This window comes from Lethenteron reissneri, chromosome 41, assembly GCF_015708825.2.
Source record: "Lethenteron reissneri isolate LAM-NWPU_2019-01 chromosome 41, ASM1570882v1, whole genome shotgun sequence".
Lineage (NCBI taxonomy): Eukaryota > Metazoa > Chordata > Hyperoartia > Petromyzontiformes > Petromyzontidae > Lethenteron > Lethenteron reissneri.
The window spans coordinates 1,469,162-1,757,519 of NC_083819.1; the positions used below are offsets into that span (position 1 = coordinate 1,469,162).

The following is a 288,358-nucleotide window of genomic DNA, read 5'->3' on the forward strand; positions in this document are numbered from 1 at the left end:
TGCACTTCTGCGTCCGTCTGGAACGCTCTTCCTTCCGATATTAGGAAGCCACCGAAGCTTTGCACTGTGAAATCACCTAGATTGACGACCTCATTTCTTTCAAACTCCTTTTTTGTGTTTAGTGCGCTGTCCTTCTCCCGCATCTCGGATTAGCACGGTTGGCTACGCACGGCGCGGAAGAAGTTCAACATACGCACGTGCACTCGTGGGGAGGACGACTTCATCCGTTGAAAATCTGGAGGTGCGCATACGCGCGCCCGCCAAAGGCTCTGATCCTCACTGCACGAGACGTTGCCGTGGATCAGCGGCGAGAAACGCTCCGCTCGATGTTCAACAGGGCTCTTTCCTCCGCCGATGCAATCGGCACGAGCGAGCGTGCAGCCCGAAGTGGCTTCCAACGCGGCGTCGTCCCCAGCTGAGTGGCAACGATGATGCAGACTGATCACGGCCCCGCTCGGCGCAATCGCGGGCTGCTTACATTTGCATTTTGTAATGCTCGGCCACCCATGCTGCTTTTTGCCTGCCCTTTATTTCTATATAAAAAATGATGTGCAGAACCATATATATGGAAATTAAAGTGACATTCGGTAAAATAATAAATGTATGAAATTGTAAGATAATAATGTATTGTGGAAGGCCCTTACTGGAATGGTGACTAATTATTCGAGTTTGTTCTGCCAATGTAATGTCTCTGCCAATTATTTACACACACTCTGCTCGTGCAATAACGATGTGTGTGTGTTTTTGTGTGCACAAAGAGAGGGCAACGATTCAATTTATAAAGCCACAGCGTTGACGTCGCATTTCAATGCCATTAGGACACGTTAAATTACATTCCGTTTACAGACTTCTTACATATTTGCATCAAAACACTTATACGGTTTAAGAGGTCCTTCTGCATACAAGCGACAGTGGATTAAAGTCCTCATTAAATGCAGAATTAATTGATTTCCCATGGGGATGGCTTTGGCTGAAACGTTGCTTTTCAAGTTGTTGGCCATTTGAGTTACTGTTAATATTGACCGTTGTTGGCTCTGCTTTGTCCCTTGCTTCTTGTGTCAATCTCGTGTAACGCCGCAGAGAGCGTGTAACGCGTACATGTACCAATAGTATTCACCGTTAGCTCGTACGATGCTGTATCTAAAATTGCCACGCTTAATATACGAGTGACGCCAGACTTAGGCTGTGCTGCACAGGACTGCGCTCGGCCGTGATGCATGTGATCTCTCACCCTCTCAATGCTGACCCTGCAAAACTGTGTCTCTGCTTGGTTTAATGCCGTCAGCACTTTATATCGACAGTCTTATATATCTCGTGTCAACCCTCTATATGTGTAATTGCGCGATGTGCGTCATAACCGCCCTGCTCTGCTTATAATCATCATCGTCAGGCATGATCTATCCACAGCTGAATGAAGGCCTCTTCACACCGCTGGTCTTTGTGATGCCACAAATCCATCGTGCACCCGCACGTGAGCGTATCTCATTGTGAGATCTCCACTGTGGCTATCGTCCCAGGCACGCTCTCTCCTTTGGTTGCCGTTCCATCACCAGTCTCGTCCACTGGGCATCATCCCTTCCAACGAAGCCCACTTACTTCCTTGCATGGCCCATTTTAATCATCAACTATTGTCGATCTACTGCTGGATGAAGGCCTCCCCATGATGCCGCCATGCCTCGTGGTGCAGCGCTGCTGCCATCCGTCTCACTCCTGCACGTAAAATGATCTCATCGCTCCACCTCCACAATGTGTAATAATCTCAAGTTGCGTTATGCTTTTTGAAATGCGTGGCATTGGAAGGCACGTAAATATGAATGCAATTGTACAGCGAGAGTGACTGCTATGACGTATTAACTTGCAACGGTATTAGCTTGTAAAGTTATGTCCTCTAAATAATAATGGAAGTTAAATATTTAAACGTAATGTAATTTGCATTTCGCATACAATTCTTTTTATTGCACTCACATTTAGAAACATAATTTTGACATTTCACAATCGAGAAATGCCTTTGCCACAGGGCCATATAAATCACACGTGTTGAAACTATGTCGCTACATTCGTTGATACTCTAAAACTATCGGGCGAAACAGTTTTATTTTTGTGTTACTCATTGATTTACATTGCAGGTAATTAATTTTGGACTGAATCTGTAATTTGCTGAATTAATTATTGGCACCATTCGGTGAGAGGTTGTTAGAAAAAAAGCGAGCCGTTTGCGTGGCGATGTCTGTAATTGAATCATCTCAGTGTTGTTGAACATGAATGTGTGCGCTCATCCGTGTAACATGGGCAACTGTCCCCCTGCCCGGCGACACATTTTTTGTTGTCGTTGCGTTAATCGCTCCTGTCATTGGAATTCGCTGACGGTGGAGTTGTATTATGACTATTTACTCTTATTGCTTCCGTTCCCCTGCCCCCCCCCCCCATTACAGCAATGTAAAACATATTTAATGTTTAACAATATATTGTTTAATGTATAACGGACAACGTGCAGAAAGCAGCATCACGTCAGTGAAGGGCATTGCATTTAAACCTTGACCTTCAGTGCTCTCCGATGTGTTTTCGGGTTGTTACCGCGGGTTGCTCGCCACGTTGTTTCGACAGATCGTTCCACGTGCTGAGAGCTTCTTCCCAGCACACGGAGAAGCTCCAAGCACCTGGGACGAAACGTCGGACATCACGCCGAACCAACACGCGGAACAAACCGCAAATTCATCAGGGTGCTCTACAGCACAACCGTGACAGCCTACGTGGTGGTAATGAACTTCATCGCTGTGTTCATTTTATCTGCGGTATTTTAACATTTCAGTTTCAAATAATAACAGTAATCCCAATTTACATTCTACACATTGAACAGGCACTGGAAGAGCTCTTAACACGAATTGTATTATTCCTTAACACGAATTGTATTATTTGACCCATGTTGCTTTCCTTGAACAATAAACATTACATTTAAAATGTCAGAAAATAATAATGAGTTATGCTAAATATGCTTACGGAGAGAATGCAGACTGTATGCAAATGTGAGTGCAACACCAATGCCTGAAAACTCCACTCGTTAAATAAAAGATGTGACCCTCAGCATCATTTTTCTTTCGAAAAGAAACACTTTTACTGGTAGGAACCTCCTGGTTACACCAGCCCACAGGGGATTATTGTGTCCGTCCGTCTGTCATGCATGGAGGGGCTGGGTGGGGAGGGGAGGGTGGGGAGGGGCTGGATGGGGAGGGTGGGGCTGGGTGGGGAGGGGAGGGTGGGGAGGAACTGGGTGGGGAGGGGCTGGGTGGGGAGGGTGGGGCTGGGTGGGGGGTGGGAGGGGTGGGGCTGGGTGGGGAGGGGCTGGTCACCCCGTGGTGCCCTTATAAAACTCAACGTTTAACCTACTCACGCCGGCTTGTGCCTGCCCTCACAGTCGGGCATATTTGCGGAATACACCACGCCGCCGTTGACCCTGGCCATTGACCGAGCAACCCAACGTTCCTACCAGCTCCCTCCGCAGGAATGTGTTTCACATTCTTCAGTCCCATGGCTGCTCAATGTTGAGAATGCATGATCTACCCTGAGTCGGTGAACAGATTGCATTGCAGATTTCATGGCTGAGCAATGCGTGGCATTCGAGCAGCCTCTACGTTTATTAACAATAATTTCCTCCGGGTGCATCCAAGAATGAATTTGCCAGCAGCAACATTCTGTCGTGGTAATTCTTGCAAAGCCTGCCGATTAAATACAGGCCGTTGGCCCATCTGGACGAAGATGCCCGGGATAACCTAAGTGGCAAATTCCCATAATTTAACCCACGATTTACACATTTTTCAAAGTGAAACGAATTCTCGTACAGTTATCGGCGCAGCAATGGAATTGGGCTAACACAAGCGGTACGCGAGCAGGTACGGGTAAAGCCAGATTAACGACGCTGGTTCTCTTGGCTAAATCATTCCGAGCGCTTGCTAAACATTGCCTTCCTTTTCTCGCTGAAAGTCCACTGCTTAGACAGAGTTCTTGTAGGGGGCGTTCGTATTGCACGTACGACGACGCCGTTTTAAAATTGGCAATTGAGTGGTACAGTGTGTAAGTGGAAGATAGCATTTGTAAATTAAGAGTCTGCATGGCGCACTGCAATGGCGGTTTACGCGTTACAAGATATTTTCCCTAGTCCCCTCCACCACCACCACCGCGTGCCATTATTCTCAAAGCAGCAATTGATCTGTTAGCCCAATGTGCTACAGAGGCAATTAGAATTGGCAGAATTGACGCCCAGAATTGAGGACGAGGGCCAGTCGGGATTGACGGGCGCTCTCCGCGAATCCATACCTCAAGTAGCCCCGTCCAGCCGCCACCTCTGTGCTCCCCACTGGTTCATTAAATGTCCATTCAAATGCAGCTCCGAGGCACCAAGGGATTTACTAAAGAGCATCCAAGTGGAAATTGATTCCAGGGAGCAACAAAAAAAAAGCGGAGGGTAAAAAAAAGCAACTCAGAAAGTGTATGGACTCCTTAAGTGTTATGTCCTTTTAAGTACAGTACTTGGCTGCCATGTGTATTGCTGTCCTGGTGTAATGGTCATCACAATGGACTTACAATTCGATTCCTCTACGTAGCAGTGGAAACAATGGGGACAGTTTCTTAAATCCGTCCTGGCGCCTCTGTCCATCCGGCGGTATTGTTGCGAACACCCACAACAGCGAGTTGATCTGCAGGTCGCTTGCGGTGGTCTAAAGCGTAGGTTGCTCCCACCTCTTGCAAGACGTGGGTACAAGTAGGCCAAATTAGCCTCGAGAGGAGTCCACCAGAGCTTTCACGAGTGGAGGCCATTCTGCCAGCAGTGACGTGAACACGAAATTCGAGGGCTGAGACTTGACCTCACGACTATCGTTGTAAAGGAGGATGCCGGATTTTGGTCTGATGTACGGTTCAAGAGTTGTCAGGAAACCAAGGCTCTGAGTAATTGATGCTGAAACTTACAGCAGTACAATTTTTTAGGAGGGAGGGGGGTGTTATTTCCAATCTAGAGAGGGTGTAAATGTGACCAGGAAGAGCCAATAGATGGCGGACGGATGGATGTGTGAACTCTTCCTCATTTCCAAAGCATCAAATGTGACTCGGTGAGCAGACAAGACAAAGTCTTCTCATTGTGACCAGGGTCTCAAGCAGCCAATCGGAGCATTTACTTTGTGCAAGATAAACCATGAATTTCACCCACACGCACAGTTAGTTATAGCTGGCGTGATTTTGGCAGCGGATAACTGACCTGGCTACATTATTCATAATTAAGGCTGTTGGGTTCGATCGCGTAAGTATAAATGCGTCGCAACCCTCCACCACCCGACACGGCCAATCAGTAAAAAATGTGTCACGTTAACAAAACGCCAATTAGTCACTTGTTCAGCCCACCGGTGTGTTTGAAGAGTGAATCCACAACATTTAGAATTTGAGTACGACATTTCGCTGGTAATTACATCCAGTATCTTAGGGCGATTTGCCAGAATACGCGTTAAACTGGCTCAACTAGTTCAAATTACGACAAAATTGCCTATGACAAAGTCCTGTCAGAGCTCTGAAGTTGACCAGGGTCGATCCTGAATTGCGCTCAGATGGGTGTTAACCAAAGCACAGAAGACAGGTGAAATAGGTGCTGTGATCAGTAGGGGGCAGTGCAGGGAAACGCAGTGTTCTGTCCTCCCTTCACCTCCCAAAAAAACAACTAAAAAACACTCACGGCCAGCAAAGCGTCGGGAGGCCCTTATCCAGCAGTTGATTCACAGGCAGGATTTAGATGTTGAGGTGCCGTAATCATCAGCGGTTTGAGAATGAATGGACACAATTTTTGTGGCTTAATTCTTACTCAATAGTCACGATGCATTGGTGTTTTTAGTAGCCCCCACGAAACTGAAAGTCATGTATTCGTGAACAGTATATTATTTAAATAGTATAAATTAGAAATTATACGTTCCTAAAGAAAATACTTTAAGGTATCTAGAACGGAGGTGTCAATCGTTAGTTAACTTCTCTGCCGCAATGCTAACTCGTGCACTGTGAAACGTTGGGCCAGGCTTCTGTGACTCAGCACAATGGAAGCTATAAGCAATCTAGACAAACAGCCAATTTAATTAACACTCAGATCACATCTTAGGTACAATACAATTAACATTTATGTAGCGTCCAATTGCATCTTCAGACAGTTTACAGGAAACACAACGCGTTTAAAAAAAAAAAAACAAGGCAAAAACATTTGAGCTCTTTGCAAATGACAAAAAAATAAGTTTAAAGTCTTAACCCAAACTAGGGCAACAGAGTCGCAGCCACACAAAGTTAGAATGGAAAATAATTCAAGATAGCAGGAGTAGCTTGAGGAGTGACCTCCCATGGAAACACGGTAAATGGTTAGTCTTATAAGAAGGCCTTTAACCATAGCCACAGCCTTCCTCGCCTTGCTTTTATCTCTACATGCATATATTTTAATATGTCCAATGGCAAATAAAGGGCAATTCAGGTGTGCTGTTTTTACAATATGTATGTTATTGTATTTGTCTAACAGCTACATTATTGACCTGCAACTCACATCATTAACACCTCCCCAGGACATAATTTAATTGTGCTGCATATGTAATTTTGAGGAAGGCATTGCCAATTGAGCCACTTAAACAAAGAACATATTTGATTTAGAATAATCTTTGTGGCCAGGAGGTGAATTAAGGGGTCGTAATGCAGTCACACACTCCTCCAATTAAAACGGATGCTTGCAGTTGAGCTATGTAAGTGCTTCCTATGTGTAGTCATCACAACACCATTATCGGGGCTTAGTTATTTATTGTATTTTCCGGATAAACCGTGGTAGTATGAAATTTTGAATTGTATTTTTTCAGCCAGTAGGATTTTTTTAGATTCTACGTGAATATACAGGGGCACATAAGGTAATTTATTTTGACGATGTAAATCCAATAACAATAATATGCTGATATGATCTAGAATCATAAAGTAAAAATACAGTTTACACAAACAACTTGCATTATTGGACAGCTCCTGTAAAATATTTGTATTCATTTCATACAATGTACATTTACAGCCTTTATCTAATAAATACTCTGCTGGATTAGTGTCACAGGAGTTGTTTGACCATACTTCACCATGCTGGTCAATTGCTCGTTGGGGAAGGTGGAGAACACAGACGTAGAGTGCACCAATGAGTTTTGCTGCACTCCCCTCGACTCCAAACCCACAGCGCTCCGACAGCCGAGGCACCATCCCAGGCCCAAAGCCTGCTTTAGCCTCTGAGATCTGGCAATATAACTGGTGCATTCTGTATGTTTTGAATATTGACTTTTCATATATTCCAGACTATATTTATAAATATATATTTACAGTTTTGGTTAATGTAGCAACTAAATTGAACCACATCTCAAGATGCTATAAAATACGAAATCCAAACCAGATTTAGGGAGGGAAAGGTTTATTATAATGAGGAAATGCCCCATAAAATATATGGGTTTCCATGACCTGTGGACTGATTTGTGATGGCCACATTTTTTTGTTTTAACATCACTGAAGAACTAAGTGTGTTTAGAGCTGGTGTTCGGCATTGTTCTGAATTACAGGCAGGAACAACAAAAAACACGTTAAAGCCATACAGCATCCATATTGTTTCCATTTGTATACATGCCACTTTTTCTCCTGCAGTTTCATCACAAGAAATGTTTACCAAGTAAAGGTGCTATGTGTTTAGCCTGGCAGCGTGAAGTATAATATACATTGGTGACCATATGCAAGGAGCCATTTTGGTTGTCATTCCACCAATTTTATGGACGCGAAATGGGCAGTTTTTCATAAAAAAAATCATTTTGTACGTAGCCAATTTTCCACACAAAAACGCTCCAATATACCAAAGTTGCAAAATGGTCCAAATTTAACAGGGTGAGAGAGGCGTTAATGTGAGGTTGGGGTGGAGCCAACGATTGTGAAAAGTTTATTATCTTACTGTATTCATAAACGTACCACCGTTGGGCCAAATCAAGTCAAACCGTGCTCTTCGGTGGGCATGTCTTGCGATAGAGAATGCTGGGAGCACGTGACCACCCATTCCACCACAATCCGCGCGCGTGTCGCCTCCAAGCTACAACGCATCGTTTGTGGAATTAACATCGAGAACTTTCGATCCCGTCATTGAGACAGGGCTGCGGTCACAATTCCCTTTCAAGGTTGTTTCCTCCTTTGAATAAATGTACAGCCACGAGGATGAATGTCATTAACGTTGCACGTTATACCATGCCACGTTGTTAAAACAGGACAGGATGTAGCCTACCTCTTAAAATGTTCTTTCCAGTAAATCCGGATCAGAAAAAAAATCATCCTACTTAATTCCCACGAGCACCACCCACCGAACGCAATAGAGAATATATATAGGTCGGGATATCAACATGCACTTGCTTGCCTGAGGGGCGCCCGTGATCTTCTTTTGCTCAAATAAGCTTAACTTTTAAAACCCTCTAACAGCTTTAGTCTTCATGGGATTCACAGCACGCAATAGCACGAAAGTATTATGTCACGGACGAATGTGTCCCTAAGGGAACCCTGAGCACACACTTGCGTGCACACAAAGTGCTGTGTGCAATCATCCCTAAAGCCAAACGGTCTGGCTGACTCGGCGTCGGTAACGCGCGCGTGTCCCCTACGTTCATAGAGGCGTGCGAAGTCGTTACTTCCACGTTATTTCTGTGTGAACCATCCCAGTTCAGTGACATCGACTAGGAAGGCTTCAGATGTGAGTCAATATCAGAATCACGTCACAATTTGCGGGGCTTGAGACATGTTTAATACATTTCATATCATGCACGTGACATTCATTTGAATCTAGTCGACAATCCCTCAGAGAATGACCGCAGAAGAGATTTTTCAGATAACTCCTGACATTATTCAGGTGGCCTTTTTATTATTTTTAATCAGTCGGTACCGCACTTTCCCAAGTGCTCTGCAAAGAGATTTTGGCATGACATTCAAACTGATATTTTTCATTTCGCAGAGCTGGAATTTAGCCAAACCTAAAAGTGCAAACCCAAATTGAATTGAGCATATTTTTTTGGGTGCCCTCATTGGTTACACTTGAGAATTCGGTGTAATCACGGCGGCTGTCTGGATATAAACCCATGATCCCAATGGTTATGAGCTCATCGCTCTGAACTCTGAGCAACCCAGTGGCCTCTCCAGCCATTATTTTTTTTAACAGGAACTGATGGTTTTGGGGCATCGATTAAGGACCACGAATGGGACCTTCAGCCTCTGCATAACATTTATTTGTAAAATCAACAACGTTAAGCATTTCATATGTATTTGTGTTCCCACATTAACATATACACATCGTTACTAAGCCTAATTTCATCTTAATACGATGTTTGGTTTGCGTGCTGCTTTCTCCCAAGTCCTTTTTGTTAGCGTGACCGAAATTAACGAGCTAGTAAATAGATCAATAACCGTGCCTGTCCTGCACGCCTGACCTGCCACTCTAAGTATCTATGAGCTTGATTAGCTCAAAAGAGAGCGAGCCTGGGTTAGTAATGGGGTCTCTGATTGCTTCATTACGCAGCTGTCAGCGGTCGCCCCGTCATTATTGGCCGGCCTCAAGTGGCTCCCACAAAGCAGGTCGTGTCCCCTGCCACTCAGTCGGCACTCGGGACGAGAAGCTGGCGAGTGAGCCGAGGACTGTGAGTGGGGTGAGACAAGTGGAGGGCTGGGGGGAGGGTGATAGGGGCATGGTGTCTATGAACCCTGGGGTCCCTGCGGCTGAGAGGGCCCCTAAGCGACGAGCGAGGATATGTTAACCATCGTCGCCATCCCCTTTACGGGCCGTGGTCAATCCACTGCTGTATGAAGACCTCCCTCCCCAAGCCGTCGCCATTACATATTGACAGTGACGTGATCTAGGTGAAGGTGAAGGTGCAGGCGGATGGGCCTTCACTGGAGGGAGCCCTACAGAGTCCCCTCTGCAGGTAGAACGATGAGAAAGTTGATGGACCGTATAGTGAATTACTTAACATTATACTGCACAGTGTAACAAAGTAATGTGAATGAACCCGAAGGCAGTTAGTTTATTTGAGTTTGCTATAATGGCAGTTGATAGCAATGGTGTAACGATTTGCCCCGATTTCAATGCAATGAATTGCTCCTGTTCATGATCATAATAAAGAATGGTGATGATCCTTGGACAGCGCTTGCTTAAATGCCACATCAAATCTCACCTCAAACAATTTCAAGGGCACCCACCCACCACAATGTGACAAAAGACAAAGATCCCCCATGTAGCCATAACAGACTGTTGGGGCAAGTGCTGTTAGCGAGCACCTATGAAGGCCGGCACGGCACGCGAGGCGGTGGGTGGCCAACACCACGCCCGGCCGCCTTTGTCTCCCCAGATGTTTGCACATCGCCACCAGGTACTAGTCGACCTAAGGGAGCCCCAGGACCAGTCCAAATGACCGTCGCCGGTGTTGGCCGCGAGCGGGAATCGAACCCGGGTCGCCGGGTTCGTAGCGCAGCGTAGCAGCTAACCGCTGCACCACCGCTCCCCAACGTGACTCAAGCCCCATTGTCGCCACGTTTCGTGGCGTGGTTACGTCCGCGTGCGATAGCCACTGCCGGGCTGGACAAGGATGGGGTCCCCTTTCAGCAGCTCCCAGCGAAGGCCCCCTCCTGCTCCCTCCCCGAAGGGCACCCCTGGAGTGTGATGCAGGCAGGGGCGGTGGGGTTGAGGGTAATGGGAGGACGCGTACAGAAACGGCACGGGATGGGACGCTTCAGAATCGTCGCGTGCACCTTATAAGGCCATGCCGGTTGGTGGAGAATTAGCGGTGGAATGCGTTCGTTTTTTCGAATGTCAGGGTATATTTGTATGCCCCCTCCAAGATAGTGTCGACAGTGAGGGGATGGATGCTGCCATGTTGTGATGATTAGCGGAACTTAGCGACGCACGGCAGGACTTCTAATCGAGACATCTCCAGTTCCATCTCCCGGTGCGGGAGTTCAAACAACGGCGCAGGTTTCTTAAACGTCCTCCCTCTTGCATCTGTCCACCCAGCAGTATGAATTGGGGCATCGCAGTTGGTTGATTGTCCAATCGCCCGCGGTGAGATGCGGTGTGGATGATCTTGCCGATGTCGAGACTTCTGGCCAGCGTGCAAGGGTAATAGTCAGAATATTTACTCACACTGGAGGAATCCGATGAACTATAAAGCTCCTTTTCACAGATGTCCAGTAGGGGCGGTTCAGAAAGTTACAAAAAACAAACAAAACAAAGGCACTACAGGAGTGAAAATTATAGGAAAGGTGAGCAAATCACAACACACCCATAAGGTAAACTTTTAATTTTACCATGTAAAGCCCACTGACCTATTAGCTTCATTTTCAGAAGCAACCTGGCCACAAATCATAGCTCGACGAAGTGGCTTATCACGTGGTAATATGTAATATCCAAATAAAAACCGGAGGATGCGGAGATAAAATCCACACGACCACGGGGAGAAACACGCAAACTCCAAATACACAGCAGCAGGCGTCAGCGTCGGGATCGGGGTCGAGCCAACTTTTTCACACCTGGCGAGGAAGATGACATCTCACCACCTCGGCATCCTCGAAGGCAGGGCTCCCTAGAGCTCCCTCCAGTGGAGGCCTCCCTGCCATCAATGGCATAAGCAATAAATTGTAAGGCTGCACCTTTGCCGAGATAGAGGGAATGGATGTATGTGTTTGTTTGCTCTTCTTGTTGGGATGATTTTTTGTTGATGAAGCTTTATGGAATGTATTACACGTTCAAAGAGGGAGGTCGCGTGGAGTGGAGTGAGCAATGTACATATATTAGACCTTCGCCTGAAATGTGTGTGGATGGGTGTGCGTGAGTGAGCATGCATTGGCCATGTAACAATGCTTCAGTTCCTTGATTAATATTTGTTTCTAAGCTCAATGTACGTCTGGAATTGTGCATATGATAAGCCATTACGTACACCGAATGCACACTAAATTCAAAGTAAATTCATGTTACACAAACACCAATGCAGCGAGTAACATTGGTCGCAAGAGACACCAAAATTAGAATAATTACAAACAAGATGTAAAAAAAATTCAGCATTATTTTCATTGTATGTACTTACACGTGTTTACCCTGTAATGCCTCACTGAGTCTCAAGACTCTTTTTTAAGAGGGTCCTGCCAACATGTCGCAGTAGGGAGCAACGTTGCTACGTGCAGTCCCAGGTTGGGTCATTTTCAGGTAATCTTTCAGCACTGGGATGTTTGGCCAATACCAGATACATTTGTACGGTTTATTTTTGTTCATAGCTGGCTGATATTATGAATGATCAAAACTCAAATAAAATACAACGTAACCGGTTTTGAGAAATTGTGAATTATTTCCCATGCAGTGCGCACTGGTTGGACTGTGCATTAATTCCCGTTGATGATTGATTTACAGTTGGGTTTAGCTAATCTTGTGACGGACGTCCAAGCGTCAAACCCCTCTCCGTTTTGTCAATCAACACATGGTGCTGCGTTCAAGCCACGTGGCTTTGGCTTAAGTGACCTCCGCTTTCAGACAAGCACTCACTGTGGGAAGCCCATTGTATGTCAATATTGGACAGAGAACCAATATAAATTCCACTCGACAAAAATATATGTCCTACAAGCAAAAAATATATAGGATCGTAGCATGTCGTAGAATAAAAGTATACACGGATCAATGCTTGAGTTTAAATGCCCTTCATCAAACGTGAGAAATAACATGAAATTTGTGCCTGGTAGGTTAATGTGATTTATAGCTTCTGTCTATAGTTTGTGATTTCAAAAATGAAATGAAATGTTATTGGGATTTACAATTGCGTTTTCAATGAAGCAGACTTGCCACTAACTTTAAAGAGGAGTTGCGATGTTGAAAAAAAGCATTCGACGTTTCAGGTTGCATTTATTTTCCATTTTGTTCGTTGTCAAATTGTACTTCTTGTCCTAGAATTATTTTTGCAAAGAAAATGTTTTACTAGAAAATAATAGGCAATGTTGTGTTCATTTCGAGGAAAGTACACTCCTGCCGCAACAATACAAGACATCCTTATGAGTGCAAAAATCGCTCAAGTATATTTAATAAGGGTTATTTCGCATGCTTATTCAGATATCTTTCAAAGCAAACAAAAGTGCTAAATAATAACAGCAGTAATTGTACACATCTAGAAATGTCATTAACGTTTTTTTGAAGGTTGTAGTCTTCAAAGTGTTGCTCATATTTATAAAATATCATTATTCCTAATTATATTCTAATTGTGTAGTAGATGTCTCCATGTCGTGCGATGTGGAAATTTCCATTCTGATCTGTGTCATTGTACCCATTTTCCCACTGTTATAAAACAGCCTCCACAAGATATATACAGCGCTAGCATGTGAGCAACATAAAAAAGATGAGGCCAAATATCCTTCAGTGGTGTATGATTCAGCAGTGCTAAGCTTGAGGTCACCCAGCAGTGGATAAAGCAGAAATCTAGCATGTGTGCAGCATTATCCTCTACATTATCCAGACCTATAGATTCACACGGACACTCAGTCTTACATGGAGACCCATAGACTCACATAGAGACCCATAGACTCGCATAAAGATGCATAGACTCACAGAAAGACCCCGTAGACTCACAGCGAGACCCGTATACTCGCACAGAGACCCATAGACTCACAAAGATCCCTTAAGATGACATCACAGAAAACCTACGTGTTAAGCCTATGTGTTAAAAAACAAATCACGTAACTGCTAAGGTGCATGCCAACCACCCATTGCCGCTCTGATTGAGATCATCAGAGGAGGAGGCAAATCTGGCACGTGTTTACAAGTTGTCCGTCGGAGGTCTCTCCAATCGCTTCATATACGTGAGGTGCTGCACCTGCTCGTTCGCCACTTGGTCTTCTCCAAAGTAAATACTGTCAGAACACATTTGTCCGACTTATGTTTGGGCACTGTTTACAAATTTCTTCTGTCAGGCGGTTGTTTTTTTACGCCGATTTATATTTGCCTCATTTCTGTAGTTGTGTTTTGCACGTTATGGCTTTTGCCATTTTGGCGACCTAAGGTCACTCTTACAAACGAGACGATCCTTGTTTTTTTGTGTGTAATATTTTACCAGGTTGAACAAAACAAACTTGGAATGTTGTCAGAAGGGCAAGTGTATGACCGCGGCGAGATGCATGACAATTGTGATCCTTATTGACAGCTTTACCGAGTCTCCAGTCCCGAACAACGATGAAGGATTGCAGCTCAGGTTGTGAATTACGTGCCAGGAATGGGAGATATGAATTGATTTATCCAGAGGCAGTGAATAAAATATAAAACGGCGGTTTTCAGCCCGTGGGAGGACGGCCCCACAGGCTGCGACGTGGCTACAGTGCAGGATAAATGTTTAATATCCACTGGGAACGTTGCCACGACAAAACACACGAACGTACAACTTGAAGCAAATGTCTTACAAACACCTCTGGCAACAGGCGTGGGCATGCGTGGACATGTGATGTCGTCATGTGGGGGTTTTGGGGGGCGGCGGGGGGGACAAGTGCTCTCGATTGGTGCCCACCGTCCCAAAAAGGTTGAGAACGACTGATATAAAACGCTAACGCAATACTGCGTAAAATGGAAGTGTCTGAGCGAATAGCTCTTCTCATTTGAATGCCCAGCTGTAGTCGAATTGAGTATCATTCTCATTGCTGGGCGGTGTTGGCTATGCACGTGGCTGGTAATCCACCACTGTGGAGGCAGCAGCGAGGGTTGGTGGGTCAACACACACATGTTGTGAAGCTCCCTTCTTGTGGGCGTCGAGGAGATGTCATGCCCTGCTTTGCCAGCAGAATGCAGCTCAGCAAAGTGTGGACTAATATCAGCTGTCCCTTGTGTGTGGGGCAGGAGGTGGGTGTCGCCTGCTCGCATGAGTGGGATTTCTCTGCGCGCTCCGATTTCCTCCCACGTGGATAACAAACACTCACACATTGGCTGAAAACATCTTAATATATGGAGAACTGCAGAGCAAGTGTTGGCTTTGTAATGCGCATTAGGATTTTAATTCGAGCGGATGTTTGGTTCACCGCTATTGTTTTTCTTTCATGAATTCATGGCCCCTTGAGCCTCTTTGGGCCGTAAGCTTTTGCTTAATTTGCCAATTCCCTGGCGCTGCCACTGCTCTGAGCTTACTCGCTGCTTCACCACAAACGCCGGCAAATAACTGTCACACTTTGGGGCGATGTGTGTTTTCTTTAGAGTCGGTCGGGAAAAAATTGGCCAATTTGCAAAAAAACACCGTCAGCTTTGGACGATTGCCTTGGTTTTCCCATTTAAGAAAATAATAAGAGTCCTTATGGGGCTCATACACAAAGCCATTAATGTGGTGTATGAAAAAAATATGCTCTGGAGAAAAAAGGTATTTTTCAAGTTAATGCTTTTGGAGTCGGTCTCATTAGAAATGATATAACGGTGAGTTTAACAAGTAGTTAAAGGTCAGATTTATCTTGCACCCCTTCAAAGAGCTCTGGGTGTAAATTTACTAAGGCAATACTTGTATAGAATTACAATATTTACTATTGACGAACTGCATTTAAATGTATCTTCCCACAGTTAATCAGTTCTTAGCATACACAGGGCATGTCATCAAATAAATAATCTTGAAATATATTGCAGGAATATTATATTATTGCCGGCTATATATATACTGTCATAGTATATGTGGGCATGTGATGTCGTATGTAGATACTTAACATTACTCTTTTTATTATTTGGGTATTTCGGTAAAGTCACGTAGATAGGTTCAAAGAAAATAACAAAACACAAAGAATATGAATTCCTGCAGTCACGAAAGCTTTAAGTCAAGAATTACTCTTTTTTAAATAGTACAACTTTTTTATTCAATTAATTTATCTCAATGGCAGTAAAGATCACATTACACGTCATGGTGATCTGTTGAAAACTATCATTGCAATACTTTTCTTGTAATGGTACAGTTGTCTTTAAAATTGGAGCATTAAATCTCATTGCCTCGGAAGTGTGCATGTGCTTATGGATCGGAGAGAGAATTGTGATATAACAATAATGTTTTACAAAGCTTCCTGCGGGAGCGCGTACGTACGCATGCAGCGGTTACAAACATAACGCAACAAAAATTGCGGATTTCGCTGCCCTCATTGATTTTGCATCGCTTGAATCAGATGACTGCTAAAAGCCTCTCAGTTCCACATCCCTATGGGTATACCCATGCGAGGTCGTCGGCAAACCTCGATCAAGGGAGTATGATTTCATCGCCGGTCATAAATCCTAGCAGGAAACTCAATACGCATTTTTTTAAGGGCCTGCTGTTACTGCGCACCTCGTGGAATCAATTAAGTGTTGTGCTCTTTGTCAAATAAAAAAAAACATGGGCAAGAGACACGAGTGGCGGGTTCACTACAGCACAGTACCAGTGTCGTTGCAGCGCAAAGCTTGATTTCATGCTGCCAGTTTTCACTTGGCACGCGGCACAAGCGGACAATGCGGAATGACCCTCTGTGTGTGTCCACTCGTCGTTGTCCTGCGCTGTACGTGCCCTGCGCGTGCCTCTTCTGATGAAGTGGTCCTCGACACAGACAGGGGCGTGCAGCCACCGTGGGTTCTGTTGGTGTCAGAACATCACCAACATGTTTAGATCTGGATAAGATACAACCACAGCGTTTAAAGCTGTGGTGTAACATGATGAGTCCCACTGGTCAGCACACACACAGCATGCACACACACACACAGTCAGCGTGCACAAAACACACAGTGAGCATGCACACACACAGCATGCACACACACACACAGTCAGCATGCACATAACACACAGTGATCATGCACAGTACACACACACAGTCAGCATGCACACACACACACACAGTCAGCATGCACACACACAGCATGCACACACACACACACAGTCAGCATGCACAGTACACACACACAGTCAGCATGCACACACACACACAGTCAGCATGCACACACACAGCATGCACACACACACACACAGTCAGCATGCACAGCACACACACACAGTCAGCATGCACAAAACACACAGTGAGCATGCACAGGACGCACACACACAGTATGCACAAAATAAACACACAGTGAGCATGCACAGTATATACACACACACAGTCAGCATGCACAACACACACACGCACAGACAGCATGCACAGCACACACACATTCACCATGCATAGCACACACACACTTTCACACAGAGCAGTCAGCACTTCCTTTACAACCGCTTTGAACAAATGAAGAGTAAGCACAGAAACACGACGGTGTTTGTAAGTAGGACAGCCTCCACCTCCCACAGCGTCTGTGTGCCCCATGATCTCAGACCATGTCACCTGTCCTCAAATGAACAAAAACTCAACACATGTGTCAATAACACTACCTTAAGTGCAAACACAATGTATATAAGGCGACAATGCTTGTGCATCAGAGTTTCACCACATAATGTATCCTCAGATTAGAATCAGAATATGTATTTAATACTGGATGAATTTGATGAGCTGCAAAGATAGTTTTCGCAGATGTTCCAGTAGATCGGCATTCGCTGCTGGTCAGACCCCTTAGCATGCTACAGCATCTGTCAATTGGTTAGGTATCAAGGTGGCTACAAGTAATATCCCTTCGTAGGCACTGGCCTTTTATGAGCACTCTCATTTTTTTCCAATTGCGGAACACGCAGTCATGGAATTGGCCAAACATCCTGGGTAAAGGGCATGCGTGTGTCTTTTAGGTGATTTGTCTTTGAGGTTAATTGTCTTTGAGGTTAATTGTCTTTGAGGTTAATTTATACTAAACTGACACTAAGCTTGCTGTACAGGTTCATAACAAGGATATGCGTTCTGTTATAAATTTCAAGAAATATTGTATACACCTCAAGCAGGAGTATAAATGCATGGTGGCCAAAAGCTGGGCAGGTGGCTGAGCAGGAGAGTAGTTGGCTCGCAATCATAAGGTCGCACTCAGTACACACAAAGTGCTTGCCACAAATGAACCACCAAGACCTTGCTGATCCTACCATGGAGCATCAACCACCATCATGCAAACTCCGGTCATCCTCGCAGCCGCTATTGGCTAGCCATCACGCTCTTTCAGATGCGCTTCTGCGGCCGTCTGGAACGTTCTTCCTTCAGATATTCGGAAGCCACTGGAACTATGGACTTTGAAATAATCTGGATTGAAAACTTATTTATTTAGAACTACTTTTTGTGTTTAGCTTTGGATCTTTCCCCCGCACCTCCGATTATCGCGGTCGGCTACGTACGGTGTGAAAGAATTTGAATGTGTGTCGAACTTTTTTCCAACCGTACGTGGGCAATCGTGCTAATCGGAGGTGTAGGGGAAGGACAACATACACGCAAACAATTGGAATGACGCGAGTTCACATACTGGTTGGGGTTGACTCAACCCATCATCCTTCCAGGGAGATAAAATTAGTACCACCTTCAGAGGTAGTCAACAGTTGGCTTACCTCCACCATGGAAATGTGGAATTTCCACCACTGGTGGAGGACTTTCAATAATCGATGAGCACTGCCTCCAAGCTCATTTGATCAAGAAATCACTTTTGACTATTGCCATGCAGAGCAAAATTTCACGAAGGAATTATTTTTTGCAGTGACATGCTCTCCAATTTTTATTGAGCTCAGCTCCATGACGAATCCCTGAGCCGAATACAAAAGCAATAACCATTCTCCCAGTATAGGAATATCGCTAAACCCTCACTCATGGTGCAGCGTGGCCTTAAATGGAAGGTATTATCCATGCTATTAGGGGCTTTATGATATGCGCGCAGTGTAAAATCCTCAATTACGAGTGACACACATATTATACACACACGTGCGCGCTGCCAATCCAATGCGGTCCCCATCTCCTCTGATGCCGTTCATCCTCCCCTGGTGCCGTTGCGCACCGAGCGCAATCGACAGCCGACGGCGGCTGACGGCGCGGCAGGCACGGGCGTCGCGCCACGCGCAAGCTCCCGCCGGCAGCAGCGGCGGCATCGGCATCGGCATTGGCCGGGTGCTCCGCTCGCTCGCTGCATCCATCTTCTTTAGCAGGAAATTGTTGAAAATGATTTTGCGGTAAAGGCCAAGATATATCGGTGCGCGAGCGTGTGCGGCAAAGATTCCCCCCCCCCCCCCGTCCGTCGTCCCCGTGTGCTCCGCACGCGCGTGTGGGGGTTGTGGGGAGGTCGCGGAAGGGAGGGGAGGGAGCATTTCTTGACCGTGCTTTTTTTTCACGCTCCCCAGATAATCGTCCGTATGCCAGTTGTTGCCCTGTGGATATTTGGCGACCACAAAAAATGTATAAGAAAAGCAACATATGTTCATCGCAGACCTCGCAATAAAGCCGAAGCAAGAATTTTTTTTTTCGCAGAAATGTAACAAGAAAAGATAAAGGTGCAGCCTTGCATTTTCTTGAACAGCTCATCGCTGGTAGAATGGTCTCCTATTGGAGGGAGCTCATGGCATTTGGCCTACTGTTCCACGCTGGCCAAATGTCTTGGAAGAGATGGGAATACCCACACTTCAACCCCATAATGTGATCTTCTCATTGATAAACTAACTGTGCGTGTACACGTTTATACTGCTGGATGGACAGAGGCAGTCGGGATTGGTGGGGATTTAAGAAATGTCCACTGTTGTTTCAATCACCGCGCCTTGACAGATCGAACCGGAGAATCCTGGATGCAGCTTCCTACGTTTTCAAAAACGATTGTACATTGTATGGTACTGTCTATTATCCACATTGGGTAAATGCCATGCCATGGCTTTTACGAACAATTTCGAGTGCAGAGACATAGCCTTGGTGCGATGACACAACGCGCCACCTTCATTGTGGTTACCAAATTGTCAGACGCGTTGAGCGTTGAAAGAAACACAAAAAAAACAGGTCTGTTGTTGATGCCGGCTTACCGGCTCGACGATGCCCTCCCCGCTTGTCTGTGATGCCTTCGCCCGCCTCTGTTGTCGCTGTTTCTCGTCCAGAGCAAAGCGAACACTGTGCGCACGTTGCAAATGTAAATTGTTACGACTACGAATTTCAAATGTCTCCACGTTCTTTTGTTTTGCTGCCCACACGCGAACATATCAATCGTATCCATTGAATGAGGATTATAACTCACCAAAGGTGCCTGATTAAAACAGAGAAGATGAAAGGCTAATCCTTTCTTCTATGTCACCGCCAGATTGGCCGCAATATAAGGGCACGTTTTAAGGTTCATTTCGCTCAGTGCTACAGAAACCTGCATGCCTGTTCAGCACTCACGTGAAACAAAGAGAGATGTGTCCAGTCTAACCCCTCCCCCACCCCCCCCCCCCCCCCCGATTTAAAAAAAATAATATTGCTGCACATTGCTTCGACATTTGTGATGCCCATAATCTAGCAGCAAACATTCCCGCAGCTGCATTAATGTCAGGAGGCGATACTGGAGTCACTGCTCTAAATATTCAACAGTTAGCAGCCAACTGATTCTGAGCTGGACAGCCTGAGTCGAACATCTGGCCACGGCTTGTGTCAGTGGTGAGTGATATCTGACCCGGTTCTGCTCCTGGTCCATCTCAATTCCACCCCAATTTACCAACCTGCACTGACGAGCGGAGTGCAGTTTGGTCAATCAATCCAGCGGCGGATTGACAAAGATAAATTCGTGAACAAATACGTTGGCGATCCCGGATTGGTGGTCATGCACAAGGTGAAGTAACAGCAGTCTCAACATATTTGCCAATAACACTGCCTTAAAGGAAAATTAACATTTCTATTCGGCGACATGTCAGACGGTGGTCGTCTGTGATATGCTCTGAAGAAGGGTCATTGCCCAGAACGTCGCCTAGTTTATTCAGTTATTATTAAACGTGTAAATGAGGTGGACCGCACTCTCCTATGAACCCAGCAGCCTCAGTTCAATTCCTGACCATGGCTAACAATGAGGAGGTATACATCCTGCAGTGGATTGATAGTGGGCTCCAAGTAATTTAATCATATGTAAAGGCTTAAATATGCTTCTAGATGTGTACATTTTTCATCATCATCATCGTGTAATTGATATAAACTTCATATCCTACATTTTACTACGTAAAGTAAACATGTAAATACTCCTGCCCAGTGCACACGCACACACACACACACAATGTATACACGTCAACGTTATACACACGAGAAGGTTGTTTATATTTGACCAACTCACGAATAAGATCACCTATTAGTTACATTTCCTACATACTGCATAGACGTTAACAATAACATGACGAAATTGCTGCCTTTCTGGAGTGCATGCATAGGAAGTGACAGCGAGCAGAGGGAAGTGAAAGAGGGAGAAACACGACTGAGGATTTGTTTTTTAGCATAAACCCTTGCATGCATCATGTCCGCTGTGGTGGATAGCGATGATTTACATGATACAGGATGAGGCCAATGATGTAGCCCTCTAATTATTTGCTCACGCCGCTGCTTGTGGTTGTACCCAACAACAAGAGTGAGTTACCGAGGCAGTTTGGCCTACTCTTTCACGCTAGCCAGACTTCTTGCAAGCGTCTTCTTGGTTCTTTTGGTAAAGTCACCTGAAGACGGCTGTTTGCATTGTAGCCGAAACGTCGTGAGAATTATTTAATAATGTTTTATTTTTATTATTTTATTATTTTCCTTCTACGTGACTTTACCGAAAGAACTAAGAAGATGAATCCCTGCAGTCACGAAAGCTTTAAATCGAAATTTCTTGCAAGCGGTAGAGGAGTACCTCCACTTTGACCCGCCACACGCACTGCAAGCTGCCCGCCTGCCTGTGCGTGTAACCCGGCTACGCCGCTGCGTGGACAGAGGCAGGGAGGTACTGAAGAAACCTTCACCGGTGTTTTTTTGGGGGGGCGACTGCTGGATTGCGAGTCCAGTGTGCTGGCAACGATTCCACCGCGGCAGTACGTACGCGTGTTGAATTTCTTTCGCGCCGTACGCAGCCAACTGTGCTAATCAAGTATTCCTTGATTCATCTTCTTGGTTCTTTCGGTAAAGTCACGTATAATGGAAATAATAAAATAATAAATAATAAAACATTATAACATTTTTATTATATTATTTCCATTCTACGTGACTTTACCGAAAGAACCAAGAAGATGAATCCCTGCAGTCACGAAAGCTTTAAATCGAAATTTATTCCTTGATTCATATGACTTCAACAAAATCATTTGATAGTGTTCTTTTGGCCGGGAGGTGGTGGTGGGGGGGAGTGTCCACAGACTTGTAAAATCACATTTCTTTAAATGATCTTTCTCTTGCAATAATTCATGCACGAGAGGGGGTTACAAGCTAGAGGAACAGATTCTCATCCAAACCCCCCGCCCCCCCACCTATTGATGTGGCTTCACTTCATTTGGCGGGGGGGGGGGGGAGTGGGGGGGGGGGCTCCTTGGTTCGACGTAACCCCAACGTGGATTGGGCGGCCGAGCGAACGAGCGGCCTGCGGAGCTATGGGAGGGAGCTCGCGACTGGGTCTCTCTATGGTGGGATTCGATTTGAAACAGTAATAGGCCGCTCTCCACCCCCATGGGAGCGTGCTGCTGGGCTGGGCAGATAAGGTCCTATTCCAATGCCAATTGGTATATCAAATGTACGAGAGACAAAGTTTGGAGCAGAAGGCTTTCATGGGCTCCTGATACCGGCGTCAATGTTGACGGAAATGCATTTCTCTTCCTTTCTGGCGTTTTAAATTCGCGTTATTTCCTCGCTTGACCGTGCGCTGCGCTGATGCGGCGAGCGGTAAACAAAGCGCCATAGAAACACATTTTACAATGAGAGGATAAAAAATCGACCCCCTGTTTTTTTTTACCTTCCTTTATTTATATTTTCAACAACGCAAACAGAGAGAAACAGAATCAGGGTAAAGGCGTCACAACCCTTGAATGGGCAACGGTACAGACTCTCTAATTAAAGGTTATAGGAAGTACACGCATACATTCGAGGGCTTATACATGTGTGTGCAAATCCACACGCCGCATGAGCACTTTAATACAACATTTACAGAGCACAATATACCTTCAATAATTGACATTGCATTTATATCATAATAAATAATAATGACAGCCACTGTCAATCCACTTTCAGATGAAGACAATCCCCGTGCTTTGTCAGTCGGGAGATTGTGACCATACTTCACCACGCTGGCCTGTGTGGGTTTATGCAAGGGATGGTGATGCAGGAGGGGCTGGTCCAACAATGGTTAGAATGTGGGAGTCATGAGGTCACCGGGTTAAGAACACGGTGCGCTAACCACTGTGCCACCGCTCCCGTCGTTGCATTTTAATTACACCAATTATGTAAAATATGGATTTTTACACCGCAGTTCAATTGCACAATTATGTAAAGTTGTTTGTGTTAGGCAACACTATATGCAAGGATCGCAAGCTTTTAGAAAATCAATGCGGCAAAGGGATTTTTAGTTTAACATCTGTCGACTGGGTTCTAAATGTCCCCGTTATAAACACACGCCCAGAGGTGTGCAGGGAAAAGGGCACGCTCGGTGCTTATAAACTCGGCCCGTATTGGCGCTTTAAATATTAACAGGCGCGCGTGTGCCTAATGCTCAATAACTGCATGGGCAAACCCCCTGGAAACATTACAGGAACACATGATTGGGCTTTCCACGGAGGAAACTGCCGTTCCACAAACCGCACCAGCTCCTTAATGAACCTAAAGCGTGCACATCATTTGGCTAGAAAGCCTAAGCCCGTGGGACTTAGCCACGGCCTTCCTTTGTGAGCCGTGATGGCTCCGGATGATGTTACCAGATGTTCGCATTGTCACCGATAAGCGCAATCGCGCAAGGAATATCCAAAGACTGGCGCCGTCGTGGTTTAACAGGCGGCTTGCAGTCCGTATATTCACTCCCGAGAGCGGTTTGTCTTATCCATTCACCTGCAGAGAGCAAATGGCATTTTTCTTTTTATATCAACCGATAAAATGACCGCTGCAGGTACGTTTACCGCTGCATAGACAAATCAACCGGGATTGCATCCTATCTTGTAAATAATAATAATAATTTCAACTTGTAACGCACACAGGATTCACCCACTCTGGAAGAGACAGAACGTACAAAGTGGCACGAAGAACCAAGGGCAGTGGGAAAGGCAGCCATGCAGTGAGCCAGCAATACATTCCCCCACAAGCTCCGCGGTCGTCTATAGATGAAGGTGTTGATGGTCACTTAACGAGTGTTTACATGCGGGAGGAAACCGGACCCCTAGAGAATAACCCACGCATGCGATGGGGGCAAGATTCGATCACGTAGAGATGGAACAGATGGTGTCCACATTTGCTGTACCGCATTCTCCTGGCAAGCCAGTGTATGGCACCTCCTGGACGCCTACAGGAAAGGAGTTTCACAACGTCTGTGCTGTGATCCACCAATCCCTCGCTGCCTCCACAGTGCTGGATGACAGGCATGCGCCACCACCGCCTTGGAAGCTAAGCAGATTCGAGGCTGGACAGTTGAGGGCAGTGCATTGACATTAATTATTTTACCGTACTGTACTCCGTGCCCCGCGAATCAAATCAGCGCCAAACCCAGCAAGCCTGAGTTTAATTCCAGGCCATTGCTAACATCAATCACAATTTCACATTAGAGGCATGTTGAGCCCTAGCGTTGACCGCCCAGCGACTGAGCGGTGTGGTGAAGTGCGGTCAATAAACCCACACGACCCGCGCGGAGTGGCAAGGCCCTCATCCAGCAGTGGATTGACAAATGGGACGCGCCGTGCACGCGGCGTATGCGTGCACACATTTGCAATGGTTTGTTTGACGCGGGGACGATTAAAATAAAGGTTGAAGATACTTCATTGGAATAAAAGTGTACAGGTAATAATTACAGTCTGCCTTCTGCTGTTGTAATGGCCCATTTTCTCTCTTACGGGCTATAAGTTAGCAGGCAGATTTATATCTGCCATTAAACTTTTAATTACACTTCATTTAATTCGGAAACGCACTTCAGTACATAAATGCATAGATTGTACGATGTGCATAGTGGCTCGTCGAGTTAATTTGGCGCGACCCCTTTGATTTTTTTTTTAAAACCACCCTTTAATATATTCATTTCATTAGGGCCATTTGCTGTTGTTGCACACACGATTCGTGTTTGATGGTAATTCGCCCGCCGCTCTGCCTCCCCGTAGCAGCCAAACGAGTCTTGATGAGGAGGGGACTCGGAAGCGAAAGGGCACGTCTACAGGGGGAGCCGCGGGGACATTTGCTAACATTTGTGGAATACTTATCAGTCGCGTGCAAATGCCGAAGCTGAAATATAAATACTGGAAGCAATAAAGCATCTGAGTTATATCTCACTGGATATTTTCCTGGGTAGCTGCAAGATGGGAGTACGCATGAGCTAAGCATCCACAGCCATGGCGAGAGACATGCCCTATGTGGCGTGCTGGGTGCAGACATATTCTCTGGGTTGATGACCGAGACCTGGGCCACATGAAGCCCTGGTTAGAAAGATGTCTTAGCGTAGGACGTGAGTATTTTCTATAATCCTAGTGTTACCTCTCTCCGTCTCGCAATGTAATTCCAGGCATGCTTCATCTGGTTACAGCTGTGTGCAGTATGCAGAACCTTTCACAGCAATCTGCTCCAAGACACTTCAGGTTAGATTTGCATCTTTATGGAATGGCAAAAACACATCACATTGGCGATTTCCTTTACAAGGGTTTTGAAGACTAAAACAATTGCCTTTGATGTAATTCTTGCTTTGTAAATTGGTAGCTGGTAAAAGGGTTGAAAAATTGCCAGCCTACCGCTTAAATGGGTAGGGTCGGTGATGGAGACATTGGCCACATTTAGACCAAAATCAAGATGAAAAGCAATAACCGTCAATTTGTGAATTCTCACGCGATGGAAATATACACACTCCCGTCGTCGCATATAGAAGATTTCCTCGCTTTGTGTGGTATTTGTATTCCAAAAAGGGTGCGCAAAGCAAAGCTGCATGAGACAACTACCTACCAAGTAGTGCATACAGTACATGCAATGTTGTCCCACGTCCGACCACATAACCGTATATGAGTGAATTCCAACCGCACAGAGCGAATTTTGGGTAGAAATTGGTTAGCCGCATACAAGCGAAATCAAATTGCATAAAGTGAGGAAAACGTATATGTTCGTAAAAACAACTCTATAGGATGTATCCTATGAATGATTCATACATATTTCATACATTTAATTATATATATGTATTTGGTGCATACTGTACACATCAACACATTTACAAACGTAAGCTTGCGTGTTCACATTTTTTGTCACGTGGTATTTACACAAAAAGCATGAGCACGTTTGCTCAGAGTTTAATTAGCAGCTAAGCATAGGATCATTCATTGATTTACATTTTTTTCAATCAACGATGACACTCGCAATGCATGCATCAAAATGTGACCAAAAAATCAATTATATTTGATTTATACATGTTGTATTTAATTAGTTCATGTTAACCCTGCAGCCACTAGAGCCTTGACGTGCAATAATAATAATACAAATTTCAATGTGTAACGAGGGAGAAAGACGCAGAGGCACGAGGAAGTGCCGACAAGTAGGAAGGCAGTCAAGGCTGCGAGCCACCAACAACTGTCCAAGCTCTGCAGTCCTCTAATTATTCAGATATTCTCAGCAAATTCATGAGTTTACATGTGAGAGGAAACCGGAAGTGCCTGGAGAATCCCCAAGCGTGCGAGGGTGCAACACTGCATCTCATAGAAATGGAACAGACGGAGTCCACAATGGCTGGACTGCCTTCTCCTGACAAGCTCGGGTATGCCACCGATGGTAAGGGGAGTTTCGCAACACGTGCGTGATCCATCCACCCTCGCCGCCACATTGCTAGGTTACAGGCTTAGCCACCATCATCAGCCATGGTCCATTCACTGCTGGACGAAGGTCTCGGCGCACTGCCACCATCGCTCGTGGCCCTGCGATGTAACACTCCACCTTGCACCTGCACGCACGCTTATTTCATCAATACATCTTCCCCAGAGGACGTCCGCTTGGAAACGAAACATGCCTTGGCTCTCGCTGTCATTAGTCTTGATCCTCCCACCGTCCCTTCTAATAACGTGTCCTGCCAAAGCCCACTTATTTTTCACAAACAGTTTGAACGATGTCATTAAACTGGGAATAGTCGCTGGTCAACGTGTCCCTTCCCCCTTTCTCTCAATGCATTCTCTACATGCCAATTAATTAGTGACTGTAGATAAAGGTAAACCCCTGCAATGTCTTACTGACACCACTGCTCGGGGTCGGGCCTCCACGAGAGAGAGCTCTAGAGATCCCCTCTAGAGCTCCACCCTTCCACGCTGACCAGACGGCTTGGTAGAGGTGGGAGTGCCCATGTCCTATCCAATCACACGCGACCTGCTGATGAACCACCGTGTACCCAATTCATGCTGTTGGAACTTGTGATCATGTGGCAGGGATTGATTCGTAGCTAGATCTGATACCGGTACTGTCTTGGTGGTAACGTTATTACCCCTGTTTTGGCTCGCGGAATCGCGTCGCTGCCCTACGTGGGGGAGATTTAAGAAACCGGCCCCGACATTTCCACTGCCGTGCCGGGAAACTCGAACCGGCGACCTGAACTGCAAGTCGAGTGGGCTCACAATGACACCCACTGGTAGCATCGCTATTAATTAGCCAAGGTTGAAAAAAAAAACACACGTTGAATTATTTAAGGTCAGATTGTACAAATTACACTGCAGTGAGTCACACACGAGACGGTGGGAGTGTGTTCCTAAAGGCTAATATGTAAAAAGAAAAAGCAAACACGGTGCTTCTAGCACAGACCAGACACCGTGGGAGTCAGCCGAGGAGAGCGATCGAGATGGTCTATAGGAGGGGTGAGGAAGGTTGACAAGAAACACTGTTGCGTGATGGCAATGCAAGAATAAAGATGTTTTAACAATTTGAATCTCTGCGACTGCTGGCAGGCGAGTGGAGGCTGTGCACTGGTTGTTTCCAGACCAGTGCTATGCAGCTCTTGGTGGTGACTTCTAAGGTAGATTGCCCTGTGGTTTGGTGAGAGATGGTGTGTGCATTACAATGATGTCGCTACAATCTTCTCATCACAAGCTTGATTTTGGGGGCCAGAGAGCAAGAAGCAAGACGCTTTGAACTGTTTATTTTTCTTTCACTACACACATACTGTGTAAACTCACACATTTTAATCATCTCCATTGGCAGCCAGGAAAACAAAAATCTACATTCCAATCTACATACCAGTCTTTCCCATAGCATCATTTGTCATGATGATTATCATTATTGTCAGCTACGGTCCATCCACTGCTAGATGAAGCCGTTCAGCTACACTGTGCCCATCGCTCATAATCCTACACCGTTGCTACGATCCATCGCACTAATGCGCATGAGATGATCTCGCTGCTTCATCTCCAGGGTAGTCATCCTCCTCTCGGGCGCATTCTCTTCTCTCGCCTGCCAACTCATTCTCATTGTCGTCCGTTGGCCACCAACTCAAACAGTCGATGACATTCATATTCTTGGATCTTTCGGTAAAGTCACGTAGAATTTTTTTTTTATTCTCACGACGTTTCGGCCACAACACAAGCAGCCGTCCAGATGTTGTGGCCGTGAGAATTGTATTATATATTATTATTATTTAATTATTTCCCTTCTACGTGACTTTACCGAAAGATCCAAGATTATGAATCCCTGCAGTCACGAAAGCTTTAAATCGAAATTTAAGTCGATGGGATGTCTCCAGTTTTTGTTTGTTCCTTAATCCATTTCTCAATGTAATGTAATTCCAAGAATGCACCTCTCTCCACGCATTTTCGCAACATGTTCAGCGTTTTAGCTCCATTTACTCTGCGAGTGCCAATGTCTCTGATCCATATGTTATCGCGGCCGCTATGCACCGATGTGGAAAAGTTTTCTGAAGGCAACATTCGCATGTCGCTATTCACAATCAAATGAAGTTTGTTTTCCTCTGAATCGCGTGTCATCGGAAGACTCATCTGTACATAATCGAATAAGCAAATTGTTCTTCAGTCGATGAGCACACATTGCACACACAGGACCTTGGGATATATTTAATGGACACTCTCCGAGCTCTGAAATCTGTACACGCACCCACGTGAATGAGTAATACGTCAGTGCTGCATTATGGCTCTTGTCATTCATTCCCAGACACATGGTCTATATGCAATACATTTATCTGCCTGATAGCTTTGGAGAAATGTGTACACTGTGTGTCGCAATATTGATGGATTTTTTTAAAAATTGCTTTTGCCATTGTCCTCCTCATCGTAATAATGCCCAAGTCCTGAAATATGTGCAACTATGGAGGTCCTGATTTAAAATAACAACCACGTTTATCTTAAGGCGCGTTAAATTGTCGTTTTTCATGGTCAAATCCAGTTTTCCCAAACCGCGTTTCATAGGAAGACTCATGTGTACATAAGTGATTTGATCCTGGGTGACCATATACTACTACACACAATGAATTTTGGATATATTTAATGGCTATTCTACGACTTCTGACATCTGTATACACACCCATATGAATTTCAAATAAGGACCACAGTAGCAACCCGTAAACATTCTTCGATCGGGATGAGACTTCACGGTTTTGCATAATTCAACAACAAGAAACACTCCCAATCATGAAACGTGTTCGAAAAATAAGGACCACCATAATACACACTTATACAGTCTGTGCAGACACTTGCCCTAATTGGCTGTTATACGTGCCCTTCCAAAGCCCCCAATGTCAACTCATCATAGCTGGAAAAACAATGAGCTGCGATGACAACTCACTGTGCTCCCATCACCTGCATCTGCTACACGAAATTAAAATGAATTCGAGCCTCGTGAGAATTCGGCCGTGGTGCAAGGGGTGAAGCACACTCGACTTGCAATCCAGAGGTCACCGGTTCGAACCGATTCTCCCAGCGAGGCGGTCGAGACAGTGGGGAACGTTTCCTACATCCCATCGCCGTTTTCCCACGCAGCGGTACGGCAGATCGCGTGCGGTGGTGTAAAGTGTGGGTAACTCCCACCTCCTCGAATATGCCGAGGTAGAGTGGAAGAGTTGGTCAGATGCTCTCTAGAGGAGGCCCTTCCACCAGCATTGGTGTGAGTAACATCGGGCTGCACCTTCACTGGTGTACATCTTTAAAGCCTTGTCCCCGATCAGTTATCTGATAATTGAAATATTGTTTCTCAAGCTCCACCAGTCTCCCCTGTCAACAATCGACCTTTCACACTTTTTTTATTCTCTGCTAATCCAAATCTAAACTGGGGAACGATGAAATGCGCTTTTAATGCACTCGATGGATACCGACATCTGGAGCAACGGGCTTTGAAAACACCGGCGCTTGAGAATCTCCGACAACTTCAGCAATAACCCGACAAATCTTGATTGCAGCCAGCAGTTTCACTCGACAAACCTAAAAGTTAAATAATCGTAGATCCCTATAACTAAAAATTCAGTTTACTTTTATCGATACAATACCTATGGAGGATGTTTCACACACCGTGTATATTCATAGGGGAGTGGGTGGAGCAGTGAACGAGTAGCTTGGTGGTTAGCACAATTCACTATGAACCCGGCGTTTGGATCCCAGCTCAGGCTCAGTGATGAGTGATATCAAAACCGGTCCTGGGTCTCACTACGAATCCTTGAATCAAATGTCAAACAGGATATTTGGTGAATCTCTATATATGTTTTCATGAATATGCTGCTTGGGGCAATACACTTTAGCTTAGTTTGCTTTTTTCGAGCACCACCACTGCCTTCATCCAGCAGTGGATCGACCCGTGGCAGTACATTATTCTGCTTGTACACACCAGGGTCTGCATTTTTTCGTGCATTTGTGATCATCGCCTTCTCACAATACACAATAGAGGCTGCACGCCAACTGGTTTTTATGCCACACAATGGTTTTTTTTAACGTGGAGACGCCTACGGTGACTGTCTACGTTGTACCCGGCAGATGCGGACAAATCTATGCATTTAAAATGTTATGACATTTTCTCATTGTTAGCGCTGACGCCACCTTCCGGGACACGCATTCTGGGACCGTCCAATTTTGGGGATTACGGTCGACAGGCATGGTGCAATTGCTTAAAACTTACATCACCAAACACCAGACGTCACCTTTCACTGCGGGTGCTGCAGCAGCGCACGTTACTCTGGAGTCTGCCCCAAACCGGTTTCGTTATACAAAGTCCATAACTCCCTGTGGCGTTGTGGACTCATGAGTCATGTTCTAGCAACTGCTGAATGAAGGTCTCCCCCGACGTCGTCCCCATCCCACACGGCGATGCGATGCCACAGTGCACAATGCTCGCGTGTGCGGGGAGCTGGTCTCGTCCCTCCCATCTCCGCTGCGGCTTGTAGTCTGTGGCGTGTTCGCTCCCTTGGCTGCCATTCCATCACCAGTCTCCGCCACTGGCCATTGTCCTTGCTCCGTCGTTGTCATGTTTCCTGGAGCACTTTTCCCAACGGTCAATGCGACATACTCTTAGGTTTTTTCGATAAAGTCACGTAGGTAAAAATAAATAATAAAATACAAATAATACAAATAATATAAATAAAATTATGAATCACGACGTTTCGGAGGCAACACAAGTCTCCGTCATCAGGTGGGACCGGTTCTTGAGACAGTAAATCTAGCTGTGACGGTGCCACCTGATGACGGAGACTTGTGTTGCCTCCGAAACGTCGTGATTTATAATTTTATTTATATTATTATTTGTATTATTTTTATTTTATTATTTATTTTTGCCTACGTGACTTTACCAAAAAACCTAAGAGTATGAATCATTTCAGTCACGAAAGCTTCAAATCTAGAGTCAATGCGACATCTGTGAAGTGTGTTTGTTCTTGGATCCACGCGTTTCACTCCGCATCAGTCGAACCTACTGGGTGCTCCGGGTGTCCTGGGACCCCCATTTAATTATCTAAATACTACATGAGGTGGCAAAACGTCAGTGGCTCCAATTTCATCGAGTGGCCATGAACAGTGAACGTTTTAACCATTTTAAATGAGTAGGGGTATCAATTAATTAACTCTTATCAGCCAAATAATTAAATTGGTTTGTCTAAGGATGTGCTTTCTACCTTAGGTATTACCAATTTATGCTCGTGATCATGGACTACAATGCTCAGATTGTGTTGTTATGTATCAGAGGCTGTGTTTTTGATCCATATGGCATCTAATATTTACTGGTTAAACATGTTATACTTTAGGCACAACGGTAAGTTGCTCCATCCTGATCCTGCTTCTTGATTTCATGAACTGGATCCTGACCTGCCAACAGTAATTCACCAAGCTATGTATACGAATGTGTTTCCAAGTTGTGACTTTTCAATGAAATTTTGTTGAGAAAACTTGTTGCAAAATTATATTCAGCTCCACTTTGCAACCCTCTTTGTTATGCTCTTCAATAAATTTCTGTAGATCATTTACCCACGATCCTTAGGATGACTATGTCATTAACAAAGCACAGTTGGTCGGTACGTTCACCATTTATCTTTGCACATTTTATTAAATGTTTGGAAAAATTTGCAGGTATAGTTTTGAATCGCCTCCGTGAGCACAGTTCCTTATCTGCCTCTGCTTCTTATTTGTACATTGTTATTTTCTAACATGCAATCTCAGTTGTCCACGGTTTTAATCAATTCTATACATATTGTATGTAAAGTGGAATGATGGTGGACATAGGCAAAGAAGCAGGACCAGCTGATGAAGTAAAATGTGGACTCCTTCACGAAATGTTTACGTGGAAATGTTACAACTCGATCATGGAAATATGTCCAAATTATTATTTTGTTCACAAGTGGAGACATTGATTTAAATAGTAACTGTCACATTAGCCTCTTTTCACATATACATATTTCGAATATTCAAGATGATTATAGAGACCCAAACACTGTAATGGTCAATTATAGGCCAGCCAAGAGACCAAGACAGTTTTACCAAAGGCTTTTGTTTTACCACCATTGACCATACACATACCGTCAGATTCTAGAAAAGGCAAATGCATATTAAATAACATTATTCCTGGCTTCCTTGGACCATCAAAAGGCATTTGGTTAAGTAGAAACTGATGCAATTTTCAAAGCTCTCAATAGCCAAGACCAGAATAAAAATACAAACAGAAATCATAACAAAATAATTTACAAACATTCCAACAACAAAGAAACAAATACACCGTCAGTGCTGCATCATTTTCCCCAAGTTCGATTCCAGGCCATGATTAATATCAATGGCAAATTATATTAGAACCAATCCTGGGCCCTCCGTCGTGAGTGTGCGACCACAGCCTACTCCGTTAGACTATTGGACACATTGCTCCAGTATAAATAAAGATTCTGATTCCTGGCCACGACACACCACATCGAGTATCCCTCTCGCTGTGACTCGTAGTCACGGGACAGCTCCCGGTCCACCAGCGACCCAGAAAATATTCCGCGAACCCACAAACTATTTATATTATTATTATATGTTAAGCCGCGTGTCGCTCGTGTCCTTGGTGGAATGAATTGGCTGTGACGTTGTTTTCTGGGCCCGGCTTTTGGGGGCAAGGAAAAGTCATGAATCTCGCGTGTGAGCGGTAGGTGGCGCGGTGGCTGGGCAATGAATTCGCGTTCCCGTGCCCCCCCCCCCCCCCCGTATCTGGGCCATGTATCTTCCTCGTTCACCACCATCATCATCATCTCCTCCATCAGCACGCACACGCCAGGCACTGCACATCAGTCAGGGCCTTGTGACTCGGCCGCTGTGTACAGATGTAATGCATTCTCACTGTGGTGTGTGTGTGTCTCTCTTTCTTCTCGGGATTGTGTTTCGGACGTGTGTCGCCTACCGTATAACGAGCGGCTATGATCAAATCACCCGAATACGCGCCCGAATTTGTCAGATCTTGGAAGCTGGGCAGGATTGAGGTTGGTCACTACAGCACGCGAATGGTGACTGCCACGGCTTACTAGCTGGCCAGGAGATGTAAGTGTGGCTTTCTCCAGGTTCTTAGCTGTACACCCACATGCCACTCAAAACGGGAATTCGCCAAGCATCCGAATATGGGACCCTCGTGTAAAATACGGAATTATTATTATCTCGTGAAGCTAAGCAGGCTTTGAGGTTGGATGGTGCTTGGATGGGTGATAACCCATGCGTGCCAGCTTGTCATAGGCGGTGCCAGGGCTGTGATACGTGCTGGCCAGCAAAGCGTGGTGCAGCAAAAGCAATTGTACTGTAGTTCTATGCTCCCATGTATATGCTGCTCACCTTCAACCCTGGTCAAGTATAGTGAAGTAAGCCCCACGCTAACCACGGCGCCAGCACTCCTATATGCTGCAATGTGAATACTGCGCACGAAAACACATGCAATAGCACATCCTGTTGTAAGAAAACACGTTTTAGTCCACCGGCGTTATTACCTTAATCTGCAGACATAAATGCGTGTTATGTTTTCGTGAATGCTTCTCGTGACAAGAAGGAGGAGACTCTGGTGGGCCAGTGGCGAGTGCACTGCGCGTGGAACCCGGTTCACAAAGTTCAATTCCCGCTCACGGCTACCGTAATTGGCGAGTGATGTTAGCCGTGACCGCTCTCACCGGCGTGGCAAAGTCCTCACAGAAATCTCCCTCCCCTGAGGGAAAGACGCCCCATGTGGGACAGGCCTTCCTCCGGCAGTGAATTGGCAACATGGGCTGTACGTTATGAAATCGTTTTCGTGTCCGCGAGATAGGTTATGTACTGTACGTTTCTATTCAACTCGGATTGGGAGCAGAGCATTGCGATGAAACGAAACCACGAATGAACCCCAATGCGAATGCAGGTTGGTGCTTTTTAAAAAAGTGATTTGTTTACCTGTAATATACTTTGCACTCCTATCGTGCTTGTTGTATTGGTTGTCGTAACGTTCTGACCTGCCCATAACTGGACATCTGTGAAACAAAGAGCTTTAGAGCCCATCGGATTCCTTGGGTATAAATCAATATTCGGATTTGGTGCCGCCGCGCGTACAAGATCTCGGCGTGATCCATCGACCCCACCTTCACGTGTCGCTCTGTCGATCACAGGCAAGCGCCACCGCACTGGCGTCACGTGACCTCCGCGTGCACGGGTTCCAGCGCCGCGTAGCTGACGAATCCTCCATCCCAAGTTGCCTTCCGTTCGCCATAATGAGGAGTTGATGAATTTCGTGCGACGCCAACTCTCCACTCTCCTCCCCTTGCGCCAGACAGCCACTGTTTGGCGCAGGGCTTCATTCTAGTGGTGGCTGTCTGGGTGGGCGACCTGAAAGGTATTGCTGCTCCCGGCACACCATGTCGAGTATACCACTCGGTTTGGCTGTGGCTACTCGTTGTCACGTGCCCACCTCTGTCCCTGCGGGTGAGCGCACCATCTGTTCCTCGCGTAGTATCCATTGCTTTGCGACCTCGCAGATGGCAGTGAGGCGGTGATCGCCAAGCAGTTACTTCCATTGCACGTTCAGAGCACTCTCCAGAAGGTCAGGGCACGGCTTCTCAAACCACGTTTGGTAGTTCTCTGTGCACTGCATTGCTCACCCTTGTGTCGTACTTACCGCTGGCTTCGATTCTCGAACGGGCAAGCGGAATGGCACCCGCGTTCGGCAAACAGCGCCACGGCAATGTGACGAGGCCGTCCTGAGCGCAACGTTGCCGCCGAGGCACGCGCGCGTCTCTTGAGCGTACATTGCCACCCGCACGCGAGCCGCTGGAGCAATGCAATAAGCTTTGCGCCCGACTCATGCCTGGGCGACAAGCAAATGACGCGAGGGCGTTGTGATGGATGTGCAACGCCACGCAGATTTGTGGATTTTGACCGTCGGTGCTCAAGCCTTGGAGTAGAGCACGTGCTTGTAAATCGGCGTGTACGCACGATGTAGATTGCCGGCGTGCCTCCTCTCTGCTGCTGCTGTGAACACGAAGGTGTCCCAATGCAGACATTGTGTCCTTGTTATCTTTGTCACCGTGCAACATACGGCGCGCGCGTGCGTGTGTTTTATGCGGCTGATTCGCATAACAAAACAGGTATAGGCGCAGCCCTGAAACTGGTTGCTCACGCCATTGCTGACAGAAAGGCCTCCACTCGAGGAAGGTCTAGAAAGCCCTTCTAGAGGGTATTGGGCCTACTCTTCCACGCTTGTCAGACGTCTTGGGAGAGATGAGAGGTCCCCACACTTTACCACACCACACGTCACCTGCCGATAGACTACCTAATTTAATGCTGCTGGGTTGACAGAGGCAGGGGTATTTAAGAATCATGCCCATTGCTTTAAGTGTAGATCTAATCGAACCCGCAGCATAGGGCAGTGCAGCCAAACAATGATTGTACTCTACTTCTATGTTCCCACGTCTATGCTACTGCTGCACATGTGCATATCCATTCCAAATCGGGCACGAGTGGCGTGTCTCATTGCAACGGCACAAAGGACAGACCATTTCTGGAACCGCCGCGCTCATACGAGAGATAAGAGTGAACACTAATACTGTAAAACATCCTTTATCTTTGCCACAACAAAGAGCATCTACAATATTATGAAAGCCACAGATCCTCTATAGATGCAAAGCGTCGGTAAGTAATGCTGTGCTTTATCTTGAAAAATCTCGTCTATTGATTTTTGTTCCCCTCGAGTTCTTAAGCGTCTTTGAATTATCGTCACGAACGCGATTCACGTGAGGCTTGGCACCTAATTCCACACTCGTGACTCGGTCCGGGAAACAGCGGCGCCTTGGTTCGACAGTAAGCCTCATATCGAGTTGTTCATTGTTAATGCGCTATGACTTGGATGCTGCTACGGGGCTGTGTGTGCAATGGCGAGGAGCACGGTGGGCTTCCAATTCAGAGGTCGTCGGCCTGCTCGATCTCCCGTGGCGGCAGTTGAAACAATAGGCACGTTGAAACAATAGGTACGTTGAAATAATAGGTACGTTGAAACAATAGGCACGTTGCAACAATAGGTACGTTGAAGCAATATGCATGTTGAAACAATAGGCACCTTGAAGCAATAGGCACGTTGAAACAATAGGCACCTTGAAACAATAGGCACGTTGAAACAATAGGCACCTTGAAACAATAGGCACGTTGAAACAATAGGCACCTTGAAGCAATTGGCACCTTGAAACAATAGGCACGTTGAAACAATAGGCACCTTGAAACAATAGGCACCTTGAAACAATAGGCACCTTGAAGCAATTGGCACGTTGAAACAATGGGCACGTTTCTTAAATCTCTGCCTCTGTCGAGCCGGCAGTATATATGGGTGGGTGCGCCACATTTCGTCGAGCGGACAGGTCGCGTGTGGCGGGATGAAGTGTGGGTACCTCCACCTCTTCCAGGGCATGCTGGTCAGTGTGAAAGAGGAAGCCAAATGCCCTCCAGAAGGACTTTCTACGGCTCCATCTCCACGCACTCTTCTGCAAGCAGTGGCGTGATCGATCATTTTCAAAGCTGCGCCTTTACATTGTACCTTTAAAATAAGGGTAGTTTGCCTGCAATGTAATTTCTACTTTAAAGCGACTTAACGACACCGCAACTGAAGAATTATTTTTACAAAGCAGTTTGAGGACACGCTTATCCCAGAGAGACGATGCATGTTTAGTTCATACGGAGGCGGTTCGAGGCAGAGGAGGAGAGGAAGGCGATGAACAGAGGCAAGGGAGTCGAGAGCACGGAGAGAGGCGGAGGCAGCAGGCCAGGAAGATCAGCCTCATTGTACGGATACTGAAGTTCGATTCCAATTACGAGGAATTACAATGCACGCGCGATGATCAAAAGTCGACCCTAAAGACTCTGCGATATAGAATTATTCACAAGATAAGGCTCGTGTGAGTTGGCACCATAGCTCACATTCCTTATAAAATTAATGATAATAAAGGTGGCGATTTAGAACCCTATGTCAATCCACTGCTGCGTGAAGGCTCTCACCACGCCGCGTCGTTCTTATGCTACGTTTGACCATACTTCACCACGCTGGTCAGTGCGGATTCTTCAAGTAGGTGGCCCCATGACCAAGTCAGATGCCACTCGCCGCTGGCGTTAGCAACAGCTGGGAATCAAACAGAAGTATACACCCGGGTTCTGGAACATAAAAATAATAATAATAAGCCTCAACAGACGTAGAGTATCCACGTCTCACAAGACACAATGGGTCACAATGGGATCGTAGATGGAGCGAACAGATAACATCACGCGGGCAATTTTTTGACACGTGGATCATCGCGCGCTCTCCCACTTACAAAAACGTGGGCGTACGTCACGAAACGTACATCTGGAGGTCATTCTTAACTTTTCCTACGATGTAAGGCAACTCAATCTGGAGTCCCGTGGCCATGACATTCAGCGTGTTCCGCAATGATGTTACCCACCGACCCCACATGATGCACATCGCATTCAGTGCAAAGCAACATGAGCCAGACAATTTCTCCGTATACTCTACACAGCATTGCAGAGCGTTCTCTGCGGTCGATTGTTTTGAATATTTAAAAAAAAATGCACAAAAAATAATGGCAATTGCTTACCCTCGACAGCCTTACTCTGCGTCTTGTTTGTTTTTCTTCACGTGGGTTTCTGCTACATCGGGGTGCTTGACCAATAAGCATGACTGGGTGACTTCACGTTGTAATTAAACGCAGCACGCGGAGAAATGTCGGCACGCATTCGAGGTGACACTCAGCACTGCCATCTTCTGGCCGTCTCGCAGCATCGCCCCACGTCTTCACAACTCACGACAAGGGGGTTTGGTGGTGACTCACCCTCATCCAAGCACTGCACGAACCAGTCTCGAAGCCCGCTTAGCTTCCGAAATCTATCCAGATCGGGCGCATTCCATGTGGCTTTGTCCTCGGCATTTGTTGAAATTGCACGTTACTATAGGTACGTGTCATTTTTTGAATAAGTACCTTATATACAAAATAATAACACCTTGCATTTACTCATGAAAGCCTCAGTGAGTTCCAAGACTCTCAAGATTATCTTAAATTCGGGTCCTGCACTGAAAAGCTTAGTAATTTCAATTCGTGTTTTGCAATGGGAAGCAAATGGGTATGGTATACAGTATTTGTTAGTAAATGCTGTATAGCATGAGCTTCAATTCCCGTGTGCGTATTCACGCGTTGGAGTGGTGGCGCAGTGATTAGCACATTGCACTACGAACCCGGCTACCTTCGATTCCCGACCACGACTCTCTTCAGTGGCGAGTGACATCTGAACCGTTCGTGCTCACACAGCCCCTAACCAGCGTGGTGAAGCATGGCCAAACCCAGTAAGACCGATGCGGACTGGGCATGTTCTTCACAAAACAGTGGGCTGATAACAGGACTGTACATTGATATAAGTCATAACTCATAATTAAGACCATAATTCAAGGACCTATTTATATTGAAGCGGTTTTTGATAATAATTGATTTTGTTGCAAACTAATCTTGTGCTACGCTCGGCGCTCCGTAACACACTCGGGCCGTTCTCATTAATAACCGCTTGGTGCCACCACGAAGGAACACGGAGATATAATTAGCAATCAATGTCCACTCAATAATGCCAAATGTGCGCACGCTCGTCAGATCTCGGAAGCCAAGCGCGGCCGGGCCTGGCCAGCATTTGGGTGGGGAGGCCGACTGGATATGGCAGGAGGTGTTCTACACTTGGGCTTCAAGGTGTCCGGGAATTGGTGGTTCAGCTGATGGATGCTTGATTCTATTTGTGCTTTAACGTGTAAAGCTTTACCACGTCGTGTATGCTTGGTTAGGTTTCTCTCCGGGCTCTACGGTTTCACTAATCACTGAAATTCGGCGAGAATGCAAATTGAGTCGGACTCTCCCGAAAAAAAAAATTCTCGACACTCAGTGAAGCTTTTTTAATGGGTAAATAAAGAACATTTATAATGCTCGTATTTAATTAGCTTGACGTGCGACTGGTGGGTCAATTCTGATAAATTGCACACTTGTGAAAAATAAACCCCGCAGTAATGCATTGCTGGAGGTACGCATCAATGAACAGAGGTCGCTCGACAACAATTGAACCAGCCGAGGTTCACGTGCGACTTCACGTGGAGGATCAGAATCAATGCCGAGGAGGTTGCCATGGGAGGCCCACACGTGCAGCGTGCGTGAGGCCAGGTTACCGATGCAGACGTTCCAGTGGACACCCAGAGGTCAACGACCAAGGGGAAGACTGAGATCCAGATTGTTGTGGCGATGCTTGTGATTTCGGGTGCCCATTGTGCAACAGCGAGGAGCGAAGTGCTGGCGAGATGTGGTGGCATCAGTGTGGCATTGGCCTGCACAGGGAGACGCTTGTGCATCAGCAGACGCTACGGACTGCGTGATCACGAAATGCGCTACTCGCGACGCCTCGTGGTTGCGCCGCGGGCTATTGTTTGTTTGGCGTGGACTCCACGCCGCGGCCGTGTGCATGAGACTTTCCATCCCCCCCCCCCCGCTTCCTCCTCTCCCCAACAACAACGACACCACCACGGCCACGACTCGCGTCACCCACCACCACACCCACCTACCCAGCCACTCGCTCACGCATCCTTCCCTATAGCAGGGCCGCCCCCACCGCCACCGGGTCCAGCACCTAACTCCCACCTCCCCCTCCTCCTCCACCCCACCGCCCCAGTCCTCCCCATTCCTGCCTTACTCCCCCCACTCCTCCCCCCAAGCCATCGCACGCGAGGCGGTGCCTGTGTGGGACTCGCGCCGGGACACAAACGTGATGGCCGTGATGGCCGTGAGTCGTGCGGCGGCTGCGCGATGTTGCGCGCTCGGCTATTCAAGTTCGTGGCGGCGCGTCAGCGCGGGTACAGCGTGTGGCGCTGTGCTGCTCTAGAGTCGGGCTGTAGGACGCTTGTGTAGAGAGAGAGAGAGACGTACCGATACGCGCGCGTGCATACCTGATCGACTCATTCCGTGAGGTTTTTTTTAAGGACTTGGGAATTGCTCCGATTCCAGCGCACACTCTCTCTCTCTCTGTCGCTCGCTCGCTCTCTCTCTCTGCGTATGGCGTAATAGTTTAAGCGAGCGGCAAAGCGACGCCAGGGTGGCTGCGTGACCGCCGCGGTGTTCTGCGGGCGGAATGGTGCGCTCAGTAGCGCCGCGTCGCCGCTCCTGCAGGCAAGCATAGGGCGCAGATCGTGTGCGGGGCAGCTCCTCGGCTCGCTGCGTGGCGATCAAGGCGAGACACCGCCCGCCGGACCGCGCCTTGGGGGCGGCGCTTTATCTTGTTCACCTCCCCCCCTTCCTCTTGTGACAAGTCAGCTGCTCAATATTTGTTCATTTTCTCGTCGTTTCAATATTTTGCGAATTGAGCGCAGCTTGGATGAGTGTGCGCCGTCGCCCACGCTCCGGGAGGGACCCTCTCTTGCAGTCGCCTCCTGCGCACGGACGAAGAGGCGCAAAAGACCTGGACCTTTAAACCATCATCAACATTCACACACACGCGCGGACACGGAGAGGCAGGCACACGTGCGCACGTACACTAGCACGCGCCTGTGCACTTGAGCATGCTGCTCGCTGCGCGGTGACTCGAAGGCGGTGCTGCTGATCCACGTGCACTTCTCGTCCGTGAAACGGAGCGAGGAGGTCTGTTATTGTCGTCATCTACACCGTGGCGATAGAACACACGTAGAGAACACGCGCGCTACACGCGCTGCTGGCAGGGGCGATGCTGCGTCTGTAGCCTGCACACACGAGGCGCGTGGCGGCTTCTGGAGGGGTTTATAATCGCATCGAGAAGGCAACCGAGACAATTTTCTTTTTTTTTAACCGTAACCCCAAGACAAGACGATGAAATCCGTGTCGGTGAACAGAGACGGGACGCAGTACGCATCGGAGACGAGGAAACCGGCGGTAAGTTTGTGTTCGCATTTCACGGCGCGCACTCCACATGCGGCAAACGAAAAGCAATGCAATGCACAGCCCTTGCGTGAATCCACTGCTGGATGAAGGGTGCCTCCTGCCGTGTTGCTCGTCGACGGTGTTTGGCTGACTATACTTCACCACGCTGGGTTGATGAAGGGGTGAAGCGGTGGGTACCGATTAAGATATCACGGTCACATTGATGTTCGCCTTGGCTCGGGCTAGGCTGATTCTTAATGCACTCCGCTAACCACTGCGCCACCGCTCCCCGAACGTATAGGCGCAGCGCTGCAATTGCTCGCTCACCCCGCTGGTGGAGGTAGGGCGCCTGCCAGAGGGAGCTCTCGAAAGCCGCTCTCGTAGAGGGTCCGCAAGCAATGCGTCTCGGCGATGTGGGCCGGTGACTGTCGATTGCCATGATGAGTCTTCACGGCCGTTGTGTTTGTGTGCGCGCCGCTCATTGCCAAGGAAGGCGCTCTCTGAACGGCGCTTGTGCAGTCCACAGCGGCGTTGCGCTGTGCAACGTCGCCTGCCCGTGCCGTTGGGGCCTTGCGCTGTGTGTGTGGTGGCTACGGCACTCCATGGCATCTCTGTTATTTCCGAAGATGTCCTGAAGCAGTTTTTTTGCAAATGAATGTCAGCGAACGAAGCCCGACGACATCGCTAGGGGATACGTGTACACTCTGTCGTATGCAGCGATGTGAGGATCCGTTTGAATGTAATAAAAAAATGTGTTTTTTACATCGTCTTTACGCCGCTCTCCCTCCCTCTCGCTCCTCATCCTATCTCACGTGAAAATGAAATAAATCTTCCGGATCGGCCCAAGTGGTGTTGTGAGCACACGCTTCAACTGCCATAGCGAGAGGACAGGAACGATTCAACCTTGTAAGCAGTTGGAGTCCACCGTGTTATGTGAAGCAATCCAATTGGTTCTATCCCTGCACAAAGCAACACTTTAGCCCATAGAACACTGCGCTGCAAGGGAAACGATAATAGGGGCACATATTGGGAAGGCATTGGCGTGAAACGTCGCCTCCTGTAGACGTTTAATTTTGTTTAGTTTTTTTTTGCTGTTATTTGGGCACTGAGCACAGATTCTTGTTCGCGGTCCTCTGTTGTTGAGAGCGCTCTGTGGCGAGAGTGCGGATGGGGGGGGGGGTGCCTCGTCACACCCGGGTATGACGAGCGCGTGGTCTATGCGGGGCTCCGTCCAGAGAGGGCGGCTGCTGTTTCCCCAGAGAGGGCGGCTGCGGTTTCCCAGCCGCTGCGCGGACGCGCGAAGCATTCCTGAGCAGTCGCCCGCGAATGCGCCCGGGAGAGAGACAGATTTCAATTCCCGAGCGTTTGTTGAATCTCCCAGAGTTCTATGCGTTCGCATTAAATTATTCATCGGTTCATCTCGAGTAACGATCACCGCACATGGATTTGCGATTCAGATGTATGTTGAACTTCTTTCGCGCCGTACGTAACCGAACCTATTCGATCTTTCCGCGCGGCAATTGAAACAATTGGATTTTTTTTCTCCCTGAAATAGTCCACCCCAACACCCCCACCCTCTGTATCACCAGCAGCATAAATGAGGGGACATCATAGTTCGCGTGCGGTGGGCTAAAGTGTGGGTAACTCCCACCTATTACAAGACCTCGGGCCAGGGTGGAAGAGTAGGCCAAATACCACCCAGAGGGGCCCGTCTTGAACTCGTCTTGTGGGAGGCCCCTTCTGCCAACAGTGGCGTGAGCAAGCCGTTGCAGATTTGCCCCTTTACCATTTCGCCCCACTGATTGCCACCAAGTGAAGCACATTCGCGTGACGCTCTCGAAAGGGCTCCTGAGCTGAGGTTTGGCACGCAGTGTCTAGGAATACATGGACATTACAAAACAAGAGGTAGCATTTGGTTCTGGAGGTTGATCGGTTTCACTTATCGGGCACGGTCTTCCCTAACTTTCTAAAACTCCAAGCCACCGCTCCACACAGCAACCCGAGATCCATTCCCCGCCATGGCCAACATCAGTGGCGAATGAAGCATTTCCTGCCCCCACCACCTACCCCTCACCTACCCCCTCACCTACCCCCTTACCTACCCCACCACCTACCCCACCACCTACCCCCTCACCTACCCCACCACCTACCCCCTCACCTACCCCACCACCTACCCCCTCACCTACCCCCTCACCTACCCCACCACCTACCCCCTCACCTACCCCCTCACCTACCCCACCACCTACCCCCTCACCTACCCCCTCACCTACCCCACCACCTACCCCCTCACCTACCCCCTCACCTACCCCCTCACTTACCCCCTCACCTACCCCACCACCTACCCCACCACCTACCCCACCGCCTACCCCACCACCTACCCCCTCACCTACCCCCTCACCTACCCCACCGCCTACCCCCTCCCCTACCCCCTCACCTACCCCCTCACCTACCCCCTCACCTACCCCACCGCCTACCCCACCACCTACTCCCCCACCTACCCCACCACCTACCCCCTCACCTACCCCCTCACCTACCCCCTCACCTACCCCCTCACCTATCCCCTCACCTACCCCACCACCTCCTCCCTCACCTACCCCCCTTTTCACCAACCCTCAATGACCTGCATGGCGACGTATGTTCAAAGATTCCCCAAAAACAAAATGCACATAGATGCCTTCATCCAGCATTGGATTCATCGATGCAATGCTATCGATTATCAATGAACCAATTGATTTGTCTGCGTGGAGTCCGACCATAAAACCGGTAAATAGCACGTTGAAGCTCGCTGATGCAATATACAAGTGTATTTGGCGAACTAGCAATTGATTCCTAGTTTACCTGTAAGTCCATTGTGAGTCAGAGCGATTGGAAGAGGCCTCGAACCGTAGCGTAACTTGATAAATGGCTCTGCTCGAAATGTCGAGTCCGGCTTTAATTGTTGCACGCAGAAGACACGAGCGCTGTTAATTTGCAATTAATTGCGGCGTCTCTGCGCGGCTCGCTTCGGGAGCGTTTCTCCGTCCTCTCATTCCCCAGAGGCCTCGAGCGAGACTCGGCGATAGAAACGAGAGGGCGACGATGGCCATGCCAGAGCGGTTGTTGGTGGCCTCCTGCGGCCACGAGGAGACGGGCCACGCCAGGGAGAGAGACGAGCACGTGTGTTCCCATGTCCTGGGTGGTGATTGTGTGTTTCGCGCTTGTGCGAATCGCTCAAATAAATAAACAAATAAATAAATACCCTCGATTAATTCCTTCCAGGGGTGGGGGCGCTTCCTCCAATTAATGGCAATTAGCACAGCAGGCGCGTAGTTGTTCAACCAGCCCGAACGTCATTTATTCATTTGTGTGTTTCCGGAAAATCCTTGAGTGCCGTCTTTTAGTGCGAACTTGGAGAGGGGAGCACCAGCAGGCGTGTGACTTCTGTGTGATGTCGCAGTGATGTAGGTGTGATGTGGTGGTGATGTAGGTGTGATGTCAGTGTGATGTATGTATGATGTCGTGGTGATGTAGGTGTGATGTCAGTGTGATGTATGTATGTGTGATGTCAGTGTGATGTCAGTGTGATGTGGTGGTGATGTAGGTGTGATGTCAGTGTGATGTATGTATGATGTGGTGGTGATGTAGGTGTGATGTCAGTGTGATGTAGGTGTGATGTGGTGGTGATGTAGGTGTGATGTCAGTGTGATGTAGGTGTGATGTGGTGGTGATGTAGGTGTGATGTCAGTGTGATGTATATATGATGTGGTGGTGATGTAGTTGTGATGTGGTGGTGATGTAGGTGTGATGTCAGTGTGATGTATGTATGATGTGGTGGTGATGTAGGTGTGATGTCAGTGTGATGTATGTATGATGTGGTGGTGATGTAGGTGTGATGTGGTGGTGATGTAGGTGTGATGTAGGTGTGATGTCAGTGTGATGTCAGTGTGATGTCAGTGTGATGTATGTATGATGTGGTGGTGATGTAGGTGTGATGTCAGTGTGATGTCAGTGTGATGTGTGTATGATGTCGTGGTGATGTAGGTGTGATGTGGTGGTGATGTAGGTATGATGTGGTGGTGATGTAGGTATGATGTGGTGGTGATGTAGGTGTGATGTAGGTGTGATGTAGGTGTGATGTGGTGGTGATGTCAGTGTGATGTAGGTGTGATGTAGGTGTGATGTGGTGGTGATGTAGGTGTGATGTCAGTTTGATGTATGTATGATGTGGTGATGATGTAGGTGTGATGTCAGTGAGATGTATGTATGATGTCGTGGTGATGTAGGTGTGATGTCGTGGTGATGTAGGTATGATGTGGTGGTGATGTAGGTATGATGTGGTGGTGATGTAGGTGTGATGTCAGTGTGATGTAGGTGTGATGTGGTGGTGATGTAGGTGTGATGTCAGTGTGATGTATGTATGATGTCGTGGTGATGTAGGTGTGATGTCAGTGTGATGTATGTATGATGTGGTGGTGATGTAGGTGTGATGTCAGTGTGATGTATATATGATGTCGTGGTGATGTAGGTGTGATGTCAGTGTGATATATGTATGTATGTGTGATGTCACTGGTGAGTCTGCTAGGGTGTGTGTGGGGAGAGCAACATTTGGTTCACCGGGTGCCATGCGACATGATAGCTGCAGTGGTCATCTCACAACGCACACCCACCCATTGTATCGATTGCGGTTCGTCGCCAGGTGCCATGAATTCCGGTTACACCGGCACTGTCGCTGGAAATGATTGAGCAAGGATGGTGCTTAATTCCCATTCTTGGCCCAAAATTCCACTTTACCCCCGATTACCCAGCTCAGATATGCATTGTGTGCACTCCCACAGCAAGTCGACTGGACACTTGTGGGACAATTTAAATAGCCAATAAGATATGAGATTGCTTACTCCAACGTGTAACTGAGACCCAAATATTGCCCGCTACTGCTGATGCCCGTGTGATTATTGATTTGCATTCACTCCTGTGTTCTGTGCATCGATTATTCCTGTTCTCTGCGGTTGTGTGTAGATGGGTAACGCATGAAATGGTCTCATGGAACTCGAACATTTATAATATTATCCGTGCCTTTCTGCATGTAAGAAGAGTCGCCTATACGTGGCAGAAATGTCATCCTATTTTCCGTTATATGTAGATGACTATGAATTTCGATTTAAAGCTTTCGTGACTGCAGGGATTCATCTTCTTGGTTCTTTCGGTAAAGTCACGTAGAAGGGAAATAATAAAATAATAATTTATTATTATATTATTTTATTATGATAATTGGTTCTTTACCCTTCTATCTGGCAACTGGCAAATGAGGTCCCCATAGTGTTATTTTATTATGTTGTATTTATTTTATTTTATTATTTCCCTTCTACGTGACTTTACCGATAGAACCAAGAAGATAGATGACTATGCTTTATAACAAAAGTAATTTCCTTGGATGTACATGAGCAGCCTGGTTGTCAATTCACTGTTGGACGAGGGTCTCCTAGGCCATGTCGGTTGTGAGGGTTCCATGCATTCCTCTGTCCACGATGCCCATAGAACCTGGTATTTGTGCATGGTCGTGGTGACCCATCACAGCATTACCTCGGCTCAACTCTGCTTAGCTTTTGAGGTCAGATGGGACCGGGCACATATCGAATGCTTTGGTCATAGACAATTTCCATGGATAATCGTGGGTAATAGCTTCCACCAATCGCAACTCCCCAAATCACCACAGATAACAGACGCTTCACTGTAATTGCATTCCCAATGAGGCGGTGTGGGATTGAACGAGCCCAAGCTATTGTGCTACGGTGTCGCGAGGCATTTCTTCGGCACGCAGACATTAATTCGTGTAATTTCGGTGACGTAATGAAATATGTCAATCTTGCTGTGTGGCAGCTGAAACGGCTGGCAAGTTTCTGAAAGCGTGGTCTCTCCCACCTCTTCAAAGACGTCTGACCAGCGTGGAAGAGTAGGCCAAGTTAGCCTTGAGTGGAGGCTCCCGAGCGCCCTCTAGTGGAGGATCTTCCACCAGCAGTGGCGATGCCAAGCAATTGCAGGGCTGCACCTGTACCTTTCACTTCTTAGTTTTTTGTTGTTGCGAGCTGGGCAATTTTCTGACGAGACAACTTGCATTTGTGGAGCAGCGTCTAAATGCAGCCGCATCTCAAGGCGCCGTAAAGCAACGGCAGCAGCGTGGGACACGGACAACGATATTCTTGGTTCTTTCGGTAAAATCACCTGAAAGGGAAATAATAAAATAATAATACAATAATATTGTTTTATATTTTTATTTTATTTTATTATTTCCCTTCTACGTGACTTTACCGAAAGAACATGAATCCCTGCAGTCACGAAAGCTTTAAATCAAAACGCACAACCATGTTAATAAGGAGACGTGGCTGCGGCTTGACCTTTCTAAATATTAATTTGATCAAACTTTCGCCACACGCGGACAAACAGGCGTCGTCGGATGGCAGCCAGCCCCACGCGAAGGCCGCCGCCGCCGCCGCCGCCGCCTCCCCGGACGATCGCAGCGGCCTCCGGAGGCCCACGCCGGAGGGGGCCGGTGCCGTGCCGGGGGCCGGAGCGTGGGCCGGCGAGGAGGCCAGGGTGGGGGGGCCCCCCCCCGCCTGGTGCGCCGCGTGCGGCTCGCGCCAGGGGGAGCCGCGGAGGAAGCTCGCCTCGCCCGCCAAGGTCAGCCCAGCCCGTGACCCCTGCAGCGTGTGTGTGGACCTTGTTCAAAAGAGTGGCTTGTGGGGTGTTGCAGGGTTCGAAAGAAACTCAAAATCGGAATATTGATGTTATACTGGAGGAATCCGATGAGCTATGAAGCTCTGTTTCTTCACAGTTGTCCTGTAAGCAGCCGGGGCACGACACGGTCGATGGTAAATAAGCGTAAAGCAAACGTTGAAACAGAACGATCCGACTTCTGATCTCGCTCTCTCTCTCTCTCCCTGAATGTATGAGCATAATCTCTGACGCTCATGGCGTGATCGTCACCGGCGTTAATTATTGTTGACCAGCAGTGTTTGACTTGGCTATAAGAATTCAGAAGCGGGGCTGAGCCTTAAGCAAGGAGGGAAAGGGTGGGGATGGGGGTGGGGTTGGGTCACATCTCCCACCAGCCTCACCAGGACTCTCAGTTTCGGCAACTGTGCGAAATCGTGCGAAGTCAGAACGACATTTTTGTCCTCAATATTGTTTTCGTCGCAGGCCACATAAGCCGGTATTTTCCAGTCTCTCCGCGTCTCTTCACAAGGGAGAATTGTTGGTGGTAAATAAAGTTCGGTTATCAGCCATTGTCTATCCACTGCTGGATGAAGGCCTCCCCCATACCGTCACCACCCCCCCCCTAAACGGGCCAGAGCTGCTGCCGTCCGTTTCAGTACCGCCCTTGAACTGACCTCATCGCTCCATCTCGCAAAAAAAAACCTGGATTTATTATAAACGTAGAGGAAGAAATAATTCTGTTCGTGGTATAGACCTTCTGTAAACACAATCTACACACGCACACACACACCGAGTGAAAAATGGGATTCCAATGATAACATTCAATTGTGACTTAAGTCTAAGGTAGCCTGTAACACAGTGAAGGACTTCAAAGGAAACACTTTAAACCCTTTAAATGGGGTAGGGCATTGAATGCTATCTCTTAGAAAAATTGCGTTGATTTTTCATGTTGTTATCATACGCTCGTATTAATGGTGCAAAAATATTGGTAACTCTCTGTATGTATGTATGTTGAACTTCTTTCGCATCGTACGTAGCCAACCGTGCTAAACGGAGGCGCAAACTCTGCAAATAAACACAACATAAGACGGGCGTTCCGTGATGGTATTTGCACACTGCACGGTAATGTTAAGGGCTGCAAACAAATTGAAGTCCCGTAATCTAACACCGTTAATATGCCGTGAAATATTATCGTCAGCTGGCCAGCGAAGCACCGCACAAAAAACCTAACGAGTCGCTTCGAGAAAGTTTCCCAAACGCCTGCCAGCGTAACCCGGCACGCCCCGTCTGTCCCCGTCTACAATTTGCTCCCCATTCAGATACGAATCAACGTGTTCCACGCTGCACGCGCCCGATGATTGTTAAACACGTCACACGCGAGGCGACAAGCAATTAACACTTTGCATCACGTGCAAAACGCACACACACACATGCAGCACCTGCATCGGCTCTCTATTCGCGCAGACAGCTTAATTGCTCAGAGCATCACATGGGAGTTGTTTTAAAATCATCAGGTGCGTGCAGCGTGGAATGACTTAATTTGAATGGGGGGGGGGGGGTAATTTGGTAAACGCAAGTAGCGCCGACTAGAGCTTGGGAAATCCTGCTTTAGAGTAACCATTCCATTTACAACATCAAACGCGCCCTTCATGAAACTGGGTGGATTCAACGACGTCCCGTATCACGCTCCGCGTGACTCGAGTGTTCTTGGCGAACGTGTCATTGCAGGCGCGCCAGCGTGTCAACGGCCCGCTGAAATCGCGTGGAGTCTCAACTCACGCTCGTGTAGACGCACCCCGCCGCACATCTGTGCTCCGTAAAATGTCCCTTTTGGCTCGAGTGGGGGAGTCAAAGCATCGAGCCAGTGCCGCTAATAATCTGGGTGTGAATATGTTCAGCCACCTGTGATTAAAGCGGGGTCTCAAGTGTAGCGGTGATCTCATGGTCTGGTCACCAATGGCTGCACAACAACAACATTGGGTTGACTTCCACGCGACACACAGCCATGGTTTGGATAAAAGGTTGCTTGAGGGGCTCCTCTCTGAAGTAGTTCTGTGATATCACGTTCCGTGGGGCCGTTGTCTAATATGATTGTTTTGAATGGATATACTATTATCCTCTCCTGTGAAACTACTGCAGAATGTGTCTCTGAAATATTGTGTATTCACTACAGCCTTACATTGCGTGAATGGCGCCAATACCAAATGTACTTGCAAATTGATTGAGTCCTGCGGTCTTTCGTGCGATGTTGCAGCAGCCCTGCGAGTATCACCTTCCCCCACCAATCGAGCACTTCCACTTTGACCCCCGACGAGTCTACGGACAACTCCCAAGACATGGGTTACAATTGTCTGGCACACACCTGACCAGTTTATGAGATTTAATAATAGTCACGATATATTTATTGACAGTGATCATTTGTGTCATGATAAATGTTAACACGGTGGAGCGATCGGTGGCATAGTTGTTAGTGTGCTGTGCCATGAACCTGGTGACCTGAGTTGGAGTCCTGACTGTGACAAACATCAGTGGGAAGTGATGTGTGCACCTGGTCTGAGCTCACCTGCCTTCACCAACCTGCCCTGACCAGAGTGGGAAAGTATGGTGCAGCGACCCCTGTCTCTGACAAGGAATGCGGAGGCCGTGATTCAGCAGTGTATTGCAAAACGGGCTCCGTATAATTATATATTAACATATATTATTATTGCTATGTTTGGGTATACAGTGTTTGGAGAGTATGTGGCATCATTATCCTTCTCTACGGAGTGAGCTCTCACTTGACTTCCGAGCATTCCTTGGAATCCCGAGCAAGACCCAATTGTGTGTCTAGACATCGGGACAAAATTGCCCTGCAGGCAAAGCATAGCCAGTGCACTAACTCTACGGGATTACTTTTCAGGATATAATACAATATCGTTGATCTTAAAAGCGTCTCAGAAATCGTAATGCAATATCAGAATGGTACAGGAAGCGTCTCTCGATCCAAACAGGGCACCCAGAGTGCCCGATGGCACACGTTAATAATCAAGAGCCCGCACGGCTTAAATTCCCCGGTGAAATGTTTGTTTCTTGGTCCATGATCTGAATTTCCATGTTTTTTTTTACATGCAGGATGATTCAGTTGTAGATATCTCACTAAAACACCACTGCTCCCGCCAATCTCAGTGCACTTCTTAAATTGTTATATTTTTAACACTATGATGGAGCCATCGCGTACACAATATCCAATCACCATTCCATAATTAAGGAAGTGGGCTAATTAGAAATCAGTGGAGTAGTTAGAATTAGTGGGGTATCTATGAATGTTATATTTTTCTCTCTCTCTGCAGCAGTGTTCTCCATTGCAAGGCCCATGGGCCACTGGCAGCCTCTGGTGGCCTCTAGTGGGGCCCCTGATATGCGTCCCCCCACAATACACAAAGAGTGACCCCCCCCCCCCATCATCATCGTGCTGCTGTCAAACCCCAACGGTTTCAAATGTGTGATGATGTCTTACAGGCGAAAGTGCTCCCCCTCTGAAAATATTTAAGAACACCCCTCTACAGACTATATATATATATATTTGTGATGAGATGACGACGATGATGATTGTCATCATCCAATGTTAAGCAGGCCACAAACTTTTGAACATTTTACAGAGGCAGTTTTTCCATAATGTTGGGGCAACGCAAAGCAAAAAAGCCCCTTTTGAAGAGATGCAGCGTAAGAAACAGATGATAGCGGGATGAGTTTTGAACGTTGCCCCTAAAAGCAAGCAGTCGTCCTCTCGGAAAACCCCACGCTGTGTGTGTCTGCCATCGAAATTCTGTCGGACACATTTAACTTAGCCCCCACTCTATTGTGCATGCAATCTGCTTCTCTCAGCCACAGCATTAAAGGCAGCGCCTCCTCGCATGAAACCAAGGTGGAGCACTATTCATTTTAAATCTTGTCTATAAAATGTCTGCGGTTAATAAATCGGCCTTCAACGCATTCCTGGTAATTCACTATGGGGAAGGGGGGGGGGGAATTATATGTTTTTTACGTTATGTTTTTATATATTATGGGGTTCGACTGAAAAGGAATTAAAGCAACGGAGCCGCAGACGGTGTGCTTATCGTGCTGCTGCTGCCGCGTGGTGGTGGCGGTGGTGGTGGTGGTGGCGGCTGTGGTGGTGGTGGTGGCGGCGTAATTGAGGGCTCGGTGCTGTGAGGAAGAAAGCGCAGCCGCAGCTGTTTCCAGCCACATACTTGAGGGCCGAGACGTCATGACGAGATGTTGCTCTGTGTTATGTGCCCCCCCCCCCCCTCCGCTTTTCGCTGCACACCTTAAAAGCAAAACATGCATGCTACGGGTCCAATTTGTGTTGAACAGGAACAGTCAATTTCAACAATGCCGTGGGTTTTCTGATGGAAGGGGGTTGAGTTGTTTCCCGACCACTCTCGATCGTGCATAATGGTCGCCACTCTCGGCAATTGGCCAGAGTTTGAGATTGTTTTTTTTGGGAAGTAACCAACAGAAGCCACTGACGGGGGGTCCACCTTACTTCTGTGTTGATATATTCCAGAAACTCACAGAAAGGTGAGCCGACATTTGTTGTTTTTGGCAATTACGTGGGAGGAGAGGGGGCCTCTTAAATGCGGGAGCCCGAGCAGATTTGGCGAAATGTTCTGGTCCCCAGGATTGACGAAATGAGGGCATGTTGAAGATGGCTGCAACGTGAGCCACTCGCGACGGAAGAGCATGGGACGGAGGGCAGAGCTGGGTGGGGGTTGAGGGGTGCTTGTGATTTGGTGACCCAACCTCAAGCAACATTTCTGCTGATTAAATGCTCCTTTCACAGCATACACGCCACCTGGCACGGGCTGCATTGAGCTCCAATTTCATCGGTAAAATGAGCCAGTTGAATTTTTACAGGGCATCCTGTGTGTCCGATGAAATTAATCGACCGATTGTTAGTTTCGTGCGAAATTCGCACCGACTTCTTTGCCGGCACCAGGCCACTGTGCCGCGCGTCATGTTCAGCAAATTGGAGTTGTGCTCACCCTCATATGGGTTAGCGCGCGTGAGGTTGATTCTAAAGTAAGATAGTCCTTCTTGATTTCACATCGCTTTTTTTTTGTTTAAATGTATACTCACACCTGGGTGGCCAATGGGTTCACAAAGTAGACCGTTGTGCTCTGTTTAGCGATTGTTATCTGCCCTCTGACCTCTGATATATTATGTAATGGGATACTTTGTAAAACGGCTAATTTGTGCAAACATGCAAAAGTCTGAAGACTTTTCAACGCACACCACCATGTCCCATTAACGTGATGTGCCCATTAATGTAATCTGCACATTTTCTTTTTTATGTAGGCCACAGCTAAGAAATCATTCCACAAAGTTTTAAGAAGTGATTCTGGGATGTTTCAATGTATCAAAACTGTTAAATCCAGCTTTCTTTTTACCTAATGTTGATGGCAACCTATAATTGATTGTCATGATTGTGACCTTGACCGTGGTTCGCATTTACAATTAAATCTTCATACTGCAGAGGGAACATGATAACGAGTTTTGATCTGGACTAACAAAGTGACACGGGGAGGGGGGGGGTTACAGCGACCAATTGGGGAACTCGCCACAGGCTGCACTGATGCACTGTCTAAACTGCTTGTGGGTAGCAGAAGTTCATTTTAAGAATTCCATCCCGTGAGTGGGTAAACGGTGACCGTGGAGTCGGTTGCAAGACCATCGGAGTAAAACGCTACACGGTGAATTTTATAGCCAGGCCACGTGTGTGTGTGTTGAACTTCTTTCACACCGTACGTACTCAAATGTGCTCGTCGGAGGCAAAAGGTGGCCAAGAAGCTCTCCAGAAAGCGCGGCTAAGTCTTGTTGCGGCGACGTTGATGTCGACTTGACATTGATGGCCGCCGCTCGTTGTGGGGATTTTGTAAAGTGCCCGGCTCTCCCGTCCTGTCGGGATTACAGTGACGCCTGTGCCGAGTGAGTGTTCGGCGGTTAATACCACTGCGTGCGTGGTTTACCGCACTATGATTTCACTGCCGAAGCATTTCTGTTGTTGTTTTTTGTGCAACCTTTAGGCAATCACAACGGTAGCTTTCCCTTCACATACTCAACCGGTGTCTCATCAACAGAGTGAGCAGTGTGTGGCTTTTAAGTCTCCATGAGTTTCTTTCATACACGCAGGGTCACGAAAGGTCTTTGGACGCCCCCAGGCAATATGCAAAATTAGGTCCCTTCTGAGGCCTAGCTTGGCTTTTTCTGAGTCCCTCTTGATATCTGAAGCCTGTGGAAAACTACCCCACCTGTGCCCCCTCTCCACGAGGGTTGCCAACTCCTGGGGTTCAAACATCCACGTTTCATCATGGGAAGAAGAATATTTAGCAGAAAAAAAAACTATTTGCAAACTATTTTTATAAGGCCCACTGAGCTAAATATCTATTTTTCATAAGCAACCTGGCCACAAATTATAGCTCAATGAAGTGGCTTATCACGTGGAAATTTATAGCAGCCAAATACTCTAAATATACGTCTCTAAATGTGGAGAGAAAAACGGATGGAAGCGGAGAAAAATCCACGTGACCACCGAGAGAACATGCATGCTCCAAATATACAGGGTCAGGGTCGGGACTGAACTCATGGCCTCCTGTATACCAGACGAGGTAATTGAACGTTTGCCACCGTGGCTTCCCACGAAGAGAGGAAGAACTAGATGCTGCAAATGCATGATTCTGAGTTGTGTATTATCACACAACTGACAACACAACAGGCCTCCTAATATCCCTGGAAGACTTAGAGATGTCCTAGTACTGCAAACTCAACAAGAGGACTATGCTCAGCAAACTGTGGCAATCCTACACTCTACAAACATGTCAATGCCCAGAGCCCACATTTTTAAGTTAACTCAGACTGAATACTTGTGTTCCTCTAACAATAGTAATAATTCCGATTTAAGGTGGGTACATTTCTCCATCAATAAGGATACTGCCGTGGCGTAATGATTAGCAGACTCATCTTGCAATCCAGAGGTTGCCGGTTTGATTGTATCTCCCGGCCTGGCGTTTTAGTTAATGGTTAAGTTTTTTGTAAATATCCCCCCCCCACCCCTGTTCACCCAGAAATGGGTCAACTGTAGTTAGTCGATCGACAGGTCACTTGCGGTGTGGTACCTCTTAAACGACATCTGGCCAGAATACCCAAGAGAGGGGCTCTCTCGAGAGCTCGCTCTACTGGAGGCCCTTCCACCAGGACTGCCGTGAGCGATTTCAGGGGCAGTACTTTCCCCTCTACCCTTGCTGCCACCGCCGTTTTGCTCTGGGTGACTCAGTGAGTCCTGCGCCTGCCCCTCTCCGTCACGACTGTGTTGTGAAAGCTCTTCACGCACACACTGCCTATTAAAAAAATGGAGAAAACCCGATGGCCCCATTGTTGTATTTATTCCTGGTATTTTAAATTATTATTTTTTTTGTATGCATTTTTGGAGTCGCAATTTCTTTTGTAATCTGTGTATACAAGTGGAAAGTTCAAGTTTTCAAAGAAAGGGAGACGCCTGCCAAACCGCGTGCCTCGGAGTTTACAGGGTTCATTAAAATCCCACTGAAAAAATGCGCCGAAATGCTGGGTCCCCCTCCCAGCCACGGCGATTTTAAGCTGCGGCGCTCTCGCGGTTACATCTCAAAGCGCTGCGAAGCATATTTCCTGATATTCAATCGTCGAGCCATGGGCGAACCCCACCCCCAGCGCAAGGTAAAACAAAATCTGACTGCACAAATCATTTGGAATGCGCATCGCCAGTCTATTGCCACTCAAAGTGAAGGACAGTGCCAGGTCCGCCTCTGCGGGGCTGATCAAGTAGCATCTCGGCCCATCGGCGGCAGGTACGGCTGCCACACCGGCTCTTGGGGATTCGGCCTGGGTGGTCTCCCTTTCTCTCGGGCAGAATTGCACTCTCGTGAATTGCACCCGTATCAGGTTCATCTCTCTCCTCTTTTTTTTAGCTTCTTTTGAATAATGCTCCAGGCAGTTCCGCCTTTTCCCAAGTCCGCCCGTTTTGTTCCGTTGTAGGGCATCACGCGTAATTGCCGTCTGCGAGTCTACGGCTCGCAATTTTTTTTCTAATTCATCTATTCTTTCGGTCTTTGCTGCTGCTGCAGCTGCAGCAGCAGTGCTGTGCTCGTACAGTGCCGTGCTCCTGCAGCACCGGCGTTCTAAAATCCGGCCAGCGACGATGAGTGTTCCACGCTGGAGATGGCGGGGAACGTCAGTCATGGGTGGAGAGCAGAGGAGTGGGGCGGGTTGGAATGAGTGTGGCGTTGGATTCCAAGTCAAAATACAGAGCAAACTTGCACCTGTACAGAACGTTTTCTGGCAGCTCTTGCCATCACAAGTTTTGCGCTGTGTTTTTTTAAATTTGTGTGTGTTTTGTGTCACTGTTAGACGAAAGTAAAACGTTTATATGCACCTGTACCTACCTTTTTTCAAGTTACACTTTCACTGTTTTCACTTGTGTTTCGTTTATGACAGTCAAATGTATTAGTTGTGCGATATTCGTTAAGAACCTCGTCCTCGTTTTCACTATTTGACGTTTTTTGTTGTTGTTTTGTTGTTTGCTGTGCTCACGCACTACAGTGATTACAGATATTCCTCGTGAAATAGCTGTGAAACTGGCTAAACAGAATCATCCTAGGAGGGCCTGGGTTCGATTTTGACGCTAACGCCTGCTGTATATTTGGAGTTTGCATGTCTCTCTCACCGTGGTCGTATGGACTTTTTTTCCGGATCCTCCGGTTTTCCTATCCACATTTAGAATCAACATACGTTTAGAATATTTAACTGCGATACATTTCTACGTGATAAGCCACTTCGTTGAGCCATCATTTGTGGCCAGGTCACTTCGCTTCTGAAACAAAAGCTATATTTAAGTGGGCCTTACCTGGTAAAAAAAAACATAGTTTAGGTTTAGTTTATCCGTGTAGTAAACCAAAATAATTAAATATAGTCACAAAACTCCCTCGTGCAAAACCCGGTATGCCCCGTAGCTAATTATGAACACGTGTGTCCTTGGGAGTGGTGGTGGTGGACTTTGCTGCATGTAGGCGAATGTAGTAATTGCACGCCTTTTACATTTTCCGACTGCTTTGTATACACTAGGAAACCCCTCTGGATCGCGCTGCTGCCAGCCACGGACACTCTACCCTCATTACTACACATTTAGTGCAAGAGTTGGGTTATTAAAACGTTTTTTTTTGTTGAATCAGCAAGCACTAGTAATTCCAAAATAATTATTGGTAAATACATTTAATTGCAATGACAATGTTTGAACCCACTTCGTGTATAATCTGCTTTTGTTGTTTGCACAGAATGTAGTTTGATAAAAAAAAAAATGCTGTTTTTGCAGTCCATTCGTGTGTAAAATAGCGTAAGGTTGTTCGCATGCTTTATATTTCTGCAACGTGAGCATAGAACCCTTGTGGCGTCCACGACCCTTATAATCCAGCGGCATTTTCCTTTCGTCACACGATTGGAGTACAGAGTGAAACCTGAAAGATCTGCACACTCCCCTCATGCACGACTCATTATCATCCACGACGCCTGGTATCCATTAACCCCAGTTGACTCGCAACTACTGCTCTATTATCATTATTACCTGCGCGGTGTGTTTGTGGCTATGAGGAGTTGTGTGGAAATTTAGATCCATATCCGTGGGCAGGAGATCCATAAGTGGTCAGCGCACACACTGTGTTCGGCCAATTAATTATCCAATTTTTTGTATATACTTATAGGAGTCGCATGGAGAATTCATCCGATTGTCTGCAATGATCCACGGGTGAATGCAGATCAGTCGAGTTATTTTCCCCAGATAAATGGAGATATTAGGGTCTTCCCCAATAGTGCCACCTACATAGGCACAGCTATGAAAGGTTTTGCTGCAAATCCAAACATACATGTGCGAATGAACCGTAAAGAAAAAGACCGAAAAACACCTGACGAAAGCATAACGGAGAGGAAGGAAAATAAAAACTGTCATGTGACAGAAAGTAGTTTATCAAATACTGTTTTTTTATGTCTGGCACATAAAAAATTGGAGCAGCACCATATTTTTTTTTTTTACCGAAGCAAATTGATGCTGCTGGCACGGCAAGTTTTTGATTCATCGTCAGCGTGTGATGTCGTTTGGATCGCACGCACGCACGCACGCACGTACTCACGCACGCACCCATCGGTTTGCCCAAAATACTCACAAGCAGCTGGCAGCGCCTTGCGGCGCGTTATCTCCCAATCACCCGGTCAATATCGGATATCGCAGAAGTGTGAGAAGATTTTATTTTAAGCACGGACAGGTAGGGGCTCCATGAAAGAGCCGGTGCAGTGCTATTGATTGCATGCTCGTTTCATACACGGCCGGTTACGTGTTGCCAGGGGTGAATTGCAAATGTGCAAAGTGAAGCCTACAAAACCCAAACCACTTAATGTGACATTTCGAATGCTGTTTATACTTTCTGTGTGCTATTACGAACAAAGCAAATTGCTGCGATTCAACACATTTGGGGCGGAAGGACTTTCAAGCCTGGCACATCTCGCTCTAGGTGCCAGTGCTGAATTTCAGTCGCAACCGTCCGGAACGCCATTCGGGGAATTATTCTGGCGCGTCACATCCATCTCAACGTTTTTTGCATCTCGTTAGCAAAAAGCTCTTCGTAGGATTTTAGGAATATCGGGTACAATAATATAATAATATTATGGCTAAGAGTACCCTTATACTCCAGTGGTAGTGCCTTGTGCGGATAATCCATACTCTAAACCCTTGGTAGATGCCTGTTTCCATTGGCTCCACCGAGATGCAACGTCCCTGCTCTCAATACGAGAATGGAACCCCCAATGGCTTAATGTCAGTAGTGTGGGGGCAGTACAAAAATGTCAACATTGTCAGCGTCCGCATCGTGTTTCATTTACACAATTATGAAATGTCACCAGCGAGATCGAGTCCCAGGAAATAATAAATGAGCTCTGAATGGTTAACTCACATTCTCAGTGCTGATAATACGAGGAGTGAATGATGCCCGTAGCATTTGAAGTGTCCATTTCAAGTGTGATTACAAAATGTTTTTTTATTGCAGGTAAATTAAATAATAAATATTACTGCATTCTCCCGATTATGAGATGCCCTATTTTTTTCCTGCATTTTAAAGTTTCCAGTGTCTTATAATCCGGAGAGTACAGTGATGTTTTCCCAACCTGCTAATTAACGTTTTAGTATCAATTAGCAGGCATTATTCAAGAACTTTGCATACGATTTTCCCAGTTGCATCCAATTGTGGAAATTAATTCGCCATCTTCCCTGGCTTCTTGTACCTAAAATGTCCCCAATCAAAACATATTCTCTTTCTGGTTTTCTCATTACATGCCCAAAAAAAATTCGTCTTTCTCTAATTACGCTTGAAAATTTATTTATTTTGTACCTGCTATCTTTAACACATCCATACTACCCGTCTTGTCTGCCCATGACATATTTAACGTCTCTTTAAGACTGCATTCTTTTCATTTACTTACGAGAGTATATTTAAGTTGACTGTCATTCATAATGATTGATTTGAGTTGGTACTCCAGCGGAGGTTGAAGAGACTTGGTTCCTGGACTGTTGTTAAAAAAAAACTGATCTCATACATTTGTTGACTCATTTTCCCACAGTTTTATGTTGGTTCTGTGAGTGTTTTTCTAAGGAAAAGCCTGGATTGATTATTTTCGACTCTTGATGATTGCCATGCACAAACTGCCGGTCACCGGATTACTTGGAAATGTGCCCAATATAGCCACAGAAAGTAATTCTAATGACACGCTGGATGGAAACTTTCCAAACCGTGTTACCCGATCCAATTACGACGTGTGTGTTGTTCTTAATCAGAGTGACTAAATGCACATTGGGCTGTCACAGACGTAAAAATAAACTCTGCCTGACAACGGTAATGAAACACAGCACAAACATGGTTTTCGTGGCAAATGATTACTTATTAGAAGTCATTTTTTAGGGCCCTCATTGTGGCTGATGATAGTTTTATATCACAGGCTACAGGCGATGGGGAGCATATTCACCGTACTGTTACAATTCGACGAAGAGTTCCATTGCGAAGTAACCTAAGCTGCACTCTGGACTTACAATCCAGAGTTTGGCCGGTGCAATCTCCCGGCACTGCGGTTGTAACGATGTGGCAAGCTTCTTAAATCCACAGTCAGCCAATCGGACAGAATAGCCAATATAGAGGGGCTTGGCTTCCACCAGCAGTGGCATTAACAAGCAACTGCAAAGCACCTTTAGCTTTTACTCTTTCACGTATTTGTGGCAGATTTGGTTACAAAGCCGTAGAGAAAGTTTGTAAAGGGGATTATTGAGCGTTTCTTCGCAGAGTGTGGATGTGTGCACCAAATGTTCGGGTGAGCCGAAGTGGCCGAATTAATCGAGTTGGTGAGTTACAAGAAGGGTAGGATGGACGGGGCCCTGTGGGGTGAGTCCGACAGATTTACACACGAGTCCACACAGTGGCAAAGTCGGGTGCGCGTGACAGCTGCCTCGTAGTAGTGACGGCAAGAAAGACAATCTGCGATATATTTTTGGCAGAACTCGGTGGAATTTTAATCAGGCTAAATCGAGCACAAGGCTTCAAGTTTTTTTTTTTATAAAAGTGCGTGTGATTTTTTTCATTTGCCTGGAAAGAGAACATTTTCATATCTCATCGACTATCTCCATTTGGAGGGTTGAAACGAGGCCTATTGATAAAGCGGACATGTTTTTATTAAGCGCACAAATGACATTGGGAATTTTAGACTCATGGTCGTTTAGGATAGATATATGGTTGTTGGGGTGGAAAAGTGAAAAGTGTGTACAGTTACGTGTACTGTACATTTTCTGAAAGGTCCTCCCACTGGGCGTTGTAGTAAAGCAGATTGAGGCTGATTTTTTTTTTTAAACCGGCGACAAAAAATAAAAATAATCAATCAAATCGATGTAAATAGAACATCCTTCGGTCCTCGTTGGCACCGCTTTAATTAGTAAAAAATGTGAGCCACATCTAGGCCTATGATTTCCGGCCAAGTCTCCCTCCTCGTATCTAAATGTCATTCACTTCAAGTCGCTTTTTGGCACTTGAAAAAAAGAGGGAAATAGTAAATCGAAGCGGTAATGCCTTTTGTAATTGGCAGAGCATCCATCCATGCTTTATGTGGCTTCGTTGGGTCTTTTTTGCAAAATATCATCCATGTCCTTAAAATGAAAATAAACCCAAAACAAGGCGTTTTCGCACAGTTATGCGTGCACCAACTCCCGTATTACCACCATGCCCAACCCAGGCAATGCCACCAGCCCGACATGTCTTACAAACCCAATCCGTCAAACCATGAAAGCGAAGCACTTCATATCAGCAGATACTCAAATAATCAGCTTCAGTCTCCGAAGACAGATATCGATGTGTGCTGTGACGGACACAGAAGACTGATACAAGTTTAATTTCACCCCCCCTGCCACACCCGCCCTGTTGCCAGCTTGCCTGTCTCTCTCCATCCTTCCTATGTTTCATCCTCCTCTGAGGAGTAAGTCAAAAATATACTACGGCATCAAGATGCTCTTATAATTCCTCGTCTCTTAAGAAATTCAATTTCAAGTAGAATGCAATTGCTTCTGCCACTCGTAATGATTAAAAAAAAGCATACTCTTTGGTTATTTCGGTAAAGTCACGTAGATATAAAATAAAATAAATGTAATTAAATCACGACGTTTCGGACGCAATACAAGCGTATGTGACTTTACCGAAAGAACCAAATAGTATGGATCCCTGCAGTCACGAAAACTTCAAATCTATATTTTAAAAAAGCACTTCATGATGAAAGTGAGGTTTTATCATGACCTTATTGGGCCTTTTCGTAAAAAAAAAACTTTTCAACTGACATTAACAGCAAAATTTCATTCGCTATTTCCATCTGTCTACCCATCTGGGGACACTGACTCTCATGAAGATGATCCAATGCGATTGAACCTTTAGCATGAAGTTGTGTTGCTATTAGAGACTTAACCTAATTGAAAACTGGCCAAATTGATCAAAAGGGTTGCCCAAAACCTCGAGACAAAACCCCAGAGTATAAAGGACCACGGTATTTGTAAACATTCAAACGCATTTTTCACATCCACATACCCGTGGCCTTCCATACGACAGACACCTGCTGGAATCCGTGAAAGCACACAAGGGTCCCCATCTTGTTTATTTGTGAGTTTAAAGTCATCGTTTATCCAGGGAGAGTCTCAACAATCGTTATTTAGGCTCCTGCTTGGAATGTTTTGAGCCACTTTTTTTATCGTGGAGCTTTTATTTCATTTGGGAGGAATTCCCGGAAGGCATGGAGGGAGAAGCCCGTGAACACGGGAGGGTAAGACTCAACTATTTGGACGGATGTGTCCTGCAACCTTCTTGATGTACTGCACTCTGATGGTTGTCCACCTCTGGATGAAGGCCACGCCGACACTCCCTGTGGGTTTCTTTTACCATCGTTCACTGAGCTGGTCAGTGTGCCTACCGTGTGTACGTATGTATGTACGTGTGTATGTGTGTATGTATGTGTGTATGTGTGTGTGTATGTATGTGTGTATGTATGAGTGTATGTATGAGTGTATGTATGTGTGTGTGTATGTGTGTGCATGTGTGTGTGTATGTATGTGTGTGGGGAGCGGTAGTGTAGCGGTTAGCGCGCTGCGCTATGAACCTGGGGACCCGGGTTCGATTCCCGCTCACGGCTAACACCAGTGACGATTATCTGAACCGGTCCTGGGCCTCCCCTAGGTCGACTCAGCCTTAAATGAGTACCTGGTGCAGTGTGTAAACATCGCCACTAGGGAGACAAAGGCGGTCGGGCGTGGTGCTGGCCACCCACCCCCTCGTGTACCGTTCCGGCCTTCATAGGTGCTCGCTAACAGCACTTGCCCCTACAGTCTGTTAAGGCTATACGGGAGATCTTTATCTTTATGTATGTATGTTGAACTTCTTTCGCACCGTAAATAGCCAACCATGCGATTTGGAGGTGCGGGGGAAGGACCATGAACGAAAACACAAAAATCTGTTCTGGAAAAATGAGTTTTCGATCTAGATTTAAAAGTGTATAGCTCCAGTGGCTTCCTAGTATCAGAAGGAAGAGCGTTTCAGACGGCTGCAGAAGCGCATCTGAAAGCGCGCGATGCGGTGACCGTCTTTGTTAGATGGCCAGCCAAAAGTCGCCGGAGTCTCCTTGACGAGATCAGCGAGGTGTTGTGGTTCATTTGTGATGAGCACTTTGTATGTGTGTGTAATTAGTGCGAGCGTATAATGTACTAGTTCGGCAACCGCTCCACGCTAAGAATGTCATGCGCGATATATTTGTCCATTCTACCAATGCCTCCCTCCAAAGCGCTGGTTTGTATTTATCAACAAATGCCTCCCCTCCCCCCATCTCGTGCAATGCCAATCATAATTGTGGACTCCGTGTAGTCCATGACACACTTGCCGTGTCGAACTGTCCCCTGGGTTTCTTCTCTGCGCGCGCGAGAAAACTTTTTTTTTAAGCGAAGCTTGGTCGTGCAAAACGTGCGGCGCAGTTCCAATTGGAAGTGACAACTTCATCTCTGCAGGCATAGCAAGCACCAAATGAGGCTTGTAGTATTCCGTAAGTTTGAAGAAGCAAAAAAAAAACGACAGTTGAGCAAGAGCCATGGGAGAAAAAAAGGAGTAATTTTAAATTAAAAGTGACGTCTTTTGCTTTGATGTGCGCCGCATACACAAGGCTGCACGAGTGAAATAAAAATGAAAACGGTCACGGAGGTGTTCGGCACCACGTCCGACGTTTCGCTCCACGTGCTCCGAGCATCTTCAGGAACTTCAGAACGCATCCGAGAAGCCATGTAGTGCAAAAACCCACCGTAGTTGCGGGTTATGTTCTATGCAAGTATTGTCTTGTGGCAAAATGTGTTTTTTACGTGAATATATTTATCATTTTGATTTCATATCGCACTATCTCTCAGTCAGTCCACAGAAGGTGTCCCGAGCCTGAACCTCGCTGTCAATTTCCTATAGCCTCATGTGACTTCTACGAAATATTCTGCCTCGGCTGCAGAATATAGAGTAGCAAATGGTCCCCACTTAAAGGGTCCCACGTGTATAAATCGATATGGGCCAGGCAACTTTATTAAGGCGGGTATGAGTGCACTAATGGTGAAGTCCACATCTCAAGTTTGTGAACTATTATTAAAGCCTGGGATTATTTTAACCATGTCTGGGCACACGCATTGTGCTGAAATGTCTGCTCTCGGCCGCTTATTAAAATAAACTGAGCTAATGAACTTCACACATTTATTCTTACGTGATCCCTAAAGATTATATGACACGGGATTGGATATGCCATATCATTTACATGTGCAAATGCCGTGTTCAACATATCCTGAATTTAAGCATTTACATTGAGCGTTGTGCATGTATAATAGGACAATAAGTGAGATGCAACCAGGAAGAGATCGGCTGAAGAGGTACGAATGATAAAGTAGATGTACGTTGTGTGTGTGTTTGTTTCCGCAAAGCGATGAGAACTTGGGAGAGCACCATCTCACTGACGCTACTCTTCTCTCTCCACCCCAACCCTCCCCGTCCTTGTTGGCATCCTGCGCCGCGGGAGATCATTTCACACATTTCACATTTCTTGGCTGTGACCGCCTTTGTTGTCGATCGCGTGCGCGTGTGTGCGCGCGCGTGTGCGTGTGCGCGTGTGTGTGTGCGCGTGCGTGTGCGCGCGCGCGTGTGTGCGCGCGTGTGTGCGCGTGTGTGTGCGCTCGCACGCGGGCAGCGGTAGTGTAGTGGTTAGCGCGCTGCGCTACAAACCCGGCGACCCGATTCGAATTCCCGCTCACGGTCAACACCAGTGACGATTACTTGAACCGGTCCTGGGTCTTCCTTAGGTTGACTCAACCTCAAATGAGCATCTCCTGTAGTGTGTAAACACCGTGACTAGCGAGACAAAGGCGGATGAACATGGGGTGCTGCCCACCCACCCGTGCCGGCCTTCATTGGTGCTCGCGAACAGCACTTGCCCCAAGAGTCTGTTAGGGCTACACGGGGGATCTTTTTCTCGTCTTGTTGGTGCGCGTAGCTTTCAAGTGTCGGTATACGCCCGCGTTCGTGCTGGTGGATGCAAGAGTGTGCGTGTGGCACTGATGATGTCTGTTCTCTCCCAGGCAGGGCTTGTGGTGTTCCCTGACGGAATCCGTCTCGTGGTGTTTTTGCTCATCCCAACACAGGTTCGCGTGCTTAAACACAAATACGCATACTGACCTGCCTGGGACAATTTGTATAATTAAGTCTTCCTTTGGGTGTACTGTACAATGCATTCTGCATACAGCTACACGTTATTGATATGTGGTTATTTATGTATGTTGAACTTCTTTCGCACCGTACGTCGCCAACCGTGCTCATTGGAGCTGCGGTCATGACACGTGTATGTCATGCCAGTCGTGGGGGGTTGTTGGGCTTATACTTCACATCAATCCGTGCGGGTTGTTGAAGGAGAGGTTCCCGAGACGGGTCAAGATACCATTCAAAGGTGGCTGGGTTTGTTTTACAGCATGTCAACCACTGTGCCACTGCTTCTTTTTTTATTTGTAGCCATAAAATAATCTATGATGAGAGCTTTCAAGGCACCTGAGAATCGAGTGTAGTTTTTGATTGTTCATAGGATCCTAAAGATGTGCTCATTAATATGGATATTCGCTGTACACACAATCTCCTCTAGGTGTGTTTAACACGGCCCATTCTAGTCACTACTAAGATGGATGGGTTTAATTATTTCATGTTATGTTAAGTAGGGATATTTGTCTAGCGGTGGAGGTCTTATGCTCCATTGCTTGCACATCCCGCCTTACAGAACTTAACGCATCGGTCGCATGCCTCTAAAAAATCCCACCCTGGACACTCAATCTTTTACCCCACTATCTAACTCGTGATGGGGATCCCCTGTTTCTCCCCGACCCTCACCACCAGAAATCTTCCATCGCCTTAATCCGCAGTCAGCTCCCGACACAGGCGCACCGATTTACGCCGCTGCAAAACAGGTGGCGGGCATCTCGCGAGCTTTGTCGACGGTTTTTCCGATTTACGGTCAGGGCGGTGGGGACGTGAACTGGGGGCGGCCAAGGGTGTTGGTCACTTTTGCCTGCCTGCCTGCCGGCCGGCCTGCCGCCTTTTTCATTGCGGAGGCCACGGGGTTAACGGCCTGGCTCCGCCGCCGAAGCGCGCGCTCCCAGAAGCCAAGGGCTGTGCGTTGGGGGCACGCCAGCTGCTTCCAACCATGCTCTTCCCCGTGCCCTCTCTGTGGGATTAATTCATGAAGTTGGCAATCTCCTCCCACGCCCACCGCCCCCGCCCCTCCCCCCTCCCCCAACTGTTTCGGTGGTGAAGGTAGAAGCGCAGCCCTGCAATTGGCTTGCTCGTGCCACTGCTGGTGTGGAAGGGCTTCCACTCGAGGAAGCTCTCGATAGGGAGTATTTTTTACTACTCTTCCACGTTGGCCAAATTTGTTGGAATAGGCAGGAGTGGCCACACATTGCACCTCCTCTCGCGATCTGCCCATCCAATGACCCGTGGGTTGACCCTTTTATGCTGCTTGGTTGAAACAATATTTGAGAAAGTTGCACCGTCACTTCGAGTGCTGCGTGGGAAGATCGAATGGAACTGGAGTCCTCTGGATTGCACGTCCATGCCGCTGACCGTTCCGCCACGGTCGCACCCCGACTGGTTAAACAATTCACACTGAAGGCCGTGCCTCTTGTTGACGAGAAGACAACCGTTGTGTGGCAGCATTGCTGAAGCAGAGGGAGTCCCTTGTCTAACCAGTGAACAAACGGTACATTAAAGACCCCTTTCTTCTTTTAACTGAAGTCACCAGATATCACTTGCCTCTGTTAGCCATGGCCAGGAATTTAACCGAGGTTGCCAGATTCACAGCTCAGCGCGCTTACCGCTGCTACGCCAGTGCCCCATGCTTAATATGCAGCATTACTCTTTTCCTCTCATTTTTCAAGCAGGTGGTCTCCAAATAGCAATTTTCCCTGTGACTGCACTATTTATCTGTTATAATTATACCGCATGAATAACGCACCGCTGCTGGATTGATGAGGGTGCACGGTAGACAGGTTTGGGCTGATATTTGTGCTGCAATTTAATCGCAGATCGCATTTGCACAGCATTTGTCTCTCTGTTGTGTAACTCGCTGAATAATTGCCTGCAAACCTGCTGGGCTATCTACCCATCAACCTGCCTACATACCTATCGACTGACCTTTGTGCTCTGAGCAGTAAGCTGCATTTGCAATATTTTAGTTGATACATTGATGTTCATCGTTATTCTGTGCATCTATACTCCTGGGTCAATTCCATCGTTTTTAACTTTTCATTTCCTCTGTGAAAACACGGGATATGTGTTGTTCATCATCATGTGGAATTGTGGAAAGGGTGTCGGGGTGGGGTATAGTTTTTGAGTCTGAAGGAGATGGAGGGTGATTAGCCTGACCCAATGAGGAAAGCCTTGTGTACAGAATCTCCTTGAAGATGCTCTGAAACTCAAAGCCAGCAACCAGTCCCCTGACAATGTGGATAGACGCTCGTGCTCATTGCACACAAAGTGTTTGCCGCAAATGAACCACAATGCTTTGGCTGATCTCGTCAAGGAGCTAAAACCATCGCTTGAACTCCGGTCATCCTGAAAGCAGCGGCTTTTGGATAACCATCGAGCAAAGACGGTCACCGCATCGCGCGTTTTCAGATCCGCTCTTCCTGCCGATATTAGGAAGCCACTGGAGCTATGCACTTTTAAATCATCTAGATTACAAACTAATTTTTCAATAACTGCTTTTTGTGTTATGTTTGTTGTCCTTCCCCTACACCTCCGATTAGCAAGGTTGGCTATGTGCAGTGCGAAATAAAGTCTAAATAAATACATAGCAGCTACCCTATCATGGACAGCTGCTCTTCAATTGAGACACCGTTATACCCCATACATATTGTGGAACACGGATGTCCCCTCCACCTCTCCATGCGCTCCTTTCATGTTTGGCCGGGGAAAGAAATGTTGCTGCTGTTGTTTGCACGGGAAAATTGCTCTCGGGAAGATAATTATTCTGCTGTTAAACGTTTAAGGGGAAGAGCAGAATAATTTATGTTGGTTTGGCGGTGATTGCAGGGTGAGAGAGCGGCTGATGGAAGCTGTAGCCAAGGGATCCTTGCCAGTGTGTCCTGCAGATCATTTCTCTGGAGGAAATGATGGTGTCACGTCACAGGAAATGCACTTCCCAGGAATGTCCTTGTGTATGCCCTGGTGTGATCGAGTGAAGTTATGAATGATCGTTCCCTGGGACCCTGACCAAAGGGGAAGCCTTGCAGCAGAAAGGTGTGGCCTGTAAAAACAGATTTTACTTTTACAAAAGTAACACCCCTTGTCATGTTTCCACATCCTCAGAACTTGTGTTTCCATCATCTTCACCCCAAATACACCCAAAAGCAAAACAAATTTGAATCGCGCCTCAATTCATTTAAGACGCAACTCAAGTGAACTTCAGTCTCTGTTTTATGATAAAGGTGCCAACCTTGACCAGCGACGGATGCAGCATCTCCACGAAGACTTTTCTAGTGAGCAGTGAAACGAGAGAACCATTGAGAACTGCTGATTATTGACAGTGCTTATGATGATGATAACAAGTAGTCTTTTTGTGGATACTAATTTAGTTCAATAAATGACCACACGGGTTTGTAACTGGCATGGCGTTAATGTTGGTGGCTTATACAGCGGTCACGTGTGTGACACCCACTTGCAGGACAATGGTGAGGATCTAGGCAGCAGAACAAACGAGAAGGTTTGTGAGAGACCATCTATGCTACGCTTGAATGGTAGCTCTTAATTCGGCGGGGGCTTTCTCCGTTTCCTCCCACGTGAATTAGCGCCGAGAATTGCCAAAACATTCCCAGTGTGACCTTTGTGAGAGGCATTCCTGGAAACATGAAATTCAAAGTCAAAAGCGACTTCCTGCTCGAATGTGGGCCGAGGCAGTTCTCATCTCCTGTCCACTGCTGGATGAAGGCCTTCCCACACCACGTCAGCCATGCAGGTGGTTTGATCATTCATCACCCCACGCTGATCAGTGTAGGTTGGTGAGGAACAGCATCACTCGCCACCGATGTTTGGACGTGGCCGGGAATTGAACCCAGGCCTCCCGAGTTTCTGGCCTGCTCCCCTCACGTAATCCCTTTCATCGTCAGATCATTCGCAGTAATTATTTCACATCGCCAACAACGTCCGTCAAGCACATGGCTCTCTGATGTGTTGTCGGGTTTTGCCGCGTGCTGTTTGGCACGATGTCCGACGTTTTGTTTCACATGCTGGGGGTATTTTCACAAAGTGAAAGGTAGGACGTTATGCGGAACAGCGCGTCAAGCATCATCATAACCATAATCAGTCATTAGCGCATCGTCGTTGAAGGCCAACGTCCCAGCGTGCTACTGGAGGCGTCCTGCGAGGTCAGGCCGGTGTCTCGACAAAGCCGAACGAACCTGCCAAGTCCCTTACAACCCACAGACACACCCGAGAGCTGGAGAGCATGATTGTGAAACCCTACGCAGTGGTACGAGTCAGGATCATGATGAATATCCTCCTTGCCAAAGCGGCACTCATTCTTCATTGTTTAATTACGAATGAGACACACACACAGACACACAGACAGACAGGCAGCCGGTGCACGGCACGGCCACACGGTCGTCACGCGTCACCGGACATCCTCAGCTCATAACCGTCAGAGAGAGAGAGAGCGAGAGAGCGAGCGAGCGAGGTGGGGTGGGGGTCGAGGTTGGCAGAGTTGGCCACACGTGAGCCGCGGGCTCTCTCTGGGTACTGTGGCCGGACTGCTCTCGCCGCAAGGGGACCCCCCTCCGTGTGCTCGCCCACTCGCATTGTTTTAGGGGTTGCGACGGGAAGCTTGGCCCGAGCTGTTAAACTGAACGCTCCTCGGTCGAAACAATTACGCCCAAGGGATTGCGTCACTTAAAAAATTGAATATTTATGTTTGGGGTTTTTATTTTTTCTTCATTTTTTTTTCATTATTTGCGTGTGTGCAGGTGATTTAGAAGCGGTGGTGTTTGTTCCTTTGTTTGTATTCGGTGAGATTTATTTCGCCGTATCGGAAGTTTGCACGAGAAGTGCTAGAACGCTTGGCACAGGTCACCTCCTGCCTCGAGTCAGGCATTCAAGAAGCCCCAAACTTTAAATTTGTCGGTGAGTCAATTGCAACACAGCAGTGTGCAAAACTTACATTTGTTGTTCATGTTTCCTGGCTGGTAATCTATGTGGTGTGATCAAGATACCGTCTAAGATTTCCGAATTAAAAGCGTATATTCCCACATTCCTAACGTGTTTACCTTTTTTTTAACCCAATTTGATCCCAATTCTAATATCAGTCACATAATTTGATGAATAATCGATAAGGAACTCCGTAAGAACATTGCCAATACTACATGCTAAAGAGTAGTCTGCAAATGCAGACATCACAGCAGTGCCGGATTATCCTAGTAGCAAAAGTAGCATATGCTACAGGCCCCACACTTTCATGGGCCCCGCGATAAATGCGTTCAAGCTATCAATTCCGGTTGAGTGATTTTGCACTTGCTATATTACTATAGTACTATAATGCCTTCAACTGTTATGAACTACTGGGTGTTAGTGATATCTGGCTGTATAGCAAATGAAAACTATAATTACTTTACTATGCAAGTTAAAATGTGTGTTTTAATATTTGTGTGTTTTTAGGGCCCCTTTATAACATTTGCTACAGGCCTCGCACTAGCTTAATCCGGCGCTGCATCACAGTTCTACTTTTGAAAACTCTTCAATTGACCTTTTTGCCCACACAAGGGGCTAACACTTTTCTACCCACCCTGCTACAGAGGGAAATGATGTGCGATCGTCAAACCAATAATGTTAATTCTCAGTGCTGAATTATAGTAGCCAAATCCAGTGCAAAACCTACTCAAATATTTGTTTATAGTCACCGGATTTAGTTGGTTGATATGCTTGTGTGCGGTCATTGACTTTAGAGAGCCCCGTTTATTGATGAGCAGCTGCCTGGAATTAAACCCAGGCTCTTTGTGGGACCTGTCCAGCATGCTTGACCTTTGAATCGCACAGCCACCTCCAACAACGCATTAACAATGAATAATATAAATAAAAATGAAGCGAATAAAACATTATAAAAAATATCACGACGTTTTGATCACAACACGAGCAATTGTCATCAGGAGAAAAACAGTTTTAAGTCAAAATCAATGAACCTGTTGATATTGACTTTATGTTGTTGTTTTAATTGTTACACTTAATAGTCATAAGTTATTATTGTGGAGAACGTTAACAACCAAAATAAATAATATCTGCCTCCCAACTTTGTTTCTCCACACAAACAATTAAAGTGGTTATTACTCAACACACCAGCCGCACAGCCTTCTGGGAGTGCATCTTATCAGCAGCATTGGTTCAACACAAGCAAACTCTGGGACCAGTTTCAACATCGTATTTATCATAATTGGGACTGTTGCCACAAGCTTAGCACTGCACGCTTGCTGAACATCTTTTAATGGGTGGTCACTGTGGCAGTGAAACCCTTTTTACATGGATAATATGTTCTGTGATGCCACAGAGAGCCATTTTAAAACTGTTTAAAATCACACAAGTGCCTTTTTGGAGTCATTACATTACACCAGAGTGTGTACTGCTGAGATAAAAATGTATTTATTTCTTCTTCTTTACGACAGCCATCCTAATTAATAAGCCTCCTCCGTGTATGTCACGGCAGAACATTTCAATGCAAAGTTCTAATTTGGGTAAATGTGAACAGAATAATTTTGTAATTGTTTTCAAATAAGACACAAGGCTATTAGGCCCCTAATTTGTGAAATACATCATCTTTCATAACCGCGATATTTTGTAAATCTCGGCTTACCCCTCCACCCCACCATTCCCCATTCAAATGGAACATTCTGGAGCTTATCGCGACCGCATGCCCTGTTGAGCACTGACAGCTTCCATTTTAGCGGCAGGGTGATTTCCGTGGTCACGGAATTACAAGAGCGACTCAGCCCTGTGCGCGCGTGCGTGAGATCATTTAAAATAAAATGTGCAATCTCAAATGATGCTCGTGCTGAATTCTGTGACTTCAAGGTTCCGCATCTCGGGGCTATGATTTCGTTTCCATGGATTTGAGCATCCCGTGCGTTCGTGCGTGTGCCTTATATTTGGAGTGGACCACGTTTTGTGTGGATTTCACTAGCAAATGCAAAAGCGCCACCCATTTATCTCTAGCCTCAGAGGCAACTGAACTGAAGTAACGGCTTCGACAACAGAGGACAATAAGCTGTCGTGCTGTAATGGTTCACACACCGAATTTGCAACCCCAGAGTTATCCAGTTCAAATTTATCGGCAGTTATAACAATTTCTGAAATCCCTCCACCTCTTTGTATGTAAGTATGTTGAACTTCCTTCGCACCGTACGTAGCCAACTAGGCTAATCGGCGGTGCGGGAGGGAAAGGACAAGAAAGGGTGGACTAAAATAGCTGCCACGTGGGTTTGCAAATTATGCGCCACTTAGTGGGTCCGCAGAATGCCTGGGTTGCTTGCTGACTGCTGCGATGTTTAATTGCCCGCAGTGGGTGTTGGTAGTTAGTGGGCACGGTTGTAACTGCAAGCAGGTATTGACCGGTTTGCACGCTGTTGAGTTCATAGGGCCCTTCCGATTGGCCCCCTGTAATTAATTCAGAGCGTCACATTCCATCAGCAATTGTGGTGCGGTTACCGATGGCTCTCGGTTGCTCTTTCGTGCAATGTGCAGCCGTTAAAGTCAATTCTCTCCTGGACGAAGGCCACCCCATAATCTGGCAGTCACGCACGGGGGGTTGTTTGACCATACTTCACTCTGCTGGTCCGGGGAAGGGTGGCTGGTGGTGGGGGAAATGGGCAGGACCCGCCATGGTCAGCCGTGCAGTCCAGCCGCCAGTCGCAGCACATTTCTCAAATGATATCGTCACTTGCTTCACGCTGATTTACATTTCAAAGGGACAACTCCTTTGATATGTGTTACGCAGCTGACGACTGGCCGCGATGTTCGTAGCGCAGTGCACTACCCAGTAAACGTGCAATTTTCGGTCAACGTTGGCCCAACATTATGTGTTTACTGGGTAACCACCGTATCACCACTCCGTGCCTGTGTGGGGTTTCCACCTGTCCTGCTTTATCCGGGGTCATCCTCTTTTTGAGGTAGCTTTCTGTGGAATTCTGGAAGTCTTCTGGGAATATTCAACAGTAACAGTTCCAGTTTTTGTCAGTCACGTGCAGTTTTCCCCAGTTCTGCTGATGTGAGATCTTGCTCCTATGACATGCCCCATTTTTTTTTTGGTAGCTCAGAGGTTCCAACCCTTCCCCTACATACAAAGCAATCCAAAATTTACCAATAACGAGCGCGCTTGCTTATCCACCTACAGTACAACACAACGGGTCAACGATGACGCATTGCTTCTCTTTGCCGATAAACCTCCTGCCCTTCAGTACGTGAGCATTGCATGCGCCGTGCAATTTGATTTATCTCTGCCTCTTCCACCGTGCGAACCCCGCGCTCGCGAGGTGGCTGACGAGTCGATCAAGAAAATGTCACGGCGCGCGAGAGATGAAAGGTGTCGGCCCGAGTAAAATCGGCTTCAGAATCTTGGCACGGCCGCGGGCCGCGTTGACGCAAGCCTGCAGGGCGCCGACGTCCCGGCCGGGGTCCGTGTGCGGGGCCAACGTGCCCAGCAACCCGCCCTGTGAATGTGGTTAGTGGCGGACCGCACGTTGCCGACGAGCATCTCCCTGATTGGTGGACTCGAGACGGTAGTCTCCGGGCCCTGTCTCTCTCGTCGCACCGCCGATGATGAAGAGGCTGCCGCCCGGCTCGGCGCGGTGAGCCAGGTGAAGAAAATTTTAATAATAAAAATAATCACAAGGGCTAGGATGGATGCTCGCGTATGGCGAAATGCTAATATTGCTCAAAAGTGCGCTCGCACAAATAGCGCCGTGCTGCCAAAACAAGATCACTCTGCCGAATTCCGCGCGGAGAGGATTTAAGCTTCGCCTCTGATGACCAAAAACGTTTGCTGATCTTGTTAATTGAATCTAGAACTCCTTCACCGCGTGTGACTTGAAATTGCAGAAGATAGGCAATATGCTGATAGTGTTTGTTGAATGACACTGAAGCATCGATGCACAGTCTCATCTACTGGGGAGATGGAGCAATGGAATCGGCTCACGTGTAGGTGTTAGGTGGATTATAAAGTCGCAAGATCACGTGAGATGGTGGCGTCTTGGAGAGGCCTTCATCCAGCAGTGGATTGACCATTGCTGATTGCGACAATAGTAATACACATGCGTAGGCACGAGGTATCAATAAGACCACAACGCATTTATGTTTTGTGTGCGTATTGAATTTGGCTTGTTTCACAGCGAACATCGTTTCATCCCTTTAGACAACACGGTTGGCCGTCAACGCTTCTTCTGCATCGATCGGTAACGCTACCGACCCACGGGCATTGCTTTGCCGTGCGCGAGAGCCCCGTGCGGTAATTGGCAAGCTTGCGGAGCTCTTCTGACAGATGGGTGAAGCCCGACGCGAGTGCCCGCGTGCCGCTCGGCCGCGTTGGCGCTTCGCTGCGACGTCGCAGCTGCTCCGAGGGCGGGCGGTGTCCGGCCTGCGGCCAAGCTCATGGAGATCTCTGCGCCTGCGTTACTCACTGCCTGTCTGAGCCCGGGCTCGACGGAGGCCAATTCCTGTTGCTTAACGTGAATCCCCTTTTGTAATCTTCTGTGCACCCCGCCCCCCTCCCCCTTACTCTCCCCTGGGAGAAGATGTTGCAGCACAGCGGTGGTGGGGGAGGAGGGCGTTTAACGCCCTGCAACAGATGGAACGCCCCGCAAATGCAGATTTAAGTATGGGGTTGGGTTTTTAGCGGGCGACCCCTCCTTTTCGGTCCGAGCAAAGCCCCGCTCGCCGATAGGGTTAAGGCACAGAGTCAAGAGGTCGAGGGTTTATGGCTACGGATGCTTACTTATCCCGGAGCAGCCGCCTGTGTTGTGGTTAAGATGTGGGTAGAGTTTGGGGTGGAGGCACGAGTGTTGGGACAAAGGCGTCCAGCGAGGGGTTATTGGCTCACCTGAGCTGTAGCATTCTTCTGCCCCGTGTCCCCACCGATGACCCGCAGATAAGAATAATGCACGCACAGGTGGTTTATGAACGGTGGTAAATCACAGTGGAGTGTGGTGGGTGGACGGAGTGGGGTGGGGTCAGTGGCGAGTGTTTTCCCTGTGCGGCTGCTGCGGCTGCTGCTGCGTCGATGTCCCGCTCGTTTTCTTCACCGCGGCTCTCCGACGCGTGTTCGGGTCGTGCCGTACGGTGTGTCTCCAGTGCGGTGTCCGACGTTTCGCACCATGTACGGAGGAGCTCTGTTCAGGAGCGGCGCGCGGTACAATGGGAGATCACAGCGGAGAGCTGATTCGTCACCGGCTGCTGTCCCCCGAAGCACGGCAGCTCAGCGATTACTATTTCGTGCAGCGGAGACTTTTACGGAAATTTATTTCAATATGTGCTGGTTGCAATAATCGTGACATTCGTGCAAAAGCAAGCAAGCAAGTAACGATTGTTTTGTTACATTAGGTGAGAGGAGACGGTATTTTAGTAGCCAGATATAAGCGCAGTCCTTCTATAAGCAACACATCCTTTACATGTTTCTGGTGGGCTTGAAGGTTAAGGGGGTAATTTTGCTAAACGCACACTACTGTAAATATAAGCAGAGTTGGCCTTTCTCCCAAAGGGGGTGTGTGCTTTTATCCAGCTTCTACTCTTCATGGACATTTTGCAGAGCCCTGCGTAGGGCTTGCTGCTGGCTCGTTGAAGATGTGAGTGGAACAAAGTGCAAAGCTGTGCTCGCAGAGTGTCTGGCGCTACCCGAGTGCGATTTTGTCTCCTGTTTTCCAATCGCATCGTCAGCGTTCCAGCAACAAGGTGGAACCATTTGTTTCATTCACGCTACATTAACACTCGCTTGCCTCCATATTTGCACATTGAAACGTATCATTTGCAAGACTCGTTTTTCTGCCCTAAAAATTTAGCCAGCATTTCCTTCGATCACATGTTTGGTGCAATCTGTGCACGCCTGTATGTTGACAGGCCAGATTGTCTCTGGTGACGTGCGGGGCATTGTTCACACGCGTGAAATGTGTGTAAGGGGTTAAATTCTTCCTCTCGCAAGGCAGAGACTATCCCTCTGCTGCTCCTGCTGCAGCAGCAGCAGGAGCATGTGCGAATGGCTGACCTTTAATTTTACCTTTATCTCCCTGTCGTAGAGTGCTAATGAGAACTGATGTGTGCTATATGGGCCGTGCTCCGCATCACTATATTTGTTAGTCCTTGTCCGGAGAGGAGTGAGTGTTTCCGTTTTTACCCGTTGCTGAATCGCGGAATATCTCAACGTGAGGCACTGCGTAATGGTAAAGGTGCAGCCCTGATATTCCTTGCTCAGGTCACTGCTGGCGGAAGGGCCTCCACTAGAGAGCTCCTCTAGAGAGGGAGTATTTGGCCTAGTCTTCCACGCTGGCCGGACGTCTCGGGAGAGGTGGGAGCACCCATATTTTACCTAACCGCACGGGACCTACCGATCGACTACCTGGTCTACCGCGTTCACACGGCTGAGGGGAGAGAGTACAGCCCATTGTTTCGACAGCAGCACCCGGGAGATAGAAACCCAACCGGCACCCGCAGGATTTGCGCGTCCAGCGCGCTGCCCCATTACACCCACGGCAGCATCCCACGGCGTAAACGGCACTTTGTTTCTGAAACACCTCCGTTAATGACGGTCGTTAATAAATCCCGCGCCCGCGCTGCAATTTTATCTCTGTAACCTTTCGTCCGCCGGCGCTGCCTCGGCACGTGATGAATGGGTCACCGGCCGCTCTCTCGTCGGTGCGCGCGACACGCGCAGCACGCGGCCCCTTCCTCGGGGCCACGGACGCCTCTGGAAAGATCACTGGCGAAGTCCGACCGTGTCCACCCAGTGCTCGCTGAGCTGCATTGGTTTCCGGTTGCCGAACAAATACACGTTGAGAGGTCGCACTCGATTACATGCAAAATGCTTGGCCACAAATTAACCACAATGCCTTGCTGATACCGTCAAGGAGCACGAACCGTCATGCGAACTCCGCTCATCCTCGCAGTGGCAGTTTTAGACCAACAACAGTCACCGCGTCATCGCACTTTCAGTCGCGCTTCTGCGGCCGTCTGGAACGCTCTTCCTTCCAATATTAGGAAGCCACTGGAGCTATGCATTTTTAAATAATCTAGATTGAAAACACCTCCGATTAGCACGGTTGGCTACGTTACAGTGCGAAAGATGTTCGATGCACATACACGGACGAACATCTCGCGTCGTCATTTTACTTGACTCATTTGTTTTAGTTTTCCCTGGAGAAACGCGAGCCGCACCGAGTTGTAATCGTGACGAATGCTCGCGCGCGGACATGGCGGAGCGGTGAATTGTGGCGGCACAGGAACTTTAAAGTTGCCGTCGACGTCCTCCGCAGACTCCGTCACCGCGCCAGTTATTGGCATGCGAGCGAGGGTCAACAAAACTCTCTCGGTGCCCGGCATTAGCCTTCGCCAACTTCATGTGCCTGCCAATTAGCGGATGCCTGTCATCTGAGCTGCTTGATGTACACATCAAAGCAGGGGCTGTACCCACGGACGTCCAAAGATGATCGCAATGGCAAAAGCTCCACCGTGAAGCGGCCCTCGCCTAGAGCTAAGAAACCCCTGGTTAGATCTGTCGAGTCTTTGATAACGTACAAATGTATTGATGCGCTTTCGTAAGGTGTTCAACGTTCCTTTCTAGCCGTCACTTCTAACGCCTGTTTTTCTAAAGTGTTTATTGCTTTTCCACAGCCCTTTGTCAATAGAGCCGCCACCTCATGCTGCGTCAGTCGTGGGGTGGGTGAGGGGTTGGGCATACTTCACCATGCTGGTCAGTGCCTGGGTTGGCGAAGGGGGTGAACCCGGGCCGATATGGATATCGCTCGCTGCTGGTGTTAGCCGTGGCCAGGAATTGCAGTGAGATCACCGAGCTCATGGCAAAGCGTGCGAAGCGCTGCTCCACCTCTTCCAGTCATCACGTGGGCTACGCTCGATAAGGGATAGTTTTCTACCAAACAATACACGGTATCCATAATGCAGGAGAAATCGGAGAAAAAGTACACGCACAAAATCAATCTTAAATCAAATTCATTTACAATAAACGCCATTTGATACGGCGTTGATTAAAAAAGAGAGCAATCGGCGATTTGCCTAGCAAACAACGCGTCGCCGCGCATCTGTGGCGAAACCAACAAGCACGTGGTGAGCCGTGCACTCGGAGGGGGCACGGCGTCTTCCAGAGCCCTGCGTGCCCCCTCCCCAACGAGCCCACAGGCCGGGCGCCTGCCAACGTGTGCCAGGTGCCAGCCAGCAAGCGAGCGCCCTCCCTCCTCCCCCCCCACTCGTAACAAAAATGTTAAACTCCTCCTCGCCTCAACTGCCCAATAAAGCTATTGCCTTGATCGCGTGTTGTAAAATGTGAAGAATGCAAATAGGACGACCCGGCTGCTGGAAATGATGGCTGTTAAAGTGAGCCGAATCATTGTCCCTCCTGGGGTGGAGAGAGGATGCCTCTGTAAATGTTGCAATTTTATGAGGAAGGGGTCCTCCCAAACCTACTCCTTGACAGCGTTGTCGTTGTTGTCGTTGTTTTTGTCGTTCTTGTTGCAGTTGCTCTTTGTGCCCGGGCGTAAAGGAGGCAGACTCGGGACGGGATTGTGGGATGACAGAGACACCACGGGGATAAAAATTCCCCCTTTTTGAGCTTTTTCACAGATGGATCCCTGTGAGGTTTTAAAGTGCGCTCATAGCGACGGTGTTCTGTCCGTGAAATCGTGTTTTGCCTAGGGACGCCCTTTGCTGTACTTGGGTAGATGGTCGTGCTATAAAGATGCTACAAAGCGAGAGGATGCCCTATAAGTTATTTATGTATGTGTTATTACAGGGAATGTTTGTTGTTTGGAGAGTGTAATAGTCTTACCCAATGGTATATATTTCGACAACAATGATTGTTATTTTGTCTGTATGTATTGTTACCTCCAGTTAATATTCTTTGTTTGGGGTGGATCAGTGGTGATGCACACAATGGCCATGAATCAAACTCAAGCCTGAGTTTGATTCCCCATCGCAACCGACATCATTGGCGAGTGATCATTGAACCGGACCTGGGCCCTTGACCACCCACTTCACTTTGACCAGAGTGGTGAAGTATGGTCAAACAATCCCTATGGCAGATATGACGTGAGTAGGCCTTCATTCGACAATGAATTGACAATGTACTAAAATGTATTATTTTCATGATTATATTTTGTTTAAAATGGTGGGGAAGACACGTGACATATTTGAAGATGTCTCGGTTGCAAGTGAGACCTGGCAAAGGCACAATTAAACAATTCGGGGCAATGCAACAGCAGTATTAATATCAGCGCAAATGAAAGAATAAGAATAACACTCATAATAATAATGTCTCTAGATTTGAAGCTTTCGTGACTGGAAGGATTCATATTCTTAGGTTTTTTCGGTAAAGTCACGTAGGTAAATAATTTAAATTAATAAAAGTTAAATAAAACAAAATACGAAACGTCGTGATTTTTTATTTTGTTTTATTTTACTTTAATTAATTTATTTTTTTTACCTACGTGACTTTACCCAAAAAAAACCTAAGAATAATAATGTCTCTGTAAGTGTAATAAGACTTTCAATTTGGTGCTTAGCATTTTGCAAAGGACTCGCTCACGCATTAACAAACACCTCCTCCCATCACCCACTGCTATGCATTTGCACATTTGATAGATGGTGCGTGAGTACAGCAGTCAAACCAACCCCTGCCTGTGGACGGCTTCCTTATCTCTAAGTAAGTTAAAGACGCTTTTTTTAATCTGTGGATTTTGTGGCTCAATTATTTATAGGAGGGCCGCCATTTGAAATGTGCCGTTCTCGCCGCGCCGCCGTTGTGTGAAAGAGGGATTGCACGTCTTCTCTGATACGCCGCCGGGCCGTTCCAGCGAAGGGCGAGCGATTCATTTGTCCTCGGCAGAACCAGAATTGAACATTAATTTCCCGAAATAAAAAAAAACACGCTCTTGTTACACGCATCGGTGACTGTTTTATGCCCACTGAGCCGTTTTATTCTTTTTAATGCAGAAAGTGAACTACCGCGTGCAGATTTTGGTGAAGGAATATTGCTGCCGTGATGGAATGGTTCACGGCAGAGGTTTGTTTAGATTTCCCGGAGCGGCAGTTGAAACATTGGTGCAAGTTTACTAGATCCCACCCGTGCTGCTGTGTAATTGGGTCCACCCCTGTTCGTCTCTTGTTGGGTCACGACGTCTGGTGAGGGCTAAGGTGTGGGTGCCCCCACCTCTTACTGGCCAGTATGGAAGAGTAGGCCAAATATTCTTGAGAGAGAAGCTCTCCTTAGCTCTCCCTCTAGCGAAGTGCCATGAGCAAGCTGTTGCTGGGTTGCACCTCCACCTTTTATTTAAAGCGATCATACTCGCCTGGTGATGGCGGTGATGCAGTGGTGCCACGGTGGCGAGATTTGAACTACCTCGCTTGGTATACAGGTGGTCATGGTTTCGATTACGATCCTGACGCCTGTATATTTGAAGTTTTCATGTCTCTCTCCCCGTGGTCGCACGGATTTGTATCCGTGTCCTCCGTTTTTTTCTTTCCACGTTTAGAAACATGCATTCACACTATTTGGCTGCTATAAATTTCCACATGTGATCAGCCTCTTTGTTGAACCACATGTGGCTAGGTCGCTTCTGAAAAAGAGTTGCATAGCTCAGTGGGCCTTACCTGGTTTAGACTGATGATGATGATGTCGTATGAGAATTTATAAGCTTTGATTTCCCATCGCGTGCTGTGGGATATGCGGAGATGTTTTGCTGGGGGAGAGTAACGGTGGGCAGCGTTGCACTCCAGGTTCCATCGTTTGAAGTTTGTTCACCATCACTCACGCCGTGGGGTGTCCTCTAGTCTCCCATGGCCCACGTGGTGTTGCCCACGTGGTGTTGCCCGTCGCCGGGGGAGTATGGTTGCCATCTCTGAAGAAACAGGCGACGTGTCGTGGGAAGAACAATCACTCGGCAATACTGGAAAAACGCGAGAGCTACACGCGTTAGTACATTGTCTTCAGCAGCGTATCATGCCGCAACTGACAACAAACCGGGGACTTTTGATGTCCCGGTGAGATAGCTTCGAGATTTGCCAGGATGGGGCTACCTCAAAGTGAGGAGGTCGTACTCGGGATCTCGGAGCCGGGAGGCTCGCCAAGCCGGGTCAGCTCGCGAGTCTCTCGTGTGCCACGTCCGCGGACGGCCATTCGTTCCGCCAGATCTCTTGCGCGTTCGAGTTCGACGTCCTCTGGTCATGGTCCTGACTTCTGGGACTGCCTCAATTGGCGCCGCAGCCGCAGCTCGTGCAATAGGAGACACGCTTGCTCAGTCGCGTTAGTTTCATTTTGACAAAATAGTTGTCATCAGAGCCCCGCGATTAGCACGGCTGGCTACGTACGGCGATAAATAAGTGTAACATATGTACGTGCACAGAGCGAGCGTGGCTTAAGCCCAAGCTCACTGTCAATCTAAGAAAGGATTTGTTTTGCTCACCTTCAACAATCTACTGTGAGCTGCTTTCGCTTTATCCTCGTGCCTGTGTAGCATGCACCCACTGTAAGTTCACACATCCCCCCCCCCCCGCCTCCCCCGGAACATCAGGAAACGTGGCTTTTCCTGAATTCTGACCTACCGTGCTGCAAGCAACAGATTCGTGCATCCTGGTGAAGGCGGAGGAGGAAAAAAAAGCTGTTATGGTGCATTTTCCTGCTGGGGGATTTGAACTCTGCTTTCCCACCAGCTGCTGCCAAACATAAACAATCCACGCCAACGGTTGGACCAAAATATCCTTTAATATTTGTGAAACGCGACTACGAGAACTGACACGGATTCCTTTAAGTGGGTCACATTAAAAAAAGTGTGTTTTATAGCACAGCATCCCATGAAACATTCACCACAATGTGATCACCTGGTTTAGTTTCCATGCAGCGCCAACGTAAAGTGCTCTCTGTAATGTTGTTCCTGTCGAGTTGCGCGAATCTTGAGGAGTGCAATGACTTATTAATTAACGCTTTTACATTTTTAAACGACGCAGGCCCGCTACGTCCGGCTGCACATTTTCGTCACGCCAGCGTCTCTCCGACCGCTCACCGTCGGCGAGCAAACTGGGTCTGTCCCTCACATGACTTGGCAAGGTGGACGATCGTTAGCGGAGACCAAAGTGTTACACCGCCACGTGCTTCGGGGGGGGGGGGGGGGGGGGATACAAATTCAATTCAGACTCGAGCTTTTTAAGTCACGCAAGCTACTTCACATCGCACAACCAGACACTTTCTCCACTCAGTACCCCCCTCCCCCCCCCCCCCGTTTCCTTATTGTCAGTACACCTCCCGCAAACACACTTCGACTCAACTTTAATGCATTCCTTTTCGTCTGGGCCCTTTATGACTAATAGCGTTGCGGGGAAGTGAAAACCGGTTTGCATCGTGTGCGCGAACACTCGTTTTTTTACTTCATCGCTTTCTCATCAGCATCGCTCATTTCACTACGTCTCTTTCATTTGTCCACACGCATTTTTCTCATCTCACTACGGCTCCATCTCTGGTCTGTATCTATCCTGCCCTAGTTGTTGTGTAGGGCCCCCAAATGGGCCAGCACCTGCCACTGGCAGTATAAGTGCCTCGCGTGTGCATGCATGGACACGGATGCGTGTGTTTGTATTCTTGTTAATTATGTTTGCTGTAAAGGTTCGGGCTAATCCTGCACGCAATGGCTAAGGAACTCGGTGTGAAGGGTATTCCAACCTTGAAGGGTGTATGTTCCGTAATTTTATAAGGGTCCCAACTGGTTGTAATATCTTGAGGTACCACTTTTTACCCATTCGCTATGCGCATTTTACTGCAGTTATGAAACACATTACTTGGATATAGTTTCTGATGTCTCATGCAGATTGACATTTTCACATGTAAATGTATCCCTTAGTGCCCATTACATTTGAGTTCGGTGATAACATCTCAACATCGATGGATAATTATTAGAATCAGAAAATTGATTTACACTGGAGGAATCCGATGAGCTATAAAGCTCTTTGTTCGCAGATGTCCAGTAGGGGCGGGTCAGAACGTTACAACAACAAACAGGACAACAAACACGACAGGAGTGCAATGTATGGGAAAGGTAAACAAATCACTTAAAAAAATATATACAAGTGAAACAAACAAAACATTCTGACCAGGTGAAGCCCGTTGAACTATTAGTTTATTTTTCCAAAGCGACTTGGTCACAAATGATATCCAAACAAAGTGGCCCATCGTGTGGCGATTTTTTGCAGAAAAATAATCTAAATTATCTAAACGTATGTTTCTAAATGTTAGATGGAAAAACAATATCGATGCATGGTCGCTACATTTGTGTTCCCCAAGCGACTCAGATTATGTTGTGCAAAGATTCCACAGTTGCAGTATTTGCACGTGTCAATTACGAAAGTGCTTCCTAAACCATACTTATGCCTCTCTTATTCCGTGCTGATAAAGGGCTTTGTTTGGCCAAATACTTGGGGAAATGACCCAGCAGGAGTGTTGGGATGACACTTAACTTTGTTTAGCAGGTTTTTTTGGGAGGTTTTCCTCTCTCACAGTGAAATTCTCTCACCCTCCCACGCACGCGTCTCATTGCCCACACAGAGCCCACAGAGAGAAATGTGGGGGCCCACCCAGTGCATAGCACCATCCCCCCCCATAGGCAGAGTTACAGGGAGAAACTTTGCTCAGGCCTAGATTGTAGCGGGTGTTAGTTTAATATGTAATAAGCACATTATGTTGGGCAATACCACCTGGAGCAGAGACTACACAGACGTACGTTTTAATAAACGAAAATTGTTGGTTGAGATTAACCACAAAATTACATCACCATGTGCCCCAAATTCAGTATTTATTGTAGGAATTGCTTCGACATTAAATAGCCAAGCGATTTCGTATCTTGAATATAAATTCCTTGCAAGTTTTTGGGGGACCCTCCTGCTCTTTGGGCCCTGGTTCAGTGTCCCCCTCCCCCAGCTGCTATCAGACCCCTCTTCCACCGTGCAACCGAGTCACACTGTAGCGAGCCAGCCGCAGCTCAGGTGGCGCTCCGCTGTGTTTCCCCACCGCAAAAATCCGAGCGGTTGCCGCTGAAGTTGCGCGGAATGGACGCGGCTGGCTCGGGCCCCTGTCCGGCCAAAATTCGGATGCCTTGCGAGGCCAGCGTATCGCGGTTTGGTTCCGGCATGGCGTGGCAAACTTGTGATCGTAAAACTAGCGCCGCACCACGAGGGCGCACAACGCTGGCTCGGCTCGGTCTGTGTCAGTGGAAATAGAGGCACGAGTTCCCAGACCCGTGTCCCTCGCACTGCCATTTCCTCCAGCAACTTTTAAAGATGATCTCTTTTACATTTTGGGTTGTTTTTGTTGCATTTGAGTGACAGTTATTAATTTGTACAAATGAAGCTTTACATTGTAAAATAGAAATTTTTTTAAATTTAATTTAAGAGGAATCCCTGCGTAATATACTGCATCATAGGTATTTCTTAAAACTGTTTATTTTTTGACATGCGTTGTTTAAAATGCGTTTAAACTAATTAAGCATTGCTTATAAAATAAATAACGTGTGTTTCGGCTGACTCGGGGTGTTTTCGGCCCTAATGTGGTTGCGTGTTTTTGTGCTTGCCTTGCGTCGCCCTCATAACACAAACTACGTCGCACACTTTATATTAATAAATCATTACTCTAAGTGATGGAAAGTCTGCAGTTGACGTCTTGCATCAACAGTGAAGATGCAAATGGTTCGTATTAATCATTCATGACACCGGTGGAGAGAAAAGTCCAAGTGTAAATTAAATAGATGCATCATTTTTCCTCTCCATGAAACATTCTCCGTAATGGGTATAATTATGAAAGAAAAAAATCATTTCCCAGTGGATATTTTTTCTGATGACGTGACCAAAGTCATGAATAAATTTGAACAAGCCATTAGTTTACAGGCCAGTCATCGGGCGCGTGTACATTTAATCTGGCAGTAGATGCATTTTTCACTCTGCGGAGATAAATGTTACACTTTCAACACACTCAACTGCATGATTGATGACAGTCACGCAGATAACATCGTGACCGCACTTCCCTTCTTCCCTTCTTCCCAGCCGATACTTTAATCTCCTTGTTGTTTGCTATACTCCGATTACAATTCTGTACTTTTTAATAAAAAAAAAACGCACATTCGCAAACGTACACACTACGCTGCGCGCTGTTAACCAGCGGACACAACATTCCACAGTTGCCCCCACGTAAGCCCAAACAACGGGTTGTTATTTAGCGGCATATTTTCCCCGCGCTTCCCTTGCGCATGAAGGAAAGCACAGAGCCTTCCGTCTGGCACCGTAAAAGATGCCGTAAAAAGGACATTCTGTGGTGAAGCTAGCAGCTGATTCAGTTTGGTCCAAGCCTTCAGGCTTTCTGTCCCCCACCGAGTGTGAAGAGTTGGGTGACGTGAGGAGGGGATAGAGCGGAGTTGTGGGTGGGTGGGGCGAACAAAGATGTATGGCCTCATATCAGCGACTTGGCCATAGTTGGGCCTTCTGCCTGAAAACTGAGAAGCCGAGAGGGGTCTCGGTCACATCGTCGGTGTGTGGCTGATGCCGCTACGCGCCTCTCGCTGGCTTCAAACCCACGGCTGGAGAACGCCTCGGAGGCGACTTGAACCCACTGAGTGAGCGGCGAGAGTTCTCGATTGGCGTTACCAAGCCGTACATAAACACTCGTGGATACCTCGCTTGGCAATTGCCTCACACCCGCACCTCCGATTAACGCGCTTGGCTATGTACGGTGTGAAAGAAGCTCGCCGTACGTACAGCAGGAGCGCAGACACACTTTGGTGGTTGGAAATTGTCCTCCTCGTGAATGTTTCCCGGTGGTTGTTGGTTAGATTACAGATACACAGTGACCAGTTATTTGCTAACGCTATCGTTAATTACTGTTGCCAAGCTACGTGTAGCATTGACACACCGTATTTCAATGTATTTTTGAAAATCTATGCGCAAACTACGAATGTGCGAGAGAGGACATCAACTGAGAAGACGGAGCAATGAAATCAGCTCTTGCGCAAGGTGCTCGTGGATTATTACATCCGAGGATCGTGAGAGGTGGCGGCCGCTTGGAGAGGCCTTCATCCAGCAGTGGATTGAACAAAGCTAATGATGGAGTGTGGCACATTCTCACCACTATTAAAACATATACTTCATTATATTACATCGGCACCACCGATGGCTACTGATTGGGTACTTGAGCCGGCTGTCCGTGCGCTGCTGTGTGTATTCAAAGCCTCCGTCGTGAGCGCGATCAGCACATACGTCGTCTTGTTGAATGGAGAAAAATTCAGACTTTAAAAAATTCCGTGGATATTTGGGCTGAAATGTTGTTGTGGGGGGGTGGGGGGCGTTGCGGACACCCAAGACCGCCTACAGTCACCATGGGGGTGCCATGGTGGTGAGAGGTCGTGGGTTCGATCCCGACTCTCACGCCTGTTGTATATTTGCGTGTCTCTCTCTCTCCGTGGTCGCGTGGATTTTTCTCCGGGTCCTCTTGTTGTTTTTTCCCCCTTCGCATTTAGAGTCAACGTTCATTTAGAATCAGAGTATTTGGCTTCTATAAACTTCCACATGGTAAGCCAATTTGTTCAGCTATCATTTGTGACCAGGTCGTTTCGGGAAAAGAGCTACATAGCTCAGTGGGCCTTACCTCGTAAAAAAAAAAACAATAGTGACCATCGCTGCTGCCGCTGCTGGCTACTGAGCATATGCGCAATCTGTTCAGCTCCTTCGCCCCGCCGTGCGTTTATTTTTTGTCGGCCAAGTTCCCACTACTCCTGTGCATTGCTGTACAAACACAGCCGCCAATCCACCATGAAGGGATAGCGATTGTACAACAGCGCTTGTGCCAGGCTAAGGCGTTTGGTCACATTCACACGCGGCAAGCATGTACACTGACCACATGCGTGTCGCGTGCAAGAACACGCATAACGGTGCCGTCCGTGTGTGCACGTGCTTGGGGAGTGGCTCTGCAGTGCTACTTGGTGCACCTAGCCTGGCACGCATGCTGTGGTGATGTCACTGCCTCTTACTGGCGAATGGTGGCTGCTGTTGTCGTTATGACGTGAGTTTTACTCCTGACCGCATGGGTGGCACGTGACATTCGAACTGGTCATGGACCCGTGCCCTAGATCATTTCAGACTCAAATGATCACAAGTACGGTGTGTAAACATCAGCGCTGGGGAGACAAAGGCCACCCCTTATGCACCATGCTGGCGGCCTTAATAGGTGCTCGCTCACGGCGCTCGCCCCAACAGTCTGTGCAGGCCATGGTTGGGGAGAGCTTAGTCGGTGTGCACACGTGGGAGGATGTTCGTGCATGCACGTGTTTATATCCCCGTGTTTCTATCGAGGGCTTTCGTTGACTGAAACCCCGGCACCGTACCTCAACCCCGTAGACTGAGACAAATTATTTCCTTTCCAGACAAAAGAGCGTGAGCTCGGCAGTGGCGGAGCATGTCGTGTATATGTGTGTGCGTGCGCGCGCGCGTGCGGGAATAAGGTTGAGCGGTGGGAGCTTTAAAATCATAAACAAAGGTCCGCGCAGAAAGTGCGCGTGTGCACGCATGCACGTGCATGTATTTTGCAATTGACCCTGCACTTGTGCACACAAGCACGCACGCACACACAATGCATTAATTTGCTTGCACAGTCTATCGCGAGGCCTTGAGTCCGTGGATTGGCACGTTGCACCGAAGCCCTGCCGATTTGTCTCATTAGGTAACCATAGCTTTGGTTTTCAGAGCCTTGGCCTTTTCCACCGTTCCCCCAGAAGGAGTGCGTGTGTGTGTGTGCGTGCGAATGCAATGTTCATAACGGAGGAGTTGATATCCGGGCAACCTTTATATCATGCACTTTCATACTTCTCTTCTCAGACGTTCAAGAAGCAGGATGATATTAAGGATGTATTTGCTCAACCAACTGTGCTCGTTCTGTACCAGAAGCTAAAGCTTACACGCTTGCGGGACGCCATCCGATTGGCTGCAGAACATCCACCTGGGTTCTGCCATGGTGTTGTGGTTGGAACACTGGACCTCGAGGGGGTACCGGCTCAATTCGATCTCCTGGCACGGTAGTTGAAAGGATGGCACAAATTTCTTAACCCACCCTCCATCCCTGTCCACTCAGGAGTGTGTGAATGGGTTCACCACAGTCACGTGGCAGGTTGCGTGTTGTGGGGTAAAGTGTGCGTGCTCCCACCTCTTCCAAGACGTCTGGCTTGGGTGGAAGGGTAAACCGATTGTACGATTATTGTTTTTTTTATTACACTTGGTACCCATGTAAGCCCTCACTCTTTTTCCGGAGGGTCCTACTCGTTTTTTGCATTTGGGGCGACGATCGTCACGTAAATCTGCGAGTAATTTTTCCGATATGGAACCATTACGCCCGCACGCAATAGCCTGCTCTTCAATGATGCCACGGGATCTTTAACGTGCCCTTGCGAAGCAAACGACGTCGTGTATTTTATGGTCCATGCACCTGCGGTATTAATCGGGGTGGCCGACGGGATTTGAACCGCGCACGCCTCTGCAACCAGGCAGTGAATCGCACGCCCGCTAAACGTACCCTCTGGGGGGTCTCGCAGGACGATGTTCTCATCGCTCCATCGTCACGGTGGCCGTCCTTGATAAGCAACGTTCCCTACTTTGGCTGCCACTCTGTTATTAGTCTCGGCCATCATCTCTTCCAACGAGGTGTCCTGCCCAATCACATTGACTTTTTCTGTCCACAGTCAATATGCTGTCTCGACCCTTCTGATCCACTTTGTCCTCTTTCAGTCACTCAGTGTAATTCCAAGCATAAATCTTCTCCCCGTGCTTCTTGGCTGCCAAGCTAACCTACAAAATTGTATTTGAATTTGGCAGACCATGGTAAACAATAAAGGCACATTTCCACAATCAAAGTTTGGATAATCTAATGAGAAAGTAAAATCAAATCTGGATGCCATTTATAATATGGTATACTCCATTTGAGTGATGCCACTGTTAAGCCAAACATATAATGTGTGTGTGTGTGAGAGCGTGTTGTCTGCCATGTATTGGACTTTTTAATTTAGCCCACATGGGATGCTTGGGTATTTTTAGGACGCACGGGGCAACTGTTGGCACGCAGCAACATACTAAATAAATGAATAAATAGGCCGACAGGCAGAAATCTAATTGTCAGTGGGGAGGAAAATAACAGAAAGCTTTGTTTTTGGAAACGCGGTTTTGTGGTCGTAAATGTATAGGCGAGTTATCTTAATAGTCACCCGGGCTCACAATCCGAGCATTGTTGAACCAAGGTAATTGTACACTGCGCCATGTGTGTCTCGGGGCGTCGCGAGTTGATTGCTTCCATGCCACCTGCAGACGACTTCATCGTTGGCACGGAGCCGTCAGGGTTTTGGCTTTCGCGGAAAGCGAACATTTTTCCGTTTTTGCGCGCGCTTGCTCTGCAGCAGCCATCCGAGAAATCTCCGAGCCAAAACTCAGAGATTTGGGAGTGAAGGACCGCAAGGCTTAGAGACGTCAAGACAATGACCAACAATAAATGTTTACAGCTCAATTAGCAGATTATTGATGTTCGACTTCAGCCGCTGGCTCATAAGGGACTCGTGGTCCTTCGAGGTTAATTCTTCTGGCGTGTTTACAGCTCCGTCGATTGTAACAGTGATGATGATGATAATGGCTGTGGTTGGTAGTGGCCAAGGTGCTGGGGACGTTCCTGTCGGTGCCAAATATTGTCTTTCGAATACTGCCACTGCTATAGCTGCAGATGCTGCTACAGTCTTCTGATTATGCTGCTACTGATAATAACAGTAGCAGTGACAATTGGGTAAATGATGATAACTGCTGTAGCAGCTACCGCTACTAATGCTGCTTTTATGTGAATGATAACAATGATGCTGCTGATGATAATCCTGTCAATGATCGTGATGTTCACACCGTAGCAGCAGCTGCTGATACTGACGATTCTGATCCTAATGATGCCGATGATGCTGATGACGATGGCCGTTTGTATATCTTCAGGAGCCAGCGTCCGGCTGGGCTGATGGCCGCTGTGAGGCCTGTTCGTCGTGTCCTGGGCCTCCTCTTGATGCCGGAACGGCGGCAGCGGCGTGTCTGGAGCATCTTCCTATCGGCACGCCCACGCACCGGCCTGGCCCTGGCACACCGCCTCAACCATCACTGCCACCGCATTCGCAGTCCCAGTCTCCATCCTCGCGAGGAGCCAAGGCTCAACCACCACCACCATCGTCATCATCGTCAGCAGCCAGGGCCACGCAGAGTCCTATAGCTGCCGAACGCAAGAAGGGAGGTTCCTCGAGTGCGAGCGTGGCAGGGGATGGAGCATGGACTTCGCCAAAGATGAATGGCTACGCGGCACATGCTTACCTGGTGAGACACCTGGGAGTAATGCACGCAATGCTGAATGGGGGTCTCCATTCATGGTTCTATTCATGAATGGTTTTTTTCGGTAAAGTCACGTAGGTAAAAAATTTAAATTATCGTGCTGTGACGGTTCCACCTGAAGATGGAAGCTTGTGTTACCTCCGAAACGTCGTGATTTTTTTATTTTATTTTTATTTTACTTTTATTAATTTTTATTTTTTACCTACGTGACTTTACCGAAAAAACCTAAGAATTGCAGTCACGAAAGCTTCAAATCTAGAATTCTATTCATGAATGGTTTATTTGAAACTAAGGCTGTTTCGGTATCATCATTCATTGTCTTGCACGATCCATTATCTTCCTAATTATCCATTGTCTTTTTCATCAAAGTTATGATTTATCACATTCATCCATGGTCATCATCATAATTTGCTGTTTGTTCATCATTCATAACCATCATCACCCATCATTGTCTTACCTGTTTTTGGGAAGTCCACAGTGATTCTCCTATTAAGATATCTACTGGACTTTGCGATAAGAATGATTAATTTTAATACTGCATCCAGACTACCAGTGGAGATGACCACCACTCCAGACTTGAAATTCTTATTTGTCTTAAATGACACCGCACCCTATCACTCCAAAATGTACAATGGAAAAATGTGTTTGTTTGTTTGTGCATTAATGTTCCTTGGTGTGACGTCGCAAGGCCGTCTTTGTCCATCACAAATTTATATGAAGACATAGTGGCTGTTTTTGCACTTTGTGCCAGCTGTGTGGGCAGTGGTGGCGCTGTGTGTCAAACCCGGCGACCCGAGTTCGATTCACGGCCAACTCCAGCGACAATTATCTGAACTAGTCATGGGCCTACACTAGGTCGACTCAGTCTAAAATGGGTGCCTGGTGTGGTGTGTAAACATTGCAACTGGGGAGACAAAGGCGGTCGGTCGGGCGTGGTGTTGGCCACCCACCCCCTCGTGCACCGTCCCGGCCTTCATGGATGCTCGCTAACAGCACTTGCCCCGACAGTCTGTTAAGGCTATAATGGGGATCTTTATCTTTGTATTGTGCCAGTTGTGAATTTCATCCAGTACAGAAATCCACGTGCACATCACCCTAAGGAAACCTTATGTTTGTACCGAACATGTTTTCAGCATGCAAACTCAGTTTTGTCAAAAGCTCAAATACAGTGCATGTCAAATGCAATTATTTATATATTTATTTTTCTTTTGCTACGGCTGGAGGCCGAATGGTACTCGCAGCTTAAATTATTTAACCACATCTTCCCATGTGTTTGATCAGCCATTCAAATAATCAATCTATTCACTTTCAAACACGGCGGCACTGCACTATGATTACATGTATGTTGAATTTCTTTCACACCGTACGTAGCCAGCCGTGCTAATCGGAGGTGCGGGGGAAGGACAATAAACTATACATTAAAACAGTTATAAAGAAATCTTGACTTAAAGCTTTCGTGACTGCAGGAATTCATATTCTTTGGGTCTTTCGGTAAAGCCACGTAGATAGAAAAAATAATTAAAATATGACAAGGTTTCGATCGCAACGCAAGCAATCGTCATCAGGTGAAAAATAGCGAAAGAGCTGCTGAGGCAGGATGTTATAAAGGTTTGAGATGGGTTTAGCCCAAGGGTCATAAGCGAAGTGGGCGGGGCTATATTTTTCACCTGATGACGCTTGCTTGTGTTGCGATCGAAACGTCATGATATTTTAATTATTTTTTCTATCTCCGTGGCTTTCCCGAAAGACCCAAAGAATAGTTATAAAGAAATGAGTGTTCAATCTAGATGATGAATTAAAAGTGCACAGCTCCAGTCGCTTCCTCATATTGGAAGGAAGAGCGTTCCAGACGGCCGCAGAAGTGCATCTGAAAGCGCGCAAATACAAATAACTCCGATGGCTCCCGTAAGGTTATATGGAGCGAGCCCCACTGGAATGTGCCCGGGCTCTCGTAATGCTCAGCGGTTGTTTGCGTTCGGCCTGTGTGCCATCACTCAGCTGGCCGTTCATGTGAATGGGCAGCCCTAGAGCAGACAGAACCGTGGGTTTAATAACCTGGTTTGAAGGATGGCTCACTCGCCAGCGTTCGGCTCGCCGCAAATCTCGTAAGGCTACGATGCCGGCCTGGACTGGCGAATCTGTGTGTGAGGTGTGCATGTGTGTGCGTTCTTAAATCCTTTATATTAAGTTCGCTTGCTTGCTTGCTTGCGTGCTTGCGTGCTTGCTTGCTTGCTTGCTTACGACCGTGCAAATCTTTCGGTCGTTTTTTAACCCACTTCCCGTGATCCAATCGAGCCGACATTTTGCACACAGACTCGTTGTGCGAGACAATTAATGTTCGTGAAATTGTTTTCCAAAATTTTACACTGTTTAGGGAAAACAAATTAAATATTTAATTACCAATTGCTTAATACTGGCAATCATCTGACCCATAGGTGGCAGCCATCTCAAGCCAGAGGACGAGAGGACTCTAGCCGCCACGTATATAAAGGATTTATAGTGAAAAACTTTGTTTTTACGGGTTATACTTATTTTTGGCATTATCAAAAGGACAGCTCGTTTCTTCCACACCACAACACTCCCGCCACGTCTGAACGACGCAATTCGCCGTTGCAGAGCTCATGTCGCGTATGTATGCGCAGTATTCATTTGCGTTCAGAACATAATCTGGCGTCATTGGTCGAGTGAGAGGCTCGCAATGGAAAGGTTGAGAGTCCTCATTGTGGGTGGAGGTTGACTCAGCCCAACGTCGTTCTGGGGGGGGGGGGGGTTGGTCGATGTAGTCAATTTCACTTCGTGGGGAAGTCAACAGTAGGTTGTGCTCTCTGGAGAGACTCTCCCGATCCCCTCGGTGGTGAAAATGTGGAATTTCCAAATGTGGAATATCCACCACCGACTCAGGGCTGTAAACAGGAGAAGAGCACCGATGGCTCAATGCTCATCTGAGTAAGAAATCAATTGTACTTTTTTATTTCAAATTGCATCGGTCCACTTATTGATCTGTGCAAAGAACGGAATTGCAAACAGGGGGATGACACCGGATGGTCTTTCCCTGAGGTGTTCCATCAAGGTTTTTCTCTCTCGCTCGCTCTCTCTCCTTCATGCCCGACAACCTCAAAAAATGCTCGCAATGCATACTTCGCTTCGAGAAGTAGTTGCTGATTACAATTATTCAGAGGTGACTGTCCGGGCGGTTTGAGGTTTTGCACCGGCTGGTAAAATGTTGCAGATTGCCGAGAGATTCCTCGAGCTTCTCCGCTCCGGGGCCGCAGCTGTGTTGACAAAGTCGCCCAACCTCACCGCTGCTCCTGCTGCGGCAGCGGTGGTGGTGGTGGCGGTGGTGGTGGCAGTGGTGGTGGTGGTGGCGGTGGTGGTAGTGGTGATGGTGATGGTGGCAGTGGTGGTGGTGCTGGTGATTGCGGCGGTGGCAGTGGCGGGGTGGTAGCGGTGGTGGCGGCGGTGACAGTGATGGTGGTGGCGGTGGTGGTAGTGGTGATGGCGGCGGTGACAGTGATGGTGGTGGCGGTGGTGGCGGTGGTGGTGGCAGTGGTGGTGGTAGTGTATATAAGTCGGCATTGTTGCTGCCCGCTGCAACTTCGCAATTACCCCCGAGCTCTCCGTGTAAACACGTGGTGCAAGGACGCAGCACTTGGGGGCCCGCTCATAAATTCGTGCTGTTGCTGCCGCTCTCTCTGCAGCACGACACGCGTTTGTTGTTGTTGTTTTCCCAGCACAAGTCCGCGAATGCATTGCACCTGCGCACGGCGTGTTATGCATTGCGTCAGAGACGCTGCGTTTATATACCAACCGCGATCCTCTTGAAGTTTTAATTCGTCATAATGTGCCTTGCCAGGGTGTGTTTATGTTTAAGAGCAGGCAATCTCAGCTGTTGGGGACTGTTTGTTCAGAGTATCTTGCAACAGCGGTGGTTGTGTGGCTGAGAAGCCGTGCGATGGAGGGGGTTAGGGCGGTGCAAAAGAGGAGGATTGGAGCGAACGTTGCGCTAAGAGGCGCGCGTCACACCTACCGTTGCCTTGAGGTGCAGTGGGCACGAACTTAGCACGTCTGACTAGTCGTGTTTGTTTCACAGGAGCATTGCAGAAACATTTCAGAAATGGGAAATGGTTTCGACTTGAAATAACAAAAAACAGTTGGTGGAAATATTTGTGTGTTTTTTCAAATCTCCCTGTATATTATTTGTAAAAAAATACTGCTCTCTAATATGTAACTATTTGCAATTCTACATTCCACTTGGCCTAAAAAGAGAATTGCCTCCATAATGGCGACTTCTGTTCCCCATCTCTTTCGTTTTCCTGCTACGGATGTGAAACTGACATCAAACCGTACTCATGTAAACAATGCATCTAATCAATGTCATTGACTACCGATGCCTCTGCAGGCAGTGTGTGCCATCACTGTTATTGGCTACTGATGCCGCTTCAGGCAATAGCTGTGCGGACAGCGGAGACCCACCAAGGCTGCATTGCCGCTGTATGGAGCAGCCACAGCTGGACCACGTGAGGCTGCGACAAGCCAACGTCCTGCTGCGCTCACAAACTTGTTGACCAATACCGTGCATTTGGTATTCAGTGTGAAACGTCCGTATTATGAACCCACGTCTCAAAATAACTTTGTCTTCAATTTAAACCATAATAATTAACTTGAACTGTAAAGCATCGCTGCGCGCATGTATTCAATGCATCGTGACACTGCCCACCTGACGCGAGTGGGCGGCAGAGGGCAGGGGTAGTGCACGGTGTTTAAAGGGGGTGCGTGACAGCAGCTGCGAGTCTCGGGCCAGCGATCACAGGGCAGCGATGCACATCACTGCCATGGAACAAAGCTGCGCTGGGGAAGAGGCAATTAAAACACATTCCACTGCAGCGAAGGGAGGGAGGGGATGCTGGTGAAGCAAGCCCGGTGGTGGGTCACGGTGGGGCTGGCGAGATGAGGGGCTGGGCACGGCGTGAGCAGAGGCACGGGACCGTGCCACATCTTTATGAGGTTTCCAGAGCACGGTTGCGAGCGATTCCTCACCGTAAACTGTTGATCAGTTGTCGTCACCCCCCCCCCCCGCCCCCCCCAAAGTGACCCGACTAAGTTTTTGTCGTGCAGCCAACCGCAAGATTTGGGTCGTGCCTCTCCCCATGCCACGTCTGGTTTTTAATGCGTTTGTGATTTTTGTTCAGTGGGTGTCTCAAAAACATGTTTTTCAGGTTAAATTAACAATACAACAAAAAAATCAGTCTCCGGAGATTTACATCTGAAATAAGTATAGCAATTGTGGTCGTTGTTATTAATATTATTATCAAAGAACAATTATTTACGATAGCAATTTAACACAAAGCCTTTAAACTGATTAACTTTCGTAAGGAAAGAGTTATTATAAAACATACCACATGATGCTGTTTTATTCTGGCCTGGGATACACCATTACAAAACATCTCAGGGTTAATTATTTAATGATATTGGGTTAGGAAAATAACGCTAATGTGTTTTCACTCAATATTAATTTGGTGTAATGATCCACAACTTGCCTTGCATGCTATGCTGGTCATGGATATCACATCAGACCCGTGTCAACAGTAGCACAACGTGTCCATTGACCCCAAGAATGGAAAGAAAACCAAAACAAGTTTTAGCTCTGGAGCCTGGGCCGTGAAAGAGACCCCTTGGCTGGCTAACGAAATCAGGTCACGGCCTCACACAGCCTGTGACTAATTGGAGTTTTTCCACGTAAAGCAACGAGACGAGAAAAAACATCAAACTACCCAGCACAGACGTGCTGGGTGTCAGTTTCAAGTTACCAGGCCAATAGCAGTCTTAGACTCATTAGATTGTTACTGCAATCTCATGATCTCGCTCTGGTAGCAATTTAAAGAGCCCCTGCCCCCCTCCCCAGCTAACGATCGGGCATGGGAAGGTGACTGCAGACAAGGCACGGATCGCGTCACGCACGCAGCTCGCTACAATTAAGCCGGCTTCCCCTCCACTCTATTTCACGTTGTGAGCGCAACGCGACAGCGACGCTACCTAAGGCAGCGTGCCGAATAAATACGAGCACATTAGTTGTCACACTCGCGTTGTTCATTCCTCCATCTATTATTTAATGACGATCATTATTGTTTCCTTTATTTGTTATTTGTGCCGTTCGTGAAGTGCAAGGCTGTCAGGAAGGCGCTGTGTTTCACAAATGAATATATTCTGCCAGTTGGAGGGGGGGGGGGGTCAATGCTGCAATGTGGTTTTACCAAATAAATTAATTTGCAATTTTTATTTTCAAATATGGCAAACATGTACCGTGGCAGTGGCACACATGGGCTACTTATCTTTCAAATCACATCACGCGATCGTTAATGCCCACTTGGTAGTGGACGGCCCGTATTTACGGTTAATACGCGAACAGTATTGACCAGGGCGGCCGCTCCTGCTCGAACTGCAAATCTCTGCAACGAGCGACAACCACGCTGACGCCCGGCCACGCCACCGCACGCAATGTCAACGCCGAGCACTCCCGGCCCTAGCGCACCGACGCCCGCTAACCTCTTCCTTATCGTGTCGCCTCTCCTCCCCACGTTCCATCCTCCTGCTGCTGCTGCCAACCTCCTCCCAACCACGACAGCAGGGTGCGTCTCCAACCCTAGAGGGCTCCAGCTGGGAACAGCAGAGCCTGGGCCACCCTCCGCTGGAGAGGCTGGCGTCGCCCACCCGCTCGCCGCAGGCTCTGCCGTGGCCGCTCTCGACACCGGGAGGCTCCCCGGCGCACGGGAGCCCGCAGAAGACTGCGCACGCCGCCCCGGGGTCATACGCAGCGAACAGCAACTGCAACGGCAACGGCAATCCGAACGCGTCCTTCTTCACGAGGCGAGTGCTCTCACGGCCTTGCGCGCGGAGCCTCGTTGTGTCCGCGCGTCTCCACATGTCCACGGAAGGGAGAACGTGACCCAGAAGCCAGGCGGCTCTTCGTTTACCGCTGCGTTGGCTTGCGTGCTGCTGCTGCATGGCTCTCCGATGTGTTTTAAGGTCATTGCTCCATACGGCGTCCGACGATTCGCTCCACTTACCAGGAGTTCCTCCGTATGCCGAGAGGTTCTAGAGATCTTGGAGAAGCTCCCGCGCGAATCTCAAACAACAAGCGGGACATCCCAAAAACACATCGGAGAACTGTAGCTCTTATCTTGTGGCTGTGTAGGTAGGCAGTTTAAAGCTTCATTAATGATTAAGACAACACCTTTACCATTACGGCAAGGCATGCCGTCATAGTGCCCTATTGATGCGACGTCGTTTGACATTTTGGCATTTATAGCAGTGATGTCACCAGGGTGGTATAATTGTGCATATTACCTAACTGTAAAAAGAGGGGTTTTAAAATCATAGCCAGGTGCCACCGGAGTCGGAGCTAAGAAAGTGGAATTATGGAGTGAGATCAGGGTTCGAGTCTGGGTGTCAGCCATCAGTAATTAAGTCCAGGTTCTCGTGCAGTGCGTTGATGATCTCAGGCTGGTCACGAAGCACAAAAACCATCGTGTAAAATGTCTTTTGTCTTTTCATTTGGTCAAATTCCAGCCCTGATCATTCCAACAATATTTCTCTCTGGCAGGGCATCTTGGAAAGTTGACTGTGTAGTGTGTGCATAAAAAGGGGCACTGAACAGCATATAAAGAAGCATTTGTATGAACATTTCTTGTATGGGCCGTTCTCAAATACAAAGCGGGGTTGCATTGCTCTGAGAGTTGCCAATAGATGCTTAGTTTGATGCCACGACAGTGATGGCACAATGGGAATAACATTGAGAAGACAAAACAAATAATGTACAAAGTTTCAAACTTGTGTCAGCCCAGAAACACAGATACTGGCTATCTACGAGATAACGGATATTTGTTTTTTGGGTTGTGTCTTCCTCACCCTACGACGACTGATAGTGTCCAAGATATGCTTCCCGTAAACGTGTTAACGCTATTAATAAATAGCCAATTGAGACGTGTAACGTAAACAACTTCGAAATGTGGCACTGGACGGAACACAAAGGCTCAAGTCAATCTCCCTCGACTGTGCAGAGTTGTGTGATGATGCAGGCCCAGGTTATATCTTTTCTTGGCTTCATTCCTCGTGTATACAAAGCTCTACGTCGCCGCCACTTAGTGGTGAACGGCGAATGTTGTCGTCTTCGTTGTTGTGGTTGTTGTCATTGTATATACGAGTGCTAGGAATTCGGTGTAAATGCCCAAGAATGAATGAGTCTCATTGAGGCTCCCACCTCGAATTCTAAGACGAGCTGGAGAAACGACCCCCACCGGCCAGTTTGGCTGCCTTGCTCCACCTCGATGCTTTATTGTTTATTCTTAACCATTCCCTCCGGTGGCAGTCATGTGTGGGCGGCTACAGGATCACAAAGCACTGTCATTCGTTCAGGAGGATTTGCTCAGCCTCCCTTTTCATCAAGCTGCCAACGTTACCCGGTCTCATGATACCTCACGAGGCCACAGACCGCTGTGATCCGGTCTTGAGGATGTTGCTCACAAGCTGTGGATGGGGGCATCTTCCTGCGTATTACTCCGTGTGCACACAGCGCTGTTTCTGCATGCGTTGGAAACTCGCGTAGATGTTGCGCAGATGTACACCAATTATATTCTGTCAGGTCCATTGGGATGTGAACACAATTGCCGAAGCAGAGCTAGGGGTTAGTGAAGCGGAGGCGGACCATGCAACAGATTTAAATTGGAGCCTATCTGAGAGCCAGGCTGGGAACATATGTGGGCTGTAGACCTGAGATAGTTTTGTTGTTGGGAAATTATGGGGGGGCAATGTGTTTGTGTTAAATAAAAGTGTTTCACATTTGCTGTGGTTTATCCTCCGTTATACGGGCTAATTGAGGCCATGTTTGTAATGCATTCAACTCCCACTGCATTCTGCACAACTCTGACTTCTCATCTGCTCTCACACCCACTTCTCACGTCTCATCCCACCCCAGTTCCCTGCGACATGGCCATATGGCTGCTTGCTCAGCCTAAGCCAACCGATACACATCAATGGATTGCCAGGGATTGATTGAATTCAGTGCATGGGATATCTAATATTCCTGATTATGAGCAAATATGAATTATCATAAATTGTGCATCGGTCCATGCATGTGAGTAGCTAATATTTACACACTAACGGAAAAGACAAACTCTATTTTTTTTCCTTTTTCCTACTTATTTATCTAGGAAGGCCACACTGAGTTGTCTCACTTTTTTGAGTATTTTTATTTGAAGTAACTTTTCAGCCAATTAATGAGTTTATATATGTGGGAGAATACCGAAGTGTCCAGAGAAAACTGAAGCGTGTGAGGGGGCAACGCTTTAGCCTCGTACAGATGGAAACAGATGACGATTAGTCCACTTGCTGTACCGCCTTCTCCTGGCGAGTCATGGTATGGAATGTTGACACCCACGGAAGGGAGTTTCCCAACATTTGTGCGGTCCACGAACCCTCGACTAGCCACCACTGCGTACACCACCAGTGGGAGCTGGTACGTTGTTATCCACTTTTATAAGTTTTATTCGGCTTGTTGACCCAGAAAAAGCCTAAGTCTCGTGACTCCTTTCCAGGAGGGTCCTGCCAAGTCATTTTTTTTTGTCGCGGGTGAGTGGATGGGGGGGGGGGGGGTTGGGGGGGCAATTTCTATATCATTTATAACATGGCAAATGTGGAGCTGATGCCGGCACCTGACGGCCTACACTTGCGAATGACACCGCGGGATCATCACCGTTCACTGTGGAGTGCACGGTGCGGTATTTTGAGTATTTTGATGGTTACTCGACCAGAGTGGCCGCTGGATTCGAACCGTGAGCCTCTGCAACAAGTGAAGAGCGCACTGCCACTGGGCCACGCCACCGACCCCTGCTCCAATGTGTAAATAACAACTTAGACTATAACATTTACACAGACGGTCAGCGCTGTTTCTCTACATATTAAATACATTCTGCGGGGCAATGCTGGTCTGCGGAGCCAATAGGACTGTGACTAAAACATATTTTATTCGTATCTGGAGACAGCGGAGGTCTGTTTATAGATGTTGTTAGCCATTATTCTCCATAACAAAACATAATGAGGTTGTATACAAAATAGATGTTGTTTGCGCAGAAATTGCCTTGTGGATTTTAAGCAATGTTTTACAGCAATTAACAGATTTTAATTGTTCCCCCGTATCTTCATAAAACTGGCACTTTCAAGCAAGGACAACGCAATTCGTGAATTAATTAATATGAATAAGCCATTACTGTCAATTTATAGTTAATTTTAATATTGGGTTTAAAGTGAGTTTTTATCTAATTAATTGTCAAGATATATATATACAGTACTGTAGTGTTAACACGTGCAAAAATACACCTTTAGGCGCACGGCAATGTAGCCATCATACGTAGAATATCCTTCCACTGGTAGCTCATTTCCAGAAAGGGCAGCGCTGTATTTCACATTTAATTTGAACATTTTCTTTGGCAAGTCTTGTCAAGCTGGCCTGTAGCTGACAACACAGAACCTAGTGGTCCATTTTGAGGTGTTCTTCTTTTTGTTCCAAACAAAGCATTGCATTTTTTCTCAAGTGTAACCGCCGCCGTGGCTTTAATTGGCCATCTGAGAGGCACATTTTCCAGAACTGCAGCAATTACTCGAAAGTCACGGAAAAAAAACTAGCATTGGTAAGGTAAAAAAAAGCCTAAATCATTTAAATGTCGTGACTTACGACAACTAAAACCACAATGTGCGGCCTGTAATAACATATGTAAAATAGTAACATTTAGCACACTGCTTTTGCAAACCAGAGATCGCTGTTTCAATCTTCTGGCACGGCTGTTAAGACAATGCACCCAGCGGCATACGACGGTGGACCACAGTCGAGCGCTCAGGCCGCGTGTGGTGGGGTGAAGTGTGGGCATTCCCTGCCAACGGGGAGATCTTTCCACTAGCGGTGGCGTGAGTTAGCAACGAGAGGTGCTGGGCCTTGACCATCTTCACCAAACGGTAAACATTGCCCACGCCTGCTCCGGCCAAAACGTCCAATCAAAGACGTGACAGTTTGTCCACGCTGGTTTTTCCCATCAACGATTCGTATTTTGTCGCAGGACGTCCTTTGTTTGTTTGTTTGACGACTGCGTTGCGTTACATCCGTCCGTCCGCGTCGCCACGGTGTGTTGCGCCGCACGCTGGGCTGTCGCCAACGGAGTGCCCCGGAATTCGGTTCGAACGTGGAGCACAACGCACGCGCGCTATCTCGCTTGCTTGTGTCATAAAAACAAACGTACATCGATTCGTTATTGCTGCCGAGCGACCGTTCCGTAGCCGAAGCTCGCCAGGGAAGTGCGACTACGGACGCAGGTGTGTTCCGTGTTGAGGTCGTTCGTACTCAGCGGTTGGTCCTGAAAGCACTGCTGCCAATACCTGCCGCGTGGTGAATAGACGCGGGTGATAGGTCATACAGGGCAAGGCAGTCGACTCTCCTCCCGCGAGAAGAGATCTCGCACTTGACGCTTCGTACAATGACGATCTATTCACCGGCGTGAGTGGTCTAAATGCAGTTGGGGGGGGGAGGGGGGAGGGGGAGTTTTCGGCCGCTTGACCGGTCCTTGGGACGACGTGTGTGTATGTGCGTGCGTGCGCGCGTGCGTGCGCGTGTGTGCGCGCGTGTGCGCGTGTGTGCGTGCGTGCGCGCGTGTGTGCGCGTGTGTGCTTGTGTGCGTGCGTGTGTGTGTGCGTGTGTACGTGCGTGTGTGTGTACGTGCGCGCGTGCGTGCGCATGTGCTCGCAAGCTCTCGCTGCTCGAGTGCGTCTTTCGCGCCAGCGGGTGGTGGACGTGCGAGCGACCGGACTTTGCACACCGCCCGCCGGCTGCAGTGCCTGACCTTGCGCAAGGACTTCAAGTGGAACGCGCGGTCCGATGTCATAATTTAGCTCTTTTTCATATTTTCCTTGACAGGTGGAACTGAAAGAGATAATTGAATAGAGGCTGCTACACCAGAGCATTTACATAAACGGAAAATTGGCCACATTTAGCGTGAAGGAATTTCTATCAGAGTGTGCGCTGCGCGTACAAGATACGGTTAAGAATTAGTTCCGCGACATTATTTAAATCACCTTGTGATGCATTATGCATTTTTAGATTACAGACGTTGTGTTGTGTCCTTATATCCCTTTGCGCTCACCTTAACATTCGTGCGTGTTTTTGCCTTTGGCGAGCGGTGGCTCAGCGTGTACTGGCGCTGCGCTACGATCCGGAGACCCAATTTCGATTCCCGCTCAGATTCAACACCAGTGACGATAATCTGAACTGGTCCCAGGGCTCAGGGTTCCGTGAGCTTGACACTACCACTGGGGAACAAAGGGAGGCCGGGCGTGGTTCTGGCCACACCATCGCCTCGTGTGCTGTACCGGCCTTCATGGGTCCTCGCAAAACAGGACTTGCTCAGACAGTCTGTGAAAGGCGATACGATGGATCTGGGTCTTTGTGTGAGGTTGTATACTTTTTTTGGTCATAGAACCCAACATTTTTGTGTAATTGAGAAAAAAATTGCATTTTGTCTGTTGAGGCTATACGGGAGATCTTTGTCTTTGCACATATGTTGGTCTTAATGAACGCTAATGGAAATCCACCGAGACACAGTATGTCTTCACAGCCCCGGAGTCTAATCATTTATGCCTCTGCTGTTGCTAGAGCACATAAATCACGTGTGGCCTTTTGAGACAACCCGAATGCATGGAGATACCATACAATATTAAAAGAGGGAATATAGTACAAATCTAAAGTGGTGTTCATTTTACGAATCCCAGAGAGTTTATATGGGCTGAGTCAACCTCCAACGGGGGTTTGAACTCACAACTTGCCAGTTTGCGAGCCACTTGCTCTCCCGCTAAGTCACCCGGCCGCATCATTGACAATCTTCGCGTAACGATGACAGTGCTTTCCCTCTTACCTCTGCTTGACATCACGTGGCATAAAACTAAAAGTAATAGTCCTAGATGCGATGGTAAATATAACTGCAGTATATTTATATGCATAACTATTATTATACACGTGACAAATCAAAATCATATTTGCTTGCATGCAGCAGCTTGTTTACAATGCGCCGTGCAATATGTTTGTGTTTTTGTGGTCTATCTCTGTGTGATCGTCTACGATATACGATGGATTCATTCGCAGCTTCTTGAAATGAACTCGATGGTGACTCGGCAAATACAAATGCTGGGTTTTCTGTGCATCGCCCGTAACGTTCGTGATCAACATAGACATGGCAGCTTGGGTCCACGACTATACATTATTGACGCAGCTCTTAACGACCTCACCAGATGGTAGCTCCTGAGCAAGGCCCGATTTGACCTTTCAGAACATTTAACTGCGAGCTTATTGAGAACTTGCGCACAATCGCTTACACGCCGAGGACCACTCTTTGCCCCCCCCCTCCCTTCCCGGTACGTTCCATTCATTGGCTACCACATTCCGATGAGTTCCCCCCCTCTCCTCCCCCCCAACTCGCTTTTAAGGGATTACATCTTGATTCCTTGCCTCACTTGATGCAGCTAATCTGGCTGTGACGGTCCCACCTGATGACGGAGACTTGTGTTGCCTCCGAAACGTCGTGATCTTTATTTTATTTTATTTTTAATAATTTTGATGTTTTACTTACGTGACTTTACCGAAAAACCCCAAGAATACTTATTGAGAACCTTGCTGAGTATCATTGTGCAGCGCTCATTGTAAGATTACCCGTGTTTTTGAGTGCGCCGTACATTACGAATGTGACTAAGTGGCGCTTGAGCATGGACAACTATCCAATTCTCGGGACTTCCCAAATGCACACAGAAACTGGCTACATTTCTCGCTTATAAAGGACAACACTAAGAAACAAATCATAATCTCTGCGGCATTACAATCGACCAATAATGACTGTCTCCTGTTGTGGATGTTTCTCGAGCTACTATTTTTGTAATAAAACTCACACTCCCCTAATGTTTTGGGCCACAGCATGTTCAACAGATGCTCACCGTGTGATGAAACGTAGTGGCTCATTATTATTATTCTCAAACTTTTAATTGCCTCTTTGCAGGTTCTGGTGCTTGGCATGTTTACGTGGAAAAAAATAGCATTTGCCAATCTGGCTGTCATTTTCCGAGTGTTCGTATCAGGTGCACTCAGTGTTGTAGGTGCCCTAATTGACGGATCAGCGTTGTTTACACTTGACTACGGAATTGTTTTGCTCGGAGTATTGGGTCATATCTGGCCATGAGGTCCTCTGGGATTAAGGCCTCGTTATTTCTTGCCTCGCAAATAGGAAGCCCTGAATGTGTGCTGTGCAGGTTGTATTTGATGTAAACATAAAACATTTCCGGCACTCGCGTATAATTCAGCAGCTTGGAAAAGAGTGACGTTGGTAATTTAATGAGCGTTGTGAGTCCTAGCGATAATTCAAATCCAACACGTATGTAAACTGTGAAAAAAAACCCCATCGCAACAGGAAACATGATTGCAGGATGGAAATGGAGAGGTATATACGCACACAAAGATGTGCTCACATATAGCAGGAAAGAACAACTCCCATCAGGCCATCCATGGATGTCATGTAGTCATGACATTTGCATGTACAATGTACATACAGTGAGGAAAAAAAGTATTTGATCCCCTGCTGATTTTGTACGTTTGCCCACTGACAAAGAAATGATCAGTCTATAATTGTAATGGTAGGTTTATTTGAACAGTGAGAGACAGAATAACAACAAAATGTTATACATTGATTTGCATTTTAATGAGGGAAATAAGTATTTGACCCCTCTGCAAAACATGACTTAGTACTTGGTGGCAAAACCCTTGTTGGCAATCACAGAGGTCAGACGTTTCTTGTAGTTGGCCACCAGGTTTGCACACATCTCAGGAGGGATTTTGTCCCACTCCTCTTTGCAGATTTTCTCCAAGTCATTAAGGTTTCGAGGCTGACGTTTGGCAACTCGAACCTTCAGCTCCCTCCACAGATTTTCTATGCGATTAAGGTCTAGAGACTGGCTAGGCCACTCCAGGACCTTAATGTTCTTCTTCTTGAGCCACTCCTTTGTTGCCTTGGCCGTGTGTTTTGGGTCATTGTCATGCTGGAATACCCATCCACGACCCATTTTCAATGCCCTGGCTGAAGGAAGGAGGTTCTCACCCAAGATTTGACGGTACATGGCCCCGTCCATCGTCCCTTTGATGTGGTGAAGTTGTCCTGTCTCCTTAGCAGAAAAACACCCCCAAAGCATAATGTTTCCACCTCCATGTTTGACGGTGGGGATGGTGTTCTTGGGGTCATAGGCAGCATTTCTCCTCCTCCAAACACGGCGAGTTGAGTTGATGCCAAAGAGCTCCATTTTGGTCTCATCTGACCACACCACTTTCACCCAGTTGTCCTCTGAATCATTCAGATGTTCATTGGCAAACTTCAGACGGGCATTTATATGTGTTTTCTTGAGCAGGGGGACCTTGCGGGCGCTGCATGATTTCAGTCCTTCACGGCGTAGTATGTTACCAACTGTTTTCTTGGTGACTATGGTCCCAGCTGCCTTGAGATCATTGACAAGATCCTCACGTGTAGTTCTGGGCTGATTCCTCACCGTTTTCATGATCATTGCAACTCCACGAGGTGAAATCTTGCATGGAGCCCCAGGCCGAGGGAGATTGACAGTTCTTTTGTGTTTCTTCTATTTGCGAATAATCGCACCAACTGTTGTCACCTTCTCACCAAGCTGCTTGGCGATGGTCTTGTAGCCCATTCAAGCCTTTTGTAGGTCTACTATCTTGTCCCTGACATCCTTGGAGAGCTCTTTGGTCTTGGCCATGGTGGAGAGTTTGGAATCTGATTGATTGATTGCTTCTGTGAACATGTGTCTTTTATACAGGTAACAAGCTGAGATTAGGAGCACTCCCTTTAAGAGTGTGCTCCTAATCTCAGCTCTACACCTGTATAAAAGACACTTGGGAGCCAGAAATCTTTCTAATTGAGAGGGGGTCAAATACTTATTTCCCTGATTTAAATGCAAATCAATTTATAACATTTTTGACATGCGTTTTTCTGGAATTTGTTGTTGTTATTCTGTCTCTCACTGTTCAAATAAACCTACCATTAAAATTATAGACTGATCATTTCTTTGTCGGTGGGCAAACGTACAAAATCAGCAGGGGATCAAATACTTTTTTCCCTCACTGTATGTATGTTGAACTTCTTTCGCACCTTACGTAGCCAGCCATGCTAATCAGAGGTGCCGGGGAAGGACAACAAACTAAAAAAAGCAGTTCTGAAGAAATTCGTTTTCCTGTCTACATTTTTCAACTCTTGATGTAAACGAAAACAAAACTGTACTGCAACATATGCAGTTAGCGATTTGGTGGTATGGACAAGGCTGAGAGCATTGGAGATGTGACGTGGTTATCACTTGGCATGCGTGCAATGCATTGATGGGAGTTGTGCCTTCCTGCCATTTGTGAGCTATTCTATGTGTTGTTAAATTATGAGGAGTGGTGGCAAAGTGGTTGGCGCATTGCGCTTCGATCCCATCTACCCGAGTTCGATTTCTGCTCACGGCCACCAACACCAGTGACAGCAAATGTCTGAAGCGGTCCGGGGCTTCCCCTAGGTCAACTCGGCCTCAAATTAGTGCCTGAAGTGGTATCTATACGAAAAAAATTCAGCAAATAGGGAGAAAAATAGGGCCAGTTGCGGTGCTGGCCACCCACCCCCTCGTGTGACGTGCCGGCCTTCATAGGTGCTCGTTAGCAGCACTTGCCCCAACAGTCTGTTAAGGCTACACGGGGTATTTGTTATTTGTGTCTGTGTTGTTGAATTTAAGACCTTTAGCTCTGCAGTGCGTTTTGTGGGACCCAACCTTCTAAGCTGCCTCTGGAGGATAGCTAAAATGATATTACATATTTATTTGTTTTCATATCCTGTTCATTTAAATATTTCGGCAATATATTTTTTTCAATTTACAGCACTTGCATTAATTCTACTCAGAGCTCTGCTCATTTGTTGCAAAAAGGCTGCCATTTAATTTCCTCATTCTCCATCGACGCACTCATTTCAGGGCATCTCATTCGCTTCTGCAGTCTTGCTAAAGCTCAACGGTAAATTTGAGGACTCTATATCATCGTCGTAATTTTACCGTCTTAATAGAGTGTTGACAGCTTGTTTTAGCCCTACTTAAAATGTGTCTCCCTTCCACAGTCAAGTCATTAGTTTATGCTGCGCGTAAACGCGTGCGTGCGTGCGTGTGTAACATATCGTCGAATTAGGTAATGGGATCTCATGTTCCTGTAAAGGAGCGTGGTGTTCGTGCCGCAGTGGTGCAAAATATCGCATCGTCCAATGGTTAGGAGTCGAGGTAAAGCTTCAGCCGTGCCATCTCTTACTCGTAACCATTGCTGGCAGAAGGACCTCCACTCGAGGGAGCTCTAGAGAACCCTTCTTTAGAGGATTTTCTTATTTGTTTGTATATCTTGCTCACATATTTGAAACTTATTGCCTGGTTCTGTCTGTTCTGTTTCTTCTTAAAACGTTTTTATATCGCAACAACAATTTCACGTCTCATCTCATAAACTCTACAAAGTCAAGTCGAGTTCATTTGTTTCACATGGTGAGATATGCCGTAGGGGTAGAGGAATACCACATCCATATATTGGTGCATATAGATGATTAAGCTCTTGATCAACGTTATCCAACCGCTTGTATAATAATCAATGTTTTGAATTCATGTTTATTCTATGTAAAGGGGTCTCTTGAGGCACTCCCATTTACCACAATGTAAACATTTATATTGATTATATAAGCAAATCTCTACACTGATTCGTGACTCGTAATTACATTTCTTAAGGGGTGAATTAATTCCCCCCCATTACATGAGACCATACGTTTCATAAAAGTTATTTTTTTAATGTAAATATTTCACCTGGATAATACCTCAAGCTGGAACATCCTCTTTGCAAATAACCGGGGTGTCATTTGCCGTACATATAGCAACAACAACAACAACCGCCATTCGCCACTAAGTGGCGGTGACGTCACCACGACGCTTGTGCCAGGCCATGTGCACCTGAGGCCACGTGAAGTGTACATATAGCAAGCACATATCGACATACATACAAAACTTAAACGAACATAAGCATAAAGCAAGGCCAGAAGGTGACATCGTTCCAAAAAAAGCATGAAGAAGAAGGCATCTTTTTGGTGTGGGGACGTCTGAAAAGAATGGAGGTCAACAAACGTGGCCTTGCATTGCCATGTGGAACGAGCGCAAAGTGGAGGGGGCCGTCGATCGACGCAAGACGAGAGAAACGTGGCCCTACGGGAAGCGATTGTCACGACCGGAGAACGGAAGGAGCGCAAGAGCCCGTCCAAGTCTCATTGTCGGCTGCTTTGAGATGACTGACGGAGAAGTGAGAGAGACGGATAGAGCGCGGGTTTCACAGCCTGTGTCGGTGCTCCCTGAAAGCCCCGATGTCCCTGTTGTAGAATGGATGCCCTTTGGGGCTGAGCTCTGCTTAATGGGAGTGTCAGCAGCAGAGGTGTGGACTCGAGTCATGTGACTTGGACTCGAGTCAGACTCGAGTCATGAATTTGATGACTTCAGACTCGACTTGGACTTGCATAACAATGACTTTGTCCCACCTCTGAGGTGTGGACTCGAGTCATGTGACTTGGACTCGAGTCAGACTCGAGTCATGAATTTGATGACTTCAGACTCGACTTGGACTTGCATAACAATGACTTTGTCCCACCTCTGGTCAGCAGTGCAGTGGCTACAGGTCAACTGTTTGTAACTGCTCCGTCTACAACGCGCGTACTGGTTAGCTTCGCCGTACGCCCTTCCCAGAGCCAGCCTCCGACTGTACGTGTGAATACATTTCAGTGGAAGTATCCAAGCAGCAACAACAACAAAATGTCTTTCCCAGTGGCACCATCCGAGCCAATGCAGTGCGGGACCCTCAAGTTGCCTTGCCAAGCCGGAACAATACCAGATTCAGATGCCAAAACGACGATGCACTCACGTCTGACTCTGGCTGGGGGCCCGAGCAGGGTTATGTGCGGGTGTAATGACGAGTCCCACTGCATGTGATGCCAGTCGGAACACCGTGATGAGACCGAGTCATTTACATGCAATTCGACTCGTTCATTGCGCAGCAGTAGGGTTCACTAGTTTCACCGTTGCAAAAGAGGCTATGTTTCTCAATGCGATTGTTTCATCTCCTGGTTAAATAACGGGCACGACAAGCTCGTAAGTAGGTTGAGTGTAGGTGGATTACCCGCGGGTTGTTAGAACCTGTGTTGGAAAACAACTTGCAGGGCCGTGGAGAAGGGCGAGTCGGATTTGGCCCGTTAGCTTGGAGTTTGAGAGACTCGTTCTTGTATACATGGGTTGTCTCCAGGTACTCCGGTGTCTTCCCGCTTGCGGACACATTTGAGCAGTGTGCGAAGCCAACGAACAAGCAGGAGCACCCTGAGAGTGAGACTCGGCAATGTTTTTCCGTTGTAAAGGATTGCAGCGCAGGCTGGCTGCCGCAGTGGTGCACGCATGTCGCGCAGTCATTCAGACCGTGACAGAGCGAGACACTTTTACAATATCACCGCCGCTTGCCCGTTCTTCAATCTTCTTCCCCTCCCCCTCAACCACACCGCTCTCGGTCGTCGCACCCCGACCGAGGTAGGGCAGCGAGCCCGGACACCACCCAAACCGTCCGATCCCTCATTTTGAGGCTGTGTATTGCGCCGAGTTTGCCAGACGTTATCCTGCCGTCCCCCCCCCCGCCCTCTATTTTTGAAATCTACTTTCCATTCTGGGTTCTTGAATGACAATACAATTTTTTATCAATATAAAAAAATTATGAATAAATTCTCTGCCGCTGTCTTGAGCTCAGAGTTGCGAGGAGCCACAGCCGGGCATGCAGGGAAAAACAGCCAGATCCGTCTTCCACGGCGCGCCTCCAGCATCCGTACATTCGCTGCCGGCACAATCCTTCAGGCGATTGATCGCGTGGAGCCGTGCGCACCATCGCTTGAGAGAAGACGGACGAAACGCGCGTCGAGCGAGATGGATGCCCGGCGGCGACTGCGGTGGCGTTGTGATGACGACGACGACCCTGAGTTTTTTGGACCGAGGTGTGCCGACAGGCGTGCGTCAGGGCACGAAATGAAGGGCACGAGGAAGCGCCGTATTCTAGGCGGTTATGGGGCACGTAACGGCCGTCATTCATCTCGTCCCCACGTCGCTCCCTTTGAAGAGTGCGGCAACATCCTGGAAGTTTGGAATCCGCCTGCTTGAGGTTAAGTGGGATGACAGTATAAAAACACAAATATTGTTGGCGGTCCATGCACGGATTTCGCGCATGCGTAAGATACGGAGATTTAAACGGGCGATTGGAGTTGCGCAAGCTGTGTGCATGTCAGTCCAGCAAATTCACAAGGAATTTGTGTATTTTGCAGTTAAGTGGACTTAAGTAAGAAGAGGCTTAACTTATACAGTACTCAAATATGCTTACAAAGCATTCAGGAATTTCGTAATTCCCTAAAATATCATAAATAAAGCAATGTTACCACCTTAACAAATATTTATAAACGTTTCGAAACGAATGCAACTTTGTGAAATTGATTTTTTTTAAATTGGGCATCGAATACTCTAGGGATAAAAAAATTCCGTAAAATCTCAAATTATTTTCCAAAAAATCGTGCAGTGTTTAAAAATAATGGGATGTCTTCTCAGATTTTCTCTGAAATAAAAACGTGTTTATTCCTTCGTTTTAAAGTTGGGTAATTGTTTCGATCAACCGAGCGAGACTTCCCATTACATCTGACAGTCATGTAGCGTGTTAACAATATCAATAAGACCGCAACCATTATAAGACAATTATGCCTTCCTTAAATAAACTAAACTGCAGAAATTTGTTTTCATGGTTGCAAAAAGTTAAAGGTGCAGCCCTGCACATTTTCTTTGCTCACTCCGCGGAGCTCTAAAGAACGCCTCTGTAAACAGTACAGGGAGGGGGGCAGGGGTCAACTTTTGACACATTTTTGCGTACCTACTCAATGGATGGCCCCTAAAGCTTCTCCGGTCATTTTTATAACACCACCCTCCCCTTTCCTCTCCCGTGTTTTCGTTGCGCAAGTCAGACGCCTAACTTAGCGGCACCTCCTCGTAGGCGAGAGGCACGGAGGAGTGTCAATCTTGGCAAGCCAACTGGGCTCCCCTCCCTCCCTCTCCCCCCCACCCCCGACAGGTCTGGACAACAAAGGCACGGCGAGCCGTGTTTCCTTTTGCGAGACCTAACCCCGTGCGGCCGAGTGCCATTGTCAGCTCGCCATCGTTTCGCCAACCGTTGGGCCTGTCCCGTTTGTCTCCCCAGCGTGTGCGGAAGCCGCGTGCGTGGCGTGCGTGGCGTGCGGGCAAGGCAGCTGTTGACAGTTATTCATGAGTCGCAAGGACACTTGGAATGAGTAGTTTCGCTTGCAATGAGGTTGTTCGCCATAGGCTTGGGCAAACGCTTGGACATGGCAGTAGGTACGAAGAGAAGACTCGTGTGTGTCATCTGTACATAGTTCGGTGAGGCTCCCGGAGAGCTGGAGTTGGTGCAGAACCTTCTCAATAAACCGAATTGTTGTTTTTTGGACGTTCTAAATTGAGGGGCGGCCGTTTGGAAAAATGCAAGGCTTTTGGAGAACCCATCTGTATCATCTCTCTCAGTGACTGCCCCCTCAATGATGGTAATTGCCGCACAACTCTCAACGGACAACTGCTTCTTGAAGCTTTTACAATTTGAATGCTTATGCTCACTTATTTGTTCAATACAGCTTCCAAACATGTTCTGTTTGTGTATTGTGCAATGCCTTTTATGGAGCAAACCTCATTTCAGTGATGGTAAAATGGTTCTCCGGTTTTATGGCCTTCTGTGTTTCTTTCTTTCTTCCTGCGAAGGTTAAAAATTCAAACGCCACCATTGTTGTGCTGCGTTGGAGAATCGCGAGAGCAGACGCAACGTTGGGATTCAGGCGCAGTTTCCAGTCCACAGTGAAAATCTATAAAAGGTTAACATCCGTTATTAAAAAAATTGTAATGAGGCAGCTGTTTGCTATTGGGTCGATGGAACTGCGCGCGCGTGCACTCGGTATGCAGGGTGAACATCATTTTGTCGTGCGGGTTTCGTCGCACTCGGCCTCCTGCACGTGCCCGCCACGTCGCGTCGAGACTCGAGAGAGACTCGAGAGAGAGAGAGAGTCCCAGGTGTTCGCCAGCGTCTCGGTTGTGATTCTCGCGAATGGTTCCGTCGCGGGCTGTTGGAGGTCACTCAAGCTTTTCGGCCTCGGCAAACAGTCCATCTTGAGGAAGGGGAATAACGTGGCCGACGTTTCAACCGCGCAGATGAAGCTGCCGTCTTAATTACGTCAACGACAACAAAACTCGACACGTTCGTCAATAGTGCACCGTTGCATTTAAAGAGAAAAATGTGTTGTAATAGGGGACGTTTTGGGTAACCGCCATGCTTCACAGGACACATTGCCCAGAGAGAAGGCCATGCACCTGGGGGGGGGGGGTTACCTCTCTGGCCAATGCCTCTCGCAGGGCTGCCAGGGGTGGTGGTGGGCAGCTATATGGGGGAAGCCTTCATCCAGCAGTGGATTGGGCATGGTTGATGATGATGATATTGTCACAATTTTTATTGGTGGTAAACACAGCTCGTCACCACCGCTTCTGCACTGTTTACTCCTCATCCACATCACCCTGAACAAGCATCTCATGCCGCTTCGTGCAGTGTTTACTCAACACCAAGAGCAAATCTGTAAAACTGAATATAATTTGCCTTGCTGTGTGGCTACCAAGCGTGCCGGCTTCACGGGCATCGTCTTCGAGTTTATTGGAACACTAAAACACAACGCTAAAAAAACGACGGGGTGGAAATGTTTTATTTTTATCACCGGGATCTTGGACTGCAGAGACCCCGTGACAAGTCGATCAGACCCTAACAAAAATGCACAGATGCCTTGTTGCAGATCACCTCCGATCAGCACGGTTGGCCGACGTAAGATGCAAAACAAGTGCAACATACACACAGATGCAGGTCTCTGCTTTATTCACCTGAGAAGTGATTGTAAAAAAAAAATCATTGAGTGGAAAAAACAAGTGGCGTTTGAATGTTTCATTTCAGCAGTGTGCATAATTTAAGTTAAACAAATTATAGTCTTTTTTCAGATGGTGCAATAGAAAATTTGTCAGTAATATCAATGGGTACAACCACAGTAAGTTGATTGACAGCTTGTGTGTGGTGGGGTAAAGTGTGGGATGTCTGGACAGTGTGAAAGAGTAGGCCAAATGACCCTCTATAGGAGCTCTCTAGAGCTCCTTCTAATGGAAGCCCTTCCACCAGCAGTGTTATTTATAAGCAGTTGCAGGGCTGCACATTTATTCTTCTATATTTTTCAACAAGACCTTGGGAAAGTTATTGAACATTCTTTAATTGCATGTCGAAAAGTAAAGTAAATTCATGAAACAAGAGATGGTGGCTGACAAGATGAGCATACAAAATAAGCAGAATAGATCAAATCGACTGTCATTAAGTTTACATTCCAAATTGTGTCGGTGCACAAAATGTAATGAATTTGACACCATAAATTGTAATCGGCCATTCTATTTGTCTTTCATTATTGTGTCACTGGTTCTCTCTTTTTTATTGTGCACATCGGTCTCTCTGTCTGTATCGATGTTCACCCACTCGTCTCGTCCTCTGCGACTGTACATCCACTTGCTCTCTTTCTGCCAACCAATTCCATCCATCCATCTCCCCATCTCTGCCTCTCTCTGCCTCCCCACCCCGTGTCTGTGCGTCTCGCTCTCTGTTCACCTCTCGGTCTCGCCTTCAGCTGCCGTCGCCATCTCACGTCGTCTCGCTCTTGCAGGGCGGCACAGAAGCTGAGCTTGACGGGCCGCATGATGAAACGGAAGCAGCGCGCGGCCCCCTCTCACGCCCCGGCGGAGCCTCCCCCGAGCCCGGGCAGCTTCGCGTGGGCCCTGCGGTCCGCGGCGCCCCCCGTGCCGCCCTGCCTCCTGCGCGCCGCGGGGAAGGCCCGCGACAACCCGGGCGCTGGCAAGGTGAGCAATGAAATTGACTGGACGCGCGTGAATGCTCCGACATCATGCGGTGCCGTGAAAATTGAGCATCGTAAGCGGCATTGCAGTAGAATCCAGCCTGTGGTCATCCGCGCCGCAGTGCCGACAGGTCAGCCTGTGACCAAGTCACCGGAACTGTGCCCGATCTCGCGAGCTAAGCAGGTACACGGCCTGCATGAAGGCATGTCCGGGCGATCACGATGCCAACGGGTTTTTATCGGCGGCTGCGGAGCTGCGTGTTGGGAAGCAGAGGGCACTGCAGAAACATCAACTGTTCAAGTGCACTTCTGTGCTCCGTTGTTTCTTCTGCCCACCTTCGCCAACCCGCACTTACCAGCATGGTGAAGCATGGCCACGTGATACATACCCCACAACCGGCAGTGGATTGACAAAGGGCTGTACACGTACACGTCAACGGGTTCGCATTCACGCAGCAGACTCGTGCTAAGCTTGATCTCTCCGTCTATCGCGCAACATCTGGTACTGACGCAGTACTGCGTAGGCGATGAGTGATGGCCATGGCAGACGGGTGAAGTGACAGTGACACAGGTGGGATTAGTGCCAGCCAGGAGACTTACAAGACATTAAAGATGGATGGTGTGTAGCGACTCTTAGAGGGGCTTATTTTATTTGTTTCTCCCTGTTCCGTGAGTTTTAGTTCTCGAAACACAACCGGATTGACCGAGTGCACCTTTAAAATGAGTTATCGCATCGATTGCCACAATACTTTTAGCAGATCCAAATCTCACTGAGGAATATGTTTTGAAAGAGAGACTCGTGGCACCTATACTACATAATGAGCCTTTCGTGTTTATTTCATAAATGTATGCAAACATTTAAATGTGAGATTTTGTCGATGACGGTATTGTTGTTGCTATCAGCCTGCAACGTTGTCCAACTCTCGAATCGTGGCAGTGAGACCACAGGGTCTCTAGCTGGATGGTGGTGGCTATGCACGCCTTTAATCCAGCACTGGAGGTAAGGTTCGGTGGACCACACAAACGCGTGAAACTCTCATTCCCGTGGGCATAAAGGAGGTGCCATACCCTGACTCGCCAGGAAAAGGCAGACAGCGAATGTGTGGCCTCATATCCATCTGTCCAACCTGTATGGGACAGTGTTGTCCCCTCGTGAGTGTGGGTTTTCTCCGGGCGCTCCAGTTTCCTCCCGCGTGGATAAATGAAGAGCACGGTTGGCACCTTTGATTAGCACGGTTGGCTAACGTACGGCGCGAAAGAAGTTCAACATTAATAGTGATTCTGACTCCGACGAACGGCTGCCTACTTCCCACTTGTCTGTGCTTCCTCGTGTCCCCCGACTCGTTCTCTCCCTCGGAGAGTCAGCGATCACTGCCCGGTGCGTCGCGAGTGAAAATAATTGTCATTATTATTATTATTGAACATCAATTTCACAGCATATGGCAAACTTTGGTAAAGGCCAACTACATTTCCCCATTTAGCTGCTGAGATCCGCGTCGAATCCTCTAACCACTTCACTCTCCAGCCACCTGGAAAACTCATTAGGATTGTGTTCAAATCTTGTCACCTTCAAATTTACAACATTAAATATGTTAGCACTTAACTGCAGAATGATCACATGTGCAAGCAGATTAACCGCCAGTCTTTATTTTCTCTAATATGTCCTTAATTACCCTGTTAAAGATTCCCAATTTTTATTACTTTCCAGGTCATTAACACTGGGTGGACGTGTTTGTTTTCCAAATTTATTTGAGTATCCTATGAGTTTGCTTTGCTGGGGAATTGAGTCGCTTCCACATTTATTGCCCGTTGCAATTCCCATGATGGTGGTGGTGGTATGCTGGAACATTATATCAACGTGTGTGTCGTCCAAAGCTGGGATGTTAATCCCGCTGCAGCGCTGCCTGCTTCTCTGAATATGCAATTTGCTTCCATTGCGTTCACCAGTTTAGATCTTAATGTCAACCTCATGGTCAACGGTTCCCTGGAGGAGAGAACTTAGGCCCTAACATTCATTTGCTGCCAGTGCGCCTTCAGCTAATAATTAAAAAAAATCTCGCAGCAAAATCTACGCCCTGTAAGACAAAGCCAACATTCATAGAAGATTCTCATTAATTGCATCGTTTGAGCAAGCTGTGAATGCATTATGAGGAAAAGCCATGCCAACTTCCATTTAATAAAACTGAACAATATGCGGAAGGGTAGCGTCCAATTATGTTTTTTATCAAAACATGATCGTGTGCAACAGTCCGCACACTGGATCTGCAGAGCAGAGACCGCCGGTTAAATCTCACGGCGTGGAAGTTGAAACTGTGAGCAAGTGGTTTTAAAGTCCACACCACCCCTGTCTCTGTCCACCCAGTAGTTCACCACGGTTAGTCGATCAGCTGGTCGCTTCTGGTAGGGTAAAGTTTGGGTCCTCGCACCTCTTCCAAGGCGTCTAGACAGCGTGGAAAATGAGACTAAAACACCCTCTGGAGGTGCTCTCTAGAGCTCCCTGTAGTGGGAGGCCTTCCTCCAGCAGTGGCGTGACCAAGCAAATTGCAGGGCTGCACCTTTACCCCCCCCCCCAACCCCCAAAATGAAATTGCTATAAAATGTCACTCTTAGGTTGAACTATCCCTATGCGGTATTCAAACACGAGGAGCAAAAGAAGCAGCCGCGCTCCGTTTCCTCTGTCTTAGCGAAAGGTAACGTAAACACTTGCGTGGGATAGGAACGGCGCGATGTTTTCTCAGCTTGTTTGCGAGTCACCTGCAGCTGTATTTTCTTATTACGTGTATATATGTTTTATATCCCGGCTGCTCCTATATAGCACGTGTTCCCAGACAGTGCCTTGTCTGGCCGCTAAAGTGCGCACCTTTCATCCGGTGCCAAGAGCCCCCCACCCCATGCCCCCCCCTACCCCCACCCCCTACGTCCTCTCTACAACATCCGGAAATTGGGGAAGGCGCTTACAGCCGTGTGAAGTTGAGGGCTTCTTTCATCGAAGTTGCCGAGCCAAGGGCCGCTATAACCTGGCAGCAGCATCGCGCCACGGCAATCGTAGTACACGTACACTGAATAGGGTGTGGAGAAACGTGGAGGTTTTGTTTACCGTTCACATTGTCATCGCTATGCTTTGAGGTCTCTTTCTCGCTGAGTTTGAAGAGCAATAATAATACGCCTTCTTTGAGGATGTTTAACCATGAGATAGTTTCCATTGACGTGAATAATAATATTATGTTGGCTTTATAATGCATGTAATTTTAAATAATATTGATGTCTATTATTGCACTATGAACTTAGTAAACCGAGTTCAATTCCCAGCCATGGCCAATATGAATGGTGAGTGGCCGTCAGAACCGGTCCTGGGCCCACCTCTTTCACAAGCCTGTGTCGGCCATTATGCCTACATGATGAAGCTTAAATAATCCCATTAATCCTGCAGTGGATTGTTTACTATTGTAATATGTGAGCATTATTTTATTTATATATACCGTACATGATAATTAATCTACATGTTTCATTTCCTGGGTGACGGGACCATTCAACTTACATTATGGGGTCAATACAATATGTACCGATTTGTCAGTAATGGTCCTATGGACAGACTGTCCTCTACCATAAGAATATTGAATGTATATCTCTGGCTTAGGTTGGCCACTTGAGATAAGTATTGCCGCTTTGCAGGGAGACATTTGTTGTTTTGGGATGTAATCATGATGATGACGACGCCATTCACACGGTGAATACATGGTTTGGCAAGTCATGTAAACACATACTGTCGTGAAAACGATCAGGTCGTGTATTTTTGGCAGCAAGAGAAGCAATTACTGCGTTATTGTAGATTTTTGTTTTTAACTTTAAACAAATTGCAGGAAACTTGACAAGGACATGAGTAATCCCATTATCTTTTGTACAACAGGAGCCGCGCAGCTTTAGAGAGAAGCACGCTTGAATTTTGGGTCGAGAAATGGTGGAATCCTTTGCCCAAGCGCTGTCTGACACAGATCCTCGGCTGCTTGAAATGAGCCCTGTAACGGTTTCGCCGATCCACACTCGTGAGAAACATTCAATATCAGCCCAACAGCCGGAGGGCACTCTGAAGAATTGAAGTCTGATGCCGACCAAGATCCTCAAATGTGACAGCTCCCAGTTGCATTATCTCTGATGCTTGATGTGACATTTTTGTGGGTTTCTTCTTCCTCTTCCTACTTTGCCTTTTTTAAATATATATAAAGTGTAACATGCAGGCTTTGGAAAATAAATCATTCTGCCTTTTCTTTAAATCCTTATTGAAAATTTAAAACGCTGAATCTAAATTAAAGGGGCCCTTTTACAAAGCCTGCCTATGAGCTGGATTTCTCCCCTTTGTCGATGGTTTCGATTGAATTTTTTGTACTGAATTGCAATGCAAATGCATTTCTGGCCTCTCTGTGAAAATATCTTGACAAAAATTGTGGCTGACTTAATAAAAAATGGTAGCATTTAATAAAATGATTATGCAAATGAAGGATTATATGGACAGTAATACATTAATGCAATTTCATAGCTGGCAATTAAGCATTTATATTGCATAATTACAATTTTAATTGTGATTAGGAAATGCCATTTGATGGGGGTGGAGAAATGTCATGTTATCCATCAGTAAAATAGCCTTCCACATATAAATAACTGGACCAACACATACAACACATTTTTGCATTGGTTTCGCATACACGCAGAGGGGATTCGGAAAAACTAAATCTGATTGCCATACAACCACAAATGTACAACATTATGCAATGACACCAATCGTGATGCGATTTGCTGCATACTTGCAATTCCTCTTTCTTTCAAATCTTTTGACTGTTACTTATAGCCAAATAAATATCATCCCCCAAATTACGATGTCTGAGATTGAAAGAACACGTGGCAGTGTGTGAGTGGACACCATGTGGACTGTGGCTTTGGCCAGTGCGAAAACGTTGTCCACAGGAAATATTCACATATAGCAGTGCGCGTTGAGTACAAAGACAAAGACCCCCCTGTATTGCTTACACAGGTGGTTGGGGAAAGCGCTGTTAGCATCTCCAACTTCTTTCGGGTTCTCCCAAATATATTTTCGCCCGTTGCTATATTCATCTGTCTGTCTGTCCCTCTCTCTCTCTCTCTCTCGTCATGTCTGTGTCTCTATGCCTGCCACTCTTCCTATATGAGAAATGTCAGTCTTCATTTGTCCGTCCCTTAATATCTCAGTGTCCATCTTCGTCTGTGTCTCTATAAGTTCGTTGAATTAATCTCTCTCGATGCGTTTTCTCTTTGTTGTCTCGATTCGTGCCCGTGTTTCTGTGACTTTCCAAGCCGACTCCGCCTTGAAAACTCGCTTCGGTGCGTAAACATTAGCGCTGGGGAGACAAAGGACGACCACACCACCCCCTGTGCCAAGTCGGCCTTAACAGGTTCTCGCTAGAAGCACTCGCCACGACCAGTCTGGACGCCCGTTCGTGGAACCATCGCCTTTGTCTGTTCAAATCTCTCTCCGTATCCCCGTGTCTGCCTCTTGCCATGACTCTCTAGGACCCTTGGTTATCCTGTCTGCTGTGGGCTCTGCTTGGATAGTTTTGACTGTGCGTCATGTGTGATCGCGTAAAAGGAAACAGAGGCTTTCCCCCTCATACCCTGCAATTTGCATACTTCTCCCAGAGATGCCGGAGAGTTGAGTTTCAGGTGGGGCAGCGGCTGCCACCACAGATTATTTTGCTGTGTTTCTTGATTCATGGACAAAAGGTTGAACATTCCTCTCTGAATTTACTCACCATTGGTGACTGAGATGCACTTGCGATCTGAAAGCGGTAAATAAATAGCTATTTTTTTTTACTTTAAAGCCAATAAATTACTTAATTAATTCTACCTTGTTTGTCATTATCCCAAGGGGTAAATGCTACTTTGGCTTCTCCATAATGGCACGGATTTCACAAATTGGACGTTTTCCATAATGCATTGACAATAGCGTTATCTCTTTTTATTGGGGCAGATTTAGCGGCAACACCCCCTCCTATTGCGGCTGTTTATTCTTCACACACTCACAAGGGCCACCACCCTCCTCATTTCTCATTCTTTTTATCTCATTGAGCTCTCTCTCTCTCTCATTACAGCTTTGCAGCTCCGCTCCCCCATGTCCCTGGCTTCTCCTGCTCTTGTACATCACTCTCTCACACTCCCTCTCATTCGCTCTCTCACACTCCACGCTCCGTCTCCGCAATCCCTCCCAGCCATCGTTACCGACTTGGCCTCCTCCTTCCCGCGTGAAGGTGCTGTGGTGGCCAGATGTTAACTCCCTTGCCTGGTATGCAGGAGTTTGTGGGCTCGATCCCGGCCTCTGACGCCTGTATATTTGCAGTTTGCGTGTCTCTCTTCCCGTGGTCACGTGGATTTTTCTCTGGGTCCTCCGGTTTTTCCCTTCACATTTAGAAACATGCATTTGGAGAATTTGGCTGCTATACATTTTCACGTAATAAGCAACTTGGTTGAGCTATCACTTGTGGCCAGGTCGCTACTGAGAAAGAGCTACGGCAACTCAGTGGGCCTCACCTGGTGAAATAAAAAAAATCTTCAGTTTAGTGTTACAGAGGAAGTCCCGAGAGCCTCCCTGTCCATCTGCTGCCCGTTTGAGAGCAAAACGATCGTAATAATGGGATGTGCCGGCAGCCAATGCACGCAACGCAATGCTGCCCGCTCAAGTTAATGGGGCCCAACACTGTCTGTTGTCGAGAGGTCACCTTGAGTCAAAGGGATACGCATACGTATAAAGCTTTAGCCAATCTCCCGCGTTATATTGCATTACCATTATCTGCTAGCTTGAGCTTTTATGTTTTCAAACCGTCGCTCTGTCAAAATAGATCAATTTGAGCTTTATTAAGGTTGGGATGTTACGCCGGTGTTCTGAAGATAGATTCGACTGGAATATCCATTTAGCCCGAATCAAAATGCGTTTGAATTAAGTGCTAGGCAGAGAGAGGGCTAGATGTGTGCGTGTGTGCATGTCCGTGTGGGTTGGTGGTTGGGTGGAAAGGTGGTGCATTGCATTGACATTCTGTGTCTCTCACAGCGAAGTGCATGTTTGCCATTAGGGTCACCTTGGCCTGAAATGGGTTTGCAATGCTTGCACATGTCAGCTTGTCTTGAAATGAGTGAGTGATGCTTCTGAGGAGAGGTGGTCAAGGTGGCCTTCTGGTAGTGGCTAAATGATGGCAAAAGGAATAGAATTAAATGACAAGTTGAATAATTGATCGGCAGGCCCGCATGCATATGGTGAAGTAAGTCTCTTTCAAGACGTTCTAACCACAAAGTACATTTGGCTCTGCATTTAATTTGATTAAATTACAGCACTGGGAATGAAAATATCTATCTCAATGTCGTGCGACCGATATTCCTGACATATGCAGAACAGATGCGGCAGTGTTGTCCTCTGCTTTGTGGAACGGGGATGACTTGGAGTAATTTTAGAGGTAGCTCTACAGTATGCGCTTCCATCGGCCACTCTTTCACATGAAGGGGTTTGCACTGCTCTGCAAGATATTCGAGTGGAGCCTTCATCTCGTCACACAACACCGATAGTTCAATTTAGAAACACGCGTTGAGAGTATTTGGCTGCTACAAAGTTACACGTGATGATAAGCCACTTCGTTGAACTATCATTTGTGGCCAGGCCACTTGTGAAAAAGAGCTGTATAGCTCAGTGGGCCTTACCTGGTAAAATACAAATAGTTTAGATTATAAATTGGGGATTAATTACCATAACTTTGATCAGGTCAATCAAAACGTATCATATTTGTGCCGTGGCCCGACGTGTCGTGCGGTGGCAGGTGAAGGTGATGCTGCGCGTGTGTCCGGCTCGCCGCGACGCCTCCGGCTCGGCGGCGCTCAAGGTGGATCCGCGGAGGAAGCAGGTCACGCTCTACGACCCCGCCGCCGCGGCAGGGGCCAGCTCCCAGAATGCCGCGCTCCGCCGTGCCGGGGTGGCGGTGCCAAAAATCTTCCCCTTCGACGCCGTCTTCTCCCAGGATGCATCGCAGGCAAGAAATGGTTCCGCCGATTTGCGCGCGCCGGCGGAAACAAGTCGTATGGCGCGGCCGCGTTGGCAGTGGCGCACTAGCACAAATGACTAAAACGCTGTCTTTTAAAGGAAAACTAAAATACATGTGATGCAGCTCTGGCTGTCGCCTGATGAGGCTGGTTGTAATTACCGGCATAATGTCCTACTCAACTTGTACATGTTGTAGGTTTACTCTCCAACAAACCGGAGTGCTGAACTAGTAACGAATTGGCATGTTTTGTTTACGTGATAAATCTTACTAATTGGCTGTGTTGGGTGGTGGCGGGTTTAACGACACATTTATGTTCACGCGATCTAACCCAAAAAACCTCTATTATGACAAATGTATAATATGCAACATGTCAGGCAAGTGTTATTATCTGTACTAATATACATTGCACGTTGTAGTTTATGGTGTCATTGCTTGTTTATGGACACACAGCCAGGTACCGACTTGCCTTGCTCTCATCTACTCCCACCCACAATCCGCACGAATCCTCTGACCCCAATTTAATAAAAAAACAACTCGCACGGATACGCTCGGTGGCTTTAAAATGTGGCCCCCGACTTTTAAAAAAATGGCTCGTGCAGTGGTGGTAAGAGACAGAGAGAGACGTAGCAAGGAAACACGTCCAGCCATTGTGTATTGCTGGGTGGAGACTCGTCGTGGTTGTTGGGGGGGGGAGAAAAAAACGTGTTGAACAATGGCAGCCACTTTGGTTTGTGAGGCCATGTGTGCAATGAGAGATGCACGCGAGTCTCAGGAAACCAGAGGTGATTGGAGCAAAGCTGCACATCTGAGACGTTGATTCAAGTGAAATATAATTTGTGTTTTGTTTACTTTGGTCAGAACGCAAAGAGAGGCAGGGCTGTCTCATTTGCAATAGTGACGTGGGGATAAAACTGAAGCGCCACACAGATAGGTTATCAACCTAATTGTTGTATTCTCCGATGCAGGCTTACCTCATAGTGCTGTAAGTGGGTGTCTCATACACATTATATCTTCATCATCCACCAGCCATTAGTTATATCTTCATGCATTTGCGCAAATGGCAGCGGAAGGAGGACGGATGTTCCGTGAGATCACAAAATAGATAAGCAGACTGATATCTCCCCTTCACATGTCTGTCCCTCCACGTAAAAGTAGATTTTAAACGAGCCAACAGCCGCATGGCCTTCTGGGGGTGCACACATTGAGCAGCATTAACCCAATACAAGCAAAGTCTCAGCTGGTTTTGACGTACACTGTCTCATGAGCTTTGCTTGACTCATTGCTGTTGAGCTCGCAGATGTAATAGGCAAGAACACTCTCTTGTAAGACATGGGTCCGAGTTCGACGCACAACTATAAGATGGATAACACAAAGAAATCATTAGCGCCATTGCGGACAATATAAATAACGTGTAATTTGAGGACGCTTGTGTTGTTTCCCATGAGCACTGTTGGATAGAGCTTGTGAAGCCACGCCACGAGGCTAATGCTGGCGATCTGTGGCACAATCTGAGAGTAACAACCGAGTGGCAGAAAGGAGGGAAAACCGCCTTGGAGGACGCCCACCACGGAGATGGAATGATGGAAATCAGCTCTGGTGCAAACGCTGGGCGGATCGGATAGCGGCGACCAAGGCAGAGGAGGCCTTCACCCAGCATTGGTTTGATCTTGGCCGATGATCGTGATGAACGTGGGGTCTATCTGAGAACACCAGATGTTGTAGGTTTGGGAAGGGCAGATGTTTGCCACAGCAATGGATTATTGAATCTGTCTGTGTGGACTTTTATAACCACCCTCATGTGGTGTGGGTTTCCTCAGGCTACTCCATTTTAATTTCACAAGCTCAACGCTCACCACTGGAGTTCGCCAAACATCCCGATGGAGAACCGTCCTGAAGAAGCAGCCATTGCTGTTTACACTATTGGCATAAAAAAAAAAAATCTGGATAAACTAATGAAATGTTTCCCCCCACACCTCAGATTAGCACGGTTGGCTACGTACGATGGGAAAGACGTTCAACGTACGTACATAATTTAGAAAGAGGACAAGTTCAACAAATATAGTTACGTGCAGTTTTACTCTTGCAAAGCAAAATCCCTGCAATTGCATACCAAAAGAAAGATCCCCACACAGCCTCTACCAGGCTCAGAGGGAACGTGTTGTTAGCGGGGAACTATGAAGGCCGGCACGGCGTACAAGGGCGGTAGTGTGACACGCACCACGCCCGGGCACCTTCATCACCACCAGTCACTTATTTATGGCTGAGTCGACTTAGGGAAGGCCCAGAAAAAGTTCAGATTTTCGCCACTGACGTTAGCTGTGACTGGGAAATTGATTTCACTTGCCAGCTTGTTGCACCGTGCGCTAACCACTACGCCACCACTCCACCCACGCTTGTATCCACACACACTCTCATCTATGTGGAGCCTCGTTTGCAGAAGAACACACCCGGCATCAGAGTCGCCTGCGGTGCGAGAGAGTGATGCATTGTACCTGGCCCGCATTAACAGAGGCGCGGTAGTTTCCGTGAAAATCGTTAACCCGGTGGCTGCAAGCCACAGTCGGAAGCATCCCGTGTAGCAGCCGGAGGAGCCTATTAGCCACTGTGGGATCGTGGGCAGCGATGGCTCAGCAACCTAAACCTGTCTCAGCCACGTAAATACGGCTTGCGCGCTCTCCATTCCGACCTGAGGAGGGTTTTAGGGCGGCACGTTTAATAGCTTGGGCAAAGCTACTGCAGGATGGATTCCCAAGCCCGGCAGCAGAAGGAAAAAAAAATAGCGGGATAAATTGCCTGTGACGAATCTTGGTACGAAATATACTGCTTTTGCCAGCATTAACCCTTCCCGCTACGATGTGTAAACCTGGAACTGTGGCCGTCACCGGTGTACAAAGCAAGCTCGTGTGCATCCTGAAGGGGTCGTTTGAGCCGACGTTTTCACATCATTTGTCGGGACAAACGCTCTCGCTCGTTTCGTCGTACGAGTCCACGTGATATTGTAGATTAGCAATGTGGAAAAGCGGGAAGTTGCAGTTCCTTAATTGCATTTCATCAGCGTAGTTAGGGAGTCGCATGAGGAGGGTGTTAACGGGTTCTCTTCTTTAGCGAGCCATATCCGGTTGAGGGAATTGCTCAGTTTTACGGTATGATGGTGCAGGCTTGGAGGCAAATAAGTCTACTTTATATTCATGCCACAGCCAGAAGAATTTGTGGCTTTGGCATTGGCAAGTAATTCTGCTGAATAATAGGAAGGAGGTTTTTTTATTTTATATGACACAGTCTCCTTTTGGAATATTGCTTGCAGCATTAAAACAGTCTCCTTATTTGTGATTAACATTTTTCCTCTCTATTGTTTTATCCTCGGGCATCTCCATATGCACTGCCTCAGCAATTGTGCTTAATTGCTAGGGTTTTTACGTATGAGCATGACAAGTGTGACCGTGTGCCTCGTACATTACTGGATGTGGTCAAGACATTTTTCGAACGATTGACTAACTAAAACTCCACCTACGAAACGTTATGCACGTTTTGAGGCCCCCATCCATATTCACTGGCCGCTTTGCCGTATCGATGATGACATCGGTGAGGATAGCGGCGATTCGTCTCTTGCTTGGCGTGTTAGTGCTACCCCGATTCAGTGAAGACTTGCAGAGACATCCATAGACTCGCATAGAGACCCATAGACTCCCAGTATTGGCTGTCCATCAAATCACCAATGATCTCAGTAAAAATATGCTCAATGTTTGGCACGCTGGTGCAAGGCTGCACCAATTCGGTGAAGACAAAGAGTCCATAGACTCGCATAGACTCGCACAGACACCCGTAGACTCACAGCATTGGCTGTCCTTCCTATCAAGGTTAACTTCAGTAAAGATTCGTTCCATTATTGGCAGGCTGGTGCGAGACTCATACCATTTGATTTAAAACAAAAAATGTCTGCAGGTCACTGTGGGTAGGAGACCATTGCCACTGTACGTGCACTCGTGCATGTAATTACTGTTGTAACGGATATGGAAAGATCATAAAACGTTGAGTCTAATAGTGTAAATCAAATGCCTTCGACATTTTTGAATTTTGACTGCTTAAATGTAAACACGTTTTGAATTGCAGTGCATTAATACATGCATGTTGGTAGCAGTGGGGGGAGTGGTGGCGCAGTGCTTAGCATGCTGTGCTGCAATCCAGTGAATTGAGTTTGATTTCTAGCCATGGCGAGCGACATCCGAATGCATCCGAGGCATCCGTCCACACGCGCCCCCTTTCACCAATCTGCACCGCTGACCAGCGTGTTGAAGTATGATTTGAAAAAAAAAACACCACGACAGTTGATTGACAAAGAGCTGTAAATGATTACTGTTGTTGATCAAGGCACAACGTCTGAAACAAATTATTTGTATGACAGCCATTTTCCTATTACGGTGCGAGTAATAGCTATACAATGACCGACACTGTTAGTATATTTTCAAAAACAGGATTGAATGGATAGCACTCTGGCTAAGCAATTATCCTTGAGTGCAGAGGTGCATGTACAGTAGTTGGTCAGCGTTGTCTTGCCAGGCGTATCACCCGCTTCGATGCAGAGACTAGCGCTTTGATTATAATAAGCCGAGTTTGATATCAATCCAAAAAATTACTCCTCGCTAAACCAGAGTACATCTGACGCGCACATGAAGAGTTCGGCTTAACCGTGCGGTTAAATCTTAGATTCGTTCATGAATTGCGAAGCCAGGCCTCCGTGATTACAAACGGCAATTGCTAAAAATTTTACATTTCACAACAATTCCATTTGCGCTCGCCAACGCGCGACGCAGGACGGATAAAAACGCATGGCTTAATATCCACTTCCCAGGATGATGATGATGATGCCATGCCACCCCCTCCCACCTGGGATTATGTCAGTGCGTCACAGCCTCGCGAAGCCAGAATGGCATTTTGAACTCCGGCGTGGGGCTCCTGAGGGTTGACTCGGAGGGGGAGCGCCACTCCTCCTCCGAGCCAAGCCGCCTCCAATTCTCTCATTGCCCAATTCCGGCCCAGGCTTCCGTGCGGCACAAGCGATCGCGGTGACCAACACCCCCTACCCCCCCACGACGCTATCCCATCTGTCTTGTTACAATAAATACTGCACAACGGTCTCCGCCGGAGCAGGCCGTTCCTCTGCCAGTGTTCAATCTCTCGCCGTTTTAAGCAGGCCACGGGCAACACAAATGCTTCCGTGCATCCCCATTGTTTGACAGCAGCGAGGAAATGCTCGCGTCTTGACCGTGCCGCCGCCCGGCTTTTGCGTTGCGGGGCCAAACCAACCCCGCCGGGCGATCGCGCTCCAAACGGCAGCGCGATTCGAATAGAAGTCGCATTTGTTTGTGGGCCTCCTGCGACCGTCTGAGTTCCTCCGACGGTCACAACCATCGTATGGCCAAGCTGGTTCGGTGGGAGAAGGAGTGGCTCGAAAGGTTCTTGGGTGGTTGAGGTGGTCGGGGTGGTTAACTCTGGTGGGGGTAGCGAGATTATAACTCGTGAGCAGGTCAAAAGCAGTTATCCTGTGTATAGTCCCACCCCCGTCATAGGAATATGGAATTTCCACCACTCGCTCACGGCCGCAACAAAGGGGTTGAGCGCCACCGCAATGTTAAGTTGAGGAGGAAATCACTTTGGCTGTTTGCTCCGACGTCCGCCGCTGTTGCAATCGGGTCTAGACGCGACGAGGACTTGTCTCCCCGGCTCACGGGGACGTTTCTCACAGCGCTGCCGGCTTCACGAGCACCAGCGTGCGTCTTCAGAGCCCATCTATTTTAGCCGATTGCTGTGTGCTTCTTCGTAGATGATTTTCATGATATTTAGCCCATGTCAAATGCTGTGGGTGTAATTAAATCTAATCTTATATTTATAGAGCGCCTTTACTCAAGGCACTTGACTTGGTTTAATAAACGGTGACCGAGTGGAATGATTTAGATAGCAGGGGCATGCAAAGAGGGGTTTTTTGGGGATCATGAAAGGGTTGGCAGGGGACGGGAAGGCGTGGAGGGGTGAGGGGAGGGAAGAGGAAGATAATGGGTGCTAGAGAAGAGGTAAGCGTTGATTAAATCAAGAAAATTCCATTCGAATGCTTCACTACACATGCATTGCATTCTGGATGCAAGATACATTTATTTAAACGTTTTGTACGTTACATGTAATGTGATCATATTACCGGCGTAGTCACCACAAGGCCTGACCAGCAATGGTGAAGTATGATCAAACTACCACCATGACCAACACGTCGTGGGAAGACCATGCTGCAGCGAGTGGAAAATCTGTATTGTCATGCATTATATTATCGCTGTTCATTATACTATTGGCTGTTCGTTGCACACACACAAACACACGTGCGTTGAATGCCCTCTATTGTGTTGTTTGTTGTGCACTGTAGGCGGAGGTGTGCGCTGGCGCGGTGCCGGAGATCATCCAGTCGGTGGTGAATGGAGCCGATGGATGCATCTTCTGCTTTGGAAACGCCAAACTCGGTAACGGGAGGAAGAGGCACATTCGGGAGGGCAGAGTCATTTATGCGAGCGTGCCTTTCGACACTCACTCTCGTTACCCTGCTATTCGCGTGAGCGAGAACCCACCGGTTTGGTTATTTGAGATGAACGACCTGGCACGTGCCATCCGCACACGCGGTGAACATGCAACGTCGGGCCAACGTCGGTCGACTTTTTCCCCAACGTTGAACCGACGTCAACCAACGGTTGGCCCAATGTTGCAATGCTTACTGGGTAATTGAGGGTTGGTGTCAATGACGTAGGCGCCTCCATCTTTCGAGATCTTCAGCCTCTTCCCATTGCAAAAGTCCCGCTGCTCACACTGGTCCCACCAGCCGATCCGGAACCATCCTCATCACCCTCTTCCCTTCCGCTTCAACATGCAGAAATTATCTTGCTTATATCTCCAGCTGTGACCCTCTCGAGATGTGTCCTGCATATGCCACGTTCGGAATTGTCAGTAATGATTGCTTTGTAGCCGTTCTCTCTCAGCTCATTTTCACATCTTCGCTCATCTTATCACACCATACTTATGTTTTTCATTCTTTGGTAACACCGAATATAAAATATATTTAGTCTTCCCGAGACATTGTGTAATTGGGTTCATTCCCGGATAGATATTTTCAGCGTCAGAAAATGTGTATAATGTGCGCCTCTGTGGAAACTGCCTGTACTCACAGGCAGCAAATGTGGTGCTATTGGATCACCTAAATATTACAGGACAAGGAAATTGGTCGGCTGACTTTACTCCTTTCGGAGTAATGAAAAAAAAAGATTTCCTTGCGCGTGCATGGAGTTAACAGATTCGGAGATTGCAACAAAAGCCATTTACACCTGCAGGTTTAGCAATTTTGTTCCGTAAATTAATGTATCTTCTTCACAGCCCAGAAAACAAATAAATATTATCTTGTAAATAGTGGCATTGCATGGTTGGCATTTGCTATTAACCCTTTCCCGTTCTGAGACATCTGCACGTTGCAGGTTGGGTGTTGGTCAACGCTGAATCTTTGAAACGTGGAAGCGGTTAGCGTTAATTTAATTTAGAGAGGCATGTGTATGTATGTTGAACTTCTTTCGCACCATACGTAGCCAACCATGGCAATTGGAGGTGGGTGGGAAGGACAAAAATCTAAAGACATTTTACTCACCGCAGATAAGTTAGCGACACGACCACACTCTATTATAGCTGGTGCCAAACTGTGCCACGCCCTCCCGCATGGCCTCGTGGGAGCCTCGGTATGTCTTGTGGCCTGAAGACGTACCGATACAGTTATTAACTGAAGACGTATACGTACGTCATCAGAATGGGAAAGGGTTAGGGGGGGGGGGCTTTCGAATTTCTCCCCTCTTTTTGTAGCCCAGAGCCTGGGCACCTCCAGCCTGTAGGTCCTGGTGCAGTTGCCGTGCCTGCACACTCGATAGCTATTCCGCTGCTTTTACATGTCCCGAGGTTGTGTCCTTGAAAATTAGAGGCAGGCACGCAATAATACCACTCTCAGGATCATTACTGTAATGTCACTCGTAGAATTGTAATCGAACACTAATTGGGTGGCATTACTCAAGCATGCTATGAAATAATTCATTTCCTTTTATAATTAACGAAGCTTCGAACTGGTATGGTATAGCCTTGGAGACCCTGCCTGAGTGCATATCTATAAGATAAGAATTATTTTATTTTTGGGTTGCAATTACCTTCACCTAACATACTCTGTTTAAATGACAACTGACTTTGTCCTATCCGAGCAGAAGCTTCTTACGACCACTGTACTAATTATAATAAGTTCCTTTATTTTGCTTGGAAAGCCTCTCTGAGTCTCACAACTCTTTTTGTATTTGGCCAATCCCATGAATTGTACCCGGAGAAAACTGACACACGTGGGGAGGGCCTGGTTGGGAGTAACACTTTTTCCCACTCCACACTTCTCTACTGCCATCGACTGGCCACCTCGCAGCCCATGCAGTGTCCCATCCAAGTTCTAACCAGACTCAACTCTGCTTAGCTTCTGATATCGGATGATATTGGGGCACCCATGGTAATAGCAAGCAAATACTATTCCTTTTCCACTGGCACGCGGTCCCAGTGATTTTTCCACTGGATATATGCTGTGTCGAGCCCAGAACTGAACCGTGATACGGTGGGTCTCAAGACGCTGTGAGGTCACAGCGTCGGCGCGTCCATCGACATGTGTCTCGACGCGTTCGTCGCGAATTTGAACTCGCAACCTTCCCCGGAACCACCTCGCCGGTTCAAAGCTAGTAATGCAATGGTGATGTGATGATCGTGGTGGTGACGACGATGATGATGACGCTGCAGGTAAGACGTACACGATGCTGGGCAGCGGAGACTCGAGCCAGGCGCTCGGCGTGGCTCCGTGTGCCATCTCGTGGCTCTTCCGTCTCATCGAGGAGCGCAAGGAGCGCACGGGGGCACGCTTCTCGGTCCGCGTCTCCGCCGTGGAGGTGTCGGGGCGCGGCGAGGCCCTGGACGACCTCCTGAGTGACGTCGCGTCGGGCACTACGCAGGACGACAATCAGTCCCCCGGGGTCTTCCTCCGCGAGGACCCTGTGTGCGGCACGCAGGTGGGCCGGGCCATTCTCATTTAACGACGTAGCCATTCATCCATTCAAGCCATTCTGGTTGTGTGGTTGTGGTGGGGGAGCGGCAGTGTAGCTTGTCAGTGCTACGCTGTGCTATGAGCCCGGTGACACTAGTTCGATTCCCGCTCACGGCCAACACCCAGTGACGATTGTCTGAACAGATCCAGGGCCTCTCCTAGGTCGACTTGGCCTCAAATGAGTACCTGGTACGGTGGCCGGGCGTGGTGTTGGCCACCCATCCCCTCGTGTCCCGTGCCGGCCTACCGAGGTACTCGCTAATTGCAGTTGCCCCAAGAGTCTGCTTAATGCTATGCGGGCGATCTTTGTTGGCACACTGGACTTGGAGGTTGCTGGCTCGATTCTATCTCGGTAGTTGAAACAGTCGTGCAAGCTTCTTACACCCCCCCTGCCTCTGTCCACCCAGCAGTGAGAATGGGTTTACCACAGTCAGTCGGTGGGCAGGTCGCGTGCGGCGGGGTAACGAGTGGGTAACTCACATCTCTTCCAAGACATCTGCCAACGTGGAAGAGTTGGCAAAATACACTTTGATGAGGCTCTAAAGCTCCCTCTATCGGAGAGCAAGCAATTGCAGGGCTGCACCTTCACCTTTTTACCTATTCTTAATAAGCCAATGGATAAAGGTTTCACCATGCCATGTTAATTCTAGATTTCGTGACTGCAAGGATCCATACACTTTGGTTTTTTTTGGTAAATTCACGTAGGTAAAAAATTAAATAAATAAAAATTTACAACTACTACATTTCGTTTTTACGAGCATGCCATGTTAGTCATGGGGGGTAGAGTTTGACCATACCTCACAATACTGTCCAGTACGTGTTTGTTAAAGGGGGGGAGGGGGAAGAAAGCAGCATCGGTTTTAATATCACTTTACACTGATGTTAGCCGTCTTCAGGCCAGTCAACTTTGACTGCACAGAAAATAATCAAATGAATTGCAGATGTTGGATTAGCAGTCGTCCACAAGCACAATAAACAAAAACATGTTGCGGGCAGTATTTTTTTTCCATAAAATCACTTGAGATTAGATTTATCACTTCGTTTGTGTAAATCTGAGGTCAGAGATGGGCTACAAGACAGCAGGGTTTGTGGGAAAGGACACTACCCTGAGTATGGGTAAGAGCGAACTTGTTGTCTAACCCAGCTTTGTGACATTTGTAATTGGTGCCATGATATGGTACGACACCTATTGCTAAACGTTTGGTGAAGGAAAAAATAAAATAAAAAACTTGATATTTATAAAACAATGATGCATTTGTTTGTGTGCAGTCGTTGGCAATGGGACTGTGGCCATTCACTCGCTGCATTCCAGAATGTGGTTTTCAGCCAATATTAAAACCCAACAACAATAATAATAATAATGGCATATTCCAGATCTGGGCCTATATTATATTCAACAATGAAATATATTGTTACAGAACTGGGAATGCGGTGGTATGTGCTCTCTATGTAGATATTTCTAATAAAATAAATATACCGCATTCAATTTTATTTTATCATTTGCAAACGGATAACAATCATAATTTGAGCAACTAATTAAATGGTCCACCCAATAGCATCCCTTGCCTGGTAATAATGTCATAGCCTAAACCAGTCTGGGAATTCCATGATGGGAGTTATTTGAGTAAATTGAGCCAAATACATTGACGTCTTTCACAGACGAAATATAGGCAGCAACATTGAGCAATTCGTGACGGTGTCTCCTCGTTGAAAACGCGATGTACACAACGCCTCGATGTAGCCACACACACGCACACACACAAGCGCACACGCGCACACACACACGCACACACACGCGCACACACGCACACACACACACACGCACACGCGCACACACACACGCACGCACACACGCGCACACACACACGCACACGCGCACACACGCACACACACGTGCACACGCGCACACACACGCGCGCAAAACACTAGCCACCTTTGCTGTCCCAGCTGCAGGGTACCGTGATGGTTATAGATATGCTGGTGTGGCAGAAACCGTTGGTGCATTCACAGATGACACGATGTAACACAATTTTTGTTCCTGGGTACTAAGTGTTATTTTTTTTATTGCTTACGCCTCAAAAGTATAGAAAATGGCTATTATTCCCCACAAACTTTGCTTTTGTTACCAGGACTTTGTGAAGGAATGACACAAATCCACACGTTTTCTCATTGAAAATAGGTAAATTAAAAAATATCACTGGATGCTTCATCTCATAACAGCAGGCTGATGGCACGTTTAGAATCCATCTTGAAGAGCACCACCCCACCTCCACCCCGAACAAAAACGATGTTCCACCTCGGGAATGATCAGAATAGCCGCGTTCTCGTGATAACTATACTGCGATACGGGCCATAGGCGATTCACCACGTCCACTGGGGCAGACGCGCAGTATGCGGACTGTGTATGTGTGCTGTGTGTGTGTGCTGTGTGTGTGCTGTGTGTGTGTGCTGTGTGTGTGTGTGCTGTGTGTGCGTGCTGTGTGTGTGTGCTGTGTGTGTCACTGTGTGTGCTGTGTGTGTGTGCTGTGTGTGTGTGCTGTGTGTGTGCTGTGTGTGTGTGCTGTGTGTGTGTGCTGTGTGTGCATTTAGGCACGATGAGCAGGAATACTATCCAGCGCCTAGAGTGGCAGTTGCGTTTAGACGCTGAATGAATGCAATTGTATTTTAAAAAACAACAATATATCACCCCTCTTTCAATCAGTTTTCGGACAAAGGCCTGTTCCCACTATATATATAGTCTGGGCTATACCCACACGATATATACAGTGTGGGTATAGTGTACAGTGGGGAGCTGTAGCGTAGTGGTTTGTGCACCGCGACCCAAGTTCGATTCCCGCTCACAGCCAACATGGGTCACGAATATCTGAACCAGTCCTGGGCCTGCCCTCGGTCAATTCAGCCTCAAATGAGTATCTCGTGGATTGTCTAAACGTTGGCACCGGGGAGACAAAGGCGGCCGGGCGTGGTGCTGACCACCCACCTTCTCACATGCCGTGTTTGGCCATCGTAGGTGCTCACTAACAGCACTTTTCCCTTACATTTTGTTAAAGGCTAAATGGGGGATCTTTGTCTTTGAATAGTAGCGCTCCTTTCAACAACAGCCTCATTTAAATTCCACACCAATCTAGTGGTGGGCTTAATGCGGAATCCCCGGAGTGACGCCGCTCTAACCTCCACCAGTTTTGTTTATCCCTGCTCCGTCACCGGCTCTGCCCTCTCGACACCTTTGCAGAATGTCGTGGGCGGTGGTGAGCAGCCCACTACCCCTGAGGTCAACCTTCCCCCCCCCCCCGTCGCTCCCCCTCCCCGCTAGCTGGAGAACCAGAACGAGCTGCGCGCCTCCACGGCGGAGCGTGCCGCGGGCTTCTTGGACGCGGCGGTGGCGGCTCGCCGGGGCGGGGCGGCGGACGCCAGCGAGGAGGACCGTCGCAACTCCCACATGCTCTTCACGCTGCACGTCTACCAGTACCGCATGGAGCGCGGCGGGCGCGGCGGCAGTAAGCCCTCGCACGCGTCCGTGTCGCGCGCCGTGCCGTCCTGGGGTAGGGTGCCCCGCCACCTCTTGTGTATGGGGCGCCACGGTGGTGAGATGTTAACTACCTTGCCTGGTATACAGGAGGGTCGTGGGTTCGATCACCCCGACCCTTGACTCCTGTATATTTGGAGTTGGCGTGTTCTCCCCGTGGTCAAGTGTTCTCCCCGTGGTCGAGTGGATTTTTCTCCGGGTCTTCCAGTTTTTGCCTCCGCATTTAGAATATTTGTCTGCTTTAAATTTCCACGTGATAAGCCACTTCGTTGAGCTATCATTTGTGGCCAGGTGGCTTCTGAAAAAGACCAATGTAGCTCAGTGGGCCTTGCCTGGTAAAATAAAAAATAGTTTAGTTTAATATGTTGAAATGTGCTTATCGGAGGTGCGGGGGAAGGACAACAAACTAAACACAAAAACAATTCTAAAGAAATTAGTTTTCAATCTAGATGATTTAAAAGTGGAAAGCTCCAAGACGGAAACTGGGACAGAATCACGGGAAGATGATCATCTTACAACATCACTGCGTAGGAACTTCAATGATGGGACACTCGGTTAGCCGCTTACTTAACGTGGCCACTGAGGCTAGGATGACCTCTATCCCCTGTCTGTCCTGGTGATGACAAATTACCACAAAAGCAACTTCACCTGTCTGAAGTGAGTGCCGCGGTGTCCCTTGATACGATGAGGCCCCTCCGTAGCTGTGTGTCCCGGTGGTTCAGGGGCAAAGCGAGCGCCAACTGCGCGTAGGATTTCGTGGTTGTGCTTTTCGATTAAACTGAATTTTATACGGCACCGTGTCTGACGTTTTGCTCCATGCCCTGGAAGGTAAAATAAAGATTCCCATAGTTTTTGCTTGGTCATTGGTGACCAAGCAGAAAGCCAAGAACGTCTTTTAATGATAAGTGATGCAAACATGAAATTGTACATTCAAAAGCAGGCAGATATTACAAATTTTAGTTAAATTTCAAAAGTATTTAGTTCTTCTCGTGTAACACCCCCCCCCCCCCAAAGTGTATAACGGGACAATGTGCCCTGTGCCCCTCCTCCCACCCTCGCGGCGGTGGCGGCAGTGACGGGCGGACGCAGCCGTCTCCACCTCATGGACCTGGGCAGCTGCGAGAAGGTCCTGTGCAAGAGCCGCGAGCCGGGCTCGGGGATGTGCCTCTCGCTCAGCGCCCTCGGCAGCGTCCTCCTCGCGCTCGCCAACGGAGCCAAGCACATCCCCTACAGGTCAGAACGGAGCACGTGTCCTGTGGGTCAGAGCAAGGGTGGTAAGCATGTGCCCTGTGGGTCAGAGCAAGGGGGTAAACATGTGTCCTGTGGGTCAGAGCAAAAGGGTAAGAATGTGTCCTGTGGGTCAGAGCAAGGGTGGTAAACATGTGTCCTGTGGTCAGAGCAAGGGGGTAAACTCGTGTCCTGTGGGTCAACAAGAGAGTAAGCATGTGTCCTGTGAGTCAGACTTTACTTTCTCCTCTTCATGCCCTATGGGACATATAAGGCGACCTGTGGGTCAGAGCACAAGGGGTAAACACGTGTCCAGTGGGTAACAGCAGTGGGGTAAGCATGTACCCAATGGGTAAGAGCAAAGGGGTAAGCACGTGCCCTACATCAGTGGTCTGCAAAAACAAATCCTACAATTCCGATTATTTAAAATTTGGACCAAAAAATGTTATCGGTGCACGGTGGTCGACGAAAACATTTGTAAGGGTTTGGCAGTGGCCAGCGGGCTCCTAAAGGCTGGGAACGGCCAGAAAGGGGGCAAGCGCAGGTTCATGATGTGGGGGGCACCTCACAGTCCACGTGTCTCCTTGATCCATTCGAGATTTTCCTTCCGTTAATTTTCTTTACAAACTCGCCTTTCTCAGAAGTGAACCTGGGTCCACGTACTCGAATGGAAATTGGGTCTGGTGCTCGTCGCTGTTGTAGGTCCTGAACCAGCGGTGGAAATTCCACGTTCATATGACGGGTGGGGGGGAAGGGGGGGGCTACTATAGCAATAGGATAATAAGATTTCCCTTTTTCCTCATTCGATTGAACCCAAAGGGGGACAATTGTTTTAAATATAAACAGTTTTGCAATATGTGGTAGGTGATTAAAGTCTGAGCTTACTACTAAAGGGGAGTGAGTCCAGAGGGTGAGAATTAAATTTGCGTGAAGCTAACTGGCAATGATGGATGCAAAGCAAAGACGATGGGGTAGCAAGTCACCCCACCGTGTTCGCCTCAACGTTTCGCAAGAGGCTTTGTTTAAGTTGTGTCGTCAATTTATCTAGTTGTTCGCCAATTGGGTTTTTTGTTGTTGTTTATTTCTATGAGAATTACGAAGATTGCTTTTGTGTCTACAAAGCCGATGAAAAGAGTCAAAGCTTGCCCCGCTCTCGTGACAAACAAAATCAATTAAATGTTTCGGTGTAAATTCATTGCCGCCTTATTAGTTTTCGTTCTCCTTGTTTCTGTTACCAGTCGGCAGCTACACGTAAATGTTAATTTAGTGTTGTGTAGAGCACTAATTAAACCACAAAAAAGACAAGTAATGTGCCAAATTCCAAACCCCCAGCCCTTGTAAATATCAAGTACTTCCTTTTGTTCAGCGTGTCTGTACTGGTGGCTATGCAAAATGAAAAGACTCTAATGAATAACATCTAAACTGTCGTTTAACAGCAGGAGAAACCGTGAACAATATATATTTAATTGAGATGTCTTCCTAACACGCAGCATTTATGAGGTTTTTTTGAACCCAGCGTTGAGAATAATTTTTTGACTGACTTCTGAGAGCAATTTATTTTCTCCCAATGAGATGAAAGGAAATCCACACACACACATTATACTGACCTGTGTGCACAGCATGTATTCGCTGCATGGGTGACATACGCAGGAAAGCACTCGCAGACGTACATTCTTCATCAGCGCAGCACAATGGCGGCCGTAATGATGAACGCAGTTTGAAGTTAATTTGTGCAGTGTTTTGAATTGCTTAATTGAAATCTAATTGAAATTTTAAATTTACATAATTTACTCCATCGGAGAACATTTCTAAATAATTCATGAAGAATTCCCATTTTAGTTAATTGCAGCAGGATCAACCTGTCACGCGTCTACTCTCTGCATATATAATTTTTCTAGATCATCTACGATATATACACACGCACATACAAAAACGCCAGGTGCAGTGGTGGCACAGTGGCTAACGTAACTTTGCTGTGAACCCGCCGAGCAATTTGAGTTCAACTCCCAGCCGCATCTGACATCAGCGGTGAGCAATATCGACCAATAAAGAATAGGCCCTTGCACAAAACAGATTTGAATGCGTGTGCCAACATTACAAAGCCAGTGTTGCAGGTCAAAAAATGTACCCGATGAGTGCCACTGATTTGCTCGCAGTGATGACGATATATCCGTTGAGGAGTGGGTAGGCCTCACGACGTACCCGCGGGGCCGCGGATTCCCCCCGCGCGCCTCGTACGCGAGCGTGCGGCAAACGTGTGGCCGACGGGCATTGACACCGCGTCGCTGTGTGTTCCCGTGGGGTTGATGGGGGGAACCGGCAGGGAGAGCCGGCTCACGATGCTGCTGCAGGAGTCGCTGGGCAACATCAACTGCCGCACGACGATGATCGCCCACGTGTCGGCCGCGGCGGCCCGCCACGCCGAGACGCTCGCCACCGTGCAACTGGCGGCGCGCGTTCACCGCCTGCGCAAGAAGAAGTCTCGGGTGAGGGGTGGGGGGAGGCCCCCCACACACCCCCGCCCCCCCCCACCACACACGCTCTCACTCTCGCGCCTTCGGTAACGACGTTTCTGCAACGTTACGAGTTCCTCGTTTGAGGACAGAGTCAGCCTCGGGCAGTGTTCTTCACAAATTTTTAGAGGGGAAGCTACTTTCAACCGTCAGTGTGAGGGCCGCCACACATTTTAAACCATTGGGGTTTGACAGCAGCACGATGATGATGGGGAGTGTTTTCACCATTTGTGTATTGTCGAGGGACGCACGTCGGGGACCGCACTAAAGGCCACCAGGGGCCCGCCAGTGGCCCGCGGGCCTTGCAGTGAAGATCACTGGCCTCGGAGAAGCCCTGCTATGACACGTCGAGATACCGCTTAACGTTGCGTGCGCGCGCGCGTTTCCCCGTCTTTCCAGTCTGCGTCCAGTTCGTCGGGCGGGGACAGCTCATGTGAGGAAGGGCGCGGCCACCGTGGCCCGGCGCCCATCCGCCCGTTCCACCCCCGCCTCATGGCCCTGGATCCTGAGCCTCCTCCGCCGGCGGGCAGCCCCGGCATTCGGCCTCCACACCGGCTGGGCCTGGCGAGCGAGGCGGAGTACTCGTCGAGCAGCGAGCAGTCATGCGACACGGTCATCTACGCCGGCGAGGGTGGAGACCTCACCGACAACGAGGGCCCCCCCGAGTCCGTGCCGGTGTCCCCCGCATCGTCGTCCAACTCGGCAAACTCAGCCAACTCCTCTGCCAACTCGGCCGCCTCCTCGGCAAACTCGGCAAACTCGGCCAACTCGGCCGCCTCGGCCGCCTCCTGGACGGCCGAGGGTGACCGGGCACCGCTGCTCAGCCGGGAGAGCGAGGATGCATCGCCGGTCACGCCCACCGTGGCGATGGGCGACACATGGGCGGCGGTGGTGGCGGCAGTGGCGGCAATGGAAGGCCAAACGGGAACTTCTCCCGTAGAACGATCGGACGCCGCGGACGCCGCTGGCGATGCCACTTCTACGCCGGCAGGCGAACAACCACCCGCGGAGCCGGCCAATCCCTTGGATCGCGACCACTTCAAGTGCAAGACCTTCGCCGAGCTGCAGGAGAGACTGGACTGCATAGATGGGAGCGAGGAGCCCGGGTTTTTCGCGTTCGTCGAGGCCTCCGCGGCCACCGTGGCCGAAGAGGAGCGAACGGCGGACGGCCGTGGCGTCTCTGCCGGGTCGCCGTGGCATGCCGAGGACGAACCCGCAAAGGACAACAACAATGAAGTGCCCGCATCTCCGTGCTCGCTCGGAAACGGCTGCAAAGCACGCGGCAAGGGGGAGTGCGTGTCTTCCGAAGTGTCGGCGGATAAAATCAACAGGAACGAAATACCGAGCTGTGGTAGCGGGGCGGGAAAGGCGCCGGGCGGCGGCCTCGCGTGCGTGCCGATAGCTCTGCCGCTCGCACCGGGCGGCGAACGGGGAGGGAAGCTCGCCTCCCCGGAGAAGAGGGCGACGGGGAAGCGGTCGCTGCCCAGCCCGGCCCCTCCTCCGCCGGGGACAACGCCGCAGTGCAGAGGCACGGAGTCGACGGCGTGCAGGGCCCACCCGGCAGGCGGCCTCCAGACGAGGACGCCGCCCGTGGGAATGAGCCCCCAGGTGGCCAAGCGGGTCCTCGCGCCGCAGCGGCCGTCGCCGGCGGCGGACGCGGAGGGCGGCGTGGAGGCGGACGCGGCTCCCGCGTGCGGCGACGGCCCCTTTGCCGCCGAAAAGACGGCGCGCCGACTCGACGAGGAGAGCGGCGCGGACGACGAGCTCGTCTTCACGCTCGACCTCCTGCACGCGCTCCTGGGCGGCGGCGACGGCAGCGGCAACAACAACAACACCGGCGGCAACGGCGGCAACGGGCGACGGCCGATCAGCATCATCAGCTTCACCAGCAACTGCTCGACGAGAGCGTTGGCACCCGGCTCGCGTCCCGTCAGCTTCGTCAGTGTGGATTTTGAGCCGTACTCTCCTCCTCCGCCGCTGGCCGACACCGGGGCAGCGGCCCCGGCAGTGAGTCCTCTGCATTCGTCCTCGGCCACGGGAGCGGGCGCCTGCGTGACCAGGCTGGTGGCGGGCATTCCCGTCGCCTTCTCGAGCCCGGCGCTCGACGGCGAGCCGTTCTCGGGGCGCGTCGCCGGCGAGGACAACTGCAGCAGCAGCAACGGCAGCAACAGCAGTTGCCGCTCGTCCATCGGCTCGTGGCTGAGCGAGCTGAGCAACGCCGGCAGCCTCGGGAGCGAGGGGGAGCAGTCTTGCGACAGCTTCGTTGTGCAGGCCATGTGCGCGGGAAGCGGGGAGCAAGGGGAGGCGGAGCGAATTCTCCCGGCGATGCGGTCGTCGTTGGAGTACGGCAAACAGGAAGGCGTTGTCGGACTCTCACAGGATGGGCACTCGCCTGTGAATGGGTGCTACCAGCAGGTTAGGGCACGGACTAAAACGATGGACAATATCGAGCTCAATGGAGTCATCTTTGCTGGGGATTTTAAGAAATTACCTTTCGGGGATTTAATGGGGACCGTTCTTGAAAGGTCACCAAACCTGCAGTCTGGGCAAAGCAAGGAAGGTGGCCGACGCACAAGTCTGATCATTTGCGGGGACTTCAAGGACATATCCAACCTTGAGAAGAGATTGTCTGCGAAACACGGCGAGGACGATTTGGAAAACCACAAGAAGCAAAGCGTCTTCCCGTGTCCTGCGAGCGGGGCGCAGGTGGCAGCTGGTGGCGGTGCAAAGATTCAGCCGGCGGTCATTAGGAGCGGCATCTCTGTGCATCCCAGGATAACCCCCAAGCCAGCCGTGGCTCTCTTGGAAAAGGTCCCATCTAGGGGCAATCCCGGATCTCCTGCCAGGCAGAGCCCCAAGGCCAAAAACTGCGATGGTTGCGTCAAACCGCCGGAGCCGAGGTCGACATTCGAAAATCCCTGGGTGATGCGGGAGCATGGCGAGATGGACGGCCTGGAGGAGAGCACGAACGTGAGCCATGGGAAGCCTGCCGACGTCTGCACGAGCGCTGGCACAGCTGCCGAGAGTCCCGCTCAAAGCAACGGTGGCTCCCAGGCACCCGGCGGGCAGGGGATCAGCAGCGACGCTCTGAGAGCTGGCGGAGAGATGCAGGGCGTGGACCGAGTGAGCGGCAGCGGCGTCGGCGGCGGTGGCTATGGGGGCTACTCGCACACGCTGCCGACGAAAGCGAGCGCTCACGGGAAGTCTTCGGCGATGCACGGCATTGTGAGACTCGGCAACGGTGAAGCGACGTCTCTAGACCGGGAGCAAGTGGCGACGGTGCACAGCGCTACGATGGATCGCAAAAAGGGAGCCGCAAAGTCGAGCGGTGGCAGCGCCGGCGGTGGCACTGCCAACGTGTTCCTCTTTTCCAAACTGAGGAGCAGCACTCCTCCAGCACCGCCGGTCCGCAAGTCCAGCCTTGACCAGCGCAACAGAGCGGGGTGCAAGGATTCACCTGGCGCGAACCACGCGTTCTCCTACGCCGACACGGAGGAGGCTTTCAGCAGATTGCTGTCACCCAGCCGGGGTGGAAGCAGCGGTGGCTCCAACTGCTCGACACCGGCGAGGGGGAAATTGGAATTGTCGGCCGAGCAAGGATTCAAGCGAAGCTTCACGGGCAGGAGCGACAGCATGGAGAGAACTGGAAGCAGGAAGCATGTGGCGGACGCGAAGATGTTGACGGATGGACACGGCTGCGTGGCGCATGCCAACTCTGCGAGCAGCAGGCTGGGACGACTGATGTTCAGGATTTCGGGGAATGGAGGATCGTCAACGCACAGCACCCTGGCGCAGGAGGCCCTGATAGCGCACACGAAGCTCGCCGCGGAGCTTTGCTCCAAATCCTCCTCCGTTTTCGGCTCCAAGAATCGCAGTCAGTCGGCAAACGGCGGCCCACCTCCAGCCAAGGCGGCTCCTCTCAGCCCTCTGTCACCGTCTTCCTCGTCGTCGTCTTCCTCCAAGACGTTGCCACACCCGGGCAGCACGCGGAGCTCCAGCTTGCCCGCCAGCTCCCGCGCCGCCACGCTATCGCGCTCGGTGCAGGCCCTGCGCAGCAAGCTGGGCCGCGGCACGTCGGAGAGCTCCTCCAAGGCGGGCCGAGCGGCCAACAGCCGAGTCTCGGAGCTCGCATGCGGCTCTCCCAAGGCGTGCTCTTCACCCACGTCCCCTCCGCAGTCGCCTTCGGCACCTGACGTTACCGGTCGCCGGAGGATCGGGAGCGACGACGGCGGCAACAGCAGCCGGAGCGGCCGCGGCGATCGGGCCGATGGGGAGTGGCCGCGGCAGCCGGGGCTTGCTCCCAACGGTGGCCGACTCGGACAGCGGCAACGACAGCGGGGTGCAACTGACGGACGAGAAGCCCCCCCCGGCAGGCTCGGCGGCGGCCGGCGGAGCGCCGGCATCGCCGAGCGCGGCCTCCTCTTCCTCCACGGGCGCCGGCGCGGCGTCGAGCTCGGCCGTCAAACTCGCGCTGCCGTCGCCCTACAGCAAGGTGACGGCGCCGCGGCGGCCGCACCACCGCAGTAGCGGGCACGGCAGCGACACGAGCAGCGTGCTCAGTGGCGAGATGCCGCCGGCCATGGGCAGCGCCGCGCTCTTCTACTGCCAGAACGTGGGTGGCGGCGGGGGGATGGGCGTCAAACCGGGCTGCGGCCTGGCGGGCGGCGGCAGCGGCGGCGGCGGCTCGGTCGCCGGCGTGGTGGCTCCCATCCGGCGCGCGCTGCGTGGCAGCCCCCTTGCCGGGACCAGCAGCTGCAGCAGCAGCGGGTACGAGACGGGAGCCAGACAGGAGCCGAGGGCCACGGCGGCGGAAGGCGCCACGGCCGCCGCCGCCGCCGTCATGACGGTGAGGTCGGCTCCCAACTCGCCCGCGTCGTACAAGCACGAGTCGGCGGTGAGCGACAGTGGGCAGCAGTCGTCCGGCAGCAGCGGGCACTGGTCCCCGCGCAGCTTCAAGTCGCTCAACAGGAAGGCGCTGCTGGGTGAGTGGTTGTGTGGGCACGGTGCGTGGTTGGAACGTGGCGTTTTCGACTTGCGGTCCGGAATGTCGCCGGTGTCGATCCCGTGGCGCAGAAGTTGAAACGGTGGGAAAATTAATTCCATCCCCGCCTCTGTCGCCGCTGCCCACCCAGCAGTATGAATGGGTGACGTTGCAGTTAGCCGATCAGCAGGCTGCGTGTGGTGAGGTGGTGTGGGTGCTACCCACCTGTTTCAGGGCATCTGGCGGGCGTAGAATAATGGGCTAAAATTACCCTCTCGAGGGGCTCAGCAGAGCTCCCGTAGGTGGTGGCCCTTCTGCCAGCAGTGACGTGAGAGAGGAATTGCATGGCTGACCTCACATTTTTATAATTGTAATGTTGAGCCAGTAGTTAATTTATCAATCACTGCTGCTGTCAGTTGGAAACGTTTGCTAGAATGTATCTTCATGGTAACCTTGGACAAGAGGAACAGGGATGCAGTTCTTCAGAAACCGCTGATGGTTTTTGCATGATGCACGCACGGCCGAGGGCTTTTTTAACGTATTTTTGCGTGTTATTTGAAACTTATGCTTCCGTGTCATTATTACTACTTAAAATTATTAAATAATGTTCTTAAGTTGCGCCAAACATTTCTCAATGTTGTTTTGTTATTGTCATTTTGAACGTGGGGAAAATTTAAGGTCTCTTAATTAGTATGATATACATAAAAAAAAACAACTGCTTTCGTCTCACTGTCAATGCTCGTTAACAATTAATATTACAATAACAATTTTTTTTAAAGAAATAAATTGTATCTGTCAGGCTTTGTTGAGTTGTTAATTGGGTGGAATTGGACATTGTAAGCAGTGTGCCTAATTGAACTAATTTGAGCATTTTTTATTTCTATGCTACGATTACATTTTTTATTAATTATCTAGTCCGATTTACCACATCATCAAACTAATGATTATTCAATTGTTTAAAATATGAATACCCAGAAATTCTGGTCTCTTCTTTTTTCTATTAACTGGGCATACCACAAACCATTTATTTGGCTGCGACTGCCACATAGTTCGCTGGTCTAGTTTGGCATCGCGGGCTATCTCTTAAAACTCAACAATGCGGTCATTATAAAGGTGTCTTCTCAATTCTCCGTGCCAGGTGCAGCCAAAAGGGCATATTTGTGTGCACTGTAACACCCAGCCGGTCTCGAATTACATCTATTGGTTACACCTGGCCCTCTAAATGGACCTAGGGAGTGGCCTTGAAGGTGTACCTGGCACTTAGAGATCGTGACAGCTGATCAAACAGAGAGGCTCTCGGGCACACACTGGCTCTCAGAGAAGCCTCAATATTTCCGCACATATCCCAGGAATGCGTGACGCAACCACACCAAAGCGCGGTTGTGCTTTGTGTGCGCGCGCGGCTTGTACACATGCATGCATGCTTGTGTGTCGCCACTCGGCCACTTGTCCGGACTGTTTGCAAAATAAGAGCATTCCTCGTGCCTCAAAAAGAATGCTTGAGAAAGTGGTGTGTGTGCAGCTCATGTTTGAGTCATCGTAATGAGTGGCACTGTGGTGCAGCAACATTTATTTAATTTAAAATTGCACGTGATTAAGTTTCTTGGTGAAAGGGGCTTTTAGGAAACAATTCAGAAAAGTTTGCTTGTATATAAGGGCTCTTCATTTGGAGCATCCCAGGGCACTTTACAATTATTATTATTATTATTTTAACCAGCTCAAAAAATAGAGCAACGCAAACAAATATGAGTTAACAAATTTATTTGAAATATTTGATTGTGCCAACAGATTTCCTGATTTGACTTGGAATAGAGTACCAGAGGCAGGAGGTATAACAGTTAAAAGCCATTGATGTTGCTGATTGTATATGGCTGCTAGGAATTTAGAGTCAGGAAAGCCAGCAAAGAAAGCATGACATTCATCAAAGAGAGAAATAGCAAAAAGCAATAACAAGCATCTCGGGATCTTTCAGATAGAATTTATTTCAACTTTATGACATTCCTCAAATTATGACAAAAATGCTTGGCTTATGAAGGATAGATCAAATAGGCTCTCACAAGGCCTTGTGCATCATGGCACAGGGACTCCGCCAGGGCCTTGTCACCACAAATTCTCGGGATGGGGTCACTCGTGGGGCCTCGCCAACGACCATGATATCACAGCAAGAGTTGGTGGTTGGGGGGGGGATGGATGATGATGTGTGGGCGAGGTGCCAGGATGGTTGTCCTGGCTGACGGTGTTGTCCTGTCGTGTTGTCGGACTTTTCCTTGAACTCTGCTTATGCTGGGATCTGTGGTGGCTGTCATACCCTTCGTGCCTGGGTCATTGGTTGGACTTTTGTGATGCCCTTGGCTCATTCTTTTACGTCTCGTTCTTTTCTTGACCCTTTTTACCCCTGCGAGTTTTTATTTTCCCGTTTTGTGTTATATAAGGCAATTTGAGGTGTCATGGAATTTTAAATGCAAATCATTATGTTTAAGCTTTAAATGAGTTTCATGGAAAACAGAATGATAGTTGGGTGTCTTCTTATGTAACTGCAATTCATGTCACACTCTTGGGCCTTGAGGTCTGAAGTTAGTTACCGTGGACATAGGACATAACTACATACTTCTGTGTTAGGTTTTTGGAGTTGTACTGTAGCAATCTACGATGTGTCTTCGGGGTTGTTTGGCACGATGTCCGACGTTTTGCCCCACGTGCTGCAAGAAGCTCCCAGCACGCAGAGACGAACAACGTGTGGGACGACGTTAAAACCCATCGGAGAGTTACAGCACATAAATGTTTGGCCGCTTTTCATCTATATAATGTGTCCCAGCAGCATGCTACCGTGAGTTTATCTGCATCTTTGCAATAGTCCCCTTTGTGACTTGGCTCTGTTTGATGTGCCACTGATGTGCGTTTTTGTTTTGTTTTATGTCGAGCTCCCTGTGAACTCTTGAGCTCAGAGGGAAATGTTATAGAAGCTTTGTCGCATTTTTAACTGCAGGCTGCTGGGGCTGTGTTTCATCAGCCTTTTCTCTGTGGCTTTGGGGCTGGACTTTGTCATCACACAAGCAACACTCTCGGAAGGAGGGTGTTTACAGTGGAGCGAGACATGGTTGACTGATCTAAAGTTTTTCCCGGTGATATGTGATAGCCTTTCTGGTTGTAGAATCTCTTTGAAATGCACATTCAACAAGAGGCTTGCTTGCTCAGAATTTCTGTAGCTGTTAGTCTTAAAATACAAAAAAAGGATAATATATGTAGCTGGTAAGACCTGGCTTAGGAGCACATGCTCATATATTTGCGAACAATAAATAACTTTAAGGGACATTATTGCAGCTTTCTCAATTACGCAGTGGGAGTGGGAGGAAAATGTAATAAATCAGTGAATTGGAAAGCAGGGCAAATGAACGAAATTAATTAACAAGAACCTGGAATGACCTTGCAATAAATCTCCCAACGTATTCTGGAATAAATTATTGGTTTTGTTAATGCAGTACTGGAATTGGGTGTAGGAGTAGAGACCTCGGCTAATCGAAAGCAGAAAGGCCAAAAAACCCAAGAGTGTCTTGCCCGTTGTTCTGCATGTGTGAGATTCCTGTAGTGAAATGACAGGAGCTTGTGCCATCAACTGCGCTAATGAGGTCTGTGATGGATCGTGGCAAACACAAGCATTCTGTAAAACAATCCAGAAGGAACGATGTGACCGTCTCGTGAATGCCACGTGGCGGAATTCGTAAAGTGCAAGTCGCTTAGAATTCAGACGGGAGAATAAAGCGAGTCGTGCGTTGGCATTTTGGGGTTAAATGCTAAATGCAGTACCTTGTTGAGGTGCTTTTACAACAAAAATGCCAGGATAATCTTGACCTTGACCTTGAAATGAGACGCTGCCAACAGGAGCAAATTGGCTGAAGGGTTTGTTTATTTATTTATTTTGCATTGACCTGAGACGACCCAGACATCCTAGGATTTACTTGCCTGTGGTGACATTGAAGATTGCGGAAATCGCTTTAAAAAAAGTATATTTGTGTGCATTTTAGGTATGCATTTAATATTTTGATAAGTAAGCCTTATTACCATCACCCCAGCCACCAAATATGAGAGCCGTTTGTTTATTTTTTTGCTGAGGTCACGCTCGAACTCTAAAATCTGTAATTTCTAACTTGGTAAAATGAGCTGATTTCTGCTTCATCTATCTGTGCCACCCAATACTCCCCAAGCTTTGTTTTTTAACGCTTCCCAGCTAACGTTGGGAGCGCAAATGCATTTGCTCTGTCCGTCCGCCTGCGTGTCACACATGGGCAGGATCACTTTAGTATGAAGCTTTGTTGCTCATGGGCCACATTTATCAAACATATAGGCCATAACGTCGACAAAACCAGTGCTAAAAGGATTTGGCTTGACGCCTGCAGCCTAGTGGCTGGGGTGCAGATGTATGACCCCCACCATCCCGATGATGGCATTGGATGCGACATTAACCCGTAACGTCAAGCTTCATGCATTGCGTGACGTCAGTGGCTTGAAACCTACTGTCATCGCTCATGAAATCCGGTAAAGTATCAACATTCGCAAATTCTACTCTCACCCACCATTTTCACACGCCTAACCATCGCGAATGTCTAGGCCTTGCCGTACGTCCACGCGTGTGCGTGTTTTTTTCTTACTTTTCCTGTTGTTTTGTTTACATTCCCTTGCGACGGGTTCAGGCTCACAGCGACGGCGTCTGGCCCACCAGCCCCATCCGGCGGCTCCTCCTACGCTGCCGCCCGTGGACGTGCCGCCGTGCGTGCCGCCGTGCGTGCCGCCGTGCGTGTCGCCCGCGCGTAAGGCGCCCGCGCCGCCACCCCGTCGCGCGGACCCCCGTCCCGCTCAGCGAGTCCTCAACGAGCCCTTCGAGATCAAGATCTACGAGATCGACGGCGTGCAGGCGGAGGTGAACACCGGCGCCCGTCGATGGCGTCTTAAAACGAATTTGGGGGGGGGAGGGGGACAGAAATATTTCGTCGGTGGAACGTTTACGTCGGGGGGGATGCGTTCCCGAAAAGGTGCGGCGATGAAAGTCTAAACGACGTGAATCAAAGCGGTTTTACAGGCTTGGGCGATGGAGGCAAAAGGCTGAGAGGCCACGGATGATGAGAACGATCAGACGATGCCGTCAGCGACGTGAGTGTGGGGTTGAGGCGACGCAAATCGGGTAGCGGTGTTAATCATTTTTAAGTGACGACGTATTTGCGAAACGACGTCAATCGGCCTATTCCTGTATATGACTTTGACTGACGATAATGATATTGGGTGTAAATCACGGAGCGTTGACGACGACGGCTGCTGCCGACCAGAGACCAGAGCGTGAGGCCGACTGCGACGATGAAATCAACGACTCTGGATGAGGACGCAAACTCAAAACAGTTTAGTCACATTCACAATTATAAATTGTTCCTCTTTATTACTGCTACTCTTCATTATCATCAGCCATGATCAATCCACTTAAGGCCATCATCCAGCAATGGATTGATTGATCATTGCTGATGATGAGTAACGATATTAGAGACAGCAGCGCACCGAGGAAGGTCAAACACAGTAATTGCCTCTATACGTATGTCTAAAAAGATTCATTGAGTTCACCGATTATCTGAACTGATAATTAATTATAATTAATAAATGGCGGGGGGTTGGGGAGTACTTGTGGAAATTGCACGCCTCCTGACACCAACATTTAACAAATTAATAGGCTGTCATGGACTAGACAAACGTAAAATAATACCGACTACCTTAGGCTCCAGCTGCTGCCCCACTTCTCGTACTCCCACTCCTACGTGACTCTTCCCCGGCACCATTAACGTCCTTCTCAATGCACTACTGCCCTTTGCATATGACACAGAAATGTACCCCCCCCCCTTCCTTCCTCCTCCTCCCTGCTGTGCTGTTTGTGAATCTGCACCACCGCAGTGAACGTTTGCGAATGCGCGAGTCGTGCAATTGTCGCTACGTCGTCGTCGTCGCAGATGCACTTATCCAAAAGCCATCGGCTGTCGGGTGCACATCTTCCACTGAATTATAACCAGCTCCAGAGCCACATCAGTGAATAAATACGTTGAGATATTCTTGGTTCTTTTGGTAATGTCACGTAGAAGGGAAATAAGAAAATAATATAAATATGAAACAATAAAAATTCTCACGACGTTTCGACTGCAACACAAGCAATCATCATCAGGTGTGAAATCCACATATATATATTATTTTATTATTTCCCTTCTACGTGACGTTACCGAAAGAACCAAGAATATGAATTCCTGCAGTCACGAAAGCTTTAAATCAAAATTTAAATACGTTGAGAGTTAAGAAATATAAATTGCACCAAAAATGTAGTTAAGTTTAATATAGCTGTGAGTTGCATACATTTTGAGTTGCACAAAAAATTGACCCGTAATTCCCAGTGATATTTCTGTCTTGTTTCCTAAGATATCACGGCAGGATATGAGAATTGTAAAACCATGTCAGGCAAAGTTCCTGCAAATAATAGTAATGTATACGTTCATGACGAGTTAATGTTGCGCTTAGTTTTGCCATCGGGGAAGTTGCTCTCTCTCTTTCTCAAGTGGAAAAAAACTGCCACCGCCGTTGAAGGCATTAAAGTTCAGATAAAAATGTTAAAAGGATCCTCCAATGTTTCTTTTTGGTTCTTTCGGTAAAGTCACGTAGAAGGCTGATAATCGGTGAACCCCTTCTACGTGACTTTACCGAAAGAACCAAGAAGATGAATCCCTGCAGTCACGAAAGCTTTAAATCGAAAAAAAAAGATCCTCTGTGTGTGAGAGCTTTTCATAGAATGCATCTTTTAAGAGAATATTAATGTATTCATTCTCCTCTGTATGTGTGCGCGATGTGTGCATTATGTATGAGCTGCCCTCCGAGCATGTTCAGAAACGCAGGGGGAAAGGTCCAGATTTTATTAGCGTGGGGCATCCACCAAGGGGACCCCCAGGCGTGTCTCCGTTGAGCTGAGCACACCTCGCTAATGCAAGCGGGCAGATATTGAATTGCAACGGCATCAGCCTCCCGCTGCAGGGAATTCCAATACATCCCATCGTATCGGCCTTGCGCACGCAACGCTTCATAATGCCACGTTGTCCCACGCCTAATCCTGACAAACGTGACATTTCAGCGACCGTTTCGGTCTTGTCTTTAAGTAAAAACAAAAAAATGCCTCAAATGACGTTAATGCCGTGTGATGTGATTTATGTCTCTTCCTTGCTTGCCGCTGTTGTCCTCTTCGTTATGCCTTCTCCTCCAGCCTTTCCAAGGTATTGATGAAGTAAGTCTTATGTTTTGCCGATAACATATTGCTCTCCCAGATCAACAGAAAGTCCCATCTTTTGTGGGCATAATTTGGTTACAACAAGAAGGGAGAAAGAAAAACATTAAATCGAGAGATGGAAAGGAATAGTAAAAAAAAACTGTCAAGCGTAAGCATTATTTTGACGTGGCAGTTGATGGAAATGTTTAAGTTACAGGGTCAGGCAATGGTATTTGAAATATCTGGTCTGGTCGGCTGTTGCCATTATTGTAAATACTTACAAATTCTCGGAGATGAAACGGGCATGGAGAATAATATCTTGTACGATGTTCGCTGGCAGTCACCTGAATTACAATCACGGCACAGCGCCGGAAATAAACCTCTGGTCTTTGACAAATGCCATTCCGTCACCCTCTCACAAACACGGTAAGTTCAAGACGATCCATGTGAAACCAGCAGTTCACGGTGCCAGATGTGTTATTTTAGATTTAAGTTCTTTTTAAATCGGTGAAAGCATCTTTGGATTGTTTAATATTTAATAAATGCGACTTGCATTAATTACAAACAGATGAGAATTTAGTGATTCTTCAAAGCCACGTTTGAACTCTGCAGGAAGGTGGACCAAATGTAAATTTCGACCCCCACGATTCTTGATCTGGGAGGGCTAAAGACACATTGTTTGATCGCTTTGTTACATCAGCTTTTGTGGCTCTCAAGTGCTGCTAGATTTATGCTGCACCCTTACGTGGAATTTCTCGGATTTTTTCAATTTCTCAGCCCCTCCGCGTCTTTTTTTTTGGTTGCTCCCTCGAAACATTTTGAGTGGAATGTACCCAATATCACTTCGCTTTTAATCATTCTTTGTTTAATGTCACACCGACACGTGACATCTCAGAATGAATCCATGCGTCAGCTTTAATGCCTTTTAATCAGAGCTGTGTAATTAAACCCAGGTTCATGGCAGAGTCACATTTTACTCTGGGAGTCGGGTCACGTGCGCTCAATTCAGAGGTGCTGACACTTTGGTGGCAAGTGGCGGGTGTCCGGGAGCGGTGGTTGTCCGGGAGCGGTGGGTTTCAGGTGGTAGATAAAGAGGTCCATCGATGAGAATGTCTCCATTTCGATGAAGAGGGCGTCATTCTGCAAACGATGCCCCCACACACCTGCACCGTATCACGTAACTCTTGGAGCGGTGCGTGTGCGCGTGTGTGTGTGTGTGCAATCGGCTCATTCATTGTGGGCTATGCCATTTCTTTTATGGGCAAGTGTCAGCCCTGCTCATTACCCCTGAGGCAAAACAGTTAATTCTATTATTAATACATTTCCATGTGGCCCTTGGTAATTTTAGTCCATTGCGACCGTGCTCATTAAAACAAAACAGACCTTGCTGTGAATTCAGGTTTGCTCCATAGCCCTGCATTCAAAGTGCCCATTGTTTCCCATTATTGAGCCCCCTTGATGACTTAATGTATTAATCAGACGTCACTGTTAATTTGCATATGAAATGAGCTGGTACCCATTACTGGCCGAAGCACTGTCGGCAATATGACCAATTAATGGCCAGGGCGGGGGGGGGGGGTATGGATGGGTCAGTGGCCAGAAAGATCCAGAATAGACTCTTAATTAAAAATATATAACGAAATAAAAAAAGGTGGTTTAACTGATATCAAATACCCCGATGTTTAAAATGACCACAAAGCATTTCAATAATGCCAAACGAAGGGATGACATCGTGTTTACACGCCTTCATGAAGGTTTATTTGTTATGGTAACAATTCAGATGAATATTATTAGGGGCAAACTTGACTTACCGATGCGCTGCTCATCCTTCAATCAGTTGGGCCGCAATCCTCAGTTTGGGGAGCGGTGCAGACACATTCGTGCTGCTTTGTAAGAGGCCAACTTGTGTTTTGACGTCGAGGGCGTATCGTTAAATGACAGTCGACCCCGGGGGGCCCCCACTACGACTGCCTCTCACTCCTCCCTTACGCTGACCCCAGACTCTCCCCCCCTCCCCCCGTGTGCGCGCATCTTCCGCATGCCGCCCCCCACGCCCCCCCGTGCCCCCCGTGCCCCCCAGCTCCTGGTCTACTTCAGCGACCGGCTGAAGCGGGTCGAGGAGCGGCACCAGCGGCTGGCGGAGGTGCAGGACAGGTATCTGGCGCTGCGCCTCGAGCTGGAAGCCTCCATGCGCCACCTCATGATCGAGCCAAGCAAGTGGATCGCCGAGTGTAAGCATCGCAAGCCGCAGCGCCACTTCCAGCCCCCCCCCCTCCCCCCCCATGAAGCGTTTCTTCCATGGCGAGATGTTAACGACCTCGCCTGGTATACAGGAGGTTCGTGGGTTTGGTTGCAACCCTGACGGTAGCCCTGATTAATACCGCTGGCGTGCTAAACGTAAATATACGCCGCCGTCTGCTTCACAGTGGATTTGTCCCCGTAACAGCATTCGCCCACCAGAGTAGCTCATAATGTGTCGGCATCGTGCTCTAAATTTTCCATGTTTTTTACCCGCGGTTTACTCAAATGGGATTATAATGGCAACCCCCCCCCCCCCCACCCACCGAGTGTGAAAACTTGGAAAGAAATAAGAGCCACGAGGCTTTACTGAGTAAACAAGGATAATAATAATAATAATGAACAATAGTGTCATGCTAAGCACTGTAATAAAATGTGCGTAATATTCACCAGTTGTCATTATCGTCGTGGTGACGGTCTCGGCGCTTGTCTCTGTGCGTGAAGTTGAGGTGGACGGCGAGCTGGACGAGGCCTCGCTGGAGTACCTCGACTGCCTGGAGCGCGCCACCGAGCGCCTGCAGCAGCGCCTCAACGTCTGCAAGTCGCACATCATGATCATCACCTGCTTCGACGCCACGCGCTGACCACGCGCTCCGCGGAGCTCCTTGGCTCCTTGGCGCGCGCTCGCGCCGGGAGTCGTGGGTTGGGGAGAGGCGGAGAGGTGGTAGCTGGTGGGGGTGAAGAGAGGCGGTGGCTGGGGGGGGGGAGAGACGGACGAGCGTAGACAAGGCAGGGGGGGGGGGGCTGCATTGGCAGTGTCTGGGAGAGGGGACTTGAGGGGTAAACGCCGACCACCACATTGTTTATATTCGTAGCGAACGAAAGAAGGGGTTTTTGACTGCAGTGCTTAACTCCAATCGCTCCGCTGCGAGCAAAAACTGAAAAGCAGAATTGTTTGCATTTTTTGGAGACACTTTGCCCCGTGCTTTTCAATGCCGTTTGTCGATTCTGTGATGGTCGTGGTACCAACAATTTGGCCCACCGCAAAGCGATTTACCGGTCAACCTGCCGGCTGAGCGCTCGCCCGCTCCCGCGAGGGCACATAGTCAATTGTGGATGGAGATCCTTCCTGATGGGAGGACGATTGGATGTATACCGTATATACACGCAGCACATGCAGCATTTGGTTTTGTTTAGGCATGTGAATCTTCTGTTGTGGTGCTAAATGAGTATCTTTCACTCCAAGCCAATATTTCTAAATTAAGCCTCAAGGTAGCGCGTCTTAACTTCCATTGTAATCACACGGCTCCTCGTCCCCTTCAACTGCCTCAAGTGTTTTCGGGTCGTCTTCATTGCTGCGGGTTTTTGTGATGCCGAGATCGGAAGTTTTTTCCACGGAACACCGCCATTCAGATCGGGGTCCGCGCGTGTCCCCTTGTGATCGAACAGCACTCTCATCAGGGCTGCGTCCACCAGCGTTGCACTGAAACAGCCATATCCAGAATATCGACACGTCTGGCTACGGAAACGCAGGTCGGCGTACGGAAATCAAGCGCCTCTGTGGGATTTTACAACTTCGTCGTTGCCGCGATGGCAGGAAGCACGTGTCCATCCCATGCCACCTCTGGAAAAAGGAAGCCTGGTTTGCGGGACTTCAAGTTACGTTGCAACGACAGTGAAAGGGTTGGTGGAGAAGGGGAATGTGATTCTGGGAAGTGGAGGTCGGAACTGGTCAAATGACCGTGGGAGATGTTTGTCAACACGGCGCGAGACAGAAATATGGGGATGGCCGATAACATCGTGGTAGGATTTTTTTTCTTCTTCTTGGGTTCGATTTGTTGGCGATCCCTTACGATGGTATCGTGCTAATAGCAGGAATGTGCAGGCTACGTGGAATGTAGGCGATTTGCAAGTGGTCAGGCTGGTGAGAAAAATTGGGCTTGAGCAGATTTTTTTTTTCCCCGGAAGATACCTCGTGTGGAACACTGACATTTTTGACAGTTCGAAGTGGCATGAAGTGACATGAAGACCGTAGAGTTCTGCAGGGCGGTATATCACACTTTGTAAAGTTATATATCGTGGGTCGCAAGTGCATTGTGAAGTGCCAAATGAGTCGTTGAAATAATATGTGTTGCCGGGGCATGGAGTGATGTGGCGGTGAATGGTTTTTCATGCGGGGGTCATGCATTAGCCAAGAATCGTGCAATGTCTTCTTGGCAGCAAGTTTACTCTTTTATAACTTATTTTTTCCTTTGTTAAAAAAATGATAATAATGATTTACAGCCCCTTTGGCAATCAACTGCTGGATGAATGCCTCTCCACGCCACGTCAGTCGTGGGCAGGTTGTTTGACCATACTTCACCATTCTGGTTTGTGTGGGTTGGTGAGGGTTGGGAAGGAGAGACCGTATCGGTTCCGGTATCACTCGCCACTGATGTTAGCTGTAGTCGGCAATCTAACTCCGGTCTCCGGGTTCATAGAGCGCAGTGGGTTAATCGATGCACCACCACTCATCCATTCTTTTTTTAATAAATAAAGAAAAAACAAAATGGTTTTCACATTTGAAAACGGAACAGAGTGAAGCAGTGAAATGTGCCCGATGCACTTTTAAGAAATGGCATCACATGCATCTGAATGAGCCCTTGATGTTGATGTGTGTGTTTCCAACAAGGAGATTAGCTTTCTGCATGCTTTGGAAGTCAGAAATATATATATGGTTTAAACAAAGCTCATGAAATGTGTTTTGCAAGAAAGAAAATAGCACTGGTATTTGAGATATGGGCAAATTCATGAACTGACCTCCCTCTGTTTTTCGTGGCATTGCTCAGTAGCTGGCAGGGGATTGAGGGCTTTAAGAAAAGATTACCGTGGGTGGGTTCGCAGCAAAGGTCCGATCATAGGTGAAGTGGAAAGGCCAGAGTTGCGAGATTGAGTGGCACGCGGCTGAATTGGACAGGTCAGAATTTTGTTTAGAAAGCAAAACGGAATGGCAGGAGTGAGCACTCCCACTACTACACATCATCGTTCCACAGCACGAGGATGGCTTTAGGGAAGCACAGCTTAGGAAAACGTTCACCAAAGGATTGATTGATGTCAAAAACATAAAAATGTTATGGAACAAAGTGGATGTGTGAAAAAAACTTTAAAACTCAACAGACAATTCCAGGAATTACATAAATGTGTGCAGTGTTTGTGCCCACAGTACTGTTTATATATATACTTAACGGAGGAGGTGCAGCATATATCCAGCTGGCTGCTTGAAACCCAATGATATTTCCAGGAGGCTCTGTATTTTTGTATTTCTAATTCCAGGAGTGCGCAGACTCGGGCGTTATTCATTCATCGGTTGACAAAATAAAATGTTGAAGGTTGAACAGTGGCAAAATGGCATTTAACGTTGAGGGCAAATGACAATACAAAAAATATTTACCCTCATGGAATGCATGAAAGACAAGTGCTGATTGGAAAAAAGCAACAGAAACGCCTTTTTAAAAATCATATTTGCAAATAAGTCGGTGTCAAACATTGAAATTGCTTTGGACAGACCAACCAAATCTGAAACCATAAGTACTGGAAATATAGAAGACTTATTTCGGTCTTGCTAAGTGAATGCAGCTGTTTTGTTCTTTGAGGCCTTTTTCAGGCAGGTTTCAAAGGCTTTTGCAATGTCGTGGAGTCCTGTTAATTTTAGTGATTGAAGAAAATTACCATTTAAGTTCAGAGTTTTACATTGAACATCTGTATTTTGTGAAGGGCCCTCTCTATTCAATTGCCATGTTGCACTTCCATATACGGTACATACATGTTTGAAGGTTAACCTTTATTTCATTGAAACAAACCTACATATGCCTACAGTGTTTAATGTTTCACAACATATTATAATCGAACACTTTTTACTTTGGAAAATGTAAAATAGATCATTTTAATTAGTGTTATTAATTTTAACAAAAAAGTGCCTTATTTTCACGACTGGTAAATATCCCAATTAAAGTAGAGCGCAGTTGTATAACTCCCAACAGCAAGCTGTCGCTTCCCGACACATCGTGCAAATTCAGTTTTGATAATCACAAGATATTGCATTTTAAAACTATGAATATAATGCCGGCAAATATGGTTGTTAAAACCCAGTGGGGGGAAAAAACATCCCCTGCAGTGTTGTCACTGCCATCCTGTGTTCAGTCTGGGACGCCTTTTGTGTGGAATTAAATTATCGTTACCGACGGCATCTGCACAGGCACGCTTAGGAAAAACTTCCTTAAATCGCTCTCGAATTTACACCCCAGGAGGATTGTGGAGGTGAGTGACTTTACTCACTGACCTGGGAACAGGTGACCAGCCACCATGCCTAAACCACCTTTCGTTGTCTTAAAACTGCTGCAAGGTGGCCCCCTTTTTTTAGGCCGAGTCAACCTTCGAGGGGTATTTACCACAACAACCGAGCTATGTTGAGTAAAACCGTGACCAGTATTAGCTCATTTTAGGGCGAGTTGGCCTAAAGGTCGTCAATGAGGTGTGACGGCTTGGGTTACATTAAAAAAATATTCTCATAAAATACTTGCCTCTGTTTTCACAAAAACAAATTACGCAGACTTTTATGACTACATCGAAGCCAGATCTGTAAACCCATGGGTTGCTGCCCATGGAAATTGATTTGGCAAACTGCCTGACAGCTAAGCAGATGGCAGGTTCCTAAAAGGTGCTCTTTTTATTCCAGTCATGACATGGTAATTTCCAGCTGTTGACTCTGGTTTTATAAACAGAGGAGCAGCCTGTGTGCAGATGAATTGCCCAGTCAAACCAGTATGCGTGTGTGTGTGGGCATTTGAGGACCAAAAAACAAAACCACTTTCATGGTTATGGCAAACTCGTTAATCTCACAAATATTTGATAGACGAAACAGCATGCTTATTTTAAAATATACGGTGTACACATTTAGCTTGTTTTAAAAATGCATCTTTGTTTTTGGGTCTTCGAATCTTTCGTATATAAAAAAAAAATGTGCAACCCCCTCTGCTCCCCCCTTAACCCCTCTCCCACAAAGCCCAAAACCGATGGTGTTATTGTAACGGAGCTGTAGATTTTAATTAGAAAAACCCACGATACTGCTTGCTTCTGACTCTTGTTCTTCAGACGAACACAAATAACCCTCCCAACACGATCTGCATGAACATTTTAACGATTAATTTTCGAACACAAGTGCTTGCCGCTTATATCACGCCTTCCGAGATGTTTGTTTTTGCACGGTGGCTTTCGTGAGCTCAATGCCGATGTAAATATGCTCGAAATGTAAATATTCACCCGGTTTAATTATGTGTGCAGCGTTAGGTGGTTGAAGGGGAAACATTGTACCTGGCTTGATAGGACTAGTGTTGTAGGGGGAGGTGTAGGTGTGCTTATATTGAACTTCTTTCGCACCATATGTAGAAGCTAACCATGCTAATCGGGGGTGCGGGGGAAGGACAACAAAATAAATAAATAAAACTATTCTTAAGAATTGAGTTTTCAATCGGAGATTGTTTTAAAAATGCGTATTTAAACAATATATAGTGTTGTAAAGAGTTAAGGCGCAGCCGTGCAACTGCTCGCTCATGCCTCTGCTGGCAGAAGGGCCTCCGCTAGAGGGAGCTCTGGAGAACAACGGGAGAATGTTTTTGGCCTACTCTTCCACGCTGGCCAGATGCCTTGGAAGACACGGGAGTACCAACACTGTACCCCACCACACATGCTCAGACGATTGACCCATTGAGTGTATGTATTTTGTATAAAATATAAATTGTTTATAGCAGGTATTGCTATTCGAGTTGAAAACGTGGCTTTATCTCCCTCCATGCCACCGATAGCATCTTCCCCAACAGTTCGTGGACCGCCTGACTGCAGGAATTGAGTCCTGTGCTGTTCGTGCACACGTTGCCCGTGTCCGTGTGGGTGTGTGTTTGACCACGTGGAGCAATGCATGCAGGGTGTTAAACAACTACAGTCTCTGTGTGTAAACGTGTTCGTGGGTTCCGCATCGCCGTCTTTGGGGGCACCCTTCTCATTCAGAATGGCGAACATAAATTCTGAAATGTGCTGTTTTTTTTACTGAAAATATGAAATGGGAGTTATTGAGTGTCGTATGCATTGATTGATGAGAGAGTGAGACGTGAGAAATTGCACTTTTGAATTCAGCAGGTTTTTATTGTTTTGTCAAAAATTCGGTCGCAGTGAGATGCAGTGCTGTTGTAAATCGCCTTATTCTTTGGAGACTTGGTAGGAAATGTATGAGATCCAGAGAGTAATTCACATGCATGGAAGCTTTTATCAATACGGTATATATTAGATATGTGGCACAATGGTAAACTGATAATGCTTGTTGTATCTAGATACAGTCACTGTGTCCCAAACTCCAAATCACGATTCTTCTTGTTCAATTAAAAACAGAGCCATGAACGTTCACTGAGATGGGTATTGTCCGTTCGTTTTTGTTGTACTGTAATTGCCGTTCGTCTGCTTTGTTAGCCCACCTTACTGGCGATTGTTTTTTTTTACTCCAAAACTGAAGCCTCAAAATCATTTTGAGACGTAGGTCAATAAAGCCATGCAAGTAAAATGTATATTGCTCATTAAAACAAGGGTAAACATTATTTAAGTTGCTAGCAATGCCCAGGGTAAACCATTTGCCAGGTGAGTTTTCATTTCAAACACGAAGACTGAACAGAATAGCCGCTTGTAAGTTGGGTGAAATCTAGAAGCATAATACATTGATCAGCTGTACAAGTTAACCCGCCCGGCTGTGCAGGCCACTCTCGCGAGATCACGGGTCACATTGTGCAAGGAGGAATATAGTTGCTGCATGTTGGGTGTCGTCGCGATGCGTCGTGGGATTTGCAGCTCTCGCGATGGACACCATCTCATGTGAGTCTCGTTGCTGTTGATTCCCTGTCGAGCAAGGCTGGGATTGCACAGCTGGTGCCAACACAGGGGCTGGAATACAACATTTACAATGCCTCGTGTCACTTTTCGACACGCTAAGATTTGCTCGTTACGGCAAAAACGGTCGAAACCACAATTCTGCTTTGGTGAATTTGATGAGGTTTTTTGTATAATTAATTTGCTTGAGCTCGGATACAATCAAGGTGATAAACGTGTTACATGCTTTGTAAAATATATATATTTTGCTTTCCTTTTCGTTGTGACGGCAATTGCGGCGTTGGTGTATTGGCGAGTTCAATATGCTCGCTGTTACACCCGCTATGTCACTGCGTGTCCGTATACGCGTGTCTTGAGTGTGCACATTAAGCGACGGCGCTTGTTTTGAGCACAGGTGGCCGTTATGACTTGGGATTTTAGCAAAAATGCGCGGAGCTGCACAGTCCAAACACATGGCAAACATTTGCATGCCACTTGATGGCATTAATTACCCTGCAAATGCCTGGTCTGGGCTACACATACTCCCTGATTTGAATATAAATTTACGTTACATGAATGTGTCATTTAATTACGCGCAATAGTTTAGGATCATTTAAATTCCACAAAAAACGGAAAGCTTCATGTCATCTTACCAAGTTTAGCCCAATGAATAATTGCCACCCCAATTACTCTACGCCATTTAGTATTCCCACAGTCGGAAAATCGGTAGAGTTGCAGAGTTAAAGTATTGCCAGACTCGTGTGTGGAGCATGGTTTGTTTGAGTTGGTAACACTTTGCATCCCAGAGTATGGCCCATGCGTGTAAAAAAAGACACGTGCCATTGGCAGTACAATACAATAGACAAGTGAAAGTGTATGATATTGGCTCAATCCCTAGTCATAACAGAGTGCGAATTCTTGTTTATGTATATACATGAAACGACTGTACAGATGTGTTGCAACGCTATTGGCTATATCATATATAAGTATGCATATTCGCAAGCGCGACTCGGTCTGTATATGCACAGTGCTATGATCTGCTTCAAGTTGCACCATGACCTACAGTGTAAGCCAAAATAAACAAAAAACTTCATGAACCGTCAACGTTTTGTTGATCTGTTCTATAATGGTGGACTAAGCCAGAGACCCGGTACGTGCAGAGTACAAGGTTTTTGTTGCCTTTCTGGGAGGTGGTTAAGGCATCATTACCACGCCGGGTGCTACGATATGGAGAGAGGCAGGGTAATTGGTAGAAGCAGACTCTCGCTAAACTTGTCGTATGAACGCATGGTAGTAGCGGCGTATAACAACCATATTCCGGAGTAAAAGTGAACACAAGTACAAACTTGCGCGAGAAACCTAACACCTTTTAACCTTCCCTTTTTCCTGGAATAACTGCAGCGTGTCGCAGCATTTTGATGTCACGACATTTCAACTTTTTAACTCTCATCTCCCATCCCCCCCCCAAAAAAATATGAAACACGGCTTCTCGAGTATTTTCTTGGAAACTTAAGATGATCGTTCCGCCAGGTTCTGTTTTGAACAAAGTGCTCATTGATGTGCCTTCCCGCGCTGTGCGATTGCGCCTTGTGACCCACGGGAGAGGTGAGAGAAAGGAGTGGGGGGTGGGGTAGAAGGAGGCCGTGTTCTCCCCAGATTTGTGAGTGAAGGCTCTCAACGCGACCGTGTCAGGCGTCGTAATGTAACACCCCGAGCTGCCCGCCTTGAAGGTCATCACGTGTCTCTCAAATTAGACGCCGCACCTGTAAATGGACGCTGCCGTGATGTCCCGGTTGGAGCACTGGACTTGCAATCCCTCCCAACACCCCGCCAACCCCAGTCCAGCCAGCACGATAAGTGGGTACGTTGAAGTGGATTGGCAGGTCTCGTTTTGTGGGGTAATGGGTGGGTACTCCCACGTCTTCCAAGATGTCTGGCCAGCGTGGTAGAGTTGGCCACAATTCCCTCGGGAGGAGCTGTCGAGTTCTCTCTCTCGTGGGAGGCCCTTTCCCCCAGCGGTGGCCTGAGCAAGCAATTTCAGATGTTCACCTTTACCACTTTTTTGTAAATACAATACACTCCAGCTGCTCAGGCTGCGTATAAAAATTAACGTGTGTTTGTATATGCATGGTTTCACAAAGAGAATCTCGAAAGTTAGCAGGGTTTTTTTACTGCCTGTTTGGGTGCTTGGTGGGTGGGGAACGACTAATGTGCCCTTTTCTTTTGATTTGTATCCCTCATTCATTTCTATTAAATTAGTTTCAGTGGATTACAACCTTTGCACGCTTTTCATTCATCAACATCACATTGGATGACTGGTAATATTTATTAGTAGGGGTTTTCGAGTGATCAGTGTTGCAGTTAAATTTTCCAGCCTTCATTTGCCCCCAACACTTTATAATCCTAGTGTTCTGTTATATGTCAATCGGACACACATTAACTATTGTAGCAGTGATCATAATAATACAATAACAATCTGCAGGCCTATGTCAATCCAGGCTATGCCGGTCATGGGGATTGGTTGACCATACTTCACCACACTCGTCAAATTTAGTCGGTGAAAGAGCGTCCCCAGGATCGGTGGAGGTGCCACATCACCCCCCCGCCCCCCATGGATGCTCGCTGAGGCTGGGACTCAAACTCAGGTCGCCGAGTTCAAAGTGCACAGAACACACCGCCACATCTCACCCCGGGACGCGCGGGTGGGTGGTGGTGGTGGTGGTGAAATGTGCGGCACGTCGAGTCATCGCCCGTTGCTTTTGCAAACCACGAGTTTATTCACGGAGTAATTTTCATGCACTGCTGTTTCCATTCAATGGTTTTTTGTATCATTATTAGTATTATTGTCGTGCGTGTTGTATAAGCTACATACACACAGTTACGTACAATACACGGTACCGTAAGCGGGACGAGGCCGCTTGTACATGCGGCATACAAAGCAGCAATAAATAATGCAGGCGACGTGCCCGGCTATTAAGGTGCCAGCACATTTTAAATTATCGGCCCCCGCAGGTAGAGAGCAGGCCCCACCCCGGATCGCGCATCTCCGGCGTGGCTCGTCGCAGTAAGAAGGTTAATTTGCTTCCGTGTAATTACCACTCTGATTTAGGAGAGAGGGGGCCAGCACCCCCGAGGGGTTGCTCGATGCAGAATAATTCTGGTCGGGCAAAAAGATGGTCGGCCACCCCTTCTCCGCCCCCCTCTGCCACCACCACCCCAACGCCCCCCGTTTCCTTGAACAATCTCTGGCGTTGCAATTCTTCGGCGGGGGAGAGCGGGGAAGGTGCGCGCGACCATCGGTGTGTGTCCACTCAGTTCGGCAGGCTAATGACTGCACGGCTGCAGAGTCCAAAGCTGCAGGGGGGCATTGTGTTGCAAGTCGTGGAGCTGCGTGCTCAAGGTGACCCCCCTTGAATGGCGGCGTACAGTTACAAATGTTCATTAATCGACTTCTAATTTCGCGTCAATTCAGCACCGCCAGTCGCCATCATCAATCATCGTCATCCATAATTTTTATGCTGAGTACAGTGAACAGAAGAAAAAAAAACACGAATGCAGTCACAACCATCTGGAATAACCAAAATGTTTAGGTTTTTTTGTACCAAAACAATATAAAATGCCAATGTGTAATCGTCATCAGCCGTGGTCAATCCGCTGCTGGATGAAGGCATCCCCAAGGCAACATCTCCTCTCACGATCCTGCGATGTAGTGTTCCACCCGGCACCCAAATGTTGCAATTCATATCCTTTGTCATGAGTCTCAAATTGCTATCAAAGTGTGTGTTACAAGACCGTAATTATAATATATATTGTATGCTCAAAATGTTCCCCCCAATATATTGCTATAAAATAGATTTCTGTTTATATGATTGTGGTTATGGTTGTACTTTATTCATCCATAATCTCTGCCATTACATACAAAGAAACAGGAAAAAGAAAAAAAAAACTTAAATGTAATACAATATACTATTAGACATTATTGTAAAAAATAAATAAAAAGTCCATTCTGTGTTAGTGATTTTTTTAATATATTTAATGCAGGAAATGAGTTTTCTAATTTTGATTTTATTTTCTGGGGGGGTACCCCCAGACCCCCTGGAAGATTTGGTCCCCCCCAATGTTGACTGCATGGCTATGGCCTTCGTGTGTTAGGTCTACGACTTGCATATTTCCACCGCGTCTCGGGGATTAAACTTAGCGGCTGTGAATAGGTACCACGACGTCTGCGTTTGTTCGTGTCACGGGTGAGTGACCGTGCCGTCCAACGTTACGCAACGCGCTTACTGTCAAGCCCAAGGTGAAGATGGATTCGATATTTTGTGACGACGGTGATGGGAAAAACGCACACAGGTGTCACTAAAGATGCACGTAAGGAAACGCATTGTAAACCATCGCTGGGAATACGACAGACCCTAAATAATAATGCTCGGGTAACGTCCTCGCCCACGTTTCACCGTTAAACACCAATCAGCGCGGAATGCGCCTCTTGCATTGCATGCACAGCGAGCCCCATTACACTGTGTAATTCACCCTCGCAGGAAGCGCCGTGTGTGTGTGTGCGCGTGTGCAGGTGTGTTTTTACACGTGTGGACGGAGATGGCACGACTTCCTGGAGCTTTGGCGATAATGGCGCTTTGTGCAAAGTGTTCTCTCCGCAGGCTCTTGCTATAATGATGTGATTGTTATTTTAGATTACGGGGTGTAAAGTTGTTTTATTACCCACGGGAGGCGGGGGGAGGATCGGGCGCGTGAAATGGGGGTTCAGTCTCTGCAGTGGAATCCGCGCACAATAATCCATTAATGGAACCATGGGGGGAAGAGTCGTGGCCGAACACAAAATAAAACTTTCCTGGCCGAGTATCCACAACACATGTCAAGACGTTTGCTTTGCATTGCCGCTCAGTTGAGACGAAGTTGTTAATTTTATTTCACCAAACTCAAAGATCAAGACAAAAGAAGTGATCGCGGCCAAAGCCATCGATGCCACCGCCACCACCACCACCACCTCATCCCCGACGCGTTCCGCCCTCCGCCAGATCCTGCAGCTGCCGCGTAGTCGACACGCAGCCTCCAAGCTCGGCCCTGACAGTCTCCCATCATCTGCCCCGCAGCTCTTCCCCTTGGTCGCCACACTCGTGGAGGCCTCTCCAATGCCTGCCTCAGCAATCCGCCCTCGTCCATCCTGCACACGTGTTCAGGCCAAGTCACGTGTGACGCTGTGACTCGTTATATCTACAACGCTCACCTGCCACGCTCTCTTCCGGACTTGTGCGTTGCTTATCCTGGCTTGCCATTAATCAACCATAGTGGGTGGCGTTTTTTCTTTCTTCAAGCAAAGCAAACAGTTTCCATGTCATTCCCACCACATTATTCAACGATAGTCTTGGTGAGTGGGGGGATATAAGTATTTTTTTTTAAATGGTGAAACATTTTAGAGAAAAATTGGCTCGCGAACAACTACGTGACATTCGCAAAAATCCCATCAATTTTCCGATGAACCGAAAGCCGCAATTAATCAACTGTCGTAACAATGACACGAATCGAGCATAACCACCGATCTGTCTCGGGAAAAGTTCACGAGGGGGCTGAACACCTCCTGTTGAAACGAAGGATTATTCGACGCGCGAAACGCCGAGTCCCAGAACGCATGCCGCCCTCTCGATTCAAATCCTCCCTCCCCTCGTCGTACTGCACGACTTAGTTCACATTCATGACGTTCACAGAGGTGCATATGCACTCGTCCTCATCATAGATTTTTTGATGTTTTCCTTTTAACTATTCAGTACTTTAAAAAAAGAGTGAATGTTGACCATGAAACATTACACTCGTGTTCAATGCAGGGGTGCTGCCGTAGTGTTATGGGGTAGCACACTGGACTTGCAATCAACAGGTCACCGAGGTGACCTCCTGGTGCGGCAGTTGAAAAACGTGCTCCACAGTGAGACAATCGATAAGTCGCCATGTGCTGGGGTACTCCTACCTCTCCCTAGACGTCTGTCCAGCATGGGAGAGTCGCTGTCTGGAGCTAACTCTCTAGTGGAGGACATTCAGCCAGCAGTGGAGTTATCGAGCAATTGTTGCACATTTGCCTTGCTGTATGCATTCGGCAAAATGTGACACATGTGATGTGGCTGTCGTGATGTGGGCCGCCTTCTCATTCATTTCGGGAAAGTTTATATTTCAGACGAGCAAACCTGACAGAAAATCAAGTGCCCTCCCCACTCCACCCTAGGCATTACTTGTTTCTGTCTTGAATCGTAAAGCCTGCGTGCAGACTTCAAGATGTCAGCGGCACAACAGCCCTGGGCCTCGCCCATGTAAACATAATTACTTGATTAAGCTCCCACAAGGGAAACGTAAAAGAAATGTCATTGTTCTCCTGATGGTAATTGCTATATTGCTATCCGATCCAAATGTGGCAGGTATCTTTTCGGTAAAATATCTCCCAATATTCTTACTTAAAAAAACTAAAATAGTGTGCGTTCTCGTCGGGAAAACATTCAATGGCGACAAGGGGAGTCATACATTTGATTCCTGTATTTTTCAGCCTTGTACAATCATTCTCATGCAAGAGGATGTCATCCAGCAGCGGATAACCCACGGCTGCTGATGATGATGATAGTGACGACGACGATGAAAACTAATTTGCTTCCAGTGGTCTGAGATGGAGGAGTGTTGGGACGGAGACAGTTCTGAGCGAGGATAGAGATTAAAACGATCACCAATGTGTCGACCAACAAAAATGTAAATCAACTTTCAGTCCAGTGACTTAGCTTGGCAAATCACTATCCAGTGAGACTCCTGCAAATTTGGAAGAAAGAAAGTGTGGTTGGTCGGCTCGGCGATCGAATGAATGTATCACTTTTGTTTGCAATCTAGATCACTCTGCGAGTTGTCGTGTTTGTTGCGAAGTCAGGGACCGCATGGCCTGGGGCTCGCAGTCCACCGGTGACGTACGTACGGTTACCCCATACGTCCAGAATGAGTATGGGCAGGACATGTGTCAGACATGGTCTCGTCATCAATGTCGACTGTTTAAAATGTCCCCCGTGATTTTGCACTCTTGTCTCAAAACTATTTGCCAGAAATGTATGACCTTACGTATTATATACTAATGTCATGTATTAGAAACCTTGACATTTGCAAAGAAAATGGAACAAAATCTGAACGATTTGCAAAAGATCATGGGAGAGGCGTATGCATGGAATTACACCGAGAGACAGGACGAGATTCGAGAACCCATATAAATAACACATAATATTAACTGTGGGAAAATGTGAGTAGGCTTGGGTATGACACGTCCCCTGAATGGATGATGACTGGTGGTTGGAAATAACGATTGCAGTGGCAGCCAGGTATAACGCTTTCGTGTTTGATCCCCGTCCATATTTTGCTAAATTCAAAGGCGGCAAACTGAGATGCAGGATAGCATTGGAGGTCATTGCCTTTTGTTTTTGTGGCAAGCAGAAAAGCAAGATTGTATCTGCCATGCGCAGATATAAAACGACATGTGGCAGGCTTCAATAATGATACCAGAGTGCTAAATGTAACCCTGTGGTGCCAGATTAACATTTCTCCACCACTCAATCACAACTCTTTGGCTGCATGCAATCGCCCATTTTTTTAGATGTAAAATTCTTATGAATGTGACAACCTCAATGGATGTTACATAACCTAAATTCACACATATATATAAAGTATATTATAATAGCAACACAAACGTGGATGGATTGTAGAAGAGCAGAATTTTAATTGTCGGACATTCCTCGGGACTTTATATTAATATCGCATGAGCGTGCAAGCTGCATCCTTACTGGTTGGTTAGTTGATAGCTAGAGTGCCGGAGGAGCTTTCATCATAGGAATGGACAATACGAGCCGTAGCTGCAGCCCATGGTGTGTTCTCTGTAATGCTAACGATGTTCCGCACACAACGGGTTTGATGGTAGTGAGGGGAAGTCGTAAAATGGGCTATCCCCCCAAACCCCCCATCCACCGCTTTCCCCAACACCCCCCCCCCCCCCCCCATTTCCTCTCATCTCTCTGCCGATGATGCATGGCCTCGTAATGCCAGGGACCGACCGAGCCATCCCCGGCTCCATGGTCCCTTTGAGAGAAGATGAGAGCTGTTCCCACCTCAGCAGAAACATCTCACAAAGGTAGCCCCGTTCATCAAGATTGTTTTGCTGCTTTGTGTTATTTTCTGTTCCACTGCAGGCAACGAGACCATGTATGGCCATCGATATTCATTGAGGTCGTTTGGGATTTTTTTTATTTCCTTTGTCCCCCAAGTATAAACAGAGGTGCTTTCAAGCAGTGACTTCACAAGCTGCGTGTTGACAATTTTCAGCGATGTTGCTGTAAATTAAAAATGTTTGGGGACACTGAAGATATTTCGACAATGTCAGCTACATCTTGAGTGCACTCCGTCAACATGACGTCAACAGCTGTCAGTCACCTGTGCACCAGGTTGGAAGGACAATAACTAATATCTTGCTGTGCACGTTTGTAGTTTGATTTGTGATGTTTGTATCACAAAAAGCCACGATGCTATGTCATCCGCGTCCATATTAAAAGTCACGCAGTGGAGGAATTTTACTTTGAAAACTTATTTTAATCGAGCATCATGCACCGCATACTAAAATGTGAAAATGTCATATTTTACCCATGAAAAAATATATCTTCTATAAACCCATTGTCGTTGTCTTGGATTATTGGGATTAATTCAAAAATATGTTTTTTTATCCCTCCACATAGAGGTCTTTCACCTATATGTCTTCCAAATAAAATGTTAGGTTGCAACATTTTATTAAACAAACACTGCACTGATGTCGCATCAGCGTAATGCCTACACTTTCCATGGAGTGAACCAAGTCATGCTTTAAGACTACTAAAATTGAGTAACATGTTTACGAAAAGTAAAATCAGAGTGGGCAAGCAATATGAGGCTCAAAAGGACATTTAGGCCTGCACTTTTCCCAAGGTATTTATTACGCTTGGAAAAAGAAAAAGTACGATTTCATATACTGTGTCTCGATGCTGTGCTGGAATCTATTCATAATTGGCGAAATTGGAAGACATTTTTAATAATGCTGGAAGGGGGAAACCAAAAGTAATGAAAGTTTTGCCCCTCAGGTCACTTCAATTAAATAATGTCTGCCAGATGTATCCCAACTTTGCTTTCATTATGATGGTAGTTTTATTTATATATTTCTGATTTAAATTCTAATGAATCGGTTCAACCACGGACAATTATAAGTAGATTTACTTACATTGTGACTGAAACATGTGATCAATTTAACATTCATATTCATGTCCAGTGTAGCATAAAATACGTTGTTGGAATTTGCATGCCTTAGAAGCTTGTAGTTTTCGAATGTAAAAAGTTACAACCCGAAGAAAGGAAGGTGCATGTTTAACGAGCTTCTCTCAGTCTCCATCTTAATCGCATGTCTCCCTTTGTGCCATTTGCAATTTCAATTCCAATTGCAACTCGCATGCAGTCACAGAAACGATATACGTATACAACAAAACACTGCAAGAAATGCCGGTGCAAAACACATTTATCATAGCTCAGGGAATATACAGCTTCATGTTATGAATATGAATTAATGAAATGTGCGCTTTTACATTTAAACACTGTTTGCCAAAATGTAAGAACTATCAGTGTAAACTCATACATCCTTCACACAAGTTAATATTTGACTGCAGTCCACAGTGGCTTTGCCAAATAGTTTATTTTTTTACAAAGTGTCTTAAGTTTACAATGAACTCTTGTTATATTCAGCATCCAAAAGAATACTCATCCGTTTAACGTAGAAACCTTGTAAGATTCGTGTACGTTTTTGAGGGAATGACAATTGTGATATTTTCCGAAAATGAAAAACCTGCAATCCCCCCCCCCCCCAACAACAACATTAGGCATTCGTGTTGTTCGTGAAATCCGAAAATTTGCAAGGATGAAAGAGAAGCCATTAAATTATTGATTTTATTTAACTTGGAGATTTGTGAGTTGGCTTGATGTGCACATTTTATTTTTTACCTACGTGACTTTACCGAAAAAACCTAAGAGTATGAATCCTTGCAGTCACGAAAGCTTCAAATCTAGAATTGATGTGCACGGATCGCTCGCTGAAAGGGAGTTTCAGTGGAAAATGGCTGCCCCCGCACTTTATATTTTAGAGCACAAATCTGTGCCTTCGAACAAGAAGCCTCATTATAGATTTAGATTTTTTTTGTATTCCTTTGAACACACAAATGTGGGATGAGAGGTGGTGAAAGAGAGTGATGCGATAGATATTAGTGATAAATGAATAAATGTGAAGAAAAAATGGGGAGGGGTGAGGGGATGTGTTGGTGATATCTCAGCGGTGGGGGGTGGAAATTTTTTTTCTCGCTCAAAATAAAAAATGCGGTTTTTTTTCCTTTTTCAAAGCATTTGTCTCACAGGCAGAATGTTGAGAACCTATCCTGTGCGGTGCTGCATACACAAACACACCCCATCTGCCGCTGACACGTTCCACTCTCGTTAAAACGCCACTGCACGTGCTCAGATTTTTTGTGGAACTGGGTCTGTTTTTTTAATGTTTTATTGAAATTGACTTGAAACAATTAAAGCGACAAAAGAGAGAGAGAGAAAGAAACGGTATTAGTTGGGGTGAATATTTTAAGACTGATTTTGTGCCATTTCCCTGTCACCCAAAGATACATTCTTATTATATTCTAGAATAGTGATGATAATTTACAACCGTTTGTCAATCTGCTGCTGCTGTGTCGTGCAAAGGGGCTGTTTGACCACCGTCCATCCCATTGAGTGCGGGCAGGTGAATGGGGAGCCAGGTGGCCAGTATCACAACGCAGCACTCGAGCCATTTGGCTCTCTGCTCTACGCTTCCAACACATGTTGTTAACACTGTAACACGGTATAAAGTGTACACCAGCTTCAACATATGTCTTTCAAATATCGCCGGTGATTTCTAACGACAGCTGGGAAATGTACCATAGAGCTGACATTCTTCCAGTCAAGCCTAATTTATCGATAATAGAGGCTTTTCTTGGGTTAGATCGCGTAAATATAGAAAATGTGTCGTTAGAACCCGCCACCACCCGACACAGGCAACTAGTCAGGGTTGTCACGTTAACAGAACGTGGCCAATTCGTCACTAGTACAGCACACCGGTGTGTTGGAGAGCCAAGCCACAACACTTACAATCTGAGTACGACGTTTCGCCAATAATTGCAACCAGCATCATCAGGCGACAGCCAGATTTGTGCCTAATTTAGGCGGCTGCGACCATTTTTGAAATTGTCTGCCTTTTGTTCTAAACAAAGAAAAGTGTTCTCTCTTGGACGCACGGACTCTCATCTTGCGATCCTGGTTCAGATTTGACGACCGTGCAGCATTCTAGACACGGTGTCTTCTGCAGCATTCACTTTGCTCTCAAGCAGACTCGAGATGACAACACGCGGATTTTTTTTTTTTATTTTGGTTGCCATCCTCTCTGCGCTAGCACGCAGCGATCGCGGTCCTATTGTGCCTGACACGAGTTAGACTTCCGTGTGCGTGTGTGTGCAAATGAGCGTGTGTGTGTGTGCAAATGAGCGTGCGTGTGTGTGCAAATGAGTGTGCGTGTGTGCAAAGTGTGGGAAATTAGACTGCAGCGGTTCGAGCACTTCACTACGAACCCGACCGTCCAATAACAGTGGCGAATATGCGAACTGGTCCTGGGCCTCCCGTAGGTTGACTCAGACTTACACGAGCACCTGGTGTGGTGTGTGAACATCGGCATTGGGGAGACGAAGGTGACCGCGCATGGTGATTGTCACCCATCCTCTCACGTGCCGAGTTGGACTTCATAGACATTTCGTGCTCACTAATAGCACCTGCCCCAAGAGTATGTTAAAGGCTATACAGGGGATCTTTGTCTCGTGTAAGTGTGCACACACCACAGCCATAGCTCTGGCCACACCACCTCTTTGTGTGCAATGTTGGCAGTAATCGGTGCTTGCTGACAGCACTTGACCCAACAGTCTACATGGCTATGCGGGGGATCTTTATCCTTTGCATGTGCCGCTCGCTGTGTGTTTCTTTGCATGTGGGACTGTACGGGTGCTCGTGCCATGAATTGACCTTCTGTGTCCGTGTGTCACCGTATTGCTGTAATAACATTCCGTTAATTGTTTCCATTTATAAGAGATATTGAAAACGTGCAAAATCGTTGGTTTAGGTAAAGCTGCGCGTTACTGATGAGACCCAAAATTCAAAATTCTGCTCTTTGGCTATTGCTCTGAGTCACGCATGTCTGGAGTATATTACTGGTAGGGACCACCTGGTTCCACCAGCCCACAGGGGATTATTGTGTCCGTCCGTCGTGCATCCAAGAAATGGGAGGGATGGGGCTGGGTGAAGAGTGGAGGGTGGGGATGGGCTGGGTGGGGAGGGTGGGGAGGGGCTGGGTGGGGAGAGTGGGGCTAGGTGGAGGGTGGGAGAGGAGGGGCTGGGTGGGGAGAGGCTGGTCACCCCGTGGTGCCCTGATAAAACTCAACGTTTAACCTACTCACGCCGGCTTGTGCCCGCCCTCACAGTCGGCCATATTTGCGGAATGCACCACGCCGCCGTTGACCCTGGCCATTGACCGAGCAACCCAACGTTCCTACCAGCTTCCCTCCGCAGGAATGTGTTCGTGTGTGTGCAAATGTGGGCAGAGATGGTCCTGTGGTTAGGGCACTGTGCTTACGAACACACTAATCACAATGTTCAATTCCCAACCATGGCTGACATCGGTGGAAAGTGGCGTCAGAATGTGTCCTGAGCCTCTCCTAGTCCTGATGCAGCGTGGCAACATCAGTCCAAGGGCATAAAGGCAGCTGGGTTGTGATGCTGGCCACACCAGCACCTCGTGCGCTCGTCATACTCGCCTTAATAGGCACTCACTAACTGCACTTGCCTTCACAGTCAATAACGCTACAGATGGGCATCTTTGTGCGCAAGTGTGTTTACAGTAAAGTTGGCATGTATATCATCGGCATAGTTTTCGCGTACTATTACCAAAATTTTACTTCCAATACATATGTTTTTGTGAACAAAGGTATTTTTTTTCTTCATCTGGATCCAATTCAATATATTTACTTGGCATTATATACTGCTCCACACACACACACGCGCACACGTGTGCGTGCACGTGTGTGTGTGTGTGCGTGAATGCACTCGTGGAGCAGCAGTTTGTGCACTATGCTGCAATCAATGGCAAACTAAAACCGCCACGATTCTGCCGAATTGCTTTGGATCTCAGGAGTCGATCAGCGTTGAGCTTCATTTTGTCCTTGGAAAGGAGGTTGCCCAATCCAAGAAAACTTTGTCGGCTTGGCTTGAGACGTGAGGCGGCTAAGAGATGGCAGTACAGAAAAGCATTCCTGAATATATCTGTGCGGAGCTTTGAGTGTTACCCTCACGTATCGTTTTCGTTTTCTCCAGGCACTCCATTTCCTTCGCTTTAGTTCACGTTTTCTTGGATTTGTCAGTCCTCCGGCTATTTCACAAAGGGAATTCATTGGTTGATGTGCACCTCAACAACAAAAGAAAGACAAAACGGTCAACAGCGCACAACAAGCCATGTAATTGACATCCATTAACAGGATTGGAATATCATCATCACCATGCCGGGCCACCCCCTCCTGAAACATTAATGAGAGTCACTGAGGCCTTCCTGAGTAATTATAATTAAGTGCATTTTCATGTTTATTATTACTATGACCAGGTGTTTATTTATTTAATATGATTTTCCATGATAGGAACTTGCTCGGTTAATAGGATAACCCCAAATGAGTAGCGAGTGGGATGTATCACCATAAGCGCTGGTGAGACAAAGGTTTCCAGGTGTGCCCTGACCCCACCGGCCACCTTTCGCGCACCTTCCTGGCTCCAACAGGTGCTCGTTAACTTCACTTCCCTCCAGCAATCTACGCAGATAAATGTGAGCTATTTGTCTTAGTCTACACGCACGTCATGACTATTACCGCCCGTGCCATGTGTGTGCGTGTGTGTGGTGCGTACAATTGTGGCCGGGGTGATCGGGTGCGCGTGCTTACGAAGACTCGCTCCCGCACGTGCGGGCAGCGAGCGTGCACACGTGCGCAAGCTCCCCATGCCCGAGTGTGTTTGGGGTTAGGCTAATTATGTCTGCGAAAGAAAATGGCTTCGTAATCGCCGAGGGGATTTATGGGGCCTGCGCGTTGTGATGAAACTAAGGATGTCAACTTCATGGCCTAGAAGTGCACCTGAAGCCTTCAAGCTCTTAAGTAACGCCACTAATCTATAGATTTTACTGGTAGGAACCTCCTGGTTACACCAGCCCACAGGGGATTATTGTGTCCGTCCGTCCGTCGTGCAGGGAGGGGTAGGGTGGGAAGGGAGGGGCTTGTGGGGAGGATGGGGAGGGGCTGGGTGGGGAGGGTGGGGCTGGGTGGGGGGTGAGAGGGGATGGGGCTGGGTGGGGAGGGGCTAGTCACCCCGTAGTGCCCTCATAAAACTCAACGTTTAACCTACTCACGCCGGCTTGTGCCCGCCCTCACAGTCGGGCATATTTGCGGAATACACTACGCCGCCGTTGACCAATCCCATATATGATTTATATATATAAGCCAATAATCCCGACCGGGGGCCCTGTAATGATCTCAAACTTGAGAGAGCATGGCTGCTTTGTTATGAATGTGAATGCACTTCTTCCGAATATAGACGAAGGGAAAGATCTCGATTAAGCCGCACGGGCCTGATGGGGAGTCCCGGCTAAAGCAACGTGGTGCACATCACACGAGGGAGTGGTGTGGTGTGTGCAGTTGTTTGCACCACGCCTGAACACATTGTCTCTGCACCGGGTTCAGGTTTTAGGCTGAGCTGACCTAAGGGAGACGGGCCAGGTGAAGATAACAATGGCCACTGTTGTTGTAGTAGTACACAGTCAGGAAGTGAATATAGGTTTCCTGGGTCAAAGAACCTGATGCCACATTATTTATACACATCAATGCATTTAGCCAAGTTAAATAGCATTTTAAATAGCTATTTGCGTGCGAAATTATATTTCGTGGCAATAGTCACGGAGAATGGAACGTGCTTACAGTTGTTTTTTTTAAAGAATGCTCATCCATTAAAGGACAAGGCAACGTTGTCGTCAAAATCAAGTGAGAGTGTTGGTCTAAGGGGTTGTTTTCCCATACTTCACCAAGCTGGGCAGTGCGGATTGCTGAAGTGGAATCAAGGGTGGGATGCAGAGGACCAATTCGCATATCATTTGACGCTGCCGTCAACTGTGTCCGTGAATCGACAGCAAGTCGCTGGCGAGTTCACAGCGCGGAGCGATGACTCCGGTGCCACCACTCCACGGCCCGGAGGACTCTTGCCTGGTTCTGACGAGCATTGAATCAGGGTCCCGTGCATCATTACCATCAGAAAGTAGCGAACAGTAAAGCATGACATTCAAATACCTTCAATGATGAGACTGGACCTTCGGGATTGATCCGAGAGTTGGTGGACGTATGCGCGCACAGGTACTCTGCTACTCACGCAAGGAGAGTCTGCTCCAGTGCATGCACGGATTGTGCTGGAAAGCAGTTTACTCGAGAAGGAATGACAAACGCCACGCATGGCATTTAGTTAATGCTCACTTGTTCTCCACTCCTATTCCCCCACTTTATATAAACACTTTTTAACAACATGCTGTGATAATTGAAGTGGTGCTCATCTCCGGTTTACAGCACTGAGCCAGTGGTGGACATTCCACATTCGTTTAGGGCAGGGGTCGGCAACCAAAATAACAAGAAGAGCCATTTCTTTCCAATTCGGTACAAAATTCAGTATTTCAAGAGCCGCAATGCATCTGAGTACATACTGTACATACGTACTCATCGTCAAGAAGCAGCCCGTAAAGAGCCGCATGCGGCTCCGGAGCCGTAGGTTGCCGACCCCTGGTGTAGGGAGATCGAGTCTATAAATAAAGCAACCACTGTTGACTTCCCCACAAAGCGGTACCTGTTTTATCGACCCCAGAGGGATGATGGGCTGAGTTTACTCCCACAACCAGGATTCGAATTCACAACTTTGCAATCGTAAGCCACTCTCTCTCCACCACCCAGCTACCTGTCAGAAAATTTGAGGTTCTAAGCTTAAATTCCCCAGACATATTGCCAATGTATAATTTTTCGAAGCTGTTTTCTAAGAACATATATACATTTTATTATGTTGTTCAAATGAATACACTTTGTCCACAGATGTAGCGTAGGATTTTATCCTAAGGGCTAAGAAACTTTCCCAGGCTCATGGTGAAAGATGAGGCAGCTAAATCCATTTGCCCTTGTCACCCAGTAATCCTCTCAAAGTTGACGACGTTAAAAGCAACTAGAAATATCGTAGTGGCATTGTTAAGCAAGTGTTAAGTCCACACTGTGTGCATAATTGCCATTATAATCACAGCAGCCAGTGTGACAGTCATTCACAGGGAAATAATTCCCTCATGGTGATCATAATTACAGATTTATATAATTATTCGTTCAGGTGCGGGTGATGAGAAATGAATGTTGCATTAATGAATTACAGTACTGTTTTTGCAATGTCATATAATTTTGACGTCTCCAGTTGTACTGCATGAGATGTGCGGTATAAATAGTAAATGATGCTGCGATGTAATGCGTTTTCGCTTGGTACGATGTCCGACGTTTCGCTCCACGTGCTGTAGAGCAGTTCCTGGAGAAGCTCCCAGCACTTAAAGGGAAACGTCGAACGTCGTGCCGACCAACGTGCAGTGACAAACCGACAGACACCATCGGAGAGCCATGCATCACATCTGCGAAAACATACGTGGCAGAACATGGGTCATTCGTTTACCACAGTCCAAGTTTGAGCTCATGACCTCAGAGTCTGTAGACAGAGTGCTACAGTGCAGTCATTTAGCCCATGGAAAATCGTTGAGGCCTCGCCTCAATTATTTTTTAATTGGGAAAAAAATCCCATCTCCATCACCTATTTCAATTCTTTAGCAGACACTCAGTGTTTCCCTTCCATAAATATATGCTTCCCAAGACCTCTAACCTGGAACATTTGGCGAAGGTAAACTGTTATTATACAGCTGTGGCCCAGTGCCAATCTTGCAGCTTGCAAAAATATTTATATATATTCATACTCAATAAATGTAGCGAAATGAAGGCCGCTGTTTTTTTTTGTTATGTCAAACAGGCCCCTGGTTTATTTTAAGAATGAATCCACGGATGCCTCAAAGGGATTTCAGATTCCGCCATGAAAAAGAAGGCGCTCGTGTTATGACGAGGCAATGGCTGCAGACCGATGCTCATCGCGGTCACGTGGCGTGCGTGTGACCCGCCTCGACTGGCGGCATCGCACGCTGCAGCAGACGGCTTCTACCAGAGGTCACAAACGGGTTTTGATTCCTTACCCGTACCCGTACCCGGCCGCACCAGGGTCGCAAACGGGTACCCGTACCCGGCCGGGTACAGGTAGCCGTACGCTACCCGTACCCGTACCCTACCCGAAATGAGTGACAAACGATTACTCACCGGTGACTCACGGCCTACCCGTACCCGGCTGGGTACGGGTAGCCGGGTATCGGGTAGGGTACGGGTATCGGGTACCCGGTTGCGACCTCTGGCTTCTACCGTCGTCATCCTGCCGCTACGCCGCGCGTCGCGTCCACGGAGCGCGCGCCGTGCGAGAGCGGTGACCCGCATGCCATTGACCACCAGTGGCGCACATGATTTCAATTCGCGCTGAAGAGTGTGTTTGCCGGAATATTAATACAGCAATGAAGTGAGTGAATTCACTGCCGATTTGAACGCCTTCCACACACTGTCTCGGTTATAAATATATGGGGTTATAACAACCATATTTCACCACGCTGGTCAGTTTGGGTTGGTAAAGAAAAGGGGCTTAGAACCGGTTCAGGTATCACTCACCACTGATGTATGCCGTGACTGGGAATCGAATTCTGGTTGTGGGGGTTCAAAGTGCAATAAGCTAAACACCGTGCCTAGACTCCCCAAGCCCTGCAGCAGGGCTATTGGACGGTATTTCTTCTATCTGTGTGTGCTCCCAGTTTGTAAAATTTGGACTGGATTTTATTTCTTCGCCAGTCTGGAGCACTCTCCCGCTACACATCCGACAAATAAATCAATTAACTTATTCCAAGGCCGTAACTATAATATATATTGGGGGGGACACATCCCCCCCAATATTCAAATATGCTAAAAATGTCCCCCCCAATATATTGCTATAAACAATATAAAAAAAATAAGAATTCCTATGCTATGTAAATAAAAAGAACAATTTGCTTAACCTTGGCCACAATATCTGGACTTGTCTCCATGTAACAATGCGTAGATGTCTGTTCATATGATTGTGGTTATGGTTGTACTTTATTAATCCCTAATCTCTGCCATTACATACAATGAAACAAGAAAAGGTAAAAAAGAAAAAAACAGAGCAACGTAATACAATACACTATTAGACATTATTGTAAAAAATAAATTTAAAGTCCATCCCATGTGTTAGTGATTTTTTTTTGTTTTAGGCAGGAAATTAGTTCAAATTTAGATTTTTTTGTGGGGGGAACCCCTAGACCCCCTGGAAGATTTGGTCCCCCCAATGTTGAATCCATGGCTACGGCCTTGACTTATTCAAACCTGAACTAAAGGCCTATTTATTTGTCCAGGTATACGCTGGTCCAACTGGTTCGTAACTTTTTGGCCACTCCACCATCCCTCCTATGAAAGTTCTCCTAAATCCAGCGAAATGTTGGGATTGTGGTCTGGGGTATGGAGACTGAATGGATTTATTTTAATTTAATTATTTTTTCTGTGATGGTCATTTTCTTGTTATGTGTATTTTCTTCTCGTTATTTATGTATTTTTTGTTTTTTGATTTGCTAACTATTGGGGTTTTGTTTTTGTGTCATCTGTGTAAGGGACTGGCTAATTAATTTTCAGCGTTGTGGGATGCAATTGCTTGAATGACGCTCTGTAAATTAAAGTATTATCATCAGCCATGGTCAATCCACTGCTGGATGAAGGCCTCTCCATGCACAGCTTCATTGGTTTAACCTTTAATGTATTATTCTGTCACTACTTATTCGTTTTTTTTTATATTAATACATTGTTCTGGCCTTTGTTCATATTTTGACAATGTATGATGACGTTTTGCCCTTACATCCCCAGTGAATTGAATTGCTTTGCTCACCCATGTGTCGCTTAACAAGGAGACGTTAAGATGAGATGTGTTCTCATCTGGCGTTCGATGAAAATGTATCTCCACGACGACTACAGCTGCGACTGTCATCTTCTGCAATCCTCCCACCAAACTACGCGACCAATTTTCATCACGAAAATTAATTCATTTTAAAAGTCGTTTGTCCGAAACAAAAATAGCCCCGCTTTATCCGGATCAATTTTGTCACACGCTCCTTACGTTAGAAAAAAAATCAATCGCATTTTATTTTTCTGGAAGCTAAAAATTTATTGACGGTCAGTCTGTGAATGAAAAAAGGCATCAAGAGAATATTTGGGAAAACCTTTCACAGATGTTCACATGCTACGCCGTGCATCTTGGGTCTGTTATCGCTCGTGCCTGGGCTACAAACAAACACATGTGGAATAGAGAGAGGCCCCATCGCCACATCGCAACGAGTGGATGGGGAACCTTCACATCGATTTAATACATTGCGGCGCCGAGGATGCTTTCTGCCTTTAAAAATCAACGAAATAAAACCCACTTTCAAAATACAGTCAGGGTGTACGTGTTGAGGCCGGGGGAATGGTAACGGCCACGCTAATTTGCTGGTTGCTGACCTTTACGATCGCGAGCGCGTTACTCAGCCACTGGCTGGGCATGCCTGGGGCCAGGCAGGGAGCGTTGGAGTTTTAATTCTCCCCAGCGAACGTGAGCAGCAAGCGACTGGACCAATCCCAGCATGACTTCGTGTCACGGGAAGCGTGCTCGGCAAGAATAGGGCTCACCCTTGCACCACGTGGTCTCCATCCTATTGGCAGTGATGATGATGTGCGCTCCTTTGTCAACCGGCTGCTGGGTGAAGCCCCACCTCGTGCGTGTTGTAGCCACGGCCATGAATCAGCGTGTGGTGGGCTCACCGCTCTGCCATCACATCCCCTACCAAAATATATTGATATATTTCAACGTAATTGATATATTTCAACGTAATACATCACTGGTATTTGGTTGTTTATATATATCCTGCATAGTGACATATGCATATCATTATATTTTATAGGTCAAAGTGCCCTTTAAAGTGTTATAATCAGTACTTATTATTCCAGACACTGTGCGTGAAGTCAAGTGTGCAGTTATGCACATGCCAGACCACTTATGCTGCAGACTCTGCGGACGGGGGCTCAGACCGAACAGTTTGTGGTGTAGCACAGACTTTGATTGAGGAACGATCACAGGTTGAACAAGGGGAGTTTAATGCGACTGTTGGGCACTTCATTTCAGCTGAGACAGTCCGTAACACGGTTCCCGAAATAATGTTGACACGCCACAATCTCCTTATTTGGTCCTCATGATACCGTGATATCATCGGATCGTAGCAATTTAGGGTACAGTATTGTCGGTGCAATAATATTGGATTATTATGGTTGAGCATACTTTGTAATCTAGTGGTAGTGCCTTGTGCCGATAATCCCGACTCAAAGCAGGCCTAGTAACTGTCCTTGTAAACTGTAAAATGCAGGTGCAGTTTAGGCTTTTACTCCTTAGAACGCACGCAAGGCGAGGCATGGGTAACAGCGAACGTATGCAAACTCCTTGCAGTGTGCGGGGAGGTGAGCTGATGTTAGCAGAGACAAATGCACTCTCCGACACACCAGTGTGCTGTACCAGTAAAGAATTGGGATGTTTTGTTCACGTGACTAACCTTACTAATTGGTTGTGTCGGGTGATGGCGGGTTTAACGACGCGCTTATATTTAGGCGATCTAACACAAAAACCTCTATTGTAAATAACATTGGTCGCGAAAGCCTACGTGTTAAACCCTGCATGTCACTACCACCCCAGAAACCGCACACATAAACACACAGATATATGCGTGCACACGCATTCACCATTAACACAGGTCAGGTGTTTTGTCTGAATATCTTGCAAAGTTTCTTGTTTAATAAAAAAAAATCATTCTACGTACAATCACTGCCGTACGCACAAGTCTTCCCTGGCAGATGCCATCGGTGCTTCTTTTGCACAGATTGCTAATTTTTCGGGTCACAAATTCGAGAGGCGGAGTACAAAATGTGGGGGGAGGTGCGGTGGGGGCAGCACCAGGGGCATTATCGCAGTGTGAAGTGACTCCTTCTGCTCAATAGACGTTCCTCTCCCCCGGCTGGTGTTAGCGTGAGATAGCACTACAGCGCTCACGTCCTTTGCTTTAAAATATCTCCCAACATTGGTGCTTGACCTCGCAGGAGAGGCCAACGAGAGCAATGAAAAATAAATGTTGTGTTCTACACTCTATGCGTTGTGCGTGCATGGATGCATTGCGCAGGGTGCTCGTGCGTGTGTTGTGCGCGTGCGTGCGGGCATGTGTGTGCGTTGTGTAGGTCGACTCAGCCTCAAATGAGTACCTGGTGCGGTGTGTAAACATTGCCACTTGGGAGACAAAGGCGGCCGGGCGTGGTGCTGGCAACTCACACCTCCCGGTGCGCTGTAAAGGCGATACGAAGTATCCGTGGCGAATGTCTCAATGGGTCCTGGGCGTTCCCCCCGTCTACTCAGCCTTAAATCAGTACCTCGCGTGGTTTGTAACATTGGCACTGGGGAGACAAAGGCGGTTGAGTCTGGTTCTCACCACACCACATATTCGTTGGCCATTCCAGCCTTCAGAGGTGCTCGTTAACAGCCTGTGCAGCCTATATGGTGGGTTATTGTCTTTGTGGTCTATGTGATTCTTGAACAATAGGTTAAGTAAAATAATGCATGTTTGATTACATTTAGAGACCTATTTTTTTTACTTTGCCACTCATGCTGCAACAGCGTACATTTATGCTGTCTCAGGACGATGAAAAGCTGTTAGTGAGCAGCAAACACGTAACGTAATTGGAATGTATCTTTTTATATGTGAACACGTTTAATTTTCGTGGTCGGTAACACTAACGGTGAACAACTGAACAATGCGGTTTCCACAATGGAAACTAAAGATGTTTTTGTCTGAGACAAAGAAAGAGGGAGAGGGGACACGAGAGTGGCAATTTAATGCGCATTCTTCGTACGCTCGTCAAAAACACAGCACATGTAGTCGTACTAATAATAATATAAAAAATATATATAAACAACTCCTTGACTGCGCGCTGCGGTTTTTAAATGCTCGCGCTGTACCTCGCAAAGGCCACCGGACCATCTGTGAGCAATTCGGCAAAGACACCGCGGGGTGCAGGCCAGCGCCCGAGCTCGCAAGCGGTCGCATCCGCTGACGAGGCGGGCCGGGGGTCGTGGGGACGTCGATGGCCGAATCCGTGGGTTTATCCGTGGGTTTTCCGCCGTGAGAGACACCCCCCCCTCCCCCACCTGACCGCCCCCCCCTATCCGGCTCACCTCAGGACACGGCGAACATTTCCCAGGACGCAGAACACGCGCGGTACACCGGCCGACAAGGGGATCTTGACAAGAGCAGAAGGAGGAGAATATAAATAAATAAACAAATCGCGCCCCATTGTCACAATCAATCATCTCCTGCCCATTAGTTTTGAGAGGTACATTACACCTCAAATGCACGGGGTGAACTGTGCGCGAGCGAGAGCACAAACCGGAGGCTTCGTGGCGAATGTTCTGGCCCAACGGTGGCACGCCCAGGGACACACGCCCAGTGTTTTGCTCGCTTTTCCACTCTTTTGCGTTGCAGCTTCAAAAGCGCCGACAACCCCCCCCCCCCACCCCATTATGGTTCATGCTCCACAGAGTTCTCAAAAGTCAGCTAGCGATTGTTACGTCGGTTGAATTTGTGCCTCGCTGTCAAATCGCATCACTCCACGTGAGCGAAAAATCGAATCCCTGCTTTTACAATGGAATCTCTATTTGTACAGGAGGAATCCGACAAGCTCTCCAGCTCTTTTGCACAGATGCCCAGTCGAATCATCATTAGCCATGGTCTATCCACTATTAGGTGTCTGCAAACAGGAGATGAGCACCACTTCAATTATCACAGCAGGTTGTTAAAAGTGTTTATATAAAGTGGGGGAATAGGAGTGGAGAAAGAGTGAGCATGAACTAAATGCCACCCCACGTGGCGTTTGTCATTCCTTCTCGAGTAAACTGCTTTCCAGCACAAGCCGTGAATGCACTGGAGCAGACTCTCCTTGCGTGAGTAGCAGAGTACCTGCACGCGCATATGTCCATCAACTGTCGGATCATTCGCGAAGGCCCAGTCTCATCATTGAAGCTATTTGAATGTCATGCTTTACTGTTCGCTACTTTCTGATGGCAATGATGCACGGGACTCTGATTCAATGCTCGTCAGAACCAGGCAAGAGTCCTCCGGGCCGTGGAGTGGTGGCACCGGAGTCATCGCACCGCGCTGTGAACTCGCCAGCGACTTGCTGTCGATTCACGGACACGGTTGACGTCAGCGTCAAATGATACGCGAGTTGGTCCTCTGCATCCCTCCCTTGAATCCACTTCAGCAATCCGCACTGCCCAGCTTGGTGACACGCCATGGGGAGTCCTTCATTCGGTCGTGGATTGACAAATGTAACTAATTTGTTGTTATTATTATTATTACGTATTTTTAAGATTATTATGTTGATATACTATCAGCCCAAACATCCTTTGGACCTGACCGTCCGTCCCTCCCTCCATCCGGACGTGACGTCCTGACTGCCTGCCAGCCAGCCAGCAAGACTGTTTTTTTTTTCTAATATTGTATGATTCGCATCATTATAAGTCAGTGGGTCTTTGCAAGAAGGCAATACGGCAATATGAATAGTACGGCCCTACTACACCACTCCCACATTCATGCTGCACATAGCATGGTCATCACCTTCACCAACACGCACTCACCCAGGTGGTGAAGTATGGTCAAACAATCCCCATGACTGATACGGCATGGCGAGGCCTTCATCCAGTAGTGGATCGACGCAGGGCTGTGAATTAGTATTAGAAGTACCCCACTGTAGGGCTCTCATTGGCAAGGTAAATGCCAGGCCTTTTTTCATCAAGCATTGCCAATTTTCACATTATTACAACATTGAAGACAGATCAGTGGCTCTTTGAATTGTAAATTGGTTTAAACCATTCCAGCCTCGGCAGGCCACCCAAGAGGATCACACACGTCGGTGCAGTTACAAGGGAGGCTTGTGTCCTTGTTGTACATTGTTTATAGAAAGTGAGACACAAGTTCACAATGATTCTCCTGTGTGACTCTGGTTGGATGTTTGGGGGGAGCAGTGCAGGTACTGCTAGCGAGCACCTATTATGGTTGGCACTGCACACGACATTGAAACATTGACGCACGCACAGCCATGCATGTGCAAATACTCACAAGGCCCCCTCAATTAGCCCTGTAGGAAGCTCTGCTCTAATGTTCACCACACGTGTTGCCGAGTTTCCAAATTCATGATTCTTATGAATTAAGCGCTCAACATTGAATTGAAAGATGTTTGGAAAATTGATAGGAGGGATATAATCACACTCTATAAGCTCTTCCAAAGAAAAAAAAACTACCATACTCTCGGACAGAATGCAAATGCATTCACTCTCTATATTTTGTTTAAAAAAATAATACATTTAGGATTCATGGAATAATTTTAAGTAAAAATAAGCTACACATCACAAGCTTCATTCAATCACAGTTATAATCTAGCCACTGTCGTAAAAATAATGCATTACCCACAGCACATGGCATCAGTTTTAGTGCTCATTAAAATTTTTACTTTCATTTTGAAAGATGGCAAGTTACTCAACCAAAACATTTAGAGCATTTCATCAATTCACTGCTGTATGAAGGCCTCCCCATGCCATGTCGGTCATGGGGTATGTTTGACCATACTTCACCACTCTGGTCCGTGGGGATTAGTGAGCGTTAGAGAGGTGGGGAGGGGCAAGGACGAGCTCAGACATCACTTGACACTCCATGTTAGCCACATTTGGTGATCAAACTCAGGTCGCCGGATCTCGGTAGAACAATAACGGGTGCCACGGTGGCGAGATGTTAACTACCTCGCCTGGTATACAGGAGGTCGAGGGTTCAATCCCGACCCTGATCCCTCTATATTTGGAGCTTGCATGTTCTTCCCGTGGTCGCGTGGAATTTTGTCCGGGTCCTCCGGTTTTTCCCTCCACATTTACAAGCATGCGTCTGGAGTACTTGGCTGCTATACATTTCCACGTGTACAGCCTCTTTGGTGCGCTATCATCTGTGGCCAGGTGGCTTCTGTGTGTCTTACCTGGTAAAATAAAAAAAATAGTTAAATCGTAATTAATACCCTATACTTTTACCATCGCTTAACATACAAATTTATCCCCACGGCAACCACAGACACATACTATTATTTTTTTGACCAGGTAAGCCGCACTGAGCTCAGTGACTTGCACAGAAGATCCTCCTTGACTTGTATTCTGGTCGAGGGGGCATCCTCGGTGGCCTGTCCAGGCTGCGTATCTGGCCGTCACACACAGCACGGCTGAGTGGAGGCGTAGAGGCTTGGCCGCTCTTGAAAGAGCGGAAGAAAACACAACCCTTCTGGCCTCCATCCAGCAGCGGGGGACGCTGCTGCCTTCTCTGGCTGTCAAGGCCAGCGTGTACTTTTTGGATGTATTAAAAGTGCTGCAACTCAGCCTAGGAATTAAAGAAGACATTCTCTTGGCTCCGAAACTGCTTTTGTAGCGAGTCGCAATTTCAACTCTAATTGCACTGCAGATGACAAGGAGGGGTCTGCGGTTTCAGGGTGGCCAGAGAATGCTAAAGGCTCGTCACCCCCCCCCCCCCCACCCGGTTGGCAATTTCGCCAGCGCTCTGCAGAGCACGAGACGGCTTCGTCCTCCGCTGTGCGCTGTGCGGCGTTGACATTAAAAACCTGTTAATGTGAAAATGTTCTTCGATGACTGCTTGCTACAACAACAAAAAAACGGCAGCTCTACCGTGAACGATAAATGTAACTGGAAATGATGTTGCTGGATATGGCTCGGGTTAGCGTTTCAAGTCATGTGAAATATGCCAGTATGAATGTAATATTTAGGAGCGTTTAAGCTGCATTGGTATTCTTAGGCTTATCTATAGCCTCCTTTCATCATCATCAGCATCCTCATAATTTATAAGGCATAATTCACAAGACACATCATAAACCTCAACCTTCCAAGATATTGTACGTGTTAGGAATACCTATGACTTCACCACCTGTAAATGCATGTGATCTCGTGAGATCTCAGTAGCTAAGTAGGGCTAAGCCGGGTTAGTTCTGGGGTTGAGTGGCTGGTCTGGCTCACATGTTGTTATAGGCTGTGGGCTATGTGGTTGGCAGCACAGGGAAATGCATTGTTATACTGTGCGTCTATGCCCCCCTACGTTTATGCTCCACACCTGCACCAAGATGCATTGAGCAGTGTGGTGAAGTATCGTCAGATAATCCCCCGTGCACCGTACAGTAGGGAGACTCTAATCCAGAAGTGGATTGGTAGCAGGGCTGTAGGTGTATATGTTATCAACAAATGATACGTCTTCTTGGTTCTTTCGGTAAAGTCACGTAGAAGGGAAGTAATACAATAATAAAAATAAAACATAATAAAATAATTCTCACGACGTTTCGACCACAACGCAAGCAGCCGTCCTCAGGTGAAGACCAGGTGAAGACCAGGTCTGTCGGGGAGACAGACGCTGTCTCACCTGAGGACAGCTGCTTGCGTTGTGGCAGAAAAACGTCGTGAGAATTATTTTATTATGTTTTATTTTTATTATTGTATTACTTCCCTTCTGCGTGACTTTACCGAAAGAACCAAGAAGATGAATCCCTGCAGTCACGAAAGCTTTAAATCGAAACAAAGGATACATTTTATAACAGGATATTTTTTTTTATATATAACTAAGATTCATTAATGGTCAAACAAGAACAGTATGCAATGTAGGTCACGTCAAGAATATATCAGAACAATAAAATAACAAAGATCAGTGAGCACATTAAATTATATCATATTTAAGATAATACAAAAGCGACTAACTGATTGGCCGTCCGCCTTCACAATCAAACGTGTCTTCAGATTCGTTTTAAAAGCGGACATTGAGTTAAACAAACGTTCTACTCCTTGGCTCACAAAGAACCCTCTCGAGGTTCGCATCATCACCTGTCTGGGTGTATTTGAAACGTGGATCATGATTTACATTGTCCCGCTAACATCCGTCTTCGACGCCAAGTGTTGCCAGATGGCGGTTTGCTTTTCTCTTACACGAAAGAGGAATACACAATTTGTCTTAGTTGCATTTTAAATAATAAAACGTAGATGAAAGGGTAGCTTATCTCTGAGCTTTCTGGCCAAGTACCAAACGTGTTCCATTAACGTTTCCGATAAAGAAAATAACAGAAACGAACATAGTTTATTTCGCAATAATATTGTCAGCCCTCTTCGTAAATTCACTGCGTGGTTGAAGCCTCCAAACACTGCCAACCGTGTGGGTTATTCGCGTTAACTTCCCCATCCTGCTGGGTATGTGCTGGTGAGGGTAGGGTTAGTCCTAGGGCCAGTTAAGATCTCATTCGCCATCGATATTAGCCATGGATGGGAATCTCACCGAAGTTGACTTGTTCATAGTACAATGCACTAGCCACTGCACTACCACTCCAGCCCCAGAAGCTGAATTAACAACGCCTTACTCTGCATAATTAGGAAGACAACTAACACGCATATTTGGTCATGGATTGCCCTTTAATTTGACACACGTGATAAACTCACAAACAATCAAATTATCAAAAAGCCAGCTATTGTCCAACACATTGCTTTAGGGCTCTATGAGATTGACACTTATCCATATGCGACTGTCGAAAGATTACTCGTCGGTCAGAATTGACGGTCTCTCCACAAATAATGAGGGTATAATGATGATGGTTGACTCCCATGGACTCCAACAGTTGGAGACTGCACATGCACAATGGCGTGCAGCAGGAAGCCATACACCATTGGTCACATGGCCTTGGAGGGGAGGTGCAACCACGCTCTGGAAGTTGGAGGCAGTGAAACTATGAAAATTGTGGTCCTCGTGATGATTGCCACACGGCAAAGATACACTTAATGAATTTCTAAATAATCTCAACTAGCAAAACCCATTTTTGCGTTTCGACTGCAACACAAGCAATCATCATCAGGTGTGAAATCCACACCTGATGATGATTCACACCTGATGATGATTGCTTGTGTTGCAGTCGAAAAGTCGTGAGAATTTTGATTGTTTTATATTTATATTGTTTTATATTTATATTATTTTATTATTTCCCTTCTACGTGACTTTACCGAAAGAACCAAGAATATGAATCCCTGCAGTCACGAAAGCTTTAAATAAAAAAAATATGGATGATATTGTTCGCGAAAACTAACATTGAGTCCCACTGTACATATAAAAAAACCACAAATATGTGAAATGACAACAAAATAAAATAAAAAAAATCGTCTACCCTTTGCAAAAATAATAATTATAATCATAAAACACAAAGGCCCCAATGTCAAAACTTTGGAGGTAGTTGTATTTCACCGTCTTTTTTTACTACCCACAAAAAAAGGAGGCATCGTGCAACACGCCCTCGTCGTGATTCACGAGGGCCCCACTTTCGCGTGTGGTCCCTAAAATCCTAGGGAGGGCATTTAACTTGATTGATAGTGGAAGAAAGAGGGGGGAAGAGAGAAAAAATGCCGAATGATAGGTTCTGCAGAGAGTGGCCCTGGTGATTCAATCAAAACAGACGGGGCAAAGATTTCCTGCAGGTATGAATCAGCATCCCACAGGCGACTTCTTTTATGTTCAAGGTGGCACTTGATTCCGAATTAAGTGTCGGTGGGCGGGAATGGGAGCTCTCAACTTCTGTCTACCTCGTGGCTCTGTCGTAAATCTTCCAACTTTTCTACAACATCTGCTGTTGCGCTATTCACGACAGCAACTACAACAGCAACAGCAGCAACAGCAACAGCAGCCGCTACGAAGTGACAGTGACGTTACCACGGCGCTTGTGTCAGGCTGTGGTGCACTTCGAGGTAACGTGGAGATGTCGATGGCTCGCCTGCTGGCAGATTGAGATGACCGGCAGATGCGCCGCCGCTGATCCCCGCTGCACGAGCGAGCAGGTGTTACGGCTGGTATGAGGTACGAGGGGAGTGGTGTGGGCCGACCCACGCCCGGCCGTCTTTGTCTCCTCAATGCTGATGTGCGCACACCCCGCCAGCTACCAACTTGCTGTGGACTGAGGTTTCGGCGGATATGTGAAAAGGTCAGATACCTGAATCAAGCATTAGAACATCCCGACAACACCGTGGACAAATCCTGCACTGGCTGTGGGCGGCCAATTGTTCGTGACGGATATGCGACGGTCGGACGTGCAACATTGCACTGTGCTCATTTAAGGTTGAGTCTACTCGGAGGAGGGCCTGGGCAAGCTCTGCTAGCACATTCCACTGATGTTCGCCACAGGTGGGAACAAAACTCAAGTCGTTTGTTTTCTAGTGCAGCGCACTTTCCCATTGTGCCTCTGCTCCCCCCCACTCGCACATGCACATACAACAGGTCACTGCAAGGTCAGAAGACATGCAGGCACTATATCATTTGGCCAAGAGCCCACGCTGTTCGTCATGGCTTAAGAACCCTAACATTTTGACTGCCAGAATTGCAGTTAAGGAGAATAGTTTGATTTACTGTTGTGTTTTAAAAGACAAGAATGAGAGAGAAGAATGGGGGGAGAGACCAAATGATAGGTTTTGTGGTGAGTGCCTGTCTTCCTTGAGACTCTGAATCCTCATTAGGGCTCGCCAAACGCCTGTCTGAGATAATTATATGCCACGGTCAGATTTCACATTCTCCAAAAGTAAAGTTCAAGTAAGGAAAGCAAGAATGCAAAAAAACCCCTCCGCTTTCCAAAGTTTCTGTTCTAACGTCATGGCAGAACCAAATCTAGTTCCCACACACACGTTTGCGCAGTGATAGATTTTGTAAATTATATAAATGTGTCTATTTAATATAAACGATGTTAATTCTACTTGAGTTGCGTTGAATGAACACGTGTTTATTTTTATTCGATAGCTTAAGTCATAGTTTCACTTAACTAATGCCTTTGCTTGTATTCTTATTAAATCGTTGGCAGCTTTTTGAAGTGACGTCCCAAGTTAATATCTGCCGGACATACTGGTTTTCAAATAAAGTAAAATTGGCGCCCAAATTGCATTATGGGAGATTCGTGAATGGTCGCTCTCACGGGGCGAGAGCGACTTCCTCCCCCCACTCCCTCGTATTACTCTCAGATTACAAACTCACACACGCACGGGGCTTCAATGAAAACAAATATTTGACCCGAAGCCCAGGCCTATTTTTGTTGTTGGGACCATCAAGAGCCATCCCTTATTAAAATGCTGCGGTATTGAGACGAATATGAGAAAGCTAGACCTGTCTTTGAGTCGCTTGAGGAGGGAGAGTTGAAATAATTTCAGCTGGTGGTGTGTGAACTGGATACAACTCTCGCCGTCGTTGTTATTGTCGCTTGGGCACATCTTCTTTAAGAGCGCCACCGTTTCGACATGTTAACTACCGCGCCAGGTGTACAGGAGGTCGTGGAGTTCGATCCCGAGCCTGGCGCCTTTGTATTTTTAGTTTGTATGTTCTCCCCGTGGTCCCGTGGATATTTCTCCGTGTCCTACGTGTTTTTTTTCCATGTTTAGAAACGCGCGTTTAGAGTATTTAGCTGCTACAGATGTCCACGTGATAAGCCACTTCAGTTGAGATATCATTTGTGGCAGGTCGCTTCTGAAAAACAGCTGTATAGCTCAGTGGGGGCTTACCTGGTAAAATACTAAAATAGTTTTTAATAGTTTTTAGCGATCTCACGAACCAGGTTTAATAATAATACCCTACACCATACGAGTTGGTACTTTGCAAATTGAAAAGCATAAATGCACACATTTGCTTTGTTGCTGCAAACTAAAAATTGTAGCCATCCCCATAGCTGGAAAAACAAGGTTCGCAGTTGATTTAATTTTTTTGTAAAAAATATTCTACGCAAACAGAAATGTTTTACTCATATCCCTTCTCACTGCAAACTTAACATATTGTCACGAAAACAAAAAATCAAATAACTCACTACGTTGTGCACAATTTCGCCCTCCCAATGCGATGGTCGGCACTTCAGATTGCATGCGCGTCGCTTTGACAAGCATAATTTTAAAAAATGCTACAATACACGATTCTTCCGTATCTCATTATGTGCAGAGACGTACGTAGCTCCGGCCCTCGGTTTAAAATTCGAAATCAAAGCCGAGGTTTATAATTTGATTTGTGGGATCGGTTGTAGGAGGTCAGAGGATAGGGGTGGAAAGGATGAACCCCTTGCACAGGAAATAATTTGACAGCTCTCGAAAACCATCTCTAAGTCGCCCTGTTTGCAGATGCAAGCCAAGCGCCGTCTCTGGCTTCTTGGCCTTTAAATGCGGTGAGCGGGAAACAGCCGATTGATCGTCCGGTCTCCCACCTTCGCCAATCCCAGTGAACTTTCCCCACCCCTGGCCCCTTCTGTCAACTCTCTCCCATTGACGTGCACATGAGCGAGCGAGCGAGCGTGCGTGCGCATTTTGTGTGTGCGGGGAGCGGTGGTGCAGTGGGTTAGCGCACCGCACTGCAAATCCGCCGATCCGAGTTCGATTTACGCTCGCGGGCAACATCCGTGACGATGATATGAAGCTGTCCTGGGTCTATTCAGCCTTAAATGAGTACCTGTGTAAATGTCAGTACTGGAGGAGACAAAAGTGGTCAGGCGTGGTGCTGGTCAACCACCTCTTCGTGTGCCGTGCAGGCCTTAATCAGCGCTCGCTAACAGCACTGGCCCCAACAGTCAGCGTAGGCAACGCAAGGGCATCTTTGTTGTGTGCGTGCGTGGGTTGAACAACCTCAAGCCAATGACTGAGAATGAGTATGTAGCAAGGGGAAGGTAAGCAAAGGGCAGAGGGCACGGCAAGGTGCAGTGGCTGTGTCTAACACTGGCTGGAACCTCCGAGCAAAGTAGTAATCCCACAATGATTACTGTGGTCAGCAGCAGGGAAAGGAAAACACACTTACGGCACTTATTGCATTTTGAAATCATTAAACCGTGGACAGCTAAACATTCCAGTTCAGGAGACAACAATGCGTCAGTGACCTTATTTTATGTCGTGAAAATACAACATATTGTCTCACTTCTGTCCACTTGTATAATACATTCATTTGTTGTCACCATTACATACCAACGACTTAAACCATATTGTCATTGCTATAGAGTTTTGGAATTGTAATTCCTACGTTGTAGGAATACGAATTTGTAGTTAAATTATTTGACCCTTGGTAAGTTGCTGTTCTGTCACACTGCATTGCAACATGAAGTTTATGGTGTTTATGCTAAAATCACAATTTGCTTTGGGGATGGAAGGATAATTAGTGTCTTCAAAACGTGAAAGGAGGCACACTTATTCTACTGGATTTTCCAGTTTGTTGCAACAAAGGAAACACATTTAAAGTTACAATTGCAAAAAAGAAAGTGTAAGATCAGCAGCATACGTTGCCTTGTTCGGGTGAATGCAAAGGGTGAGAGATTGTCTGGTTACCCTGCATGCCTTTACAGCAACAGGTGTGCCTGATGAAGGTATCATGATGTAGGCTGGTGCCGGCCTGCAGCTGGTATAGGGAGGCCACGTTATGAACTCAAAATTCCTGTCTCATTCGTTTAAGCATCAGCAGATGTATTTGCATTTATTTGCACTTGAATTTGACGAGGCTTTGAGAACAAACCATTGATGCACAGTAGGATCACCAAGTTCGGAAGCGCCGCCTAAAACACGTGTGTCATCATTATCGTGCTTTTAGATTAACGCAGATACAAAGCACCACATTTGGTCACATTGGTATAAAGCATTACGTCCAATACAAAACAGGTTGTGAATGAAGCCAAATCTATTCGGAACAGTCGCACAAATGGGCTTTTTCCTACATAAACAATTGCTGAGCTGTTCAGAAACGAGCGGCAGATGCTGTTACCCGTCGGTTTACGGACCACTCCATGTCCCCGCTGTTTGCGAGGCTATCCACACTCCCTTGACCGGTTTCAATCGGCAGATCTGATGACCTTTAAGCGGTGGTTTGGCAGTGTGAAGGCGGAGTTGTGGGGACCTTCTGTTTGTGACTCGCCTGCCGGCCGATTCGAACACAGAATTGTGGCCAAACCCAAGCTGCAAATTTCGCACCGTCGCTCAAGTTGAAAGTTGATGTTACCGCAGCGATGATTGCGTTTGGCGAGCCATTCAATCGACAGGCTGCACACTTTGTAAAAAAAAAGTTTATTCGTATGAATAGCAGCGAGGAATTGCTTCATCAGTTGTGATTAGGTCAGGGCATGTGAATTTTTTAACGAATGCCCTGGCATCCAATGTCAAAAGGTTTTTGCCAATCACGTCGATGGGCAATGTGAATGAGCGTCATTAGGTACTCGTCGTTTTCAACATTTCACCATTATCTTCAGCGTAGCCAAATGAGGTGCAATCGTCTGCATTGCTGAAATACATTTGAGCAAAACATTATTGTACGTGAAGCCGACGTTTGTGCGGAACACGAAGAACAATGAGACATTTAATGAGCAGAACGTTGGATATGGGATTAGTAGTGACTAATCCCATATCTGCATTTCCCATAAATATGCTAAATTCATCTTGATATGCAAATTATTTTGTCAAGGCGCTCTTCCCCCTCCACCCCAGCTTAAATATACGCTCCAAGCCTGGTGGTGTTTCATTCAGACGCTGTCTTCCCGACAGACCTGTTCTGCACCTGAGTACGGCTGCTTGCGTTGTGGCCGAAACGTCGTGAGAATTATTTTATTATGTTTAATTTTTATTATTTTATTATTTCCCTTCTACGTGACTTTACCAAAAGAACCAAGAAGATGAATCCCTGCAGTCACGAAAGCTTTAAATCGAAATTTAGTTGGTCCAACGGTTTAAATCACATTCCACCGATGGTCCAACATTGTATTGTATGTTTACTGGGGTCTTCTGGCGCCAATGCAGTGCACTTTTAGCGATCATATTGGCGACTCTGTGAGCTTGCGCGGTTCTACAAAAGCTCGCGCGGAGCCATTTGTTGACGTCCACGGTCCGTCGGGGTTTTCTTTTTTTCGCCTGCCTTTCAAACCTTTAGAGGGCAGGTTTATTGTGGCTTAAGGGCTGTGTTCGTGTGGAAATCGAGGGTCAGCATTGCCCGTGCTGCCACGCTGAAGTCGCCGGAGTCGATTTCCATATGGATGGGCTTGCGCGGCTGCGCATGCAATCTCGCGTTCGCCTCGGCTCGCACGGAGGAACGGTCTGCTGGGAAATTCCACCACCACCCCCCCAATCCCTCCCCGGGCAAGGCCATTTCAGGAGAAACAGTTAATTCTCAAGATAGCACCTGTCCGCAGATTGTAAATACCATCTCCCGTAAAGTGGCGACTCCGGACGGACGAGGCAATGTGAGCCGAGAACGAGGGGCGAGCTGGATGGAAGCGTGGGACGCTGCGGGGTGGGTTGTGCTCGTGGGGAGCCACGTGGGATGCGGCGATGACGCGGGATCCGTGGTGCCATTCGGGGTGAGCAGTGGTGATGCCGGGGCGGTAGAGCGCTGGCACAGTACGCACTTTGAACTTCTTTCGCGCCGTACGTCGCCAAACCGTGCTAATCGAAGGCGATTAGCGCATTGTGATTGTGCAATGAACCCAGTAACCTGAGTTGGATTCCAGGCCGCAGCAAACACCATTGAAGAGAGATACAAAACGTGCGTTTAGCACGTGGGTTTTCGCGACCAATGTCATCCATATTACAGATTTTTGGGTTACATTGCATATCTAACCCAACAACCTGTATCATGGATACATAACAATGTTATGTGCGGGACGAAACGTTAGCGTGGCCGTGAGCATCCTGCGGCGATGATCTCTGTTACCTGGCGTCAATCCTGGGCACCTTCCTTAACCCAGGATCGGGCGAGGTATGGTCAAACATGCCCCATGACTCAAAGGCCTTCACCCAGCAGTGAATTTATCATGGTCTGTGCGGTACAGATGTATGCATCTCCTAGCTTCTGCGAGGGCTGTTTGTGAGACGAATGCAGTGTTGGCATCCCCAGAAAAATTAATTGAGGGCAGCCTTGAGGATTGGGAGCAGGCATCAGGACCCGAGACAAATGTTATTTTAGTCGTCACTGGACTTTTGTTAGAATACACGCACATGACCCTGCCTGTCTCATTTCCAGTCGTGACACTTGGCTCATATCAATGCCCCATCACTCAAAGGAGCCGTAGGCTCGGGCTCCTTACCGTTTTACCTTCTGATGAAAGCTCTTAAAGTCTAACATTGAATTTATTATCGTCATTATTATCATCATCACCAGTAGCAGCCGTACCCATGAACAATCCACTGCTGGATGATGAAGGCCTCCCCAAGTTGCCATTACATTGTCATAGGGGAGAACAAATTGTTCGTAGAAGCAGCGGTAACTGAAGCTCAGAGCAAGACCGTGATTGATTGGTGCTCGTGTGGATAGCAATAACACGCAAACTTCCCTTCAAAATTGGATCCTCGTTCTGCAGTGGGACACGGCCTGTGGTTTAACGGCATGCATAACGTATACCCTGACATGGAAAGCAGAGAGGGAAGCGGAGGCACAGTGGTTAGCGCACTACGTTAGTAACAAAGACACACACACGCACCCAAATCCTTAACCAACCGGCAAGGGAAGTATGGTCAGGCAATCTCGATGATTGACACGATCTAGCCAAGCCTTCACCCAGCGGTAGATAGACATAAGACTGTGGATTATCCATGGCCCGTTCTCCTATAACGCCGTAGTTGTGTTCATGTAGCACACCGCATTATCGAAAATTCGCGTTATAATAAATGATATATAATATAGGGTAAAAGCACGGTCCATGATAACACGGTGAGATGCGTACGCAGGCAGAACAAATGCTGAAGCATCCAGCAGCATCCCGCCGCCTCGTGTGTGATGCTACGCCGAGGCTGCCGTACAACCGCCTATTCCTACTCGCGCGACGTAGCTCTGTTCACTCAATCGCGTTATATCAAATTCACAACTGCGTTATAAAAAAAAGAGTGTTCCCTAATACATTCATCGCGTTATATCCAATTTGCGTTATGAAAACGTGCGTTATTTGACTCGAGCTCTATAGCAGTCCTCCTCTAGAGGGCATCTGGCCTACTCTTCCACGCTGTATTATGTTGAACTTCTTTCACGCCGTACGTAGCCAACCCTGCTCACCGGAGGTGCCGGGGGAGAAAGAAGACCAACTAAACACAAAATAAAGTTCTTAAGAAATGAGTTTACCCATCTAGATTTAAAAGTACAAAGCTCCGGTGGCATCCGAACAGACATCTTGGAAGAGGTTGTAATATCCACGCTTGACTTCACCGTGGATCATGAACCAAATGAATCACGCGACTTGAACAAAACTTGCACCGTTGTTTCGACTGAAGTGCGCCGCGAGACCGAACCGGCGACCTCCCAACTATATTTTGTAATAATGCGAATCATATTGTTACCGCTACCACTGGAATTTTATGTCAAATGAAGTTACAACTGCCTTTGCATCCGCTGCTCGTGCTGCTGACAGCCCGGGATTAAAAATAGAGAAGACGGGGAAAAAAAACGAAGTCTGGCGACCTGGGCTTGGACGGCCCCAATCTCATTTCACACTCGCGTCTCGGGCTTTGCAGCGTCTATTATACGCTCGGTTGCGCCGCGCCCAGCTTTCGCGGAATTCTGCAACGAAAAATCCCGCCGCTTTGCATTGCCACTTTTGGGTCGGAAAGTGAAGGGAGAAAAAATATATATTGCATGATGATGGATTTGTGGGAAGAGCTGATGATCCATCATGTTACGATTGTGGGTTTTCTTCTGCCTAGCACTTGTTTTATGCTGGCCACAGCATTCTTTTTTCCGTGTGGATTAGGTCTAACACGGCTGGCGAGTGGCACAGCTCACTAAAGTTCATGCCCTGCCTTCCAACGTGTTGTTTGGCACAGTGATTTTATTTGTTTTTTTCTCAATTTCATTCCGATTGTCCTTTCGGCATCATTTCATAGGACAAAGTATCCACTCAGATCTCTCACACAGCAGCGCAACCCATCGAGCCAGAGAATGGTCCACAGAAGCAGATCTCTCAGAGCTACTTTTGAGCTACCTTTGAGATCCCCTCAAATGACTTCTGACCTACACGGTTCCACACAGCACTGTTCTACCCACAGTGCATGTAAGAATAACAATCATTGCATGGCAGTCAGAAGAATATTTTAATTCTCAAAGCTGGAATTCGTCCAAATTAACTGCAAAACAAAATGTAATCTGATGGGTGTTCTTTTTAAATCCTTTATATTAAGTTCGCTTGCTTGCGTGCTTGCTTGCTTGCTTAGGACCGTGCAAATCTTTCGGTCGTTTTTTAACCCACTTCCCGTGATCCAATCGAGCTGACATTTTCCACACAGACTCGTTGTGCCAGACAATTAATGTTCGTGAAAAAAAATCCCAAAATTTTACACTTTTTAGGCAAAAAAAAATATTTTACATATATTCAAAAGAACTCATTCTTGGCTTTGGCTGAACGTCACAGTATAAGAGCCCAGAGCGTAACCCCTCCACAGGCCGTGGCGGAGTAGCGCAGTTGGTAGCGCCCTCGCTTCCCATGCCAAAGGTCGCGGGATCGATCCCCGCGTCCTCCACAGGCGAATATTATTTTTTAAATCCTTTATATTAAGTTCGCTGCCACGCATATAAAGGATTTATAGTGAAAAACTTTGTTTTTACGGGTTATACTTATTCTCTCTCTGGTGCAGGATTTTTAATTCCTGTGTCGCTCTTGGTCTCTCCCAGCTCAGCCCATCTGCTGCACACTATGCAGTCGGGTTTGTGAGGTTTAGATATAAGTACATATCGGCACGTCGACTCAATAGTATCATGGTTAACTTATTTGAGGGCTCGATATTATAACGTGCAAAAGGTTAAAGCTGATGAGCTGAGGTATGGGTTGCATAGTGGAGGAGATGTTGCCTAAATGTAGGCACGTTTAATTGGAAAGGCAGAGAGAGTGCTGATTCATTGCTTGAATTTGTATTAAATGAGTAATTGATTCACAGGGCTTTGTCGTTTCACTGCTGGATGGAGGCCTGTCCATGCCATGTCGGTCGTGGGGATTGTTTGACCATACTTCACCACCCCAGTCATTGTGGATTGGTGATGGTGGGAATCTAGAAACGTTTCAATGGATCGCTCGCTGCCGATGTTAGCCGTGGCCAGGGGAATGAACCCAGGTCACCTGATTCATAGCTCAGTTCGCTAATGATTGTGCCACTATTCCCTCTGCATGTGATATCCTCCACGGGAGACTGCCAGAGCAAGGCATCTCTGCAGCGTACTGCCAAGGGGATCGTGGTTGTCAACATGAGCCCCCAGACAGATTAGATATTGTCACGGAGTAAGGAGCATTAATATAAATGTTAATTATTCACGATTCCTATTCGAATTTATATTTTATTTCCATGCATATATCTTACATCTACATTTTTAATAGATTATAATATTTTAATATTTGAATGCAAACTTTCCCTCCCATGATCTCTTTTCCCAAGTTCTTATAAACTAACTAAATTCAAGAAATGCTTAAACTATTATCGATGACAGCTTAAGTGTTGCTGCTTGTTGCTGTCTGCTCAGTATGTTGGGAACCTTGTGCCTGTAATGGTCCATCGATTAATTGATTAGCATCGATTGTCACACTCATGATACACCCATTGAATGTTGTGCATACGAATCGGTTATTTGAAATACGCCAATGATATCCCAATGCTACGCTAATTTTACATGTTCGTTCACGAAGCGAAGAAAACTGTGGAAATGAAAAACAATACAAATGAGATGGTTAAAAGCTTTGAATGAGAAAGAAGGATCAATCCTGGAATCAAATCTTGACCCTGAATCGTGGCAATTCAAGGGAATCGCTCGATGCTGGCGTCTATAATGACGTCCCTTCTGCGCTCCATTACATTGTTAATCATTCACAAATAAATGCAGGGGTTATGTTAAGTTTGAATGGGGCCTCAAACTTGCTTCATATGCTCTTTGGTTTTTTCGGTAAAGTCACGGAGCTAAAAAGGAAAATAAAAATAAATTATAGTATCAAGTAATGTTGCTGTAACGGTGCCACCTGAAGACGGAAGCTTGTGTTGTTGCCTCCGAAACGTCGTGATTTTATTTATTTATATTTTATTTTTTACCTACGTGACTTTACCGAAAAAAACAAAAAGTATGGACCCTTGCAGTCACGAAAACTTCAAATCTAGAATTGCTTCATATGGCCAGATCCCGCATTATGCTTGTTAATCCCATTGATATTCCTAGTGTGCAGAATATACTAAACTGCACTACCATCACTCCGAATAATTCCACCAGCCTTTGACTGATCAGATACTATGATAAACTCAAATGCACCTGCCTTCTCATCACCATGCCTGGAATGATACATTTTAGAATGTATAAAACAGACCTCAATATGAGCACAACATTCTATATTTACAGTTCTGTCTATGGTCATCATTTTATTTGTATCGCCAAATCCTTTAAATTACATATTTGGACAGCTTTAGTACACAAATTAATAGCTCACTCCGAGAGGGATTCTGGTTTGCAGTGCTTCGTGTGCACATACAACCATGTTTGGGCTGGATGCTGTTTGCACAATGCGGAATATTGGTAGTCTGTGTTAACCCTCATGAAAAATACATTGAAAGCTATACACATCACATTAGTATTTAATTAATAGTAATAGACCAGGGTCTCGAGGTGGCATGTATAAAATAAGGCTGTCATAGTAGCTTAATGCTCACTGATTTTGATTGATCTTATCTAAGCTCATATAATTTACTTTCACATTCAAACAGCTATAGATTTTTTTAATGTTATTTTAGTAAAGTCCATTTGTAATCTTTATTCAACAGAGTCCTTCGTCTGTTCTTAATGTCACAAATGACACGGAAGAGAGAGTCTGCAATATTCACAATCGGCCCTTACACCGGTGGAATGTTCCAAAGCTCCATTGCCCAAATGCGTGATAGAGGAGTGGCGCGTGGAGTAAGAATGAAATCACGCATTTATTTTTTTAATGCGAGTATTGCTATTTGGACCTCACTCTAGATATGCCGCCATCAGTTACCTTATACTATGAACACTGTCTCCCATTCGCCCTTTTGTTTCTGCGAAGCATAATGCTGCTATTTATTTTCTCGTTTTATCAGGTATTCCTCATTCTATAAATTGTAAAAATAAAAATAATATTACTCGTTATCGAATTTATATTTGTAAGAAAGTGGTTGTAGAGGTGCAGCCCTTGCAACTGCTTGCTTCCGCCACTGTCGATGGAAGGGGTTCTCCACTGCAGAACGCTCTTATCAAGCGCTTTGAAAAAAGATAAATATTGGCCTACTCCTCCATGCTGGGCAGACATCTCTGAAGAGGCGAGTGTACACACACACTGCCCCACCGCAGACGTGACCCTCCGCACGACTGACTCTGCTGCACACATTCATACCGCTGGCGGCACATAAGAAACTTGCAGCATTGTTTCAGTGAAGCAAAAACGGGCGACCTCCAACCGGCGAGTTCAGTGCCGTGTTACACCACGACAGCATCCATTGCATTATTCATCGTATTTACCTTTTTCTTACATTTGTGTCAATTATGTAGTTGGTTCGTATACTGCACTCGTAGGCTGTTCGAGGGTCCAGGTGTCCCTTGAAGGAGAATGTTTTCGGTGTGAATGGGTCCTCTCACCTGGGCGTAACGTAAAATCTTCCGTCGGAACGGAACGCCAGCGTTGCACTCAGCTTTAACGACCCTACCGGACCAATTATTGAAACAATTACGTACAAACAACTTAAACGCTGCACTTCAACACAGACATAAATGTTTGCCGTGCTGACCCCGTGTCAGCACACGCATGACCTGGTCCAAACCCTCACCCCAGGCTGTGTGGTACGAAGTTTTAGATTTTGGGTGCAGTGTTTTCCTCGGCTCGCAGGTCATTTAAGCGAGCGCGAGCTTGCCCATGCTTTAATTGCGCGCTCACAAACCAGCTGGGCCAAGAGCCATCTTGTTGCCTCCACCTGACCTGATAATTAAGTTGTACGCTGGCCCAGTGGACCTGCCACTTTGTTGGGAAGTATTTTTTGTTTGTCTTCTCTCAGCGTAGAATGCATTTCTTCAATACCATCAATGTTTGCCGATCGTGCTATCGACGTCGTGTCATGAAATGAAGTTGACCACTCGGATCTCTCTCGCAGAGCACGAGGTCACCATCCATGGTATAGAACATCCCACAGATACGGCTTCCACAGAGCTACCTCTTAGATCCCTGAAAGTGACCTCTGCTCTGCACAGTAGAGAGCTCGCTCTGCATATGGGAGTAATGTTCGTTGCACGGCAGTCCGACTGATGTGTTCACTGTCAGAGCTAAAACTTTGGCCAAATTAAGTGCAGAATATTATTTTAATTTGGTGGGTAGGGTGGGGGGGGTTGTGCGGTCATTGGTGACCGGGCTGAGATGATCAACTCAATAGACTTGAGATCTCGGTTGAGTCACAGGCGGCTTACAACTGGACTCAAACCGAGGACGTCATGCAGAGCCAGCTCAGCGATCTGACCTCTGAAGCACCCGGCCACCTCGGGAATTTTTTTTGTTTTTCCTTTAAGCGGATGCGTGAATCAGCAAGGTGGTTATGAGTCGGGCGTGAGGATGATTTGGCGAGGAGTGCCCAGGTGAGGACTGCAGGCGAGCAGGTGGTTGAGAGGGAGGAGGAGGAGGACGAGGAGGGTCGAGCTGGAGGGATGCTGGTGCAGGGTAGGGCGGCTTCTGCCTTCAGCGCGGGTTAACTAATGGAAGCTTTGCGCAGACAAGTGTGAAATTGTACCAGTGGGATCGCATAGGTGACTAAGAGAAGGCGATGTAGGTGAAGCGTACTTGTCTTTTGTATTCTCTCGCTATTTATTTAACCTGTTGCATTGTCGAGACGACAAGACACACAGCACCCGTTCGCATATCCGACGACAACTTTGGGGACTCGGGTGTGAGCGGATATATGAAAAGATCAGAAATGTGAACATCGGTAGAAAATTGTCAGTTACGCAAACTTGGGAGAATGCGTCGCCATGCTTGAGAAGTGAGCGACTGTAGGCCGCATGTAGAGTAAATTATTGAGCGTGAAAAGTTCCGATGTTTGGACATCGACATAGAATGACGGTTGCACTGCGCACGAACACTGCCTTGGGTGTTGGTCAGAGGGGCGGATTTGTGACGGTCGGATATGCAACGCCATTCAGTACACAGTATAGACACAAATTGAACGCCCTGAACCCCATTGATAGGCTACATGTTACTAATTTAGTCATTCGCCCTCCTTGCAATTATTGAACTTGCCTGAGTTGAGGGGCTGGGGGTCACTCTCGTGACCAGAGGGATTATTTTTTGTGACCAACACACACGAATCAAACACGATTGATTCTTGCACACACACACACACAATGTGGTGCATGAGCAATGAGCGTGTGCGTCGATTTTTTTTTTTTGTAAAACAAATAAAATGTCCATCCCATGTTTGTTCCCATTGTACTCTTGGCATCAATTCGGAACTCTCGCGCAGCACTGCGTTATGCCGTGTGTCAGGGAAGTCTCTGCGGAAGCAGATCTCACAGAACGACTGAGAATGCCTTCAAGTGGCCTTTTTTAAATCCACACACTAGGTGGTGCAGCACTTTATCACTTTGCTGCAGAAATTGTGTTTGTCATATGGCAGTCAAACTGATATTTGGTTAATTCTCAAAAGCTAGGATTTAGCCAAAATGCGTGAAATTCCCAAGTTAATTTGTTGGGTTCTATACACAGCCATTGGTGACCGGGCTGAGATATTCAACTCTGATTGAGAACCTGGTTTAATCACGGAGTGGCTGAAACCTCGAATCGAACCCAGGATCTCAACCGAACTGTGCTCAGCATACTCTGACCTCTGATCCACTGGCGCACATTTGCAGGGATCAATGTTAATCGACGAATCTACAGGGTCTATAAATCACTGCCCTCCTCCTAAGTTTCGCACACTCACTTTTAACGTGGAACCGTCGGGTTTCAGATTACCTGCACGGAAAACAGGCGGAGGATCTAATAATTGCCGTGATTGAATTTCACCGCCGCGTTCAAGGGCCACGCAAAAAAGGCTTTGCCGGACGGGGCTGGTGACCTCTGCCCTTTACCCCCATTGGTTCACCAGCACCACGTGACCTACGCCTCGTGTTTTTTTTTTTTGACGTGAGCTGTTGCCATCGAGGGACGTTCCGAGCGCCGCTGCTGTTATTTTTTTTGGGGGGCGGGGTGAAATTGTAGGTGAAGGGGTTAAGCTTCAGTGTCACCGGTCCGGCCTCCAGAACTAAACTATGTAACGAACAGCTCAATATCAATTGTCCTCAAGCTGAAGCGCCTAGTGATCTACCAATTTTTGGTATCCCAGAGGTGTTTATACATATATACTTTGCAGCATGACTTAATTTATTACTGAATATTTGCCGAGTAACCACGGCCATACACTGGCGGAGCCAGTGGGGGGGGGGGGGGGGGGGGGGTTTCACGTGCCCTCCCCAATGATCCGATCGAAATCCCTAATTTCGATCGGATCATTGGGGTTTATTAGTAATATATCGACATTTTGCGACCCCCACTGCCACTGTGTAGCATATTATTACGTGCCAGGGACTCTATGAAATGATAGGACAATAGTTTGAGTCCATAATTGGCAATAAGTAACGGCAAAGCGGTTATACGTGCATCACAGAATTGTGCGCAGTTGCGTATCCAGTCCACGACTTCCCTGAAGGCATCAACACCTTCAGCGATGCCGATCACACCACGCGCTTCGAATTCGACCCTCGATCGATGTCTGCGCCATCGCCGCACACGCGTCGAATAAAAAGCGAGGGACAAGTCCTTACTAACAACTCCTTACTTACTAACAACTCCTTACTTACTAACAACTCCTCTAGCATTTTTCGTTGCTGGAGGGGTTGCCCCCCCCCCCCCCCTGCGGGGAATGTTAGTGTCTTTTTTCTGGGTTGACGACCCAAACAGATTCGGTTGAAATGAATCCCTGCCTTGTGCACAAACCGCGGCTTGCTCGGTCATCATTTATGTTGCGAAGTTCACGGATGGCAAATGAAGGTGGTGCGAGTGTGTGCTCTCACACACGTGGCCAGGCCGCCGCAACACACACACACACGGGTAACCTGTCTGGTGTGAGTGAGAGTCAGATGGGAGGGGTGTTTACGAAGCAAGGTAAGGAGGAAAGTGAGGGCAGAAGGATAATTAATTAATACACTCACAAAGGGGCGAGGAATGAAGACTCGAGAAAAGGAGACTCCAGCTGTTATCCTGATGCGCGAACCGCAGCCAGATTAAAACAAAAATGTTTCAAGGCCGTGATATTTTTTTGGAGTTGGCGGGGGGAGGGGAGGGCTTTGTGGTGGGGGGGGCAGTTTGATAGTCTGGGGGTTCAGATGACGTCCACCCACGCAGCGCGTGACAGCAGTAGGGAAGCTCATCGGATTCTGCTGATGCCTGGGCACGTCCTGAGACGCTGTTGCAATATAATGGCGAGAAAAAAATGCATGCAAGAATATAATCGTGAGCTTTCTGCCAGGAAAACAATATTTGGAGCGACTCGACTGGGCCTGTGGAAAATCACTTTGTGGGAAGTCACAATTTATGGTCACAAAGAATCAATGTTTTATTATTTGACATTGTTGTCAATGCAGTGCCATGTATTGGCTGGAGGGGTCACGTGAACTAATTACGACATATACGATGGGGAAATAACTGATTGTCGCATGCACAGTTTTACACATTGTATTGTGAGTAGGGTACGTATTGTAATAGACGAATTAATATTCTATTAGACGTCTATTGCTGCCTCTCTATGAAACTATAGTGCCCACTGTTTCTGTTCAGCGTCTTGAGATGGGGCCAAATTAAAAAAACGACATCGGTCCGTGATGTATTCTCTTCATCACACACAGCGACCCAGAGACTCACACGCAGACCCTAGCACTCACATCTAGACCAATATATCCACATAGGTACCCCCATAAACTCACATTTAAACCTATGACTGCCTCTGTATAATCAGGATCCCACTTTCTGTACATTATCCTGAGTCGGGGCTCCACACAATGCAAATTCTCGCAAGTTATAAGTCAAAATGCAAATTCACTTTGCCGTCGTATTGTAGAGCAACACGCTGCTCATCACCTGTGTCAGTGACAGCTGCTGTGTCGGGGGTGGTGGGATCTACCGACATTAAATGCCGTGGCCTCCACCGCAACGGCCGTTCTGCGTGAGCCGCTTGAGAAGCAATATGATTGGGAGGAGAAAGGAGCCGTGCCCGTGTGTGGGTGGCCCTGCCGATGGGACATTCAATGTTAGAAGCGGTCGAGAGTTTGCGTGGATGGTATTCTGCTGCTCAGCAGCATTGGCGGTGTGTCTATTGGGATGTGTAAAATAACGACTTTGGGTTTTTTTTTTATGTAGAGACTCCAATATGGGAATGAGGTGTATTGTCTGCTTGATTCTTTTTTCTACCATGTGTGGCGAGGAAGGCGGAGGTGTGGCTGGGTGGGGTGAGTGAGGCGAGTGTGGGTTGGTGCGGACCGTTTGAATACAATGTCACTATTGTGTCAGTCTGCACTTACTTGGCACTGGAAGGCACACGACTGCAAAATGTGAACGTTAGATTGATGGAAAAGAAATTGTCACGGGTATTTTTTGCTCATGCTGTGCCTTTCTCAGTAGCAAAGTGAAGCACATTTCCCAGTCTGTGTTTTTTTCATTTTTTTTGTACTTGTGTTTTCATTTAATTTAATTTTCCAGTTTAATAACGGGTCCAGTTAAAGTTCAGCCAAATTATGAATTTCTTAAATAAACTATGCCTTTATAGATTGCCATGAAGCATTATTAAATAAGAGATTAATTCACAAGCTGTCAAGTGGTCAATGCCCCATTTAAATACTTTTTAACTTTAATAAAATATTTGCGTATGCTCTAGTGGCTCATTAGATGTTTTTCAATGCTGGTATTAGACGAGCTTGTTTATTTTATCACATTGTCAAAGTTAAAGGTTCAGCCCTGCTATTGCTTATGTATGCCACTGCTTGCAGAAGGGCTTAGACGAGAGGGAGTTTTAAATGATATTCGGCTTCTTTTTCCATGCTGGCCTGATATATTGGACGCACTGGGCTAATCCATATTTAACCCAACCAACATGCGACCTCCAATATTGAAAAACTCCCCGCACCTCTGAATATCATGGTTGGCTACGTACGGTGCGAAAGCAGTTCAACATGCACACGTAACTGTGGTGTGCCCATTTGTACTGCTGGGTGGACAGAAACGGCGAGATTTGAGAAACTCAACTGCTGTGCCGTGAGATCAAATCAGACCGGCGACCTCTGTGTGAACACCATAACTCCACGGCCGCACCCACTCGTATCAGACTGTGTTGATTTATTTCATGACGCTGTACCACCACGCATTCTTTTTATCGTACGCTTTTTTGTGATCAAGCTCCTGGTCAGTATACGTGTACATACATTCTTCCATTGTTACACGTATTTTATATTTGGCTGCTGTGTTATACCCGCCAAATATATCCATTAAAAATCCACTTGTCAGCGTATGTCCACTGCATACAAATACAGGGAGTGTATGTACATGTTTACCTCTCTATGACCAATCAATTGCTGTATTAGGGCCTCCCAAAGTATTGCGTGGGTTGTGGCAATACACTCCGGTCAGTGCAGGTTGGTGAAGGCAAGAGAACATAGATCACACCTCTGACTATCACGGTTGGCTACGTACGGTGTGAAAGAAGTTCAACATACATACATGGAAGCATAGAAGTAAACTGTAATTAATTGTGATACACTGCCAGGTATGTGAACGAGCCTCATGAAAGTGGTAACCCATCCAAGCACTGTCTTGGTCGGGGGTCTTCAAAACTCTTCCCCCCTCTGGGGTTGATAAATGAGCACCACTCTTGCCATGGGAATGTGGAATATCCACCACAGGCTCAGCGGATGTAAACGCGAGATGACCACCGTCCGATGCTCAAATGAACGTGAAACAACTTTAAGTTCATTTTATAATTTTTCCAGTCCGAGTCAGCTCTCGGGAGCAGAGTAGCAACGATGAATTTGTCAGTTTTTTACTCCGCAATTTTCAATGAAACGCTGTAATTGTTTTAATGGGCTGCATCGCTCCAGAAGTGCACAGTAATGTGACATTTCCTCCACTGGCTTGGGGCAATAAGTAGCAAGCGGGTGAGTGCCGACCCGAGAGCGATACCACTTTGCCCGTGCTTGACTTTGAACGAGGTGGCCCAATGTCCCCTGCCTCGCGACCGTGGCGGTGTTCTGCCCCCCCCACCCCCCAGGGAAGCAGCTCGGTCATAAAGTAAAGCAAAACTAAACTACGTGTCCGTAATAGAGGTTGTTTTGGGTTAGATCGCGTTAAAACCCGCCACCACTCGACACAGCCAATTAGTAAGCTTTTTCACGCAAACAAAACGTGCCAATTAATTACAGGTTCAGAACACCGGTGTGTTGGAGAGTAAACCAACACTATTTACAATTATGGGTGCGACTTTTCACTGTTAATTAAATGCAACCTGCCTCACTCATCAGGTGACAGCCAGGCGCGATCTAACCCAAAGAAACCTGTATTGTGGATAATATTGGTCGTGAAAGCCTACGTGTTAATCTAAGCTAATTATATTTGACCAGGTAAGGCCCACTGAGCTAATGGGCTCTTTTTAAGAAGCGACCTGGCCATCACAAATGAGAGCTCACTCGACGAGGTGGAAGTTTCGAGCAGCCAAACACTCTAAATGCGCGATGTTGATTTTAAATGTGGAGTTAACATCAGAGCACCCAGAGAAAAATCCACACGACCACGGGGAGAGAGACAATCAACCTCCAAATAGACAGGCAACAGGATCTGGATCGAGCCCACGACCTCCTGTATACCAGGCGAGGCAGTTAACATCTCAACATCGACCCCACGACCTCCTGTATACCAGGCGAGGCAGTTAACATCTCAACATCGAACCCACGACCTCCTGTATACCAGGCGAGGCAGTTAACATCTCAACATCGAACCCACGACCTCCTGTATACCAGGCGAGGCAGTTAACATCTCGCTACCGCGGCGCAGAGGGAGACGGAGCCCGGGGGGTTATGGGGCCTCCTGATAAGGAGGTGAAATAACAAGTCAGAGGGATTGTTTTGCAATGTGCCAGGGATTATGGGGATAAGCGTATGTGGCCGGAGGATAAGCTGCGTGTGAAGTTAATTTCAGGTAATGAAAGGAGAATGCTCTGAGTCGATTTCCCATTTTTGCCAATGGCTTATCGATTTGGGTGCTGGGGGGTGATACACACTCTGTAAATTGTACTGTATGGTACCCCGACACCATAACTCCTTCCCATAATTTCCACCGCACTTTATCGCACACATGCTTCACCATACACAGACACGGATGCATGCACGCGCGAAACAAAGAAATATCCCCAATGTGGCTTCTAACGGGCTGTTGGGGGCATGTGCCGTGAACCAACAACGAGTATGGCCTGTGCGGCACATTAGGGGGTGAGTAGCCAGCACCAAGCACGGCCGCCTTTATCTCCCCAATACTGATATTCGCGCACTGCACTCGGTACTGATTGAAAGCTGAGTCGACTTATGGGAGGCCCAGGACTGGATCCGATATTTGTCACTGACGTTGACTGTGAGCAGGAATCGAATTCAATTCGCTGGCTTCGTAGCGAAGTGCGCTAACCACTGTGCCACTGCACGCACGGAGACAAACATCATCCGTACAGCCTTAGACTGTTGGGGCAAGTGCTGTTAGCGAGCACCTATGAAGGCCAGCACGGCACACGAGGAAGTGGGTGGCCAGCACTACGCTCGGCCGCCTTTGTATCCCTTGTGACAATGTTTATACACTACACTCGGTACTCATGTGAGGCTAAATCGACCTAGGGGAGTCCCAGGACTAATTCAGAAAGTGTTTACTTTTGATGGCCGACGAGTTAGTCGCGCAGCACGTTAACCACTCCGCTACTGCCCCCCACACACGTGTATGCACGCATGCACACACAGACAGTCCACAATTTCGCCACCAAAAAAAATCCCAACGATACATCCAAACAATATGTAGAACACTTTGACTTCAGTTTAGCATCACATTGTTGTTGTTTTAAACTAGAACTCCAAATTTATGACAGAAATTGTGCAAGAAATTGCACCACAGTTGGACATGTAGAAAACTAAATGTGTAGGGAAAAAATGTTTATTTTGGCAGAAAGCTAAACTCTTTTCCCAGCTTCAGTATAAATTAGCAACGTTAATAACTCGGCATTCAGTGCGGATGTTCTGTCTTTGCAAGCTGCCGATGCACACTAGAGTATAATTTGCTCAAATGGAATTCCATAGCCTCTAAATGTAAGCAAGTTGCTCTAATTGCCAGCAAAAATGTTCTGATGGCCATACCACGTGGCAATACCACGTGCTCACAATGCTTCACCACAACCGCACGGGTGCTTTTGACTTGCTGTGTTCCGTGAAATCATTTCCAGTGAGTTAGCCAACTGGGGCATCACGATTGTGTGAACGAATATTCAAAAAATAAACACCACACGGCGTAAGAGAATTTTTAAAAAGGCTTTATCCCTTCTAACTACAGGAGGTGTTAAGACGTTCAGACAACAAATAGGCATATCTTCCAAGGCATCGAGTCCGCAACAAGCATGCATACGTCTGGTAAACATGCAAACATGATGTGCATTGAAAATGTATACAGTCCTTAAAACTGATTGGCCTACATTAAAGACAGCCTCTTTTATGGATTTGTCTCATCAGTGCGAGACCAAAGGCGAACAAGACATAGATGATGCGAAACGCAAAAACACGAGTTGCTCGAGTAAAGGATTCATTTCGACGGCTACTTTGAGCAACGATGAGGCGGTTGAGTGGCTTATCGGTCTGATGCCACGTGGGAGTGGCATAGCCGGCACCACTGAGATGCTGGGTTCAAACGCAGGTCTCATTCAGAGTCTCAGGTGTGGTGAGTTAATGGGTCAGTCTCAGGTGTGGTGAGTTTATGGGTCAAAGTCTCAGGTGTGGTGAGTTCATGAGTCAGAGTCTCAGGTGTGATGAGTTCATGGGTCAGAGTCTCAGGTGTGGTGAGTTCATGGTGTCAAAGTGTCAGGTGTGGGGAGTTCATGTGTTAGAGTCTCAGGAGTGGTGAGTTCATGGGTCAGAGTCTCAGGTGTGATGAGTTTATGGGTCAGAGTCTCAGGTGTGGTGAGTTCATGGGTCAGAGTCTCAGGTGTGGTGAGTTCATGGTGTCAAAGTGTCAGGTGTGGGGAGTTCATGTGTTAGAGTCTCAGGAGTGGTGAGTTCATGGGTCAGAGTCTCAGGTGTGATGAGTTTATGGGTCAGAGTCTCAGGTGTGGTGAGTTCATGGGTCAGAGTCTCAGGTGTGGTGAGTTCATGGTGTCAAAGTGTCAGGTGTGGGGAGTTCATGGTGTTAGAGTCTCAGGTGTGGTGAGTTCATGGGTCAGAGTCTCAGGTGTGGTGAGTTCATGGGTCAGAGTCTCAGGTGTGGTGAGTTCATGGGTCAGAGTCTCAGGTGTGGTGAGTTCATGGATCAGAGTCTCAGGTGTGGTGAGTTCATGAGTCAGAGTCTCAGGTGTGGTGAGTTCATGGGTCAGAGTCTCAGGAGTGGTGAGTTCATGGGTCAGAGTCTCAGGTGTGGTGAGTTAATGGGGTCAGAGTCTCAGGTGTGGTGAGTTCATGGATCAGAGTCTCAGGTGTGGTGAGTTCATGAGTCAGAGTCTCAGGTGTGGTGAGTTAATGGGGTCAGAGTCTCAGGTGTGGTGAGTTCATGGGTCAGAGCCTCAGGTGTGGTGAGTTCATGGTGTTAGAGTCTCAGGTGTGGTGAGTTCATGAGTCAGAGTCTCAGGTGTGGTGAGTTCATGAGTCAGAGTCTCAGGTGTGGTGAGTTCATGGGTCAGAGTCTCAGGTGTGGTGAGTTCATGGATCAGAGTCTCAGGTGTGGTGAGTTCATGGGTCAGAGTCTCAGGTGCGGTGGGTTCATGGGGTCAGCGTCTCAGGTGTGGTGAGTTCATGGGTCAGAGTCTCAGGTGTGGTGAGTTCATGGGGTCAGAGTCTCAGGTGTGGTGAGTTAATGGGTCAGAGTCTCAGGTGTGGTGAGTTCATGGGGTCAGCGTCTCAGGTGTGGTGAGTTCATGGGGTCAGAGTCTCAGGTGTGGTGAGTTCATGGGGTCAGAGTCTCAGGTGTGGTGAGTTCATGAGTCAAAGTCTCAGGTGTGGTGAGTTCATGGGTCAGAGTCTCAGGTGTGGTGAGTTCATGGGTCAGAGTCTCAGGTGTGGTGAGTTCATGGGGTCAGCGTCTCAGGTGTGGTGAGTTCATGGGTCAGAGTCTCAGGTGTGGTGAGTTCATGGGTCAGAGTCTCAGGTGTGGTGAGTTCATGGGTCAGAGTCTCAGGTGTGGTGAGTTCATGGGGTCAGCGTCTCAGGTGTGGTGAGTTCATGGGTCAGAGTCTCAGGTGTGGTGAGTTCATGGGTCAGAGTCTCAGGTGTGGTGAGTTCATGGGTCAGAGTCTCAGGTGTGGTGAGTTCATGTGGTCAGAGTGTCAGGTGCAGTGAGTTAATGTGACCACGTGCGATGACATCACACGTGGTGTCATTGCACGCAGTGCGAGTGCTTTTGGCCAATGGCAAAATAGCAAAAAGTGTCAAGGCTCAACTTTGTTTTTAATCCTAATGATAGAACAAGGTCAGTTGAAGCAATGAGCCGAGGCGCCTGGCACCCGTGAACCCTCGTAGCCTGATTGCTCGAGGGCTCCGTGTGAAGCCCGAGGTGTTTTCCCACTTATTTTGGCTCAGATTGCAACGGCCCCCTCCAGCCACAAAACAAGTCATGGGGCCAACACACAACAACTTTGCGCGTGTAGTAGTAGTAGTGTGTTCATGTATAATGTACGCACGTGAAGCTGTGGCACAGTGGTTGCAAGCACACTGTGGTGCGAGCCTCACCACCGGATTGTTTGGCGAAAATGAGTGGCGAGTGAAAGGCTTACCCCACCCGCTTCACAAACCCTCACGGACCAGCGTGGTGAAGTATGGTCATTCGAATCCCAGAACCAACAGAGGTGTGCAGAGGTCCTCCACCGAGGAGTAGACTGACAAACGGCCTTGATACATAGATGGAGCAACAATGTGGTGGAGCGGCGGTGTAGTGGTTGGCACACGACGCTGTGAACCTGACCACCTCAGTTCAGCTCCCGGCCAAGGCAAACGTCGTTGGGCGAGTGACGTCAGAGCAGGCCCTGACCTCCCCCTGACCTCCTTTCGCCAAACCACACTGACCAGCGTGGTGACGTATGATCAAACAAGCCCTGGCGTAGCAAGTGGATCGACAAAGGGCTGCAAAAGACGAGAGATAACCATGTCGTGGTCGAGAACACAGCCTGTGAATAATAATAATAATGATATACCACGTTACCTGAGAAGGGATGAATTTGAATGAGTTGGAAAATAATAATTAAAAATGGAAATGACTGCAGCTCGATCTTCCCTGGATGGTCTATGTGGAAATGGAACATATATACTGGACAGATTGGCAGAACCATAGGAAATAGAGCACTTATCTCTCCGGCAATCTGGTCCTCGTTTGATCGCAAGGTCTGCTTTATTAACCGTGAGTACTTACACCATTAGCCTGCTGGGCAATCAAACTCAGGTTCAAAGATAAACTAATTTCCTTTCCTCCGTAAGCACTTTTGTGTTCGACCACCGACCATCACAAATTGGGTTGGGATCAAATTATGTGGGGGCTTCAGTCCCCCCCCCCCCTTCCTCTCCTCGCTCCAGGGAAGTGAGCCTGATGTAACCCTGCAGTGCTCGGGCGAGTTCAGAGGCAATGCTCTCCTCTGCGTACAAAGCTCTGCATCCACCCACACACGTGGTTGTTGTGCCCCTAACCCACGTTGCCTGACGGCTCGATGGTGAGCCAGTGGGTTTCCACGTTAGTTACGCATCACGCTGTCGTGGTCTCGATGTACACAGCGGTGTTTGCTCGCACTGGGTTGTGCCAGACAGCGCCATAGAGATTCAGGAGAATTCCTCTTCTCCGTGGTGATGTGGGAAATCAATATCGCGGATTACTATTCTCCACGGGGTTATCTGCGATTTTACTCCACTTAACCATTGGCAAAAAAATACAGATAAACTCAGGAAGAATACGGCTGCTGATATTCAGAATTTTCAGAGACAATGGGAAAACGAATTAGAGTTCAGATGTATAATTGACTTTTTGGTCAGATCGCCGCGTGAGCAAATTGTGTGTCGTACACCCTCCTCCACCCGACACAGCCAATTCATAAAGTAGCCACGTGATGAAGAAAACGTGCCAATGCATCACTGCTGCAGCAGCACCACTGGTAATGTCGGAGAGCAATCGACAATGTTTAACAATTGGGTACAACATGTCACTGATAGTTACAACCAGCATCATCAGGCACCTTACGAATCATAATATTGTCTTTGAACACCTACGTGTCAGGAGTTCTCCTGTCCTCCATTAACTTTCTTACTGTGCCTGCCCGCACGTCATTATAAGGTCCTGCAAAACAAACAATCCAGTGTGCCTGTGCTCGAGGTTTGGTACTTGGATGGGAGACTGCCTGAGAATATCAGATGTGTTAGGCCTGGGCTGGGAGGTGGCAGTACAGCAATGGATTCTTGAATATGTGTCTGTGTGGAGCTTCTCTGTGTACTCTGGCTGTATCCCATATGCCACACACGTAATCGTGGCATTGCCAAAATATCCCAATGCAGGAAAACAACAATTTTGAGTGAGGCCTTCCTGGGTAAATAAATATATGTATGAATAATAATTATGATAAATAAGAATTTAGTAGATTTGGTTTATACATCAGCCATTGACCACAGAGATATCACGAAGGTACTATGTTTCACTGATGTATATCGTTTTCCAGTAAGAAGTCATGTTGTTACGTGTAATCCCAATTGAGTAATTTGAGGCTAATTTTACTAATCTGAATCTTGACGCCAGCACACAATGGCCTCATCATTTCGAATGACATCTGGGGATCCTTAACGTCCCCTGTGAAGCAGACGGACTGTAAAGCATATTTCTATGGTAAATACGCCCGCAGTAATAACCAGAGCAGCCTACTGGATTCGAACCACGAACCTTTTGAACAAGCGGCAAATGCGCGACTGCTGGGTGACGTCACTATCCCCAACTTTCAGTAACTATTCATATTTCCTGTATTCATTGAGTATCAATTGGATACTAAAGGCACCAAACGTTTTTTATTTTAAACAGGCTGTTGAATTAAGTGTCATTATCGCGCACCTATTTGATCCACATTTGAAAAAAAGTGGATAATACTTGGATGATGATCTTTCACCATTAGTTTCCCTATACTAATGTTGATACATTCTATCAAGTACTCATTTAAGGGCGAATTAACATCAGCGAGGCCCTGCCTAGCTTTGTTTTCAGATGGAAGCTCCCAAGAATGTGTATGGTGGAGAATTATAAGAGTATCACAATATATGTATATAGTGTTGCTTTGAAGAAAGAAGTGTAACCTTTGAAAATTACGAGAACACATATGAGCACGTGTGTGTGTGTGTGCATCAAAAGCTGCAATATCTTTCTGATCCCTTATTAAGATGTACTTAGATATAAAAAGCATATCTTCGTCAAATCTGATATTGCCTTTTAAGAGAATATCAAATTCCTTCGTGGTCTCGTGAGATAAAAAAAAACTTCTGTGCACATCTGCTGCATCGCTGCTGCTGCGAACCATGAAATGTGTCCCTAGTTATTTATTCATAAAAGCGAAATTAATTTTAAAAGGCCCAGAAAATAGACGAGGCAGAGAGGAATTGACGTTAATAAAACGTGGCTCTCTCTCTTCTCTTCAAATGATGTTTTTTTCCCTTCATCTGGACAGGTAAAGGCCAGAGAGTTGGCACCAGATAGAGGGCCAAGATCACTGTGGCCTGGCGATCAGCGCACTGACCAATCGAGTCCAATTCTCACATCTGTTTTTTTTTATCATTAAAATGCCATGATTACATTTCCAGAATATTTGCTTATTTTACGAATTTTATCTCCGTGTGTATTTAAAATTGTATCGGAGTCACGTGAATGACTCATGCGTGCAGAAACAGCCAAAAACGTTGATTATGAATGATTATGAATGATTATGAAGAAACCGCCATTTAGAAAATGTCTCGGACATGTTAAGGAATTCCTATCGAGTCCGGCTGTGGCCCTGAAAGATGACGCAATTTGAAACTATCTTATAGATCCACTTCAATGTCTTTGTCACCCAACACTGGATGGAGCTCCTTCACGTTCTATAAACCATCACATACATACAGACATTTTTAGCTCTTTGTGATTGTAAAACATTTTATATTTTTGTCACTGGTCAAAGAGCGATTACCAGAAACTCTTAGACTTGAATTGATTTGCCCATGGCTGGCTGCCTGTACACAAACTCAGATTCTCAGCAGTGCCAGCTCATTGCCTCAACATGTTCATGAGCCTTCTAGGTCGCGCAGGGTACCACGTGAATTGTTTGCTGTGCAATGTAAAATTATGCTTACGGGATAAGCGTGTGCACGTGCGTGCTCGCGCTTATGCATATTTCTTTTCGCAGATCGAATGGTGGCACCGTGATGGGCGCATGCGTTACTAATCCAGCGAAAAGAGTTCGATTCCCACTCACGGTCAACATTGGTTACGAATATCTGAACTGGACCTCCCCTAGGTTGGCTCAGCCTTAAACTCGCACCTGGATGCGGTGTGAAAAACATCATCATTGGGGAGAGAAAGGCGGTCGGGCGTGGTGCTGGCCACCCACCCCCTCGTGTGCCGTGCCAGCCTAAATATGTGCTGGCTAACAGCGGCTTGCCCAAACACTCTGTGAAGACATTATTGTCGGTGTTCTTTGTCACCATCCACACACTCCTTTGTTCTCATCGTGGACCTCTGACTGGCCACAGATCGAGCGGCAGGGCTCGCGCGCGTGACAGACACGCGCGGGGGGGCGATGCCGGCGTGTGCTCGCCGCGTCTAATCGGCAGCCAGGGCACGTGCGCTCCGCCTGAAAGGCTGGCACCATTAGAAGAGAGAGGCTCGGCTCTTTGTACGGCGCACGCCTCACGGATTACCTGGCGTGCGCTGGGGAGGGAACGCACCTACTCAAGGCCTCCTTCGGCCCAGGTCCGACCCGCTCACAGAAATGGGCTACAGATGCTCCGCTTTTCCTTTCATCGGCTGCCCATTTTGACCGAGCGTCGGATTCTTGAAGCGGCACCGACCCCCCCCCCCCCCCCCCCCGCGTCAACCTCATACTGGGCTCGCAGTAGTCGCCAGGCTCCCCACAGTGTGGCTTGAATTTATCCGGTGACGCCCTACATTTTAGTTTTGGTTTGTGACTGCCAATGCCATGCATATCTGCGTGCGTGCTCTCATACATGACACATCGAACAAAGACGGTCACCGCATAGCGCGCATTCAGATGTGTGTTTATGCGGCCGTCTGGAACGCTCTTCTGAAATTATGAAGCCACTGGAGGTATGCACTTTTAAGTCTAAATTGAAAACTCATTTTTTCAGAACTGCTTTTTTGTGCTTAGCTTGTTGTCCTTCCCCCGCACCTCCGATTAGCACGGTTGGTTACGTCCGGTGTAAAAGAAGTTCAACATACATACGTACACACACAAGATGCAGATAATCCAGAGCTGTGGGTGATTGGAGTCAACGGGTCACGCAAACACCTTGGCGTGAGTGAGACACGTAATCCGCAGATATATGCGATGGGTCAGATACAAGCAGATGGCAGTATAGCAACTATATTTCTAGACTGTCTCTGTGTCCCTTTGCATCCATTAAACACTTTTATCCAGACCCTCAAGTTGGTTTTCGTAGACATACCAACATGCTCAACAAGGAATTGGCCACGCATCCCAACCATACCTTAGGGTATGCGTGTACACAATTATAAAGAGAATCACGAATACATGGGGCAATGCTGTCATGATGTCGCTATTTGGAGGAGCAGAAACGTCAGCAGGAATTAATTTCCCGCTGTTCCAAATTCGGAATGGACATCTGTGCAAAAAGAGCTTCATAGCTCATCGGATTCCTCCAGTCAATATAAAGATTCCGATTCTAACGATGGCTCACTTACTATTTTGAGTGATTTCCCAGGGTCCATAACATCCACTTTACAAATTGACCACACACCCCGGTAATTCCATCAATAAATAACCAAGTGGCTTTGTGAATTCAACCATCGGCTCCGCGGAAACTGGGCGATACGACCTTCTAAATTATAAATGTCTTGAGTGAAACTGGGTTTCGGCTTCATCTCGTTAGGTCACGGAAGCTCAGCAGGGTCGGAGAAGATTAACAGTGGGATGGGTGACACCAAGGAAACCAGCTGCGAAAGGGTTGTTATTTATGCTCATTTACCCAGGAAAGCCTCACTAAACCTCAAGACTCGTTTTCAGAAGGATCCTGCAAAATGTTTTAACAGTGACGTTCTTATGTGTAATTCCACATTGAGTAACATTTTCAGCATTGATGATGCTTGGCCAATACCGGTTAGATTTTGGGCATTTTTCAGCTATGGAAAGAAACTGGAGAACTCAGAGTAAACCCGGACAGAACAAGTGGAGAACGCGCAAACTCTAATAAGAAAGGTGCCCGGGTCAGGAATTTAACCCAGTATCTTCCTGTTGTGGGGGCACGAGTGTTACCACTGGTAGACCCAATAGTTGTGTTTGCATTGGGTGACACTAAACCAGAAAGTGTGCTATGGTCACACTGTTTTGCTGTAACTCACTCCGTAATGCTTTTTTTTTTACAAAACTACGTTTACAGCAAATAGCAAACTTGAACTGCACGAAACATGTAATCGTGCGTCGTTTAGACACAAACAACTTTTCATAATAAAGGTTTTTGGATGAGATCGCGTTATTTATGAATGTGTCGCAACCCTCCACCACCCGACACGGCCAATCAGTAAAAAATGTGTCACGTTGACAAAAGACAAATAGTTCACTATTTTAGCCCACCGGTGTGTGAATCCACAAAAGTTACAATTTGAGTACGACGTTTAGGCAACACATTTTAAATAACACGATCTAACCCAAAAACCTTTATTATGAATAATACTGGTCACGAAAGCCTGCTACGTGTTAAACAATAAACTTTTGTCAATCCGCTGCTGGATGAGGGGCCTCCCCACCCACGCCTTGCGGGGCGAGGGGGTTATTTTGGCCACGCGGTGGTGAGCGCGGGCTGCACAGATGTGAGAGCATAGAAGTACAGCGCAACAGCAGATATGGCTGCACTGCTCCTGTTGACAATGTAGCCCTGCAGTAACCTACGACACCTCTGACAATTATAACGCAGTAAATAAGATAACAATGATAGTAGTAGCGAATAATATTTCTGCCATTACAATTGACTAAGTTTACCAGGAAAGCCACACCGTCCTTGAGTTATTTTTCACAAGTCAATTCATGATGAGTGTTTATGCATTCGGTATAGATGGAAACCCATGGTGATTCGTCCTCTGTTGTATTACCTCTCTCCTGGTGAGCCACGATATGGCACCTACTCGACGCCCACGGAGTTTCACGACATCCGCGCAGTGATCCATCAACCCTCGTTTCCACAGTGCTGGGTGACAGGCCACGTGTACAGCCACCACTCACAGCACAGGCGATTACACGGCAGTCGCCCATCCAAGCACGATTCAGGCTCAATGCTGCTTAGCTTTTAACAATATTTCTCACTTACTTTCGGATACGCTTCCTTCTGATACTGGGAAGCCACTGGAGCGATGAACTTTTAGATCTATACTCTTTGGTTGTTTCGGTAAAGTCACGTAAGTAAAAAAAAATGAAAACAACTAAATTAAATAACGACGTTTCGGGCGCAACACAAGCGTCTGTCATCAGATGGGAAAGCGTGGCCTACTGCTGATGCAGATTGTTTTAAAACAAGAGTATGAATCCTTGCAGTCACGGAAGCTTCAAATCTAGAACTTTTAGATCTAGATTGATATCTCATTTTTTTGGAATTGCTATTTGTGTTTAGTTTATTGTCCTTCCCCAGCACATCCGATGAGCACAGTTGGCTACGAATGTTGCAAAGAAGTTCGACGTATGTACATACATCTGACAAGATTCAGCACATTCCAGGGCATTACTCATATGCTAGCAATATAGATCACGTGATGAAAATTGCAAGGAAGTCTTGATTTAGTCTTGCATAAAGTGAGCTCATTGCTCTAATCTAGGCCATGCTGCACGGGTTGGGGGCAGGTGTTTGTCTGTGTGCAGGCAATGGCAGGTTCGGCTTGTCGTTTTAATTCAGAGCAGCAAGCAGTTGTGTGTGGGGGGGCTCCGTCTGGCCATTACAGAAACCCAAGCAGCCGTTTTAAATTGTCCTGTCGTGCGGCGAATCGCCCTGCCACGAAGCTGGCAAAGAGAGGTCGAGGATTGCGGTTTGTTTTGGAAAATGCCAATTACATTTAAGTTTCGAGCAAAGAAAGTGCCGCGGACGAAATTCCTCGCGACCAAAGTCGAACGTGCCCAGAGCTGTAACAACGCTTCATTATTCATGCCCAGACAGAGTTAAAAGTCAACTTCATGAAGTTTGCGTTGAGAAAATATTTTTTTTTTACATTTTTATCGGGTGGAGCGATATTGGAGGAATTGAAAACAACAAGGCAAACTTACTCTATGAGAAGTTGGCCAAATGTGTCAGAAAAGACCCTCCTAAAAGAGCATCTTGTGATGCATTGAGACTTCGCTGGGTATTTTTCTATTGCCATAATCTATTCCAATTATTTTTTTATCATATTGGCATCGTGTCTTGAGATGAAGAATCCATTCACGACTCTCACAGAGCAGTGCACACCCCCTTTCATTTTGAGAACAGGCCAGAGAAGGAGATTTAACAGAACTGCTTCTGAAATTATTTCAAGTGACCTTTTTTAGCCGCACACGACGAAGTGAATTTCACCACATGCCCTGGTACAAAGAAACGCTTGTCACATGATAGTCTAGCTTTTTTTCTATATATATTTTTATTCCATTTCAGTTCTAATTTAAATAAATTAAGTTGCAAACCCACTTTTTTTTAATGGTGAGATTTTTGTACAGTTATCATAGACTGGGCTGAAATGATCAACTCACTCTACATGAAAACTTTGTTTAACCATGGCCAGCTGACATTTTAATTTTAACCCAGGATCTCAGCGATGTTGGCTCAGCAGCGCTCTGACCTCAGAGCCACCTGACCACCTCCATATTACATTGTCTTTCCTTTATGGCATTAAAGTGAATAAAACTTGTGAACATTTTACCGTTATAGTACAACGATGACTAAAATAGCCTACAGCCCTTTGTTAATCCACGACTGGATGAAAGCCTCCGACACATGCAGGTCAGTCATGGGACTTGTCTTGACCATACTTCACCACGCTGGTGAATGTGGAGTGGCGAAAGAGAGCCCATGACCGGGTTAGAATACAACTCGCTACTGATGCTAGCCGTGGCCTGGAATGTAAATCAGACAGTTGAATGAATAGCGCTGAGAGCGAATCGCTGTGCCACAGCTCCATATTATAATAAAAGGCTGCTGTGTAAAATGCCACGTGTAAAAAAAAAAACATCTCTGAAAAAAAATACATATAACATCATTACAGGCTAGACAATTGGTGTAGATGTGGCCTTAAGTAATTTGCACCACTGCGGCAAAATATGTCTTGGTGGCAGCCACTGATGGCCAAATCTGTAGATGCCTTTTAAGGACAGGAGAGTTGTATTTTGTGCAACCACACTGCTGACAGATCGCTAATGAAATGTCTGCTGTGAAATGTCTGGGTAGGTTAGCGGCAGTGGCAGGAATATGCAGGCAGAGTCTGAAACAAGGCAGTAATTGGACGCACGGCACTCCACGTACAGCAGCGGTAAGCTTACCACGTTCCTGCAGTGCTGCATTCCCCAGAAGTTGGAAGCAAATCAACTCAATAGCAAAACAGCGCGTGAAATGTAAAAATAATAAGCAGAGGTGTGGGACGTCATTACCAAACGACGGCCATGCTGCTTCGATTAGACGTATGCCCTTCTTCAACGGTTATCAGCTAAATTGTTAAACAAAGTTAGTCATCGTCAAATCATCCGACATTATGATTATTATTAGTCTGAACAGAATTGAAAGACAGTGATGTCATACTTAATGCACTGCGTTATTAAACCAGTGACCTCAGTAAACCAACCCACAATAACTAGCAAGGTAAAGTATGCTCAAACATTGCCCATGACTAACAAGGCATGGGAAGCCCTTCATTGAGCAGTGGACTTACAAATGACTGTGACGTATGGACTATTTCCTGATATTTACCCAAAAAATGGATGTTGTCTAAGGTTTATTTGCATCCAAAGTTCTTGTAACGTTTTAATTAACACCGCTGTGATTTGAGTAAAATGTGGACATTACCATTTGCACAGAAGCAATCAGAATATGGGTCACTTGTATGGTTGTATTACCAGGCGGCACACACAGACACGTGACCCAGTGCTTTGGAGGCAACGATTTGCAGACCATGCAGAAGGTTGTCAGATTCCCTAAACCAGGATGACCTCTGCAGTGACCAGGAGGAATTGGATGTACAGCAAGTAGATTCTTGAATCGATCCGTGCGAATCGTTGCGTATCATCTCCTTGTATACGTGATGGATTTCTCCTTGTACTCTGATTTCCGTCGGCATGTAAAACACTCCACCAAACAAACTCCGAAAAGGCCCTCGTGAAAAAAATATGAAAAGTGCCACTGATGTTAGCCGTGGCTGAGAAACGAACTTGGGCTGGCGGGTTCACAGCGCAGCAGGACAACCTCTGTAACCACCGGTCGACAATCTTGCCAAACATTAACAAATACTCCCCCTTGTTTAAGTCTCTATTTAAGGTACGGTACAAAGAAGTAGTGAGGTTTTATTTATAGTGGAGTATATGCTGTATATATATGCCGACCAGCGGCTTTTCACAGTAATGCGTAACAGATGGCAAACCCAATTTCCCCAAAGGACTATTCTAAACTATTCATTGTTTGTTAGACCGAACACTGTGGGGCAAAACAGTGTTGTGTTGGTAGCCAAGTTGTTTCTGAATCAGGTTACTCTTTGAACGGAGTCTTCTCTTGGTGGACTTGTGAATTGTGTGTGAGTGCTGGTATTAGATTTGTGATGAAAACATTGGGATCAATGCGATGGCTTTTATTTAACCCCATTTTTTGGGGGGAGGTTTATTGGCAGGCTAATGCTGTAGCACACATTTTTGCTCTGAAAGTTCTAGACGTTGTTATACGTTTACTGCAGAAAAAATAAACATCTCCTTGAATTCAAACTTTAAAATAAAAATAAAGCATTAAAGCCGTAACTCACGGGGGAAATGTAGTGCAATCGTTGCCAGATATTGGAACCGGCAATGGTCCGGCGCATCGTGTTCCGTTGTAAAAAATTCAGTTGCCAAAATCTGATCACCGATTCTCCCAGTAGGCAACAGGGATGTCGACTTCCAATCAGGTCACAGACAGAGGTCACGTGACAGCCCGAGGTGATGTGCCGTTGCATCGGGCAGTGTTTCTCAACTCCGGTTCTTGCAGCTCCCCCAAGCTGCTGATTTTTTTTCTTTTGTGATTAGCAACCTGTTCCACTCATTTCCAAATTACTCCTCTGGTGCACCTGACGCTAATCATTGGAAAGCTGACCCACGTGGAGTCGCGATGACTGGAGTTGACAATCACTCGTGTTGACCATTGTCCATCAAACGCACACTTTTCAACAAGTATGTTGTCATTTGATGGACAGAACTCCATTACTCTTTTATTGCCATACCAAGTTGCCGCAGGTGCTCAGAGTAATTCCGATGCTGGTGATTGTTGCCGGAAATGCTTGCCCCTAAAATTGCCCGAGTCCATCATGAGATCGTGTAAGCACTGGGATGGAACCAAGGTGCTCTGCTTTACAATAAAAACATACCCTTGATAAATATCTTTGTATATGCCAATTGAAAGAACATATTTTTAAGAAACAGAACGTCAAAGTTCAAAATACTATTCACACTCTTAGTACCTGTATAAGATGTATTTATCAATTTGTAAACAAGGATGTTATTAAGATTGAGAGTAACAATGCATTGATTAATTGATTAATATAAATTAATTCTTCAGCTCAATGCATGCATCAATCACGTGTTTATGAATTGATGTATAATTGCACGTGTGTGCGTGTGTGTGATGGAGCGGTAGTGTAGCGGTTAGCACGCTTTGCTCCGACCCTGGAGACCCGAGTTCGATTCCCGCTCACGGCCAACATCAGCGACGATGATCTGAGCCGACCATGGGCCTCCCCTACGTCGACTCAGCCTCAAATGAGTACCTCGTTCGCTGTATAGACATCGCCACTGGGGGGTCAAAGGCGGCCGGGCGTGGTGCTGGCCCACCCACCCCCTCGTGTGTCGTGCTTGCATGGATAGCTGCTTGCTAACAGCACTTGCCCCAACAGTCTGTTATATGCTATACGTGGGATGCTTTGTCTTTTTTTTCGATGGAGCAACAAGATCAGCTCACGGGCAGGGCCGAGCTGGATTGATGCATCGTAAGACCGTGAATGAGGGGGGCGGGGGGAGGCCTTCATCCAGCAGTGGATAAATGATGGCTGACGAGGTATATCTTTTTTGTGCGAATACGTGTAGTGACCGCAAAACCAGAGTGTGCAACTGCATCCAGATTTCAAAGGCGCGCGCCACGTGGCGCAATGCGTGCAGGGGTTGGAACTAGAGGTCCGCAGATTGATGGGGTACATTTTTCCACGAGTAAATCATTTCCATGCAAAACATCTGCGCGCTTCACATCAGACGCCTCACAGGTGTGTGTGCGTGCGTGTGTATGTGTCTTGTCGTCTCCCGAATGGCTGCCCCGTTCGCAGGTGTAAGTCGGAGAGCACAACCGAGGCACGACACTCTCTCTCTCTCTCTCTTCCTTCCCCCATCTCCTCCGTCTTTGCGACGGGAGAGTGGCCACTGCGAGCGGCGGGGGTGGAGTTAGCGTGGCGCTGCAAGAGCCACAACACTGGGGCACTTGCGAGGATGCGCGCTGGATGTGTGCATGCGGATCTTCGTGCGCACCGCACGTAGCCAACCGCGCTAAATCGGAGGTGCAGGAGGGAATGACAGCGCATCGTATGTGGCTTGATCGCGGCTCTTGAAAGCTGGCGGGTGATTTCCTCGCGTGTCCGACATTAATCGCCTTTAAAGCGCACCGGGGCAGAATCCCTGCTGAACATTAGAAAAATCGTCACCTCCAGCGGCCGTAATCAGGGGCCGGCAGAACGGCGAACCTCTTCCACCCCACAATTACATTGTGAGCGCGGGGTGGGGGGGGTGTTACGGGGGGGGGGGGGGTGCTGACGACTTTGATGAATGCGTTGCTATTTCTAGTGAGGCGAGCCCGCGTCCCTTCGCACCCATGCACAGTCCACCAACTCCCCCTCCCTTCTTCCACCCCCCCCCCCCACCTCATGCCATTCCTCCACCACCGATCAATCCTCGACGCCCATAATCTCATCCCGGGGGTTAATTGGGCCGTAAGCAAATGTGATTTCTTTTTTGTTGCAATTTTCTCCCAATTTTGTTCCGATTATGATATCGGCTCCGTGCCAGTGCAACTCTTCGTAATAATTATTAATGGAACGATTAGGGTCAACGTGTCGTTCGCGCCGTCACCGTTCTCACAGCGCAAGGCCGTCACAAAGGCGCAGTGTTTCACAGGCAGAGAGAGTCCCATGGAAGGTGCTTCCAGCACGCGGCGGGCGATGGTAATGCGTGCCCTCCGCGTGATCCCACGTGAGCAACTTGCAGGTGAGTCGTAATTATTTTACTAATTTGGTCCATGACGCCAGCACAAATTGGCTTGCTCGATTCGACTGACGTCACGGGATATTTAACGTTAAGCAGGAGGCGCATAGCTTTATGTTATGAATGAAATTTCCGACACTTGAGATTCCTGAATGAATCATGGGTGGCTATCCGGATTCGAACCCAGGATCTCAGCGGCACAAGCTCCGAGCTCTAGCTGGCCAACTCGCAAATGAAACGTTGCGATGTATCGGTCCAGGCTACTGTGAGGTTGGCTCGTGAGTGCGGGTTGGTGAAGGGGGTGCCCCTATATTCACGTCAGATATTACTCGCCACTGATGTTGGCTGTGTTCCCGGAAGCAAACTCAGTTTTGCTGGGTTCATATCGCAATGCATCAACCATTGCACCACCGCTCCATTAAATTATTTGCTACATCACAAAAAAGGTAAAGATGCAGCCGTGCGATGTCATGCTTGCACTACTGCTGGCAGAAGGGCCTCCACTGTATATCAATTTCTAGATAATAATTTTGGCCTACTCTTCCACACTGGTCAGATGTCTGTGAAGAGGTGGGAATACCCACGCCTGGCACCACCACACGCGACCCGCCGATCAATTGACAGTGGCAGCAATCATTTAAATTCACAAACAGTGCACGTGGTATTTGTTCATTGCCCACACAATACTCTGCCTGGGACACAAACACAGGGCGTATTGATAAACACTTAACAATGAAAGATGAGATACCTTTCTGTGCAGAAGTTAACCTTGTCCATTCTATTGAGGATAATGTTCACGTATCCCACCTCGTGGCGCATACACGGATACGTGTCCTTGGGTTTCACTCGAATGTTTAATTCGCAGATTATATTGGGGGGTGGGGGGATAGGTGGCGCAGTGGTTATCACACAGCGCGATAAACCCAACACACCTGGGTTCGATTCCCAGCCACGGCTTACATCAGTGGCGAGTGATATGGTTCCTTTGTGGGCCTCTCACTTTACCTAAACCGTATTGACCAGCATGGTGAAGTATGGTCATGCAGCGAGGCCTTTGTATAGCAGTGGATTTACATAGCTGCAGCGTGAGAAGATTAATCATCAACATCATTATCAGCCTAACCATCACCATCCCTCACAGAGCTGCGATGCCACAATCCAACTCGTCCCTGCACGTGATCTCATCATTCCATCTCCACGGTGGCCGGACTCTCGGATGAGTGCACGCCTTTTATCTGCCATTCTATCCCCAGTCTCATCCAATCGATCATCTTCTCATTCTCACTCAAGTTAAATAAAAAAAACTTTTAAAAACCCAACACGTTCATCAATAACAAAGAGTGTTTATATTTTTTTCCCCGACACAGTCCAAGTGTTGTGTGTTGCAAGGTTCTAAAACAGCATGCGTCCTGCCTTGTTTTCAAAAAAGTCACCTCGGATGTCACAGCGGAATTTCATCCATTCAAATCGAATCAAATCGTGAGTGCATTTGGCACTCGTGCCATTCTTAGCGCGCAAGGTTCTCGCGCAGGTGCTGTGTTCTCGCAGTGCTGTCAGTCATCTCAGCCAGTCAACCCACGGCACCTGGGCCAGTCCCCAGGTGCCACGGGTGGCTACTTGCGGAACGAAACAAGTTCAATGTACATACGTCCCGTGACCTCCTGCCAGCGAGCCTTCAACACTTCACGTGGCCTCAAAGTGCATTTCGTGGTGAATGGTCGCCGATTTTGTTGCTGTACTGTAGTTTGTGATACCTTCCCAGCCACCCCTCACCTTCACCCGCTAGCACGGTGCCACAAACGGGTAGCACCATTTGGCCAATTAATTCCTTTTCGAGATACCATCCCAAAAGGAAAAAAAGAACTATCAGCTGAAATGTGATTGTATTGGCACAGGTGTGGGTAATTATTACGAAGAATTTCCTCGTCCAAATGGCTGCCTTTAGAATGTCATCTTCTTTTTCACCGCATCGGAATGCGTGAATGTTAATTTTCACGAGTGCATTGCCGTGGATGTTGTTTATTGTGAACACATTGGCACGAATGTCATCTTTGTTATGAGTGAGCTTGAATGTTAATGTTGTGACCGGGCCTGCCGGAACATTACTTTGTGCCCTTGGGTATAGTCAATTCATATGCTCCACTGGTAATTTCGGCACCTCCTGTTGGGTCTGCATATGTCAATGCACCCCCAACCAGCTGGAAATGTGAGTAATGAGTATTTTGTTTATTCCAAACCTTTATCGAGGTTGCACCTACGATGATCTGAGATGCAGCGTCTGGTAAATTTGTGCATTTGGCTGACTGCATGTGGTGAATTGAATTAAACAAAACGCTAAATAAGCGAAGCCAGTTGCCAGCCATCCTGTCCGTGTGCTTTTGACTGATGTGCAAACACCGTGTGGATGCCTCAGTGGCTTCTGAAAAAAACAAGTTAAGATTAATCCTAATCCTTAAACTTACCTGGTCAAAAAAATAACCGTCCAATGTAACTGGTAAAGGGTCAAGTATCCCAATCGTAACAATGTTGCCCCACCTTGCGATATTAACATTGTGTGTGTGTGTGTATTGTGTTGTCCCTCTCCTCGCACGTCCGATTATATAATTATCGCACGGTTGGATACGGACTGTGCGAAATAATCCCAAAGGTGCATAAACACAAGTTGACAGGACCCTCCTGAAAAAAGAGTCTTGAGACTTGGCGAGGCTTTGCTGGACAAACAAGGGGAATGACATGAAGTCTGCTTTGACTTAAACACGACAATTCGAAACTGGTTCCCGATGAGCTGGCATCATTAATGGCCGCTCCCCACTCGTTCGGGGTTATTGGCGCATTGCCCACGTGACCACACCGTATCAGCAGAGTAGCACTAACAAAACAGAAGATGCCTGTATTCCAGATAGGCCAACAAAATGTTTCATTTCGATTTAAAGCTTTCGTGACTGCAGGAATTCATATTATTGGTTATTTCGGTAAAGTCACGTAGAAGGGAAATAATAAAATAAGAATAAAACAATTAAAAATTTATTTTATTATTTCCCTTATACGTGACTTTACCGAAAGAACCAAGAACAACAAGAATGTCTTTATAGCCTCGTCTACATGTGTTTTGGCTTCATCCCTCCCACCTCCGATTACTCCAAGAGAGTTGAATGTACCAAGATTCACGCACGTATGAATGCCCTACAATGAAATGAACGCTTACATCTCATCGGCGTGCATAACAGAAGTGATTACATGTATATGTAACGTGACACATCTACCCTCATCGGGTGCAAGGGAGGGTACATTGAAAGCATTAAAGACTTCAATTGAATGAAATCCCCCTGCCTCTAAGGGCAATGAACCAGCACTGTTAAGGTCCAGTGATTAAACCGGGTTCTCAAGTGTAGCGAATTTATAGTCTCAGCCGGGTCACCAGACTCCACACAAACTGCACCCCCCACCCACCATGACATAGATTCGGTGTTAACTTAGGCAATGCGTCTCAACGATGTCTGAGAGCTCTCATCCCCACGGTTGGCTACACAAGAAAGAAGTTCAACACATACAGAGCTGAAATATAAAAGTTTGTCAGATGATTGGTATACAGTGAATCATCATCGTGTCGTCATCATGACCAACCATGATCAATTCCGCTGCTGGATTAAGGTCTGCCCAAGTAGTCACTACCTCTCGTGGTTCCACGATAGTAACAGTCCACCCACCACCTCCACGCACATGAGCCGATTGTACTGCTCAATCTCCCTGGCGAGCGTGCTCTCTGATGCCACTGAGTCACTATGTTTGACAATGGGCCATCATCTCCTCTTAGCGATGTGCCCTGCCCAGCCTCACTTACTTTTATAAACACTTTGAATTATGCCTCCAGAGGTTCAGCCTTTAACTTGTAAAGTAAGCCGAAACCGTGTCGGAGAGGTGAAATGTGTACGTTTATTGGCCGCCTGTCGTGCGGTGCACCGCTTTGTACGTGCATGAAGGAGCGCTGTCTCAGGCGAGAGAGACCCGAGGAAATTAATCCAGAAGTCGCTCCGTTTTGTCATCTTCTGGAGCCGTTCCCTGGGAAGACACGAGGCCCTGTTGCCAGCAAGAGGCTCCGGGCAGTGCGTTTAATTCACCTCGTGACACGAGTCCGATAGCACAGAGTACATCTGTTGATGATATAAAATAAATATTTTAATGAACAACGTTTCATCTCCTTCCATCTTTTGTTTTGTTGGCCGATTTGAGTGCCAAGCTACTCAGCTAACAGTCTATGACGGTTCAAAAATATTTAAAGAGGTAAAGGTGCAGCCCTGAAATGTCTTGGTCATACCACTGCTGGGGGAAGATCCTTCACGAGAGAGAGAGAGCTCTAGAGAAAGCCTCGAAATGGTATGTTGACATACTTTCTCATGCTAACCGGAACTCGCACACTTTAACCCACCTCTCTAGATCTGCCAATTGACGACACGTCCTGTACCCATTGGGCGCCACTGTGGCAAGTCGTTAACTACCTTAGCCTCTTATATAGGAGGTCGTGGGTTTGATCCCGACCCTGACGCCTGTGTATTTGCCGTTTCCATGTCTCTCTCCCCGCAAGTTGCATGGATTTGTCTCCAAATACTCCGATGTTTTCCCTCCACATTAATAAACCCGCGCTCAGATTATTTGGCTGCTATACATTTCCACGTGATAAACCGCGTCATTGACCTATCACTCGTGGCAAGGTCGCTTCTAAAAAAAAACTACGTAGCTCAGTGAGTAAAATAAAAAACAGCACGGCAGCATCCCAATAGCGTCCAGGCTGAACCAATCAAAACAAACAACAACACATTTCTTTAGTCAATGTTATCACTGCTGTCAAGGTGCCCACTGCCGACCATGCCAAGAAGGGCATCCACATCAGCACATTCGGCCCATTACGCTCACATCATTACGGGCATCACGTGGTCGAGGCTGATTGGTCACAACCTCATTAATTACTGTGATTAATGAACCTGTCCTCTGGAATCCCAGGGGGTGCTCCGCGAGACGGAGCTGGAATTTCGGTCGGAGACTGCTCAAGGCACCAGCCTCTCTTCCCCAACAAGATCTCACGTTTATTCGTAAACCCCATTTCAACGAAGGTGTTTAATCTTTTCGGACAATGTTTATATATATATAGTCTACCCTCTCTAGTTTCTTCAATTACTACTTTTTAATAACGAAAAGTCATTGGAGCGCTGCAGGAAAAACAAGTGCACGGCTGCCCGCCTGCAAGCGAATGTTTTTTTGCGTGATTCATGGGTTGCCGGTGAAATCGTTAATTCCTTACAGTGTTTCCCATTAAACCCCCTACGGAGAGGATCACATGCTTCACATAAACAGTCCCCTATGTTTCTTTCTTTTTAGGGTTATAAATTGTAGCTTTGTCAATAGCACAACGTGTCAGGATTTGGAAGAACGGGGCGCCGCTGCCAGTGATCCTGGCCACAAAGTGTTTGATATCAGCGGTAGCCGTGCGCCTTTTTCGTTTTGTGGGAGAGTTACACCTCCCCACTAACCCCCCCCCCCCCCCTCAAAGTTCTACCCCACACACTCTGCTCAGACACACTTCTGGTCCAAGCTCACGTTTTGGTGGAGCGCCAAGAGGCATAGGAGGCTGTGGGTAGGAGGTGTCTCTTTCAAAGTGTGCTCCTCTGAAAGCTGTTGTGAAGTTCACACCCCCCCCCCACCCCCGTTGCGTTTGATCATTTCTGACAAGGGATCTGCCAGTCACAGTGCATCTCACATACCTGCTTTGGTATAGCGCACATACCAGGTGTTTCCTCCCCCCACCCAACCGCCTTTTAGATTGTATGATTGTGAAAGAATGCGTGGATCGCTATCTGCTAGACCTGTAGTGATTCGCCCTCCTTGCGATTCAACGAATGGTCACAGTGCAGGGTCACGGTTCCATCCATGTATCAACTTTTTATTTGACACTGCGGTGAATGGGCGGTGACGCGGCCCAGCCGTCGCCGCCTGCCGCAGAGGTTCGCGGTTCGAATCCAGCGCCACTGCCCTGATTATTACCGCGGGTGTAATGACAAAACAAATATATAACGTCACGTGCCGTCTACGTCACGTTGGGACGTTAAGAGATCCCGTGACGCCGTTCACGAAAGAAGATCACTATGTGCCCCTGTTAGTGTCCGAATTTTTACAAATCCTAAAATTGGCCGCTAATTACTCATTAATTACACAGCAATAATCGCCCCCTACTGGCATACTCATGTCCCAGGTCGCTCTTGCAAATGAGACCATATCCTTGTACCTTGAGTTCTCACCTGGTTAAATGAAATAAACGTAATTGATATTACCTCCAGTGGCTGCATAGGTCACATTTACGAATTGCATAGAATTAATACAATTGAATATTAACTGGGTGCCATAGTGACAAGATGTTAACGACCTCACCTGGTATACAAGAGGTCATGGGTTCGTTCCCGACCCTCACGCCTGTATATTTGGGGTTTTCACATGCTCACCGTGGTCGCTTGGATTTTTCTCCAGGTCCTCCGTTATCTTTTTTCACTCCACATTTAGAATCACCACAACGTGTTTAGAGTCGTTGGCTGCTGTAAATCTCCGCGTGATAAGCCACTTTGGTTGACCTGTCGTTTGCTGCCAGGTCGCTTCTGGAAAAGAGCGATGGAGTAGCTCAGTGGGCCGTACCTGGTGAAATAAAAAATAGTTTAGTTTTTTAATCATGTATGCTAATAATTGTGCCATGATTGGGTTACTATGTATAGGTAAAGGTGCAGCCCTGCCTTTTTTAAAACTATTTGTATTTGACCAGGTGAGGCCCACTGGGCTATATTGCTGTTTTTCAGAAGCGACCTGGCCACAAATGATAGCTCACCAAAGTGAGCTATCATTAACGACACATCGATATATTTACACGATCTAACCCACAAAACCTGTATTATGGATTGTATTGGTCGCGAAAGCCTACGTGTTAAACGCACCGAAGTGGCTTATCACGTGTACATTTACAGCAGGTAAATACTCTCTACGCATGTTTATAAATGTGGAAGGAAAAACTGGATGAGCCTGGAGAAAAATCCACGCAACCACAGAGAGAACACGCAAACTCCAAATATACAGGTGTCAGGGTCGGGATCGAACCCACGATCTCCTGTATAGCAGGCGGGGTAGTTAACATCACACCACCGTACTTGCCACGTCGCTGCCAGCAGAAGAGTATCCACTGGAGGGAGCTCTCGAGAGCTCCTCCAGAGAGGTGTTTGTCAGAGGTCGCAACCAGGTACCCGATACCCGTACCCTACCCGATACCCGGCTACCCGTACCCGGCCGGGTACGGGTATCCATTTGCGACCCTTGTGCGGACGGGTACGGGTACGGGTAAGGAATCAAAACCCGTTTGCGACCTCTGGTGTTTGTCCTTCTCTTCGATGCTGGCCCTGCCACACGAGGCCTGCGGATCAAGTAATTGTGGTGCACACCTTTATACTGCCGGATGGACAGAGCAACTTGGGGGGATCTGAGACTCTTTCTCATTGCTTCAACTCCCGTGTCGGGAGACTGAACCAGCCACATCTGGGTCACAAATCCAAGTGTGCTTATTGCACCACGGCAGTATCCTTCAGGATTACTACGTATTGAATATTCTGTGTAGTACCTATAAGTGTAGAGCCATTTAGAGCCACCTCATACGTAATCTACAAAACATTAAGACACGGGGATCCATTCGCGTGGAGTTTATTTTCACCCTTTTGTGGAATTCTGCCGTGGAGGGGGAAAGCGTTTGCAGGTTTGCAGAAAATATGTCACCGTCTCATTGGCTCTGACCCAGCACCCCCCCCCCCCCCGCCCAACTCTCCCCGACCCCCCTATCCCCCGGCGAGATGGGTGCGATCTTGTGCGGAATCGGTCGCACGTGGCTTGCAAGTCGCGCTGAATCGTCCACGATTTTTTCCGCGAATTCATTCGCTCTCCAACGAAAAGTGCCAGCCAGGATGATGACGCCCGAAATAGCCTAGCCACGCAAATTGGTCCCCACACAGCCTTTGGTAGGAAGAAAGAAGAAAAGGGGGGGGGGGTGGAGTGCAATTTTAAACAATGTAATTACTCTGCCAAGGAGCTCTATTACAACATGATACGCGCGCATTAGTCCACCTTTGTTGAATTTTTCAAACTGTTCCAGATTTCACATCCACCGGGCACCAGCGCTCTCGCCAAGAGACCTGCAGCGCGGAGAACTTTCATTTGTCCTCGTGCTTAATGCCGTGCCCGGCTCACGTTTTTGTTGTTGTTTTTATTGCCGGCACCCTTGATGCGGGCAGGATGGTGTCCTCCCTCGCTTGGAAGGGGAACGCATTCCCAGCGGAGCGGAGCCCGGGGAGGGGGGGGCGGGAGAGGCGGCGACAATAATAATAATTTACGAATAATATCGCCGTCGTTTGGAGGGGGGGAGGGGAATGCTGTCGGTTGGTAGTTTATCGACTTATCGTGAGAATTACTGTGGTTCCAATAAACATCAACGTGTCTTTATGTGTCACTGATACATTTGTTAGGGGGGACGAGAAAAAATATGCACAATTAAAAAAGGCCATCTATTTGATGTACGGTCGGCTGCTGTTTATGAGTTGGATACGCTGGCTATGAAATTGCCCCTCAACATGAATGTTTGTCTGGAATGGATCTAAAATGCATTTGGATGCCAAATTAATTGGAATGCATTTTATGATCCTCTTTTGTTGCTGCTGCCACTGGTTCATGAAATGTAATAATTTAACATACACATTTTTTTCCCATGTATATATTGTAAAAAAAGCTCCTGCTTCGTAAGAGCTTGATTTCATGGTTTCATGTTTTAATTTAGTGCCTGAATGACCGTGCTTCATATTTCAGTGTGAAGAGCGTGAATGCGTTTCTGAAAGGCTGGTCAAGCATTTCCATCAGCATTGCCCCACGTGTGTGCGTGCGTGCTGGAATATGTGGGGAGCGGCAGTGCAGCGGGGTCCGTGTGATCCGTAGTCTGGTGGGGAGTGCAAGCCTCGTGATTCGTGTACTGACTGCGCTACGAACCCGGCAACTCAAGTTCGATTCCCACCCATAGCCACTAACACCATTGACGAGTGTCTGAACCGGTCCTGAGCATCCCCTACTGGAGAGACAAAGGCGGTCGGGCGTGGTGCTGGCCACCCACCCCCTCATGTGCCGTTCCGGCCTTCATAGGTGCTCGCTAACAGCACTTGTCCCAACAGTCTGTTAAGGCTATATGGGGGATCTTTGTCTTTGTGTGTCGTGTGTTGTGAGTGTCACGATGAGTCATGCTGCTGGTGACCTGGCTTCAATGTTAGACTCTGCGCACCATTTGGCACCTGTTAGATGAACCTAGCCAGGATCTCCCCTAGGTGCACTCAGCCTCAAGTTAGCACCTTGCATCGTATAGTGTGCCAACATCAGCAATGTAAGCCAGATGTGAATCTGCTCACACCATTCCCTTGCGTGCTGTGCCCCCATTAGCAGACACCACGAGCACTGCGTAGATTTCCGCGGCTGCGCCGTGCAGCTCTCCGATGTGTTTTGGGTTCGCGCTGCGCGGTGCTTCGAGCGTAATGTCCGACGATTCGCAGAACATCGCGAAACATCGCGCCGGGCAACACGCAATAACAACCCGAAGACATGTCGGAGAAATGACACTGGCACTGGATTCTACACAGCAATCATCACCCCCACTCCCCTCCACTGCAAGAACTTGGCAGGACCCTCCTGCAAAGAAAGTCACGAGGCTCAGGGAGGCTTTCCTGGGTAAGTGAGCGGAATAATAACGCCGTGCTCGTGTGCGGCAGCGGGTCACCGGGCCGACGTCGTTTGTTGGGTGGGCACGCCGGTTCATGTGAAGGCGCGCACGTGCACGTGCGCGTGCACGTGCACGCCTTGACGGGCGCGCCCTCTCCGCACGGACGTGCTCATTGAAATGGAGCGAGCGGATTGGCCTCCACGATTCGAGACACGTGCGTGACCTCGACTTTAGTACTTGGTGTGTCTCCTGTATCCCCTGGGATGAGCAAAACGTGTCCGGCGATTTCGCCCTTTCACGCCACCGCTCACTCGTGATAGCAAAGGTAAAACCTCCTGCCGACGAGTATTTTGAGCGTGCTTTGAAATGCATCGCCGCGATGAAGATCGTCATCCTAGGCGTTACTCTAAATCATGCGAGAGCTCATTGAGACAACAGCAACCCTTGTGCTTCAAAGAGCTGCAAACTTATCATTTACACGTAAGTATAAACAATCGTGGAAATATTATACAAACAATTGGTGGAAAACTAAAAAAACATTGCGGATTCTAAAAACAAGAACAATTCAATTGCGTGAAGCAGATTTATAACTTAAGCAGCGGACGGTGTGCACTCCCGGGACAACAAATAGCCTTTGTCAATATAATGACGATTGTAAGTTATGAGAATTCAAGTTGAATGTTGGTGAGTGCCACAGCTGGGCACATTGGTGTCCTCTCAACATTTTGCATGGATAATTGTCAATTGAGGATTCAACATGTGAACTGAAAGTCGCTTTTGTAACGGTCAGGTTCAGAAAGCCCCATTACACGACACCCTGCGAGAACAGGGCCTCCCCGAGTGAAGCGTCTGGTTTGCAATCTTTGCGCATATCGGGGAACGACAGACCGAGTTAAATGCGCCACTTTGTACGGCCCACTAATTGGATAATGTGTTTTTTTGCAACGCAGAGGCAGGGAGGACAAAGAATGGGTCTCAAACCAGTGAAGCTTGGTCAAGGAGAGAGCCTCACCACGGCAAGACCACCCGTATTTGGCGATCATTACTCTGGAGGACATAATGAGAGGGGCACGTAATAAGGAGCAGAAGGCAGCGGGAGACAGCGTTCAATTTAAGGGCACGCCATCAATATGCGCCCTTATTTGCTCAGCCGTCAACCAATTGGAGGCAATGTTGTGCTGCGTGTGCTTGTGTTTGCCATGAGTGTTGTGCTACCCGCGCGTTGTACGCGTGCGGGATCGAGTGGTGACGCACGGTCACCGCCCGGCACTGCGGCGATGATGAACCTGGCGCAGCGCACCGAGTTTGATTTCCCAGCGACGGCGAACGTCAGCGTTTGAGTGATGTGTGGACCGGTCCTGGGCCTCTCTTTACCGACCCACACTGACCGGCGTGGTGAAGCGTGGCAAAAACAACTGATGTGACACTGGGAGGGCTTTGTCCAGCAATGGATTAACAAAGGGCTGTGAGCGTATACCTGTGCACATCTGAAGTGTCCTGGGTCTAGTGTACACACTCGTAAAGCCATCTTGTGAACACCCTGAATTTTGAAACAATCTATTTTTTTATTTATCTTGAATAATTATTTAAAATGGAGATTCCAGATTTTCTTCAGGCCATCGTTCATATATTTCATATCGCAGTGTTCTGTTAATGGCTCTTGATCGGTCGAGGTTCGAGTCAGGCTGGAAGTGGTTTCGGGGAGAGGTCTGGGTGTTGAGATGGAACTTGAAAAATGTTGAGCTATTTTTACAAGTTTTCCCTTGCTTCTGCGGCTAATAATGAAATTAAGAGAAAAAAACATTTTGGGAACAAATTTAATCATAGCCCTATTGTAAGGAATGTTGTATTATACTCTTAGGTGTAATATATTAGGGGTGTAATGGTGCAATGAGTCATTGATTATAATTAGTTTTTTGAGAAGCGATTATTTAAAATCTGTACAAATCACAGTAATTTATTGTGCTAATATTGCATTTCGGCTAATGGGGCAAACAAAGCTGTAGAAGCGAGACAGATATAAACAAACGAAACACGCCAGAAAAATAATTATTCAACCACAACACCGAGTGAGCTGTGACAATTCATCAACTCGCTGGAGGGGCGGTAAACTGCCCCATGCCTTGCATACCCGATTGGCTACGTACGATGCGAAATAAGTTCGGCAACGGTCAAATTGTAAATGTGGAAGCGTCCGTGTGAAACCCATTCGTCCTGCCGCCCATATTCCCTGCCGTTTCCTCTCTCTGGAAACACCATCGCGTAGAAATAAGAAGCGTTATGAAAGTGCCAGTAAATAAAATACGTTCGCCATTCTGGCGTACCGTCATAGACTGGCCGATTTCAACTGCAGCTTGAATATATAATGAACATTTACTTTCATTCCATCAATCTTTTTACATATGTATGTTAATTAAAAAAACACATTTCCTCTGTGGTCAAAGTAAACAGACAAGCGACATCATGTTTGCTAATTTGACCACTTCATGAATTAAAAAATGCTAAATGTACTTCCTCTTGGCAAACCTATCCCAACTCCATCAATCAGAAGCTGCTTATCAACCGTTGGTCCCTTGTGAAGCCGCAGACGGAGGCTGCGATGGGCCCCGACCACCCATGCCTCTTGCACGTGGTAACGGAAGCCGGTGGCTTGCAGACATCACGTTAATGAGTGCGGTGAGTGAGCAAATGCAGTCATTTACAAAGTGCAATTCCTCTCTCCCGTTTTTTTTGTTTCAGGCAATTGAGGCAGAACCGTCTGCCGTGGAAGAAGCTGTTTGATATTCACGTTTAAAACGGTGCCCTAATTGAATGGGCTATGCAAGTGCGGGAATTGTATTATTCACCCACTGCAGAGCAGAGGAGTTTTTCTTTGCAGAACGGACAGTCGCTTTGTGTTCACGGGAATCAGTGGTGGTGGTGCTGGCGCATTAGGCGCCCAATGCATAACCTCCAAGTGAGATGACAGGGGAGATTTTACACATAGGGTATGCAGAGAAATAACAGAAGTGTGGACAACATATGGGAGAAGAGATACAGATGATAAGACAGAGGAAGTGGGCTGAGAGCTGCAGACAGGGGACCTTCGTCATGATAATTAACTTGATTTGTTTTTCAAGATCTGAATTTGAGCAGATTTTTTAAATATATTTGGTGCATCCATATTTTGTTCTATTCATCCGGGGTCCCTTGAGCTACTTGGGACCCCAAGCCATTGCTCCGTTTGCTTCGGCCTCACGCCACCACCAACATCGGCCTTTTAGTGTCCCATCGCCATAGGCAGTTCGTAATCAGTGAAGCGTCCACTCCTCTTCACACCCGCCTACCCACCTCTCGACCCGACCCAGCTGCCTCCTCGTACGAGGCTAGATACGTGTTTCATTGAGGCACCATTTGCACAACTTGCAGAGCCCTTCCATTTCCAGTAGCCCCAAAGACATCTAGCCGCAAATGTTTAAGAATATTAATGAGAGCTGCTTCAGTGGGTGCCTGGCTGCCTTCTGCAGCATCTGAACCATTGCACGGAGCCTCGGACAAAAAAAATCCTAGGCAAGAGCCCTTGCTGTGGTCCTCATGAACAACACGTGTTGTAGAAGTAATGCAACCTACGGTCGAATCTCCCTAAACGTGCCCAACCTCATTTTATCTCAGAAGCTAAGCAGTATAGAAATTGCTTTGAGCATTGTACCTGGATGGAAGATTACCTGGTGTTGTAGGCTTAGGCTGTGAAGTGGCCAAGAGATAACAGAGTAAGAATGGTTAATGTATTCTGTCTGTGTGGAGTTTTTATTTTAAAGTGCTACCCTTTGCCACCCCCCAATTCCATCTGTATGGGTTTTCTTGTGGCACTACAGTTTATTTCCACATGCTACTCATTCATGGAATTGGAAAAACGTTCCAATGCATGTTTGAGCTCATTCGCCAATAACTGTACACACACATACACAAAACCACATCACGCTCAATCTGTGTTCACTTAATTTAGAAGATTATGTTCTGGTTTAACCGGTGCAATTAACACGCTCTTCAGGGCACATAAATCATGCTGCCCCAAAATATTGTCAAATCCGCTTACTGAAGTGGCTTCTAAAGTGCTTCTGTGAAGTCGTCTTGCAGGACCCTTCCAGCACACCACCGCTCGCTGTGAGGGTTGCCAATGGAAACTATCTCCGTCTCGTGGCGTGATGCGGGCAACACAATTGTAACATAACTGGAGGAAAATATATCTGCACATTAAAACGAAAAAAGAGTCAAAGTCCATGTCGGAGAGAAAATTAATTTACAAATTGCGAAAATGAGCAACCGTGTCGAAATTATATTTAGCCACGAGTGGTCAATCATGAGGCTATAAACTGTATTAGAAAATTCATCATGAAGATGGTGAAATCCAAAAATACTGGCACCGCTAAATCATGACCGCCAGGCCTTCACATTTAAACACAGCTATCAGTGTAAAACATGTTTCCATCCGCAAATGCAAACCAGTCTTAAATGCTTTGCATTCTACACCTCCTTTTAAGTGTGCATTCACGTCCTGTCTGCTCCTGAAATGGCAGTCCAAGCCAATAATGCCCTGTTTAATGAACCCCTGGTCAAAGGTAACCTTGTTTTTTTGGAAAGGGTCACAGGGAATGTCAAAGGTTGCACGCAATTAGCTCTTGAGGTTGGCATCAGGGGGTGGTGTTTTGTTAAAATACGCGTCCCATTACGGCGAGTAAATGTTTGTCCGTAAACATGTGTTTATGCAGGGGTGACACGAATCGTACGAAACATTTGGCCTTCCCCGTGGGTTAAACACGCGTCGTAATGTGCACTGGCGTGCAGTGTGCGATATTAAACGGCAGCGAAGGGCCAGCGTCTGATGGCGATAATGTCCCACGAGTGGAGCTTACGCGATAATGGGACGAGGGGACTCTGGTGGAATGCGCAATGTTTATAATCAACACTGGGGACGAATGCGAAGTGCGGGTCCAGGCGCTGGTTGAAATAACAAACAGCACCGCATTCAAATAATAATCGTAGTAGAAGTAGGACCCCTCCTCTTATCTGTTCCGCTATTCCCAAATATACGAGGGAGCTGTATGGTCCTCGATAACTCTGATTTCGTGTTGGCACGTTCTTGCTATTTTCTGCAGCTATCATAGATGAGTCCTCGCAGGTAAGTGAAGTCAACATGAGGTTAACCCTGCGGATAATCAGATTCACGACGTCGCTCCCCTCTCGTCACATCACCGCAGTCCTTCGGTACATGACGACCAATTGGCAATCCACTGCTGGATGAATGCTACGCAGGTCTCGCTACGCAGGCAGCGTCGATCACTGCGTTGCTTGGGGGGCGGGGGGGGGTGGTGCAGGACTAGTCCAGATATCACTTGCCGCTGATGTTAGCTGTGGCCAGGGCTGGGAATCAAACTCAGGTTACAGGGTCGATAGTGCAACAGTGCAGCACGCGAAGCCGCCGTGCAAGCATTACGCCGCCAATGCCAGCGTAGAACAGCGCCGGTGCTGCCAGCGTAACTGTTTTCTTTGTGCAGAAGTGGGGTTGCCGAGCGGGCTTTGGTAATTGCCCCACAGATTTGTATCACCAGCTGGCTCCCCGGCTCCGAAGCGTGGTCTTGCGAGCGGAATGCTAAGCAGAGATACGGAGCGAGAGCAAAGCGAGCGGGAGAGGAGGCGGTCGAGAGCAAAAAAGCGAGCGGGAGAGAGAGAGAGAGGCTGAGACAGATGGAGAACCAATGAAGATGGAACTGCGGAGGGAATGAGAACGCATGCGAGAGAGAGAACACCGAGAGGGCAGAAAGTGCAGCAACGGAATCAATTCACGACGAGAGAGATACAGACGGACAAAAGGCAGGAGCGTGGCGCGAGAGAGAAGGTGCACTGAGAAGACGCTCAGTGATGAGAGAGACAGACAGAGTGAAGCGGGAGAGAGAGAGAGACAGATATAGAGCAGCAGTGGTAGAGATAGAGGGATGCGATAAGGCTCAGCGGAGGGAATGGAGACAGCCAACTGACAGATTTATTGGGCTGCAGCTCAGGAATTGACGGCCAAGCCTCTCCGATGACACTGAGTCATTCCTCGCCACTCTGCGCGGCACCACACGCCGAAGTTGCGCGCTGTCTTCGGTGACCCAGATTTCGCACGGCGCGCGTACGGCCCTCATCTCGTGCGACCCTCGTCTCGGGCAGCCAACGATGAAGCCAGGCGCGCGTCTCTACCTCGACTCGGGCGGAGATTTTTTTTTTCGGTTCCATTTAAAGAGACACGGCGAGACGTTGCTCTGGGTCTTATTATCTCCGCGGTGTCGCTTTACTCGACGCTTCGCGTACGAAGGTGAAAAGTACCCCCCCCCCCCACCACACAGTTTATTTTATCATGGTTTCTGTTTGGCAGGAAAAAGTATTGATTTTTTACGCTATTTGCTTGTATTGGTATGCCCTCAACATATGGGTAAATGCAGGGTTTCATTTCAGCTGGGTATGTCCAGGTAAGTGTCTAGGAAAATGCATCCACACCAGGAACACCACATCAATCATACCTGGACCACTGTGGCTATGGCTACGAGTCACGTCCTACTTGGGCCCTGTCTCTACGTCTACGTCAGTCTGCCAGAAACCCAGAAAATGCTGTAAACAAAACCACTATGCATTGTAAAGTGTCTTGGGAAATAACATATATAAACAGACCTCCGTTCTGTCTCCAAATACAAATCATCTGCCTATTATGCTTTGCAGAACAATATTATCAAGAAGTATTTGTTTAAGCAAGCAAAACTGTGGACTACTTTCAACTTAAGTGGGTCTCATCAGCAGCCAGACTTGTTTAGACAAATCCTGCTGGGATCGCCAGATGGTATTGGCAACGGTACTCCATTTAAACTATGGGGCCCTGTTCAACGCAAACAATATTTATCGATAAACTAAGCACTGACTATATGTAAATTTGTCAAGTGGGGACATATTGTGGCGTTATTTAAATTTACAATACGGTCTTTGCTTATTGGATATGCCTACTCCACTTAACTGTCAACTCGTGAACGTTCATTCCAAGCAAGAAGGCATCGTTTAATATTTATTTATATTTATTTTACTCTCATTCGCCCCGAGGCTTCAAGCCAGGATTTCAGAGATGCTGGCTCAGTACTCCGCCAATAGTAAATTGATCCTCTAGGCAATAAGCAGAGCATTCGTGTAAATATATATAAATACAACATCTGCGGATGACTTGTTCAACAGACAAGTGGTAGCTCACTATTCCTGTGCCTCACAATTACTGCAGGCGGCGGCTGCTCAATGTTACATGGACACGATGTAAACCGTTCCTGAAACAAATATGGATCATGGCATTGACTATGAAGACCTACGTTTTTGCATAGTCACGTCGCTGAAATTGGGAGGTTCTGAAACTGTGTGATAGCTTTTATCAGAATCAGAATCTTCATGTGTCCTGGTGGAACTATGAAGATATTTTTCACAGACGTCAAGTCGAGGCGGGTTAGCAAGATATAAGCGGTCACCAATAATTCACAATTCATGAAAATGCTGCAGCATCTCAGCTCGCCTTTTTTGAAACATGCAAAAAGCATTAAAAAATTAAGACGGTTTCATGAATAATATACGTGAAACACAGACTGCATTTTTAAGTTAAGCCCTTGGAATTCTCGCTCACAGCTGCTGCTGGCGCATGGGCCTTCACTCGGGCGAACTCTGAAGGGTATTTGGTCTACTCTTCCACATTAACAAGACGTGTTGTAAAAGGTAGCGTACCCATAATTTCTTCCTCCACAAGCGACCTACCGATCGACTAACTGCGTTGTATCCAATCACACTGCTGGGTGGACAGAGGTTCCAGGACACTTAAGAGACGTGCCATACCGGGAGATTGAACGACGGGTGACGTTTTGACGGCGCTATGAAGAACGTCCGTTGTCTGAAATGTTGCCTATCACATGTATATATGTTTACGTTGTGTCTTTATGGGCAGTGCTATTTGGAATACAATAATTCATGTTGTTCTCTGGTCCAATTTGTTTTGTCTTTTCATCAGTGTGTATCTGTGTGGCTTATTGGCTCAAATTCCTGTTTAAATATTTTAATTGATTTGCTGGCTTGCCAATTTAAGAAAATTTTAAAGATAAAAATCAAACATTTAAAACAAAAATGCAGTCTGAGTAGCACACGATCAAACACTTCGTATTTAAATAATTGTCGTAACAGTTTATGCTGAAAGGGTGATAATTTAAAGTTTAATGTTGATGTGTCCAATTGGTATTAATATTTAAAATACATAGCACGCACATAGTCACGTGATCACTCTGTTATGCACGGGTGGAATGTTCTTCATGGATAAGAATCTATGGAGCTTTGAACAAACAAAATAATAATAACAATGTATATATATAAATAACAAAGCAAAACTTTACGTGTGCAGCAACGTGAAAATCTTATATGGGTAAGCGACGAATATCACAACAAAATAAAATAACAAAAATCTGTTGATATATGGACTGAGCTCATAAACTGCTTTGCATGCTGCAAAGTGCCCCTTCGTAGCTTCATAAAGTGTGCATATGTTGCGAGATTATTTTCTTATTAAAGCCTTTGCACTTAGGGAAATAAACACTTTAAGTTGTTTTTGTAAGTTGCTTAATTTCACGTGTATACAAATCAGATAAACACGTGTATATTTTGTACCAACACAGATTGTCTTTCTTTTTATAACTAAGACTATGCTTAGTTAATTCAGGCAAAACATTCAAGAGATTGTTTTTGTTCCATATGCACACAGTGGAACCAAGCAACAATATGAATAACGTGCACTGCTCAGGAAAATGATAATAATAATATAATTACTTATTTATCCATGAAAGTCTCACTGAGAGCTATTTCTCAAGAGGCCTCTTCTTTGCGATATTTGACCAACGCCAATTAGATTGCACCTGTGTGTGTTCATCTATGGGAGGAAATCAGAGAACCCCCAGGAAACCCATTGCAAAACAGGAGGGAGAACAAACACATACCCCGCATCGAGTCAGTGGCCGAACCCGGCTTCTTCTTGCTCTGAGGCACGAGTGTTGCCAATGCGCAGCCAGGAATTGTTTCATTGGAGCTTCGCACGGAGATACAATCCTGCTCGATGCCTTCGATTTCACTAAACGGAGAATTTACCACTGGGATACAAAACTTCATCATTTATTGAGCAGTGGTTAAATTAACTGCACCCCCTCTTTCATCCATGTCCGAAGAGGGATGTCTCCAAAGCCTGTCCTGTACATGTGCGTGTGCGTGCATGTGCATCTGTGTGTAAGGAGCGGTGGCGCCATGGATCACACACTGCACCGCGAACCCGACTACCTGAGCTCGATTCCTGCTAGGGGACAACTTCGGTGACGATTATCCGAACCGATCTTAAGCCTCTCTTAGATCGATTCAGCCTTAAACGTGTACCTGGTGCCGTGTGTAAACATAACAACAGCCTTCAGACAAAGGCGTGGTGCTGACCACTCACCCCATCGTGTGCCGTGCCAGCCTTAATAGCTGCTCCCTAACAGCGCATGTCCCAACAGCCTGTTAAAATCTATACGGGGATCTTTATGTTTATATATGTATGGGATGAATGAATATGTACTTTTGCGGGTATCAGCAGCCAATCTATAAACAACAATATCAAAGTTATGCACATTTAAGGAGATTAATCCCAGGCAGAGATCAGATCTCAGAGCTGAGCTCCTAATTTCCAAAAAAAACGTGCGGCTCCTAGCCACACATGGGAAAATAATTGCGCGTGCAGTTTATGCATGAAGATAATTCCTTTACAAAGCAGAATTGTTATAAATAATTATAATTTTAAGGATTATCGCATTTGCTATGCATGTTGTTGTGCATATTGTGAATGTCTTAACGATATTTACGGGTTCTTAAATACTTAGTGTCTGGGAAGAATGCATCCAGAGCCTTTGCCTCCCACCACACATTTCTCATGATGTGCTACATTTTCCGCTTACGTGTTACGAGTCAGTGTCTACTTAAAGCACTTTATATGCTGTAACATTGCTGTTATGAATGCACGCGTGTCCAAACAAGGTCATGAAATTGATTTTTTTATTGCCAAATAAATTAGATTATATATTGAAATGATAAAAAAAAGTTGAACAATAAACAATTTGGCAATAGAGAAGCATTGAAGTTGATACTGAGAATGTGACTAAATAGTCGAGTGAACTTCCATTCCCTTGCAACCACGGAAAATTTATCCACAATTAGGTTTTTAAAAAAAATTGATGCCTCTTTATAGCCCTGAGCAAGTGGTGGAACTTCCATATTCCCGTGGTCGAGGAAAGTATTTTAATAGGATGACCACTCTTGACTTCTCTGAAAAGAGTTACTGCATTCATTTTATATCCTTTATTGTGGTGACCCTGGTGGTGACCCTTCAATCCAGAGGTCACTGGCTTGATCTCCTGGTGCAGTTGAAACAGCGGTGCAACCTTCTCAAATCCCCCTGCCTCTGTCCACCCAGGAGTATGAATTGGTACAACCACAGCAAGTCGATCATTAGGTCGCGTGTGTTGAGGTATCGTGTGGGTAACTTCCATCTCGCCCAAGACATCTGGTCAGTGTGGAATTGTAGAGGCCACACACTCACTCGGGGACTTCTGCAGAGCTCCGTCTGGAAGAGACTATCCTGCCAGAGGTGGCACGAGCAAGTCATAGCAGAGTTGCACCTTTACCTATTGACATGGTGAGCTGAGATTCGAAGCTTTCATGACTGCAAGAACTACTCTTTGGTTCTTTCGATTATTATTCAATTTAATTTCTTTCTACGTGACTTTACCGAAAGAACCAAAGAGTATGGTGAGCTGAGTTGACCCCGAACCAGGATTTGAACTTATAACTTTAACATCCCAAGTTGCACACTCCCACTGCTTCGCCTGGACCTGTAGGACACTGGTATTCTGCTGACTCGCCCGTGATATACTTAAATAATAACCCCTCTCTCCTCAGGCTATTAAATACACTTTGGTGGCAAACCCAATATGAAATTTTCACCCCCTGGACAGAATCATAAATAAATAAGTTTATAAATATCTCAGCACAATGGCTGGCTGAACAACAATTGCAGTATTTATCGAGCAAAATTATTGGTTGATACAAAGCAATGGAGATATTTTACTGAGATACAAAAATTAGTTATTTTGGTTATAAAAAGATATAAAAATACATTTCTAAGAGAGGATTACCTCACAAGGTGGCGGATTTTTTTTATTTCCTTCATCGCCAAAATCTCTCATCGTTGCCAGCATAATTAATTACACTTATCTGAGGCCACCTGCTACAGAGAAAGAATATTTAAACAGCTGCACGATGATTGAAGATGTTTTATTGGGCAAGCTGTTGATATATTTCCCCTAGGTGGAGAGAAGCTGTTACTGCAGTCTAAACAGAGCAATGTGTTGCTGTTATGAATATCAACACACAATTCGCATACAATGCAAGTGCTGGAATGTTTTTTTTTCTTACCCATTACAGACAAGAACTTTTGCGCAAAGCTCATCTGCGTTATCTCAATGCGTGCATATTCATGTTGCAACTTTATTCCACATTCCCCCTCCCCCGCACCTCCGACTCCATTCACCGCACCTGCGATTAGCACGGATGGCTACGTACGGCGCGAAAGAAGTTTCGACGTGCGTGCGTGCGTGCGTACACATTGGCGCAACGCGGCGAGACGAAGAACCAACTCGGAGGCCTCGCCAGAAGCGGCGCATCACCCTGTGCGTCCGTGCTCGAGGGAGATTTCACACAACGCCTGCCCAGGTCCTCTTTCGGTGGCACAGTCTTTAAAAATTCCAGCACGAGAGAGGTGGCGCCGATGGAAGAGATATAAAAAAATTGTCTAAAAAATACATTGAACATTGACAGAGGTCAAATGAAGACAAACGGACAGGAAACAATGGGTACAGATTGACCACGTGCAAGATAAGTGGATACAGGATACCGTTTGAACAGGATACATTGGCATGTCGTATTCAATTGTGCGTCTGTGCTGTTGACCTGCCCCTCCCGATAATGGGACGCATTGGTGGAATGTCCCATTAGACAATAGGGATGCGATGCGTGCCTGATGGGTCTAAACGTGGCGTTCAAATGTTACATCGAAATCGCTTTTCGGTGTGTGTGTGGGTACGCTCGCCTGTCTCACGTGCAGCTACGGACTTATCGACCAACATCTGGCCATTCATCACGCGTTATTTTATTGAAGTTCGTTCGCTTATTCAAATTCACTATTTTTGTTCGATGGCGTGCACAATTGAGCCGTGGCATGTCATCCCCCTCGGCAGGAATCCAGCCGCGTCTCCAAGTTAAATTACGAATTACCATCCTGCATGTTCCGCTTTTTTTATATATATAATTTATGGCTGGAAGCGATTAATTGAGCCGGGAAAGAAGACGCCCCAAAAAGCGCAGCGGCCGCACGCCAGCTCAGTGAGCTCTGTGGATGCTCAAGCTTGGTTGGCGAGAGCAGCCTGTGGCAAGGTGGCACAGGCTACGAGAGCAGCCTGTGGCAAGGTGCCACAGGCTACGAGAGCAGCCTGTGGCAAGGTGGCCCAGGCTACGAGAGCAGCCTCTGGCAAGGTGGCACAGGCTACGAGAGCAGCCTGTGGCAAGGATGTCACAGGCTACAAGAGCTGCCTGTGGCAAGGGTGGCACAGTCTACGAGAGCAGCCTGTGGCAAGGTGGCACAGGCTACGAGAGCTGTCTGTGGCAAGGTGGCACAGGCCACGAGAACAGCCTGTGGCAAGGTGGCACAGGCTACGAGAGCAGCCTCTGGCAAGGTGGCACAGGCTACGAGAGCAGCCTGTGGCAAGGTGGCACAGGCTACGAGAGCAGCCTGTGGCAAGGTGGCACAGGCTACGAGAACAGCCTGTGGCAAGGTGGCACAGGCTACGAGAACAGCCTGTGGCAAGGGTGGCACAGGCTACGAGAGCAGCCTGTGGCAAGGTGACACAGGCTACGAAAGCAGCCTGTGGCAAGGTGGCACAGACTACGAGAGCAGCCTGTGGCAAGGTGGCACAGGCTACGAGAACAGCCTGTGGCAAGGTGGCACAGGCTACGAGAGCAGTCTATGGCAAGGGTGGCACAGGCTACGAGAACAGCCTGTGGCAAGGTGGCACAGGCTACGAGAGCTGCCTGTGGCAAGGGTGCCACAGGCTACGAGAGCAGCCTGTGACAAGGTGGCACAGGCTACGAGAGCAGCCTGTGGCAAGGGTGCCACAGGCTACGAGTGGCTGCCCGCAGGAGCGTGTCGACTTGCGTCCCATCGACGGGAGGGTGACATTCTGGGATCTGCCATTTTTCTCCGAAACTGGAATGCAGAGTGAGCGTGATGAATTGAAAACGCTTTTTCGTTATCAGATCAGGACCCTGAAGAACAACACGGAAGACTTTGACTTTTAAATAACTTTTATTGCCGCCAGCAGCAAAAGCACTGGAAGCGATTTCGATATAAAACACACAAAGTCACCAGCAAACAAATGAAAATAAACCGCTACAAATCGACGCGCTGTGGCGCTAAAAGCACCGCGCACAACACCAAAGAAAAGTCACGTGGTTATGGTGGTCATCGCGGAAGAGAGAGGGAAGCAGGAATAGAAATACGCTCTAAGATCTTTTTTCCCCCCTACAAGAACAAAACAATTAAAAGCAACCTTGCCAGGAGTGAATGTTACCTGTCTGACACGTTTTGGCATTATTTACTATCAGTGGCCATTGTTGCACCGCTGCTGTAATTCCGAGTAAGGCTGAACGATTAATCGATTAAAAATCGAAATCGCAATTTGAAACAATGCGATTAGCAAATCGCAAATACAGCGATTTTTTTGCGATTTGAAAAGTCGTGTTACTTTCTTATTGGAATTGTTTCATTTTTTTATTATTATAACTTGATTTATTTAACTTAACATTGTTATATGTTTGATTGTTCTATTTCGATTAAAACATTTTTATAAATACATGTTATAAGCATTATATGTCTTTTAAGTTCTCATCCTTGCATTAGAATATATAGAGCAGTTCATATTTTGATGGTATCATGTGGTAATGCTCCATCACATGCTTTAAATCTATTACACAGTGAATATTGAACTGAAGCTTGACTTAACAAAAATTTAATCGCAAATCAAATCGCAAATATCTATCAGCAAATTCGCAATTAGATATTTTCCCAAATCGATCAGCCCTAATTCCGAGGGTTCATTGCACCGGTGGTTTGTGGTGGGCCTCGTGTCAAATCGCGTCGCATGGGGCGACAGAAAATATCCCCCTGCCACAAATCCTTGAGGCCTGTCTGGGAGGGCATAACACCTCCCGCGGACGTTGTGAGATCAACCCAGAAGCGTTGCCGTGATTCAGTTCCTTGTTTAATTCGAGATTTATCTCTTGAAAATAGGTAGTGAAAAATATCAACCACGCTCCAAAACTATCAATTGTCTCGCTCAGTGTCCGACGACGAGGTAGGAACTTGAGCTTTGCTCTTCACCGCCCACACAGTTGTATTTTAACGGCTTAGGAATGTTATATTCGTTATATACTTTCTCGCAAAATCGTATCTGTCGTTATTAACTTCAGCTATTGAGTCACGCGCACAATACGCACAGAGCGGCTGTGTTTGTTTTCTCTGCAGGCTGATGTGCAAAAGCCTCACAATCCGGACATTGCCAGTGCAATTCCTTGGTGGAGGAAGGTCGGAGTTTAAAATGTCGTTCACGTATCTCGATCAACGATTCCCTCCGCCCTTGTAGAGGCACAGTGAACGCACAGCAGTAAGTCGACGGTGAAGATCGGTTCTAATGTTTCTGGGCAACGTGGAGAACCAGGCTAAATAATCTCTGGTCAGGGGCAAGTTCCTTAAAGACTCCCCGCCGCAATTCCCCCCAGCAGAACAATGGGTACAACCACAATGAGTTGATGGGCAGGTCGCCTGCCGGGACGGGGGTGGGAGTAGTAAATGACTTCTCCAATCTCTAACAATGCGTCTAGCCAGCGTGTAAGACTGGGTTAAAATACACTCTGGGTGGTGGGGGTGTGCTCTCTAAAGCTCCTTCTAGTAGAGAACATTCTGCCAGCAGTGACCGGAGCAAGCAACGGCAGGGCTGCTCCTTTACCTTGCGGGTCTCCTCGATGGAGCGAGGATCCCTACGCGCGGTTGCACGACCAAGCAAGTCTTTGCTGACCTTTGCCTTTATATATATCCACCGCCCTGAGAAGAGCTCCATAGACACATCCGTAAACGTGCGAATTGTAGCAACACTTCTTGGTTTTTTCGGTAAAGTCACGTAGAAGGGAAATAACAAAATAATAAAAATATAAAACATAATAAAATAATTTTCGATTTAAAGCTTTCGTGACTGCAGGGATTCATCTTCTTGGTTCTTTCGGTAAAGTCACGTAGAATGGAAATAACAAAATAATAAAATAAAATATAATGAAATAATTCTCACGACGTTTCGGCCACAACGCAAGCAGCCGTCCTCGGGTGAAGAAACGGCTGCTTGCGTTGTGGCCGAAACGTCGTAAGAATTATTTTATTATGTTTAATTTTTATTATTTTTATTTCCCTTCTACGTGACTTTACCGAAAGAACCAAGAAGATGAATCCCTGCAGTCACGAAAGCTTTAAATCGAATTGTAGCAGCACTGTTACAGGCTACCGGCGTGCAAGCGGCAAAGAGGGGAGGGCGGCGTGAAGCCGCGTGCGATCATGCGCTCTCCACCGCGCGGCGCGGGGAGTTTCGGAGACCCAGAGACGCAGCGCTCAGCGCAAGCACCACGGATCGTTGGGTCCTTGCTGATACTCGCACTGCTCACGTCCAAAGCGGTTCGCGAACGCACGTCAGAGCTGTCATACCACACAGATAACCGTTTTGTCAGGCCGGCTTGGTGAGCAGCAACATGCTGCATTTGAAACACCGGTCTCGGTTGAAAAGTGGTGTGTGTGTGTATATGCGGGTGTGTACATCAATCCTTGCGTGGGGAATGGGCGTGGGAGCGTTGGCGAGCTGATTCCGATTGCCACTGGTGACCAATATCAGTGGCGAATATTTGAATCGGTCCTGGGCCTTCCCTAGGTTGACTCAGCCTTAAATAAGTACCTGGTGAAATGTAGGCAAGCATCAGCGCTGGGAAGAAAAAGGTGGTGAGTGATTTCTGAACTGGTTCTGGCTCTCCGCCCCATAAAAAGAGAAGACGTATTACAATTACTTTCATGCTCCCATTCTGCACACCTCCACCTCCCAAACTCCACCTATAATTGTCCATTTTGCCACAGATGCTCCGTAAATGTCACTCTCAATCAGACGGAGCCACTGGCCCAACATTGGTGCCGAGGACGAGATAATTGAGCTGTAATGCATAACGCCACATCGCATTACCTCTTCAGGTTTACCAGGTCAAGGCTGAATTACAGCCCGTGTCTCTTTGTATCACAGGACCTTTACATCATGGGATGTTGTGATATCACTTTGTCCAGCCCGCTCGTGTTATTTAAATAAGCCTGTAACAATGCAATAAAAATGTTAGCCTGTTCATTATACTGGAAGGCGTTCCTTTAATGCATTTATGCACATACTAATACATTTTTTATGGAATATCTTAATTTATTTTACACTTTTTTACACACCCTATAATACAATTATCATATAGTTTTTCATCGCAGTATAAATACACTTCTGAATTCTGGCCTCCCCATGCAATGCCGACCATGGAGGTGGTTGGACCATATTTTACCTTCCTGAGAACTTTTTGGTGGAGAACAGCAGAGGGCCCAGGACCATTTACAATCCCACTCGTGGTCCATGGGCCCAGACCAAATCATTTACTTGTCGGTTCCAACGTGAGTTGCACCGATATCTTTGAATCGCAATAAGCTTGTTAAGTGTATGCTATCACACTTATTAACCATGTGCAGAAATTGGTATATTTTATATATATATATTTGCCACCTTTAGCGCGATCCGAGTCGACCCTATTGGTTATTCTTCATTGTCCATCAGTGTAGGAGATAGCTGTAGATACCATGTGATGTTCTAATGCGGTTCAGAACAGACCCTTATTAGCTTGGCAAGTTGAAACTGAGAGGGTTTTCTGTTGGATCAGCAGTAAGGTGTTAGGAATGTGGGGGCATTGCCTTAGGTTGTTCTCCACTCGGCCTCACGATAGAATGAGGGCACTTCGTGAGAGTTTGCGAGTTTATGAAGGTCCTCCTGGTCACCCATAGGCTCGGCTTGGCTGTAACGCGGGTGTAGACGAGGAAATGTTTGTGTCTCTCTTCGGATTGTGGGCGGGTTTACGTGGGACAGAATTAGCAGAGTGCACAGCGCACATGCCGATGCATGCCGCTGCTACCGGACAGCGATGACTGTGGTCGCAGCTGCATACGGCGCGATTCGTCAATTCGCGTTACAGGGAATGACGCAGCCCTTCCCACAGAAAGGAAGTCGCGTTGGCATTCACGCTTTTATAAACCAGTGTTCCTTGCATCCATCAACATCGATCATCGGTCACTGTCTATCCACTGCTAGATTAAGCCTCCTCTTCGCCATTGTCGTTCATCATGGTAGCAGAGCTGCCAGCATCCATCTCACTCTTGCACACACCTGACATTTCTGCAAATCCTCCCGTAGCTTAGGCCTCAACTAAAAGGACACGTGATGCTGCACTAGAATGAACAAGAATGCTGGCAGTGTGAAAATTCAACAGCTCATGACATAAAACCATTTTCAGTGGGTCAGGAGAGCATAGAGTCTTTATGTAAGTATAGTTTGATTTTTTGTACGACTGGAAAAGCTCACAAAATAATGTATCGTACTTGTGAGAAGAAATATTGTTATGGGACACACTTGCCAAACAGCTTATATTGCTTTTCCCGTCCTGTTTAGGGCAGCAGAGCATGATTTTTCAATATCAGCGCGTTGTTGTGTGCACACAGCGCGAGTGCAAATGGAGTCACTTTGCAAGGGCACCCCAAACGCACTTTAACTGCTTTCGGTTTTTTTATAGTGAAAATCTCGTCTCGAGAGATATGGAATGAATATACAATATTCTCACCAATTAAATGCAGAGATTTTTCAAAATTACAATCATTATGCTCAGTAAAATAACAAAATCGCAGTAGCGCATTGTATATCTGTTTCACCTATTGTGCATAGCTTCCAGTATAATCGGCTTTGTTTACATATATATATGATTTAGGCCAGAAATGGGTTAACATTTAAGGATCTCACTTTGGTTAAAATGAACCAAATACTCATTGAGGTTACCCTAAATGTGCCCACCTCTAATCATATCTCAGAAACTAAGCCGGTTCGAGCCTGGTTAGCGCTTGGATGAAGTGACCAATTCGGTTTGGTAGGCGTGGTGTGGACGGGGCTGCAGGGGTTCCAGATGGCAGCATCGTTCACCTACTGGCATCGGTGACATTCCTCCAGCACTGCAGCTTCATTCCCCATTCTCAGAAAGAGGCTTTCCTTGTTGAAATAATTGACACTATTTCCGTAGGTCAACCTTTTCTAAAACGATTACCGATAGTGAAGAGCCCTTGAATGACACTATAAGGACTGCACGAATGAGTGCACCCATTTACATGCATAGCTGAAACATAAGTGTTCAACAACCCTACAATCCTCTGAGCAACGCTAGATGATCCGCATATTGTACTCACTGGTTAAACTGTTGCATCGCCAGTCACGAGTTGTAGGATGGTCATCCGGAAGAACAGGGTGTGTGGCTTGTGTAAAGACTAAGGGCTTCTGTATAAGGCTCCCATACCATCGCTGTGATGGTCTGTGTCGTGTGTGAATAGATTCAGGCACTGGACCGAGAAGCCGTTCAAGCCATCCAATATGACGGCGTTCAATCCTTGTCTCAACAACAAAAACTGCCATCAATTCATATTGGGTCACCACCCCACACCGTGGCTTCAAAAAGGTGAAGGTGCCCTTGTGTGGAAAGCCGATCCACTCCAGGCAGGCGTGGCCCAGCCGCGTTTTATAACTTGCCAAGGTCGGGTGCACCCCAAATTAAGTTAATTGAATGATTACAGTAGCTGTATGTACCAAGCGTGAATTCATCACAATGACCATTCCTGATATTGGTCCGATGCAAACCCTGGATTGGTCCCCAACTAAGAGCAACAGCATCTGTCTGGGCTATGAAACGCACTGGGCATTTAAAAAGCAGCCTTGTAAACATGAATATCAATATCAAGTTTAGCCGTGCGTACTTTTAAAGAGAAATGCGCGGCGCTGTAATCGCTTGCTCACGCGAACTACCTGCGGAAAAGCCTCCACTTGAGCGAACTCTCAAGGGTATTTGGTCTATTCTTCCATATCGACTAGATGTGTTTATAAGAGGTGGACATACCCACACTTTAACCCACCACACACGAGCTGCCGATCGACTAACTGTCCTGGACTCGTGCCGCTGAGTGGACAGGGGTGGACAGGGGTGGTTGGCTGCACTTGAGAAACTTGCGCAGTTGTTTCAACTGCCCCACCACGAGACTGAATTCAATCGGTGACCTTTGGATTGCAAGTCCAGTGGGCTAACCATTATACCACGATTCACCTTCATATCGGACCGCCCTGTGGTGAGTGCATCTTTAAATACTATACTGTATTACATTTACACTGCTGGCTGCGTCTGTGAATTTGTTTTGTTGTTAATGTATGATGGTGGATGCGGCTGTGTTGGTGTGTGTTCAATTTCGGGGCTTGTTAAATAAAACTCGCCTTTTGTCCGTCCAAGGACGGGTGTTTTGCAGTAAATCTGAAACTTGCAAGCGAAGAGACAGACTGCGACGTGATATTGATTGCATCAATTCGTGTGCAATTTGTAAGGGCGCGGTGACACAGCCTTCTTTCATTTAAAGGTTATAATCCCTTGTTCATCAAGACGTCCTTTTTACTTCGATGTCTTACGGAGATCACGTGACGTGAGGGTTCTGCCTTTGTAGTGAGGGTTGTAAGTTGACGCCGAGGAGCGGGGGAGGAGGCGCCTCGCCCCCCCGTGTGGAGTGACGTCACCCGCTAATTATTATTAAGCATAAGGCCACACTGAGCAGCAGATGTTAACGGGAATATGGAAAACCAAATTCCATATGCTCTGCTTTCAACTCGGGCACCCATAGCTGAATTCGTGAGCGATGGCATAGGGTGATTATGGAATAATAATCGCTCAAACTGGGTTTTGTAGATGGCCCTTTATTTATCCAGAGGGTGGCTATGCAACTTAAATGAATCAATTTATTTCTAGACATTTTTTTATTTTACCACGTAAGGCCCACTGAGCTATGTAGCATTTTTTTCAGAAGCGACCTAGTCACAACTGATAGCTTAACGAAATGGCGTATCATCACGTGCAAATTAATAGCAGCCAAATGCTCAGCGCACGTTGATTCTAAATGTGGAGGGGAAAATCGGAGGGCCGGAGAAATATCCACGCAACCACGAGTAGAGAGACATGCAAACTCCAAATATACAGCAGGCTTCAGGGTTAGGATCGAACCCACACCTCATGTATACTGGGAGAGGTAGTTAGCATCTCGCCACTGTAGCGAGTTGAACAGCATTTGAGTTTGATTCCTGGCAATGGCCATTCTGTTGAGTGGTCTTATTTGTATCAGTTTCCTTCAAGCTGTGCTGTTAGCGAGCACCTATGAAGGCTGGAACGGCACACCAGGGGGTGGTTGGCCAGCACCATACCCTGTCGACTTTGGCTACCTAGTGGGGATGGTCTTACACACCGCACCAGGTAATAATTTAAAGCCGAGTCGACCTAAATAGTGGTGAAGTAAGGTCAAACAAACCCATGACTGACACGCCATGGACAGACCTTCATCCAGCAATGTACTGACAAAGGGTTGTCCATTCTAATGTGTTGCTTTATTTACCATTGAGCGCCTCCACGACACTCAGGAGTCTTTATCAGCAGGGCCTTGAATTGGGACGTATGGCCATTTCCGTCAGTGAGTGTTGGGCACGTGTGAGGACACCCATAGTACTCGTAGGGAACCCACATATTCCAAAGGGATTAAAGCACGATTTCAACAGATCGATTCAAGAATCCATTGGCGTTCTGCCATGGCCGGATTCACCACACAGCCCTAGCTTGCAACGGCTGATATTCCCAGACATCCACGTGTAATATGAGAATATATCCGGCTCACTGACGTATCACAACTTGTCATGGTGATTGGCTCTGCCGGTCCTGGTTTACAGCCAACGGGGGGAAGCCTGGGGGCATGGCCCTGACGTGATGGAAGGGTGACAGCTATGGAGATTGGTTCTGCTGGCTTTGGCCTCAGCCAATGGGGAGATGAGTCAGGGGCGTGGTCCCGGGAGCTGACGAGGGAGCCTGGAAGATTTGATGCAGGCTAATGAGGATTGGCTGAAGCATACCACGTGATCCGGGTATTAAATAGGGGTAGAGAGGAACGACACGGGGTCCGAACAGGAACGAACGGAGGAAGGAGCCACGCGGGAGCGAGGCTCCGAGTTGCCACGTGGCAGTGCGTCTCTCTCGGTCTATCTGTCCCTTCACGTTGTCTATCAGCAGCGTGAAGTAGATGTAACCCAAAGTGAATAAAAGACGGATTCCAGAAGTCGTCTCAACGAGTTTTATTACACACGTACTGTAGTAGCCAAGGTCGACCCTTTATTTATCTGGCTGATCAGGCGACATCGGGTTTCACCGGGGTGCATCTGTTGCTGATTGTCCAAGCACGTCCTCACAAACTGGTCAGATGTCAACGAATTTTCAATCTATTTTTAATAACGAAACATTTCTTGGATTTGAAAGCGCCGAAATCGCCATTTCAATTGTGTATATATGAGAAAAACATTTACTGTGCAAGGCCATTTCACCTATTACGTCTCTCGTTATCGCCCTGGAAATGGCATCAATGTGAGATAACCTTGAGGTCCTGTGTCAGGATTCTGATCTGGAAATCGCTCTGATCCTGGGTTCAGACAGCCCCGAGCTGGTTAAATGAGGACGAACGAAACAACAACAAGAACAGCATCCTTGTTGGTCCTCCACCCCCTCCCCACCGCCCTCGCCTTCACGAGCAGGGAAATTATAAGAACATTAAACCTCCCTTTAGCAAAAACAATTCTGTTCCCACTGTATGCGAATTGCGCGTGCAACAAATGTAAAATCCTGTGTGCATATGTCACACATTTATACTGCACAATTGCAAATTGACTTGTACAACTTGCTTCCCGTATAACCTCAAGGCATTGCCGTGCGTCTGTGTTATATTTCACCAAATTTTCTTCCCCGCTACCAATGGTAAATCAGATACGATTGGACGCGCATGCCTCTCCCCATAATTAGGCGTGGGTCCTTTCGTGGAGCGCTCAGTTGCTGGGTAATTTGGGAAGAGCAGGACTCAGACAGGCAATCGGGACAAAGATTATGACGTGGATTAATATATAAGCTGGTTAGATTTCACACATTTGTCGTATTTCGCGGCGTAATACCTTAACTGTGCAGTGCGTGTCTTAATACGTTGCAATGACTGCGAGCAACTCGTGTGCAAGTCCTCGCTCGTCCACCTGGCTGGCGCACAGAATGCCCTGGAGGACTGGTGACTCTGCCACAGATCGCGCAAAGACTGTTGGGGAACGTGCTGTTAGCAAGCACCTTTTAAGTCTGGCACAACACACGAGGAAATAGGAGGCTAGCCTCATGCCCGGCTAACCTTTGTCTCCCCAGCGCTGATGTTTACACACTGCACCGGGTACTCATTTATGGCTGAGTCGACCTAGGGGAGGCCCGAGGACCGGTTCAAATATTCGTCACCGATGTTGGCCTTGGAGCGAGAATGGAACTCGAGTCGCCAGGTTCGTAGTGCAGCACGAGAACCACTAGACTACCACTCCCTACCAGAATACCGGTCCACACAGACCTCCAAATATGACCACACGCAGGCACTGTGAGGCAGAAGAATAAAACATTGAGTCGTGTTACTGCGCATGTTGTCGCGGCTGTGCTGCAGAGCTCTGTTGCGAGTGTACCGCTTTAAACTGCGACCACTACAGCATAATGTCCGACGTTTCGCTCCACGCGTTGTGAGCTTTATCAGTTGCTGAAGAATTCATCTCTCAAAGAGGAACCCAGCACATGCAAGGGAACGTTGTACATCATGTCCAACGACACTTAACACAACCTGAAAACCCTTGGGCGGGGAGACACAGCTGTCAGTTCAACACGTAGGCTTTCGCGACCAACACCATCCGTAATACAAGTGTTTTTTTGGATTAGATTTCTATAAACGTGTCCACGCAATCTAACCCAAAAGAACGCTGTATTGTGGAAGACACAACTGTGTTTGTCAGTCGCTGTGCCTGGTATTGGCACCCCCTTCTGTGACTGCCACCTCCATGCTCAGCGAGGATCAGCAATTGTCACTCCACTGCCCAATTAGACGCTTCCCTCTCCCCCCAAGCCGCCACCGTCTCTCGCAATCCTGCGATGCGGTAAACCACCAAACACCTGCGCTGAAGCCCAAGTCATTGCTCAATCTCCGCGGCAGAACGAACGTATTTCATTCCTCGGCTGCCGCACCTGCTATTGGTCTCAGTCTGTTTTTGTATCAAGTCTGTTTTTAGTCTTAACAAATTGGCAATCGTCCATTCGAGTGACGCATGCTGTCAAAGCCCACTTAATGTTCTTAACATTTTGGATGATCTCATTAACAAGCTGCGGACGTTTTCCAAACTGTGCGTTCATCTTTGTCTCTCGGTGTCATCGCAAGCGTACATTGTTTCACGATTCTGAGTGCACTTTTCAGTTTTGATTTAAAAAATGTGTTCACAACCTGAGTAAATATACAGACTTATACCACATATGGTTATGTAGAGGACACTTTACATATATCTGTGTCTTTGTGAGTTTCTACTGAGATCGCAGCTGTAACAAAGTGATTATGGCATTCCGCCACAAACGCAGAATCTCTCAACTGCTCCTGGACATCCCCTATGTCGACTCAGCCTTAAATGAGTACCTGCTGTCGTGTGCGTCTATCGTCACGGAGGAGGAGAAGGCGGCGGTCGGGCGTGGTGCTGGCCACTCACCCCCTGGTGTGCCACAGTGCCAGACCCCATAGGTGCTACTCGCTAACAGCAGCACTTGCCCCACAAGCGTCTTCAGGCTATGAGGGGGATCTTTGTTTTTTTGTCATTGTCTTGAATAAAACATCTAAAAGACTAAGATATTTCCCACCTGCCCCCCCCCCTCCCCCCACCATAGCTTTTTGTAATAACGTCGTCAGATTAAAAGCTCATCCCTTAAACAGGCTAGGGGCTGCTTATTGGTGTGACACTTCTCAGCGGATGACGCAGCTGAACGCGGCGGTGCTCCTCCGACACGTCTCCCCGCAGACACGCACGGGGGCCTTTCATTTTGTGGCGAGGTGATCCCGTAAGTGGAGTCGGCCGCATTAGGAGGACCCCCGAGGGGACTCCCCCACCACCACCACCACCACCGCCGCCACCACCACCACCACCACCCATCAGAGGCCTCAACACAAATCTCCACCGTCGCTCGTTGCTCTCCTCCTGTGGCTGTCGAAGAGAAATTCCATCATTTGTTGTATTACTGCCTCCCTCCACCTTACGGTAATTTCATCGCTCGTCAGCGTTTATTTTGTCGCGCAAAAAAATAAATGCAGTTGCGTCGCACCCCAATTTATTTAAGAGCGATTGGAAATGCTGTTTTCTTTGTCACACGCCCCCCCCCCCATACTACTCTATATTCTCACTTCCATCATTACCCCCCTCCGCGCACCCCCCATGTCTTTCCAGCTCCTGCAGGACGTAACGCGTTTTGACTCGGCGGTGACAAGGTGAAAATTAAACCCGTGCCAAACAAATTGTGCACCGAAGCAGAGCAACCGGCCACGTTTCACGCAACAGCCGCCAGCCTCGGCTGCCTGCTTGTTAGAGGTCCACCAACCCTGCAGCATGTTCTTGTGTAAACTGGGGCGGGGGGGGGGGCATATAAATACTCAGACTCAGGGGTTACCCAAAACTAGACATCTCTGGGCAAGGTTTAGGGGACAAAGACATTTTCTCTTCGCAAGTGAACCCATATATGGCGGGCCCCACAAGCCCCTCAGGTCACTGTCATTAAAACTCATCCAGTTTAAGTTCATCCACAGGGACACACGTGAGTAACGACGGGAGAGATGCCTTCACCTGACTCCTCCCTGGATTGACCCAAGATGCCCCCCGGGCACAGTGCAGACGTACTCGCACGCCTTCTGGACATGCGTTGATATCTCGGGATTTGGCCAGGACATTACGGACTACTTTCACCGTAGTCCCTAATGTTTACTTGATACAGCAATTTTGCTGTGACGGTTCCACCTGAAGACGGAAGCTTGTGTTGCCTCCGAAACGTCGTGATTTATTATTTTATTTCTATTATCTCTTCTATTATTTTTATTTTTTTACGTGACTTTACCGAAAAAACATAAGAGTACTTTCACCGTGTTTGCGACACGGGAGTATAAATCCTTTAGTTGACTCAACCCCTATTGGGATCAAGATCAAAAAGGATAAACAAAGTACCAGCACGCTTTGATCCAAACCTTCTATTAGTAGCAAGGAAACACCATTCTGGCCAACTGTAAAAACCATGACTCTCCCCCTTGAGGTTTGTGCCATAGAAGTGTTCTCGCTCTGGCGGGAATGGAACATCTCAGCCATAATACTTTACAAGGGAAGGAGAGGGAATGTGAGGCCATACGGTCTCTGTTCTATTCTGAGCCCAGCATGAATAGCCGTGGAATTGGGGGCCGGGGAGAAGGGATAGGGGAGAAGGGATGGAGGAGTCGAGATGGATTCAGGGGCACTGCGCCACCGTCCCCTGCACACGGTGATCGATGCTCCTGGAAGATTAAACAAAAACGACAAACGTAGACATCGCGTCGATGCTATTTCGGGTCTAGTTTGGTGACATTGTTACATTGTTCACCCCCCCCACACACAACCTCCCCGCTTATTTTTTTTCCCGATGTCCTGCCCTGCCCCTTGAGATAATTGTCTGTCCTCGGTCTTTGCCCCTGCCATGGTAGGGCAGCGAGCCCAGGAGCACTCGTCCGTGGGTGCAGTGACTCACTATATCAATCGCACGTGTTGTTTATATATACACGCGTAAAAAAAAATACTGTCCACGTTCAGCAAACTTTAGACGAATGTTAAACGCTCAGCGTAATGAGTCACGGTGCTAGGTGCCGCCTACCTGGCCCGCGTCGTCGTGATCCGATTCTCGCCCCCCTCCCCCGGCCTCCGTGTGTGCGCATTGAAGAAAGGCTGCGATTCCCACCGCTGAATTGTACTCGTTTTTGTGCCACGATGTTTGACTTGAAGATACCAATTTAGAAGGAAGGCTGAGTCGAAGGAAATGGGTCGGAGTTGAATGCTTACGCGGCTGTATCCCGCAAGTTCTGTGTAGACTTGTCGCCAGATGAATTGTTGCAAAGATTCGCAAGATATTGGCGACTATTGACTCGTGATCAAGAGTGAAAGCGGCAGTTCGCTCACAAAGGCAACCTGGTTGAGAGGCAATTTGACACGGCGCGTGGCCTCGCGAGCGAAAACAAAGTGTGGCCATGAAGTATGAAATACTCAAAAAGAACGCATTGGTTGTTGTTGTTGTTGTTATTGCATACGTGCTTACAGTTCTTTCGTCGTTGTTTTCATCCCAGCGGGTGTCGGTCGTGATCAGTGCAGGGCTATCGAGGACATCCGTCACGCCGGTATGGGCAAGTCAATGTTCTGCCTCTCTTCTCCGAGAAGCATCGTCGATGCAGATTGCCGTCGTAAATGCCGTGTTACTTCGTGCTGATAGATTCCACGGAGGCTTGCGAGCTGAAGCGTGACACTTATGGAGTGTACACTATGGGGACCTCATTTGCCAGTAAAAATATGATAATTGGTTTTTTACCCTTCTATCTGGCAACAAAACTTCTATCTGGCAACAAAAAAAGGTGTCAGTTTTGTTGCCAGATAGAAGGGTAAAAAACCAATTATCACTTATGGAGTGGCCCATTAAAACCCTGCTTTGAAGGCCCCATGTCTCTCTTTCGCCCCATGGTTAATATTCTCCCGCAAAGTGACACGTTAACCTGTTTAAGCCTCGACTGTCGAAAAAAGCCATTTCCTCAAATTAGCTGTCAATGCCCAGAGTGCAATATACTGCTCTCAATTCTCACATTTTGCTTGCAGGAAACACTCGAGCGCTTGCTATGTTTTCTTCGGAGAGTATTTTTCGCGTGTGGAAAATATACCCGGTAATACCCCGATTTTAGTCTCCCCATTTTACGTCGTTTAGCAAATACGCTATCACTTTATTAATAACGCCACGACCCGATTTGCGTTGCCTCAAGCCCACGCTCTACGTCGCTGACAGCATCGTCGTCTGTCCTCTCTCTCTCGTTATCCGTCGCCTCTCAGCCCTCTCCACCACCACCCCCCACTACTCCCCTGTAACCCGGGGTATCACTCGATGGGGGGTTTCTGTCTCTCCCTCTCTCGTTCAGCTGCTGCGTTGGAGCTGACCGAGACGTCAGCGTCTTGGGGCGCCACCCTCACGTTCAATTAAGGCAGCATTCTTCGGCTAAACACTTTGGTTCTTTCGGTAAAGTCACGTAGGTATAAAATAAAATAAAATTTATCACGACGTTTCGGGCGCAACACAAGCGTCCGTCATCAGGTGGGACGCTTGTGTTTTGCTCCCGAAACGTCGTGATTTGTTTTATTTTATACCTACGTGACATTAGCGAAAGAACCAACGAGTATGGATTCCTGCAGTCACGAAAGCTTCATATCATTATTCGGCTAACTACAACCGCATCGGTTATCATTATGGCCATTGAGCACGCTTAGTGATCACGTGCAGACTTTCAAAGAATAGACGCTGGGCGTCATTGTAATCACCGTGAGATGGTGTATGAAATGTAATACAGACACATTTTTGGTGCACCATTGGAACTTCCTTTGCCAGTAGCAAAATATGATAATTGTTTTTTTTACCCTTTTATCTGTCCAACAAAACTGACACCTTTTGGCGTCATCTGGTCCAACACCATGTGAGACTAGGCTCTAAGAAAAGCTGTCTCGGGTGTGGACCAATCAATTTCAAGGACAGTGCATACATTATCAGAGTTGTGTTTTTTGGTTGCATTCCGACCACAGGTATTGTGGTCAATGCAAACATGACTCCTTGTAAAAAAGGTGTCAGTTTTGTTGTCAGATAAAAGGGTAAAAAACAATTAGCATTGTTGGTGCATTATTTATTTTCATATTTTTCCTCAGGATTTAAAAAAATGCAGTGGCGTTCCGCACATATGGGCTCAATAGTGTGTGGAAAGCTTAATACGTAGGCTTTCGCGACCAATATTGTCCAAAAAATAGGTTTGTTTGGAGTTAGATCGCGTAAATATAAATGTGTCGTTAAATCCTCCACCACCCGACACAGCCAATTAGTAAGGTTTGTCACGTAAACAGAACATGCAAATTCGTTACTCGTACAGCACACCGGTGTGTTGGAGGGCAAAGCCACAACATTTACAAACTGTAATACAAAAAGAACCTGTATTATGGATGTGCATGGACACTTAATAATAACGTAGATGTGTGCAGCCCCGCAATCACTTTCTCGCTCCACTGCTGGCAAGAGAGTGGTGCTTCTTCTGCTGAACCTGGGGTGCATCACGAACCCACTGGGGGTGCGAGATGCCCTTTCTGGGGGTGCGAGACATGGGCAGATTTTTTTCGAAGGTAAATCATCGAAACACAAACTAAGCACGGGCACGAAAGTACAATTACTCTTCTTCTTGGTTCTTTCGGTAAAGTCACGTAGAAGGGAAATAATAAAATAATAAAAATAAACATAATAAAATCTATTTTTATATTGTTATTTTATTATATTATTTTATGTTTTCTTTTATTATTTTATTATTTCCCTTCTACGTGACTTTACCGAAAGAACCAAGAAGATTAATCCCTGCAGTCACGAAAGCTTTAAATCGAAAAATTACAATTACTCTGTTTCATCAAACCCCTAATTACGTATTAACATTGTACATTTGTTTTAATAATTGAGAACCAAGTGGGTGCAAGGCTGCAGTAAAGGTTAAGCACCACTGCTCTAAAAGGTGTGTCGGCCTACGCCTGCAGGCTGACCAGAGGTTTTGAAAGAGGTGGGAGTACCCACACTTTATCTCCCACACGTGAGCTGCCGACTGCCGATTAATTGTTGGGTGGACAGAGGAATTTCAGAGCCTTATACACCGTCGACATGCAGGAGTCCATTGTGCTAACACCATGGCGGAATCCCTGTTGGAAACGTAATGGTTAACAGGAATAACAATGTGATCCTCCCTTTGTCCATTAACAATTCACAATTGCTCGCGGGTTGGCAAGCGCACATTTTCACAAGGGTAGTAACCATCCTCCGCATCACTGTAATCACTTGTAATTCATTTCTGTGCAATTAACAATCGGTGCGTTCAAATTTCGAGGCCTGCTGGATTGGGTTGCAAGGGGCATATACATATATAAATGTATTATACTAATAAAACATTTAAAACATGAATATATAATTAGGCATAGAAGTCATCTCTACACGAATCTACTATTTGTTAATGACATAAATCTACACACCTGTGTTTGCTCAATTAAACCATTCCTAATTATTCATAGCCTCTTTGCACAGCCACTGCTGGATGGACATCTTTGCAATTCCATGTTGGCTCATAGCGGTTGTGCTGGGGAGACGTCACCATGCTGATAAGCGCTAGTCCATGATGTGAGACGACTTAGGGCCAGTTGAGATATCATTACCCACTCACGGTTAGCCATGGCTGAGAATCAAACTCATGTCGCAGGATTCATTGGTGTAGGTTATCGTTCCATTTGGGCCTCATTGCATTTGTTTGCTATTTATTTAACGCGCATTGTTCATTTTACAGATTTGCGCACGCATTACGTTTATTCGGTTGCAATGAGTTTGTGCGGAGGATTATTTTATAATTCTGCTTCTTGTTTAGCCTGAGCCAGACGAGTGGCTTATGTGCCTTGCAGCGACGTTAATCCGCAGCAATGTGGATACAGGCGGCTTGTTATTTTCAGCTCTGCGCGCAGAATGCACGAACGCGTGCCTGTGCGTGCGCACTCAACAGACACCTCCAAAATCTCGTGTGTGCGGTTGCCAGACACGCCCGTAAATCCAGCACTGTGGAGGCAGCGAGGGTTTTGGGAATCACAGAATGTGACGACACTCCCTTCCCGTGGACGTCGAGGAGGTACGATGATGCAGGATTGCCCGAAGAAGGCGATACGGCAAAGTGCGGACTAACGTCATCTTCTCCTTCTGTACGGGGTAGAGTTTGTGTTCTCCCGCTGCTGCAGCATCAACAGAGGACGAGTGAGAGGCTTTGGTCCTTGGTACAACGCACTGAAGTGTGGTGGGGCGAACACGATTCTAAGAGTTTAGGCCCATGGGTACATTGTGGGCTTTGCTGCATGAGGTCATTTCCCAGAGATAGATAATATCAGTGACGAGTGATTGGTAAACCGGTCCTGGGGTGCCTCGTTCATGAACTCGAATTGCCCAGTTTGGAGAAGTATGTTCAGACAGCTCCCATGACCAACACGGTGTGGGGAGATCTTCATCCAGCACTATATTATTATCTGTAATCAAAAGAAGGTCCGCCACTAGTGGGGTGAGCCAGCCATCGCAGGGCTGCACCTTTACCTTTTTAACCAAAGAGTCAAGTGGGTTAAATAAGCACTTTGTGGCTTCCTCTAACGCAGTGAGACCCGAAGCAAAGAGCGCTGTTACAAAGTGACCTCCTGCCCGTAATTAAGCGTGCTTCCCAGAACAGGGTATCCCTCTCCTGTATGCTAATCCCGTGCGGGAGATCGTCTGTCTTTTACAGACCAATCTCCATTGAAGCGGTCGGTGGTCATTACGCGGGACGCACTGCTCCGTGCACAAGACTGGTTGGTGTCCTTTGTGTAATCATAGTAACAATATTTATAAACTGCATAACGCATCACACCGAATCATAATTAGTGTTGAACTAGGACCAAAATCCCACAGAGACGGTCCTTGCCTATAAACATCTGACAGTTCACCAGCAATGGCTCAAGTAAGCCAGCATCTGCTGATGAGACACTGGATGTCAAAACCAGCCCAGAGTTTGCATGTGGTGCGACCTGGAAGCCTCGGAGCCCGACGTCCTTGTCAGGGCCGGGTCCGTGTGGCTGAGGGTCGAGACCTGTACCTTGGCTGGGTCGGGTCAGCTCGCCTCCATTAGGGCCCCTTAGCCGGAGGACCCGAGACCCTAGGGTAGTGTGTGTTAGGCTCAGTGTATCTCCCAGCTGCCAGCGGGTGAAGGGGCCGTTACCCCTTCAGCAAGTAGTCTGTACACAGTGTGGTTAACGTGTCTGTTCGTTAATAAATAAGCGTCGCCTCTACAAGTCGTCTGCACGTCCTAAAGAACCCACTACACATGTGTTGAATCAATGCTGCTGAAATTGTGCACATCCAGAGTGAAGTCCTCCCCACACCATGCCGGTTATGGGGGTTGTTTGACCATAATGGCCAGGGCAGATTGGTGGCCAATATTTGTTCCTATATCACTCGCAATTATTGTTATTGGTGGCCGGGATTTAACTCAGATCTCCGGTTCCATATCGCAGTGCTGCTAACCACTGCGTCAATGCCCCGCATCTTTTGTGTATGCACACACATGCGCGTGTGTGTGTGTAAAGTGCTTACCGGCACATGTTATTACAGACCAGGAGCTTTGCTCCACAGCAGATGTAAGCCAGGGGATTAGACCATGCTCATGCCAGCCCTCCAAGATAACTCGTGTCAAAGTGGCTTTTCCCAATTTAATACCGACACTTGTCCGAGTCTCCCATCACAACATATATACAGTAGTTTATATTATACAGTTTTTAAAATTAGATATTTGTTCCCCCCATTGAAGAGTTTTTGTTTCAATCCAATTGAATTCCCTGAATACCTCGTTTTATTTTGGGGAGCAATGGTGCAGTGGGTTTGCGCACTACGCCACGAACCCAGCGACGAGTCAGAGTCCCGGTCATGGGGAACTTCGGCTGCCGTGATTTCATCGGCTGTCCTGCCCCCCTCCCACCCACCCCTCCCCATGCGACCCCCCCCCGCCCCCACACTAACCAGCATGGATGAATGTGGTCAAACAATCCCCCACAAGCGATAGGCCGGCGTTGGGAGGCCCTGATACCATCGGTGGATTGACAAACGGTCGTAACGTTATTCTTCTCCGTACAGCGAGATCGGATCGGTGTCGCAAGCAGCGCTCACCTGGTTAAAGAAAGATTAGCTATCGCTAGATCTTTCACATGGCTGACATAGAAATATTGTCATTCTGCTGACAAGCATGTTTTGACTCAGAGACTCACGAACGGATTAATTTCCACATGAACAGTTTTACAATATTATGTAACAACAATGGGGTTGGGATCAGTGGTAAGCTGACCGCACTACGAACGAGATGACTCCAGTTCGATTTCCCGACATGGCGAGCATCAGTGACGAGTGATATCTAAACACGCGCTGCCCCTCCCCCAACACCGTCTTTTCGACAAACACCACTGCCCAGCAAGGTGAAGTATGGTGAAACAACCCCAAATGCCCGACACAGCATCAGGACGGCCTTCATCCAGCAGTGGATCGACAAAAATGCTATAATTCATGACATTATTATACGATAGATAACAATGGATCTTTATACTAAATATACATATTATATGTGAAATATATACACATCTGACAGGTTAACCAAGTACGTGGATATATATTTTATACATGGACATTGCTATTGCCGGTGTGCATTCATCACAGTACACGCGTGTGTGTGTTCACTGCAGTTGTTTTTTCTGTGAGGTTTTTTTTACTGTCTCCCCCATGTGCGGTGATAGAATGCAGGCCGTGCATGAATCCTTTAACTCTCGCTGTCACTCCGGCGACACGAGGATTATCGTCTCCGTTGTTGCTCGCAACGCCGTGGGGTTTTTTATTTGTTTCTTGCCCCTGCTCCTCGTTCTCCTGCCCCGCGTCACCGAATCCCGCTGGCGAGAGCCTTGCTCGCACCTTCCCAGTTGGCCCTCTCCCGGGGCCCTCTCGCCCCGGCACGCCGCGCGTCATCTCTCGCCTCCTCCCCCTGTTGCCCCCCCCCACCCCCCCACCGAGCGCTCGTTTCGCACGCGCTCCCGAGGAATGCGCCCTTTCGCGGAGCGAATCGCCACTAATTTGGTCCGACAAGTGCAGGGGTTAAGATGGGAGGAGTCGGGGGGGGGGAGGTCGAGGAGGGGTGGTTGGGTGGTTGTCACCCGCGCAGGCATCCCGTGAGATGTGCGGAGGCATTTCCCCGTTCCATTATTGCGTCCACCGATCAGCACGTGTGACAGCAGCAAGTCACGGCGCGTCACACACAGATGATTGTTTTCCACATCGACGCTTTGATCCGCCCGTGGTGGCGCGGCGCGAGAGTAGAGCGGCTCGCGATCACAAGGTCGCGAGTTCGAATCTTGGGGAGATGACTTGGCCAATCAACCCTTCCAAGGTCGATTAAATTGGTACTACGTTGTAGCAAAATCAACGGTGGTCGTCCTATGTAGAGAGCCTTACCCCCAGAATGGGAATGTGGAATTTCAGCAACTGGCTTCAAGGGCGTAACAGGAGATAAGCACCGTATCAACGCTTATTTGAGCAGGAAACTATTTTGTTTTTTGATTTTGTTTTTGGCTTTCCAATACAAAGACAAAGGTTATCCCGTATAGCCTGCACAGACTATTGGGGCAAGTGCTGTCAGCGAGCGCCTGTGAAGGCCGGCATGGCACAAGAGGGGGTGGGTGGCCATCACCACGCTTGGCCGCCTTTGTCTCCCCAGTGGCGATGTTTACACACTGCACCAGGTACTCATTTGAGGCTTGGTCGATCTATGGGAGGTCCAGGACCGATTCAGAGAATCGTCACTGGCAATAAAATAGGTGTTCAGATGTTCAAACACCAAATAGAAATATGTTACAAATAATCAAGTCTGTATTAAGCACGCGTACTTGTGGTGAACATGCAAACAAACATGCTCTGATAATATATATAATATTGTCTTTGGAAGTGATTGATGTAGGCCAATCAGTTCCACAGGCATCTTAACAACTCCCGTTTTATTGCCAAAAAGGGTAAAAGCTCTTCTTATTTTTTCAGACTTTGATACTGGCAAAAAAGGTCCCATTTTGATAAAAAAAACATCTATATATTACAGTAGCTTATGATAGATTTCTTATGTTGAAATCGATTACCCGATAAATGCTCGTGCAACGCTTTGGAATACTAATGAATGTTGAAAATGTTCATAGATTTAGAAGAGTTCAACATTTTACGGAACATTTCCTTGCAGCTTGCCAATTTGACTTGCTTATCGACCGTGTAACTAATGCTAAATGCCGATACGATAACCGTAACTTACACAGTTCTGTAACTACGGAGTCAATAAGCACTCTACATTGACCAGCGCCGTCAGTAGTCGCAGCAGCGTACAATTCTGCAAATTATGGGACAAGTAAAAGCCATTGGCTTAGAGACACTTCAGTTGAATCACAATGCCTCAACCTTCAACCCACTCTCTCTCTCTCTTCACCTGGTACCACACCCTTCGATTTGTTCCGGGATTTTCTAACGCGCGACGAAACGGGCGTGTAATATCTCACAAGCTCCTCTGTCCAGCATAAAACCCTTTCTCGCCGCTCAGAGTTCATTTCTCTGATCCCGACAGTAATCTGTATTTAGCAGTTTGATAAAAAAAATTATGGCATTCGGGCACAGGTGCCTAAAACAAATGCTCGGAATTTCGTGCCAAGAAAGGAAAAGCAATGCAGAAGTGAGGAAGAGAACACGGCAGGTCAGTATCGTTAGGCCACGTGCGCATGATGTAGGAAGGGCCGGTTACCGAGAGGGCCATTGGATCGGGGACACTGTCGCGGCAGATCTCGGAGGTCGCGCAGTCGCCTGCAGCAGCTGCCGGATCTGCAAGAGGGCAGAAATCATCGTCGATTAGGGTGCGGTGGCCTTCTACGACTTTGGCCATGATGACATCTTAAGTTCAATATTTCCACACCGCAACCCTCTCAGGTCCACGCTATGATTTGCAACGTGCTTCTAAGTGCGACTTGATCCACAGTTAACTATTCGCAGGAGTCGTTCACGCTTTAGGGTGCTGCCCTCAGTATCGGGCTCCAAGGTGCCATATGCCAGTTACAGTATACCTATTTTCCAATCTCTATTTGCCAGTGCCTTGATACACTTGCAAATATAACCATAAATGGTGGTCACATTTTTTCTGTATGGATTGCATTCCATATGCAACACTGTTAGACGTCTTCCTTTGCATTGCTCTACTGACAACGCATATAATATATGCCTGTTTTAAGTATCAAGGTAGATAAGTCATTGATCGTTGGTGCCATTGCTTCCTTCTTTCTGCTCGATCCCATAATTGTTCTGAAGCCAACTCCCGACCACCAAGGTCTTCTGTTGCATTATCCCACCAGTCCAGCGTGAGCTCTTCCCGTTGATCACCAATGGCTCGGTGTCACTCTGACCCCCTATCTCGTAACCCTGCCTGCCTCCATCCTGCGCGAAGTCTCGCATCCATCCCAACTAACTTTTTCTTTCGAAACACATTATATTGCGAAATTGCAAATTACTTTCCCTATCCTGCCATGAAATTCCCAAGGAATCTATGATTAATCTTGCACGTTTCCACCGTTATGACGCTGCTAATAATTATTTTGCAATGTGCTGTAACTTTTAGTCGCGACGGTACAGCGGGGACCCAGGAATAATTCAAATTCCAGCTGCACTAACCACTGCACCACTGCTTCATCCCAGTACAGTTAACATAGACAAGTAATTATTATTATCTTGCTGAACAGCATGTTTGGACAAAGCCAATTTTATCTCCATCATGAAGATGGCGGTTATGATTACAAAATGACCCTGGTCCATCATAATGCAGGAAAGGTTATGAAAGTGTTCATTATTCTACAAGTCACCCACAGTGGCAGCACTAGGTACAAGTCAACTAAGCAAAACCTTGGGGTGCAAAGCAGCTCATGGGCCCCCAAAATAATTGATAAAGAATAGGGTTGCATCAAATATAATCTGAAATTTAAATCCTAATAAACATAATAAACGCATTCCCATCGAAAAAAAACAATCTAGTCTGTATCTCTCATCTCATTACATCTCTTTTTGTCGAAATCGCTCTCTTTTTCACTGCATCTTTATTTCTGGTCTATATCTCTTCTGTGACCTCACTAGGATTGTATACATTGAAAGAGGGAGCCCCCACAAATCGTGGATGCTTCTGGCATCCATGATAATACTGTAATGGCACAACCATTGGCTTCCCAACCATTGGCTACCCATACAGGATACCAACAAACACACACACAGTTAAACAACAGATATGAACAGTTAGAAGGTAGCTGCTAAATCTCATGCATTCATACCTGACATTTAGGCAAATGAACAACCCAATTCAGTTGCCACAAGCTTCAGACCCTTCCTTTGATGGATGCTAACGAGAGCAACGTGTGTCAGGCATGGTGGCTGATACGCTGCACTCAGCTTCGCTGAATTTCGTGCAAGGAGTGAAATCTTACCGAGGATAGTCGATGAACGTTTGAAATGAATGTTTTAAATTATTCCCTGACGATTGTAAGTAAGAAAAATATCGTAAAAAAAACAAATGCTCATTCCGCACGAAGCGAAATAACGTCACGAAATTTGGATGTGAAATGCTCCGATGGCAGTTTTCGCACAGAGATGCTCGGCTTACATTGCCCTGTAAATCTCTGTAACGTCGCCGTGAAATATTACTTTGTTTAACACGTATAGTTTTCGCGACCAGTATTATTCATAATACAGGTTTTTGGGTGAGATCGCGTTATTTATAAATGTGTCACAACCTTCCACCAGCCGACACGGCCAATCAGTCAAAAATGTGTCACGTTGGCAAAACGCCAATTAGTTAATTAATGAATGCGCCTCTGCTACATGTTTATTTCTCTCTCTCTCGTGTTCTGCAGACTGCCACCACGGCGTAACTTACAGGTTATGGCTAATTATGCGCATGGTTAACGTGAAAAATTGAGTTTGAGGTTTGACGAAGTCACAGGTATAGTTGCGAGACATTTCATAAATTGTGTTTATTTCCTCCAAATTAGTTTTTTTTTCTCTCCGTATCAAGATGCGTTGCATGCTGTGTAGATGATTGCTGCATTGTGTGGTATTTTTTTAGATTTGAGGTTTCCGCAGCCTTGATTCTAATGTATATTTCAACGTTACTTGGGTACGGCTGCGTCTGACTTAGGCAACAACTGTGAATGAAGTCACACGTTCATTCGTACCCTAATAAAGTTTAAATGTGAATGTAATATTGTGTAATGTTTACACACGTGGGGGGAAAAAATCACACCTATTAAAAAGGACAGCAGTATTAAAATTGAACGTAAGCTACATATATTTATAAATCCCCTTGAAAATGCATTTTGTAATGGTGATTATTATGGGATCATGCATATGTTTCCAAATAATATCGTCACAGCTGTTAAGGTAATCTTGCATTTAGCAAAGTCATAGCGACAAGTCAGACACAAAGTGCCTCACTGCTCATACACGCAATGGCATTACGTTTCTGTCGGTGGCTCTGAGCCAATGGTGTAAATTCCACATTACAATGGCAAGGAGCAGTCTTTGCACAGGATGATGACTATTGACTTTCAACACAGTGGTGTTGACAGAAAGACACAGTCATTCTTGGCATTTCAAACGTGTGTTTTTTTTCTTAAGCAAGATACAGTAGACCGGGTGTTTAATGTATTTTTCAGATGAACAAAAATCCATTATATGGGGCAAAGTAATCCCACCCCACCTACAGTCATTCGGTGTATTGTCGTCATGAGATAAAATAAGATGCGCTTTCTTTGCCTCGTTTGTCGTTGCCATAGTGATAGTAGTTGTGCCACTGGATTTGCAATCCAGAGGTCGCCAATTCAGTTTCTGCAGCAACTGAAACAATGTTACAAATGTCTTAAATCCACCGCCCCAATCCACATGACCACCTTTATCCACCCAGCAGCATTAACGTTTGTCAATAAGCAGGTTACACGTGGTTGAGACATGTGGCCAGCGTGGAAGAGTAGGCCAAATACCCTCCAGAGAGGCTCTCTAAGGCCCCTTCTGATGGACATCCTTCCGCCAGCATTGGTGGAAGGCGTAGAGAGACAGCCGCGTTGCAGTCTATACCCTCTAAGTCACTGAAACACGACGGCGTCTGATCCAGGCTCTCCCAGTTAAACCAGCAGGACGGAGTGAGCGTGTCCATGGTAGGGCCGGCACCCTTACACCTTGTTTTACCCTCCTGTTATTTTGTTTAATCATGTTTTTTTTTTGTCAGTCGCATTCGCACAATACAATTGTGACCGTGCTTCGTTAGTCGAGATGTAACGGCAGCGTGAAATTAGTATTGAATTTGCGTAAATCGGTCAAGCACAACACTCACACACCACGCAATTTCATACGTGCACTGTATTGTGAGTGTAATTGCTTTGATTGACGAATCAATGCATGTGTTTATGCCTACATTGAACAATGACGTTTTTGTTTTAAAAAAAAGGATTGTGGAATGGAAAAAAGTAGATAATCTTTTGAAGTTATTATGTAACAGAAATCATGCATAATGTGGTAGATTGTTACGGATTATCTTGCTACGGATATAATTGCAGGAGTTCAATACGCAATGGCTTCAAAATGCAGCTCTCGTTAGACCGATGCCACACTGACAACTTTTAATCGGTCGCAGTCGTAGCGCAGGTATCTAAAACAACAATAATAATGTTAACACATCGTCTACTCGTCTGCATGTTATCACGTGTGTCCCTCTGGATGACGCTCCAGCTGGGATCACCGAACAAGTCGATGTTTTGTTTCTTCACATCACCCACCATGCACCCTGGGCAATTACAGAGCAGCGCACAATGCTGCGAATCCGACCGCCACGTGTATCTGCCTCTGCCAATGCAGCGCCCAAACCCTCTGTGCGAAATGTGTGCCTGGAGTAACTCTTTCTTTAGAACTAAATGTTTAAAAATCGGAACCTTGTCACCTCAGTTGCCGGTGAGGTGGACATTCGTACGTGCTGCACAGCATCGCACAACATCCGATTGGCACGGTTGGCTACGTACGGCGCGAAAGAAGTTCAGCATGCATACGTGCATGTTAGGAACCAGTTATACACAATGGATACAGGTTAATATCCATGCGTCCCATGGTCGCGTTCGTTTGAGAGGTGGGGAGGGGGGCAGCATGAATGTCCGTATACAGCACAGGGAGCTCAACTCTTCATCCACTTCTGAAAGGGTTCCTTCTTAAAGGTCATGGGTGAAGGCGCAAGCCTGCAACTGCTCGCTCTGCTGGCAGAAGGGCCTCCGCCAGAGGTCGAACTGGAGAGCCCCTCTAAGAGGGTATTTTGGCCCACATGCTGGCAGGACGTGTGTGGAAGAGGTGGGAGTTTTATTCCATACTTTTCGCACTACGATGGTCATACATTCAGGAGTTGAATGCCAATGTCAAGGTCTACTGGCCACAACGAGAGATTTTCAGGAAAGAGTTTATGTCGTTGTTTGCTATTCCTCCATTTAAGGAGGGTGGACGACAATGGTTTACTATACTGTATGAACCCAAAGTTTGTATTGCACAGCCACACTCGCATTACTATGGTGTTGGCCTGTTGATGTTCTGATGTGGTTGACAATACACTGGTGTGTTCGTAGAATGTCAAAGCCAGAAGGTGCAATGTTTGCGTCCCCCGAATGAGGTGTTTATCATTCTCGACGTCTGAAGTTGTACCGGACCTGGGTGAGATGCTATGATGGTGACAGCAGCAGCAGCGGCGGCGCGATCTCAGAAGGTGGATCTGGACTTGAGTCGACGGTGAGGACTATCCAAAGTTGACCCCACCACACTCGACCAGACACCATCGACATGGTGGACAGAGGTGGCGTGTGGGGGGTTTAAGAAAGGTGCCCGTTGTCCAAGCCACTTCGCTGGGAGATTGAACCGGCGACCTCTGCAACGCGAGTCCAGCGGGGTAGCCGATAGATATCCCCGCTCTGTAGAACACATCGCGTTATTCCATTCGCTGCCCCCACCCACACACCCACCCCCCCAGGCATCAATTCCTCTGGCAGAATATTAAACCCAGGCGTGGAGCTAATAAAGAACTGTCATGCGAGATTTATTGGCGTGTTTAAATTGATCGATAAACCAATGGGCTCGGAAAAAAATTAACTGCGTCTGCAAAAGGAATATGTGCACGGGAGACCCAGGGCACGTGTTAGCGGGTCCCAGGCCAACCAGATTTGGTACCCAAGTTGATTTTGTCTTTAAAGATAATCGTGTTACCATGTGGTGGTGAATTACAGCGAGCATTTAAGTTCAAAAGAAAAATGTGTGTGTGTGTTACCGTTATAGCCACTTGGATATAAATAGAGAATACGGAACAAAAACATTTACGTCCTTCTAAATGGAACGTGTATTTTGGATTGTAACGAGGCCCGTAGCAATGTGACCTTTCCATGATTCCATGATTCGGTTCTGGAATAGCGCGCTATTCCAGAACCGAAATAGCGCGCTATTCCAGAACCGAAAAACGATTGTGCGCGCACAGTAGTTTGTGAACTGCACTATGAACCCGGCAACATGAGTTTGACTCCCAGCCACGGCGACCCTCTGTGGCAAGTGATATCCATACTGGTCCGAGGATTCCGTCCTTTCGCCAAATCTACTAACTCACCAGCATGGTGAATGTAGTCAAAACACTCCCATGGCCAACATAACACGGAGAGGCCTTCAACCGGCAGTTATTTGACAAGGTTCGTAAATTTACGATTTCAGTGACAGTATTAATGTTGCTGGAGATGACTGGTGAATGTGAAGAGGTAATGTCTTAGGTCGGACATAGTAGACATCCTAGTTTCACAAGCCCCGGATTAGAGAACACATACATTGTGTTCGTGAATTGTATAGACGAAACGATAACAGAAGTCATCGCGTACCATTATCCCGGTCACATTCGTCAGCAATGTTAATCAGCTGTTCCCATGTGGGCATGCTGTTATTGATTGCAGCGTGTCCCCCTGTAAGCATGCCCCTTTGTGGGAAATACGGAATGAAGCAATGCCTTATGAAGCACACGCGTGGCAGAACAAACTGAGTGAGGAATGAAAAACAGAATTAATGAATGAATGTCGCGTCGTTGTAAAGTGCCAAAATGTGTCTATTATAGCCGGACTTTAATAACGCTGTTTTTTTTTTAGGACAAGTGGCAATGTATTTTTTCCGGTGTCTACCATTTGTTATGTTTTCTGAGCCGTATGCATAATTTATTATTCATTAAATGATCTTTACGCAGGGTAATGTGCTTAAGCTGAAGCCGGGGGTGATGGAATGCCTACCCGAGAAGCTTCTAAGGTGGCTCGTGGCGATGCTGTATATCACGAAAGCGTTCATCTCCTTCCACAACGATATGTGAAAAAGTCGCCTTTGTGTTTTTGTTGTATTACGTGCTTGCTTTTTTTTGGCTTCGTTTTTTTTTTACAATTGCTGACGAAAGCTTATTGCCAGGAATGAGGTGGGTCTTGCAAAATGGATTCTACATAGATAATCCAGTTAGTTCAGGATATGTGTTGTGGAGAAGACACGTTTAAAATTGAGCCCTACATAAATCAATTTTGTGTATTGCCATGGGTAAGCAATGGCTGTGACGGGCACACACACACATATGTTCCATTGGGGCGTGTGTTTTTAGACCATGCAGAATATTGTTTATCAGCCGGCAGTGACCATGTCGGAATTTTGTTAACCCATGGAGTCCATGACCACGTTGCTTTGTGATCAAGTGTGCTCATGCAGCTGTTAGCGCTCTGCGCTGCATATCCGGCGACCCGAATTTGATTCCCGCTCACGACCAATAACAGTGGCAAAATCTGAACCGGTCCTTGGCTTCCCCTAGGTCGACTCAGCTTGAAATGAGTACCTGGTGCAATGTTTACACATTAGAACTGGAGATACAAAGGCGGCCGGACGTGATACTGGTCTTCATAGGTGCTCGCTAACAGCAATTGCCCCAACAGTCTGTTGTATTTGTACTCCACATGCTGTGGCTTAAGAAGTGTCCTCGTTAGTGCCCTGCAGCATTGCAGTGCAATCTCAGTGTTCTGGGGTTAATTCCTGGTCATGCCGAACACAACAGCGATTTCTATGTTAACATCTCAACCCAGCTTATATTGAGCACTGGGTGCATGCAGCACGGTCAACGTGAGCACACTGTGGAGACAAAGGCAGTCAGACACGCGTCTGATTACAACGCTCCCGAGTGTGCCATGTTTGCTCTAATAGATGCCCATTAATGGCCCTTGCCCCAAAAGTCTGCTTTGTCTTTTTGTTACAGCATGATATACAGACAAATTGCAGATCTCTGCCTGTGTGTGTACATGGCATCATGTCGTGTAGCGGTTAACGCGCTGCGCCATGAACCCAGCGACCCGAGTTCGATTCCCGCTCACGGACAACACCAGTGACGATTATCTGAACCGGTCCTGGGCCTCCCCTAGGTCGAGTCAGTCTCAAATGAGTACCTGGTGTAGTGTGTAGGGAGACAAAGGCGGACGGGCGTGGTGCTGGCCACCCACCCTTCATGTGTCATGCCAGCCTTCATAGGTGCTTACTAACAGCACTTGCCCCAGCAGTCTGTTAAGGCTATACGGGTGATCTTTGTCATCATGTAAGTGGCTATACATCCCTTGCGCACGGCTTACATTCTGCGATTGGCATCACCAGCACACACTGGCGGCATTGCTGGTGATGCCACGAAAAGTTTGATAACTGCGCTCAGACTATTTTGTCATATCAGCACAAGAAGCACAGTCACTCCAAATTTTCAGCCACACTTGCAAAATAATCCGCATGTACAGGTACAGCAACATTGTAGATTTTATTTTTTTACCAATAATATTGCATCCTCGTTAAATGAATTTAAAAAAGATAATAATCTATATTATACATAATCAACGTTTTTGGGTTTAGATCGCGTTTATTTATAAATGTGTCGTAACCCTCCACCACCCGACACGGCCAATCAGTAAAAATGTGTCACGTTGACAAAGACAAATAGTTCACTGCTTTAGCCCACCGGTGTGTTGAAGCCACAACATTTACAATAAAATAAATGTTATAATTGATTTTATTTCACATGCATCTTCAGGGAGAAGCTGACAAGGAAACGGACTTCATATAATAGGCATAATAAGAAAAGGTATTAAACCGACACAGGAGGATTTTCCCACAACTTTGACTGTCGCCTGATGATGCATGCTGTAACTGATGGCAAAACGTCCGACAAGAATTGTAAATGTTGTTGGTTTACTCTCCAACACACCGGTTAGTGCTGTACTCGTAATTAATTGGCATGTTTTGTTTACGTGGCAACCCTTAGAAATTGGCCATGTCGGGTGGTGATGGGTTTAATGACACATTTATATTTACGCGATCTCACCCAAAACCCTCTATTATGGACATAAATTGTAATCAATATTACTTTGATGATGATACTGAATTGGGGTGGAGTAGTGACACAGTGAGTACTGCACTGCCCCTTGAAACGTGGCGATTCTAAGTTTAAGTCACGAGCACGGTTACCTTCAGTGGTGAGCGATATCTGAATTAGTCCTGGCTGACCCCACCTCGCCGACCCACACTGCCCATCGTGCTCCAAGGGAAAGTCAAACACACCTCGTGTCTGACAAGCTGTGGGGAGGACTTCATCCAGCACTGGACTGACAAACAGCGGTAAATTATTATACAGCTCAACGCCCCATATCCGACCATCACATATCCGCCCTGACCAATTAATTTTTGCTATTTTCTACAGATGATCACAAATCCGAGCTCTACACGTATCTACCGACACCTCAGTCCCCAGTGAGTCAAATATGCGACAATGTACTATATTATTATGTTGATTCTGGCCGGCGGTTAACAGACACGTTTGAGGCTCAGCACTCTGGTCAGGTTCACGAGAAGTAACACAACGCCTGTGTCTATAGCATCGTGGGCCAGCCGTAACGGTGACGTGAATGGGTCCCGCGATGATTTCTACACATCGGTAAAAGATCGCCAAGGCCATCATGGACCGGAGCAAAGGCCAGCGTGTTCGTCCGCTCCAACACTCTCACCCTCGCCTCTCAGCCCCCCCCCTCCCCCCCAGGGGGTCAGATTGGTCAGAGCGCAGCATTGGCAAGCGAGGCAAGATTTATCCACAGAGCTTGCAGAACATTACGCGGAAAGGGGGTCACACAATCACAAGGGGGTTAAGTGAATATGGCTGGCCAATTAACTTTGTTGGAAGGGGGCTGGAATGACCTTGCCCAAGCGAGACAGGATCGGCGAAAAATTATTTTGGTCGAATGTCCATTTGTCGAGGAGCGGAACGGCGCGTGCGGGGGCGTCGCGTTTGTTGAATCGTTAAAAGAATATCCTGACCGCATCGACGCATATGCCCCTCGTTGTTCAGGGGTATTATTTCACTATCATCATCAGCCACATTCGATCCACTGCTTGATAAAGGAGATCTCAAGCTGTTGCTCAGGCTGTGCTTAGAATAAGGACACATGTGCTCCGACGTGCAGCACATCTCCCCTGCAGATGTGCCAAGTATTTATAGAGGAAACAAACATTTTTATTTTAATATTCATGGTAGCAGTTGATGCGACAGAAGGCGTTATTAAAGTGGATCATTGCTTAATTAGTTATTTAAGAAAACTAATAAGCCAACTGCTTGATTACAATAATGATGATTAATAAAAGAAGATGTCGTTTTTATTTCATAATATCAGTATATGTGTAATGTTCGTGCTGTCTACTTTATATGTCAGAATGCGATCATTATTTAATGCGGCACGAGTGAAATTTTTCAACTTAAAATCTTTATTCCATATTTAATCTCGAGAACGATAAAAGCAGACTCTAAAGTATTCATTTGCTTTTAGGAATATTGGTTTGTATACATGTACTGCACATATCATGCTACACAATACATGGAATTCCAATGCATATTTAATTTGTATTGTATTATGTATTCATGTGATTGTGGGGTGGAATGGTGGCATAGTGGTTAACACACTGTGCGATGAGACCGACGATGTGCATTCGATTACCAGTCATGGCTAACATCAGTGGCGAGTGAAATCAGAACCGGTCTTCATTCCCATGCCTCGACTTAGTGGCGGAGAGGGGAGCAAATGTGGGAATTTCCTCAGTGCCAAAAATTGGCTGTGACATGGAGAGGCCTTGATTTAGGGGTGGATTAACCAAGGGTTGTACACTTTACAACTAATATCATGATTTAGGTCTCCGTATTGATGTTGGTGTGTATATATATGGAACTCAGTATGCCTTTTGAGGATTAATTCCATTGCTTGTAATGAGAAGGTTAAAAAGGACCAGTGCAAATCCATAAGAGTGATACTCTAAAGGGATCAATCAATGAAAGAATGAAAGAATAATGATGATCGTGAATAATGCAAGTGTTTTTCAATGTACAGTATTTATGAAGCCATTATCTATGTGTGTGCGTGTGTATATATCAGGCTCCTAACAAATACCCTTGCAACCACTAGTGGCCGCTACATTAAGCTGAACTGAATTCCACAGAACCAAATCACGAGCCTATGACAGTGGATCTTGACAATTCATTGAATCTCCGGGAACAGGGTTGATGGTGTGATTTGCTCATAAATTATCGGTTGTGAATAAATAAACATGGAATAATGTTAATTGGGATTACACATTGCAAGAGTCATTGCCCCCTACTGGCAGACGATTGCCCACTTGCAGGCCAGGTGCTGAGTCACGAATCTGTCACGCAGGGACAACTGCCGCTGGAGGTGCCCTTGCAATGTTTGAGAAGAGATGAGATGTGCTCACACACCACGGATCTCACTGTAAAATAGCCGTGCAACTAACGAAACGGGACCATCCGTGTAACAAATAAAATAAACAAAAATAAAATCAGTTTAAGGTTCTGTCTGAGTTGCCGAGGCATTTAAGTGCCGTGAAATGCAAATATGATGATGATTATTACTAATTTATATTCACTTTTACCCTTGGGATTATTGTGTTTTTTTTACTTACCCACTGAAATGAATGCATCGGGATACACTGCATATTGCATGGCCTCCAATGTAAAGAGAGGGAAATGCCTTTGGCGGTCTACAAACAGCGCGAGTCCCAGTGAGGCCGATGGCACGCGAGCGTGGCGACGGCGTGAGCTGCAGCCATGGCAGTAGAGAGGTCAGGTTATTTGTGATCTACAACCCAACCTTGACTTGTGGATGCCCCCGTGCATACCCCCATCACATTTCTGCAGCTTGGCTGTAAATACTGATTAAATGATAATGATAATGGCTTCAATTTGCCTAATGGTAGCGTATATGTTGGGACATGTTGCATTATTTACATAAATAAATGTGTCTCCATCTTTGACCGTTATTACAACGTAAAACAAATGTCAACCGTTATTTATATTTTAGTGGGGACATGGCGAAAAATACCGCGGGCATCTATTCAACGAATAGAAGGCTGTCCTCGGGAAGAATTTCGAATTTAAAATATGGGGTCGATGCCGACATAAAACATGAACGTAAAAAAAATATAAACGCCTTTGACGTGCCCGATTACAATTTCATTACGATGCACAAATACGCGGGGAAATAAAACGCAGTAAAAATGCATCAACTCAGCAGTACGGACGAAAAGTTCATTAATGTTATATGCAAAATATGTAAATGTGGGTAAATGTCATTAACGGTTCATTAGGTACGCGTGCGGCATCGGCGCCGGGACCCTGACTGCAGGATTAACCCTCTGCGGACGACGAGGCTCCTCGGTGGCTGTGCTATGAATCGCATTTTGAAAACACTTGCGTGCAACGTGGGGTCGGGCGGGGCGCATGTTTATTTCGTGCTTTCCTCCCCAATGGCCACCGGCTGTTGCGATTGTTGATTCCATCGTCCCTGTAAAAACACTTCAGGCCCAGCTCATCATGACCGCCCGCACCTTACCAAGTTACCAAGCTGCCAGCTTCAACACCACGTGTGCCCAGTGTCTCTCCGGCCGCAACTGTGAGGCCCCTTTTCACAAAACAATGCCGTGTAAGTTGAACTTCTTTCGCTCCATACATAGCCAACCGTGCTAATCGGATGTGTGAAACCTTGACCTGATTGTTTTTGTCGGTTATGATCGTCGTTATATTGAATGTCTTTTTGTAATTTGTTGTATTTTTTAAATTTCCTTTTTCCTCCTTATGCATTGGCGGTGGTACTGTGGAAGTTAATGGCGCAGAATGACCCGAGTTCGATTGCTGCTGGCCACGACGAACATCAGTGGCGAGTGATGTCAGAGTCCCCACTACTTTCACTAATTCACACTGACCAGCGTGGGGAAACGTGGTGGAAAATACTACATGGCTTGGGGGAGGCATACATCCATTATTAGGAAGCCAATGAAGCCATGCACTTTGAAATCTAAATTGAAAACTCATTTCTTTATAATTGCTATTTGTGTTTTAGTTTGCTGTCCTTTCCCCCCAGCACCTCCGATTATCACCATTGGCTAAGTACGGTGCGAAAAAATGCAACATGCATGCATTGGTGGCTTGAGAATAGCTGGCATTGATGTATTTATTTGTACGCAGCAAATTCACTATCAGGGCAATGTCTTGACACTAGAATATCCATGCAGAGCTATTGCAGCGAGTGAGTAACGCGCCACTCCGCCTCGGTGAGCAGCTCTGGACGATGAGATCGCGTCAATGCCTCTGAAGCCACGTCACGAGACCGCGTTGTCCACACGAGGTGCGCAATTTGGCACATTTGCATGATACCCTTCTGTCGTGGGAAGGTCGTTGAGATTGAACGAGAGCTGCGATAAGCTGAACTGAGTGAAACGATGATAATGCCGCATGTCGTTGTTGTTGTTTGTGCCATCACGGTCCACTGGGCTGAGACCACCATCGACTCACTCTACACTTGATAATGCAGCTTAAACTATGGGCAGTTGAAACTGAGATTCAAATCCCAGAATTCAGAGGTCCCTGCTCGCCGCTCTGACACGCTATCAGTCCCCTGCACCGCCCAAACTGTTGTTTAAACGTATTTTAATACATTTCACGTCGCTGATTCTACACGACATTAGCAGCTCGTCTGCATGCTTGCATATTTATAGGCTGCGGACTCAGTCTCAAGTGAGTGCCGTGCCTCGTGCGGTGTGTCAACATCGCCACTCGGGAGACAAAGGCGGCCGGGCGTGGTTCTGGCCACCCATCCCCTCGTGTGCCCCAGCGCCGACCTTCATGGGTGCTACTCGATAACAGCACTTGCCCCAAGAGCCTGTAAAGGCTACACGGGGAAGCTTTGATCTCTGATGTAGCTTGTCCAAATCACTCCTCCAAGACCGCTCTAATGGTTTCAATGAATGAGGAGTAATTTGAAAGATAATGATATGCAGTTTCTGCTCACAGGGTCAACATTTGGAGTAAAAAAAGTACCTTTGACCCAATAATGTCGCTAATTCAGCGTATTGGCGTCTGCGCTGCTTATCAACTTTATCATTTATAAATATATGGCTTATGTCTTCTTGGTTCTTTCGGTAAAGTCACGTAGAAGGGAAGTAATAAAATAATAAAAATAAAACATAATAAAACAATTCTCACGACGTTTCGGCCACAACGCAAGCAGCCGTCCTCAGGTGAAGAATGAGACAATGCCAAGCTAGGAGCTTATATATAAGCTGCGTTGGAGGTGGAAGAAAGAGCGCCTTAACAAAAGAATGTGCATATGAAGAGGAATTTAGCATATACATGGAAAATGCGTAGGCGGTGGGCGGGGGGGTTTCAAAGTCAGCACCAAGGGGGGGTGCAGGGATTAGCAGTAACAAAGGAAAGGAATGTTAATGATATGTAGCTGCAGTTACTCAACAACCACGTAGAAAACTAAAGTATAAACTACATAAAGAACTAAAGTATAAATTGCATAGCACCATCAGTATACTTACTATACTCTACACTAAGCTGAGTTACTAACAGCAAGTAATACATTACAATTCTACGTCGTAAAATTTATATAATATGCTTCCATCTAAACTTTATTCTATTGTATCACACGAGCATATACCGTACTATATACTGCCAACATTAAATTATATACTGTATTGCTGTAAACCAACCTATACCTTATACATTTAATATAACACTATGTATTATTCTACCCACCCTAATGTGTGTCGAAATGGTTTATTACGTCCTTCCAATGATTGGAATAATACATAGTGTTATATTAAATGTATAAGGTATAGGTTGGTTTACAGCAATACAGTATATAATTTAATGTTGGCAGTATATAGTACGGTATATGCTCGTGTGATACAATAGAATAAAGTTTAGATGGAAGCATATTATATAAATTTTACGACGTAGAATTGTAATGTATTACTTGCTGTTAGTAACTCAGCTTAGTGTAGAGTATAGTAAGTATACTGATGGTGCTATGCAATTTATACTTTAGTTCTTTATGTAGTTTATACTTTAGTTTTCTACGTGGTTGTTGAGTAACTGCAGCTACATATCATTAACATTCCTTTCCTTTGTTACTGCTAATCCTTGCACCCCCCCTTGGTGCTGTTGATCCTGCATAATGCATGGGTATAATATGACTTTGAAACCCCCCCGCCCACCGCCTACGCATTTTCCATGTATATGCTAAATTCCTCTTCATATGCACATTCTTTTGTTAAGGCGCTCTTTCTTCCACCTCCAACGCAGCTTATATATAAGCTCCTAGCTTGGCATTGTCTCATTCTTCACCTGAGGACGGCTGCTTGCGTTGTGGCCGAAACGTCGTGAGAATTGTTTTATTATGTTTTATTTTTATTATTTTATTACTTCCCTTCTACGTGACTTTACCGAAAGAACCAAGAAGATGAATCCCTGCAGTCACGAAAGCTTTAAATCGAAAAATATGGCTTATGATCGTAACTCCATTTCAAAATAATACAACAGATAAGTAAAACCTGGCAGCTTTGAATCTCAGTGGGTTTCTCACAATTTGATATTTAACTCTGCCGAATTACTCTTTCACAATATAGTTGGTCCAACTTTTAAAGATGATAACTCTGCACGATGTGTCACGTGTGTGCCTCGCATTCAAACGAATATATACTGGCGGTTAGGAATACATGGTGAGATGCTGGCTGCTGTTGCAAATAACAAACTCTTATTAAAAACTACGAGCGGACACTGGAAAAGCAGTTTTCGGAAACTTCATAAATATATTTCTTTTTTATTGGGAGTAATTTCATGAGGTGTGCCTATTTATGTCTGATGGCGTGTCCATCACAATCATACCCACTGGTGGATGAAGGCCTCCCCAACCCATTGCTCCCGCTCTTGCAATGCCATGATCCACCTACCTCCTGCACAGGAGCTGATCCCATCGCTCCGTCTCCACAGTGTCCGCCCGCGTAGGCGCGTCTCCTCCTTGGGCAGCCAACCTGTCGTCAGTCTCAACCACCGGTCATCATCCGGATGTGTCCTCGGCATGTCGATACGATGTTTCTCACTTACGTACGTTCACGTATTCGTGTGCTGTTGCTCTTTCGGCCTCTCAGTTTACATCTTACAGCCGTGCACCTCTCCACGGTACCCAGTGCCCAATGGCACGCTGGTAGTTGCTGATGCAAGTGAGTCGAGGTGATCAGGTGGCTCAGTGGTGAGTGGGAACTGAACTGGCACCACTGGCAACCTGGGTCTGAATCCAGACGGCACACGTGATCAAATCTGGTACCCAAATTTGGTGGATTGTTTGTCTCGGCGTCCAATATAAAATTAAATCAAATAAAAACTTTACTAAGATGGCAAAATTCGTGCATAAAATGCTTTACAGGACAAATTAAAGGTGACTGACACAATTTAAACAACAATAAAATTTCGATGTAAAGCTTTCGTGACTGCAGGGATTCATATTCTTGGTTCTATGGTTTTCACACCTGATGATGACTGCTTGTGTTGCAATCGAAACGTCGTGAGAATGATATTGTTTAATTTTTATTATTTTATTATTTCCCTTCTATGTGACTTTACCGAAAGAAGCAATAATAACAATAAGATTAATACGTTCAAAAATACGTCACATTATAATGAACCATAAGTATAATTAAACGCATAATACGCACATAATCAGGGCATCCTAATTAAAAGCCAATCTAAAGAAGGGTATGTTTTAAGATGTCGTTTAAAAACTATCACTGCTTCTAATGCCCTCGCCAAGGACGGCGTGAGAAGGAAAAACACACACAACGTGCAAAATTCCTACTTTGACAATTAAACATACATCGCTATGACTGCCGTGCAACAAATATTTCTCGGTAAGAAGGCTTTAAGGAAAAATGCAGCACCCCCCCCGCCCCCCGTGTGTCAAAGGGAGGTCGCACTTGAAGACAACCTCGAAAGCGTCTGTGCAATGTTATTTTGTCTCCAGTTCGCCGAGCGGGACGATGCATCTCTCTGTGCCACGCCACGTTCGCTTCGTCTCGTGACGTGACGCCGACAG

General features: G+C 47.0%; 1 protein-coding gene across 1 annotated transcript; it reads left to right on the forward strand.

Annotated features, from left to right (window-relative positions):
• Nucleotides 1–40,769: 40,769 nt before the first annotated feature.
• LOC133352797 (kinesin-like protein KIF26A) lies at nt 40,770–162,837 on the forward strand. Its single transcript, XM_061568702.1, is given in 17 exon segments — nt 40,770–41,911; nt 48,320–48,553; nt 91,000–91,368; nt 98,006–98,247; nt 115,320–115,512; nt 123,338–123,547; nt 129,969–130,062; nt 132,395–132,660; nt 136,009–136,192; nt 137,295–137,454; nt 139,772–139,934; nt 140,361–144,225; nt 144,227–144,943; nt 149,631–149,857; nt 152,216–152,236; nt 154,299–154,449; nt 154,961–162,837. Coding segments are annotated over 17 exon segments (7,299 nt in total). The 5' UTR covers nt 40,770–41,848; the 3' UTR covers nt 155,101–162,837.
• The last annotated feature ends 125,521 nt before the right edge of the window (nt 162,838–288,358 follow it).